This window comes from Pipistrellus hanaki, assembly GCF_964339955.1.
Source record: "Pipistrellus hanaki genome assembly, chromosome: 8".
Taxonomy (NCBI): Eukaryota; Metazoa; Chordata; class Mammalia; order Chiroptera; family Vespertilionidae; genus Pipistrellus; species Pipistrellus hanaki.
In genome coordinates, this window is record NC_140510.1 from 78438247 (window position 1) to 78716822 (window position 278576).

Here is a 278576-nt window from a genome sequence, read left to right on the forward strand (position 1 = left end):
CTGGCACTACTAGGGTATAATAGCTCGTTGGCCTACAGAGAATTAAATAAGATTCTAGGGTCTAGATAATGAGTTTAATATTAACGCCAGTTTAATTAATATCTTTTGAAGTTATTACCATAAAACTGTATGTCCGTTTTACCTAAATTTACAAAAGATGCATAACATAATCTTTCGGTTAAGTATATTTGACAACCCTCCCAAAGTTCAAATTTCAAAAGACTTTTTTTTTTTTTTAACAGAGAAATGACTTTGAGTTATTACAGTGTGCCCTGAAATACCTCAAGGATTTCTTTTCTCTCCTACATTTTCAAACTAATTAGGCCTATTTCATGTGCTTGAACAATTACATGGGGAGCTTTGCCAAATAAAAATTAATAATAATAATAATAACTATGTTTAATTATATACATATATTTTTTTATTAAAATGGAGGTTCTGGAAATTTCAGTCTCTCTCGGAAGGAACTTGTGAAAATTCAGAGCCGAGTTCAGACAGGAGATTCTCAGGGGTAACAGGTGCCCTCCCCGGGACACCAGAGGAGCCCAGAGTGACAGTTCCCTGTGGAGGCATCTGGTGGGAGTGCTCCAGGTGTGTGTGGTCCGAGCATTGGGGGCATTTATGAACTGTTTCCAGTGCTCCACTTCCAATAAGCTGTGTGCAGCATTTAAAATCTTACACATTGCTTGCTCTTTATATATTAAAATTCTACATTGAACCTAAGAACTCTACATTGCCATTTCATAACAACTATTATCTCCCAAGAAGTTGTTATCTTGGACTATTATATCCTACAGAAAAGCAAGGTTCTTTGTCAATGGTTTTATGGTCTCGTCTATAAGCATGTTATTTTGAGTTTTCATTTCCTTCAGATAAAAGAGAGCTTGTTTCTGTTTCCCCAGGACAATTTGGTAAATTATATCTTCATAAGCAATGTGGAAGCATTTATATTTTTTCTTCCTACCTAATCCCTCCAGAATTTAACAACTCTCAATGAATGAGTATCGTTATTCTCGTGTCAATGTGTTTGTTTGCATAAATCCAGTAAGAATCTATTCTCTTGCCCTAGCTGGTTTGGCTCAGTGGGTAGAGCATTGGCCTGTGGATTGAAGGGTGCCAGATTCAATTATGGTCAGGGACACATACCTGGGTTGTGGGTGTGATCCCCAGTGGGGGGCATGCAGGAGGTAGCCAATGAATGATTCTCTCTCATCATGAATGTTTTTCTCTCTCTCTCTCTCTCTCTCTCTCTCTCTCTCTCTCTCTCTCTCTCTCTCTCTCTCTCTCTCTCCCTCTCCTGTCCTCTCTAAAATAAATAATAAAAATGTATTAAAAAAACAAAAGAGGGAGGAATGCTTGTGTGCACTACCCTTGGCCTCTCCTGTCTGGACTCGTTTTCTGAGATATATTGCTGTAAGTTTTTTTCCATAGCTTGAAGCCAATGGCCTGCACCTGCACAAGATAAGATACACTCCCCAGCTGACTCGGGCGCTCCCCTCTGCCTGCCTGAGTTGTGGGCCCACCAGACACCCTGCTATCTTCCAAGGAGGTGCTGTGGTTCAGGCAGCTCCCCCGGCTGGCCGGTGTGGCCCTGACCCAGACCCTATAGAGGAACATAAACACCCTGCTGTGCTGACACCAACACACCGGCCTCAGCCGCCGTGAGAGAATGCAATACAACTTCTTAGACCTCACAATGTCTCTTGGCCTTGCTTTTGGTGGTACAGACCTAACACACTCCACACACCACACTTTTTCATTGATACAATACTGGATTTATTCAACTAGTAAGTCTAATGCAGAAGGAGAGAGGAAATGAGCAAAACACACAAGAGAGAACAGACGAAAATGCTGGGTGACATTCATCCACCAAGAAAACAGAACCTTACCCTTCTCCAAGCTTCCTGTTATGAATCCTGTGGATTTTCCGCCCAAGAGCCATCTCCCCTTTCTCCTTCCTGTCAGAGTACCAGCTCTTGGCTTTGTTGTGATTTGGTTGGGAATCCCCTGTTTTCTGTGCAGCCATGTGCTTCAGGAGGAGGTAGGAGCTCCAGTCTGTGTTCCAAGAAGTAACATAGGATGGTTTCCCAGGATCATGTTGCTCCTCTTCTTAAGGGTATTTAGGTTTCATGTGTGCACGGGACACAATTCTGGCCAATAAGGGGATGGGCCTACCCTGAGGTAAGTGTGTCAGGGGCTTAGGGGAAAGATTTTACTCAAAAGGAAAAGCAGGGGTCTTCCCTATTGGGTATTGTTTTGTCTGCATATGGTGCCTACCATGCGACATCTTGCAATTACAAAAGACCTGAGCTGACACTGAGGAAGGATGGCACTGAGGCTGCCCCCAGACTTCTTGCTCCGTGACACAATGCCCTGCTTATTTCTAAGCCAAGTGGAGCCAGTGTTTTCTGAACTTGCAACCAAAAACATGACAACTATTACATGCAGTCTATGTATTTAGAATGAGCATGTTTGAGCTTAGCTAATGGAAATCTCTGGAAGAGATTTAAGGACAAACATCTTTTCCCCCTTTGTCACCCAAAATATTGTTTTTCATTCTTCAATTTCTTTCAGGAACCAGTTAAATAGCACTTCTGTCAAGCTGAACAATTTTTTAAAATATTTTTTATTGATTTCAGAGAGGAAGGGAGAGAGAGAGAGAGAGAGAGAGAGAGAGAGAGAGAGAGAGCGAGAAACATCAGTGATGGGAGAGAATCATTGATTCGCTGCCTCTTGCACGCCCCACACTGGGGATTGAGCCTGCAAACCGGGCATGTGCCCTGACTGGGAATTGAACTGTGACTTCCTGGTTCATAGGTCAACACTCAACCACTGAGCCATGCCGGCCAGGCAAGCTGAGCTATTTGTTACTGCCTGTGGTCCCACAGCCTCTCTGCCACTCCTCGACCACAGCATTTTACTCAGCCACTCTTTCAGCAAATATTTATGGAATACCTGTTATGGGCTTGTTAAAATTTTAGCCATGGGGAACTAGATACATGGAGATTCCAATCTAGTGGAAAGACAGAAAACAAATTTTAAAATTTAAATGTGATGACTCTTATTAAAAGGGAAAATTCTTATGGAAGCATTGAAAAGAGGGGAAAGTAACTACCTCAAATTTCATTTTATTGTTATGTGATTTTCTGTTTATTTACCATTTTTTCTCACTATCCCATGCGTTCATACAACCTCACACCCCCGGCCTCACCTCCGGGAGATTGTATTTTCTGAAAACAGTTGCCAAACCCTCTCCCATACCACGTGTTCTGCACCGTGCCCTAGCCCTACCCCGGAGGGGAGCGGCGGTAGGAGGCCCAAGGCCCTTCCCCTTGAATCTCAGCGAGCTTGTGATGGTTTTGACCGGTAAAACATGCTGTAAGTGATGCTGTGGGACTTCCACGGAGAGGTCACAGAAGACAATGCAGCTTCCATCTGGTTCTCGTGCAACACGTGTTTTTCTGAGCTGTTCCTCCTTGTGACACTCCTTGGAACCTACACACAGAGGCTCCGGCAGAGAGTCCCAGCTGAGTGGGCCTTCGCGTCACCCCGGGCCAGGTGTCTGACTTATGAGTAAAACAGCTTCCGGATGGTTCCAGACCCCGGCCTCCGGTCACCCCCAGATACTCACGTCCTCCCTGCGGAGGCCCCAGACGGCAGGAGGCAGAGACAAGCCGTCCCTGCCGGGCCCTCTCCAGATCGCTGACCCACGGCGCCCACCAGCCCGGGACAACGCCTGGTTTATGCCACTCGTTCGGAGGGGTTTGCTACGATAATGACTGACATACCCCCCAATTTGCCTTCCTGTGAAATCGAAGACGACCGAGGAGAACGTTTTTTTTCTTTTTACCTGACCCAGTTGGTGATCAACTTAGGCACTGAAGCCTGAGAACTTTCATCCAGCCCACTTTCATCCTCCGGAGTCTCGCCGTTGATGATATGCATGGGAAACGTCTAATCTTCTAAAACACAAATCTCCGCCCTTGATCTGAACGTCCCGCTGCAGGGAGTTCCCGGTCAATTGTGTGTAGCGGGGAAGAAAGCACCTCCTTTTATCCATTTTCGACACGGCTCCTTTTCATCTCACCTTGTCCTCGTGTGCTTCCCCGAGTCACACCGTTTCCATTTCGTGGGGACCCAGACGCAGAGCACCGAGTGGCGGCAATCGTCTTTCGTTGAGCTGGTCGCCCAGAAGGCCCGGACGTGCTGGGACCCGGAGCAGTGGGTATTAGCGGGTGGCTCCCAGGGGATGGAGCCCACGGTTCTAATGAGTCACACGTTTCGTGCCAGGCTTGTAAGAAAGGGTCTCTAAGAGGCAATGAGCTTCTTCTCGGGGTGTGGATAGATGGAGCGCAGAGTGGGAGGAACACTGGCAAGTTCAAGGCCAAGCTGGAGTCGAGTCTCCTCCTGTGAGCCCGCTGTGTGCCCTTGGGCACAGCACTTCCCCTCTCTGGACTTCGTCTTCCTCAATGACGGAATGAGGAGACTCATCCGAGGGCCCGGGGGTACCCATTTGCCTTTCACACGTTATGACTTGTGTGTGTGTTTTCCAGTTAATATGAAACGTCTACTACCTCAGCTCACGGGAAGAAAGAGTTTGTGTGACCAAGAGTTCCCCGAGCTCTAAAGGAGGCCTGGAGAAAACACCCTCCCCCTTAGGAATATCCTCAAGTTTTTAGGAAACAAATACCTTTTTCTCCAAAAACAGGACCCGCATCAGTCTTTAGTTACCAAAAGTGCATTCCTGCTGTAGCTGTCAGTGCCAGTTCTTGCAGCCTGAGTCCGTTTGGTTTGGGGTGCATTCCTGAGGGCCCATCCGGTCTCGCTTCCTATCAGTTCTCAGAGCTGCGTTGCTGAACACTGGAGCTGGGACAGTTCCATGCCAAGAGGGTATGGATGGATGGGGTGGCAGCTTCGGCTGCAGGCCACCTTGGGGAGGAAAGAATAGCGTCCCAGTGAGGAAGGCAGCAGGAGCCACTCAGGTGGATCTCAGTCTGAAGTGCCTTCCCAGCCCGCTGCTCCGGGCAGAAGGGAAGAGCAGCCACCCTTTGGGCCGAAGGGAAAGTGTTCGGCCTCACTCAGCCTGGGCTCATTTCACGTTTCTAGTCGCTGTTTCTCCAGCAGTGTGACTCTTTTTTTTTTTTTTTGATTTATCTTTATTGTTGAAAGATGTCCTCCCTCTTTTTCCCCCATTGACCCCCCGCTCCATCACACCTCTACATCCCCCTTCCCCCCCGCCTTCACCACATTATTGTCTGTGTCCATGGGCTACGCAAGTTCTTTGGTTAATCTCTTCCCCACCCAACCATCCACCCACCTTCCCTCTGAGATTCTTCAGTCTTAGAGCTTGGTGGACTCAAACTAATTTCTTCAGCTCTGCATCCTGTTCTGCTGAATCTTCATTTTCCAATCCCAACTGGGAGAAATGCCTCTCACGCCGGATCTTAAAATTCCTCGTAGAGGCACCGCTGTCGAAAGGCTACGGTGTATTGGGAGGAGGGTTGCTTTCCACTGGTGGGTGGACAAACTTTATCAATAGCCACAAGTTGCATGACAAGGCCCTGTTCAACAGAGCTTATTTGCAAGGTTAAAAAAATAAAAATACCAATAACCCTTGAGGTCCATATAATTCACGGAGAGTATAAAATCTTAGACAAGCTTGGCTGGTGTGGCTCAGTGGTTGAGCATTGACCTATGAACCAGGAAGGAAGTCACAGTTCAATTTTGGTCAGGGCACATGCCCAGGTTGCCAGCTTGATCCCCAGCTGGGGGCGTGCAGGAGGCAGCCAATTAATGATTCTCTCTCATCATTGATGTTTCTCTCTCTCTCTCTCTTTCTCTCTCTCTCTCTCTCCCTCCCTCTCTCCTTCCCTCTCTCTTCCTCTCTGAAATCAATAAAAATATATTTTAAAAAATTAAAATAAAATCTTAGACAAAATTTCAGACAAGTAGGAGAATAGCAGCAGTGAAATTAATAAAATAGTATATCTACTGCCCAGAAGAGCTTTTGAAAATAAGTATTCTAAAGCAAACACCTCTTCCACCTTCCTTAATAACATATCTCTTGTCATATATGATCACCCACGTCTACCTCATCTATAATAATAGAAGTGTAATATGCTAATTAGACTAACGTCCTTCTGGAGGTCCTCCCTTCCGGACAAAGCTGCAGGCTAGTCATGCTATAAAAGAACATTCTGACGTCTTTGCTGAGGCTTTCAAGGAAGACTTGAAAACATCACAGCAACATTTATAGTAATGTGCCCAGTCGTACCAATGGGAAAACCGAAGCTCATGTAGAAGTTACTTGGTCATTACTTGTTTATTTGGGCTGTTTGGTTAAGGCAAGTCAGGACCACGGTTTGTTCCTCAGAGCTGGGCTGCCCTCCTTGGGCTGCCTTCACCGCTCAGTGACCCCCTGGTAGTCGCTGCGAAGGGTAACTCAGTGCAACCAAACACCACGCCTGTTCCCCTCCTGCCATTGTGCTCGCCCTCTGGCTGGGGTGACTTCGTTGGCTTCCAAACCCTCTGCCCTTATTGGCTATGCTGCCTCCTCATTGGCTGCTGCCCAGAGGCACTCTACAGAGATCGTTTCCTGTCTAACAAGTGCATCGTGAGCCGGTCAAGCAACGGGTTGCACGTTTGTTTGTTTTCTAATTCGTAGACTTTGTTTTTTAGGACAGTTTTAAGTTTTCAGAAAATTGGGCAGATAGCACAGAGAGTTCCCTCATATCCCTTCTTTCTCCCACTCATAGTTTCTTCTGTTATTAACATTTCACATCGGCGTGGCACATTTGTTGTAATAGAGGAACTGAAGTAAATACGTTATAATGAACAAAAGTCCATAGTTTACGTCAGGATTCCCTCTTAGTGCTGCACAATTCTATAGGTTTTGACAAGTTGTGTCAGGTACCCGCGGTTACCATGTCATACAGAATGTCTGTGCTGCCCTAAAAATCGCCTGTGCATCACTTAATCATCCTACCCCAGCTCCTCCCCAACCCCTGGCAATCACTGATCTTTTTATTCCAAAACTGTGCCTTTTCCAGAATGGTATAAAGTTGGAATCATGTAACTATGCGGCCTTTCAGATTGGCTTCTTTCACTTAGCAATATGCAATTAAGGCTCCTTCATGTCTTTTTGTGGCTTGGTACTACATTTTCTTTCTTTCTTTTTAATATAATATTTAAGTACAATTTTAGGTTTATAGCAAAAGTGAGTAGAAAGAACAGAGTTCCCTTATGCCCCCCACTTGCACAGCTTTCCCTGTTATCAGCACCCACTCCAGAATGGTACACTTGTTACATCCTTGATGGCATATGATGTACGGCATCTTTTCATACACTGTCTTCATTGGTGAGGCGTCTGTTCAGATCTTTTGACCATTTTTTAATTGAGTGGTTTGATTTTTTTTATTGCTGAGTTGAAAGAGTTCTTTGTATATTTGGATATATGTCTTTTATCAAATGTGTGTGTTACAAATATTTTCTCCAAGTCTTATTCTCTAAAATTGTCTTTCACAGAGCAGACATATTTTTTTAAATTATTTTCATGAAGTCCAACTTACCAATTTTTGGTCCAAGTATCATGCTTTTGGTGTTGTATCTAAAAGGGTGTTTAAATATCAGGGAAGCAAGACTTTAAGAGATCACTGGACTCCAGAAGGAAGCTTGAAAATCCTAGGGAGATGTCATAAGTGGGACTTTTAGCATCTGAAGGTGGTTGCTGGCTCTGTATCAACCCGAACCATAAAAACCAAATATCTGTAGACCTTCCTGACCATGTCATCGCTTCCATCTTCTCGCATGGAGTCTACCAGTTTGACCTTTGTGAGAAGGAAAGATTTAGATTTCGTTTTTGGATATATCATTGCTTCTTAATTCTTGATGATTTATTAAATAAGTGACCTTTCTAAGGCTAACAAAGTATTTAAATCTTTCCAACAAAATTTTTCAGCCAATCCAGTCTTCCTAACACAGAAATAGAGATAAACAACTCTGGTTTATTGTTTATTTTTATTTATTTATTTTTTCATTTTTAAAAATTAAGGTATTATATGTGTACATATCTTACCATTGCCCCCCCCCCACTCCCATACATGCCCTCATCCCCCAGTGTTTTGTGTCCATTGGTTATGCTTATATGCATGCATACAAGTTCTTTGGTTGATATCTTATTTCCCCTACCTCTCCCTAACCTTCCTGCTGTAATTTGACATTCTGTTTGTTGCTTTACTGTCTCTATCTTTTTGTTCATCAGTTTATAATGTTCTTTATTATCCACAAATGAATGAGATCATGTGGTATTTTTCCTTCATTGACTAGCTTATTTCACTTAACATACTGTTCTCCAGTTCCATCCAGGTTGCTACAAGTGGTAAGAATTTCTTGCTTTTTTATGGCAGCATAATATTTCATTGTGTAGATGTACCATAGTTTTTTGATCCAGTCTTTCTAACACAGAAATAGAGATAAACAACTCTGGTTTATTTTTTATTTTTATTTTTTAAAAATATTTTTAAATTGATATCAGAGAGGAAGGGAGAGGGAGAGAGAGATAGAAACATCAATGATCAGAGAGAATCATTGATTGATAGCCTCCTGCATGCCCCACATTGGGGATCGAGCCCACAACCCAGGCATGTGCTCTGACTGGGAATCAAACAATGACCTCCTGGTTCATAAGTCAATGCTCAACAACTGAGCCACGCCATCGGGCTCTGGTTTATTTCTTAAAGATGCTAAGTTCTATATTGTAAAGAGAAGTTCTTTGACTTTAACATAAGAAACTTCAAATTGGCAATGACATTTGTAAGGAAGAATTTCAAAAGAGCAAGTTACAACTGATGTGGATGTGCAGGGACCGCAATTTCCCAGGTACACTTGTTCAGCTATAGACCCCGTTCTTTTATATCAAGCAGCTGTGGTGATTGTCACCTTCAACATTTACCTTCTTGACCTCATACTGCAGTGGCTGGCTTGTTTGTAACTATATCACAGAATGTCTGACAGCCCATCTTGTACTAATGTTATTTTTCAATCTACCTCAAATGTGGGCTCCTTTGAGGCAGGAATCAATGGTTTTCACTACTCAGCCCAGAATTTCCCATGTAGCAAACCTCAATAAGTGCTGTTGAGTTCATTTGTTAAATCTTTATCCAATAATACTTACAGAGTGCTCAAGAGAATTACATTTTTGAGGAGCCACACTTATGAAAAGAATATAGGGAAATGAAGGTTCAGGGAAACTATCCAAAATTCCCCAAATGCTGAAATATAAGACAAAGGAGGGAAAAATAAAAAGCATATTGGTGATGTTTAACTGTATGTAGGAACTATGTTGAGCAGGATTGTTCTTTATTTCCCCAAAGATTAACGGAAGAAGGAAATGTAGATAAAATAAAGAATCAGGAAACATGGGAGGAAGAATCTTTTGACTTTAGGAATCTTGGTGGAGGTAAGCAGAAGGCAGGGAAAAAAGAAACTGGTTTTCTCTTAAAGGACACAAAGCTATGCTAACTTGATGAAGTCCCATCAAAGGGAACACCCAAATGCTGAAGACTGGGCAGCCACACGGTGGCCAGTTTTCCATCCATGTGCCCTTGGGGGAAATTAATTGCAATGAGCAAGTCCTTGATTGCAAGAGAAACTCAAATCAGTGAATCAGCGCCTCTTCCTTCCTTATGGGTTCTTCCTTCCTTATGTGTAAGACAGTGAATGGTTGTGAAAATGTCAAAATACTGGAAATCAGAAAGGCAAGGACAAAAGAATCTTTTGAAGAGGCCTTTTGAAAATTTGCAACATCCCATATAATAAAAGGCTAGTATGCAAATAGACCAAACTGCAGAACAACCGAACAACCGGTCACTATAACGTGCGCTGACCACCAGGGGGCATATGCAGAGCATGGCAGCCGTCGGCCATGGCGGGATGGTGGAGCAGGTGAGCGGGGATGCCAGACCAAGGCAGGGCGTGGTTGCTGTCATTGGGGTGAGCCTCTGACCAAGGCAGGGCGTGGTGGCTGTCATTGGGGTGAGCCTCTGATGGGTTACTGAAAACTCCTTGCTCCTGTGCACTGTGGTCCACCCAGCGCTGCACCTGCTGCCCGTGCCAGCCCCGTTCATACCCACTGCCGGTGCCAACACCGGAGCCGCTGCTCACACCTGCTGCCAGCGCCCGATCACTTGGCATGGTCAGTGGGTGCAAACGGTGACTGCCAGCCCTGGTCCCCCTCAGGTCTTCTCCACCCCCCCTCCCCCTGCTCCTGAAAGCAATTGGGACAGCAGCAGCTGCTGACACCCACTGCTGGCACAGCCCTCAATTGCTCTGTGCCATCAGCGTATGGGAGGGGTGGTGGCGGGAGCAGGGCTGCCAGCAGACAGCAGACCTGGGGCCACGGTGGAGGCATGGAGGATGGGCTGAGACCCGCCCCTGTGCCCACCACAGCCTCTCTTCCTGCAGTTCCTTTCAAGGTGCACAAATTCGAGCACTGGGCCCCTAGTTTTATAATAATAGCTCATGTATGGAGCCTTTGATATAATGGAAGGCATATAGGGGACCAAATGAGGTAAGGAGGAGCTAGTGTGAGTACCAGTTAGCCATTGAGGATGAGGCAGTTCTGTGAGGTCACCTACGTGGCTAGCCAAGTCTCTCAGCCAGTGAGTGAGAGGCCCAGGCACTGACCCCAGATTTCTATCCCGGTCCCGAGCTCTTGACCCCCACTATCTTGCCCAATGACCTTTGGACGTGGGACCTGCCTGACCAAGTCCTTGGTCAACCCACTGGCTCCTGGTACCACAGGATTGTTCTATGATTGGCTTGAATGCCAGTTCCAAAGTCTGGGCCCACTGTGGCCAGAACCTCTGCAGCTGCTCTTAACCGTGGCTGCCCATTAAAACTATCTGGGAAGTTTTTCAAGCATGTTGATGCCAGGGTCCCACCCCTAGAGATTTTGATTTAATTTATTTTCAGTGCAACATCAGCATAGACATTTGCGCTTAACTTTTTATTGGAGTATATTATGTGTGTAGAAACGTGCTCAGGCTGTAAGTGTACATTGCAATGACTTTATACAAACCGAAGGTACCTGTGTACCCACCACCCAGCTCAAGACTCAGAATGTCACAAGCACTCATCAGGTTCCTGTCTAATCTCTCCTTCTCCCAGCCCCTCCCACTACCCAGCCACTATTCAGACATAGTGCATAGATGGTTTGGGCCTAGAGATTTTTCTAAAAGAAGAATCTTCTAAAATATATTTATGTTGATTTCAGAGATGAAGGGAGAGGGAGAGAGAGATAGAAACATTAATGATGAGAGAGAATCATTGATCGGCTGCCTCCTACATGCCCCCCACTAGGCATCGAGCTCACAACCCAGGCATGTGCCCTGACCGGGAATTGAACTGTGACCTCCTGGTTCATAGGTTGATGCTCAACCACTGAGCCACACCGCTGGACTGGCCTAAGATTTTTAAAGCTCCCCAAATGATTCTAATGTGCAGCTACCACTGACAATTGCCTTCCTGGGTGAAGGTAGGATGAACTAAATCAAATGCATAGATACAGGCAAGCCAATATGAAAGCAAATAAGAACTCCAAGCTATACTTTCACATTAGCAAGTCAACAGGGATTTTTTTTTTTAAGTGTGTGTGTGTGTGTGTGTGTGTGTTTTTAACAATATCTTTCATTTCTAAACGACTTTTCTCAGCACTCACCTCTTAGTGAAAGAAAACCCGCCACCTTCAGAATTGCCAAAATCACATTTGCAGATAATAATAAATACACGTATGGAATGCACCCGAGTACCAAGTCCCTTCCTAATGCTTCACTGGTTATCTTCTTCAACCTCACAACACCCGACGGGAAGAGGCTCTCTCTTCCCTGCTCCGCAGGTGAGGACACCTCGTCATAAGGAGACAAGCCACTTGCCCAAGGGCACACAGTCTGGGCCTGGCAGAGCCTAACTTGCAGAATGAGATCCATCCTGCGGTGCCTCCATTGTGCTTGCTATTTCACAAATCTACGCCAGCCAGCCGACCTCCGCTATTCAATACCTGGGCAAGGTGAGAGCCACACCGATTCCCTTCACTCCTCAGTGGGAGGAGCTGGGGAGGCATGGTTACCTGTGTGCGCTAGACTGGGCCTGGATGACCAGGGGGCTTTCCTTCCTTCTCTCTAAGGAAGGAAACGAGCCTGGAAAGGACGTGTTGGGTGTCTTTACCAAGACGAAGGAGGAACATCAGAGCAGGTCCAAGCCGCAGGGGAGAGAATGCCAGGGAAGGTCTTCACTTGACCCATTATGACCTCCAAACCTCAGCTGTACAAGCTTGTGGCCTCTGTTAATACAGCCTGTGTGGCCAGTGATGTTACCATTATCAGTTCCGCGAACCTTCGTAGCGTGTTCACTTGTGAGCATGGTCGTGCGTGTAATTGTCAGAGTCTCTTCGAGCGCAGGGAGCTTCCCACCTGAACCGGAGAGAGCGCCAGAGAAGGCCCGGTCCTCTCCGGGTTCCTGAGTGCGCTCGGTTGTTTGGATTCCGTGTCCTATGTGGTCAGCCTCCTCGCATATTTATTCTGGCAGCGGGAGGGGCAGGGTGTGGGGACATCTCTCGGAGTTTTCAGTGAAAACTCCAAGTCTTCCTTCGTGAGCACTTTCAGAGCAAAGCACAACTCAGAAAATGGGGGGCTTATTGCTCTCCATCTCCCTCCCCTGAGAAGATGGCGCTTCTTGGGGCCGTTCATATCTCGCCCTGTTTCTGGGTCTCTCCCCCTCCTCTCCTCTTCCGGGCCCCACATGCTTTTACTCACTTCCTTCAGTTCCCCTGCTCGTTGGCTACGAAACTCCCTCTGAGCCAGAGTGTTGAGTCTGCTGCTCTCTAATTTTTTCCTTTTTTTTCCCGGAGCAATTTCCCCAATATAAATTACACCCTCCATTACTTTTCTCTCCCCAGAGCAGTGAATCACATGCTAAGAAGCCATTAGGGTGGGGGCAGCTGGATGCAGAGCCCGGAGGTCTGAGCCAGTGCCGGCTTGTCACCCTCGCTCTCCGTTTACCCGGCGGCGGCGGCAGCCGAAGGGCAGCTTTGGGCTGAAGTCACCGGCCAGGGAGGGCCTCTCTCACCTCACCATGAGCTCGGGGCACCTCTGCTTCAGAGCACTGGTCTGTGCTGGGAGGCCAGAAGAAAAATGAGCTTAGCCTAAGGCGGCTTGACACTTGACCCCGGGGCAGATTGCAGAAGTGCCCCGGGTCTGCGTCACTGCCCTTTGCCAAGGGGCTCCGCCGTTCTTTCCATCGGGAGATGATCCGCTGATTTGACTGGGGCATCTGCTCTGGATGCTGGTAGATGGGATGCCAGCAGAGGCTGGGAAGCGTGCTCGCATCCCTGGACTTCTTCCCTCACGCCTCTACTGTTTCCATGAGAAGAGCATGCCTGGGCTGGCCCAGGGCCTAGGATGGGAATGAGAGATATGTGAGGCAGAGCTGCCCCCGGAAGCCGCCCAGCCCAGCCCAGTTGAGAACAGAATCATCCAGTTGACCCAGAGATGCAGGAACAAACCCAGCCACCACCGATCGGCAGGCCTGCCCAGCCCAGTGGTTGGCAAACTTCTTAGTTCACAGAGCCAAATATCAACAGGACAACGATTGAAATTTCTTTTGAGAGCTAAATTTTTTAAACTTAAACTTCTTCGAACGCCACTTCTTCAAAATAGACTCGCCCAGGCCATGGTGTTTTGTGGAAGAGCCACACTCAAGGGGCCAAAGAGCCGCATGTGGCTCGCGAGCCGCAGTTTGCTGACGACCATGGGTCTAGCCAATCTTCACCTGAACCGCAGGTGCAGAAGCTGGAGTAGGAAGTGATGGTTGTGTTAAGCCTCTGAGTTTTGAGGTGGTTTGTTCTCCAGCAATTGTGTTGAGGTCATGCCCTCTGAGACTAATATGATGATGAGATGAGCAACGAGAAACAGAGCTCTTTGCAAATGTCAGGGAACAGACTGTTGAACAAATCCTGGACCTGGAACCTGAAGACCTGAGTTCAAAGCTACTCATGCCCCCAATCACTCTACAAACTTGGGCAGATAATTTAAGATTTCTGGGCCTTGCCATAAACTTACAGAGCTGGCTTGCAAACTCAAAACCACGAGAGCTTTGAGAGTATGTCAGGAAATTAATATGGGTCCTGGAACTTCATTGGTAGAAAGTTAAGAAAAAGATTTTTTCCCCCTGGCAGGACACTGGAAATAACCTAAATGACCATCAACAGGGAACAGTTAAATAAATGATGGTGCCTCCTTAGGATGAAATAGCATGCAACTATGAAGAAGAAAGGAAAGAAGGAAGAGAAGAGGAGGAGGAGGGAGAGGCTCCTTATGCATTCCCAGGGAGCATTTCCAAGGTGTCCTGTTGGATGAAGATGGTATGACAATGCCCAGGGGAGAAGGTGAGGCTCCGGGAATCCAGAAGGAGATCACCATAACCTGCTGGATCAGAGGCAGTAGTTTCCTCTTACTCTGTGCCAACACTTATGGACTTTGTATTACATAGAAGGTGCTCGGGTATGTTTTTTAAAATGTCTAACATGGCATGAGAGCAGTCCCTCTACCTACAACAGTCTAGTTGGTGTTGTACATAATCTATGCACATTAACAATTAAAACCATCACATGATCAGCGAATGGATGTGGAATCAGCTTGAGGTTGGGACGAGGACAAAGCCTGAGCTTCAGGGAATTGGGGTCCTTCGGAAGAATTTCACCTGAGTTAGAGAAGGGTTAGATAGAACAAGAGCATTGTGGGAGCTGGCGGAAACTGAATTTAAAACGAGCAAGGTGAAGTTGGCTGGAGACGGGGAGACGAGCGTATGGGGCAGCTCAGAGATAAGAGCAGAATGGTAGGTTGGAACATACTGAGGAGGACCTGGGACGCCAAGATAAAGATCTGGAATTTTGCTCAGGCATTTGAACCAGGGGCAACATGCACAGAGCAAGGATTTGGAAGTGTAATCTGGCCACCCTGTGCCAAGTGGTTAGCAGTGGAGGAGGTCTGAGGTTTGGAGATGCCCGAAAACCTACCTCAACAGGAGTCCAGGGACGAGGTGTGGAGGCCCAGACGAGGCTGGGGGCTGGGAAAGTAGAAAAAGAGAGAGAGAGAGACACTAAGGCTTTATTTCTCAGCCGGCCCTGCCTGGACATGACTGGGAATTCTCCGGACAAGTCATAATTATCTTGGGTTTTATTGTCTTGGGTTTTACTGGTGAATGACACTGCTGTTGTGTAAGTACATGGAGGCCAAAGAACCTCGTCCAGTTGTGTCTCTGGCTGTTTGTCTGCCGACGGTTCCAGACTGAAAACGGGTGTGAAATACGCTTCCCACACAGTCAGAGCTGCACCCCGCCTGCTTCTGTGCCCATGGAGAAATCACAAATGGACACCCTCTTCCTGAAAGCAAAGGCTAACGGGTAAAAGTAATTAAAAGTAATTTTTCTAGGATCGATCAGAACGTCAATTGATGTTTTCATTTTAAAAGGTGGGTGACTAAAATAATAACAGGCTGGCTATTTTCAGTCTTTAAAAAAATTAAATGGATTGTGAGTGCTATCATGTGTGCTCTGTGGTTAAGTGAGAAGAGCAAGTCTCCTGGCAGTAGCACTCCTGCTTCTGCTGGAACATGTGGGTTAGGTATGAAGTCGGGGAGGCCACCCTCCAGCTGGGGTACAGGGCCCGTGGGAAGGAGGGGGCGGAATGGGAATGTCACTGTTTGCTTTTGAATTGTGGTGGTAATGGACGAGCCGGTGAATGCTTATAAAGAAGAAATTCTCGCTAAAACCGGTTTGGCTCAATGGATAGAGCGTCGGCCTGCGGACTGAAAGGTCACAAGTTCGATGCCGGTCAAGGGCATGTACCTTGGTTGCGGGCACATCCCCACTGGGGGGTATGCAGGAGGCAGCTGATCGATGTTTCTCTCTTATTGATGTTTCTAGCTCTCTATCCCTCTCCCTTCCTCTCTGTAAAAAATCAATAAGATATATTTTAAAAAGAAGACATTCTTAAGGCATTTAGTGTATTCCAGAAAAGAATAGCTCCACAGTGCCTTCCTCAGGCTCAAGCCCATGATAAGGAAATAAGACGAAAATGCTAGAGGCAGGGAGGCGATAGCAAGAGTCTTCCTTGATTCCACAAACTGCTTCTCCAGGCAGAATCCGGTGTGGTGAAGAGCTTGGACTTGTCTCGTTGGGCAAGTCACTTACATCTCCAGGCCTCAGTTTCCTCAACTGTGACATGGGGAAGCCGTGGTGGAAGGAACTAAGGCATAGAAAGCACCACTTTGCAGATGGTGGCCAACACCTCGGAGGCCTTCAGTAAGTACTGGCTGTTGTTACCCCCTGTCTACCTGACATTTCCAAACACTTAGCATTGACCTTGTACTTCCCCTCGACCCTTTAATTATTTATTGGCTTGACCCCCCCGCCCCCCACTAGAATGTGCAACCCTTGGATGCCGGTTTGTAAGTTCTTTTAATTGTTTTTCTTCTTTGCTGACAAAAACAATACATTCTTATCCCCCGCAAAAGGAAAGTAAAAAAAAAAAAAAAATCTGCCTTCGTCTCAACCCCTAAAGATAATCTTTGCAGGTTATGGTGTCTACATGGTAGGAGTTGGGGCTACCCCATGGCCCCTTGTTGGTAAAGGGCAAGGTTGTAAATATTTTTGGCTTAGCAGCCACATGGTATCTGCTGTAGCTACTGAACTTTGTCCTTATATCCGTACACAACACCTAAACAAATGGTATGGCTGTGGTCCAATAACACTTTGTCTCCAAAAGCAGGCTTTGGCCCATTTTGGCTGATTCCTGTTCCAGAATAGTACTTGCTGTTTAATAGGAATATAATGTGAACCACATATGTAACTTTATATTTTCTTGTAGCCATACTGAAAAAAAGGTTTTCTAAAAAGTGGAATTAGGTCTCTCTCTCTCCCTCTCCACTCTTCTCTTCTCTTCTCTTCTCTCTTCTCTTCTCTTCTCTTCTCTTCTCTTCTCTCCTCTCCTCTCCTCTCCTCTCCTCTCCTCTCCTCTCTTCTCTCTCTCTCTCTTTCTCTCTCTCTCTCTCTCTCTCTATCTCTCTCAAAAAAAAGAAAAAAAGAAAAGAAAAATAATAATAAAAATTGAAAAGTGGAATTAATTTCAATAACATGTTTTATTTAATCCTATATATCCAAAGTATTTCTTCAACATGTAATCAAAAGAAATGATTATTAAGACATTGTACTTTCTTGTTTTTGTATTAAGTGTTTGAAATTTGCTGTTACATCTCAAGTTGGACTAGCCCCCATTTCAAGGGTCCAGTCGCCATACGAGCTAGCGGCTTCCATCCTAGAAAGCTTATCTGTAGAAGCTGATAGCCTCTGTATGCATATAATTGCACACATTTTAAAACAAAAGTAACATAATATGCATGCTTTTTTTCACTGCCTAGTCTTTCCCTACCTTCCCATAGAGATCAACCATTTTCTGGACAGTGATAGTATTCTACTGTTTAGATGTAGCATAATCCATTTGATCAGTTTCCTATTGGGTGGACATTTGCATTGTTTCTAATTTTGAATTGTTATTTAAAATAGCTTAGGGATTGTCCTTCTACACAGAAGTCCTGGCACCTGTGGGAGTATATATTTAGAACAAATTCTTGGGAGTTGAATTGCTGAGTCAAAGGCTGCGAAGACATTGAACTTTGTAATGACTACGGCCAAGCTGGAGAGCTGGGATTCTATCTTCTTTTCCTCTGTATCTCCAGCATGTTTGCTCTCAGTGGGTAATCGTTAAGTGAGTGGATAGATAAAAATCTGTCCATTGGGAGAGGGAGGGAGAGAGAACTAATACGGAACAAAGTGGGGACAGTTAACTGCATGCTGAGGAGAGACAAACGGAAACACCTGGGTTGGTAGAGGGAAAGCTGCTTAATATTCCGTTAAACTCCTGTGTGCTCAGCCCAGTTCCAAGTCCTGTCCCACTCAGGAGGCTTGGGCCTTGGGTCTCGGGCTGGGGCCTGTGGTGTTGCACTAGGAAATCCTTCTCTGTCTGAAGGCCCAGACTCCCCTGCGGTGAGCAGGACAGGTTTTCTAGTTAAGGGTGGGGGTAGGTGTTGGAGGCGGTGAAAGGGCTGCCTCCTCCAGAGGCCTGAGGAAAACTCTGCTCTTCCGGGATCAGATAGGCTCGAAGATTCTGGAAACCCACCTGCCTCTGATGTGAAACCTGCCGCCTTCTTGGAATGAGACCTGTCCCTACCTTGGCAAAGAAGTTCCCATTCTCAGTGGCCAAGCACACAGATAGAAAGTCTGACTATAAAAGCCTGAATTTATCTTGTCATCTGCCCTGTCCCCCTTCCTGCTGAGAGTTATCCCCTGGCCTGTTTCTCGAACCAGGAGCTCTGGCCACATTCACAGCCCTGCCTGCCCCTCCTGCCCACTGGCCTCCCTCAGTCTTGGTTCTCCAGCGCATCCCACTCTCCTGCCAACTCAGCCCTGAGAGCCGGCTATTCTGTAGCCTCTGGAAGGCAAGGCCTGGCTTCCTCATCCCCCGAAGCTGCTGTCGTTGGCACATAGTTGGCACTGGACAGATGTTAGCTGAGTAATGGGAGAAAATAATCACCAGCCTTCAGTGTGCCCTCTGACTTCTATGTAAATAACGCACCGGACAAGCACGGACCGAGTGCCGGTTATATGCCAGGCACTGGGTCAGGTAAAGGAGACAGACAGGGTCCCTAAGTTCATGATCTTAGGCCCTTTTCTGATAATACCTGACACTTCACAGCTCCCAAACACCTATGGATTATTCTGTACTTTTATTCACTCAGATATTTATTTGGGTACCAATAGTCTGCTAGCATTAGCTAGACACATACTCTTCCCCTCACCCCCATATATTTTTATTGATTCCAGAGATTCGGAAGGGAGGGGGAGAGAGAGAGAAACATCAATGATGAGAGAGAATCATTGATTGGCTGCCTCCTGCACATTCCCTACTGGGGATCGAGCCCACAACCTGGGCATGTGCCCTTGGCTGGAATCGAACCCGGGACCCTTCAGAATGTGAGCCGATGCTCTAGCCACGGAGCTAGACCAACCAGGGCTGGACACATACGCTCTCAGTCCTCACAGGAGTCATCCAACGCTGGTAATACCGGCCCCACTTTACCCATGGGGCAGTAGGATTAAGTAACTCACCCAATCTACATATGCCAGGAGTGTGGGGCCAGGAGGACAGCTGAGGGTTGCTTGAGTTGCTTTTTCTCTAGTCCCTACACTTCAGTCCTAGTATCTCTCATTGTAACTTCTAGACAGCTCACTGCTTTCCATGTTTCTGACTGGGAGCCCATGCGGTGCCCAGAGCGGCTTGTCCAAGGTACTGTCTCGTCTAGACTCTCTCCAAGGAGCATAGGCTCACTTGCCAGGTTGCATTGCTTTTCTGTTTTGAAATAAAATAAGCGTGGGGGTGTTACTGCTCCTTGGGTGCGAGGTGCAGCGGCGGCTGGTGCAGCGGCGGCTGCGGTGTCACCACTCAGGCCTCTGCCTTCAGTTCAGGCCCAGAGCCTCCACTTCCTCCCGCTCCCACGCCTCTCCCAGCTGCCAAGCCGTCTCCCTCCCAAGGCCGTGCTTTCGGGAGCAAGGAAAGAAAAACAAGAGTAAGCCGTTTGGATTAAATACGAACTAATGGATGCAGGCACAGTGATTGTAATCAGACCCACAGACACTCTCCTGGCCAGGAGGGGGAAATTCTGTGAAATAAGAATGCTCACATTCTCCTCTTTTTTTCCTCCTTCCCGCTCTGAGCGGTGGACTTGTCTGCCCTGACGCTGTTTAAAACCTTGCCAGAGGCAGGAACACGCGGGGAAAATATTCCTGCCCATAAACAAGGAAAAGCTTCATGGAAGGGCCTTGGCGTCGGAGGCCGCTGCTGGGATTGGCAGCAGGAAAATCTAACGCTCTGGAAATAGTGACCCGGCATTAGGTCACTCGGGCCGCGCAGCCACCCTGCGCAGGCGGAAAGCGGTTGTCTCAGCCTCTTTTCTCCCCAGCTTGAAGCCACAAGAAGGACGGCTCATGCATTTATTCAGTATCCAGTGATCCTTGCTATGGACAGGGAATGTGAGGAGATACAGAGTGAAAACACAGCCTCTTCTCGATCACAGTGCGGCGGGAGGAGCCGGTGCAGGACGCTGTGGGGCCGCGTGGGTGGTGATGGGTGACTCCCAGGGATCCACCCGGAGCCGAGGCCTGGCTGCTCTCTGCCCAGCCTCCAGGCTGAAGCTCACGGCCAAGTTCCCCTCTACAAACACTAAGAGGCCTCCTGTGCCTCCCACAGTCTCTCACAGGGCCCGTCCCATTCCCACCAGCACCCAAGCTCACCCCACCAGAGAATTTTTTTTTTTTGGTTTAATTTTTCTTTTAAAAAAAAAAAAAATATATATATATATATATATATATTTCATTGATTTCAGAGAGGAAGGGGGAAGAAGAGAGAGGTAGAAACATCAATGATGAGAGAGAATCATTGATTGGCTGCCTCCTGCACGCCCCACACTGGGGATCAAGCCCGCAACCCAGGCATGTGCCCTGACTGGGAATCAAACCATGATCTCTGGGTTCATAGGTCGATGCTCAACTGCTGAGCCACACCAGCTGGGCTAAATTTCATTTTTCTTTTTTTCTTTCTTTTTTAAAAATATATTTTATTGATTTTTTACAGAGAAGAAGAGAGAGGGATAGAGAGTTAGAAACATCGATGAGAGAGAATCATCGACCAGCTGCCTCTTGCACACTCCCTACTGGGGATGGGCCTGCAACCAAGGTAACATGCCCTTGACCGGAATCGAACCCGGGACCTTTGCTGTAGCTGAAAAATGCCAACCATCAATTGAGTCTGTTGGGAAAATGGCACCAATAGACGTGCTTGACAGTTTGGGGGATGAGGTCAAGCATGTCAAACTCAAAGGCTAACACGGGCCAAATAAATGAGGCATGTGGCCCGCGGGCCACGAGTTTGACATGCTGGATGTAAGCACTCAGCACCCAGCTCAGAGTTGAGCTTCAGCTCGCTCACTGGCACAGGACCCTCCTAAACCCACCTCATGCTTGCAGCATCTCGGACCTCTGAGCTCCCAGTGCTGGTGTTTGCCTCTGTCTAGTTGGGCTTGTTCACGTGTCCCCAGAGACTGGAGGGACGAACAGCTGAGAACCTGTTTGCAGACCATTACAAACAATAATCACCTTGCCCAGTAACCTGATCTACCTCAAACGAAGGGTCTTGATTTTAGCAAACAGTTGAAGTGGCCTCTGTGTAAAGTGGCGGGGCGGGGCAGGGCCGAGTGAAACGGCCTTTCTTCTGGGAAGTTGGGGGTCTGTGTGGCAATCAAGCCAGGCCCCACTCCTGAGCCGAGGGGCGCTGAGCCCACACCCTTCGGGCTGTTTCTGCCCCTGGAACTCTGAAACCGGCTTCCTCTGCGTGTGGGTCTGACGCAGACCCCCTCATCGCTTCCCCTGCCCAGCTCGGGGGAGGGAGTAACCCTCCACTGGCTGTCCACGGAACCTTTACACCCCGTCTTCCTCCATGCTCACCACGAAGGGACAGCTATCGTACCCCCCGTTTCACAGGCGAGAGAGGCGGTGCGTAGGATTGTATCAGCTTCTAGGAATATGGCAACCTAGGGTCCAACACGACCATTCTTGGAAATTAAATGACATAAACTTATAACTAAATCAATTACAATAAAAACAAAGGGAATAAGTGCTCCATGTTCATCACTTCCTAATGACTTAATGCATGTCCCCGGTGGCTGCTTCCGCGGTCTGTCCGGTGGACAGACGCTGGCTTCGTGGCCGGCGCTCCACTCCGGCAGTTTGCCATCCGCCACGGTGGGGTTTCTGTGCCGCAGAAATGGACCAATGGACAAACGAGGGCTTGTTTCCCCCCGGAGAACTGGTTGTTAAACATTCACCAGGCCCCTGTGCTGAGAGAGGTCAACTCCCTCAACAAGGTCACAGGGCGGGGGAGGAGCTGAGCCTGCGGCCGGACTCGAGAGCTTGCCACAGGCCAGGCCCGTGGTCGGCAAACTCATTCGTCCACACAGAGTCAAATATCAACAGGACGATTGAAATTTCTTTTGAGAGCTATTTTTTTTTTTTTTTTAAACTTAAGCTTCTTCTAACGCCACTTCTTCAAAACAGACTCACCCAGGCCGTGGTAATTTGTGGAAGAGCCACACTCAAGGGGCCAGAGAGCCGCAGTTTGCTGACTCCGGGTCAAGGCTCTTCAGCAAGGTCATGGCAAGGAATCTAAAGTGTTGGAGGAGGTTTGAGATGAAAAGAGACAAAGATATGATGTGATCACGCTGCCTATGCCTTATTTGGATTCTGATTGAAATAAACTGTAAATAAAAAAATGATGGCTTTTATGAAGCACGTGGAAATGGGAGACTTACTAGATGATTCGATGCTATTACTGAATTATTATTTTTTAGGTGTAATCCTGGTATTTTATTTCAGACGGCATGATGGCTGAGCTCAGACTTGATGCACTACCAGAAGGAACAGCAGCAGGTGTGAGGACCACTGGTTCTCAGAGTGGGGCTGCCCGCCTGCAGCACCCGCAGCCCCTGGGAATGCGGGAGGGCAAAGCTCAGGCCCCCCCACCCCCCCAAACCTGCTGGGCCAGAGACTGAGGAGAGGCCTGCTCAGCAGGGTGTGACCCCACCCCCGCAGGTGATTCCGATGCTGCTTGGTGAGGCGATGCACGCTCAGTGAGGCTTCGGTGAAACAAGACGCACCGGGAGCTGATCGTGGAGGCCGAGTCATTAGTGCTTGGGGTGAAGGGGTTCATAAGTATGTCTGAAATATCAGTTAAAAGAACAATTAGCCGAAACCGGTTTGGCTCAGTGGATAGAGCGTCGGTTTGTGGACTCAAGGGTCCCAGGTTCGATTCCGGTCAAGGGCATGTACCTTGGTTGCGGGCCCAACCCCAGTGGGGGGTGTGCAGGAGGCAGCTGATCGATGTTTCTCTCTCATCGATGTTTCTGACTCTCTGACCCTCTCTCTTCCTCTCTGTAAAAAAAAAATCAATAAAATAATAATAATAAAAAGAATAATTAAGCCCATTGGAAAGGGGGGCGTGGGGAAGGGGTCACAGCTGGATGGCCCCTGGATCGAGGGGTGGACAAATGGATTCTCTTGAATGTCCTTCACAAGCATTGTATTGATGCCAGTGTCTATATATATATATATATATATATATAGTGTATATATATATATATAGTGTATATATATATATATATATATATATATATAATTCATAGCATTACAGATATCTCCCATTTCTCCCCTATTCCCCCCTTCTCCCACCCTCTACCCCACCCTCCAGGTCTTCACTACTCTATTGCCCTAGCCCATGGGCCATGCGTGTAAGTTCTGGCGCCCGTGTCTTTTGAGTTAAGAGCCCACGCCAATGGTTACATTAGCAAACAGTCTCCAACAGGCAGCGCTCACCCTCCGGGCCAACTCCAACCCGAGTTCCTCGGATCAGCTTCCCTGCTTCCTTTGAGGCCCTCGTCTTAATAAAGTTCAGTCCCGGACCCTCAGCTCTCCTGGAGAAGCAACTGTTCTCATTTTCAACTTCCCACGAAAGCTGCGAGACTTGAAAACAGCCGCCCACGGGACCCGCTCTAACAGCCGCAGACGTGACGCCGTTAGCTGCCGTGCACAGCCCCTCGCCCCGCGCTGCTCACGTCGAGCTCATGGTGGTTCCGGTTTGCTTAGCAGATCCGGCCGGGAGCCTGTAACTGCTTCCCTCCCGCAGCAGGGGCCGTCCCAGGCAGACGGGTTCACTAGCTGGTGTTTGCAGAGAGGCAGGGATCCAAAGAAAGCATTAGGTAAGTTTTTATTTGTATTTATCCATTTATTCTGTGGACGAGGTACGGGAAAAGGCACTCTTTGTCTTGGCCTGGACTCGCATCCAAGTTGAGTCGTTGGGTCCGTGGCTGTCCGTTTGCCTCCCTCTCCATTCCGCCCTCCTCTCTCGTTTCCGCTATTTCTCCCAACTGGAAAACCCTCTGGATTTCGTCCTAGAGGATGGAAAAGGTCTGTCTGCCCACCACGTGGGGCTCTTAAGGCTTTTCCGTTGTTTTAGTGTCCATGCCAAGTGCGTCAGAGTCCTCTGCCTTCTTGGTGCCCTTCCACCCTCTCCTTTTTTCCTTCTCTTCACCCCCCACTCCCCTTCTCTCTTCAAGACAGTCCTATTGAGACTTTGTCCAGCAATAGCAAGAGCATCCTTTCTAGAAACGTACATCCCAAAGCTCGGGCGGAAGGAGAAGAGAAGTAGCTGGCCATTTTCTCGTAGGGAAGGAAGGGCGAGCAGATTGGGAGAAGGGGCCTTGTTCTGGAGGAGGGAGGGCCTTTGAACTCCGCCTCATCTTTTCCAGCCACTGCTCCTAGAACAGCATCTCTGACCTGCGCTCTGCATGGGGCGGGAGGTGACGTGCAGATTCGGGGGCCACATTCCAACCCCACGGAATCACAGTTTCCAGGGAAGGGCCTGGGAGTCTGCATTTGCGATCGGCTCCGCAGATCGTTCGGATGCCCATGGACTCAGTGGGTGAGGCCCGGGACCCATAGGTGCCTCCTCCGTGCCAGGCACTGTGCAGGGGAGGGAAGAGCTTTGGTTTTGGTTCAACCTCCAGGTACACTTATAAGGTAAGGTGACCAGATGTCCCACTTCTGTCCCGCCAAAAGTGGGACGTCTGGTCACCTTATTTTAAGGAAATGAGACTTTATTTTATATCAGTGGCATTTGTTGAGTGTCCTCACACCTCCCCACACCCACCCCAAGTTGTAGTCTTGTTATACCCGCTTTACAGATGAGGAAACTGAGGCTTGGAGAGGGGAGGCAGTGTGTCTACGTCATACCCATACAATGTGGCATCATGGTATTTACACTTGTATATTCCGGCTCCAGTCTTTCGGAGGAGGACTGTACTGGCCGTGTTTTCCATGCCAAAAACTGAAACTCGTGGCCTCACAATATGGTTTTATTTTGACAGACGGTGGTTTATAATATTTGCGCTCTGAATGGTCCCCTTCTACCCCGGGCCTGAATTAGCTCGCTTTTCACTTTTGGGATGTTTTGAAACTCAGATATGGCAGGCAGTCTTAGGCCTCATCTTGCCAAACCCACTGGGCTGGCGGTCCCCGGCTTCCTCCCCGGGCATTGGGGATCTATGGGTCTATTTTTAAATGATTCAACAATAAAGATACATCAGGACCTGGCCAGTGTGGCTCGGATGGTTGGAGCATCGTCCCATAAACCGGAGTGTTTTGGGTTCGATTCCCGCTTAGGACACATACCGAGGTTTTGGGTTCAGTCCTCGGTTGGAGCATGTAAGAGAGGCAGCCAATCGATGTTTCTCTCTCTCCCTCTCCTCCCTCTCTCCCTTCCTCTCGTTCTAAAAAAGCACACAGGAAACCTCCTCCCCTCACGTAAACAGAAGTTCCCATTTACCCCTCATTCTTATTCTCAGAGGCAACTTTGGTGACCAGTCTGTGCTTTTACATATACGATGTGTGTGTTTTCCTGAACATAAATGGGAAACTACTGTATGAATTACCCCTTTCACACAGTGATTTATCTCAGACCTCTTGCATTTTTTTTTTTTTAACAATAAAGGCTCAGTGATAAGAGGAGAAAGAAGAAAATTCCCCAAGCATAATTAAAATTAAAAAAAAAAAAAAGAATGATAGTTTGACAATTATTCCAAGTTTGGAAATAAATTATTTTATTGTGGTGAAATATGCACTCCATAAAACGGACCATTTTAAGCCATTTTCAAGTATGTAGTTCATTGACATCAGCTGTATTAACATTGTTACAAACCAGTCTCCCCAGCTGAACTGTGCAGGGTGGGAACGCCAGCTCCCTACACCTTCCTCTCCCAGCCTCTGGCAAGCCTGGTTCTCCTGTCTGTCTCTGTGAACTCTGTTACTCCAGCCTCCTCACACACATGGAATGACACGGCATTTGTCCCCTTCAGTCTGGCTTATTGCACTCAGCACAATGTCTTCAGGGTTCATCCGTGTTGTAGCCTGTGGTAGAATTTCTTTCCCTTTTAAGGTTACATAATAGTTTGTGCTATACATACACCGAGTGACCAGATTATTATGCATTCAGTGATCATAATAATCTGCGCACTCAGTGCATAGATCACGTTTTGTTTATCCATCTGTTGGTGGGTACTGGGGTTGTTTCATCTTCTGGCTATTGTGGGACTAATGCTGCGATGAACATGGGTGTGCAAATGTGATCCAGTCCTGCTTTCAGTTCTTTTGGGTGTATACCCAGAGGTGGAATTGCTGGCTCATGTGGGAATTCTATGTTAGCTCATTCTTTTTTTTTTTTTAATGTATTTTATTGATTTTTTACAGAGAGGAAGGGAGAGATATAGAGAGCTAGAAACATCGATGAGAGAGAAACATCGACCAGCTGCCCCTTGCACACCCCTCACTGGGGATGCGCCCGCAACTCAGGTACATGCCCTTGACGGGAATCGAACCTGGGACCTTTCAGTCCACAGACCAACGCTCTACCACTGAGCCAAACCGGTTTCGGCTAGCTCATTCTTTTTAACACTGCATAGTATCCCACCGAATCTTGCATGTTGTTGGCTAATTTAAGTCCTCTTTTCTGTGAATTTCCCATTGTTGGGGGTGATTTTTAATAGGATTTTAGATAGTTTTTATGTACTCTGGATATTCTTTCTTTTATCTGTTGTATGCATGACAAATTATACTCATTTAAAAGAAGTTTCTACATCATTCCAGATCCAAGTGCTCGTCATGATATCTTTGATTCTTTAAGGAATGTTTCGTGATGAGAATTTTTATTATGAAAAGAGAGTGCACAGGCAGGTAGCCATCTGCACGTAGCCCGGGACCTGCCCAAAGTAGGTGCTTCAGAAATGTTTACTGAGTGACGAAGTTCCTTTTGGGCAGCCCATGTTTCATTACTTTGCCTTTTTAGGAATTACTGGAATGGGTCACAGCCAGACACTAATTAAATTTTCCCTAAGTTTAACCTGTTCTACCAGCCTAGTAAGAAAAAGAAAATTAAGCCAAATGGCTATGAAAATAGTAGACAATCAAGGTCCTGCGATTTGAAAAGCACAGCAGTGAGCCTGCCTGCACCGGGCTTTGTCGAAGTGAGAATCTTCGTGGTTAAGCAGCTCAGATTAGAAAAGAGTGGAAAAGGGACAGCGACTCTCATCTCGGTCTTCCCACCTCTCTCCAGGAAAGATAACGTCCATCTTCCTCCATAGAAAGGTGACGTATAATAGCTGCCATTATTACACGCTTATATGTGTCAGGTAATGTGCCGAGTGCTGTGCCGTTTTATTTAATCTTTGTAGCCGTCCACCAGGGGACCATGAACTGTTTGACAGACGGGGGCCCAGGAAGGCCGGGCACTTGCTGACGGCCACGCAGCTCGTGGTGAGCAGTAGAGCTGGGAGTTCATCCCTGTCCCTGGGTGGCAGTCACCAAACCCTGACGACCGTCCTACTCTGTGACTCTGTGTCCATGGAGCCCCAACCGTGGATCAGGATCAGGGCTGCCAGGAACCCAGGCCAGGGGTGGGCGGCTTTGCCTGCGGATGTGGTGGGGGAGCAGGAGGGAAACCGGTGGTGCCTGTGCGCCTGGTCCAGACGTGGGGACCAGGCTGGCCTCACCGTGTGTCCTCTGTCCTCCGAGGTCCACAGCTCCACTGCCGAGACCCTCCTCCTCCTCCTCCTCCTTCCCCTCCTCCTCCTCCTCCTCCTCCTCCTCCTTCCCCTCCTCCTCCTTCCCCTCCTCCTCCTCCTCTTCCTGCTCCTCCTCCTCCTGCTCCTCCTTCCCCTCCTCCTCCTCCTCCTCCTCCTTCCCCTCCTCCTCCTCCTCCTCCTTCCCCTCCTCCTCCTTCCCCTCCTCCTCCTCCTCCTCCTTCCCCTCCTCCTCCTTCCCCTCCTCCTCCTCCTCTTCCTGCTCCTCCTCCTCCTGCTCCTCCTTCCCCTCCTCCTCCTCCTCCTCCTCCTTCCCCTCCTCCTCCTTCCCCTCCTCCTCCTCCTCCTCCTTTTCCTGCTCCTCCTCCTCCTCCTCCTTCCCCTCCTCCTCCTCCTCCTTCCCCTCCACCTCCTCCTCCTCCTCCTCCTCCTCCTCCTCCTCCTCCTCCTCCTTCCCCTCCTCCTCCTCCTCCTCCTCCTCCTCCTCCTCCTCCTCCTCCTCCTGCTCCTCTTCCTCCTCCTCCAGGACAGGGAGCCTCTCAGGCCAGTTGACGGCTCCAGTCTGTCCTCCTTGGGCTGGCTCTGTCACCTCCTCAGTGACACCACCTCCTGCTGTTGTCCCCAGAGACCTGTGCCTTCCCAACGCTGCCTGTGCAGGGAGTGGCACCTCAGAGCTGAACAGACTTCTATTAGTTCTTTACCCTTTATCATTTATAGGTGTCTCCCTCCCCTCCCCTCCCCTCCCCTCCCCTCCCCTCCCCTCCTCCCCCCTCCCCCAGGTCTTCACCACCCTTGGCCCATGCCCATGGGCTGTGCATGTCAGTATGTATGTTCTTTGGTCTGTCTCCTCACCACCCCACCCCACATCGGGGTGTGCCAGTCCGTGCCACACCTCCCTGCTTCAGGTCCTATTCTGTGGGTCAGTTCATTTTGCTCATTGGATTGCCCAGCCGAGCGAGATCACGTGATATCCGTCTTCCTCTGATTGGCTTGTTTCACTGAGCATAACAGTTTCTAGGTTCGTCCGTGCCGTCCCAAAGGGTGCGCGAGGATTAGCTCTTGTGCTGCTCTCTCAGCTTTGCTCCTTGTCACACCAGACACATAGCGACGCCTCTGGGCCTTTAAAGGCCTGGGTCACTTTTTTTTTGTACACAATTCCTCTGAAAACAGCACCGGACCCCAGTCCTGACTGATAATGTGCGCGTTTGGTGGACATTTCAGAGCTCCAGCTGAGGGTCGTTAGTGTGAGCAGCTGTGCTCGGAGAGGCCCCTCGGACGGAATGTTACGGTTCTGGAGGGAATGCTGTGTACCTGTCTCCGATGCTTTCAGAACGTGAAGAGAAAACTATCCCCTCACCCCTGTTCCCATGATCCTCTCCCTCGTCCTCATCCTAACTTCCCCGTTCTTAGATGGAGCTGATTTCCTGCTTGGGGGGGGGGGGGGGGGGCTGTGAAAACAGGGGAGACGGGGGGGGGGGTGCCCCTGGGAACCGGGAGGCCCTGGTGGTGTGAGTGGTGGAGGCCAAGGTGAGGGGAAGGAAGGATCTCCTTTGCGTGGGGACCTACCCACGGATCTGTCCTTTTGATGATAATGATTGCAAATAGCATTTGAAATTACAATTCAAGTCCTAGGGGGGCTTTCTCTTTTCTGCAAGTTTGTGGATGATTTTAAACACAAAGGGCCCGAGGGGCTCACTCTTCTAGCTTCTAGATCTGTTGTCATTGCTACTCGCCCAGCTGCTCTCATCTCTGAAATGGTCCGCAGGTGATCTACTGGTACCTGGATCAGCCACTGAGAGAAAGGAAGTGCACCTTGAAAATGGAACCCCCTCCCCTCTCCCTCTCTCCCTCTCTCCCTCTTCCCCTCTCCCCATCTCTTTCCTTCTCCCCCTCCCCCTCCCCCTCTCCTTTCCCCTTTAACAGCCCAGTGGCAGATGGCTCTCCGCTGCCATCCAGCCCGGAACCACGGACCTGGGCTCAGGCCCAGTGGCAGGAGGGCCAAGGGAGGTTGGTAGGAGGCCTTTGGCCGCCTGGAGGAAAGGAATGCAGGCTGGGCTGTTGCCCTTGGTAACCGCTGTGGAAACACTTGACTCCAACAGGTATTTCCCTCCCAGGTGTAGAAGGCTTTTCCCCTCTCATTTCGCAGATAAGACCCAGTGTGTCCACACCAGGGAGCCCCCGACAGTGGCTGTCAGCAGAGTGTGTGCAGAGGGGCTGCTGGCCGCCGTGAGGGGGGCAGAGGGACCGTTCTCCCTTCCTAAGGACCCTTCCCCCAGGGAGGCGCTCGCAGGCGTGTGGCTTGCGGGAGTCTCTCTGCAGCGGGAGGAGGCGAGCAGAGCCGCTCCCCGGCCGTGTGAGGATCGGGGTGCCAAGGCGGCCGTGTGAGGATCGGGGTGCCAAGGCGGCCGTGTGAGGATCGGGGGGCCAAGGAGGCCGTGTGAGGATCGGGGGGCCAAGGCGGCCGTGTGAGGATCGGGGGGCCACGTGGCCTCGCGGTCCCGCGGGCGCCTCTGGCCCCCGGCGATGGCCTGTGAATGAACGGAGGGGAAGTGCAGGGAGCGTCCCTGCTCCTCGGGTGCCTGAGCCACGTTCCCGGTGCTCGGCCCTGCACGCCGCTGGTGGCCCCTGTGCTGGGCGGCGCGGCCACAGGGGCGCCTCTGCCATCGCGGACCGTCCCAGGCGCAGCGCTGCTTTAGGCTCCGCGCTCCGCAGAGGCCCCTACTGGTCCCGACGGCGGTGACCCCGCCGTGGCCCGAGGGGCCCCGTGAGGCCCGTGAGGCCCGTGAGGCCCGTGAGGCCCCGAGGGGCTGGCGTGCAGATGGCAGAGCTGCGGTAAACCCGCACACATAGCGTGGGTGTGGTCGTGGGAGTGAAAACTCAACTGGCAATTTCAATAAGCATTTATTTTTTTATTTTACTTATTTTTAAAAATATATATTTTATTGATTTTTTACAGAGAGGAAGGGAGAGAGATAGAGAGCTAGAAACGTCGATGAGAGAGAAACATCGACCAGCTGCCTCTTGCACACCCCCTACTGGGGTTGTGCCCACAACCCAGGTACATGCCCTTGACCGGAATGGCCTGGGACCCTTCAGTCCACAGACCGACGCTCTACCACTGAGCCACACCGGCTTCGGCAGCATTTATTTCTTAAATGTAGCCCTTGATTCAGTGTCACCCAGACAAGCATTGAAATCCTGGTGCTTGTCTAGCTACCATGGTGAACACCTGACATTAATCCAGAATGCTATTGAATGCAGACTGTAATTGAAAAGAAATATTTTTTAATTTAATGTAAATATAAAACAGACATCCTGGTACCGTGCGGGACAGTACTGCTGGAGCTCACAGCCTGCACGCTGGGCAGAGATTGCCGAACGGTGAGCTGAGGCTGGGAGGGGCGGTCCCTGGTTTGGACAGCGGAGGAGGGGACGGTTCCAGAGAAGGGGACGTGAAAGCCAGGTGATGAGAAGCTTGGCAAACAGACAGGGGGACCTTTTAAGACAATGCGATCATTTTAATTTGGAACTGAGCATCCGATGCAGAGGAACCACAGAAAACCCTGGATGCCTGTGAGAGGGTTGAGGTCAGAGGGAAGTGAAGTGGGAGGAGGGCGAGAGGCGGGACCAGCCACCGCATTGGGGGGCTCCAGCACCTCAGCCTAGGGGCCAGTGTGAACGCCGGGCCGCGTGCCCACGGGACCCCCGTGGCGGGAGAGGGAGTTAGGGGCCGGGCAGGGTGGTGTTAGCAAGGGCCTTCCCACCTGCTCTGAGCGTGGACTGCGCCTTGGAGGTGACAGAGGGGCAGGCGGGGCTTGGAAGGCTGAGTCAGGAGCAGGCTCGCACTTGACACAGACCAGATTGGGGGCAGCTCCGAAGGGCCTGGAAGGAAGGCTGGCTAGGAAGAGATTGTGCGGCCTGGAGAGAGGCCGGGGGCCGGGGAAGGGGCCGTGGACAGAGAGGACTGGACTCTGGACAACAGGCAGGCGTGGACTCGATGACCGGACGCTGATTGGACAGCGATGGGCGGGGCGGGCGTGCGGAGGTGAGCTCTGGGACTCGCTGTTTCAGGCTGGAAGTCTCCCTGGCCGCCCCCCGGACCGTCTCCTGCGCCCTCGTTTTGCAGTCAGCCCCGAGCAGGAGCCCAGGCGGAGGGACCAGGAGCCCGGGCGGAGGGACGAGGGGCCCGGGCGGAGGGACCAGGGGCCCGGGCGGAGGGACCAGGGGCCCGGGCGGAGGGACGAGGGGCCCGGGCGGAGGGACCAGGGGCCCGGGCGGAGGGACCAGGGGCCCGGGCGGAGGGACCAGGGGCCCGGGCGGAGGGACCAGGGGCCCGGGCGGAGGGACGAGGGGCCCGGGCGGAGGGACCAGGGGCCCGGGCGGAGGGACCAGGGGCCCGGGCGGAGGGACCAGGGGCCCGGGTGGAGGGATGCTGGAGGCGGTGCACCGGCACCGGCAGATGTTTCCCGAACCTGGGTCGGGATCAGTCACCCCCTCTCCCCGTCCGAGGAGCCCCCCGAGGAAGCCGGCTCAGTGTGTCCGGGCCTCCCTCCGTGTGCGTGTTTCCTGACCGGGGACTGGTGACATCCCCGGGCCCTTCGGAGGGTTTCGCTTTCCATTTCCTGACCGAACCAGACTGCCCCTGTGGGGAGGGAGCCGGGGTGTGACAGGGCTCCGAGCTCAGAGCAGCCCGAGCACAGCAGGCGGGGAGAGAACACCGCCTGCAGGGCGCCTCCTGCAGGAGAGACCATGGGGAGCCGGCTCTGGGGTGCGCCAGGCCCTCCCTTTCCATAGGACGGCTCTGGTGACCTTTACAATGCCTGAGGGCAGCACAGTGACCCCCCCCCCCCCTTCGCCAGGTGCTGGTGGGATGTGGATTAGAACTCGGGTCTTCACAGGCCTGGGTGCCTCCTCCACGCCCACCCCCTCCAGCAAAGGCCTGGGAACCCCCCCCCCCCACACACACACACACACTGTAGAGGGCCTCCTGGGAGGGCACATGGACATCCTTTAAATCACATGTGTCAAACACAAGGCCCGCGGGCCAAATCCAGCCCGCCAGGCCTTGCAATGTGACCCGCACCGCGTTGTCATCACTGCACTCCGCTGTCAGTTTATGACATTGTCAGTTTATGACTGTTCAGTAAACCATTCAGCCCGCGATTTAGGCTGGATTTTAGATTTTGGCCCCTTCTCTGATTGAGTTCGACACCCCTACTTTAAATTGTCAGCTGAGCCCGAGGCACTGGCAGAGCCGTGTCCGTGTTACACCCCGCAGAAGGTAGGGGGTGTGGTCAGTTCTGACTCACCTTTGTCCAGGTGTCAGCAGGGGCTGGTCTAGATATGTAAATCCGGGGATGCTAGGGCCTAGTTAAGAATGCAAATAAGCTCCTTGGACCCTATAAATAAACCTGCTGCGTGGCTCTGGTGCTCGCTGCCTCCCCGTCAGAGAGGATGGCGCCCACCTAGCGCCCGACTGGCTGGATGAATCTATTTCTGCCTCCTGGTCTCTTTCTTTCCTTAATTTCTTAATCCCCAGCTCCTCCACTCAGCAGCCTGACTGTTTCCTTTTCCGTGATGGAGATGGATGCGGAAAAGAGAGAAACAGCCCCCCATACACACCCACCCCCGGTTCCTTTGCTCACACGCCCCTGTGAGACCGTCCTGGCTAAACTCTGACTCTCCTGTTTCCAAAAGGAGGGCGACTTCATTTAAACCGGCGAGGACCGATGCCTCCATGCACGTGTTTAAACACAATGAGTGTCCGGTCTGACCCAGAGCGGGGGGCGGGGTGGGGTCATGTTTAACGGTCGGTCGGAAGGGAAAGGAAAGGCACCAGGCGCAGCGGCGTGGCCATGGGGATGCACGGCCGCGTGGGGCCGGCCTGTCCGAGGAGCACAGGCCTCTGGCCGGCGCCTGTCCGCCTCGGGGAGCTGCGCTCTGTGGGAACGGGGGGGTGTGGGGGCCGGGGGAGACCAGCCACGTTCGGGACGACTTCTGTGCGCGTCCTCTCCTGCACCCAGAGCGCCAGCAGGCAGGGAGCACCTCCCATCGGCTCCGGACCGGCCGGGAGGAGGGAGGCGGGAGGCGGGAGGGACCCCCGCCTGGAGCCCCTGGGGGCAGGTGCCGGACCCAGCGCCCGCTCAGGGCCGCACTGCCTTCTCGGGCCGCGTGTGCGGACGCGGGAATGTCAGGGGCCCGGGCAGGAGAAGGCTCTCCTGATGCACCCCTTTCCCCGACCCCAGGGAGAACCCACCGCCGTGGGCGCCCGGGGAGGGGCCCGGCCATGGGGGGGGGGGCGAAGGTACTGACACGCATGCACAGGGACTCCGAATGGGCCGCATGTCACTCTTACAGAAAACACGCTCTGTGATGGGTTACGAGCGTCAGAGGGTAGAATGCATCTACCTGACCATAAAGGCGGATGCCCCCGGCCCCGGGCTGCTGGGGGGAGGGGGTCAGGCCAGCAGGCCCTGCCTCCCCGCCCGGCCTTCCTCCCCGCACCCCCTTTGTTTGTGAAGACGAGGGAAAACATAGAAGAGTTAGAAAACCCTCCGGAGACAGTCCCGGCACCATCAGGCCGCTAATTGCGGTGAAGCCGGGCCCTTTGTGTCCGAGGGGACGGCCTGGGCAGCGGCCACTGGGCCCCTCACGAGCGGGGTGAACCCCTGAATAGCGGGCTGTTTCTCTCTTCTTTCAGCGTCGGCCGCCTGCCTTTCTTCCCCTCCGTCTTCATCGTCACCTTCTCCTTTCCTCCCTGTGCTTTCTTTCCCAGCGCTGCGGCTGAGTCTCCAAATGAGACCTGACGCCCCACGCCGGCTGGAGAGGCACAAAGGCCCCGCTGGCTACAGTAACCCATTGTGCGGCCGACAATGCACTAATTGGCGGTGACAATTGTGGGGCTGGGGGAGGAGGGGGCCGCTCTTTCCCAATCAGCAGGCCCCTGGAATAAAGGAGGAGAAGGGGGAGGAGGGGGAGGGGGAGGAGGGGAGGAGGAGGGGGAAGGGAGGAGGGGGAGGGGAGGAGGGGGGAGGGGAGGGGGGAGGGAAAAGAAGTGGAGGGGAGAAGAAGGGGGAGGGGGAGGAGGAGGGGGAGGGGGAAGAAGGGAAAGGGGGAGGAGGAGGAGAGGGAGGAGGGGGAGGAGGAGGTGGCCTCCAGGCCCAGGTTCCCTCCTGGGGGGAGAGGGGCGCGGTGCTGGGGTTGGGGTGTGCGTTGGGCTTTCTAAACAAATAACAGAAGTGAAGGAGACAGTTATTATTGTGGAAAAACACACACGTGGAGCCTGGCTGCAGACAGCCTCAGGGCGCCGGGTGGGGGGGTGGGTGAGGACAGGGAAGCGCCCACTATTCCGTGACTCTCGGAACCACAGGAGCGTGGGAGAGGCTGGGAGAAGGATGGTGGAAACCCCGTGTCCACCGGCGTCTGAGTGAGGGGGAGGGCCAGAGGGAGCAGGCTCCTCTGTGGTGTGGGGCGGATCGGGAGCCGCAGAGGCGAGGCTGACCTTTCCGTGGCCTCTCGGGGACGTGGCGGACGGTGGACGAACACCGTGGCAGACACGTGGCGCTGGGGCTCTCGGGGCCACGAGGATGTCACCCGGACCGGGGCGCTCAGAGCCACCTGGTCCGACCCGCGCTCTCCTGACATGGATGACCCACCTGCCCAGACCACCCCGAACGAGCCCTGGACTGGCCGGTGGCTCCGTGGTTGAGTGTTGACCTGTGAACCAGGAGGTCACCTGGTGAAGGGCACGTGCCTGAGTTGTGGGCTGGACCCCGCTGTGTGCGGCTTGCAGGAGGCAGCTGATCAGTAGTCATCATCATTGATGTCTCTATCTCTCTCTCCCTCCCGCTTCCTCTCTGAACTCAATAAAAATATATATTAAAAAAAAAAAACACAAAAAAACCCACCAATGAGCCCTCTCCCAGAAGCCTTTGCTGGTCAGGTGAGAGTGCACCCCTCTTCCGTCCCTCCCTCGCACCCTTCCCACTGCAGCACCTGCCACCCCTCCTGGGGTTTGTGCACATCCCTCCAGCGCGATCTCCCAGCCCCTCCGTGCCCGTCCGCACAGAGGTGGGAGGGACATGAGGCCTCCGTGTCTCTGAGAGAGCGCCGAATCCTAACCACTAGACCACCAGGGACTGTTCCGTGTCTCTGAGAGGTTCAGTAACTTGCCCCCGGTCTCTGGGGTCCGGGGAGGGAGGGAGACCTGTTCTCTCTCTGTGTTTAGGGGCCGGGCCTTTGCTGTCGCTGCACCCCAGCGACCGGCAGAGTGCTTAGTGCCTCCTCGCCAAACGCGTGCTGACTCGGGGGGGGGGGGGGGGGGAGGGCTGAACCACAGGCAGTCCTCTTCTGTGACCCCCAGGCCCCTGCATTCCCGGGTGGGAGGGACGAGGTGTTAGAGCACAGACCCTGGGCCCCTCCCCGGTCCTGATGGGACCTGAGCGTGTGCCCTGCGAGCACCTGCCCAGCCGCCGCCGCTCCGGGGACCACAGTTTGAGAACCGCCGTCCACGGGGCAGCAAGGAATTCCATTCCTTCCGCGATCTCCGTCTCTTCATGGCCGGAGACCAGACGTTTTATTAAGGAGAAATTAAAGTTGAAAGTTTGGACCATAATGAGAGATAATCTTAGGCTCCTGCCTGCCTTAGATTACTGTCTTCATCAAACAGTCATTAATGTCTGATTAAAAAGGGCGGTCCACAGTGTGCCCAGCTACCCGCCCTGCACTCAGCGGCGTTTCCCGGACAATCTCTGGACGGCCTTCTGTCCGGGGGGACGCGCAGGGGGAGCCGTCTGGCTCACAGAATCCTGGGCTTTTACGTTTCAGTTAAAGAATACCTTAGACTTTAAAGTGGAACAGTCCTCCACAAGAGAACTAAAACAATAACTCTTAAGTTTCGCCTGACTGGTGTGGCTCAGTGGTTAAGCATCGACCTGTGAACCAGGAGGTCACGGTTTGATTCCCCGTGAGGGCACGTGTCCGGGTTGCGGGCTCGATTCCCAGTGCGGGCATGCAGGAGGCAGCCAGTCAATGGTTCTCTCTCACCACTGATGTTTCTATCCCTCTCTTCCTCTCTGAACTCGATAATCTATCATCTATGTGTATATATACAAAGAATTCTAAAGTCTTCAGTGAGGGCCTCTTGGCGGACGGGATCTGCCCACCAGGATGAGGGTGCTGGCTCAGGAGCATGGACCCCGAGGAAGCAGGGGGACCTCTGTACCTTGGGGGGCCACTGCCTGTCTGCAAATCACCGGTTCTCTCCACTCAGATCTGCAGGAGCCAGCTGTTTCTGGAGCTCGTCCTCTCCTAGTCAGGTATTCGCACCCTTTGCTGCGCACGGCGGCGGGATGTGGCCTGCTCGGGCGGTGCCTCCCAGCTGGGTACCACTTCCTGACCCCAGCAGCCGGACGGCCCGGCGGGCACGCTCACGCGCTGTCGGCTGGGGGCCCGGGGCAGGAGGAGGCTGCACAGGCAGGGAGACGGAGGAACGGCAGGAGACGGTGCATGGGGAGGACACTGTGTCAGAAAGCAGCTCTTAGCTCGAGAGGAGCCATTGGCTGCCTCCTTCCTGGCGTTTGAGCAGTAAAAGCACAGGCTCAGGGGAGCTTCCGGGCGCAGGAGCTCACGGGGAGCCTTCAGACGCCGCGATCCCTGTGTGCGCTTCCCTCTCGGCTAAAACTCTTGCTGGCCCCGCTTTGGCTGTGGGCCCGAAAAGAAAGGGGACTTTGACTGACAGCCCAGCAGGTCCCCCTGGAATGGGGGGTGCTGTCCTCTGAAGGAAAAGGGGGCACCTGTGTACTAACGACGAGGGAGGGCAGCTGGGGGGGGGGCAGCGATTTATTTACAGTTTATCAGGGCGGGGCTCGCCTATTTTATATTTATTTTGTAAAATCCCGCTGCGTGAACACACACACACACACAGAGAAGACCCTTTTAGGACAATGAGATAACTCTAATTTGGAACTGAGCATCGGACGATAAGGAATTGCCGTTCCTTTGGTTAGGTGTGTAATGGCGTGGTGACGTTGAACAAAATAAAGGAACGTTTCTTCAGCTGCATGCCAGAGCACGTGGGCATGAATGCCACGTCTGGGACTTGCTTTGTGCTATTTCTGCAACGTGAAACACTGACCAACAGGAGGAGGAGGAACAAACCGGGCAAAATCTAGTCGTGCTCCTTGCACACGCCCGGGGTGGGTGCTGGGGGCGGGGGGAGGACACAGGTCCGGGGCGATTTGGGCAGGGCCGGTGTCGGACCGCCTGTCCACACGTGTTCGCTACATGCACCGGCACTAGGCAAGCTCTGTCTGCTGGTGCCCGCCCTCCCCTCCCCCTTGGACACGCAGGAGTGGGCGCTCCGTCCAGACCGGGCCCCGGGGCTGGGAGGCGGGGGGGGCTGCTCCCTCCGGTGCCTCCCTCCCGGGTGGCAGTGAGGAAGCCCTCCGGGGAGGCTGACCCAGTTTAGAATTCTAATTCCCTTCCCTGCCCGTGCAATTGGAATTCATTTCCTCTGCACAAGGCTCGCGTCTCAGAGCAAAATGCCTCTGCTGGGCGGTCCTCTCGGACAGAGCGTCTGGTCTATTTTCCCGACGGCGTGCCCCTCGCGTCCCCGCACCCCGACGCTGCTAAGAGGGTGTCATCGCGCTGCAGCCTGCGAGCGGAGGCAATTTGGATGTCCTCGGGCCCCGAATTAATATGTGCTTTGTATAGTCTCGTCCTCGGGAAGGCAATTTTCCATAACACGGGGAGAGATGTTCCTTCCTGCGTTGGAGGTAATTGAGCTCAGTGTTCATTTGAAGAAATTACGGTGCTAATAGCAGCTTTTCAGCGGAGAACAACAGCCGGCCCCGGGCGGCCGTGGGCGGCCGTGAGCGTGGCTCTGTGCCGTCTGTCCGGCTGGGGCGCGGGGACAAAGCCGAGGAATGCTCCCCGGCCCACAGCGGCCGCGGTGGACGGCAGCTTCTGAAACGGCGTGTGAACCCGTGAACTCCGGCTGATTTGCTTAAAACCGAAAGCCCTTCCTGGAGGGGTGTGCAATAAAGGCGGAGGCGTCATGGGATTCCCTGTCGTCCAGGTGCATGGGAGTCAGTGCGCACAGATCAGGATTTCTGTATCCTCGGCCTGGGGACCGCATGTGCTCCTGCGTGACTTCCTGCCCAGGCTGGGAAGAAATGGGGGCAAGCGGCAGGATGAACGCGGTCTCGCTGCTGGTGTGTTCGCCTGGGCTTCCTGGGGTGGCCCCCGCAGCCTTTGTTCTCCCGGGGAGGAGTGGTCTCCAATCAGAATCCAATTTATGGAATAAAAGGGTAATATGCAAATTGACCCTAACGGCTGAACAACGGGAACGACCGGTCGCTATGACGCGCACTGACCACCAGGGGACAGATGCTCAGCACAGGAGCTGCCCCCTGGTGGTCAGTGCGCTCCCACAGGGGAGCACCGTTCAGCCGGAAGCAGGGTTGATGGCTGGGAGTCTTCCATCTCCGTGGCAGCGGAGTGGGCCTGAGCCGTAGTCAGACATCCCACGAAGGGTCCCAGATGGGAGAGGCCACAGGCTGGGCTGAGGGACCCCTCTGAGGACATGAATTTTCATGCACTGGGCCTCTAGGGTAATAATAAAAATATATGGAAACCTTTTTTTTTTTTTTTTCCTAATCAGGAATATAGTTTCTAATGATGATGCTTTAACCAAGTTCAGCTGAGACCCTGGGACACCCAAGGGCACTGCCAGCTTCCTGCAGTGATTTTGTTTGTTTGTTTGTTTGTTTATGCTTTCCTGCTGTGGGTGTTCCCCACGTGGTGGGCATTGTGAGCATGCAGATCACATCATTTCTCAGCCTCTGAACCCTTTGGGAACGTGTCCCATCACTGAGGAGTACTGTCCTCCTTACAGTGTTGACGTCGGGAAGGGACGTGAGGGAGAGGACCTGTCACTGGCAGCTAGGTTGGAAATCATCCACTCGGTCGGTGCCTGGGTTTGGAATGGCTCTGGGTCTCTGTGCAGTCACTCTTCTACTGAGCCATGGCAAACCTGGACACAGCCCCAGATTTCCCGAAGTTTCCAGGCCGTTCTGGGCAAGAGGCACCTGGTGATTTTCCATTCCTCCGGAGGGATGAGTGCATGCCCACGGCCTGGGCCTCTCCCGGGCTGCTGCGGAGGACAATGGCAGCCGGAACAGGAAGCAGGAGGCATGGCAGGGAGGGCACAGACGGCCGTGGCAGGCCGGCTCAGTCACCTGTGGCCGTGACCGGGCCACGTCTGTTTACCAGGCTGTCTGGCGAAGGAATGGGCTGCTCAACTGGAAACTAACCACACCCTGGAAGAGAGTAAAGAGGACACAAAGGCGAGGTTTTATGGGAACGAGTGCAGTCCGTGAGCAGCCAGTTCCAAAGGACCGTTCTGGTCGGAGGAAGGGAAGGGGGCAGCCAGAGCTGCCCTCCCCCAACCCCCTTCGATGTCCTCCCCGCGGTGGGCCCCGGGGTGCCCAGCAGATGTCCATTCAGGGCACCTTGCTCCACGTACCCTGGGGGACCTGAACTTCCGGGACACACGGGCATCACGCAGGGCGCTTTAAGAAGGACAGATACTCAGGCCTGCTCCCGAGAGATCGGATTCAGGGGTCTGTGCTGGCTCCTGACCTTTGGCTTTTGTGTGTGTGTGTGTGTCTAACGTGGGAACCACTGACTCTATCCACCACCTTGAGCCACTGTGGAAAGGCTGGGTGGGGCGGGGCAATGAAGGGAGATTGAAATCCCGTCTCTGGAGGGTGGGAGAGACCATGGTGTTTCTCCCCCCCACATCCCCCAACCCCCTCCGAGAAACGCCTTTGCGTGTCTCCTCTGTGACAATGCCCTCACTTGCCGGCGTGACCCGGCCACTCCTTCCCCCACGGGCAGAGCAGCCTCGCCCTGCACCCCAGATGCACTGGGGCTCTGACTAGCTGGCTCGGTGAAACATTAACCCGCTCTCCTTATCGCGGCTGTGCCCGGCTTCCTGGAGGATGAAGTCCAGGTGCTCCTGGGCCGGCCTGGGTGTGAGCGGCGGGTTCCGGCAGGGTGTGTGTGTAGCCAGCAGGGACGTGTCTGGGTGTGCCTCGGGGAGGGAGGCTCGGGCTCACCGTTGGTCAATGGTTAACCAGCAGCACCTTTCCTGGCCTCGCCAGTGTCGTTCTGTGGGAAGGCCAGGGTAAGTGGTGCTTTTGCAGGTTTCCTGGTGAAGGGGGCAGGTCAGTCCGGGCAGGGAGAGTGGCCTTTCTACTCTTCACTCTTTACTTTTTCACTCTTGGCTTCCACAAGAGGGTCTGCGGGGCGGCTCTTGCCCAGCCAGCACTCGTCCCTCTGATTCGGGGAGTGCAGAGGCCAGAGGAAGCCAGGGCACCAGAGTCTGCGGACAGGGAGCTCAGGCGGCAGGACACGCTGTGCCGGGATTCTGGCAGATTTGATAGGAAAATAAGGCCATAGCACAGCATCCGCATTGAAGACACGCCATGCTCTGGCTTCCGTAGACGTGGGAAGGGCTGGTGAGAAGGCTATAGGTGGATGGAGTTAGAAAAACCCAAGTCTCTCTGTGAGAGCAACAGGAAGAGAGATTTTAAAGTCCCAGTAGCTCACGGTCAGTGAAGCTCAAATCTTGACTTGAATGAAGACCCAGGGCTCATCCTGGGCTTCTTCCCCCCCCTCCATACCCCCCCCCCCCCCCGCCCTGTACAGCTCCCCCTAAAACCCTAATTTAATGACGTTGTTATGCAAAGAGAAAGTCCATTCTGCATTGTTTATTGAGGGCGAGATAACTTTATACATTAGGAACTGGTGCGCTTAAATTATATCACAGATAGCCATAAAAACGAGTGGTTTTGTCCATTATACAACTTTGTTTCATATTATTACAGTTACTGGTATTTAAAAAAAATGATGTAAACAAAAATATGGGTAAGAGACACCAAAACAAAAGGCAACGAAGTTCAGGGAACAGAACCAACGCCTATGTCAGCGAGCACATCAGCTCAGCACAGAGTGCTACGACAGCCCAACCCCAAGCTGTGGTCAGTGCGTGGTGCCCGAGCGGCACCGAGGGGCGAGGACAGTCCTGACCCAGGAGCGAGAGAGCGGGTGCAGGCCCCCGGTGCCCAGCGCTCGGCCTCTGCAGCCTCGTGCCTTCTCTGCGGCGGGCCCCGGCTGTCCACCGTAGGATGCTGATAGATGACCGAAAGCAGAGCCGAGGCTCCAGCGGTGAAGGCCCAGGGGAACAATAGCGCCGTGGCCTGCCTGGCCCCCGCAGACACATTTTTATCCCCGTTTCCCCGCGAGGCTTCCCACTTCTCACTGGAAAACGGGCGGCAAAATAACCAGCCTTACAGAAAGGAAAAAAAAAAAAAAATCCTCATGTCTATGGAACTTCACCTGGAAAAGGCCATGTTCACAGACCTCCCAGATTCAGAGCTGGACACCTGGTTTGATTCATCTCCCCGCTGGCCTTGGTGACATGGTTCCCCTGAGTTTGGTTAATGAGAGCAAGCAAGCAAACGGCGACTTAAGCAGCAGCATCGGGTAACGTGAAAACATCACGTGGTTTGTGTCTCTGTGTTTCCTGGTCGAGGAGAGCCGAGAAGCCAACGTCTCTGCCGTTCTGCTGTCACCGCGTGTTTCTGACAGGGATCCTTTCCACTCGTGAGCGTAAGGCACCAGGTTAGCGAAGGTGAAAGGTCAGGCGTGCGCTGGCGTGTGCAGGCTCCTAGGGATCTGTGTGACGAGCAGCTGGCAGGGCAGCAGGGGGACCCACGTTCAGGCTGAGGGCCCTGAGGCTCCCCGGGGGCAGATGGCTAGAAGCGCTGGGCGGTCCTATAAGGCACTCCTACGGGGGAGGAAGGGGATGGCTGGTGTGGAGGAGCCACGGGCCAGCTGTGCACTAGCTGGGGTGCTAGCCATGAGGCCGAGTCTAGGCTGGGGCTCAGGATGGGGGGCAGGGGGGGCAGGGCAGGGAGGGTGGCTGGTCTGCAGCTCTAGAGCCAGCAGGAAGGACGCTGCTCTGGGCTGAGCTGCTGAGGGCACCTGACCTTCTACCTGCAACTACTGGCCTTCCTCCCTTCCTTCCTCCCTCCCTTCCTTCCTCCCTCCCTTCCTTCCTCCCTCCCTCCCTCCCTCCCTCCCTCCCTCCCTTTCTTCCTCCCTCCCTTCCTCCCTTCCTTCCTTCCTCCCTTCCTTCCTTCCTGCCTTCCTCCCTCCCTCCCTCCCTCCCTCCCTCCCTCCCTCTTCCTTCCTCCCTCCCTTCCTCCCTTCCTTCCTTCCTTCCTTCCTTCCTTCCTCCCTCCCTCCCTCCCTCCCTCCCTCCCTCCCTCTCTTCCTTCCTTCCTTCCTTCCTCCCTCCCTCCCTCCCTCCCTCCCTCCCTCTCTTCCTTCCTCCCTTCCTTCCTCCCTCCCTCCCTCCCTTCCTCCCTCCCTCTCTTCCTTCCTCCCTTCCTTCCTTCCTTCCTTCCTGCCTTCCTCCCTCCCTCCCTCCCTCCCTCCCTCCCTCCCTCCCTTCCTTCCTTCCTCCCTTCCTTCCTTCCTTCCTTTCTAATATATTTTAATTAATTTCAGATAGGAAGGGAGAGGGAGAGATAGAAATATCAATGATGAGAGAGGATCACTGATCAGCTGCCTTCTGCACGTCCCCTACTGGGGATCGAGCCTGCAAGCTGGGCATGTGCCCTTGACTGGAATCGAACCTGGGACCCTTCCGTCTGCAGGCCAACGCTCTATCCACGGAGCCAAACCGGCCAGGGTGAGACAACTCTCTTTCCGAAGGGAGGAGCCAACGCGGAATGGCGGCCGTCTCCTGGGCTGAGCGCAGCAGGAGTTGAGCAATGCCGCCCCCCACCCCCAGGCCGCTCCGTCAGGCCAGCGCCACCATCACGGCCTCTTGGAACCCGTTTTAAATAAAACCCGACACAGCGACAGGGGTGCTGAGGGGCGGGGTACTGCACGCCTCTCTTCTGGCGTTTACCTAGAGTCTAACAGTGACTTGGATTTTACCTGCTAAGGCAAAATCTCACTCACACACATGAAACCCCTCAAGGTAGAGATAGCTGAATAGGGTGAAATTGGAATTGCCGGTAAGAAGGCTGCTGGGCGCTGGACTAACTGTCCATGTACCGCCCGGCACGAGAGCAATCCCCAGCTGTCTGTCTCGAAGAACCGCGCTGGGCCTGTCCACCCATCACCGGGTTCGACCCCGAGCAGTCGGTCCCGCTGGACTGGGGGGCGGGGCACAGGCCGAGGAGCACCAGGGCGGCCACGGCAGGAAGGAGTCCGTGTTTCTCACCGCGTGGGCCTCGCCACGGAGGGCGGTGTCCACGCTGTCGGCCTCGCCCCCGCAGCTCTGCTTCCTCACACTATCTCAGAGCTGCGGTCGGCAAGTGCGGCTCTTTGGCCCCTTGAGTGTGGCTCTTCCACAAACCACCACGGCCTGGCCGAGTCTATTTAGAAGAAGCGGCGTTAGAAGAAGTGTAAGTTTAAAAAATGCGGCTCTCCAAAGAAATTTCAGTCGTTGTCCTGTTGGTACTGGGCTCCGTGGGCTAATGAGTTTGCAGACCGCCGTCTTCGAGGGAGAAGCGTGGTGAGACAGGAGGCGCCGGGGGGGAGAGGGGTCGCGCGGGCGTGGCTCTCCGCGGGAGGAGGAGGGACGGGGAAAGGAGCCTGTGTGCGACCCGGGGCCGCAGGAGAGCAGGAGGGGACTGACTTCACACCCGCTCCCTGCGTGAAGCGGGCGGCTGGGGCCACGAGTCACTCGGCCCGAGGCGAGCAGCAGCAGCAGCAGCTTTGGCTGAACCCGGGCAGGACGGACCTGGCCTCCTGGGGGCGCCCTTGGCGGAGCGGCCCGCGTGGCATCGAGGGTCCCACCCCGACAGTGAGCGGCTCCCGCGGCCTTTCCGGCCAGGGGGCAGACCCAGGGGTGTGCAAGCCCAGCCTCTGGAAGGCGGCCGGGCAGTCGCCCCGGGGGGATGCTCCTGCGTGCACAGAGACCGGCACAGAGGCCAGTGCCGTCCGGGCCTCCTCCAGCTCCGTGGAGGCTGCTTGCACAGCCAGCGCTGCCAGGGCCCGGGCCGCACGCAGCCCCTTGGCCGGGGGCTGAAGGGCACCCCGAGCTGGTCGGGAGCCACCCCCCCAGGTGCCAGCTCCGGCCTTTCTTGGGGGGAGGCCTGGTCCGGAACAATAAAAGGGTGCCCCCGTCCCAGCGAATGGCCAGCACAGCTCCCGGGAAGACGGCCGCAGACGTGAGAGGGCTGTGACACGGTCCCGGGAGGCAGCGCAGCGGGGAGACGCGTGTAGACGTGGTTTTCGTGTAAAGAGGCTGTGAGCTGCGGAGAGCACACGTCGCAGGCCAGTGGACTGCGCTGTAAGTGTGGAGCGGCCTGTGCAGCTATTCTGGGAGCTGGCTCCTGTGCCGCAGGGTAGCGCCAGCCTTCCCGGGGCTGGACGGGCTCACGCTGGCTTCTGGCCGGGAGGAGGCAGCTCCTCAGCCGCAGGCAGGGAGGGCCTTTCAGTGAACAGAGGCTCCGAGGGCCGCCCGCTCCGGGAGGCCCACTGCCATCTTCCCTGGGCTTGGTGTGCGAGAGGTGGTGACCACAGGCCTGCGTTTGCCGAGACAGCTTCTAAGCAGGGGAACCATGCCCCAGGCCGGAGGGGCGTTCATGTGGGCGAAGGCGTTCTGGGCCGAAAACAGCCATTTTGGATTTTCGGGGCGGACCCAGCGCCCCCGCCGGCTGGGCCTGGCCTGGCAGGCGTGGTGGTGGTGGTGGTGGTGGCGGCGGGAGCATGGTGCAGGCCCGCGGGCACCGGCCAGGCTGTCAGAGCCCCACAGGAGAGAAAACAGAGCCTGGGAGGCGGTGCCAGTTCTGGGTGGCGATCGCACATCTATTTTTTTTTTTTTTTTTCCTTTTGAAAATAAGCAGAAAGCGGGGTGAGCAGAAGGCCCCCAGTTCCCCGGGCTGCGGACGCTGAGCTGGCCCTGCGGCCACAGAGGCCTTTAGAACGGGACCCAGGGTTTTACCCCGACACGCCTGGTGCAGGCCTGGCTGCGGTGCGGGCGGGAGGAGAGGCCTCCCCGGTCCCCAGCGCGGAGTGCGGGTGCGGGTGCTGGAGCCGCAGGGGCATTCCTGACGGCGGAGGAGCTGCGGGGACAGGACGGCGAGGGCGAGGGAGAAGGCACTTTGCCACGGAGCACATCTGCTCTGGAATGAGCAGGTCCATAATTCTCCCGTGAAAGGTCCTGCCGGCTGTCTTCTCTGAGCTGAGAAACACTCTGTCTCACCAGGGGAGGCGGCAGGAGGCGGCGAGCGGGTCTGTGTGCCTGTGTGCCAGGCGCTCGCTGAGATCCCACCCTTCTCTCTCTCTGGGGCTGTGGCGGGAGCCAGCCTGCTTCTCAGGAGGAAAAGGCTCCGCCAGGCGTCCCGGGAAGGGCCCCGCCTTGTAACGAGTCTCAGGTCGTGGACGCAGCTGCCGTGGGATCGGAGAGCAAACGCGTGCCCGGCGCTGAGCTGTTAGGGGAGATGGATGGTCCGGGCCGAGGGGGCGGGCCGGGGCGGGATGCGGGATGCTGACACCGAACAGTCCGCACGGAAGGCGGTGGGACACAGCACGCCCTTCAGCGGGCAGAGGTCCTGAGCCGGGCCTGGGGGAGCAGGGCAGTGGGGTTACATGTACCGTCGTTTGGAAAGAAGCGTGTTTTTCTGTCCCGGGAAGAGGTGAGGCGGGAGGAGGAGAGCCACGGCTTCCAGGGCCCTCGTGCCCACTGTTTCGGGCACAGAGCTCCCCCCGTGGGCACAGAGCTCCCCGCGTGGGCATGGATCCCCCGTGGGCACAGAGCTCCCCGCGTGGGCACAGAGCTCCCCGCGTGGGCATGGATCCCCCGTGGGCACAGAGCTCCCCGCGTGGGCACAGAGCTCCCCGTGGGCACAGAGCTCCCCGCGTAGGCACAGAGCTCCCCGTGGGCACAGAGCTCCCCGCGTGGGCACAGAGCTCGCTGTGTGGGCACGGCGCCCCCAGCGTGGGCATGGATCCCCCCCGTGGGCACAGCAAGGCGCCGGGAGACTCTCCCCGGCCGGGCGGCCACGCGACGTTCCAGTCCTCCTTCCTGTCGTTCCGTTTTAGCACTCTTCCTTTTACTTTAGGATGGCAATGATGTACGTGTACGTCTGTGTATTTCAATGACATTAGATTGAATTCGCTCATTATATGTATAAGCTTGGTATTTTCTTAACAGTCTCAGTCGGTATTTTGAAGTTCCAGGTTCCTGTGAATGTTTTTTAAGATTAAGAAAAGGTGAAAGTAGAAGTGGTTAACTTGACAAAGGTCACAATGAAGTGCAACGGAGAAGGATGAGAAACAAAGCATCTACAAGGAGCAGGGAGGGCTGCCCACACGGACTCTGCGGAGAGAGACTACAGGCGGGCTGCTGGAGTGCGTGCGCTCCACATCTGCCCGTCCGTCCGCACACCGCGGCCCGGCGGCCTGGGCATCTCCCCGGCAGCTCCGCCAACACGTCCTTCCCGTCCCCGAGCCCGGGAGCCGCGCTCGGGAGCCGCGCTCGGGAGCCGCGCGGACAGCCCGGGCCTGTGGCGGCGGCCTCCCCAGGCCAGGCGGGCTCGTACCAGCAGACAGAGCAGCCGCGGCTGGACTTGGCCGCTGGGGTCTCTTCTTTGCCGAGGAACAAGCTTTTCTGACTTGGACTTCCAAACCAGGATGAGCCCTTCAATCCTCCGGGGGGCCTGTTTTCTCTGGGGGAGCCTGCCCTCCGGATTTTGGCTCAGCACAGGGGACCCTGCCTCTGGGGGAGCCGAGGCTAGGAGGCGGGTCCTGGAAGGACCCAGTTCCCTCTGGGTGTAGGAGACTGTCCTGGGGACCGGGTGCTGGGTGCCAGCCTCATCGGCTGGGAAGGCTGAAAATAAAGAACACAGAAGGAGCCCACGCCTGCTGCTCTGTGCAACAATACTTCCTCCTGGGCCCTGGGTAATGACGTGGCCCTGACAGCCAGAAGAACAAGCAAAGCAAAACAAAACAAAACAAAACAAAACAAAACAAAACAGAAGACAGCCCCCAGCGGAAAGCACTGCGTGTGAACCACGTGTTGCCTGGGAGCGAGCAGCGCAAGTTCACGGCCGAGCGTACGTGCCCGTTGGGAGCTCTTAGAGCCGCAGGGCTCCATGGACCTCAGACGCGGCGCCCACAGGACGTCCGTACGGTGTGTGTGTGCGTGTAGGTGTGTACGTGTGTTTCCGTGTCCGGCCGGAGACGAGACGCACTCCTCGGAAAGGGGCCGGCGGGCCCCGGGGAGCCGCTGGCCGGCGGGTCACTGGGAGGTGGCCTGACCTGGCCGCGGTCAGGTGTTGGGGAAGGACAGCTCGAACATGCTGCAGGCCTCCTCCAGGCTCTCGTCCACGTTCAGCCGCCGCCAGAAGGACTTCTGCTTCTTCTGCAGCTCCCGGCGCACGCAGCGCGGGCAGGGCACCGACCTCTCTCTGCACTCGGCGTGGAACACGGCGCCGCAGCTGTCACACCTGCAAGAGCAACCGGGACACGGTGAGCCCGGGAGCCCGGGCCTGCGAGCCGCGCGGGCACCAGGCGCGATCCCGACGGCCCTGCCCTGCCGCCGGACGCGGGGTGACGCATGGGGACGGGCGCTTCCGTCTCCCCATGTTCCAGGGCCAGGGGTCTTCAAACTATGGCCGGCGGGCCACATGCGGCCCGCAGAGGAGTCTGATCCGGCCCGCCAGGTTTTTTGGGCAGTGAGCGCAGCCGAGGTGTTACAGTAGGAATTATTGATAGTAGTTCATATAGTCCGGCCCTCCAAGCTCTCTGAGGGACCGTGATCTGGCCCCCACTTTAAAAAGTTTGAGGACCCCTGTTCCAGGCTGAGCTGCACCTGAGCGTGTTTGTGTGCGATTCCCACCGGCTGGGGAGACGCTGGGGCATCCGGGGAGGGAGCCAGCAGGAGGCGGACTCTGGCCCCCGGGGCCACCACAGAGCTCTGGACGCTCCATGTCACTTTCCCCTCTCCCTTTAAGTCTACCTTTAGAAAGCAAGTGGGCACAGCAAGGCATGAGAGTGCGAGGACGAGAACACAGTCTGAGCGGCACACAGAGACTCTGATTTGTGAGGAGACATTCTGGGTGGGCTCGGTGCCGGAGGCCTGAGCTGTGTTCACTGCAGAGTCTTTACAACGAGGAACCGTCGAGCACAGCGATGGCTGGCTCAGGGGGTGGCTTGCCCACGTGCATTAACTTCTCACCCTTCCACGCACGCACAACAGGCATTGATGACCTTGCCCCCGGAGCCCGGGAAGTGGGCCCAGGTGACTGTGTTCAACCAGCAGCACCGGGAGGGCCAGCCCCGGCCTGGGACAAAGCTGCCGTGGCTACAAGGGGCCAGCCCTCAGGGCTCAGCCTGTGCTGCTTTTGCTTTTCCTACAGTAGCCTGAGTTTTGTTCCTGGGCTCTGGGTGTTCTTTAAAAAAAAAAAAAAAAAAATAGGGAGGGAGAGGGAGAGGGAGAGGGAGAATATGGGTGCCTCCCACACACGCCCCGGTCAGTGATGGAGCCTTGACCTTTGTAGGGGCCAGGACCAGGATGGGCTTCCAAGCGCTTCCCCAGCCTGCACTGCCTTACCCCGGCCCTCTGTCAGGACTCGGCACGTTTGTCAGAGGAGGGTCTTCCTAGCCAGGCTGCACCAGGAGGGACACTGGGGAGGGTCAGTGTCAGCGACGGAGAGAAGCTCCACGGCCCCGCGGTCTCTGCCCGGCCCCGCTCTCCGGCCCAGCCAGCCTGGTGGCCAGGAGAGGAGCAGGGTGAGCCTGCTGACCCAGTCCCCCCGGAAGCACTGAGCTGTGCCCGGCCCCGCTCTCCGGCCCAGCCAGCCTGGTGGCCAGGAGAGGAGCAGGGTGAGCCTGCTGACCCAGTCCCCCCGGAAGCACTGAGCTGTGCCCGGCCCCGCTCTCCGGCCCAGCCAGCCTGGTGGCCAGGAGAGGAGCAGGGTGAGCCTGCTGACCCAGTCCCCCCGGAAGCACTGAGCTGTGCCCGGCCCCGCTGTCCGGCCCAGGGAGCCTGGTGGCCAGGAGAGGAGCAGGGTGACTGGCTGACCCAGTCCCCCTGGAAGCACTGAGCTGTGCCCGGCCCCGCTCTCCGGCCCAGCCAGCCTGGTGGCCAGGAGAGGAGCAGGGTGACTGGCTGACCCAGTCCCCCTGGAAGCACTGAGCTGTGCCCGGCCCCGCTGTCCGGCCCAGCCAGCCTGGTGGCCAGGAGAGGAGCAGGGTGAGCTGGCTGACCCAATGCCCCGCGCAAGCACTGAGCTGTGCCCGGCCCGGCCCCAGTTCCCACGGTGAAGCCCTAACCCTCCTCTGCGGGGAGACGGGCCTTTGGGAAGAAATCCAGGTCAAACACAGGGTGAGGGTGGGCGCTGCGCGGACAGGGTTCGCCCCCCAGGAAGGGGCCGGGGGCTCGGAGGAAAGGCCTGCCGCCCGGAGCCTCTCCCTCCCCGTGGCAGTGGCCGGACCAGCCGGGCCCGCCTCAGGCCCCAGAGGGAGGACACGGGGAACTGTCGGACAGCCCGGCAGACGGAGATGCGGCCTCGAGCGAGTTACAGCTCTGAGCGCCGTGGGTTTGCGTATCTGCTCGGCGGCGATCCCCGGGCCGTGAGTCACAGAGGAGGGGAGCTCGGAGGAGTCCTGAGGAAGCACTTGGACAGTCCCGGCGTGCGGGGAGCTCCCTGGGAGGGCCCGAGCCGGACGCACTGCCTTGTGCGGGCGTCCTCCTGCGTGAAAGGCTGACCTCCGCCCCCCGGCTCTGCGGGGCCGGAGTGGGCGACCGTGAGCAGGGACCCGGGAGGGCCAGGGCTCCAGGGGCAGGCAAGCCTGGCACCGGCTCCCGGGGACGCCGGGCTTCCCGCCCTGGCCTGCCCTGCCCCGGCCATCGCTGGCATCTCTGCCCCAGCCCCTCCTTCCTAGATGTGAGTGTGTGAGCGTGTGTGTGTGAGTGTGAGTGTGAGTGTGTGTGTGTGTGAGTGTGAGTGTGAGTGTGTGTGTGTGTGAGTGTGAGTGTGTGTCAGTGTGTGTGTGTGTGAGTGTGTGCGTGAGTGTGCGTGAGTGTGTGTGAGTGTGAGTGTGTGTGAGTGTGTGAGTGTGTGTGAGTGTGAGTGTGTGTGTGTGTGAGTGTGTGTGTGTGAGTGTGTGTGTGTGTATGAGTGTGTGTGTGTGTGGGGGGGGGGGCGGGTTGTCCCAGGTCTGCCTGGAGCCTCTCTCCTCCCAGTGACAGTGGCTCTGTCCCCACTGGGTCAGACCTCGGTGGAACCCCTATCAGGGAAGTGACACTAATGGTGGCTTTATCAAATAAATTTCCTCCTTCCTGCCCCTTGCCCTGCGGGTCAGTCAGCGATTTATACACAGAGGGATGTTGCCCCAGGGCAGTGATTGATAAGGAGGGAACCGCTGGGTTCCTTCAGTGCCACCCCTTATCTCTGCTGACACCAGTCCCCGCACCCCCACCCCGCCCCACCCCACCCCGTGGTCGAGGTTGAGTCTTATCAAATGTTGTGGTGCAGAAAACACCCACGGGTGCTGCAGGGACGGGTGCACCTGCTCTTTCTAGCCAAAGGTCAGTAACTGAAAAAAAAAAAAAGTGAGATAAAAAAATTAATGATTTCAAAATGGAGCCAAGTCCTATTTTCTAACAATTTGTAACCCAGCAGGCGTCTTTTGAACCGTATAATGGCTAGACTGATCAACGACCTTCCTAAATTCAGAGACTCTACTGTTAATTTTCCCTGATTTTTCCTTTAAAGGGAAAGAATAGGGGCAGGGAAAGGAAGGAGGAAGAAAAACTGTTCTCTTCTATCATTTTTACGGAGCCCTGAGATAAAAACGTAATGCACAGGAAAAATACAGTATTTGCATTAAAAATGCAATCGATAGGGCTGCTCCTCTTGGAGAATAGGACTTGATTTAAAAGGACCTTCCACTTAAAAAAGTCACTATTTACTGAATGCCCTGGCTGCACTTAAAATATGATTTAACAAACGCAACTTTTCAGGAACGTGTCTTTTCTATGAGGCAACTCCACTGGTGTAATCATCTGTGCAGAAAATTGCCACCGATAATGAAAGAGAAGCGTCCCTTTGGAGTCCTGAGGGACAAATCAAAGGCCAGCCCGCCCCTCGGCGCCAGAGCCATCCAGCCCGCCATCAGCGGCTCCCTTGCTGTCGCGATGGCCGTGCGGCCTGGAGAACAAAGGCCCGGGGCCTGCCTCTCGGTGCCACGGACAATGCCGGCCGCACGGCCCTCCAGCGGGTTCTCCTGAAAGCATCCATGGCTTCCCTTCATCCCGGCATCTCCGCCTCAGCACGGCTCACATTCTGGGCCGGATGGTTCTTTGTTGCGGGGAGGCCGGTCTGTGCATTGTGGGATGTTTAGCAGCATCGCCGGCTTCTACCCACCGGATGCTGGTAGCCTTCCTCCATCCCCTCCATTCCTGACAACCAGCAACGTCTCCAGACACGGCCAAACGTTCACACGTCCCCGGGGTGGAGTCATCCCAGCTGAGAACCACTGACCTCATCTCTGTGGAGGAGGTACCGGGGGCTAAAACAGCCTCTTCTCCCCAGTTATGCTCACACTAATCAATAAAGCCCAATCATTCATATATATACTCACACACACACACACACACACACACACACATTAAATATGTTTTTATTGACTTCAGAGAGAAAGGAAGAGGGAAAGAGAGAAAAACATCAATGAGAGATTAGTTGATGGGCTGCCTCCTGCACGCCCCCTACTGGGAACGGAGCCAGCAACCTGGAGATGTGCCCTGCCCAGGAATCAAATCCTGACCTCCTGGTTCACGAGTCCATGCTCAACCACTGAGCCACATTAGCTGGGCACAGATGTATATTTTTAATACATCAACTGATTAAAATAGCTGAAGCTCACTAGCAGTAACCACCCCGTGGTGGCTAAAACCAATTTTCTCTGCGTTGCGCAGGAACCCTGACTTTCTCTCGGCTCACTCTGATGTGTAGTCCTCCCCACAGCCCTCTTGGTGGCTGGCCCAGGGTCGCCCAGAGACTTGGGGCCGTTTCTCTGCGGCCCCCTTTGCTTCTTCAGGCTTGTCTGGGCATCTAGTGGATCAACACCAAAAAGCTCTGTATTTGCTTCATAAAATAAATTGCTTTTATGCGCCCGATGCAGCCATTGTAGAGAGGGGAGGGCCACTGACAGTAGCGGGAGAGCTGGGCCGCACGGAGGGGCCCCGAGTTCCGGCCCAGGCCGGCCCGGCAGCACTGCGGTCTTGGGAACTGCCTCTGTCTCTGCACCTCGCTTTCCTCAGAAACAGAGAAGGTTGGATGAGAGAGCAGCCTTCAGCTTGTAGAATTTTGCAGGAGGGAAAAGGCTACTTGGGGTTTTGTCCTCCTCTTTCCAAAGGCCCTGGCCCCACGGCCGATGGGTGACAGAGGGCATGTAGTCCTGCTGGCTGCTCCGGGGAGAGCCCCCGCTGGAGGCCACAGCCTGCGTGTGGAAAGCACTGCTTTAAATTGCATTTATTTGCACCGATTAAGCAAAAGCTGTGAAATAGTTTAAGTTAATCAGCACACGCAGCTCTGACTATCAGGAAGTTGGCCCGAAGGGGCTGACGCTGCCCCTATCCCAGGAGATGACAGTGAAATATTAAGGGTTTCTCTCTAAGCCTCTCCCACGCTCCTCACCCCAGCTCTCTCCAAGGTTGAGGGGTGCGGAGGGGGGCAGAAGTGGGGCTCTCACTCGAGGGGGAGGCGGGAGCTGCTGGAGGCAGCAGCCGCTTACCGCCGCCTGCGGAAGTAGTTTTGTGCTTTAACCGTTAGGACAGACGCGATGGAGGGAACCGGGTGCATGTCAGCACTGGCTACGCCACAGGAAGCGGGACGAGAAAGGAGCGAGCTGGGCTGGGCCTTGGTGGGGGCTCTGTGGGACAATGGCACCCATTATCCCTGGTCCCTGGCAAGCTGGTCCCTTTCTTGGGCCGGGGGCCAGAGAACATGTCTACAGTCCCGGGCAACACGAATCTTGCTGTGTCTTAGTGCAGGCACCTTGGCACGAGACTACACGTGTGATGAACAGTCGTTCACCTGCAAATGCGCTTCCTGACTGACCGCGGCCGGGGAGGGAGAGGATCAGCGCCCGGAAATCTGACACGCGAACTGCCCAGAGACGGGACAGACACAGTGTCCTTCTCACAGCCCGCACCGCCCAGGAGACCAACCTGCCACACACCAACCGGAGCGGAGACATGCAGGGCAAAGGGTCGCTTCTCGAACATCATGGCACAGAGGCAAGAATTCCCGGCTGCAGACAGCTTCCTGTTCTGGAATGCTGATGATGTGAGAGCAATTAGAGCCAGGCACGAGGTGCTGTCTGCGCCCTTCCAGACTCAAGCTGCTCAGGGGTCACAGGAAACCGGCCGAGGTCACCGTCCGCTCTGCCCTGTCCACGCTGGGTCCTACTCTTCCTGCGTTTTTATCTTTGGCTCCGGCGGTGACCTCGGATATTAAGCTGGGATTCAGATTCAGGCTGGAGTTCGGCTGGATCGCTGACAAGCAGGAGGACAGGCCCGCAGTGCGGGGTAGCACTGTGGCTGCTCCCCCCCCGCAGAGTCCACGGTGGGCAGGGCCTGTGCGGGAGTGGGCCCACGTCCTTAGGCAGGCGAGTGTGGTTCAGTAGATAGCGCTATGGTAGGGCCGCTAGCCATGATTGGTTTCTCCAAGAAACCAGGATGATGATGTAAATCTCTTAGCTAAGGAAGGTGGTTATTGGGGGCTGGTTATTTTAATGTTTTGGGTGGTGGTGTCTTCTATTGATATGATTAGGTAAGTAAGTGACATCAGCAAACAACTTATAATGTGCTCAAATAGGAAATCAGCCAATAGTACCCACGCTGTGTGCCTGTGTAAGTGCATATGTGGTATATATGTGTTTACTTTACATACATGTCTGCTGTTTGGAAGAATACACAAACATGTTACTAAATATCCTAAGATAAAATGAATTCGATATGATTAAACAAATGATATAATGTAACCGATTCACTTTATTGGGGGGGAGGGAGGGAATAGCTGGGTTAAGGTAAAGACAGATTAACACACAATTTCAATAAGAAACTGATTATGACCCAATTGGCGTGGCTCGGTGGTTGAATGTTGACCTACAAACCAAGAAGTCATGGTTTGATTCCTGGTCAGGGCACATGCCCGGCTGCAGGCTTGATCCCCAGTGTGGGGTGTGCAGGAGGCAGCCAATCAATGATTCTCTCTCATTATTGATGTTTCTGTCTTTCTCTCTCCTGTCCTCTCTAAAATCAATTAAAAAAATATTAAAAAAAGAAAGAAACTGATTTGGTTGGTGCTGATGGTGAGGGGGGCGCAGGTTTCACGCCTCCCCCTGGAGCACCATCTGCAGCCCAGCCTGCGCCAGGATGGCCAGAGGCCCCTTGTGCCGCCCCAGCAGCAGCGGGGGAGGGGGGTGAGAGGGGGTAAAGCTGTCTGGAAACGTTGGATTCCAGAACAATCGTGGCTCCTCGCAGAGTGGGAACTAGATACACTTGGGCCTGTCACATTTAGGAGTGTTCCTTATAATTTGTTTTCCTTTTTTTTGGCTCAGGATAGGGATATGGGGGCTAAGCAGGTATCCATCTGGTTTGACTAGAATTATAAGAGACTGGAAAAGATCCAGCTCCTTTGGCCAAATGTCTGGCCGATGAAGGCGTTTCTGTGCAGCTCATAAAGCGACTGCAATAGTTGTGTATGGTAAATACAGCATGATCAAGATTAGACATCTAAATTAGGCAGCATCTGTATGGCCCTCTGCCCCCGCTTTTACATAAATTATCCTTACGTTAGCTCTCTGAGCTGGGTACTATTTGTTTTCCTATTTTTAAGAAGTCGGTCAGTAAACAGATAAAATGAAGAGAAAGAATAAAACAACTGGTGGCTTATCTGGCCCCAGAACTAGTGAAGTGATCAGCTGTGGACTAGATTCCAGCCTCCTGACCTGAAACCTGGCCCTTTTCCCTGTCACTGGCCACATGCTCCTTTAAGTTATTCAAAACGTCCCTAAAGACCCGAGGACTCACATCTGAGGAGAGCAATCGGGATGTCCTGCAATGATCTTTTTATTTACCTCCTAATCCCCAGAGTTAATTAAGGAAGGCTTTCCCCCTGATTGTGCCCACAAAGCATTTGGCTTTCACAGGTCTTGCACTTTTAGTTTGTAAACCAAGCTCAGCTAATACCTTTGACAAAAGCCCTACTTAAAATCTTGGCTCTGAACTAGAATGCAAACAAGGGCTAATTAATTCATTTGTTAATTTTGCCATCCTACTGGGGACAGTAAGTCCCCTTACCTTTAGTGCAAACGCTTAATAACTGCTTCTTGGCGGTTTGTAGACGGTGACAGCTTCTCAGCAAAGGTCTGTGTGGCTGTACAAAGCCATGACAGCTTTGACCTGAATGAAATAATTTTGGGGGGGATAGGGAAGAACTGATATTTCTGACACTTCTAAGTTTTGTTTTGTTTTATGGTTCGCCTGGCAGTTAATACAATTCTCAACAATCAAATGTCCATCTTTTGGAGGGAATACTTGAAGAAAATCTTACTTAATCTTAGAAAAGGAAAAGAGCTGCAGAAGGATTTTAAAAATGTTCCACAATTTCTGTCAGAAGCTAGAATAAACTCTAATTGTAGCCACAGAGAGCCATACGAAGAGCAATGGCTTTCTGCAGGGATTGATTTCTAAGGTAGTTCAACACCGAAGGGCCCACGAGATGCTGAGAAATGCCCTGCCACATCTAACACAAAGGGCGTGAACATGAGAGTATTGCCAGGCTAATGCAGATTAAAAAACAATAATCTTGAATAATCTCGGTTTATATATGAATTCCACTGATCCACCAGTCTACTTTTTGTATGTAAAAATGAAAAATTTAACTGTCAAGTTTTGAAGTAAGCCTCTTTAAAAGAAATAATAATTTATAGGGATGATAGGTATCTAAGACTCTGAATAGGATTTACTTGTATGAATATATTATATTTCAATTCCTCAAAGTACTAAGACACTTACTGGAGAAAAAAAAAAAAACATATTCAAGCATGAGTACATTAGGAAAATGTAAAAAAGTTTAGAAGGTAAACCAAATCTAATTTTATGAGCAGCATGATTGGTTGCTTAGGAATGAGGTAGTGATGTAAATCTAGGAGGAGAAATACTTTCAAAGGAACAACTCAAAGTGTTCTGTCATAACTTCAGACTAATCCTGTTTGTCTCTTCTCACCAATACAGTTCTCTTGATGAGATGGCATTACATGATTTTCTAATACTCCGTGTGTTCTAACCCAGAGACTCTCAAAGTGTGGTCCCAGGACCAGCCAAACCAGCATCACCAGGGAATTTGTGAGAAATGCAAAATATCAGGTCCCAATCCAGACTTACTGAATCATAAACTCTAGGGTGGGGCCCAGCAGTCTGTGTTTTAACAAGCCCTCCAGGGAATTTTATGAACGTGAAAGTTGGAAAACCACTGTTCTAGGCCAATCATTTCCAAAGACAACAGGCTGATAGAGCTGTTCTAAATGTTTAAAACAAAAATATGGACTTTGCAAAATGAAATCAGAAAATTATTAATGTTTTTATAGAAGGCTTTACATTTTGTATCTATTATTTTCTCAAAGCTAATAGACAAATCTCATTTAATTCCAAATAATATGTAGTAGTTTCTGTATTTAATGACCACTTGCATATTTTTTCCAGAATTAGTTTATGCCCCATTGCCTGTTTTATATCAACTTTTACTTAGTCACTTTTAAACATTTTTTATATCCAGGACATTAATATTTTGTCACATCTGTTGAAAATATTCCTCCAAGTTTACTGGTTAGCTTTGTCTTTATCTATAGAATTTTTAAAGTTTAATATTTTTTATGTTTTTAAGAGCATTTAACTTTCATGGCTTCTGGGTTTGTGTTAGGCTTAGAAAGACCTTCCCCATTTAAGATCATATAAATATTCATTTATCTTTTATTTTAGTACTTTATGGGTTTAAATGTTTTTCATGAAAATATTTGATCAACTAAATGTATTTTGATGAAAGGAGAATGGTAAAATCCAGCACTTTTATTCCTACAAAAATCTATTTCGCCCCCAGCTCCTTTTGTGGAATGATGCATATTTTGTTTCACTAATTTGCTGTGACACCTTTCTCATATATGAATTCCTATTTTTCTTGGGTCTCTTTCTGTACTTCTGAAATCATGTCCCATTGATCTGTGTGTCCCAATGCCTACATCACGCTGTGTATTTTATAACATTCTAGAGGCCCAATGCACGAAATTCAGGCAAGATCAGGCCTTCCTTCCCCAGCTTCCCTCACAGCCCAGCTTCATCCAAGGATGTCCAGTCTAATGAGCATATTATGCTTTTATTATTATAGATTTTTATATCTGGTAAAAACAGTCTCCTCTTATGTAAACAACTTTAGAAATCAATTCTATATTGAATATAATAGGAAAATTTACTGGTGACCATATTTATATTAAATGAAAAAAAAATTTGGAATGTATATAATCAATCAACTATTTAAAATTTATATGATATAGTTTTATTTATAAGGTTTATTTAAAATGAGATGCAGGTGCACTGGTATAAACATCTCAGGTGGTCAAAGATTAATCCTTGCTTAGATGTTTAATGTATTGAACATCTCAGATTTTTTTCATCTTGATATAGTGATAAAGGTATTGTGCAAATTTGGTGAGTTAAATTAATAGCCTGGTTGTTTACACATTTATAAATTAAGAAACATGGTTCAACTGTGTAATGATGTATAAATGTTTACTCACTAACATTATTCTACTGTGCATGAACCAAGCATGTACTGTCTTGGACAAATACTGCAATAATGTGTAAAAGCAGGTCTATGTTAACAGGGAATGAGGGGAGGGCACGTGAGCAGCTGTGCTTGCTTTAGCAGCCCCTTCTCTGAGTGAAAACACTCTGTGGAACTTGGGTTTCCACTCTGCGGATTAGTAAAATTGGATGGAACTGATAATCACAGTAATAAAAATAGTTATGAAAAGCAATAAACCGGTAGGACACCTCGAAGTCACTGAACATTTTATTTCTTTCAACACTGTATTTATTCAGAAGACAGGGAGAGGGGGAAGCTGGATGCTGGCACCTCAGCAAAGGGAAGTCAGAGGCGACAGCACAGGCGCTCCCAGAGGGAATCCAATGGGAGCCTGCAGCTTAGGTCTGGTGAGCAGTGTCCTGTGCCGACCAATAACGAAGCCTTCTCTCTTTTGCTGTCTCTGGGCAAACTCTAGATCCTTCAGTGAGAAAAGCTGAGTTCAGAAACTTTCGGATGGCGCTAGGCGTGGGGATGAAGGGTTAAGTACCACTCGTAGGCACTTTCTAAGTATGAAGGCCTCTCTCTTTTAAACAGTAGACCTTCCATGTGCTCTCGGGCAGTCAGAGGAAGGGAAAAGCCATCTTTCTTGCTTCCTGCTTTGCCATTCACATCACTCCCCATCACTCCATCCTGTCCTTCTCCTCCGCCCCAGTCTTCCCCACCGCCAAGGATTTCTTCTCTTTTCATTCTCAATTCTGAATTTTTCTTCCAAATCATTGATGCACGCTGCTTTCCAGCTATGTCTTTTAATTTAAATTTACTCTCCCTTCACCAAGGATTCTCTTTCTAGCAAAAAAGGATTAACATCTCTCTTAGAGAAAGGCTGTAAGATCCTTCAAAGTCCTAACTGTGAAGGCCAAATCAGATCGTTCAGTTTGAGTTAAATCAGTTCAAATCAGTGGTTTCCAGTGTTCCCACTGCAGTCTTTGGAAACCATCAACCATCACCAGCAGTGCCTGAGACCAGTGAAGGGCGGGGGGTGGAGTCTTTTGTCCTCCTAAGATGGTTCGTGGGTCCCTCAAATTCCAGGCTAGTGTTCTGACAGAAAGAGTGAGACAGAAAGAGTATTACACTGGCTTCGGCAGCCTGAATGGCTATGGTTTTGGGTGGGGATGCTGATCTTGATGGGGGTGAAGGGTTGGAAATGAGGTCAGGGGAGGGGAAGGTGTTCAGGGGATGAGAGAATGATTGCCAAGTTCCTTCAGACTCTATGAAGGGTCTGTGCTCTGATATAAATTCAGTCCAAAGGCCAACTTGTTTACAGAGGGTGCACATCTAGGTGCTGGGCCTTTATCTCCATTTTCAGTGTTTCAAAGGCATTCCCAACTGAAGAGACATTTACTAATGGTAGCTATCGGCAGCACATGCAGATGCTTCCTGGTGCAACACTGAGTGTTTTAATATTCAAAATGCTAAAGGGGCTTAATAAAATTATGATAGCATACACTAGATATTGCAATAATGCCAAAAAGGATTAAAAAAACACACAACAACTTTAAGAAGATATTACTACCTGTACTCCCATAATTAGTTGGATGAAAAAAATCTCAAAATATCAAACATACACCGACTAAACCAAGGTATGATTGTACCTTTTGTAGTTCTAAAGCATAAAACAGTTCATTTCAGAACACACTGCTCAGTCTGAAAAGTCAACATTTTTTTGTATGCGAAGGTAAATACTCCTTCTCCTGCCTATTGTGTATTTCGGGTTACTTATTTACAGTCCCATAGGGCAGGAAAAAGCACACGCTAAAAAATGACCTAAGAGATGTTCTGAAAATTAAATTATCTGAGTAGCTTAACAAAGCTCCTATTTTTGACATTAAAGTCTCCACTGGGCCAGTAAAACACATCTGTCCCTAACATGCTGCATTATCACTCACTGAACACAGTCACATTACCTAGGTAATGTCTACACTGAAGGAGACAGTTTCCCTGGAGTTAGTTTAAAGGCTATTTTAAAATAAAAGAAAACACATAAGTACAGATATGAAGAACTAAAAGCAAATCCTTCGTTTATTCATGGCTGTTTATCGAGCATTTACTATGTGGTATTCTAGATGAAGAGATGGGCAGTGAGCAGTACACACAAAGTCAGTTTCCTCAGGAGGCTTATATTATTTCCAAATGGACTGAATCACAATTCCAATTTCGATCTTACTCCTGCTGGGTGAATTTTGGCAAAATCAGTCAACTTTACTGAAAACACTATGACAAACTATCAAAAGACCAACACAAAATGCCAAGCAAGAAAACTGAAGTAAAGCTCTTCCTCCTTTTGCCACTTGGAGCTTAAATCGGTGCCACGATCCTGGGGGGTGGACTCTGTGGGGGTGGCTCATCAGAGCAAGTTAGGGGCAGCGTCAGGAGGGACGTGCAGACTTCTGTCCTAGGCCAGTGAGCTTCCTGTGGGCCAGCCTGCCTCTGCTTATGAAAAGGACCTTCATGATTTTAGAGCCAATTCAGTGTATTTTTTTCTAGTAAAATAAAAGTTTATAAATGAAATGTGAGTATTCTCCTGGATCTGATACGATGGGACAAAAAAGCTGGATATTCAATTATATATTCAATATGATTTCAAGTTCACTAAATAAAATATATACATATATATGCATATATATATATATATATATATATATATATATATGCATACATATATTGGAGAAACTTCTTTATACTCTTATGTACTTTTCAAATTTTTTATAATGAACGCCGGTTAATTTTATAGTTAGAAAGTTGAAATACAAGTTAAACAATGGTGACCATTTTCCCCCTCCAACAAAAAAATTAGGTTGTCTAAAACGCTTAGGGGTAAGATGACGAACACAATATTAACAAGACACGTAATTAGATGCCTGGTAAGAAATGTGTCTAGGTGGAGAGGACAGCCATCCATTCAAGGGACCAAATGGCTTCGGAAAAGAGCGGTGGCCTCGCCAGCGAGGGCCGCGCTTATAAACGCGCCACATTTATCAGGGGCTCACGGCACCAAAGCTCAGGTCAGTCCCGGGGGCTTCACAAAAGTCTTGTCTGGGTGAGACATTCCGAGACGTTCTGACACGTGAATGCAGGAGCCGCCGGGCCGAGGTGAAATGCTATTTGCCAAGTTCCTCTGTGACCACAGTTGAAAAGCCAGAACCACTAGCCTCGTGCTGGAGTTCTTACCCAAGAAAACCTTCACCGACACGAACACACACAGCCGGACTCCATCCTGGCCTGTCACTGGCCTGCTCTGCCGCTCCCAGCCTCTGGGCGCTCCCTGCCTCAGTTTCCCTCCTCTCCAGATGCCTCGCTGCTCTCCACGCTGCCCTCCTCGCTGTCCCTTTCTGAGTCGGGAGCACAGGCAGGAGTCCTGTCTCCATCATCAGTGTCAGAGGGTCCTGGAGACACTCCTCCACGTGCTCCCCTTCAAACCAGAGAGGAGGGAGCGAGGGACGGAGGCTCCTGCTTCCTCCGTCCGCCTCGGCCCCACTCCCCCGGCTGCTCCACGGATCCCACACCTCATTACAACGCGCACCGCGTGGCTGCCGCCAAGAAAAGCCGCAGAGAGGAAATATCATTAAAAACGTGTGTATGCTTAAGGGAAGCCGGTCCCTCCCCGAGGCCCGGCCGAGCCAAGGCTGTTGTTCTCTATTGTTGAACAGGATGTGACAGGGCTGCCAAGCTCTGCCCACAAACCTGCTAATTAGATGCCCTGACAGTGTTTGCTTTGGAACCTTTCCCGACAAAGGAATGTGTCAGGCTGATTAGTGAGAAAGGGTATGTAATGTGTGTGCACTCCGGTCCTGATGAGGGCATAATCCAGGTATTCAGGCTGTTTGCACAGGGGCTCCCCGCGCAGCGGGCCGGGCCAATAGGAAGCCGCAGGGACAGGCGGCTTCTGGGCCCTGCGCCCCCTCCTCGGGGCTCTGTGTCACCGCCCCACCCCCCCGAGAAGGTTCCTGCCTCAACACGAAACTCTCCCTCACAAAAGCACAAACTACAGCTGGCTCCCAGAAGCATGGAAGAGCCTTTGTGAGGTCGCTGGCCAATCCGGGGTTTGATGATTTCCTGGGCACAGAAACGAGATGTTAGACGACTAGGCAAAGCCACTGCCATGCAATGAAAGGGACCGAGGGCCCCGAAGGCACTGCTCCGAACGGGCTGCTCGGGCTGAGCCGGGAAAGCGGTGTGTCTCAGCCTCTGCTGTGGGCAGAAGTCATTCTATGCTTCACAAGAGAGCAGGTTCTTCCTCTTTGGAAGCAAACCTTTACAAGGTTTGACGGCAATTAGCTGCCGGAAGCTCCGTGTGTACAGGAGGCTTAGAGGAGGGCGGGAAGTGCCAGGCGGAGACCAGAGTTCCTGTCCCAACAGGCCCGGGTCCGGGGGGCAGGGGGTAGGGGCCGCAGTGAAACGCACAACAACAAAGACTGATTCACAAGGTCAGGGGTGCTGGGAGGGATCTCCACGCTCTTTGGTGAAGGTGGACCGGAGTTTCTGGAGTTGGCCAGTTCTTTGGAGGCCTTCCTCTGTCAGCTCACCTGACAACGTAGGCTTCAAAAATAACTCAGAGGATAAGCCCTGCTGGAGACTCCCTTGCTGTGGACTTTTCCACGAGGCCAGTGCTTGTGCTCACCAGAGAGGGGTAGGGAATGTGCGTGGACCGTGTGCAGGTTCGACGTGGTGTCAGAGGATGTGAACTCGACTCTGAAGGGTCCCTCAGAGGCAGGGCGGGCGTGGCCAGGTATTGTGGCAAAGAAACACTGCAGGTGATGCTCAGTCTGCTTCTCTAACGCCCAGGGCTTAAGAATGTATAGGCATAACCCACGAGCACAGACAGTGTGTGGGGAAGGCCTGGGATGGGAGGAGGGAACGGGCGAGAAGGGGTCCATGGGGAGAAAGGGTACATCTGTATTACCTTCAGCAATAGAGGCACATTTTTTAAAAACCCACATAGCCCTTCCGGAAGAGTGGCCGCTGAGCTGCAGGTGCCCCCACCCTGGGAGAAGCCTCCGTGATGCCTTCCCTGGGGCAGAGAGTGTGTCTGACCTGGGCGCTGAGGCCGGTGCCCGAGAAATCCTTTAACGGTAGCTCAGTTGCTCCGGCTTCTGGGGAAAGCTGTAGTGTTGCTCTGACTTACACTATGCTCCTCTATCTTTGCAAGTATTTCTCCCCCATCCCCCGAGTTGTACGGAGATAAAATTGACATATAACATTGTATTAGTTTCTGATAAACAGCATACTGACTTGATAGGGGTGCCTATTGTGAAATGATCACCACATTAAGTCTAGTTTACATCTATCACCACACAGTAGTTACACATTTCTTTGTCTCATGATGAGACCTTTTAAAATCTACTCTCTTAGAAACTTTCAGACCTGGTACAACATTGCTATCTTTAGTCTGCAGATGCCAGAACTTACCGTATAGCTGGACGTTTGTACCTTTTGACCATTTACACTCGTCCCGCCCACCCCCTGCCTCTGGTAACCACCAGCCTTTTCTCGGTCTCTGAGGTGGTTTCTTTGGTATGTGTGTTGTTGTTTTAGATTTCACATATAAGTGAGATCACACAGCATTTGTCTTTCTCTGATTTGCTGCACATAGTGCAAGCGTTTTAAATGCTAGCTAATACGTTTATTTAAAAAGTTCTGTCAGTGTCCTTAATGCGCGCTCATAATATATTTGGGAGAGCTGAACTAAACACTACATTTTAATCAGCTTAACAATAACCCACAACCTTCAGACCAACTTAAACACTACATTTTAATGGGATGCCTACCATATATGTAACACACCAAATCCCGTGGTAAGCATGACCACATTCAAATACAGGCACCGGGCTCAGAGTCTTGGGTGTTTTCCCTGTCGGGAAACCTGGAGGGATGATTTGTATGTCACATGAAAAAGTCAACAAAGCGAATGCGTCAGACAGAAAGGATGGCACTGGTCCCCGGGAGCTGGCACATTCTCGGAGCCCCATGTCGGAACGCGCTCTGGGGGTTTTTAAGAGGAAGTCTTTATGTGCTCGGGAGCTGGGCGCGTTTCAAGACCCAGGAATGGCATCTTCCCAGGGACCTGTGAAGCAGCAGCGTGTTCTCAGTAACGAGGGAAGACTGGTGATCTGCAGAGGTGTCAGAAACGAAGCTGCTGGATGGGAGGCAACTTGAGGATTTAAAGAAGTCTATGTTCTGGGTTATTTTGTGGATTTATGTGACTTTCTTGCTTTCCATCACAGGGCAGTATCAGTCTAACCTCCTGGTTCAGAATCATGGGAAGTTAGAGTCTGGTTTCTTATTCTCAACCAGGGAGGGCGCGTGTTGTCCTTTCTGTTAGGATGTGGAACTTCCTCCCTGTGTTCCCAGAATGCTTCTCTCTCCTAACGCTGCACTTGGCCTTCGTCCTCTAGGAGGGCGAGTGCTGGGCGAGCCTCAGCTCAGCCTGCCGCCCTGGAACCTCCTATTGCATTTAAAACCTTGAGATTTGGCTGTTAGAGTTTTCCTGCTTAATTTGAGAGATGTGTATTTAACTTACACCTGAGAAGAACAGACATCCCCAGGGAAACTGTCAGTGTTACCTTCTGAACGGAGGGGCGCTGGCAGCCCTGACGAAGGCAGCCCCGGGCTCCCAGGCCCACCCTCGCCCACCGCCAGCGGAGCGGGATCTCCTTCCCCACCCAGCCTGCCGGGCTCAGGGCTGGACGGGTAAAAACTTCCTGGTGCCAAATAAAGGAAAACTCAAAGTAACAGTGTTGGGGAAGCTTCTTTAATGAGAGGCCCACGGCCCCATTCCCCCCACTCCCACCCCCAATTTCTTTAGGGGGTGTGCCTGCACAAATGGTTTGAAGACCACAGGTCCAGAAGAAACAGTGATGTGTAATGAAAAAAGCCCGGTTTTAAAGTTCTATTATGTTCAGGTTCAAGTTTTGGCCTTATCTCTTGGGCCAAGGTAATCGCCTTTTCTGAACCTGCATTTCCTTGTTTATTAAAATGAAGGTCAAACTTCCCTCAGGCCGCTGGCATAAAATTAGGTGAGAGCTTTAGTACCAGTGAGTGTTGGTGCCATGCCCCCTACAATCCTGGAACAGTCTCTTCTATTGATGGAGATGGTGTTCTGACAATCACTAAGGCTCTATTTTTAAGTTACACAATTATGATGTTTCCTCCTGCATAACAGTTAATTTAACAAGGAAAAAAGTCTGAAGAGTTGACCCATGTTTGATAGATGGTCTTAATCAAATAGGCATGTTAAAACCAAGGACAGTGGAATTCTAAATACCTAAATCAGTGCTTGCGAGTCAGAGAGAGAGCCCTCTGATGCTCTCAGAAACGGTGGGACTTGCTTTCCATCTGCAGTGCACAGCGTTCCCGCTGATGACACACCACCTGTGGGCGCCTCGGGTTCACACCCTGCTGTGGCTTCTCCCACACTCCCATCCGCCTCCTCATGGCTTGGCGAGCGTCCCTCCGGCCGGAGGCTGCCAACTATTCATGAGCAAGGAGCACGCCATGTTCACGAGCCTAGCCCAACACTCAAACACCGCATGAACAAGCTCAAACAAGGCACAAACACTCAATAAATCGAGTCCTGAAAGAATCTAGTAGTTCTAATGCTTGTAGAATTTTTAAAAACCGAATTATGCTATTCAATGATATCTATTGATAAATCTCAAAGGATGTTGAGTGTAATTCTGAGGACACAGAGGGGCTGAATGTATCAAGTTGGGCAAGGATATGTGTGGTAAGAAATTCACTACATACTCCATTTCTGCAATTTTAAAAAAATCCTCACCCAAGGATATTTTCCCATTGGTTTTTAGAGAGAGGGGAAGAGAGAGGGAGAAACAGAAATATCAATGTGAGCGAAACACATTCATTGGTTGCCTTCTGCACTTGCCCCGGCCAGGACCCACACCAGGGGGGGGCGGGGGGGGCAGGAGGAGGGCAGCCTGCAACCGAGTTATGTGCCCTTGACCAAACGGAACCTGGACCCTTCAGTCTGCAGGCCGACACTCTATCCACTGAACCAAACCGGCTAGGGCCATTGCTCAGATTTTTACACACAGCTGTTTAAACATGTTTTATTATGGAAATTTTCAGACATACTCAGAAGTAGAGAGGAGAGTATAAAACACTTTTGTATACCTATCGCCTAGCTTCAACAATGATCAATCTTTCATCTGTATCTGTTCCTTCTCTCCCACTGTCAGGCTATTATGAAGCATATCCCAGAGACCATCCAACTTCATCCATAAAGATTTCAGTTACAAATAGATTTAAAAATTAAACCTCTTACTCACATTTATTTTTATTTATCACATTTATTAACTTAGCACATCTTTATGAACATGTTTTACACCTGCAGTTCTATTTCTGGTTGAAACTTCTTTTACTAAATCATTTATTAGTGCTTCTCTCTATCCTTTCCTATAGACTTGTATAAACCGCTCCCAGTGTTTAACTGGAAACTGACCATCAAGAAATAGCTCAACAGGTTCCTGAAAAGCATTATCGTCCTGGGAGTCCAGGGAGGCGACTCAGGGGGTTGTGCACGCTCAGAGAGGTGCATGTGAGCAAGGGAGAGCCAGAGGGTCCTCGCAGCACCAATTCTTTGTCCTGGGGAAGGCTCCCAGGAGCCCACAGACATTGCGATGATGTCATTTTGGTTTTGAGAAACCAGCAGCCCTGCCTGTGACCACAGCTACTTCAGAGGAGGTCTGCCTTCGGGCTGTGATGCAGAAGCACCTGGGAGCCTCTGAAGGTAGAGATTCTCAGGGTGAAAACCAACAGCAGGTCTCCCGGGAGATTTTTATGTGCGGCCCTCAGCCCCGGTGCTGTGTAAGGACCAACTGTGCCACGTTTATTTACCCATCCACCACTGAAGAACATTTTGGTTCTTTCCAGTGCAGGGTGATTATTTAAAGCTGCTATAAATATCCATGTGAGGTTGTTTTTTTTTTTTGTTTTGTGTGTGTGTGTGTGTGTGTGTGTGTGTGTGGATATAGTTATCAATTTGTGTTATTTAGAAGTACATTGTTTTCTCCCCAACTATTTTGGGGTTTTCCAGGCATCTTTTTATTATTGATTACCAGTTTGATTTCATTGCGGTCTGAGAGCATACTTTGCATGATGCTTTTAAGCTTGTTCAGATGTGTGTTAAGCCCCGGATGTGATCTCTCTTGGTAAATGTGAGCTTGGGAAGAATGTGTGTTCTGTTGTTGTGGATGAACCACATGAATTGACAAAGTTCTCAATTGGATCCTGTTGATTGATAATTCTTTGCAGTTTAGCTATATAGTTACTGATTTTATGTCTGCTGGTTCTGTCAGTACTGAAAGAGGGGTATTGAAGTCTCTAACTATAATAGTGAAGACATAATTGCATTGAATCTATAGATTGCTTTGGATAGTATGGACATTTTAATGATGTTAATTCTTCCTATCCAGGAACACAGTATATGCTTCCATTTATTTGTAGGTGAGATTCATGATGATGGAAGGAGACTTGACTCGGGGTGATGAATACACAATACAATATATGCAAATGATGTATTGTAGAACTGTACACCTGAAAACTATATAATTTTACTAGAGGCTCAATGCACAAAATGTGTGCAAAGGGCTTGGCCCTCGCAGACGCAGCAGCTTGCCTCAGCCCTCACAGCCCCGGCTTCATCCAGAAGGTCATCTGGAAGGATGTCTGGAAGGTTGTTTGGCTGTCCGGTCTAATTAGCATATTATGCTTTTATTACTATAGATTAGCCAATGTCACCCCAATAAAATCAGTGGAAATGGACCAGGACATTCATGCCCAAAATAATGGGTGTGTGTGTGTGTGTGTGTGTGTGTGTGTGTGTTTGTTTCATATGTGTGTCCTTGCAGTTTTTTCAGTTTTTGCCTCATGTGTTTTGTCTTTTTGGGTAACTGACCCCTTTATCGTTACATAATGCCCCTCTTTATCCTTGTACGAAAGATTGGTATTGGTATTTTTTCTTTAAATATTCAACAAAATTCACTGGTAAAACCATTTGCCTTTTTTATGGGAAGATTTAAATTTACTAATTCAATTTCTTTCTTGCTTTATGTCTGTTCGTATTTCTCTTTCTTTTTGAGTCACTTTTGGCAATTTGTCTTTTTAGAAATTTATCCATTTCACCTAAGTTGTACAGCTTATTGATATGAAGTCGTTGATATGGTACTTCCTTATAATTCTTTTAATTGCTATACCCTTTTTAATTCCTGATTTTGGGGGGGGGGGGAAGTATACAATTCACTGATTTTCAGTGTATTCACAAGACCATGTAACTATAACCAGAATCTAATTGCAAAACATTTTTACCATCTCCCAAAAACACCCATATCCACTAGTAGTCCCTATTTTCCTTCCCCCAAACCCTAGGCAACCACTAACCTATTTTGTATCTGGATTTGCTTTTTTGGAGCATTTCATATAATTAGAACATACAACATATGGTATTTCACTTAGCATAAGATGCATCCATATGGCAGCATGTATCAGGACCTCATTCCTTTTTAGGCTGAATAATGTTCATTACATGGACATACCACATTTTGTTTATCCCCTCATCAGCTGATGGACATTTATGTTGTTTCCACTTTTTGGCTATTATGAATACTGCTGTTATGAACATTTCTGCCTAAGTTTTTGTGTGGTGCACCTTTTTAATTAGCATATTATCTCAAGGTTATGAGCTAAGTACCTAGTCACTCAGGAAACTGGAGGCTGGAGAGTATGTTTTTTGTCTGTGTGTTTATATGTTTGTCTTTCTATGTGTGGGAACAACCCAAGTTCTTGGATGTTTACAAAGAGTCATTGGGTTTAAGAAGAAGCCAGAAGGGCTGAGTCAACCGTAATATCTTAACTCTGCCCTACATGCTTCAACTCTCCCTGGCTCCATCCTCACCTTCTGTTCTGAACCACAATGTAAGTGGAAATGGACCAGGACATTCATGCCCAAAAAAGCCATTGTACACATACACACACACACAAATGTATATTTCTATCACGCTTTTCAGATAAAAGGAAAAGTGGTATGTATCATTTTGTTACTCAAGAAAAGCAATGGTAAAATCCTGCTCTCAAGTTAGTGGGAGGGGAAAAATCATCTGTCAATCAATAGATGTGATGATGCCCAAATATTACTTTGGTTAGAAAAATAATCCCACATAAACTCCCACTTTTCTCTCTTTCGGTCCTAAAACTTTCAACACTGTCATGCAGTGCATCTGTGCATAAAAGCATGTGCGAGCCAGACAGCTGTTCACCAGTGTCCTCTAGCTTGATTCCTAGTAATCCGTCCAGTTTTGGCCTTCCTCCGAGACTCTTCCCCATCATCTCTCACTTGGCCCCGAAATGGTTGTGAGGATTCTCCCTCCTCAGTCTTTGTTCTAAAATTGAATCCGAACACTCTTTGTTACCTAATAAGGCAGAGCCAGGCGATGTTTACGTGCAACTCCGTTATCTCGTTCTGGATAAAGGTAGTGAGGTGAGTCACAAATAACTATAGAAAACCAAAGGGTAAACAATGTTCTCTAAGAGTAAGGGAAATATGATCCGGGATAAGACAAGAGATACAGTACTTGACTAAAAGTTGGCCTGATCTGGCCAAATAAGACTGCATGTGACACATTCAGGTGTACGGTTTGAGACGAAATTCTGTACCTGCTTGTCGAAATATCCTCAAAAGGGTAGAGGATCTCTCCATTGTTGCAGATTTCACAGATGAACCCCTTCTGGCTGCAAAGACTGCAGCTGTACACGTGAGCGCTGGCAAATTTAATGACCTTGCCCAGGAATGGAGCCAGCTTTCCCTCTATTACCTGCAGAAAGAGAAATGGAACAGGGAAAGCCATTGAGCACAGAAATCTTGCAGATGAGGAGAACTGGAATTCCTTTCCTTTACACAACAGGAAAACCTCTAATTATAATTTCTCAGCAACTCTGAGAAAGAAAAGACATAGTATTTTCGCTGCAAAAGAACCCTCTGGTTTAAACCGCTGGAGGCTGGAAAATGAAGATGTTGAAACTTCTTTTGTATTCTTCTTCCTTTGTAGTGGGGTGTAAGGGACTGAAGACCAACAAACGGGGAGCCCCCTTGCCTGGGCCGGCTCGCAGTTATGGTGTGGTGTGAGAGGAATGCGGCGGGGTTCCCGAAACAGACTGAAAACATCAGGGTGAGTATGAATGTAGACCCTCATGCTTTCTGTTGTCTATTCAACAATTCCCTTTCTCTGGTGAATTAATAGGAAAGTTTTTTTCACTATTTCCCCTAAGAACATAGAACAAATGTGGAAAAATGGTTTCTTTTGCTGACAAGTATATTAATATAAAGAGGCTGCAAATTTGGCAGGCAGAGGGTCGTATTCAGCCTGAAGAGTTTTGTTTTGTTTTTTTTAATCTCTTAGTGTTTTAAAGAATGAGCCATTTTAATAATTGGGAGCCTGGCTGGTGTGGCTTAGTGGTTGAGTGTCGACCTATGAACTAGGAGGTCACTTTCTAAGATTCCTGGTCTGGGCACATGCCCTGGTTGCAGGCTTGATCCCTAGTGTGGGACGTGCAGGAGGCAGCCAATCAATAATTATCTTTCATTATTGGTGTTTCTATCTCTCTCTCCCTCTCCCTTTCTCTCTGAAATAAATAAAGATCTATTTAAAAAATAAATAAAAATAACTGGGACATTTCACATAAAAATGAGTATTTGGGGTTTCTTTAGAAAAATCATTAGATCTAGCAGAGCTAGGCCTGAACTCTAGCACAGTGATGATCCTGCCTGCCACAGCAGCTTGCTCCCCCCGGGCACATGCCTCCTGTCCATAGCTGTCCCCCCAAGCCCGTGTCTTGCATCTGCCTCCTCCCACAGTACCACACTGCAAGCAATCTGGCTTTGGAACCAATGGTTTGTCTAATCTCTCCTTGCTTCCCTAAAATAATGGGCTTCAAAGTGTTCAGCAGTTCGTGTACCAACAGCATAAAACCTGCCTTTGTTTCTCTCTATTAGTGCAAATACACACACACACACACACACACACACACACACACATATATATATATGCTGATTTTAATAAGAAGAAAAAAAGAAAATTTAATTTGAAAGTAGTTAACAATATTCGGAAATAGCTATATGCTTTCAAATGAATTTATAATTTAAGTGACAATTTTACATAAAAATAACATCCAAGGGCCATACAAATCATACCTAAATGGAAATTACAATGCCAAGGTGAATAAATTAACTAACATTACAGAAATGAAAGACTGTAAGGTACGTAACAATGTATTTTGCTAAAAATGAAGCTATGCATAATATTGGAGATAAAAACTTAAGTGGCTATATATATTGATTTCAGAGAGGAAGGGAGAGGGAAAGATAGAAGCATCAATGATGAGAGAGAATCATTGATATGCTGCCTCCTGCACACCCCCTACTGGGGATGGAACCCACAACTTGGGCATGTGCCCTTGACTAAAATCGAACCGGGACACTTCAGTCCGCAGGCCTATGTTCTCTCCACTGAGCCAAACTGTCTAAGGCTGAAGTGGTTTTAAAGGTCACATGATGTTTCAAAATAACAGTATTAACTTTAGGGAAGGGAAGAAATGGGAAAAGCAAATCTTCCACTTTGTATACAGGTGTCTTTTTGCATTTTTAAAAACAATGTATATCGTGTTGCATCAAGGTACAGAAAGTGAACAGAAAAATCAGGTTTACTGCTTTATAAAAGTGGATCTCTCCCCCCCCCCCCCCCCTTAATACAAGAGGGTAGAAATTATGCTGGCTGTTTTTCTGTCAAGCAAGTCCGTTTTCCACTATTCTTTAACTTATTTCCTCTTTGGAAAGCCATAGATAGAGCTCTTTTTATTTTCGTTTTCTCAAGGACCATTAACTTCGATAAACCCCAGTAAAGCGTACTCCTAATACCAACACATGATACACTTTCTAAGAAATAACCACCACCAAGTCATATACCCAACCACCAGCAAACTCTTTCCGGTGTGTCATAGGGCTATTTCTAAACTGTGGTGACAATTCTTCAGTTCCACTTGGTTTTGCTTACATTACTCTTCCCTAAACAACCAAGATTAATGACACATTTAAAGAGAGGCACAAACTACAGTCCACTCAGGGGAAAGCATCAGGATGTAGAACAGTTCTGGACACCAGGGGAGTAAAGGCTGCTTAAGGAACCGAGGGTGAGAAGAGAAGACCTCGAGGAGGACCTGACAGTTATCACCTGGGTTCTAGAGGAGCAGACTGGGCATCTTGTGCATAAAGCTTTCCTATTTATTTATTTATTTATTTATTTATTTATATTTATTTATTTAAAGCGAAATCCCCAATTTTTAAAAAAATATTTTTTAATTGATTTTCTTTACAGAGAGGATAGGAAAGGGAGTTAGGAACAGCGATGAGAGATAAGCTGCCTCCTGCACATACTGGAGATGTGTCCGCAACCAAGGCACATGCCCTTGACCGGAATCCAACCTGGGACCCTTCAGTCTGTAGGCCGTCGCTCTATCCTCTGAGCCAAACTGGTTAGGACAAGCTTTTCCCATTTTAGATGATCTCCTTGAGGCAAAGGGTATGAGAATTTTTCAGGCTTTTGAAATATATCACCAAACTTATTTAATAAACTTTAAAAAATTAATTTGGGGACTGATAGCTTTATAATAGTTAGTCTTCCTATCAAAGAACCTGATCTAGATCTCCATTTTATTACATTTTCACTTATTATAGTTTTAATAATTTGTTTTCTTCCCTTGTACATCCCACTCACATTTATTATACTTAAGTTATTTCAAAATTGAATTTTGTGTAATATTTTTTCTTATTAGCCATTGCTGATATATTAGAATATATTGGCATTTGTGTATACCTTATACATGACTATAATTTTACTGTATTTTCAGGAATGCAAAGCATTTTTAGGGGATTCTTTTGGGTTTTCTGAAAGTAATAAACTGGTCCCTTCCTTTCTAATATTATGCCTCTTATTTATGTTTCATGTCTTTTGCATCCCTCAGTGCTCCTCACACAATATAAGAAATAATGGTGTTAGAATCAAACTGGAAATTATGGGGTGTAATGAGTGGCTCATTTTCTCCATGAGGAACATATATATTGTCATTCACCACATTTTATTGATTTCCTCTCTTTTTAAATTACAGCTTTAGTGAGATATAATCACATACCATGTAATTCACCTATTTAAAGTCTACAATTAAATGGCGTTTAGTTTATTCACAGAGTTGTATACTATCAATTTTTGAGCATCTCTTCCACTCTTCCAAAAACCTTGTATCCATTAGCAATTACTCCCTTTCCCCTAGACTACTCCCCAAGCCCTAACCAAGCACCAGTCCAATCTCTGTCTCTATAGATTCACCTATTTGGGGCATTTCATATAAATGGAATGATACAACATGTGGCTTTTTTCACTTAGCTTAACATTTTCAAGGTTCAAGTTGATTCTCTTCTAAATACCACTAGTGTAAATCTCCTTTCCCATCCTGCCCCACACTCTTATCTCTCCTGTCAATCTTCTAGTTTTATTTCCAGATGCCTGTCTTTTTCCTTTGATCTGACCATAATATATACAGTATACTAATCAGTTTTAAGAGTCTCATGCTCTACCGACTGAGCTAGCCGGGCACTTCCAATATACTAATCAGTTTTAGATACCACTTTCATCATGTATCATCTCTTCCCTCAAACCTTGGTGAATTATTATTTTATCATTATTAAAAACTCTTCACTCATTCTTTCAGAGAATTATATTGAATTACCATGTCCGAGCTTCTCCATACAAGAGCGAACTGGGCCAAACTGGAGCTTACATTTTGGTAAGTCCATAAGTTGATTCCACATTACCTATCCAAATTCATTTTCCATTTCTTATGATGTAACTTCTGTTGTGAGCAGATGTTTCCTCATGGAGAGTGTGCTTACTCTTGTTCTTGTGCCTTCACCCGTGTCATTTCCTCTGTCTGAAGTTCCGCTTCTCTTCTCAAACACTTTTTTGACTTCACCTAGGCTTCATGGCTCTGATCTGTTCTGGCTTGATCTGGAAAGCCATCTTTGGCAACTTCACTGTTTGGATCTCTTGTGCTTCATATAGATTACTTTTACATCATGCACACCATGTAATTTAATATAAAACTTGATGCTGTTTAGTACTCTTTACTAATGCTTAACATGTGATTGTTTTGCTTATCCAACTGTTGACTGAATATCTCAAAATGGTGATCCTAACTAAAAAATGGTAATTTTACTTTTTTTAAAAAATGTAAATTTTATATGGAGTAACCTAAGAGTATGTAAATTGCTTGGAGGCAAGACTGAGTCTCATACTTGTCTTAAATATCCCATTTCTGCCAGGCATCTAAGTTTTTGTTGATTGACCAAGGATGCTTTCTCCTCTTTTTCCTTGGCTGCAGTGGTTATATCTTAGGGCTGGCTGTTTTTGTGTCACAAATATTTTCAATCATTCTGCGGGGTGATTTAGGGAGGAGCATAAAGAGTGCAAGACCCTGGTGGAAGCTCAGCTATTCAGGGACTCCTTTGGCTTCTTTTCATTTGATTAATTGCTCTTCCTATTTGTCAGCTTAAGTTCATGGCCATGTTCCAAAGGGCTAAAGCTGCTGAAAGATTTCCTTCCAGAAAGTGAGGTAATAGTCTATGTTTTAGAATTTACAAACATATCTTTAATATTTCAGAAAGGAAAAGTTTATACTTATAATTGTCCAGGGATAAAGATATATTTAGAAGGTTTAAATCTTATCTTTGACTACAACTACTAGCAGCACTGGGAACAGGATTCAACTATTCTGGTTTCTTGTCTAGAGGTTTCATCGCAACCAAGTAGTAGGTTCCAAATGTGACATCTCCAAGGGTTCTTTTAAAAAATAAATATATTGATACAAATTTTAAAAAATCAGACATATCTTTACTTTGGATAATTGTTTAAAAACAAAATCAAGTGACCTGCCTCCCATCATCTGCTCCTGCCCTCAAGTCTTACAACTTCTAATCTCATTTCCCTAACCATCTTGGTGGGAGCTTAGGGTTAAGGCCATATTCCACAAACTCCAGGAAGATGGCAGCCTTAAAGAAGACCAAAGCCCAAGGAGTTCCTATCCTTAGTTTCTAAATGAGAATGAAAAGTAGAAAAGAACTATTAGAATGTCAATGGACCTGGAAAATGACTATGGGTTGGGCAAGGTCAAATGGCCAACAAGCGAACAAGTATGCAGCCTGAGGAAAGTCAGATTTGAGAACTCTGTAGGTCATCCCTAAACTGGAGTGCATCCCTAGAGTGACAATAGTCCTCAGTGAGGCCCAGCATGGGGAACAGTCCTAGAGCAAAAAGAAAACAGATTCCAAAAAAATTGAGAATAGTGTAAAGAGCCTCTGGGGCAACTTCAAGCACACCAACATTTATATCATGTGGATCCAGGAGGAGAAGAAAGAGCACAAGAAATTGAAGACCTATTTGAAAAATTAATGACAGAAAACTTTCCTGACTTGGTAAAGGAAATAGACATACAAGTTCAAGATGCACAGAGATTCCCAAACAAGATAAACCCAAAGAGGCCTACACTAGGACACATCATAATTAAAATGCAAAAGATTAACCACAAAGAGAGAATCTTAAAAGCAGCAAGAGAAACGCATTTAGTTACCTATAAGGGAGCTCCATAAGATTGTCAGTTGATTTCTGAACAGAAACTTTTCAGGCTAGAAGAGATTGGCAAGAAATATTTATGATGAAAAGCAAGGACCTACACTAAGATTACTCTACCCAGTGAAGCTATCATTTAGAATAGAAGGATCAATAAAGAGTTCCCAAGACAAGAAAAAGCTAAAGGAGTTCACCACCACCAAACCAGTATTACATGAAATGTTAAAGGGTCTTCTTTAAGAAGTAGAACAAATAAAAGATTAAAAAAAAATATGAACAAAAAAAGGGCAATTAATACATATCTATCAACAATTAAATCTAAAAAACAAACTAGCCCTGGCTGGTGTAGCTCAGTTGGCTGGAGCATTGTCCCATACACTTAAAGGCTGAAAGTTCAATCTCTAGTCAGAGCACATGCAGTTGATGTTACTCACATCGATGTTTCATTCTCCCCCCTTTTCTCTGTCTCTTTCTCTCTCTAAATAAATAAAAACATATATATTCTCCAGTGAGGACTAATACAATAATCTATAATAATAAAAGCATTGCATGCTAATTAGACCAGACAACTGAACAACCTTTTGGACATCATTCCAGACAAAGCTGCTGTGGTGGGGCCAAGGCAGAGGAAGTTAGGGGCTGTCAGGCAGGCAGGATGGCAGTTAGGGGTGATCAGGCAGGCACGCAAATGGTTAGAGGTGATCAGGCAGGCAGGCAGGCAGGCAGAGTGGTTAGGGGTGATTAGGCAGGCAGGTGAATGGTTAGGGGCTATCAGGCAGGCAGGTGAATGGTTAGGGGAAATCAGGCAGGCAGGCAGGCAGGTGAGCAGTTAGGAGCCGGAGGTCCCAGATTGTGAGAGGGATGTCTGACTGCCAGTTTAGACCTGACATCTCCTGAGGGATCCCAGATTGTGAGCAGGTGCAGGCTGGGCTGAGGGGAACCCCCCCTCCCCTGCTGTGCATGAATTTTTGTAATAAAATAAAAATAAAATAAATGAATAAGCAGAACAGAAACAGACTCACAGATACAGAGAACATTTTGATGGTTGCCGGATGGGAGGAGGTTTGGGGCGGGGGGAGTAAAAAGTGAAGGGATTAAGAAGTACAAATTAGTTATTACAGAATAGTCATGGGGATGTACAGTACAGCATAGGGAATATCCTATATAATAAAGAGCTAATATGCTAATTAGACCGGATTGCAGAACAACCTTCCGGAACGACCTTTTGGAATGACCAGTGGGCAGCAGGTGGGGCCGAGGGCCATGAGGCAGCTGGGGCCATGAGGGCTGAGGCAGCCAGGGCTGTGAAGGCCTACTCTTGCAGGAATTTGGGGCATTGGGCCTCTGATAGTCAGTAATATTCTAATATGTATCATGTTAGATAGGTATGAGGTTTATCAGTATGATTGCTTAATTAGTTATGTAATGTCTAATCATTGAGATGTATACCTGAAACTAATATAATAATGCATGTCAATCGTAATTTAAAAATAATGAAAATGATTTTTAAAAAAGTCATAAGACCATTAACCAGGTGGTCATTTGGATATGTCACAAGTGATTGCAAAATAGGCCTCTGGATGCGGTTTAGTTATCCCTCTATTATTTTTCCCCAAAGTGCCTGCCTATATGAGCAAAATCATGACAAAGTAGTTAGCAGAAAGCTTCCTCCACTTCCTCCATCTCCTTAACCCCCTGCACTCAACCTCCTTCACCTTCTCCATATCCATAGCTGCCCTATCTTCTTGAGAAAAGGCAGATGTCTGAAACAGGGCAAAAGAGTTTGTTTCTGTTTTCCATTCAGCTTCATTTCTTGTACTAAAGAAGGGACCGGTCTGATTTTATTTACTTGGAGAGCAGGCATAAATGAGTATGTCAGAGGTATTTTCCTGACCGGGTATTCAAAGAACACACACTTCCATATGTAACTCAGAATGATGTGTCCTCTTATTGCGAGTAGGATAAGGACAAACTGCAGCATCACACTGATACCTTCTTCTTCTTCCTGATTTTGCTATTTTTCATTTTTGTGGTCTCTCTCCAAATTCTGTTCGTTCTCTATCATTTCAGCTACTTCTCCAGGAACCATCAACTATTACTTTGCATGCTCCGGCTAGCTGACAGACTCACCAAGTATGCTTCCCATGGAAGCTGCCTGGTTGAACTTCCAGCTCAGGGCTACACACATGCATTCTCTCCCTCCCCCTCTTCTATTCTGGTCAAGATGGTCAGCATTGGAATTTGAGGCCTATGGGTTTCTTGCAGACTAAGACAACAGACTTTATTTGATTTACTTTCTTGCAGACCAATCAAAAATTACAATTAAGTTAAAAAATAACCTAGTGCTGCCTTCTCCAAACCACAGTTTCAGAAACAGCTGCTTATTACTCATGTGTGGCACCAGGAAATTGCAGTGTCATGTTCAAGGTCTGCAGCCAATGGAGATCTGTGGGATTGGGAAATGGGCACCAATGATTCCTTTATGTCGGTTACCTTCACTCCCCTGGCACCACCACAGAATTCAAAATCTGCAGGGAGAGAGGGACAGAGCACTCGTAGCTTGGACAAGGAAGAAACAAAAACAAAAAAAAAGCTCTTTCTCATGGCATTGCTGTATGCACTGGCTAATTCCTTCCCCCTGATTTGCCATTCACCTTCCATGCCAAGGCGAGCATTCTTCGGCCATTGTGCAGTGTTTAGAATCCGGACGACTGTTGGGAAGACTTTGATGAAGAGGCTGCTGCACTTGACAAATGGCCCCTCCTCTCCAAGTCCAAACGAAAGACCCCATTCACAGAACACAAAGCCACCCGCCACTCACTGGTAACAAGCTAGCAGATGACATGGAAGAATCAAAATGGTCACACGTTGTAAAATGATGTTTAGTATGGTTTAGTTTGCATTTGCTTGGCCAGAGGCCCTCACTATTTTCTCTGCTTGTCATGTCTCCGCATTGACAGGTGGGTACAGGGAAATCTAGGGATGTAGATCGTGCAAGTTCACGGAGAGTTAAGGAAAAACAGCCTGTGGATTCTGCTCAAGTTTGAAAACCCTAACACACAGGGAGGATATTCTGAGTTCTCGTTCAATTATAAATAGTACTCATCGCAATCATAGGTCCTTGAAATTGGAAAATAAAAAGCATAGGGGATTTTCCTATTTCAAAAAGTTTTGCTAAAACCTCATTTTCCCATAATTAACCTTTGAGCTCTTATCGTGGCTCAGTGCCGGGATGTTTGTATATAAACAGAAAACTGTCTTCTCTAATTAGCTGCTCCCCACCCCTCTGCACCCATCTCGAAGCTGCTCTAACACTGCTGGGCTTCTGGCTAAGTAAGCCCTCCTCTGAGGGTGGATTATGATGTCACCAATTAGCTCTTATCTGATCCTTTCCCAAAGGTGACAATTTCTACTTAGACCTAGGAAACTATGTGATAATTGAATTTTGAGTTGATGTAATTGGGTAGATTTGTGAGTGGTCATCAAATTACATTTTGCCTCCTGCTGGAAACTAAGTCTTAGGGAATACAAGATAAAAGAATTTCAATTTTCTCCAGTTGTTGAATGGCAAAGATGAACCCAAGAACATAAATTTCTTCTTTATTTTTTAAATCCTCACCCAAGGATATGTTTATCGATTTCAGAGAAGGAGGGAGGAAAGGAACGAGGGAAGGAGGGAGGGAGGGAGAGAAACATTGATGTAAGAGAAACCTGGATTGATTGCCTCCTGTGTGACCCCTGACTGGGGATCAAACCTGTAGCCTAGATATGTGCCCCGACCAGGAATTAACTCCACAACCTTTTGATATACGGAATGACACCCCAACCAGCTGAGCCACCTGGCCAGGGCGAACGTAAGTTTCTTATTCAGAAGAATATATGGGATGGGGGCTGCATCATAGTTTTTCTGTACTACAGAAAGTGCCTCAAGGGGCCACACAGCCTCATGGAACTTCTGTGGAAGCATTTGCAGAGAGTAAAGTACAGGTACATGATCCACAATGTGCTGAGCTCCCAAACAGACCACATAGTCTGACATAGTACATATGGATTATCTGGGAGGGAAATGATTAAATCATTTTAAATTGAGACAGTTCCAGAAAATACTCATGATATGGTCAACAGGATTTTGCTTCTTTGTTGAATTCATTGGTTATATACCTGAAGTAAATCTGATTGAGGTCTCTCTTCATTTTGGTCCTAGTTATGACATTACTGACTCATCAAATAGTAAACAAGGAAAGGCCTGGAGTGGCCTTTTAAACTCAGCTTCCTTACGTGTAATAAGTGTATGAGAAGTCTGAGGCCCGGAGCAGTCATGGGAGCGGCCTAAGGTCACCCAGCGGAGTAGAGACAGGCCCTGACTCCCTCTTAAGAAGCCTTCTCAGGGAGAGGACTTTCTGAGGACAGCTGGTGTCAGAGGCAGCTCTAGGATTTTGGCCTGAGAATCCTGACCCACCGTATAGAAATGGAAGATTTCTAAAACGGACTCAGTCCCTAAATGGAAGCAAGATGTGCAGTCTAGATTGATCCAGGTTTATACCCATAGTTTTGATCTAAACTGGATCTGCCTTTGGCTTATAGGAAGATTTATGGTCCAACCTATTTACTTCTAGGATGAAAATTCTTTTAAATGGTCATATCTTGTGTAAACTTCTAAATATGAAAATTTCAAAGAGCATTGGTCAAATGACTGGGAAATTTATAAAGTAACACAAAACTGTGACAAAAATGGACTTACTATCCACATAAACACTATTCTATTTACCAAAACTAGAGAAATGTTTTCGTTAAATGGAGAAGCAACTACAACTTGAGAAAAATGAAGGCAAAACAAACAACTGCCTGTATGCATGTATGTGGGAGAAATAGAAGAAAGATGGCTTTTCAGAGACCTGAGCGGAGGCCAATGTGAGACACATTAACCGAAAAACAACGATGACCCCAGGTTTACAAGGGACAGAGAAATAAAAGCAACATTCCCTGATCATGTCAGATGACCCATTAGGAGTTAGGAGAGGCAGAAAGCAAAGAAGGGAAGGAGAAGGAGGAAAAAGATAGAAACAAACCAACAAAACCAAACCAAAAAAAAAGGTTAAGAAAAGAAGGGGAATGCAAGTCAGAAGCTCAAAACCAGGATGCAGCTGGAATGGCCGTTGGAAACCTAGGTTTCTATTTCTAGGCATGTCCCCCTGAAAGCTGTGTAAGTCCCTTCCCTTCTCCGGGCCTCAGTTTCCTCATCTGCGAAATCAAGTGATTGCACCAGGTCATTCAGAACTGGGTGACCAGCAAGGACCCCTCTCGGTTAGAAAACTCTATGATTTTGTGATTAGTGAACAGGGGAGACATCAAAAGAAGCTTGTTGAATACCCCCAGGAAGGAAGAGAGGGAATATCTAGGGAGACAGATAAAAGGTGAGGTTAGCCAGACTAATTAGAAGACACCCAAGGCCATTTTCAAAAGGAGTGAAATAATGTCCCCGGCTTCCGATGCCTCTGCTTGCTGAGTGCCATTCACAGAGGACTCAGTGCTTTTTAGGAACTGTCCCCGCACAGGTGTGCAACCAGACTGGTTTTCTGAAGAAGCTGGAAATCCCTGCCTTTCGTTAGTGCATTTAATTAGTTATCATATGCAGATAGCACTTAGGGATGAAAAGTATTAATACAATGTAAGTGCTCCACGTTATTATTACTTAATCACGTTTATGAGACTAGCAATGCCAAAGATTAAGTGGGAAAACAAAATAAGTTCCTGGCTAGAATGCCGTGATCTAATAAATAGCTGGGTCGCTGATGTGAGAAAAAGCAAATCCTGCATATAAAGCGAGAGAGAGGCGCTCTTTATTAGCTTGCATGCCATTGTGTTAAGGTTGTCGGTAATTTGTATTCTTTGCCTCCAGGTATCAACAAGCAGTAAACCACCACTTACACACAGCACTGATTACGATTTCACACATCCTGTTTTTCAAGAATATCGTGTGCTGTGTTTGTGGCGTCTGTAGGCTGGGCAGCTGTATGCCCAGGATATGGACTGAAATACACGTGGGGATTTAGTATACAATAAAAGTGGGGGAGATAAGTTATTTCATAAATGATGGTGGGGAAAAGAAAGCTGAATCTCCAATTCATTTCATAAAAAGTGTAGTTCCAGATAAACCAGAGATTTAAATATAAAAAGAAAATCATTTACAAAGTATTTTTAAAACGATAAAAAAGTATTAGAGAAAAATGTCAGAAAATATTTACATGGGAGTAAATATTTTATTATCCTAGAAACCATAAGCGTCTGAATATATAAAATTTAAAACTTAGTACATTACAAAATACCATTTGTAAAGTCATGTGACAGGAAACGGGGGAAAATATTTCCTATTTATATGAAAAAGTGCTAATTTCCTTAATATAAAAAGAGCTCTTTTAAATTAATAAGAAAAAGATTAAAAATATAATTTCAAGACAGGTTAGTGAAATTAACAGACAATCCACAAAAGCTACAAATGGCCAATAACATAGAAAAAAAGATGCTCAACCTTACTTACCATGGGAAAAAATACAAATTAGAGTAACCCTGTGGGATTACATTTTATATTTTAAATTGGCTAAGATTAAAAATATTGCCACATGGGAAGTGAATGTGGGTGCGGGGAAACAGGCATTCCCAAGACACTCACTGGAAGTAGAGATCGGTCCTCCCTTTTGAGAAGGCAAGTGGCAATGGTATCAAACCGCAGAGCAGGCACAGCCTTTGACCCGGCATTCCCAGGTTAATGCTTTCACACTGCAGATACATTTACACACGTGCACAGGAAATGGCCAAGGGTGTTCACTGCAAGACTGGTTCCAATAGAGAAAACGGCACAGGTTAAACATTAAGGGAACTCTCAACTCTGCAGCCGATAAAAGCAAGGGGTAAGCTTCTATGTATACTGAACACGCTCATGGTCCCACAAGTCCTCTGTATATTGGCCACTGGAAAAGGCAAGATGCAGAAAGTTTGATCCTATATGCAAAGGGAAAGAAAGTAAAAACAAACAAACAAACAAAAAAAAAAACCCACACCAAAAACCCAAAAAACAAAAACAAAGACACCACACTTAGAAATGTGTAGAAATATATGGAAGAAGACAGCAAGCTGGCTAGAGTTAACAGAAGCTACCTCTGCAAAGTGGAATATGGGAGAGAGAAGGGAAGACTTTAAAAATAGATTTCTGTAATAAACTGTCTGGATAAGAAATTAAGACAATTTTATTTACAATTGCATAAAAAAAAATTCCTAGGAATAAATTTAACCCAAGGAGGTGAAAGACCTGTACACTGAAAACTATAAGATATTGATGAAAAAAAAATTGGAGACTATGCAAATAAATGGAAAAGATATTCCGTCATCATAGATTGGAAGAATTAACATTGTTAAGTGTCCATACTACTGCAAAGCAATCTATATATTTAATTTAATCCCTATCAAAATAGCAAAACAAATTAAAACCAACAACAAAACAAAATCTGATTAAAAAGTGGAAAGCAGATCTAAATAGACATATTTTTCTCCCCAAAGACATACAGATGGCCAACAGGTGCATAAAAGGTGCTCGATGTCACCAATCACCAGGGAAATGCAAATCAAAACTACCATGAGACACCACCTTGCACCTGTTGCAATGGCCATTGTAAAAAAGGTAAGCGGAAGTGAGGATGTGGAGAAAAGGGAACTCTTGTGCACTGTTGATAGGAATGTAAATTGGTGAAGCCACTTGGAAAACAGTATGAAGTTTCCCCAAAAAATAAAAAATAGAATGACCATGTGATCCAGCAATTCCACTTCTGGGTATTTATCTGAAGAAAAGGAAAACACTAACTCAAAAAAGGGTTATGCATCCTCATGTTCCCTGTAGCTATTTACAGCAAGAGGCCCAGTGCATGATTAAATCGTGCACGTGCAGGGTCCCCTAGGCCTGGCCTGCCATCAGGGCCATGTCCACCGCCCCGCGACGCCTCCCATGCTCCTCGGATCTGCCGGGCCCCATCCCGCCTGCTGCGAGGGCTGCTGCTCGTTTGGTTGTGATGCGATAACGGGGTTACGACCACAGGCCTTTTCTGATGTAGATAGCCGAGATACGGAAACAACCTAATGTCTGTGCTGGATCACAGATGAAGACAATGGAATATTATATTCCATTATACAGTGGAATATTACTCAGCCATACAAAGAAGAAAATTTTGCCATTTGCTACCACATATGCGGATCTTGAGGGCATGATGCTAAGTGGAATACATCAGACTGAGGAAGACAAACACTGCATGATATATGTGGAATTACTGGTATATGTGGAATTTAAACACACACACACACACACACACACACATACACAAACCCAACCAAGCTCACAGATACAGAGAACCCATTGGTGATTGCCAGAGGCATCCGGGGGTGGGAGTGGGGGTTTGAAATGAGTGAAGCTGGTCAAAAGATATAAACTTCTGGCTATAAAACAGATAAGTCTTAGGGATGTCATATACCGCATGCTGGCTACGGTTAATATTGTATTGCATATTAAATGTTGGTAAGGGATCTTGTAAGTTCTCACATAAGAAAAAAATTGCTGTGTGGCGATGGATGTTCAGTAGACATGTGGCGATCATTTTGCAACATATAAAAATACTGAATCAGCTTTTCCCTGTGGGAGCCCCGGGCCTGAGAGGAGTGTGGCCTTCTCTCCGCACCATGGCGTGGACCATCCATGGCACCAGTGTGCTCCGTAAAGGGGACTCATCTAGCAAAATGTCACCGGGCCTGCTGTGCTCAAGGATCCCATCCAACCAGACTCTGGGAAGTGTGTTCAGACACCTTGTGTAAAACACCAGGCAGCTCTAGGCCGCCAGTGAACTGGAGGCCATCACACCAGTGCTGAGTCTCGGGAGCTGGCAGGGCTGGGCCTCGAGTTCCCAGCATTCGAGGAGGTGGGACTCACCGTGCTGGCCACGTGCTTTTGGAAACAGGAGTCTTGAGGGGGGAGGGGCACGTTTGCACTAACCAACACCTGGCGCCATTGGCACTGCAGGGTGGACACAACACAACACCAGTGTGCCTTCGGCTTTGCCCCGGCTGCCTCGGCCTTTCCAGCGTTGGCCACGTCTAAAGGACATCGCACTGAGGACGTTCCTGAGCTTCCTTGGGTGGCCCCGGAAGAGGACTCCGAAGGCCCCAGGAGGACCGAGGAGGCCGCTGTGCTTCCGAAGAAACGTGTGAGGCCTGGAATGCCAGCGCAAAGGCCTCTGCCTCTCCGAGAATGAGGGCTGGCAAGGGCAAAACGAGACGCTGTCGCCGTATCCAGCGCCGGGAACTTGCATCGTCTCGAATGAGGACAACGCTGTCATCAAAGCCTCCAGAAACATCCCCGGAATCACTCTGCTTAACGGGAGCGAACTGAACACTGGGACGCTGCTCCTGGCGGGCAGGCGGGCCTGCGTTTGGAAGGAAAGTGTTTCCGCAGGTGGCTGAGCTGTGGGCCCTGCAGAGTGACTGCACCTTCCCACGCGCAGGATGCTCGGCTCAGACCTGAGCAGAACCGTGAGAAGCCCAGCGATCCAAAGGGACCTCCAGAACAAGACTCACGGAGGAGCCCTGAGAAGGGCCCCTGTGAAAACCCTGGAAATTGTGTTGAAGCTAAACCCCTGTGCAAAGGCCACGATGGAATCACCGAGCTCTCCAGGCCGAGAGCCACAGGCTCCGGGCGGCTGAGGCAGCAGCAGCGCTAGAAGCTAAGTCGGATGAGAAGGGGTTCCAGGCAAGAAGCCTGTGGTAGGGGAGGAAGAGAAGGGGGTTGTTGGAGCTACGAAGCAGAAGCCTTGGTGGGAAAAAGGCTGCCGCTACCAAGAACCCAGCAGCCGGGAAGCCTGCAGGGTCGGGGGACCCACCACAAAAGAAAATATATCTGCGGCATAAACTTAAATGTGTTTATTCCCTAAATAGGGGTGTCGAACTCAATCAGAGAAGGGGCCAAAATCTAAAATCCAGCCTAAATCGCGGGCCGAATGGTTTACTGAACAGTCATAAACTGACAATGTCATAAACTGACAGCGGAGTGCAGTGATGACAGCGCGGTGCGGGCCACATTGCAAGGCCTGGCGGGCTGGATTTGGCCCGCGGGCCTTGTGTTTGACACATGTGCCCTAAAGGTCAAATCGCTTTGAATAGCCAATTAAAAAAAATACATTTTTATTGATTTCAGAGAGGAAGGGAGAGAGTTAGAAACATCAATGAAGAGAGAGAATCACTGATTGGCTGCTTCCTGCACGCCCCCTACTGGGGATCAAGCCCACAACCGGAGCATGTGCCCTTGACGGGAATCGAACCCGGGACCCTTCAGTTTGCAAACCAATGCTCTACCCACTGAGACAAACCAGCTAGGGCTAAACAGCAAATTTTAAAGACCTGGTCAAAGGTAATGAGAAACATGAAAAAAAATTTGAATCATTATGTAATATACCTGCAATTAATACAATTTATATGTCAATTATACCTCAAATATATCATTTGCAGGAATTCAAAGATGACAACTTGTAAAAACGAAAGCAGGATAGTAAGAGTGGCGAGGGAAGAAACAGCTGGGTGGTAACTGGGAGAACGTGGTGATTGCGTGGATAACGTGTGTGGTAGAGTTCAACCCTAGTTTGCGGTTTGACTGCAGACAGCTGTGAAGGCTCACACCTGCCTCTCCTTGCCCCACCTGGGCGGGCTGCGAGGAAGCCAAGTGTTCCCCCTTCAGCACCCCAAGGAGATCAAACCACCCATCTCCTGCCCACCTATGGGAATCCTTCCCCAGGACCCCACCCCACCACATAAAAGCTCACTCCGGCTGCTTTCCTCTCTCCGGGCCTGGGGGATCTCTGGGAAGATCTCCGCTCCACCCCAGGGACCTCCGTTGGGTAAGTCATAAACCTTTTTGTAGCTTCAAAAAGGTCTGTGCTTTTTGGATATTTATACAAATTGCCACTTTTATGATAAATGTTTAAATTCTTTAACAAACTGGTGATGGCTCGATCAAGAATGGCTTTAGAACTACTGTGTTTCCCCGAAAATAAAACATCCTCCGAAAATAAGACCTACTTACAGGTTTCCTTCTGAGTGAAATATAAGGCATCCCCCTGAAAATAGCCCCCCGCCCTCCAGGCTCTGTCTCAGAATGCTATTGCTAAACATGAGAGATTTGGTCCACTGATTCTGAAAGAAATGGAGGCACAAGAAATTCACCAGGAGATTCAGGAATTGGGTTGTTATGATGATGTTCCAGAAGATGATGACATGATTGTCACTGAATAAATGAGTAAATTCTTGATACTGTAGGATTCACAGTTTGTCTGGTTTGTGTTGACAACTACCGTACTACCGTACCATATACAGGTAATAAATTTCCTTTATTTTCATTTAACAAAAAATGTGTACCATATTCTTCTTCATGGAAAAATGACATCCCCTGAAAATAAGACCTAGCGCATCTTTGGGAGCAAAAATTAATATAAGACACTGTCTTATTTTCGGGGAACCAGGGTATATAGGTGTAATTTGCATATGCATGTGTAAACATTCTAAAAATGTAGAAAAGCCTTCCTGGTTTTGGTTTTATAAGGCTGGTGCTTTCACTCGTCCACAACGTGTTTATTTGCACAAAAGTTCTTTGGAAGTTGCCTATCAGCGAACATATCCTGCCTGCATCAGACTCAATGCTTGTATCCAAGGAGACCTGTGTGTCTAATCGAATGTTTCCTGACTTACGGTTTTTTTAGGTTTTGGAAGGGAACACTGCCCAATTAGAATGACTTATAAGATATGCAGAGTGTCAACAGCCGTATCTAACGGCGGGCAATTGAAGGTGGTTTTTGTTTACATAATTATCACTGAATTCTAGACATTTAATCTTATCTCTTTAAATACCTAACTGGGAGTTAGTAAGTAAGCAATCAGCTAGAATGCACGTTTCATTTTTCTTTTAATTTTTTTAAAATAAACCTTTATTGTTCATATTATTACAAATGTTCCTCATTCCCCCCCCCATTGCTCCCCTCCACCTATGCATCTCACCTAACATTTTCAATGCCTCTTCCCAGCGCTGCTGGGCCGGCCTTTCTCCTTCCTGCCTCTCGGGAGTGACTCCATCCCCGCAGGCACATTGCTTGATCTCTGTCACCTGGTTGGTCTGGAAATTCCAACAGTTGGTAGATTGTTTTTGTAGTCAACAGGAGGAGAAACAGCATGGGGATCAGATTTTAGAAAACCCCTCCCCATCTGTTCAAAGGTCTCCACCGTTTCACATCACCCCAGGCCCTGTGCAGAGGAGGGACGCCACCCAACCTGAATGTTTTTAACTGCTCAGTTTGGTGTCACTCCAAAGGGAAGTCTATGAACAGACTGACCTGCCTTAGACTTGCCCTTAAGAAAGAACTGGGAACTGGTTTTACAACAGGACCTTCAAGTATAATCAAAGAGAAACGAGTTTCGAATAGTATGTCCACCTGTGCGGGACATGTCAGAGGCTTGGTAAAATCTCAATGGGAAGTGGCCTAAGAAAGGAAGCCCAGGAGGCAGCCAGCTTCCAGGGGGCTAAGGACCGAGGGTCTGGGATCTGGCCCAGCATCTAGCGTCCTTCTCTGTGCCACCCCGGTGGTTGGCCTTTCTCCCTTCGGCGTCTGTTTACGCCAGGCCAGGAGAGACGCTCATCAGCATTCATTTGCTACTGCTGGGAGCTCTGGTCACGGGAAAGCTTCAAACAGGTCAGGACTTTGTGTGAGGGTAGAGGTTTCAGCTGTCTTTGGGCACCCTGTCCTTCAGGAGCATGGGTAACTGGAAAGAATCAGTCCCTCACCATCGTGTGTGTGTGTGTGTGTGTGTGTGTGTGTGTGTGTGTGTGTGTAGAGAGAGTGAGAGAGAGAGAGAGAGAGAGAGAGCTCAGCTAACAAACTCTAAGCAGTTGTAGAGTAGCTTATAAAAACTGGGAGAAGAGGTTTCGTTGGTCTCTTTTATTGTATTTCCTTAAATTGAGGTATAAGATACATAGGTGAAGTGCACAGATCGCAAGTGCACAGCTCAGTGAGTTTTAAACATGGATGTGAAATGACTATTGCCCAATCTGTGCTTTTGGCCTCCAGCTCCAACTGCTCCAACCCATGCTCTCTGCTACCATCAGCGGATCTTAGAAAATACAGATCTGACCAAACAGTAAGAATAATGGCATCAGCTGTTACTCCTCAACCACAGCAATGGCTGTTTAATATGTGCCAGTTGCTGCCCTGAGCTCTTTAATGCCTAATCTCCTTAAAGATAAGTCATGCACTGAGCATATTGCCAGCCATACAGTGAGCATTAAATAGTAACTATTACTATTATTATTTATTCACAGGAGCCAAAGAGATCAGTATTTTTATCATTACCAATTTATAGGTGAAAAACTGAGTCTCAGAAGGCTTGAGTCCTTTGCCCAAGGTTGTTCTGCTTAAAGGTGCAGAGGAAGGAGCTGGACTCCTGAGCATAGGGCTAACCACCAAGCTCCAGGGCCATCTTAGAGCTGGCATTTCTTCAGTGAAGCTCCTGAAGCCTCTTCAGCTGCTATAGGATAAGGTCTCAACTCCTTCCCACAAGCCTGTCCTTCCCACACTTGTTTCCAGTTTCTGTCCACCACCTGCTCATCTGCTCTGCGGATGGCTGTCTACTCATTATTCCCTGGAAAAGTTTTGATCTTAGTAAATATCATTCACTGCTATCATCATGCCTGAGTTCTGAAAGCTTTCTGTGTTTATTTCTAATTCTTACTGAAACTACCCAAAATAAGTAGTCCATAGTCATTTTACAGCTAAGCAAACGGAGACACAGAAAGATGAAGGTGAGAGTCACAGCTGGAGTCTGAACCCGGGACACCTGATTTCCAGGGCTCAGTCCTTCCCACACCACCACCCTTTCACTCCTGCCTCAAATGCCTCTTACTTTCAAAGACATCTGGTACTTAGCCACCAGCTAGGCCCCTCTTGCTCGCTCTGTGCCGTCCACAGGTATAAGCAGGTCCCCAAATAAGCAGGAATGGCTCTTGCTTCATTTCCATCCTAGGCCCTTTCCAAGTGCATGCAACTTTTGCATTAAAAAAACTGAAACAGTATTTCCGGAATATTCCCACTGCAGGCCCTAGAAGCAAACATTTAAATTGCAACTTTGTCCAAGCAAAATGGCAGATCTTTGGCCAGATGGGGTTATGGTCTAATGGCATGCAGGCAGAGGGCAAAAGGAGGAGTTGCTGCCAGTTAAACACCACATACACTTTAGCAGAACCTCTAGGGGCATGGGGTTCACGAGCTCCTGGGACACTGGAATTCCTGAAGGATGAGCCGGCGGCTCTCCAAACAGGAGGACAATGGAGGAAGACTCTGTGGGCAGCCAGAGAGGCCAGGCCGGGCCATTTCTGAACTGATCTTGAAAAGCTTTTTATTATTGGAATAGCTAACATTCTTGTTGATGATGTAGGATAAAAAAACCACCAAAGCATCTGAACACTCGGTATATGTTCAGCTTCTGTATCTCAGGAGTGAATGTTAGCGTGCAGTCTGTAAAGTCTCACAACTTCGCAGGAAGTGGCTGACTCTGCAATGGCCTCCCGACAAGATCTGGCAGCGCGTGGTGGCGATTACCCAATCTTGCATTTGAGATGGCTAAATGCCTTTCTGCAGATATCTAACCTCCATGTGCATATTTTTAAGCTCCCAGCTAAAGCCTCTCATTGTTGAGGAAAGAAAGTACAAGTATCCAATTTGGAACAACATAGTTATTGAAATAATTTGAAAGGTAAATTGGGCTGACAGGGTGACTCCAAAGTCAGTCTGGAGGAATAAAAGAGCAGGCCTAAGTCAGACAATTGTGTAAAGCAATATGTGGCTGTATTTGGGCTATCGGACATTAAAATATATCATAATATTTAAGTAATTGGAACTGGCATTGGGATTGAGGAAGTAGAAGTGATTGGTCAGAAGCAGACTCCAGGACACATATGTAATTAGATTATGATGAAATTGAAATCAAAAGTCAATACAGAAAGCACAAATCTTAAAAAGTGGGGCAGAAATGATTAACAGTTTGGCACAGGAATCAAGCCATAGCTTCACAATGCAAAATAAAATCCCAGAAATTTGTTATTAAATGTATAAATAAACTTTAAAAAAATACAAGAAAATGCAAAATATCATTTATCTGACCTAAACATGGGGAAGGTTATGCTTGTTTTAAAGCTACAAAAAAAAAAACACACAAGGAAAAAGTGAACAGATCTGAATACATACACGTTGTAAACTTGTTTATAAAAAAGAAGTCTGTATATATAAAAGCCTGGACAACCGAAACAACTGAACAAATGACTGAACAGGCTGTGTGGGGCAACCAGGCTGGTAGAGGGGGGCAATTAGAGGCAGGCAGGCAGGCAGGTGAGCAGTTAAGAAGCCAATGATCCCAGATTGTGAGAGGGATGTCTGACAGGATTGGGCCTAAACCGGCAGTCCGACACCTCCCAAGGGGTCCTGAATTTCAGATCCCCTCCTCCTCCCCCCCAGGCATGAATTTCATGCACCGGGCCTCTAGTCACATATAAAATCTAAGGGCAAACAATAAAACTAGTGAAAATATCACATATAAAGTGTTGATAGCCTAATATATGAGGAACTTACATAAATTTACTGAAAAGATAGTTTGCCCTCAAATGGACAAAAGACATGATCAAACAAGTCATTAAAAAATAGCCCTAGCTGGTTTGGCTTAGTAGATAGAGCGTCAGCCCATGGCCTGAAGGGTTGTGGGTTGGACTCCTGTCAGTGCCTTGGTTGCAGGCTCCATCCTCAGCCCTTGTCCAGGTGCATATGGGAGGCAACCAATCAAAGTGTCTCTCTCACATGGATGTTTTTCTCTCTCTACCCCTCCTTCCACTCTCTTTAAAAATTAATGGGAAAATATCAGGTGAGGATTAAAAAAAAAGTAGTAGTAAAACATAAAAGACATTTAGACTACAAATAATAAAAAAATAGTCAAACAATGAGAAATTTTTTTTTGTCTCTAAAATGACCAAAGCTATGTGTGCATTTTTTGTTTTTTTTAAATGATGATGTATAATCATTCAGTGATATGAGGGAGAACATGTTTATACTCTTGGTGGGTATAAATACAGTAAATTGTATTAAAAAATTCAAATCCTCTGACTATAGTAGTCCTTCTTCGAAATATATCTTAATCAGAAGCTAAAGTTTGTACAGCCAAATGTCCAACCAAAAGGAGAAGGTATTTAACTATAGCCGATAAGATCTTATACAGGAATTCAAAATAGCTAGTGCTTCTGAAAATTATTTAGTATGTTAAAAAAAAAAAAAAAAAAAAAGATAAAAACTGCCGAAACCGGTTTGGCTCAGTGGTAGAGTGTCGGTCTGCGGACTGAAAGGTCCCAGGTTTGATTCCCGTCAGGGGCATGTACGTTGGTTGCGGGCACATCCCCGGTAGGGGGTGTGCAAGAGGCAGCTGGTCGATGTTTCTCTCTCATCGACGTTTCTAGCTCTCTCTCTCTCTCCCTTCCTCTCTGTAAAAAATCAAAAAAAAAAAAAAAAAAAAAAAAAGATAAAAACTTACATGCTCTGAAGAATGAGCCACGTTTTGTATCTAGACATGCAAAGAAAAGAACTAGTCGATGGGCCCCTGCCTACATGTTCACTGCGATGGTGGGCTTATAATAATACTGACAGCAGCAGCAGCAGCGGCGGCGCGGCCAGCACTAGCCGGTATGTCGTCTGATTCAATCCTCTCATCACCTCTAAGGCTCTCACTGCCCTTGCCTTATAGATGAGGACGCTGGGAAGTGGAACTCAGACTCGGGTCCGCCAAGGGCCGGGATCTGAACCTCTCTGCCATGCTATGCTGCCTGATGACTCTTTTCTCTTAAGCGATTTTCTCTACTTCCCCAGTTCTCTGTAATGAGCACACATTTATGATCTGGGAAAACTTTCTAAAAATCCGTTTGGGGCCAAGAGGGCCTTGACTCTCGCCCTCGACAGTGGGTGGCTCTTCCATCTCCTTCCTCCTCCTCCTCTCTCCAGGGTAAACCATGGAGTCACTGGGCCCGGCCTGGTGGGGGAGGCAGGGAGGCCTCCGTGCAGGGCGGTGCCCTCCGATGTTCAAGGGCCAGTTTGGTCTGCTGGCTTTTCTCTCCTCTGCCTCCCTCTCTTCCTTCCCTCCCGCCAGCCCTGGGGCTTTCTAGAACCCCCGGGAATAAGCCTGGTTCAAGGTTCTGGTTTAACAAAACAAAACAGGGCATCCTGGGGTTAACCCTGGGCTGGCCTTTCACAGTTCTATGATTAAATAGCATTTTTCAGTGGTTCTGCCTTTAAACTCAAACCCTTTAAAAGAGAAATTTAAGGAGAGCAAAACATAGGAAACAGCGCCAAATGTCAATAACATATTTCAGTCGTTTGGGGAATGGGCAGCTTTAGAAACCACAAATTCCCACTTATGCAAGGGCGACTTGAGCTTTTTTCCCTTATTGCTTAGTGACAGAAGCCTGACTCCAGACCACGGTCAGAGTTGTTCTCTCTTGTTTTCTTTCTCTCTCTCAAAAAAACAGTTATAAGAGGTCTCAGTTATCACAATGAGAGTTGGCTAATCAAGTAACAGAAATCATCTTCCACTGATGATGTGGTTGGTTCAGGCTAAAAGGCAGATCCCAGTCTGCGTCTTGGTACCTGTCAGACCTGCTCAGCTAGCTCAGGGGTACTGACTCATGCCCTACACCTGGGAGGCTCCCCAGGTGACTTCAGCAGTTGGCAAGCCTTTGGTAGCTTGTGCTCAGCTGGGTGTTCTGGGTCCTTGCTTGCAAAGCAAGTGACTGAAAGGGGAAGATAAGACGGGTGTGCTGTTTTGTGACTGTGCTTTCCAAAACCATGGCCTACACAATAGAAAATGAAAAGAATCCAACGGAGAGCTCTTTTCTGTAGCCTTAGATCTATTCTATCAGGGATTAGAAACCCAAATAACAGACTCCAGAGTCTTCTCAGCCCCCCACCATCAGAGCTAGATGAAGGTGTGGCCGAGCAGTCCAGGCATGAACTAACACACAGCACTACATCATAACCAAGTAAACTGCAAATGAGGTGCCGGGGAGCTCAGGTTCCCACAGCCACTCCTGAAATCACCGGCAAACGAACTAGTCCCACCTGAATTTAAGTAGAGAGCAGTGAAAATTTAAAAAACCCGACTGGCCCGGCCAATGTGGTTCAGTGGTTGAGCATCAACCCATGAATCAGGAGGTCACAGTTCTATTCCCAGTCAGGGCACATGCCCTGGTTCTGGGCTCAATCCCCAGTGTGGGGTGTGCAGAGGCAGCTGAACAATGATTCCCTCTCATCATTGATGTTTCTAGCTCTCGCTCTTTCTCCTTTCCTCTTTCTGAAATCAATAAAAACATATATTTTTAAAAACCCACAAAAACCATATCTTAGCTATATATCGGGTACTAGCATTTTGGTGGTAAGCACATGTAAGGTGTATAGAACAACTGTAGGCCATGGGAATAGTCCTGAAATGAAGCAGCTGAGAGTCATCTGAGTAAGCAATCAACTAACATGGGTGCAAGAGAGTAATTTTATTACATAAAGGTTAAAGTGGTCTGATTTGGTAAAAATTGCAAACAAAAAACCTAGAGAAAATAAAGAGGTATACATGTATTTTTATTAATAGATAATTAGATTCCCTTCCCCTATCTACTAAATATATTGCAAACTATTTTAGTACATATTTGAACATACGCTTAAAGAGTATCTCTGAGTAGGATGCCAACCAATTAGCTTGCCAAGTGTCCACATACTTTATCTGGCTCTGCCTCTTGCAAGTACTCTAGGCCATGGCTACTCCCAAGAAAACAAAGATGGCAATCTGAAAGGCCTGCTCCAGGTCCCCTTGTACTAAGTCATGACAGACTTAGAGTCAGACCGGAAACAAGGCATGAGCATCTGCCATTGAAACAGGTCACTGGGCAGAAGAAGATGAGAACTTTTACAAAGAAAAGCCACGTAAGAGAAATGGCTACCTGCCTTAGCCACCTACTTACACTTGCTAAGATATGTTTATTTCGTTTTCACTTCCACCATGGAAAGCTCAGAGCACAATTTAGAAATACTTAAATAGTCACTTTGGATAGAGTGCGAACCCACAAACTGAAGGGTCCTGGGTTCAATTCTGGTCAAAGGCATGTACCTCAGTTGTAGGCTTGATCCCTGGCCCTGCTTGGGGCCCATGCAAGAGGCAACCAATCGATGTGTCTCTCTCACATTGATGTTTCTCTCTCTGTCTCTCCTCCTTCCTTCCACTCTCTCTTTCAAAATCAATGGGAAAATATCCTCAGGTGAGGATTAACAACAAAAAAGAAACAAGGCTACTCATCTGAGTTAGTACAATAAAATAAAAGCTCCACGCAAGCCAGTAATATCCACTGAGTCTACGGAGTGACCCAGGTGCTTGGAAATGTCTGGGTCTGAGAGCTAACTAGTTTTTACTTTCTTGCATTGAGCAGTGAATATAGTAATGATCTTGTTGCTTTGGGTATGCTGGCCTTGAACTGCTAGCTCTTCCATAGCTAACTCAGACACAGCCTGAAAAACCACCTTAGAGTTTTTGAACTTTGCTTCTTGGTTGTGTTTTGGCCCTACAGTTAATCCTTCTGACTCTAGCCTCCTTGATATCGGTACCTTGGGCCTCCTGCTCTCCCTTTTATACATCTTTCTATGTCTCCAAATGGCCTCTTTCCAGACCAGCTCTGAAATATTATGTGAAACAATGCTAGTCAAAGCAATGAAGAACAGAAAAAGTGACCTTCTACAATTTTTTAAAATATGTCCAAGAGTTTTAATTTCTCTATTCTCCAGAGTCCCAGTATCAACAGCAGCAACATTAAAGAGGGGGTGGGGGAGTTGGGAAAGTAACTATTTAAGTATTTCTAAATTGTGCTCTGAGCTTTTCATACTGGAAGTGAAAATGAAATAAACATAACCTAGCAAGTGTAATAGGTAAGTAAGAATTGGTTGTGATAACTAGGTATTTCAGAGATACTTCATCTTTCAAAAAGTATTTCATTAATAATTAGTATTGCAGTCCTGATAGGAAAACTACACACTTAAGAGAATAGACAAGAGAATTTCACAAGCAGGAACTCTTTAATAATGTCCCTGAAGAAAATGCTTAAATGCACTTTAGAACGAAAGATTGGTGTGGTTCCATATCGCCCTTCCTGAAGTACTCAGGACTGCTAAGCAACTGAGAGGCCCCATCCCATGAATATGGTACCCAATGTTACCAAATTTCATGTTTTCTGGGTCACTATAACTTTCAAAAAGTTTATAATTTTTAACTTTGCCAAAGAAGGACACTAAGAACAAAATCTATCATCTATCACCATCATTTCACAAGAAAGGAAGGAGATTTTAACACCAAAAAAAAAAAAAAAAAAAAAAAAAGAAAGAAAGAAACAGTATGCTTTCAGGAAAAAAAATATTTTAAACTGAATATACTATATGTGGTGCTGTTGAAATTTACCGCATTACATTATTTTCCTCTGTTTGTATGACCTGGTGAAAACTCCATCCCAGATGAGCCCTTAACCCACAAGCGAAGTTGGGAAGGTCTGTGATAAGAGAACAAGGGACCTTATTGTTCGCTAAAACCACTGCTTTAAAGTTAATTTCAAAATAGAATGAGGACAGTGTTTCCCAAACTCCAGTCATGTGAAAACACCTTCACAAATGTCACCTGTGTTATTATTTACTTAATTGCAATAGCATCATTTGTTTACTTAAGTTTATTTAAAAGTGAAAGCCTTCTATGAATACCGTAAGTGGGAAGCCAGTCTCTCTTGCCATAATATCAAGATAACACAACTGTGGGAAGGCCCGAGCTGACAGCCAACTCTCTTTGGAAAGGAAGATTAGCAGGTGCTAGGAGTTCAAGACATATCAGCCCCAGCATGAAACTTCCTGTTTGATTTCACCTGAAGGACAGAAAGAAGATTGAAGGGAATAACTTTCTCATTATGTCATTAAATGTTATTTAATGCCATGATCATTACAGCCTCAAAGCACCTCCTGTACAAACTCATAGCATTTTGGTAACCATTTATGAACTCAGAGGTGTCCTCGAATAGTAATGAAAAGCACTGGCTAAATCAGTCTTCCCGAGTTCGCTCTGAGACTTCTCCGTGTACCAGCTAGCATATCATTTACAGTCTCTGTCTCAGGTTTTCATCTATGAAATGGGCATAACAGTAATACCCACTTCACAGGTTGGCTGTGAGGATCAATGAGTAGATACACATTAAGCTCTTAAAACCATAAGTCACGAATTAAGAGTTCAAAAATGTGAGGTATACTTATTATTTCACACTCTGAGGAGCATGGGAAGGGCTAGGCTTCTGCTAGACTATGCCAGGCATTCAGTAATACAGTAACACATTTCTGGGAAGAACATAACAGCTCGGGGAGAAGAGTGACAATTTCTTTGCTAACTTGAATTAAAAGAACTTGGTCCACATGTGTTGGAGACAATTTATAGTTCATTCGGTTTACGTTTCCTTCCATGCCCCATTTTCTTGGGCAAGGGCAAGTCTGAATGATACGTTTTTGTTCTTTTATGGCACAGTAAACAATGCTTTTGACATAAAAAGGTCACACCGTAGAGAACAGCTTTCAGAATCTTTAAAGTCACTCTTTGGGCGGACAATGCCATCCAAATACATTAGGTTTTAAATTATGAAATCCATGTTCCCTCTATTCAGAGTAAACAACAGAATTAATGTCAGACTTAACCCTCCCGGTGGCAACACATGTTATGATTTAATTTGCATTATGAAATACAGTAAGGGAGGGCTTATCACCAAATCATCAAACAAATACGCTAACATCAAAAAGCAGTAGTTCTAGGGGGCTCCTGAGATGGATTAGTTGGTCTTGAACAAGAAAGACACATATTAACATATCCAAAGCTGCTGCCTTTCATGTGTCTCATCCCCTTTGTCCCTGGAACTATATTTAGTTCAGAGAGAACAAGGGTGCTGCCAGAGCAGTCAAGTAGAAAGAGAGGGTATTAATTTAGTGGGTCTTGGTCAAGGTTAGGGCATGAGATAAGTGGACAAGTACATATTTAGCTTATTAAAATAGAAGATAAGGTCATATTGGAAACTTAATCTCTAGAGCCTACACTGAGTCTACCTTGATGGTGGCCTGACTCCCAAGGACCTGGAGTCTGAGAATATCTGTCTTCTTCAGTCCCTTCCGCTTACGGTAGGAGGTCTTCGTTTCTACAACATGCTTCTTGGTAGCATCTTGATCGCGTTCCCTTTCTTTCCCCTTTGGCTGTTTCTTCCTCCAGCGAGTCCCGATGAGAAAGGTTTTCCTTTCTGTTGTCAAGAATCCCCCGTTTGTGACTTGTCTCCCTTTTCTCTGCCAACCTCTTCATTGCCAGGCTGCGTCCCTCTGATTAGGCCAAGTTATGGTCCTCATTTGCTTTGCTCTTTCAGGCGGGTCTCTCAACTTTTCTATTGAATTCTGCTTCAAAGATTAACTATTCTTTTCTTGAAAATGTTACCTCTCCTTTCCTACTTCTCCTCTTCCTCCCACACTGTCAAGGACATTAAAAAAAAAAAAAATTCCTTCACTCTACTCTTATTATATCTATAAGCAAGAGAATGTTCCAGTTCCTGAAAGTGGAATTGGGTCACATCTTTTAATTTTCCTTGGAGCCTTTTCCCCAGGGCCTACTTCTGCTAGGTTTATCTCGAGTACTTTCAGAGACTAAGAGGAGAATAAGAGCAGATGTGGGGCAGTGAAAACTCCTTTCCCTCTCCTTTACTGAATTTGCATCTGGTTTGGGAATCTAATCAAAAAGAGTGCTCAAGATTGGTGGTCAATAAATCTTAACTGCTAGTGGTGGCTCTAGCTTCTAGTGAGTTCTACACCCTACCGATAAATGGCCTCTATGTTCTAGGGTAAATTAACGCTTCTAGAGCTGTCTGATTACAATGATCTGAATGGTTCATTGATGAAGGTATAATAGTGTCCCAGAAATGTCACTTTACCATCAAAATAAGGAGGAAAATCTTATATAGCCAGAGGGATTCTGCTCTGGGTGTGGCACTGTTCCAGGTATTGGGGATTTGGGGGACAGCTCAGACAAGGCCCCCCTCTCCTGGAGCAATGTCTTCTAAGAGTCTTTGAAGGCCAAGGAAAATGACCCCAGTCATATGGTCAAAGAAACCAGGTTAAAGCCATCCCATTAAGGAAGAGGGGGATAAATTTGTCAGTGGACGGGGCACTAGGCTAGCCATGCACCACCTCCCTGAACTAGGACACACATTTACAAGTGGGCAGGAGGTTAAAAAAAAATCCTAACCCAACCCAAAAGATAATGGGAATCATCTGTGCGGCTCTCATGTGCAAACCTATAATTTATGGGAAGATGGGAAAGAGAAAGTCCCCGAGGAGGCCTAGCCAAGCTTTGTGGTGAAAACTCAACTGTACTCCAAGCTCAGACTGGAAGAGGTGGGGGTGGAGAGGAGCAAGAAGCCACAGCAAAAATAACACGTCTCGAGGCAGCCAGCTCCCTCCCTTCTCCCCAGTTCCAATGCCATTCCTGGGCCAAGGCCTCCCTCCCTTCGGCCACCCTGGCCCTCCCCCACTCACAGGTTGTAACTTTTTCCTCTGTTTTTCATTCATTACTTAAGAATCTCAAATTGGCTGTAGTACTCATACTCCCTGTCACAAGGTAGTCCCACGACATAAATTATAGGGCATCCTCGGAAGCAGGTAGTTAGGATCAAGTGAGAATGTGTGCTTAATAAAATAAAATGGAGGCCTAACTGGTTTGGCTCAGTGGATAGAGCATTGGCCTGAGGACCAAAGGGTCCCAGGTTCGATTCTGGTCAAGGGTGCATGCCTGGGGTTGCGGGCTCGATCCCCAGAGCAGGGGGTGTGCAGGAGGCAGCCAGTCAATGATTATCATCATTGATGTTTCTATTTCTCTCTTCTCCCTTCCTCTGTGATATCAATAAAAGTATATTTTTTTTAAAGTAAAAATAAAATGGAGTTACTAGGGATTTCCAAATTACGGGAAGGAAACATTTCCTTAAAAAATGACAATATATAAGATGTATTTGCATTGTTTGTGCATACTGACAAATAAAACAATATGCTACTAAGAATGTGCTATAAGACTTGATTCTAGAAAAGACCATCATTCTTAAATGCAATGTTACTAAGCAATATCACCCCTACCAGATTCAGTTTGTTTGTTTTTTAAGAATAGTTTATTGATTTTTAGAGAGGAAGGGAGAAGAAACATGGATGTGAGTGTTCAACATCCATCAGCTGCCTCCTGCACACCCAATACGGGGGATCAAGCCCGCAACCTAGCATGTGCCCTGCCCGGCAATCGAACCAGCAACTTTTGGTGCACAGGAAGATGCCCAATCACCTGAGCCACACCGGCCAGGGCCAGACTCTGATTTTTGAGTGTCAGCTCCATATCATGGTGACTACATATTGTCTCTTCTGCCGCTTCTACTGGGCTGTCAGCACTTAGCTTTATAACACGGCTTTTAAAGGGTATGACTAAAAAAGTCAACTGCCGTTTTCAAAGTATTTTTTAAATTTCTAGAATCAGCGCTTGCTGGGCCATTTGACAAAGCATTTTTACTACCCATTTTAATAACTTGCTAACATACTTCAATAAAACATCAATACATGGTTTATTCATTTCCTTATTGGTCATATAAAGTAAATTATTATCCATGTCAGAGATGGAGAGATTGAGGTCATCTAAACTAGAAAAGATTGGTAGAGACAGAAGCTGAAATAGATGTCCAGTTGTCCAGGGAATCCCCTTTGTAACTTATCTGAGTTTCTAGCGTCATTAAGGTGTCCTTGCTATTCATTGGTAGGTTTCAGTGTTAGGAAAAAAAAAAAAAATACAGAGAAAGGAAGCACCTGTGGCCATAGAGCACATGATAAAGCCACACTGCAGTGTCATAAATCAGCTGCACCTTGTTAATATGACCGAGAGGACTTTGAACAACAGGCTCACAGAGCATTCACTGGGTGCCTGGCATTTCTTCTGTGCACGTTACACATTTGTAACAACCTCACAACATTGTGGAGTACGTACTTTAACCCCATTTCACAGATAAGGAAACTGAGGCACAACACACTTAAGATGCAGCCAGGATGCAAACCCAGGCTGCCTGTCTCTCAACCATTTTGCTAGCCGGCCTTTCAGAGGGCACGCCGGAGCTAAACAGCAGACTGCGGTTAATTAAAGGTTTACTGGAAAGGCAGCCCTACAGAGAAAACAAGAGATAAATGTTCGTGAGGTCTTCGGTTCACAAACGCTCCCTTACGCAATAGCAGAGCCGGAGTGAACGGCGTCTTTTGAGTTCATTCTCATCCTCGCCTTCCTCTTCCTGTAACTGCCACATCCACTCACCTCACACTCATCGGGCACCACTTCTAGCCCAGGCCCTGCTCTTAGCGGTGGGGACCGGGATGAATAAGATAGACTTGACTCAAGGTTGCATCTTTCACTTGTGGGCTATTTTAAAAGGCGCTTGGGAGCGGACCCGAGGCTAAGTAACACAGGTGGGCTGTACTATGGGAATGAGGAACCCAGTCTTGGCAAGAACCGTCAAGGCTTCCCCCTCTGTGCCCAGCCCGGAGTGGACGGCCACGATGGGCTTTCCCAGCACTGCCCACTAGATGAGAACTCAGGCACCACCATGCGGAATGCCCAGCCCTTCAACACTGGAGAGGCTGTAACACAGTCCGTCAGGCAAGGAGTGCCGGTCATCCCCAGAGGTGCTCCTCCCCATTCTTTAAGGCGATAGTATTCTTTTCTTTTCTTGTGGTAAATAGAGATAAAACTTACCACTTCCACCATTTTTAGGTCTATCTCTTAATCCCTTTTGGCCACACTTCGTTGATTACTTTCCTAAGTACTATGGCTTCTTCTCTACTTGTAGCCACTTCACGGGTAATGAAATTGTAATTCAAGCAATAAGCTGGTTTTCCCAACTGGCACCCCTGGCCATGCGAGGATCTCGGAGACCCAGGTTGGGTTGACTTCAGGCCTTGTGGTCCCCTTCCCCTCCCCCCACCCTCGATAAATTCAGAAGCTACTCAGAGGTCTAAGGTTTCTCTGCCTCCCTCATCTGAAGCAGCTGAATCAACTTCTCTCCCCACCCCTTTCATTATCCCATTCCGTCCACCCCGCTGCCATCAGTGGGGTGGAGACGCATCGCTGGTAAGTGTGCTGAAGCAAACCCAACAGCAAGAAACTGGAATAACTCGCTCCCTCTAACAAAACAAACCAGAAAACACTGTGGGGGCCAAGACCTCACAGTAGCCGAGTTCCAAATCCTCCCTTATCCTGAGGAGACAGACTGCCCGCCTCTCTATTCTGAGCGCAGGCACTGTGGCTTAAGCAAACTCACAGAAGGAATGCAAGCCTCAAGATCCATTTCCAGCTCTCCGCAGATCCCACGTGCTTTTCATCCTGCCCCCGGCCTGCCCGGCCAAATGCGAAGGCCCATGGAAAGACCGTTACCTCGCTCTTTGAAAGGACTTGAATGTCCTTATGAACTGACTCCTGGCTGCAAATTCTGGACCCGCGGAGACAAAGCAAGCAGCAGCCAGTTGAAAAACAAAAAAGGAGTTATCTCTGTGTTAAATTAAACTCAGGTCTGCTTAATACCTTGGCCAACTTATGCCACAACTATTTTGGCCCTTCCACCACCCCGAAGCCTTCTGTGGCCAACATGTCCCGCTGTGCTGCTGTTTGACGCCCTGTGCCAGGGGCCACCGTGCCAAAGTGAGGAACACCCTTCCTTCTTCGGGTTTTGGGGTAGCGGGGAGGGCTGCTAATTCCTTTGGTGACTGCTGGCTAGGAGCTGAGCGGCCAAGAGTTTGGTAAATTATACACACACCTAACATGTCAGCTGCTCCGGAGATTTCTGCTCTGTGCTTCCAGGCGCTGGAGAGAAGCTTTGGGCTGAAGGCCGTTCCAGGGGAGTCGGGCTTTCTGACCACATGATGTGGGAGGGGTGCTAGCAGGACTCCAGGCGGGCAGGGTCCTGGGCAGCGAGGCTTCATCTCTGAGACGTGTGTATGCCCGTGATTGGAGCCGATGGGCAGGGAGGAGCGTTGAAAACAGTCGCAGTTGTGAACACACACACACATGCTCACACACACACACATGAGCAGGGCGAGAGGGACGCTCTACCGCAAAGGTCTGTTTGGGATACACTAGCTGATACGTAAACACACGCTGACCCAGGGCAGCCTAGCTGTGAATATAGAATGTGCTCATTCTAAACTCCTGGAAACAAAACGAAGAGCAAATCCACGGTGTCATAAATCCCACGTAATTAGCCTGCTTTCCCTCTGGGTCTATACATGGGTATATGCTATGGGGTGGCTAGTTCTTTGTCCCAGAATTTTGCTGCCGTTGATGGCTGCAGGGCACTCCCTGTGTTGGACTGAATGGAAGGGCTCTGACCGCGTGGCAGTGGTGAACTTACTGGTATGAATTTCAGGAGCTGTGGCCTGCTCGGGGCAGATGGCTCCAGTCACATCGGCACCAAGGCTCTTGGGCATTAGGATCTTTGGCCCCAGGCGTGCTGACACTCTGGGGCTAGCGACGGGTGCATTTCCCAGGTCCGGTTCCCCACTCTACCCTCTTCTTCCCGCCTCCATCCGGTGAATGGTTTGGTGGGGCTTCAGCAATAGGGGGCCTGGCCCTGCCGCCTCCTCAGTCTCGGTACCAGTTTGCTTCTCGGAATGGAATGTTGGTGCTGGGAGGGAACGGTACTTGGTGGCGGCTCAGAGTGTGCCCCTGGAGAAGCGGACCCCTCAATCACAGCTGATTGTGTCCGTTATTCTTTAAGTCGGAAGCACTGCATCCCACATGGAAACAAAACAAATGGGGTGTGGGCTAGAATAGGACAGTCCGGGTTTAAACCCTGGCTCCTCCACTGTTGGCTAGATCTGTGGTCGGCAAACTGCGGCTCGCAAGCCACATGCGGCTCTTTGGCCCCTTGAGTGTGGCTCTTCCACAAAATACCCCGGCCTGAGTGAGTCTATTTGGAAGAAGTGGCATTAGAAGAAGTTTAAGTTTTAAAAATGTGGCTCTCAAAAGAAATTTCAATCGTTGTCCTGTTGATATTTGCTCTGTTGACTAATGAGTTTGCCGACCACTGGGCCAGATAGACAGCTTGGGGCAAGTCCGTCTCATCTGTAAAAGGCGGGTGATAATAGTACCTATCACAGAGGGCTGTTGTGAGGATCAAATGAGGTCGTCTGTGTCCACTGCAAACAGGGTCTGGCCTAAAGATAAGCGCTCAATAATAAAAGTAACACTTGGAGGCACATAATAAAAAGCAGACTTTATTAATCTAATCATTAGGGCAGCTTTTCCACTTTCCGAAGATCTTAAGCACCAGAGAGATTACGTGACTTGCTAAAGGATAAGCTGTTGTCACCCGGGTTGTGGTTTTCTAAATGCTCGGCGCTCTCTCCTTGACTAAGTGACATGAAATGACCGTGGAAGGAGCCAGCCCCTTGCCTTCAGGGAGTGTGCCGAGCTCAGGGACAGAAGAAAGCAGCCTCCTGCCTGTCCGATGGACAGTCCCTGCCCCCGCAGGCAGTAGGCAGAGAAAGGAGAAAAAGATGAAACTCAAATCGGTAGTTTTATTACCTGGGATTGCCTAGCCTACTTTCTCTCTGCACCCTTGACCTCTGCTCTAGCCAAGAATCCACTCACAATACCCTTCCCCGACCCCCTTTTTTCATCAGCTCCAAACCTTCTCTTATGATGCCCCATCCGTTTATTGTCCCTGTGCACACCTGAGCCGCAGTGGGCTCTCGCTGTTAGCCCAGCACAAACACCAGCTCCGAGATAACCTGGCTGATTAGCAAACCCACCGCATGGCATATCGTCTTCTTATATTTTTATTGGCCAACTCGTGTGTGCTGGGTGTTATTCTAACTGCCACTGGATAATAAGGAACTGAGATAATTTGTCTGTCTTTAAGGACTATGAGAAATCAAAATATTCAATTTGTTTATGTAAGCTGTCCTTCATAGCATATTTGTGAAAATGCTTGAAACAGCTATTTCATGACAAAAAAAAAAAAAAAAAAAAAAAAAAAAAAAAGCAAATCATCAGTTGACCTTTGGCAAAGGAAAATCTTGACATTTGTCCCTGGGGACCGGAGGGGCTGAGATCTGGCTGCCTTGTGCAAACTGTCTGGGAAGCCCCGGAGCGTAGATGGAAGTAGAGTGGCTTCCACAACTTCATTGCTTCTCAAGGATCAGAAAGTCATGGAACCCCGGTCCTGAAGCTGGAAGGGGCTATAAAAGTTGCTAATTCCACATTTTACCGCACAAATGAGGACACTTCAGAATCAAGAGGTAAAGGGATGAAGGTGGTATCTATTCGAATATGACCGTGACTCTCTTTTTGGGAACAGATATAGGACAAAACCAAAGCCTGAAAAGAAAAAAAAAAAAAAGGTCGTCCAAATTTGGATGTGCTGTATAAAATCATTTAAAGATGCCGTATATCTTTAACTCATTGGTTAACAGGGCTAAGAATAAGCCCTATCAGGGTTAAAATCCATTAGAAAAGAAAAGAAACCCAGCTTTTATAAAGCCCGAGAAGTGCTAGGGACGGGGCCATTTCCAGAGGGAAGCCGTGTTTCCACTCCTGAGTGAGACTTAATGGAACTCACGCATTCAGGGAGATGCGTGGAATTTAAACACAATTCAACGCCGGTTAATTCTCAGAGTAAAGGCTCTTCAGTCCGAGCTGCCTTCTGCCTCAGCATTAAAGGGAGCTAGAAAGCCAATTACACTCACAGCAGGGCCTCCCCCCTACTGCAGGGGAGGAATGCGCTGCAAATTCTGTGTGCGCCTTACAAGCTAGTAAAACTGTAATTGCAGGTGGGAAGGAACATGGATCCTCTTTGTTTCTGCCAACATTTCAGTCTGGTAAGCCACTCCCGTCTCTACCTGCAGAAAGAGGGTGGACTCAGTATTTTTTAAAGCACAGAAAATAGTCTATGATTCTGTAAAATGGAAAAGGTATCTGTGCACTGCCCACCAAAAGGGCATGCGTCCTTCCAAGAGACAGGTGCTGAAGGGGCCTACCGTTTGGGGGGAGCCCAAACCCACCTTCTGGTTCGAACTCTGAAGGCCTCTCAGCAAGACCAAAGAGAGGCGGTGAGGCTGGAGGCCACGCCTGAGTGCTCCAGCATAACCTCAGGGAGCGCTCTCTGCCTGGGCGTGGGTTCTCCAGGTGCAATTCCCCGTGCGGCCACTAGGGGCAGGCTAGTCTAGGACCGCCCTGGAGGTGGGGGAAGCGTTCCCTACCCAGGTGCTGGGCCATACGGTGACAGCCGCTGCTACGGCAAAATCCAGGCCGAGAAACACCTGCAGAGCCGGAGGGGTAAAACTGGGTGTAGTGAGCGTTGGTGTCAGCTGGAGTCTGGTGTCCACAGATGCAGAGTCTTGGTGACGCTGGAGAAAGCTAGCTACAGGGAGCCACTGGTGGGAAGGCCCACATCTCATAACAACACTCAGACCGTACTTACACCACTAGGAAGGCTCATCTACTTGTCTCTGAAGTCAGCAGCGATTCAGGACATTGTCCTATGCAGAATGAAGCGGGCATTGTCCACAGGACTTGCAAAGACCTGAGCCCTCGGGTCCTCAGTGGTCCTGAAATAATGTCCCTTCTCCAGGTGTCCCCAGATTCTGCTCTCTGGTCTCTGATACCAGCCTCGGCCTCCTCTCCAGGTAGGAGCCAGGTCATTCAGACATTGCGGAGTCTCCTCACTCTGGAGTCCCCTATGCGTCCTTCCCCCTCGCCATCCCCACTGCCAGGCCCGGGGCCCCAGCTGTCTTGCACACGGATGGAGTGGGACACGAAGATCTGGGGGAGCTCGAGGGCCGGATGCCTGCAGAGACACAGGCCGTGCGGCTGGCCACTCCACGGAGCCCAGGGGGCTGGAGGAGCTGGAGTGGGTGCTGAAGTTCATGTTGTTTGGGGAGCAAGGTGAGAGGCCGAGACTCGGGTTCAAGCCGCTCAAGCACAGTTCTAAGTGCCTGATGGATATGAACGCCTCTAAACCTCACAAAAACCTTTGGGGAAGGTTCTGTATTCCCCGCTTCAGAGATGAAGGGCCTCTTGAGGAAGAGCGGGGACTTGCCCAAGGTCACCTAGTGAGTCTGGCATGGGCTGGCATTTGAGCGTGGGCAGTCGGGCTCCAAGGCCCCGCGGCACATAACCACTGCACCACCCACCCGTCTGCGATGCCCAAGGTCGGGTATCATGACCGCTTTGGAGACCTTTGTTCCAGGCAGAAACTCCATCCTGCATTGGCCTCACGCTGGCCTGCTGGTCTCCTGACAGCCATCTTAATTTTGATTTCTATTTAATTTTCCACCTCACAAAGCAGTGCCGGGCAGAGGGAATCTGGGGATACCGTTTGAATATGATTTATGAGCCGACAGCTCCGGGAAGTGGAGGGCTTCCTCGCTGCCACCTGACCTCCGAACGTTTGCCCTGCTGCCCCGACCCCGCAGGGTGACCTGGAATGGCGCGCCCGTTTCCGTGTCCGCTCTCGGCCCTGCTGTCAGTCTGCGTGCGTCCGTCAATGAGGACCTCGAGGGCTGGGGATGGGGTCTGCGGGCTTCTGAGGGGCACGATCTAACCCTAACCTCTAGATTCCTTCTCGTAATTGAGCATTCATTAGTTTGACGGAACAAAAGCAGGCATTCTCTGGTATAAAGCAGAGGTCACAACCAGTGGCTGTGTTTTGTTTGGCCTGCAGAGTGTTTAAATATTGAGAAATTTCACATAAAAATACGGATTTCCGGCTTTTCTTGGAAAACGGGAAGGCATGACAACTGGGGTGACTGAATAGCAGCTGTCCCCGCAGAGGGGGGCACTCTGGATTGTCACCACGGCCGCCGTGCACCTCACCTTGGCCCTGTGTGGGCACCGATGCGGCTGGCCTGGCCTCTGCAGTAATCCAGGTCTACTGAGCCCTGTCCTAACCCTCCTCCCTCCTTCAGCATGTGGGCGGCGCTGCCCAGTGTGCTCGGCCCACCCGACAGCTGCTCCTTTCTATCTTGCCCCCCGCACTGACACAGAAACGGGTACGTTAGAGAGAGTTCTCGCCGCCTTCTTATCTGGATGACTAATGAAGGCCTTGCTCTCAGGGAGAAAGTGAATTTGAGGGACAAGAAGCCAGTTGGACTTATCATGAAGCCCAGGCTTATTGTGCAGCTTTCTGAATGACTGAGGCTGCTGCTTAGCTGCATTGTCTGCTGTGCTGCAAAGATCTTCCCTGCTGTCACCAGTGACAAGGAATCTCGTTTAACATTCCAGGAGCAAATGTGTTGATGGTTTAACAGGATTTAGCCAGAAATGGAAACAAAACAAAAAAAAAACAAGTCATAATAGGAAGAGCTGTCCCAGTCAACCTTCTATTTTTTCCTCAGAAAAATGAGGGAGATGATGTTGAAAGGTAGCAAGTTCCAAATGTGGATGGAACTGCAGGCTGCTGCCACAGCCAATGGTCTTGGCTAAGGCACACTCATCTGTGCTAATCTGTCTTTGAGGCGACCACATTTCCGGTTCCAGTTCTGGAGCATCATCCAGTGCATGGACTTTGTGGAAGTGCTAGAAACTCCTAAGCCCTCAACACCTAACAAGAAAGGGCTTTCTCGCGGTCCCCCGGGCCCCTGAAGAGCAGCAGCAAGTGTAGACTGTTGACATGAGGCCACAGGGGGTCAAGTCCCACTGGTTCCACTAGGTTGAGCAGAATTATACCAGAAGTTCTCGGCAGAGTACAGGAGTTTGACCACAATCAGTAAGGATCACTAGTCCTTTTCTGAGAAAACAAGCTCTTTCAACTTCAAGGTGACCATGGCTCTGGGCACATAGTATGTGCTAAGTAAATGTCTGCTAAATGGAAACATGAACAGGAAGAAAACACCCAACCAGGGGTTTGGTGATAGCAAACATCATGTTTTGGGTGCACAGGTGGGCTAGAACGGTTATAAACTCTACCCTCTGCAGCTCTAGGCTGGCGAGACTTGCACCAACTCTTTAGAACAGACTTTCATTTCTCAGGGAGGCAGAGTGACCCCATCATACTCATTCCATGAATGTTTGTTGAGACAATTTATCAAAATAACCCTGAAGCATGCAGACAAAACGTTCTTCAGAAACGTCCCAGAAATGAAAGCATTCTCCTCGTTTCCATCACAGAATCACTGTGATCGGTCACGAGGGGTTCGGCGCTCCCAGGGCCCCCAAGTCCTCTGTCCCTCCCCTCTGCCTGGCCCACATCCCCGGCAACCAAGCTTCTAGGAGGCCTTCCCTGACAGCTGAGTTCCTGGGTGTTTGTTCTGGTCACTACGGCTAAAAACAAATCACCCAAAACCTGGTGGTGTAAGACCATCGTTTCATCATGCTTAGGTTCTGCAGGCCAAGTTCCAGCAGGACACAGTGGCGATAGCCTGTCCGAGCTCTGTGATATCTAGCCTTCTCTGTAGCCTCCTTGCAAGCTGGGGGTGGGAGTCCTTTGGAGGTATTTTCACTCATGTGTTTGGTGTGGATGACGGCTGTCAGCCAGGTCTCCTCATGGGCTGGTGGAGGTCATGGCTGGTTAACAAGAGCGAACGTCCCCACAGAGCACCAGGCTGAAGCTGTATCGTTCTGTGACCCAGCCTTGGAGGTCACACCATGGTCACAGGTCCATCCAAATTCAGGGAGAGGGAACATACACCCCGCCACCCCCTCTTGATGGGAGGAATGTCAAAGTCACAGCGTACGAAGGGCGTGTGGGATGAAAGCTACCGTTGTGTCCACCTTCACAAACAGAATTGGCCATACTTGGTTAGATGTGTTTCCCAAGGGCCCTGTGCTCAAACCCACTGACTTAGAAGGTGCTCGTCTGCCTCTTCCATTAGACTGTGCACTCGATGAGGAAAGGGACCGTGACTGCTCACCTTCGTGCCCTCTGTCCCCAGCACAGTGCCTGGCACACAGAAGGCATTCAACACGTGTGTTAAACTGACTCGAATAGACAGGAAGAACCAGAGGGCCCTTTTCCTATTGGCTGTGGGTGGCCTGAGGGAAGTGTGACCAGGGAAGTGGAATCAGCGTGAGGGGGGAGGACCAAGACCCTTTCAGGGGCCCGGGCCGCTCGCTGTGAGTGCGTCATACGTGAGAGGGAGCGCTGGCTTCCTTTGCCTCTCAGGCTGTTTGTAGAAAGTAACTGTAAAGGGTCGCTGCTGATTTCATATTTCTCTGTTCTTGAGCTTTTTGAAAGTATTTCTCCCTATGCATCTCTGTGTCTCAAACATGAGATTACCCAAGAGGCTGCCTGTTTTTAATACTCAGACGCTCGCTCGCTCATGTTGCACAGCAGACGGACGCTGGACAGGAAGCCAAAAAACCCCGGCTTCCTTCTTGTCCAGTCACTGGGTAGGAGCTGTTTTCTCAGTAAAGGGGGGTGTGAAAAAGGCAGCCCTGCCTCTCTCTCAAAGTTATTTGGAAAAATGCTTTTTAAGTGGTAAAGCAAAACACAAACACCAAATGCGATCATCACAGGATACGGTGGTTTTAGGACACATCCTCATGTCCTTTGACAAGCCTGCTTTTGGAAGGTGACTTCCAAAATTCCATAAATGTGGGCCCAACAATGCGACTGATTTCAAACGAACAGACTGTGGCAGAAGTGATGCTAGCTGGCTTCCGGGGCGAGGTCCTGAGGAAGGACAGCTTCCCTGCTTCCTCGCTCCAGGTCGCTGGCCGTCCGTCCGTCACATCCGGAGGACACTGAGCAGCCTGTGAGAGGCCCGTGGGGAGGAGCGGAGGCCTCCCACCGGCCAGCAGCACAGACTCGCCGGCTGGCGGTGAGCACACCTTGGGAGGCAAAGGTGTCTTCGGTGACTGCGATCCTGACCAACATCTGGACTGCAATCTCCTCACAGACTCCACACCCAAACTGCCCAACTACAGGGACCCACGTTCCTCACCAAAGAAACGGGGGAGAGACAATGAAGGCCGACTTTTAAGTTACTACATTTTGGGGTAATTTATTATACAGCAGCTGCTAACTAATACTAACCAACCAGTGGTGTGGAAGACATTTCTGTTTCTCTGTCCATGTGATGGGTGAGTTTTGATCCAAATCCTTTCCTGCCTATTCCTAGTGACTCATAACACTCATGTGTGAGGGTCCCATTCCAGCGCCGGTCTGATTCAGAGGGCTGGATGCCAGGAAACTGGATGCCCAGGAAAGAGACTTCAGCAATGACTACACAGTACTCAATCCTGTGGCGTATCCTCATCTCTTACAATGGTGTTTATGCTTGATGGGCTGAGGGTTGGCTTCTGGAATCCTCATCTCAACCTGGAGGACCAGGCTCTCTGTCCAACAGTCACACACAGTCACCTTTCCCACCTGGTTCCCAGCGCAGCCACCTGCCTGCCCGCCTGCCCGCGCCCATTCACTGCTCCGAGGACCAGGTGTGTGGACACAGTTGCATGTGGAGCCTGGGTCTGCGGACAAAGGTTTCTCTAGGCCAGGGGTCTTCAAACTACAGCCCGTGGGCCACATGCAGCCCCCAGGGGAGTCTGATCCGGCCCGCCAGGTTTTTTGGGCAGTGAGCGCAGCCAAGGTGTTACAGTAGGAATTAGTAGTTCATATAGTCCGGCCCTCCAGCTCTCTGAGGGACCGTGATCTGGCCCCCACTTTAAAAAGTTTGAGGACCCCTGCTCTAGGCAAAGAAGACTAATCAGCTGGTATAAAGAGCAATCTGTATCACCACCCTGATCAACTATTATACTTTAACTCGCTCAGAGAACTGGTCCCATCACGCAACCACCAAAACCCAGCAGTGAGACCAGCAGGATTCCAAAGACAGAGGCCTCGGGGGAGCAGAGACCCAGCGCCGCCCTGGCGTGTGGCAGTGCCGTCATCCTCCCTCCGCCCTAGATCTGAGACGCCGGGGAGACTAGAACCCGAGGCAGGAACTGCTCCGCACCCATCGCTCCCCCGAGAAACTGAGTGCTCTGCTGCCAACCTGCCCATCCTCAGGGAACAGCATCGACCCCTTCCTTCCCTCCTGAGATCGTCAGGGGAGACACACTGGCGCGCTGGTTAGAGATCCACTTGTGTAAAAGGCGTGCTTTCCCACAGACAGCATATGGAGAGCTAACGCATTAGTTGGTCGGAGCAGCCCTGGCTGACGGAGCGGACAGAGGTTCGGGGCTGTTTTCCGAGGCCTCGTTCCTGTCCCCGCCCACGCCAGGCTCAGGGGGGGGCTGAAGGCAGCGGGCACCGGCGAGCTGTCACACTTTGTTTTTCTGCTTGTTAAATCCGAATGCTCCTAATTAGTTATTGGGCCGCTCACGCCTGGGCGGACAATGGCGCGGGGAGCAGGGGTGCTGAGAGGCTGTGAATGCGAGGCCCGGCTCCCGGGGCCGGGGGACCGCTGACTTGGCGGCGGTGCCGAGGCCCCGTGCTCCTCGGGGCCGTGCATTGAAAGACGCAGCCCCGTGTGAATGGGGGTCATCACCTGTTACTTCTCCGGTGAAAGGGCAGCCGGCCGGGTGCCCACTCAGGCCCGGCCTTTGTCCGCCGGCTCTGAATAGCGCCCACAGACAATGACATTCTCCGAGGCTGTGTTTGCTCGGCGGGGCAGGGCCATGCGAAATTACTTGCATAACTTCCTGGGAGAAGAATTCAGCAAAGTGTGTTTTTAACAAGTGGCCTTGAAATGCCTCAAACATGGCCTTTTGGCGATCACGCTCCCTAGCTAGACAACACGAGGAGATCTGCAAGCTGGGGCCCCCATCGGCATTGTTCCTCCCGAGGCCGGTGCTGACATATGCTTAGGTCACGCAGATGACAATTCCTAAGCTCCATGGGCACGAAGACTAGCAGAAAAGTTCACTGAAAAGGTAGCTGGCTGTTCAGGAATGCCTGATGTTCAGAAAGTTGGTCACAGCGAACAACTCACCATTATTCTGACATATAAAAAGCAGAGATTGTCATTTGGTTCTAGAGATCAGAATTTCTCATATTGTTCTGTGTCAGGGCTAACATGAAAATGATCAGTTTGGCTTTCTGTTGGGAAGAGAGCTAGCGAGTTCAGGCGAGTGTACGTATGTGTGTGTATTCACCCATCCATCCATTCATTGAACGTATATGCCCAGCTGCTTAGAAGAAGTGTTACTGCCGGGACCGGTTTGGCTCAGTGGATAGAGCATCGGCCTGCGGACTGAAAGGACCTGGGCTCGATTCCAGTCAAGGGCATGTACCTTGGTTGCTGGCACATCCCCAGTGGGGGGTGTGCAAGAGGCAGCTGATTGATGATTCTCTCTCATCGATGTTTCTAACTCTCTGTCCCTCTCAATTCCTCTCTGTGTAAAATCAATAAAATATATTTTTTTTTTAAAAGAAGAAGTGTTACTGTGTCTGTCAGCATAAAACACACCAGGCAGACCCTCAGGCCGCTGCCGAAAGGCAGTCTGCACCCCATTTACTCCTCTCTGCCTGGCTCCTGAGGGCTATGGCGCCCCCCCCCGCCCCGCCTCCCCTTCCCCCCGCATCCTTTCCATTTAACGTCTCTTCAGTGAGTACTCCAAGCTCCAGACTTCTCCATCTTTCTCATCATTAAAACTTCTCTGTTCAAATCTCTCTCCCCTCAAATATCATGCTATGTTTTCAACTGATTAATAAGACTAACGAATTGGCGCCAAAATAATTCTTCTTAGGTAATATATTTCGTATTAACTAGAACCTAAATTGGCTTAGCCTGCAGGTGGAGTCTGGTGTGGGAATTTAGGGGAGGTGAGCCGCGGGGAGGTCCCACAAGAGGAGCGTGTGTGGGGGGCGGGGAGTGGGGCGGTGCAGGGAGAGGGTGGGGAGGGGCCCCCTCTCACCGGCCGCCTCACCCATGGGACCCTCCAGTGTCTTTTCTCATGAATCCTGGACAAACAGGATCATTTAGTGCTTAGCTTACACATGCCCCGAAGGTGAGTAACACCAGAAGAGTTAGTCATTAATATACATTTTGGGTTTTTGTCACAAGAGCGTGAGTAGCCCAAATTCAGAAGTTAAACCTGACCTTTCCTTTCAGCAGGCAGCGGGAACCTGAGGAGAATTCTCCTATCACTTACCCAGGCCGAGCAGTGACACCTTAAACCCGGGCTCTGATTTGCTCCTCAGGGGCAACTACACCCTCTTGCACCTTAGCTTACATGGACTAACGTATTCTACCGGCAGACGTGGGGCCTGCTCAGTGTGAAGCGGCTGAGGGGACGGGGCAGGGGAGGGCGTGCCCATGGTTCCAGGGAAAGGGGAGGACGGTGCACGCAGAGTTAGGGCGACTCCCTGCTGCCTCTCACAGGAGCGTCTCTCTCTATTGTATCCCCATCTTAGAGCTGTTCCATGGACTGTGATAGTGATGGGTAGACTGAAAATAACCAAACGCAAATTCTATTCTGCTTCCCTTTCTCTAAGTACCAAACAGGAGAAAGCCCTTAGAAAGGAGTGCCTCCGTTTCAGAACGAGCACCAGCGGTTCTGGAGATATGGGGAGTGTGTGTGGGGGAGAAACACATGGAAAGTCACCCCCATGCTGTACACTGAAACCAATACAGAAGCATATTGAAAGCAAACTGGAATTGAAACAGACAAATTAAAAAAAAGAAATGTTGAGATTTATAGATTTTAAGGCACTAATACTTGTCCATTGGTTCGCATATGCTTAGGCATTGCCTACCAAACCCTTACAGGAACCACCTGTCGGTTCCAGAACACCACTGTGCATTCTCACCTCCTGAAAGGGCGCTTCTGTTCATAAGATTTTATTTTCTGTCAGATTTACAGGCAAAGAGCACAGACTTAATAGGATTTTCTAGAAATGTTTACTTTGCTGGTCAGAAACTCATCTGAAATTCCAAACGTAAGAAATGAGTAACTCCAGCCTCTGGCCCATCTCCTCCCTCCTGTGACCCTGCTCCTAGGCCAGGAGGGGCTCCTGTCTTTCACGTTGCGTGTCACAGCGCTGCCGCCGATGACAGTCGGGCAGTGACTTGTTTAGCTGCTGCTTCCACGATGTGCTAGTAAAATCCAGTGAGTAACGTAATCACTGGGGAAATAGACAATTAGGGACTCAGGAGCAGCATAAGCTATGAATGTGACCAAGTGGCACCCACTGGCCAGAGGGCAGGTGGCACCAGCTCCCAGAACAACTTGAGGGAGTTCCCTTTGCTCAGCAGGGTCTGTCTATCCAGGGGTCCTCAAACTTTTTAAAGTGGGGGCCAGATCACGGTCCCTCAGAGAGCTGGAGGGCCGGACTATATGAACTACTAATCCCTACTGTAACACCTTGGCTGCGCTCACTGCCCAAAAAACCTGGCGGGCAGGATCAGACTCCCCTGGGGGCTGCATGTGGCCCGCGGGCCGTAGTTTGAAGACCCCTGGCTATGCCATGTATTTCCCAACATCCAAGTGTATGATCACAGGGGAGAGTGCAGGCAAAGAGGCCAGGATGTTCAAATAATGAGAGGGAAATGGCCTTGAATTCACGCTGCATCGGTAGCTTGAATTCACCAGCCAAATTGTTGAACTGCGTCTATTGGCTAAAACTTTAGGGATTGTTACTTATGAAAATGAAAACAGACACACAAAGTGAGATAAGAAGATAGTAAATATTTTTGTACCAGAATTCTTTCAGTGCCGTAATTTTTATATTACTAGTGTTTTGTGTACTATATTATTTTAAGATTGTATATACTTAAATTATAAATCCTCCTTTACAATGTTTATTAAATTCTTACCTTTTTTTTTTCTTTCTGGAGAGAAAGTCTATATTTTGTGTTTTTTAGAATAAAAACTACTAAAAAATAATCAAATTCTTAAGAGTAATTTGGAGAAAGAAATCTGCCTTTAGGAAGGATATTTGTATTATTACTGAGATCTATAACTCTTTAACTACTTGCTTTAGTTTATCTTCCTCTCCCCTGAAAATCTTACAAACTGGAATGCATGTCTCCATAGCTGTTTTCTATGAGAGAGAGATCTGTGTTTAGAAAGAACTTTGTTTCGGGGTGAGGGGAGAAATGACTGACTGTGAAACTCCTCAGCTGACACGAAACGGGATGGCGATAAGCCAGACAGAGGCCAAATGGCCCAGGACAAATGGGGCTGGCCGGCTGGGGCAGGTAGGCCGGGCCACCTGCCACCACTAACAGGCTCTGTCCCAAAGCAACAGTATTTTTTTCCGCTGCGTGTGCCCTTCCCTCACCTGTTTATCTGCAAGGACCGTTCAGAGCCAGGAAAAGAGGATGAGATGTATTCAGAAGCCAAGGTTGGAGGAGGTGGAGGTGCCCTTTAGTATTGATGGCCTCGATGCAGACAGATCAAAAGCCAAATCCAATTTAGCCCGCCCCGGGCAGGAACAGTAATTGACTCAAACCTCCTCTAAATATGATAAGTTGGGGGGCTTTAGAGCCAGGCACAGAGAGCCAGGTTGGAGTAAATGGACGCAGGGAGCTCGAGCCGCCCCGCCCGTGGGGAGCTGGATGAGCCGCTGCTTTGCCGCTATCATTTACTACGGAGGCTGAAAACTGATTAAGCTGCTTATGGGGCTCCGGGGGCTAACGGTCTGGCCCACCACGATTTATGTAAGCGGCTTGACATGTATGGTTTGATTATTATGAGGAAAAGAAAAGGAGATGGGGGAAGATAGCAGGGTATAGGAAAGCTTTAAAAAGCAGGTTTTATTATGTCAAGTAGATGTACTACGTTGGCGCTGTAAAGTGAACATGGAGTTACTCTGATTCTTTCTCTTCATCTGGTGTCAAAACTCATGTAAGAAAGGCTTCCTCAAAGAGGACTCACTGTGGAGCCCACCTGTTTTATTGTCAGCCACCTCTACAAGAATACACTTCTCAAGGGATAGTCTAGTCCTCAGATACTATGATCAGGAAAAGGCCTAGAAAACAGATAAGTGCATCATGGGTATTTTCACCATGATTCCCCTTGAACACCACTGGGAAATCACAACTGAAAATACAGGTGGCTGGAGCATCATCCCGTTCAGGGTTGATCCCCAGTGGGGATGTGTTCAGGAGGCAACAGATCGATGTTTCTCACATCAGTCTTTTTCTCTCTCTGTCTCTCTCCTATTTTCTCCCTCTAAAATCAATAAAAACATATTCTCAGGTGAGGATTAATAATAATAAGTAAAAATCTATCCCTTTCCACCCCAGCCAGCAGACTGCTCGCTGCAGCTTGATCATGCAGCGATGGGCAGGCAGACCTGGAGGAGTGCAGGGAGCTGATAGGTGCAAATAGGCTTAAACTCAATACCCAAGTGAAATCAAAACTCTAGTGTTCTCTCAGACCTCTCCTACTAAATGCTCTAAAAGTGTTTCTTTCATTTAAAACAAATTTCCTACCTTTTAAGGGACAAAGAGAACACAAAAGTCTTAAGTTTAAACTATAATTAGGATTTTTTTTTTTGTCTTGAAAAACGACTTAAGGATCTGTAGCTTTCCAGTTGACCTCGTTTCTTCTGGACGAAACAACCAGAGAGGAAAACAACAAAAGAGCAAAATCACAGCAGTTGGAGATGTTCTGGAAGTTGTCATCATTACTTTTTAAAATTAACTCTTGAGAGAATTAATAGATATGCCTTCATGTAGTGTCTTCTTAGGGAGGGAGTTACTGATTTAAAGGATTAAAACAAAGCTTAACATATTCAGAACTTTGGGTTGAACAGACAAATGTCAGTTTTCTTCCTGGCTGCTAACCTGTCAATCATTAAAAGAACACACACTGACAAAAGTATAAAAATGTTGTTTTTATTCTTACATACTTTATGTGTTATTAAAATTTACAGTCACCCAACTGTGTGGCTTGAGCACAAAGAGCTTAATAGCCACTGCTTTTATATCTTTTCTCCTCGTTTTTTACTGAGATATAATTCACATACCATACCACTTACTCTTCTAAAGCATCCAATTCACTGGTCTCTAGCATGTTCACAAGGTTGTGCCACCACCACCACCATGTAATTCCAGAACATTTCCAACATTCCCAAAGGAAATCCCGGATCTGCGCAGCCCCCCTCATTCCCCTATTCTCCCAGGCCCTGGTAACCGCTGGCCAATTCCAGGGATTTGCCTGTTTTGGACATTTCATTTAAATATAATAGATCATAAAATACGTGTTCTCTTCTGTCTGGCTTCTTTCAGCATGATGTTTTCTAGGTGCACTCATATTGTAGCATGCATCAGTACTGTACTCTTTACGGCCAAATAATATTCCATTGTATGGATATAAAAACTGTGTTTATTCATCAGTTGACGAATATTTGGGCTGTTCCCATTCTTTGGTTATTATGAATATGCATGTACAAGTAAGTGTTAAAGTGAACATGTGTTTTCAATTCCGTGGGTGCATATCTAGGAATGAAATTGCTAGGTCATATGGTAGCTGTTTAATGCTTTGACGGGCTGCCAGGCTGTTTTCCACAGTGGCTGCACCACTTTGCATTCCCACCAGCAGTGTATGAGCGCTCCAATTTCTCTGTGCCCTTGCCAACGTTTGTTACTGTCCTGGAATATCTTTTTATACTGAGTTTATTTTTTCCATTATGAGTAGAAATCAATCGATTATCAGGGCTTACAAAGAGAACTACCCCAAAGATGGCAGAATTCAGTGCCAAGACCACAATACACAGAGGCACTCCCCCAGGGAGAAAAGAGACAAGAAATGGCCCCGCTGAGTACCTACCTGCTGCAGATCGGCGAGGGAATACAGGTGGATCTGCTGAAGGAGGTATTCTCTGGGGAAAATTCTGAAAACAAGGACAGAAACACACATGACCTGTGGTGCTGCCACAAAACACCCTTGTTCTGATAAGTCAAAGTCTCGTTCCAAGATCCCTCTCGTCTGCCCGCTCCCCTGTCCCCTGTGCTCCTCCTCACACCCTCTGAGAAGTCGGTAATCATCCCTTTGTTCAGATCTTTGTCTTCCTCACACGGAGGTAAACGTTTGATCTTGGATTTCTTCTGTAGCCTGAGGTGCTGGCAGCACCGTGTAGTGGTCCAGGCCCGAGGGCCGCAGCACCCGGCTCTTCTGCCAGTCAGGTCTCTGACAAGTGTATCATCTTGGTAGACTGAACTCCATCCTCTAAGTATCCTTCCAGTCCCATTATTCTAGGTCTAAATTAATAGATATGAGTTGAGGAAATCAGTGGAGTGGCCACTTGTGTGTCTTTCGTCTGCAGCCGCCTATGTGTTTCATTAGTAGGGACAGTAGTGCTCAATATCACACCAATGACATGTATAGTAATAGTAAGTGTGAAAACCTAGGCACAAATGGGAATAATGGCACAACACAGTTCAAACTGGGACTTGCTGACAAGGTCCAATATCTTTGGCTGCTCTCAGTTCATGGCATCTGGATAAATGACAGTGAGTGAACTTAAAAAAACACAAACACACCCAGTAGAGTATGGATAGGGATATAGGGACCAAGGTATAGGTGGTTAGAAACTACACCCCCCCGCCCCCCCATACACACACACAAATAAAACAAAACTCATGGTTCTCAAATTTTCTGTCTTTTAATGGTACTATGCAATTTTTTTTGTGTCCTCAATGAAAGAAACCACCAATTTATTTAACATTTATAACTGTCCACTATGTGCCAAGCACTGTGCCAGGCACTAGGAAGATAATTATGAATAAGACAATCATAGTATTTGAGTTCAAGAAGCAGAAAGTCAAGTTAGGGAGAGGTACATACACTGGTAATTGCAATATGTGTGGTTATTGAAAAGAGTTATGCGTTGGGTATTTATTCATGGAATGGTCTAACATGGTGGGTCCCAAATCTGGCCATCTATTAGAATCACTTGGGGAGCCTTTAGAAAATCATAGGGCATAAGCCTGGGTAGATCCCAGAAATCAGAGTTAAAACAAAATATCCCCTGGTAACTAGGGCAGCCAAAGTTTATTCCACTGCCCTATTCTTCATCCAGCTCACTGGGAAACTCATTATTCAGTCTTTCTATTAAGTATGTATTACTTGACAAATCCTAGAAATTAAATCATTTACCCCTTTACCTGGCTTCCCCTAATATTAACATTTTACTCAACCAAGTACATTGATCAAAACTAAAAAATAAACTATTATGTAAATTATACTTTATTCAGATTTCACCAGTGATTTCACTAATGTCCTTTTTCTGTTCAAAGATACAATCCAGAATATAGCATTGCATTTATAGATTAAAAAAACACACACACAGTCTCTCCCACCCCCATCCATGGTTTCACTTCCTATAGTTTCAGTTACCCCAGGTCCCAAAATATTAAATGGGACATTCCAGAAATAATTCATAAGTTTTAAATTGGGCACCGTTCTAAGTAGTGTGGTGAAATCTCACACTGCCTTGCTCTGTCCCACCTGGGATGTGAATCATCCCTCTGTCCAGTGTGTCTATGCTATGTGCTGACCATCCTTTCATCATTTAGTAGCTGTCTCAGTTGTCAGACTGACTGTGGCGGTGTCACTGTGCTTGTGTTCAAGTCACCTTATTATAATTGTCCGATTTTATTATTGATCTCTTACTATGCCTAATTTGTAAATTAGATGATCGTAGATATGTATGTATAGGAAAAACATCGTGTGTGTGTGTGTGTGTGTGTGTGTGTGTGTGTGTGTGTGTGTGTTTATGCATTTTCAATAAGACTGGAAACCCAAACATACGTGCAAAAAAGGAAATGCAGGACACAGTCTCTCAGTGGGATACGAGGACAGCAATGTGCCAAAATCTAATAAGGGATGGAGGGTGTTTGAGCACAGTTGAATGGAAGGCATAATCTTTGTCAAAGGAGACTGCTTATTAACAAAATCCCTTAAACAAGGTAAAATGAAAACAATGTGGCAGCAGGGCTGACAAATGGAGACAGAGTGAGCCAAGTGAGTAGGATGGAAAATCGTTTCAAAATTAGCTTCCGCGGCTTCCACTGGTTTGTAGAAACCTGGGTCAGCTACAGGAAGAGTCAGAAGAAGGAAGGCAACTGAAATGAACATCAGCAGGGACAAGTGCAGGGTAGCATTTCTATAATGTTTTGCTACTTAAAGTTTCTTCTGCTCCAAACCCAAACATTCTATAACTGAGAGCACACAGGATATAAGAATTATTTATACTTTTACAAACCAAATCATATTTACTCCCTTACTAAGGTACTATAGCCAGTCAAGTATTTAGTCAACAAACACTTAGGGCCGAAAATAAGCCAGGTGCATGCTAACTGCTGATATGTCAGTGTCCACAGTTGATGAGCAATGAAGACAATGTCCAGCTTTGTAAAAATTTTTTTATTAAGGTACTAGAGGCCCGATGCACAAAATTCCCTGACTTCATCCAGGTCATCCGGAAGGACATCCAGAAGGTCGTTCAGCTGCCAGTCTAATTAGCATATTATGCTTTTATTATTATAGAAGATAATTGACATATACCATTACATTATACAGGGTGAGGCAAAAGTATGTTTATAGTTATTCACAAGGAAAATAATAGTTAATAAATAATACAAGAATGAACTCTGTTTCACATATTACATTGGCCCCACCCTGTATTAGTTTTAGGTGTATAATAATGATTTGATTTGTACACATTGTGAAATAATCACCATCAGAAGTCTATTTAACATCCGTCACATATGCAACACAGCGCTATTAACAATAATCTCATGCTGTACATTATATCCCTATGACTTACTAATTTTATAACTGGAAGTTCATACCTTTTGACCCCTTCACCCATCCCTACACATACACACATTTGGCAACCACCAATCTGTTCTCTGTATGTATGAGTTTGGTTTCTTTGGTTTTTGTTTTTCGTTTTGCTTTTAGATTTTTCATATAAATGAGATCATATGGTATCTGTCTTTCTCAGCCTGAATTATTTCACTTAGCATAAACCCCTCAAAGTCCATCTATATTGTTGCAAATGGCAAGTTTTTATTCTTTTTTATGGCTGAATTATAGAGGTCCAGTGCACAAGTTCATGCACCAGTGGGTCCCTCAGCCTGATCGGTGGGATCAGGCCAAAATCTACTCTCCTACATCCCCCTAGGGATCCCAGGTTGCAAGAAGGTGTAGACCAGGCTGAAGGACCCTACTGGTGCGTGAATGGAGAGAGACAGGAGGTTGGCCAGCCGAGGAGGGACTGTGGGAGGGCTCCAGGGTATATCCAGCACTGTCTTGCTCAGTCCTGATCAGCTGAACCTCAGCAGCAAGCTAACCTACCAGTTGGAGTGTCTGCCTCCTGTTGGTCAGTGCATGTCATAGCGACTGGTCGACTATTTGACTGCCACCTGGTGGTCAGTGCGCGTCTTAGTAAGCAGTTGAGTGGCCTTAGCATATCATTAGCTTATTACGCTTTGATTGGTTGAATGGTCGACTGGACACTTAGCATATTAGGCTTTTATTATATAGAATAGGATAACATTCCATGTATATATACACCACATTTTGTAGTTGTTTCCATAACTGGCTATTGTAAATAATGCTTCAATTAACATATATGGGGTGCATATATCTTTTTGTTTTCTTCAGATAAATATCCAGAAGTGAAATTATTGGATTATATAGTAGTTTTATTTTTAGTTTTTAAGGAACCTCCAAACTGTTTTCCCTAGTGGCTACACCAATTTACATTCCCACCAACAGTACACAAGGGTTCCCTTTTTTCCACATCTTCACCAATACTTTTTTTTCCTTTTTTCTTCTTTTTATTATATTTATATGGTAAGATGTATGTTAGCTAAACCTACTGTGGTAATCACAATACATGTAAACCAAATCATCAAGCTGTTTACCTTAAACTTACAGTGATGTATGTCAATTACTTTTCTCTTTTTAGAATTGTTGGCAGTATTACAGATGTCTCCCGTTCCCCCCACCCCTTTATCCACCTCTGCCCAGCCCCTAACCTCCTCCCACCCTAGGTGTTTTTAACAATGGCCGCTCTGACAGGTGTGAGGCAATATCTTATTGTGGTTTTGACTGAATTTCCCTGGTGATTAGTGATCTTGAGCATCTTTTCATGTAACTGTTGGCCACTTGGAGGCCTTCTTTGGAAAATGTCTATTTAGATCTTCTGCCCATTTTTAAATAAGATTGTTTGTTGTTGTTTGCTATTGGGTTGTATGAGTTCTTTATGTACTTTGGATATTAACCCTTTACCAACTATATGATTTGCAGTCATTTTCTCCTATTCAGTTGGCTGCCTTTCATTTTGTTAAAGGTTTGCTGTGCAGAAGCTTTTTAGTTTGATGTAGTGCCACTTATTCATTTTGGCTTTTGTTGCTTTTGGTGTCAGATTAAAAAAAAACCAAAAAAAAAAACCACAAAAAACATTGCCAAGACCTATGTCAAGAAGCTTATCGCCTAGGTTATCTTCTAGGCGTTTTATGGTTTCACATCTTATGTCCAAGTGTTTAGTCCCTTTTGAGCTAACTTTGGATATGGTGTTAGAGACTGGACCCGTTGCATCTTTGACACGTGGCTGTCCAGTTTTCCTGACGCCATTATTCCCGAGGCTGTCCTTTCTATGTTGTACTTCCCTGGTCCTATGGTCATAATTTACCATATGGGCATGGGTTTCTTTCTGAGCTTTTCCTGACTAGCCTCGGTCCTTCTTGCTTCCAAACAGTTCATGCTTTTTCTCACAATAATTAACCAACGTTGGGCACAGTCATCCTAGTATTCCTCCTTTGGTACAGCTCAGGGGAGCTGTGCATCTGTCCGGCGGTTCAGTGAGTGTGTTTAGTCCCTGTCTCCCTTCAGGAGACATGGGGAGCCCCTCCGGCCACACCTTATCGACTGCGTCCTCTACCCCTCTGTGGCGTCTGCACTAGAGAGGTCAGAGCGGACGCAAAGAACTGGGAAATGCAGCCTATGCGGACAAGATAAAGGGACTGAGCTTATTGTGTCTGGAAACGATGTTGTGTCCAGATTTCGTGGAGGCCATAAAAAAGAGAGACTTAGTACAGATAATGCCCATCAGCTTTTTTTCTCCCTGGAGGACGGATATTGGAGCGTGAAAGCAGTGAAGTCAAATGTGAGAGTAAATTTCCTGAGGGAAGATGGAGAAATATCATAGTGACGCCTTTTACTGTAATTAAAATCAGAAAAAGAGATTGGGCAGCTATTTTGAGGTAGGGACGCATTCAGGGTCGGGTAACTTAAGGCTCACTCCTGCTTCAGCTTCTTTTTCCCATGCCTGTCTTCCCGGCAGACTGATTTCCCTCGACATTCTCTGAAACTCTCCCTCAGGCAGACCTCCACAGGGGTGCGCAGGGTAGATAATGACATGAACCAAGCCCAGGGAAGCCTCACCATCGGGACGCCAGGGATTTTCCCTGCTGTGGCTTAGAGGCACAAGCCGGCCCTTCTCCCGGGATCCCTGGAGGACAGCGACAGGACAACAGGGACTCCAGGGCCAGCCCCCTCAAGCTCTGCATGATGGGGAGACCCCGCAGGCCCAAGGCACGCTGGGGTAGCCCGGAGCTGCCCGGAGCGGATCTGACCAGGAGGGACGAAGCTCCGCAGGAGATGCGGAGATAAACTTGCAGCCACTTCAGGGCCTGCCTGGGGGGGCGTTCATGTCTGGGAGGCAATGCTCCCGTCCCCTCAAGAAAGTCAGCTGGGCACTGGTTTTTACTCTTAATGTAGTCAAGGAAGAGTGGATGATTATTGACATTGTCAGAAAACACGCCGTGTGATCAGATCTCCCATGAATTTAATGCAAATCAAGTGCAGCCCTATGACCTCTCTGATTTCACTATGGTGAAAACCTAAAACTGGGACCTAAAACCAGCACATACGTGTTTCGTGGCAGTAAGTAATGCTGGGTACGTGACATGCGACAAGCACCATGCTAGGCCCTGGGGGTGTGGAGTCCGGGGGAGCTTTTCTATCAGGGGATCCGCAGACCGGTGGGGCCAGCGGCCGGAAGCCAACAGTTCAGGCCTCACGGGGAGGGCTGCGCTGAGTGCCCTGCAGGGGCGGGGGCCGGACGCCTGCAGATACCTGGTCAGGAAGGGCCTCCGACAGCCGACCAGTCTCCACTTGTCAGAGGACAGTTCGTCCAACAAGCAGAGGGACGGGCATTCCAGGCCGAGGCGGGAAGAGCAGAGAGCCGCGGGAGCACACGCTCTCAGGGGCCCGCCGTCTGTGGATGGAGCTGACCTGGTACATGTCAGGGCGGGGACACCACACACACACACACACACACACACACACACACACACACACACACGACCTGGTATGAGCTTAGACAGGAGGTAGCCAGACACGGGACGCCTTGAATGCCCTAAAATAGGGTGCCAGAGAAGTGCCTCAAGCAGGAGAAAGGCATGTTTAGATTTGTGCCTCACCTACGGCCCTGGCCAGTTGTTCAGTGGTTAGAGCATCGGCCTGCGGACCAAAGGATCCAGGGTTCAATTCCCAGTTCCACAGCCTCAGTGGGACTGAGTGTGGGAGTCAACCAATCGATGTGTCTCTCTCTCATCGATATTTCCCTCTCTCCCCCCCACTCCTCCTTCCCACTCTCTCTAGAAATCAATGGAAAAAATATCCTCGGGTGAGAATTTAAAAAAAAGAAAGAAAGAAGCCGAAACCAGTTTGGCTCAGTGGATAGAGTGTCGGTCTGAAGACTGAAAGGTCCCAGGTTCGATTCCGGTCAAGGGTATGTACCTTGGTTGTGGGCACATCCCTAGTAGGGGGTGTGCAGGAGGCAGCTGATCGATGTTTCTAACTCTCTATCCATCTTCCTTCCTCTCTGTAAAAAATCAATAAAATATATATTTTTTTTTAAAGAAAGAAAGAAAAAGATCACCATCAGCAGAACGGGATGCAGGAGGAGTGCAGGGATGGATAATTTCTTTGGTAGCCTAGGTGAGAAATGATGGATGAATGTAAATGGTTGCCTGGGGTCTGAGAGAAACCTCCAGAAACATAGGTTTCTGTGGCAGCAGCCACAGGTCATGATGACAGACCGGAAGTGAAGGCCAGGAGGGAGTGTGGGGTTAGTCACCGTTTTCCAGCGGGTCAATGGCAGCTCCATTTACTGGGAACAAGACGAGCAGCTGTGTTGGGGAGAAAGGGGAGCTCATTCCGGGGCAGGGGCTGCACCGGGCTGCGCAGTGGTGGGAGCTCTGTGTGCGGCCCACGGGTCAGGTGACACCACGGGAATGGAGGGCCTCTGTGAGGGCCCTGGCAGAGCAGCACCGCAGGAAGGAGGAGCGGCCGCAGGAAGACGCCGGGAAGATGCGGCCTGACAAGGGGAGGAAGAGCAGGAGAGCCGAGGAAGGGGAGGACTTCGGGAAGGAAGGAGAGTCAGGGGCAGCAGAGGCCACGGAGAGGTCAAACAGAAGGAAGACCCGCAGGAGGCCCGAAAGTGCTGGACTTGGCAAACGGATCCATGAGTGACCTCAGACCGGTTCCGGGGAGGAGAGGGGGCCAGCCGCCAGGGTGAAGGCTGAATCACTCTTGTGAGAAGCTGATTTAAAGAAGAGAAGCTGGGCCGGAGCTGCAGAAGGCTGCAGGACTGAGAACGGCTTCTTTCCTACAGAGGGGAGACCGGCGTGTTTAGGTGATACAGGAAGAAGCGATGCAGGAGCAGAAGCTACAGACACAGGCGCTGGGGTCGCGGATGGAGCCTGGCTCCGGAAGGCCTGGAGGACGCGGGGTGTGGACCCCGCTGGGAGCTCTTTCAAATACACCCTCCCCACTCCTGAGTTTTCTTAATTGAAATGCTTCAAGTTTTTGCTAATGTGTTAAAAGGTGATTACTAATTTATCCAGCGTTCCCTCCAAACGTCAGCCTATTAGCAACCAAAGCCTCGGAGGCACTGCCGCCGCCGGCTCGGCGCCGCCTGGGGAGCAGGTGCCGGCCGCGGGGGTGCCGCCTTGGCTTCCCGATGGGACTCCGAGCTCCGGGGGTTCTGTCCAGGAGGGACCGCCCGCCCGCCCGCGGCCTGTGAGCCACCAGGGCTGCCAGGCCTCCACAGCCAGCCCGAGACAGCCCCCCCTGCCGATGCCAGTTCCTCTGCTCGGTCCTGACGCCAGACAAACTCGGGGAGTCAGCCTGCGCTTCCCTCGCCCATCGCGGGCAGGTGCCCGGGCAGGCCTGACACCGCAGAACCAGGAAGAAGGCTGCTGAAGGACCCGAAACGCACACTCACTCCCAGTGCCAACATGTCCCATTTCAGTGCCTTTAGGATTGCCGGCACACCGAGAGAGCCACGTAGGCTTCATTATAGATTGCTCTGATGAGGAAGGCGAGAGAACACAGAAACTGAGGGAAAAGATCATGTATGATTCAGAGCCCTCATGTTATGCACTTGGCACTTGAGGTTAAAAATGCAGAGATAATTGCCTATGGAATCAAAGGTGGAGTCTCTACAGAAGAGGCCGGGGGTTCCTCCTTCCATTTGGTACCGGGACACCGAGTCAAACGCATCGAGACTCGTTTAACCTTGACTAATTTCTGGGACTTCATCTCGGCTCCCACAAGCCGGATGCTCACGAGAGCAGAGGAACTGCTAGTAAGTGGGCTCCGAAGCAGGCAGACCGTTGGCAGGGTTTTGATGGATTTAATGACATCGCCATTTCCCCGGAGCTCCGCTCTGAGTTGCGCAGCTGGCAAGTAAAAACCCACCGGTTACCTGGAGAGCATTATGCCGAGTGGAATAAGTCACTCAGAGGAAGACAAGTACCGTATGATTTCATGAATATGTGGGATCTAATGAACAGAATCAACCCACAAAGAGCAGACGGATGGCTGTCAGAGGGGAGGTGGCTGCAGGCTGGGTGAGACAGGTGAAGGGATGAAGGAAGGAAAGAAAGACTCCAGGACACAGACAACAATGTGGTGACTGCCAGAGGGAAAGGGGGATCAATGGCGATGGAAGGGGCTTGACGTGGGTTGGTGAACACACAGTATGATATGCAGATGATGAATTGTATTGATAGAATGTGCACCTGAAGCACGTATAATTCTATTAACCAATGCCAAATAAATAACAACCCAATGATTAAAATGAAAGAAGTTCATAATGGAAATATCACAACACATGTGCTAGGCTATAGGCTTTAAAGAATCCCCCCCTCCCCCCCACCCCCACCTCTCTCTCTCTCCCTCTCTTTTTCTCTCTCTCTCTCTCTCATACATAGGAAATATAAAACATCAAAGGAAAATCTCCAATTTTGATTCTAAATCATAGGATCTATAGGAAGACTACGGGTGGAGGTGCATGAGGAATAATGCAGAAGGGAAAATCGTTTATTCACGTGTTATTACTGTGTTTTCCAGGAAGACGTGCTCCAGCGTGGGCAATTTTACTGAGCTGAGAGCGTCGGCGTCTTTCCTTTGCAGCACTGGGAAGCATCCCCAGTGAGACGCAATTTGGTGTTCTTGCTATGAGCTGTGAGTCTCCCTGAAATAGTTGCATTAGGCTGGATGTGTACAGGACTCGCATGCCCAGCCGTGCTCCCGGCTAATGGAAAAACAATTTGAAATCAAAGGAAGATATTTCGATAGCAACCCATGTGGAAGAAACAAACTTCAATCACTTTTTTTTTTTTTCTAGATAACTCATTTTGCTAATCTCATTGGCTGAAAAAGTGGCAAGGTCGCATCAGATATTATATCTTGGTAGATGATTACGGGAAATAAGGGTCTCTTTTACCTGCTCACTCAGAAATTGTGCTTAAGTTTCTTAGCAACAACCTCCCTGGAGTAGAGATACTTGGGAAGTCATTTTGGTGGTGATTATTCTGGGGTCTGTGATAATGGTGACAGGTGATATGACAGTTAGTATAGATCCTAGCTCAAATTCTTACAGAATTTTTTTTTAACAGTCCCTGCAATAAGTTTGATTTTTTTGTTGTCTTTTAGAAAACAATGTTCGATAACTTATGTATATTTAATTTAATCTCAGAATAAGATAAAAGCACTTTCTAACTTTCTGAAGGATTTCTCAGTAACTAAAAAGCTATGTGTATATTATAGTGAAATTAATATATAATTTGTCAGTTCTTTTTTCAAAGTTTATTTACCTGTTTGAGTGACACTGTCTTTTTTAGAGTCGGTAGGTCCCTTTTAGAGTGTTGAGGTTGGTATGTATATAACTTGCTGAGTGAGATCTCTCCAGAACATGAAGGGAGAGGAGCTTGAGGAGATCAGGAGGTTGAATGACTTGAAAACTTTAGTTCTAGAGTCATCCAAGGAAAAAGGAAGTCTGGAATGAGAATGACTGCTTTCAAAACTATCAAAACGCCATTTTCACTCAGTGATTCATGATGCTTGAGGCAAACAGTAACTGGCATAAAAAGACCCAGTATACTAGGTGAAGGGGTTGGGTTAAATGTAGCGAGTATAGTATGAAGCTTACTGTACTTATTTGGAAGGGTATGCACCGAAGTGGTAGAATAATGCGTGGCTTTCTTGTTTTAGTTTTCTATAATGAACAGTATTTTTCTTTTATAGTAAGAAAAAAATGAGTTTGGCCAAATTAAGTGGGTGGATCTTGCTGACAGTACTTTATTCATTTAATTAATTTATTCAACAAATATTGATAACCCCCCACCCTATGTCAGGTGTGGTCTAGGCGATGGGGAGACAGCAGTGAACAAAACAGATAAAAAGCCGTGCCCTTTTGTAGCTTACACCTGGAGGGAGACAAAATAAAATACCACGCTGTGTGGTAGTACGCAGAAGGAAATAAGCACAGGAAGTGTGTGACAGTGGTTACATATTAAAAAAATTTTTTAGATTAATGTTCTTTTTAAATTTTTTTCAATTACAGTTGACATACATTATATTACTTTTCCATATTATATTACTTTTCCATATAAATGCTTCATCACTATGTATAGCATAGTGATGAAGCATTTATATACCTTACAAAGTGACCACTCCACAAGTCTTGTACCCATCTGACAACATACATAGTTACGACATATTATTGACTGTTCCCTATGCCGTACTTTACTATTCACTGGCTGCTATTTTAAGTAGAGTGGCCACGGATGCTTCATTCAGGTGAGCTGAGTAAAGACATGGCGGAGGTAGGGAACAAGCTATGCAGTGATCTGGGTGGGGGCAGGGGAGGTGAGGGACAAGTGCGCCAGCTTGGTGTGCTCAACAGAAAGCCTAGGTCAGTGGTCGGCAAACTCATTAGTCAACAGAGCCAAATATCAACAGTACAACGATTGAAATTTCTTTGGAGAGCCAAGTATTTTAAACTCTTCTAACGCCACTTCTTCAAAATAGACTGGCCCAGGCTGTGGTATTTTGTGGAAGAGCCACACTCAAGGGACCAAAGAGCCGCATGTGGCTCGTGAGACAGTTTGCTGACCACTGACCTAAGCCACGGACTAAACAAGTTGTGTGTGTGTGTCCCCTGGGGGCCTGTCCACAGCCGAGCCTCGGAGGCTAGGAGCAGACGCCCCTGTATGTTCTTCTCCCAGGCTTAGGGCTGCGCCCAGCCCCTCCTCCTGTCTGTTGTCCCATTACGGGTCATGGCCTAATTTGCATACTATTTCTTTATATATTAAGACAGTGAGAAACAGGTGACAACGTTGAAGCTTGTTTTAGCTACAGACAACCCTATAGATATCTCCACAATTTTGTTTTAAATGTATAGGTCTGGTCAACACTGACTGGAGAGACCGTGCTGGCCGTGGTCATGCCTACCTTGCAGGACTGGCTGAGTCTGGCAATGAGCACAGAGGTGCCATCAGCCAGCCCACCTCCCCACTCACAGGACAGTACTCCCTGCCTTCCCTCACACTCTCCCAGAGGACCTCAATCAAGGCTTCAGGATTATTAAAAGCAGTTCCTCTTCAGGGTCTGGACTGGACATCACCCTCACCAATGACCGGCACGCCAGGGAAAGAAAGCAGCAGTGATGTGAACCTCAAAGAACCTGGCTCCGAGTGTGGACCCTCCTGCTCACCAGCCCCATCACCTCAGGCAAGTCATGGAGCACTCCAAGTCACAGTTCTCTCTCTCCTGCCTAAACACCAGCTGTCCCACCCATTCAAGGGGGCTATTGTAAAGAACAAATAACATACTTATGGGGAAGCTCTTCTTAATTGATGAAATCATCATTACGTACAGGCACAGGTACCACATAAATAACTGAAGCGGGCTGGCACTGGAAGGCCAGGGCAGCCACGCATCTCAGAGCGCATGGCACTGAGTTTGGGGAGACAGCGGGGGCACAGAGACCACAGCAGAGTGGAGGGGCCAGGACTCAAGCTGAGGGCTGCTCGCCAGACACGAGGGAGGCTGTGCAATCAGAGCTTCCGATTTCCTCAGAGAAACCAGACAGCCAGCTTCCCTTTGCTCGTGAAAACTCCTGATTGTTGAAATGTTAGCAACTGTTTAAACTTTTTAAAAAATGTATTTTTATTGATTTCCAAGAGAAAGGGGGAGGATGGGAGAGAATCACGACCAGCCGCCTCCTGCACGCCCCCACTGGGATCAAGCCCGCAACCCAGGCCTGTGCCCTGACCAGAGATTAAACCATGACCTCCTGGTCCAAAGATTGATGCTCAACCACTGAGCCATGCCGGTTGAGCTATTTCAACAATGGGGCATCCCCGAAAGGCCAAACGCAACATGCCTGAGGGCCAAACTTGGCCCCGAGGCGCCCTCTGTGGCTGGATGTGCACATTGGGCCCATGCTCCTGAGTTCCGTGGCACACTCAGGGCTGGGCCTTCCCAAGGACCCCCCTGATCGCTGCTGCTCCGCGTGTGCCCTGACAGCGCTTCCATTTCCCTCAGTTCTCCATGCGGCTTCACGTGTGGACACTGTAAATAACTCTCCTCATGAAAAGTGAACTAGGCCTTGAACCAGTCCGGCAGGGTCGCCATCTGGCAGTCCTCAGAAACTCAACTGTCAGCGCTGTAAACATTCTAGGCTTCATGGAAGACACTGACTTTGTCTAACTAATTACCTCTGCCAGTCAGGATCTGCAGTGTGAGTTCAAGAACAAGGCGTTCGTTTAACAACAATAACAAAAACAGCGAGGATGAAAACTGGCCGGCCCTCCTAATGAAAGGCCTGAACGCAAACCGCGACTTCCCTAATAAGGCGACGACCAAAGTTGCTCCCTGGCGGTCCAACGCCAATACAATTAATCAGTCTGTTTTCAGTTTTCTCACGACAGCAATATTAACAGTTTGCTTTATTCTGTTTATACGGTGCTGACAAGTCTTCAGCGTGTTGGGCCTACTTGCTGGAGATTAATGGCTGCTCCTCTACGAGGTAAAAACCAGGCAAGGAGAGATGCCTTTTACGACCAGAGAAGAGCTGGATTTTTCTTTGCTCTTTTCTGTTGCCCTGCCTATCAACTCCCCTGTCCTCTAATTTCTATCGAGGATATGTAAGAGCAGTAGGGCCCAGAGGTTCTTCTCACGGTTTAAACTCCTCCACTCTTGTTGTGTCCCCAGGTGACACAAAAGGAACCTTGAAGAAGCTTCTCATCTCTAAAGGTACTGCCAGCTAATTGTTCTAAAAAGACAGATGCCATAGAAAAGGGAACGACAGGTAAGAGATGACCTCTGGCAACAGCATATTAGCATATTAGGTGGGCAATGGTTCTCCTTTGATTTTGTGGTTATTTTTGTAGACACTAAAGTAGGCAGAATTGATATGAAGTATGGCCAGGCCAGAAAATCTTAGACAACTTTCATTAAATAGTCATATTTCAAAATTAATAATTTGAAATCATTCAAGAAAACAAATCCCCATACCACTGCCCTCCAAAGGCTGTAGAAAGAATGGTTGTATGTTTTGCTCTGTGCCAGGTTGGAAAGACGTGGTAACCTCAAGCCTATAAATTCAGAAAAACTTCAATAACAAAATTAATTACTTGTGTGTAAAGTGCAAGGTATTTGAGAATATCTTGTAGAGCAATGTAATGAACCAGATTTGGGCAGATCCTGAATTCCATGCTTGTTCTTTAATCATTTGTCTTGTTTGATTGGGAAGAAACAGATAGATTAGACAGAAGGGTACTGCAGTATCCTGAGACTAAACCAGGTGCTGTACTGGAAGTGAGGAGAAGAGGACAGATTTGAGACTTATCCCAGAAACAGAACCAACTAAATACATCTTTTTCGGCTGATTAGATTTGTTGTTCAACTGCTATTTTTAAGGGGTCTGGATGGGTCAGACGCTGTGCTAAGTAACATGGGAAGTGAGGAAGAGAAGAATCTGAGGACGACTCCTTCCTCAAAATCAGGGCACTGGCCGCTGGTCAGTGGTCTGAAGTGGCACCATAATACCCGTTCACCGTCCCTCCTTCCATCCAACATTTAGTGAGCACCCATCTTGTGCCAGGCACTGCGCTACGGAACGGTCATGAACAAGTCCAGAGAAGAAAAACCGAGGGAAAGAAAAAAGTTCCTGTATTCCTTCTCACAGGCTTGGGTGGGAGTGCCTTCTCTCCAGAACCTCCGTTCCTTTCCTGGTGGCCTGGCCATGGCGCAGTACAGGGTGGTAAACCGCCGGACTGCGGGAACAGCCTAGGTATTCTTAGTCATCCATGTGGAGGGAGGATCTCCTATTTAATTTCTATATGTGTGCCCTGATTTGGCATATTTAACCAAAGTAAAACTGTATCAGAAAGGTATCTAACATAATTCCCATGTGGAGATTTTAATATTACCTAAGCATATCGGCTCAAGAAAAATTAGCTCTGAGGAAAGCCAAAAAGTAGTACTGAAAATACTATGAATGTTAAAATTCTTGCATATAGTTTATAGTTGGTAAATTGGTTTGAGACATGTAATTCTACCGCCTTTTCCGGAAAGCCCTGATATTTTAGAATTAAGATGTGCCTAGACTTTATAGCAACAAATCCTGACCACTTTCTAAAAAAAAATAACTAGGCAGTAGAATGACTACCACGGAGAAGTATTTTGCTTTATGGCAGCTGCCTTTTCATTATTATTTTATGAGAGCTTGTCTACATATTATGTATTCTTCACCATCTACATTGAATTCTTTTAAAAATGTCTTCTTCGGATGCCTGGGGTCATGTCAGTGTCAATGGATCTAATTGGATCTCAAATAGCAAACTATATCACTTTTAATATTTCCAAAGGCACTTATGCACATAGGCATACCTCCAAAACCCATGACTAATGTATGCCTTGGTCATTTCTATTAAAACAAAAAAAATTTTAAAGATATTTTTAGGGACTTATGAACACCATCAACAATTATGTCAAGTATAAGCTAGTCTATATAAGCCAAGAGTGAACATTTAAATGCCAATAAAAATCTCACTGTAAAAGGAGGAATTTGATGAGAGCAGGCACGTTTTCACTCTGATTTGATTTTGAGATCTGAGCTCCGTATGGACTTGTGTGTTCTTTGAACTCGCAGTCAACAAGCTATAAAAGGCCGAACCTCGGTGTTTCCGTGGCAGCCCTGAGGCCTGCACCCAGGAGCAAGTCTCTCCCCATGAAAAATAAGATTGCATAACCACCTACCTACTTATTTTTCACTGAAAAATGTTTTCAAGTTCTGAAATATTTCAAACATGCTTATTTTTACTGATGATAAATAGGAACTGAACGTGGGGAAAACACCACAGAAGTGAACCACGAAGAGACACTGCCACCATCATTGGCTCAAGTTAACCGGCAGGAAGAGAAGTCTTCACCATCCCAGGAACTCGGGCCTTGGGTCAGTCGCCTGCAGTTATGCTGAGAAATTACTTCCATTTTGCTTGGCTCAATCTGATAGAGGGCCTCAGAGGAAAAAGCCCAAGATGAGCCCGGAGGCAGAACCACAGGATTCCAGCCGCTCTGTGCTGGAAAGGCCCTTAGAGATCATGTCCCCACCCTCCCCGGGCAGGAAAGGAAAACAAACTGGAGCCAGCTGACATGTGTGGCTCTTACCTGCGGCGCAGGTCCTCGGCCACGGCCGCCCGGCAGCTGAACAAATAGGCGCGCAGCGACTTGAGCCGCTGCCGCAGCCGCACCACGGTGGCCAGCGGCTCGGCGTGCAGGTACAGCAGGGGGTTCTCCTGCTGGATGTCGATCAGGGGCTCCTCGTACACGTACTCCAGAAACTCTTTGGCCTGCTTAGACACCTGCAAATGCAATGTCCTCCATCAGTGCTGCTGGCCCGTCCGGCTGTCCACGCTGCCTCAGACTCCAACCACAGCTTAACCATCCTAGCCAAACTAAATGTGAAGTTTGTCTTCCTTCTCTCTTCCAGAAACTCAAGTGGCATTAACGAAAGGAATGCATTAATTCTGTATCTTGAATACCAGCATCTACACACATGATATAATGACACAGAACTACACAGACCCAGTATACCAAGGTCAGTTTTCTTTGTTTGTTTGCTATTTTTAATATATATTTTAATTATTTAAGATGTAACTAATGGGGAAAATTAGGTGAAAGGGATACAGGGCTACTGTGTACTATCTGTGACTTTATAATTATTTCCAGAAAAAGGTAAAAAAAAAAAAAAAAAAAAAAGGGGGGGGGGGAGAGGAAATTTAGACTCCCTGATTTTAAAAATACATGAATGTATATCCTATACCACTTTAAAAAAATAGGTAATAACAATGTTTTGAAAAATAAATATGTGCAGAATAATTTCAATGCATAGAAAACAAACTCAAATACACATTTATTTTTTTAACTATATATTCATATATATTTTTTTAACTTTTTACAGAGAGGAAGGTAGAGAGTGAGAAACCTCGATCAGCTGCCTCCTGCACGCCTTTTCCTACTGGGGATTGAGCCCGCAACCAAGGTACATGCCCTTGACCAGAATCAAACTGGGACCCTTTCGTCCGTGGGCCAATGCTCTATCCACTGAGCCAAACCAGTCAGGGCTCAAATACACACTTTAATGAGCAGAAAGGAGTTTTTCTTATTAGAACAACTTGGAACTTGGGCTGCCTCTAGCATATTCATCCAATTCTGTATCTACATCTGGTAGTAAACAATGAAAGTTGACTATCACTCATCAGTAAAAGTAAGTAGTAGAAACATAATGCATCCTAGAGAGAGGGGGGGTTGCTTAAATAACGCCTGACACATGGGTACTCTGGGGGCCTGCATGACACATGGGTGATCGGGGGGCTTGTATGACACATGGGTGATTTGGGGGCCTGCATGACACATGGGTGATCTGGGGCCTGTACATTCTAATTCACTGAGACATGGACTCACTACTGCTACACGGAATCGGCTTAGCTCTGTTTAGGAAAGGTAAAACTTCTTCACCAAGTTCCCTCCAAAACCTCTCCAGTACTGGGAGTAAGGCAGGGATTCACCATAAAAACTTATGGAAAAGAAAATGGAAATCCACTATGTTTCACACTCCAGGTTAGAAGCTTACTACTGAAGTTAAATAGGATACAGTCCCTGCCTTCAAGGGACTCACTGTTTAGGACAATAGACAAATACTTAAAGTATACACGTAGCACATAGCCTGTCATCTACCACGAAAGAACAATGGGTGAGATCCACAGGTAACAAAGGAGGGAGAAATCACCTGTGCTGCTGGGGAAGGGCGGTTAGGAGCCAGGCAGGCCTGGCAAAACAGGTGACATTGGCTTATGGTCCAGAAACAGATTCACTTGGTGGGCAAGGATGGGGCAGAGGAGAGTGCAACAAGCAGACACAGCCAGGAAAACCCATCCATATGCACATGTGATAACTAAATGTATGGCTACTGCATGTTGATTAAAAACAGATGTTTATGAAATTCAATATTATCATTTTCTTTTATTATAAAGCTCATATAAAAGTTTACGCTCCTTACAGAGATGCAAAATAGGAGTCATTTTTTTTCTATTAAAAGTATAATTTTTTTCCCCTTAAAAGCAATTATTTTTGAGGTACCTGCTGTGCTGTGTAATCCTCTGGGGGCCTGCAGAGCTAGAATTAATGACGTTTACAGTCTCTGTAACTCCAGCTCCCGAGACGCACCTCGCGTCTGCCAAAGCCTGTGACTGCTTTACCAGACTGGAGAGAACCGCTGGCCTCGCTCCGAGGCAGAGGCAGGTACATGCCAGACCTGGGCCCTTCCTCCTGGGGCTCACAGCTCAGCGGGGAAAGACAGGATCGGGTTCAAATAGACTTTATTTATCCTAGCTCAATATTTGCAATATTTAAATACCTTAAAAGAGGGAAAAACGAACGGTGTTCTGGAAAATGCAGCACAGCCCACTTGAAACTGTTGCTGGAAATGATGTATTGTACAATTCAATTAGTCTTCCCGGCCCCATTGAGCAGTGTTTACACTGAGCCAGGGCCCCGCTGCAGCAGGCTAACAATGCTACCTTTTAGTAGGTGAACAGAGGGACAAAGGGCACTGGCCAGTCTCCCAGGCCTTAAAAGGCTTCTCTCTTCAGGTGGCACTTAAGCCCGAGAGGAGGGGGGGAGAGAGTCTTTCACAGAGACAGTAAAAGCAGCAAGACAAATGGGACGGCAGCTACTGACGTCAGCATTCATAAACTGAAATCACTGCAAACAAAAACAGAGCTCGTTTCAATCACGGCCGAGGCGCTGCCCCGCGGGTTATTAACGAGTGTTAGGAACACAGGGCGTGTTGTGACCGCGGCTGCCGGGTGTGCGGACGGCTCCCCGCGGGCCGAGCCGTGGCTGGCAGCCGGGCCGAGCACATGCGTGCCTTTGAGAATCAATCATGTGCTCCGGTGAGGACATTTCTGAGAGGGCTCCAAATGCAGCAGGAAATGCCATTTTTTTTGCAAAAGAGAGCACTTTCCCCCCTAAGTTCTAAATGGGCCTGCATGCTGGTATGAGGATTCCGCTTTCAGACTCCACTGTAATTTAAAAGCTTTTCAAAAGAGAAAATGTTTAAAAATATAGAGTTACTTGGGGAAGGAAGCCAATGGCATTCTTAGGTGATAAAGTTTATGTGACGGAGTTTCTTGTTCATATAAATATTGCATGAGTTATATGTGAATGCCGAGTATATTTCACCTAAAAGCTACTGTCCTACTTCTTGCCAACTAAATTTGTGGAAAGTCAGAGTGAAAACCCGGCTCACAAGTGCAGATGGATGAACCCAATACTCTTTCTTTTTAAAAAATGAACCGTTTTACTTGGCATTCTTTCCATGACCCCATTCCATTCGCATTAGAAACAGTTTTACAGGGTCAACAGTTCATTGACCTATTAGTATTTTACTAAATAATACGTAGTGTTTATTACTAACATAAATGAAATTTTTTCAAAGCTCTTTTACCTTAGAACAAAATAGTTTAAGCCAGGGGTGGGAAACCTTTTCCTGCCAAGGATCGGTTGGATATTTATAACATCATTCGCTAATATAATTCACTTAATATAAACTTACATTGCTATGAAAAAAGCTCCTAGATTTATTGAATTTTAAATAGGAATTCCGTAAGCGGTTGCCTTGGCAGGGCCAGACCAAGTGATTTCATAAGCTTTATCCAGCCCGCGGGCCAGACGTTCCCCACCCCTGGTTTAAGCTATAATAAGGACTCAACTCTGGGACTGTGCTGCAGTCTGTGAGGGGGTTCTTTTTCCCACAGCCCTGCATCTACGTGATTCGCCTTATTTAGAGGAAATAAAGCGGGAAGGGACAGCTAGAGGCAGCACAGTGACAACAGACATGACAGCCGACATCTGGTACTAAGGGAAGAAGGACACCTGCAAGAAGATAGAAGGTAAAAGTACAGCACAGAACCTCACAACTGTACATACCTACACCTAGGAAGTTATCTGCAGCGAGTCTCACTCATAAATGAAAGAATTTATATTCAAAAGGATGCACAAAGCTATTCACTGAATCACTGTCAAACAGCAAAAGATTGGGAAAACCTAATGTCCATTAAAAGAACAAAAAAACAAAGTCACATTGGATAAATTGATGTGTGTGTGTAAAATTCATGATGGAATATGGAATGGCTATTTAAAAAAAAAAAAAAAAAAAAAAAACAACCCAAAGAAGAGTTTTATGATCTAAATGGAAAGCTCTCCAAGAGCAGCTTGTGTACTATACTGCTTCCTGCCATTTCTGTGTAAACACAGGCCTGAGAAATGACCTCTGCAAGGATACACAAGAAAGGAGTAATTTGCTTGCCTGAGGGAAGAACAGGGAGGGAGATTACATATATATATCTCCATCCTCTGTACTTTCTGAATCTTGAAATTTGTGAAAGAATAAAAACCTAGCGGTATAAAGCCATTTCTTTATGGAAAAACAGCCTCCCACACCACATTAAAGCACGTGGAGATTTTCTACCGCAGGGCAGAACAATCATAATTCTAATTCTGAGGCATTAAAAAGAATACATTTTAATTCATATTTTGTTAAAGTATATAGAACTAAGTCCCAATTTACAAAATAATAAAAGTATTAAGGGAAGAAAAATAATTTTCCCACAAATAACCACTCATTGCTTTGGTATAAGGTTTTCTTCCCATCTCTGAAACATCATGGTGAAAGCCTGTCTTACTGAAGTCAATCCCAATCATAACACTTCTTGGTCCTGTTCAAACAGGCGCTGTGGGCTAATGGAGGAGGAACCGGGAGATCTTAGGTTTAATTACAATTTGTTCTCCAAATCTCCAAACGACTCCGAACGAGTGGTTTTCCCCATCAGCGACTGCGCTCCAGTTCTGCATGCCTCTCCAAGTGTCAGCGATAGGAAATGGCTTACGTAACGTGGAAAACCCCTAGCGAAGTGGAATGTGGCTGTCCTGGCTAGGATACAAAATATCTTGAAAAAGTACAACACTGGGGAACTGTGAGGGAGAGTTGAGCCTGAGTTCCTTCCCGCCTCTTTCTCATGCTGGTATTTTTGAATGGGGGTGGTGGTGGAGGGAAGTTATAGTCAACGAGAATCTCATTAGAAAATGTGAGGAGAGGGCTTAGCTGCGGGGTAATCCTGGAGCTCAACTCGATTTGCAGGATGTACACCAGAACACAGATGAAATCCTGCTTTAACAGTCATTAGGTTATTACTTCTCCAGAGGGCAGACAAGGAAACGCTTAAGATGACAGACTTCATCCTGCTCTGCAAAACCCTCTTTCACTGGCTTCCACGGCCAGTCACGTACTCACCATGAGACAGAGCAGGCAGATCTCACAGAAAGATGTCTGGTTTTGGAAACTGATAGGTCTGAATTGATCCTCCCAATTAGGAATATTAAGTTAAATCTGCATCTGAGCAAAGATAGACACTGCACTAAATGGAATATAGTTGCTTAATGCCTGTGAGAGATGATCCAGATAAAATCGACCAGCTCTATTCTTGCTTTAAACTCTCCTGCTGTTCACTGACACCCTGAGAAGGATGGTCTGACACAGCAGATCCTCCTCACATGCAACATGGAGGGAGGGAGCCCAGCATCTCCATCCGTTACCTATTCTCTCAAAATCAAGCCCTGACACTTGAATGACCACCATGGCAAATGCCTGCTGCGTAGAGATTGCAGGTGTCAGCGATGGCTAAATGGATGGTTTGGGTGGCCTTCACAGCTATCTGCAAACAGATCCGGATTTCCTCCTCCTTTCACATCTCCATAAACCATGCCAGAATTGCTCATTTTCCTCATCCGTGGCACCTTTTCTGCTTTAGCTCAGCTGACTGGCATATATTCCGCTGGCATGTGCCACAGTCTAAGCCCTCAATGATCACGTGGCTAGGACTGCCTCACTCACTTGCTCTCTACACACCTCTCTTGGCTGTCAAATCCCTGCTCCAAGCAGATTAAACTGTCTAAACCAAATTCAACTTGGTGTTCTTTCCTTCTCAGTAAGTTTTTATCTAATACACACAGGGCAAATATATTTATAGCCTATACGCAGAGTGTCAAGTACAAGATGCAGAGGAGAGAATGATAACTGTCTGGGAGAGGAAATGAGGTTTAAGCTGGGTTTAGGATTTGCTGTGCTGAGTGAGGGCAAGAGGTGTGAAACGGCAGGACTGGGGGTAGGGAGGCGTGTGATCTTACCGGAGAGACTCGTGGCGGCAGGGAGGTAGTGGGCGAAGGGGCTAGAAAGGCAGGGACTAGAGGTCACAAAGGTCTCTGTGTTAAGCTAAGAGATTTGTATTGACCTTATGTACAATCATGTAAAAGCTGCCATTAACTGGGCACTTATATGTACCACGCATTGCCCGACGTGCTTTCTGTGAATCATTTAAGCAAAGAACAACCTTATGAAATAGGTACTATTATTATTATCTCCACTCTGAATGTGAAGAAACTGAGGCTGAGGAGAGTATAAAATTTACCCCAGGTGAGATTAGGGCTTTTTTTTTTTTTTTTTTAAATATTGCTGGGGCAAGACTTGAAATCAGAAAGCACAGCTAGGAAGCTACTGAATTCCATCACATGAGTGACGCTGAGGGTTCAAGTTAGTGTGGACGAGTGGTGGCTGCAGTGGAGAGCATGATCTCAAGAGCTATAACTCTGCACATGATTTCTGCTAACTGATTAGGCAGGGCAGAGGGGCATCCAGTAGGTCTCCCAGCATTGACTGTGGTGACTGGTGGAGCCATGTGTACTTTGGGGGACATTTGGGAGGTGATAAAAGCCCGCTTGGGGCGTACTGAAACTGAAGTGCCCACAGGACAGGCTAGTCAGACCAGGTAACAGACTCCTCTGCTGTGTGGCAGGCACAGCACCATAAAAAAAAATCCTAAGCCTAAAGTGCCACTCCAGTGTGGGGCTGGATTCCTCGCCTTGCCAACTCCTAGTACCTGCTAGGAAGGTGGTTTATGGAAGGGTGGAGAAGCTGTACAAGGAAGGTGGTTTATGGAAGGGTGGAGAAGCTGTACAAGGTAGGTAACCAACCAAATGGCTAGAAGACAGCTAGGTTTAACACTAAAGCTGGGATGTCCATTAAGAATTAATTACCTCAGACCTCACTTTCAGCAGCAAAGCTGGAGCTAGAACTGGGAATAGGCACGTGAGTTCCGGTAGGGATGACCACAGAAGGAAGAGAGAGGCCACGGCAGAGTAGAAAGTGGGAGAAGATCTTGTAGCTTTTATAAAACTACCTCATCAAGTTCGCTACGAATTCTCATGTCATTATCCTAATATTCCATGTGACAGCATGAACAGGTTGCCGTGGTGAAACGCACGGAGTCTTTGCACCTACCTTGTATTTTGACGTGTCCCAGTTGTGGACCACGCGTGCGGGGATGAGGAAACTGTCGTCCACGTGGCAGGTGCTGCAGTAATACCAGCCGCTGTAATTGCACACCTTGGCTTTCCCATTGGAAAGGCCAATGGATCGCTGGCATCCTGTTCAAGGCAAAAGCAAAGGTCTGTGATCATTGTGCCTTTAACAGCACAGGACAAGGCTACCCAACCCTCACCTCAAGTTAAACAAAATCCCACACCAGGACAGAAGTCACAGAGAATCCATGTATATGCATGCACCCTTCTTCCTAGCCAAGAGCTCCCTCCCCCTGGAGGCCCACCGAAACTGGTCTGATTTCTGGTCTGATTCCAGCTCTTCAGCAGGTAAGCCTCCCTGTACCCCACGTGTTCCTCCTTGCTTCTCTCTGAGACCCTGTTTTCACAGGCTCTTTGCTGGGGCTCCTCACACAGGATCTCATATAAGTCACACCTTTCTGTGAGAGAGAGATCAGCTACAGTGCACAGATGGATAAACTAAGGTTTTAGCCAGGTTATGTATTTTGTCTTGAGGTCACCCAGCTATTAAGAGGTGGCGTTGGATTTGGCTCTATTCTTGCCTGACTCTAAAATGATCCTAAAAACTGATAGGTAGAACCTTCCTTTGCTTCTAAAATAAATGAAAGGAATCTGTCCATTAATTGGCCTCCAACTTGTCTTTCCTACTACCTACTCCTATTGCTTATTCTCCATTGGGAATATAACCTCTTTGTTCCAGTCAGAGAACTCTCCACACTGTTCCCCAAATAAATAGTGTGCCCTCTCAACCCTCCATATCTTGGTGCACATTATTTCTCCTCACACAAGGTCCTTTTCTCCAATCTCTACTTTGCCAAATCCTGCCGATTACTCAAGGCCATTGGTTGCCTGCGAGTGATGGCTAAGGCCCTTTTCATGTCCAAGGAAGTCCATGGCTCTGTGAGCACTGCCTGGTACCATCAGGGGCCTGGTAATAACCATGGCTCTGCCACGGAGGAGCCATTGGTTTTCAGGTGGAACTACCTTCTGCTGGTGAGTATAGAGACTCTGTCACTGTCAATCCAATGGACAAAACCCAGGTCAGGTAGTCATGATTACATCAACAGCAGCAGCTTTCTGACATTTTTTTATTTACAGCTTTCATTTTAGAACTCCTTCCATATGGCCCAGTTCATGGTTGGGTGCTAAGAACTACATTTTTCAAAGAAGTCTCACATTAAGCCAATTTCATCTATGGGTACAAAATAAAGCACTACTGCTATAATAATCATTAGTGTTACACCCATTTCCATTAGAAGGAGCTAAAACACATTTATTTAACAAATCCCCAACTAAAGCAGACACTGATTCACATGAATAGCCTGCATAAAAGGATGATAAAGCTCACAGAACTCTCACTGTCATCACAGATAAAACGGCATCCGTATTTAAGCTGCTCCACAGTTCGTGGGCCAGAGAGAGAGATCCTGTTTTTTTGTTTTTTGTTTTTGTTTTGTTTTTGTTTTTTTAAATATATTTTATTGATTTTTTACAGAGTGGAAGGGAGAGAGATAGAGAGCTAGAAATGTCAATGAGAGAGAAACATCGACCAGCTGCCTCTTGCACACCCCCTACCGGGGATGTGCCGGCAACCAACGTACACGCCCTTGACCGGAATCGAACCTGGGACCTTTCAGTCCGCAGACTGACGCTCTACCGCTGAGCCAAACCCGTTTTGGCGAGATCCTGTTTTTAAATAGAGGCACGGGAGACAGAAGTAAATGTGTTGGTGTTAGGCTTCAAGAGCTCGCTACTCTTCCTTCCTAGAACAGCAACGGAATCCGAGCTCCCGAGGAATGAGGTATGTGTGAAAGATAAGGAAGAGCCCAGCACACAGGGCGCTTCTGTGGGGCGCTCGGGAGGTGCCGTCACAATCGCCAGCTCTGAGCGCTGGAATGCTGTCTGCTGCCTCCCCGACCACACTGCCCTCAACTCGGTGGCTGCCTCCTGTGCCGGGACAGCCAGAACCACCCTGCCAAACGTCCCCGGCCTATTCTTTATCCTCAGCACTTCACACAGGCTTTGCACAAGCAGACCATCAATACGTGTTTATGTGGAAGGGAGGAGAAACGGAATACTTAGCATTCGTACAGCCACATGCTTACATAGAGATCTTAATTTCCCATGGTTGTTCTGGAATGGACCCTGCTCTCCTGGCTCTGCCTCTTGAAGCAGGCTACTTTTGTTCATTTCCCTATGAAAATACGTTGCCTGTCCTAAGAATTCCTCATTACGCACGTGCTCCTATGTGGACTGGGACATATTCTAGACACTGGGACACTGCGGTCCTCTGACTGAACGCTGAAGTGAGGCTGACTGGAACTCAGCCTCCCCTGACGACTGAGAAAGCGATCCTGATCTTGTGGAAATTCAGGATCACCATCACAGTTGAAACTCTCACCACAGAATACTATAAAAAAAAATGTAGGTTATTTTATCTTTCCTGATTATTTGAGTATAATAAACATCAGTAAGCATTTGCTGGATAGTCATATATGCTGCAGTAGGTAGTACTGTGTTTTTCAGTCTGTGCTTTTTAATGACTTTATTATCATCTCCTAGATGGAACGGGTGTAGGCAATATTAAAATACACAAATGTGTACTCTAAGAAAGCATAGAGCCTAAAGATGTGTATCTCAGCCAGGCACAGGTGTCCGTGTGCTGGGGCTCAACTCCATGAGCTAACAACTGAGCTAACCAGCCTCACCTATTTGCATAGGTCTCCAGGCTCATAGGAAAGAGAACAGATAACAGGCTCAGGTTCCTTCAGGTTTTAGTTTAGACAGAGGCCCCAGCACAAAACCTCCGACCTCTAGTCCTTGGTGTCTTTACCTTTATATCCTATGGAGAACCATTCTCTCCTAATCTTGGAGATGAAATCACCCCTTGTAACAGAAATTACAACCTACCCTAACAGTCCTGCCTCGGCCGCTTTGGGTACATGGTGTGGACGGACAGCACAAGTCTAGAGTCAGAAAGCTTGTTCTGGCCTCGGGTACCATGGGCGTCTGACCCATCAACTCTCCGGGCCCGCGTGCCTCCCTGCAGAATCAATGGCTAGCCTAAATCGGCAGTTTCCCAAATTTGCTGAGCATCAGCGTTTTTTAGAAACGTTTGTGGAAAGCGTAGACCCGCCCCAGAGATTTCGATTCTGTAGACCGGAGTAAGGCCCAGGAATGTGCATTTCTCCCCAACCCCCCCCCTCCCCGCCGCCCCAGGAGCGAGGCGGTGAACAGTGCTGCTCCCTGGTCCCCAGGTGACTGCCAGGCCCTCGAGCTCTAGCGTTCTAATTTGATTCAAGTAAAGTGCATTTTCCCAGTGAAAAGCTCAGAATGTATCACATCGTTGGTTTACTTTCTAGGCTTCCAAAATCAATATTTCAGGTTCTCAATCTATTTCCAAAACTTTGCTGAACAGGAACAACCTGAGTTCACTGTACTCTTGTTGTCCCAGAGCTTCCATTGTTCCCACTGAGAAGAATCTTAGTTGACTTAGAAAGAATGAAAACTTTCCGTCTTCAAGTCCAATGAAAAAACAGAGGGTGGTCGGGAAAGATTAGAAGCTAGTTGGTAGGTAGCCTGATGTAGATTCATTTTCTAAAACCAACACACACTGTTTATTTGAAGAAGGAAACACCCATTCTTTCAATTAACTGCAAGATTTCCTTCTTCAATATACTAGCAAATCACAGGCTAAAAAAATGTCTGAAACAATTCCTTATAAAGATACAGAATCTGGGATTTCACTATCATTATAAAGTTTTTAACAGAGGGAAAATGTGTTTTCTCAGTAATTTCTGTTAGGAAAACATTTTTTGGAGGGGGTCAAAGCTGGACTCTGACAAGCAACATTATGGGGAGAAAACTAGAGCTGGGAAGCAGAAACAAAGTAATTAATTGAAATAACTAATTAGAGCTTATTTACATATTATATTTGTATGTACTTTCAAACAGACTTTTCAGCAATGTTTCTAAATTAAAGGGCATTTGTAGTGGGGATCAAAGCAAACACATTCTTCCCAGTCTCTTTTTGAAACTTTTCAGAGAGTATTCAATTCATAGGAACAAAAAACTATCTCACAAGAGAACCCACTGGCCTTTTTTTTTTTTTTTTTTTTTTTTTTTTTTTTTTTTTTATTGCTTCCCACCCCACTTCAAATCTCTAATGAACACATGCTCTGAAGAGGTTAGCTTCCCCTGATGCACTTGGGGAAACAAATGTAACCATTTAACCCAAGTCCTATTTGCTGCATGGAAGTCCGCTTCCCAAATGGCCTTTTAAGACACCCCCAAAGAATCCGTTGCTGGGGGCTGGAGCAGAAATTTTGGCCTGACGCTCCGCAGAGGCACAACCTTTCTTCTCACAAGTGTACCCAGCTAGCTCAATGGGCTGCGACGTGGCGTTACTGAGTGAGCTCCGAGGAGCCAGCCAGCTTTTCTCCGCACGGCTCCCAGCTCAGCCTGCAGCCCCTGGCCAGCAGCTGGGAAGTTCACGGGCCTAAGAGAAAAGCAGCCGGGCTCTGGCTGGGCAGGTGACTCTCTCACTGAGGAAAGAACACACACAGCCATGCTACTGCCCCCTTTACCCGGCTTGGTAAGGTAAACCCAGTGGTTTGTATTTGGACGGTAGAAAGCTTTAAGGAGAAAACAGGAACAAAGAAAACAAAAACAAAAACAGAAGGTACCTCTATAAAAGGGAGGAAAAAAGAGAGGGCGAGGACAAATTTTCACTTGCTCCGTTAAAATAGAAAAAATGAAACTGGCAAGTTGCTTACCCCCTTTCACTGTGGGCACACAGGGTGGGGAGAGGGGTCCCCGGGAGAGGGAAGGGGACTGCCCTGTCCCTCCCTCCCCGTCTGTCCAGTGTCCGGCACGGGGCAGCAAGCTGTGGAAGCACTGTGCAAACTGCGGCTTGATCATGCCGTAGAGGCCAGAATTGCCAAAAAGAAGAAAAACAGAAATGGGGGGGGGGGGCAATGACTTGCTATTTTATAAGAATTAGCGGGGGGAGGGCAGAAGCATCAAGAACATAGGCTTCCTAGCTTCCAGTCTGTAACCATGGGCTCTCTGAGTAGTTAAGAGTTAAACACGTACTTTTAAAAATAAGGTGTCACGTTAGGTATACAATGGAAAATTATGTTTGGCGAGCCTGGCATCAGCACAGGCTGGGCACAGCGCTGGACCGCTGGAGGGAGAGCAGAGGCACTTTGTTTGCCATGTGGTTCTGGTGCCCATGAAAGGAAGCGGAGGCCAAGCAAAGCTGGGGCCGGCCTGCATCCCCCGCTGCCGGAGGGGCGGGCTGGGGTGTGTCCTCAGGGTTAGGTAACCCGCGGCCCTGGCACTGAGGCTACGGAACTCTGCATGACGGTACCGGAAAGAGCCGGGGGAGGGACATCGAGAAACACCTGCTTAGTCCCCCGCCATCTGGGAGGGACATGATCCAAGAACCCAGGGATGCCTAAGGCTGCGGAGAGCACCAGACCCCACATATAATGTTATGTTTCCTAGATGAACATACCTATGATAGTTAATTTATAAATCGGGCACAGTAAGAGGTTAACAACGGTACCTAATAAGGAAATAGGACAATTACGGCAATAAGATAAGGGTTACTCGGACACAAGCACTGCAATACTATGACAGCTGATCTGATAACCTAGGCGGCCACTTAAGTGACCACTCGGTGGGGAGGGGTACGCTGGACAAAGGGGTGACTCGTGTCCCTGGTGGGATGGAGCAGGATGGTGTGAAATTTCATTATGCTACTAAAAACAGCATGCAATTTAAAACTTACAAATGGTTTATTTCTGAAATTTTTCATTTAAATTTTCTTTCCAACGTTGACCATGAGTAACTGAAGCCCCAGAAAGCAGGCCTGTGGGTAAGGGGGGACTACAGTAAGTGATCTAAAACTTTCCTCCTATCAAATGGTCAAGGTACTCGGGCTGTGGGACAAGGTGGTGAGGAGGCACCTACTTAGTCATTAACTCAGTTACAACATGAAATCTTTGGACGGAGAATCAGGCACACGAAAACAAATGCCTCTGAGTATGTATTTTGTCCGTTCCAAAGCAAATAGCACCCACAAGCATCTCAAGCAAAACTAAAGGAACAAAAGGGGAAATCAAGAAAAACCCATGTGTACTGTTTAGACTGCTAATGCGAATACGGGCATGGGCAAAAGTATGTTTACAGTTGCTCATATGGAAATAATACAAATAAATAATGCAATGATCCTATATAATAAGAGACTATGCAGATTGACTGAATGGTGGAACAACCAGTCGCTCTGACGCACGCTGACCACCAGGAGGCAGATGCTCAATGCAGGAGCTGCCTCCTGGAGGTCAGTGCGCTCCCACAAGGGGAGGGCCACTCAGCCAGAAGCCGGGCTCACGGCTGGCGAATGATCGCAGTGGCAGTGGTGGGAGCCTCTCTCACCTCCGTAGCAGATGGACATCCCCCAGAGGGCTCCTGGACTGCGAGAGGGCACAGGCTGGGCTAAGGGAATTCCCCCTTCACCCCCTGTACATGAATTTCGTGCACTGGGCCTCTAGTTAATAAATAATAATACATTTCACATACAACTGTACACCCCTTTTGCCCTCTCTGTACTATGGCAGACAACTGGTAGTCCTTTTTTTTTTTTTTTTTTTTATACTTTGTGGGCTCACTTTAAACTGCAGTCTCTCAAAACTATTTCTCCATAAGGGTTTAAGCCTTTTGATAGTGAATTCTCACCCCAGGGGATGAAAATTCGTGGCTGGAAGGGAATACACATAGAGGCAGTCCTCGGAAATATTGTGGGTTTGCTTCCAGACCCCCTCAATAAATCCAGTATTGCAATGAAGAGAGTAGTAATCGCTTTACTAGTGTAAGGTCTTGTCTTCAATTATGAAAAACACAATATTTGTGAAGCACAATAAAGCGAAGCACAATCTTAAAATGCACTGACTGGTTCTTCCCAAAGCTAAAGTTCATTTCTGTCCATCCGAAAAAGGATTCTTTTCTGATGGGCTTCATTTTGTGTTTGTCTATAAATGGCCTTTATAACAGTGAGAGGGTGTAAAAAAAAATTGTCATATATCGTTGGCCAAAACTTTGACTCAAAAGTGGGGCTGCACAGACAAAGGGCTGACACGTAAGAAGCATAAATAAAGCACCTGAAGGACACTTCCCACTGTGGCTGACACACGTAGGATAACGTGTTGGCACTTGTAGGATGAGCTGCGGCGGCTGCCAGGAGCACCTGACGTTCTGCACAGCAACATGGCGCATGTGACGCCTGTAACCTATCAGCGCTACCACATTATATCAGAGAAACAGACTGAGGCTGAGACCAATGGGCATCAACTGACCAGGACAGAGGCCAGCGAACAAGTATAATATAATCCTGTGTTACTTGGATATACTTGCAGGACTAAGGAAACCAAAAAAAAAAAAAAAAAAAAAAGATACTTTGAAAAATCCAATCTGAATAACAATTGATTTGCAATTTGGAAGTATTCTGTAAGTCTCAAGTAAGGTGTGTGTGGTTTTTTAGCGGTGACTATTTAAATGTACTATGTTTCAGTAAGAGGTGAAGTGAAAATCACATGCTATGTAATTGCTTCGGATTGAAATAAGGCAGCATGTCAGGGGCCCCCTACACCTGTCACTTGCTTCAGCGGTGCTTGGAAAGAACAGACCTGGGGAGTCTCCCTTCTTCCCCCCTCCAAACTCCTTTCCAGTCCCCATCTCCAGAACCATCCTGTCAGCCATCCTCTGTCTCCAGGACCATCTGGCACAGACTTTTGGGGTAAGCTCCTTAACGTCCAACAACCATGAGCTCCCAGATTTAGCAGAATTATTCCACCCGATGGAGGCCACCACCAACCACCTGGTCAACCTGCATCTATGGGCCTCCTCTGCCCACCTCTCCCTGGGCTTGCGTTTCCTCCATGTGGCTCTGGAGGGCATGGCCACTTCTGTGAGTTGGGCAAGGAGAAGCACAAAAGCACCCAGCCTCTTGTAAAAATGCAAAATGGTGGCCATATCCTTCCCCCAGAAGCCATCCCAAGATGAGTGGGGTAGAGCCGTGAAGGCCATGAAGCCACCATGGCCCTGGAGAGAAACCGAGGCTAGTGTTTTGGGATGTGTGCACCGGAGTTCTGCCCATACTGACCTCCATCTCTGTGACTTCCTGGAGAGTTACTTCCTAGATGTGGTGAAACTCATCAGGAAGATGGGTGAGCATCCGACTAACCTGTGCAGGCTGGGCTGGGTGAATATATCTTGGGAAGGCTCACCCTCAAGCCGGACTAGGGGCCTCCTAGTAGGCTGTGAGGGGCCCCTCTGCACCCCCTTGGTGTCGGAGCTCCTGCCCCCTGCAGCCACTAGGCAGTGTTTACCACCCCGGAGCCCTCTCCCAAGCTGTGGACCAACTGAAAACAATAAAGCTTTCTTGCAGCAAAAAAGAAGGAAAAAAAAAAAAGGAGGAAAGAAAATATAAACTAAAGACTTTCTACTCTTGCTAAACTCTATAATGTTTGTTTGTTCAAGCTCACGGAATGTTAAGATTATAAATCTTATTAAATAAATTAATAAATACCAAGTAGACTCCAACTCAAGTTGAGAAGTGTCAAGATTTATTAGTCTTTCGGGTAAACAATGATTGAGAACCTAAAGTCAATATTTAGTCAAAATTTATCTTGAAAGGCAATAAATCTTGATTTTTGCTAAGGGAAGTAAGTAAATATGTTCACTGCTCTAGAGACTCTGACTGCTTTTCTACACACTAAATAGCTACCTTCCTTGATTTATAAATATAACAATCTGTGACACATATTTTCACTTCCAAAGAAATAATTTGAGTTGTTTAGTTACTTTCAATCTTTCTTACGATCAGATGCTTCAATACCGGCATTTATAGTAGGGTAAGATAAGAAAAGCTTAATAATGAAATGCTACAAATTCACCATCTAGTATATTTAAATCAGTCTAAATTTAGTATTTTTTCATACTTGTTTTCCTCTCAGACTTTCTCATTAACTTCTGTCCCCATATGCTCTTTCCCCAAAGACTTTCAAGAAAATGGTACACAATTTAAAATGGAAATTATAAATAGGCAAAGGGACAAATGTATTTCTACATAGTTCATGTTATATGCCAGGCACCGTTATACACACTTCACACTCACACACACACACACATACACACACACACAATTCTCACCAATTCTATGAGGTAAGTATTATCCCTTTTTACAAGTGAAGAAACTGAGGCAGAAGGTGATAAAATCCTTCTGTCCATGGGTGCTCATCTGGCAAAAAAGGGCAGGGCCTCGCTGAGCTGGCCGGTGTGGCACTCTGTGAGCAGCACAGTGAACTAACAGGTGAACTTCCACGTGGCTGTCTCCTTGTGGGGGACATTATAAAGAGTGTCTGCAGTGGATGACAGTATGACAAGCACAGAAAATATGAATCAACTATACAAAAATACATCATTTAGTTCATCAGTGACTCAGCCTTGGACCACACAAGCAGTAGCATCATCTCTGAATGTGAAGTTTGGGGGAAGGGGGCTGCTCACAGAGTGCCACACCAGCCAGCTCAGCGAGGCCCTGCCCTTTTTTGCCAGATGAGCACCCATGGACAGAAGGATTTTATCACCTTCTGCCTCAGTTTCTTCACTTGTAAAAAGGGATAATACTTACCTCATAGAATTGGTGAGAATTGTGTGTGTGTGTGTGTGTGTGTGTGTGTGTGTGAGTGTGAAGTGTGTATAACGGTGCCTGGCATATAACATGAACTATGTAGAAATACATTTGTCCCTTTGCCTATTTATAATTTCCATTTTAAATTGTGTACCATTTTCTTGAAAGTCTTTGGGGAAAGAGCATATGGGGACAGAAGTTAATCTGTGAGGTGGGAGCAGAAGATAAGAGAGGAGCAAAGAGAAAGCAGTTCGTCTAATTGCAGAGATGGAGGACGAGGATGGCTGTGTGGACACAGGGACATTCCAGCTGGGCCTTAAAGAAAAAAGATTTTGACAAATGAAAGTTCAAGTCAGAGAAATGGGAGCACGCTTGGAAAACACTGACTTTTCCAGCTGTCTGAAGCTCACTGTGGCCAGAGGGACGTGGGGAGAGCTTTGAAAGATGAACTGAGGCTAGAACCTAAGGATCCGGGATGCTCACGGGACGGAGTCTGAACTAAAACTCCTTAATGAGGTACAGGACCAGGAGGGTGTCTGAAGCGGAACAGCAACCTCAGCTCTGGGAAGATTAACTGGCAAGAAGACCCTGGAAGCGGAGAACAGTTGGTAAGTTAGTGCACCAGTCGAGCTTAAGTGTGGGAGTCTCCAGGGGAGGAAGGAGGAAATACTGTGGAGATAAAATGCCACCGGTTTGGCAGCTGACTAGTGGGAAGAGCATGGCAAGGGGCTCCTCAAAGATGCCCCGATGTGCTGAGCTTGTGACTATTACTGAGAAATCTATCGGTCAGAAGAGAGCTTTGGGGAAGGAACTGCCATTGTTTGAAACATTCATTTAAAAAAAATAGAGTACAAAAATATGAACTAGCAGGTCAACTGACACCTAAAGCTCCATTGGTGGAAAACAATTCCCTTTTATTGTACCAATCAGTTTGAATTTGATTTCCTGTTACCTGTGACTGAAAGCATCTCATAGATTTACACTGAATAATGATGGGTGAGGGGTCCATTTCTACAACCTACTTTTACTTAAAGCTACCCGTTACAACGCTGAGGTCTTATTATGAGCCATTAGGTGGTCTGAAAGAGCCAACGTGAGTTTCAGTAAGAAGACACATCACTTGCTACATAGAAGTGAGGGAGAACAGCGCGAGGAGGCGAAGACAGTCAGTCGGTCTTGTTTCTCGACAGCACAGTGTCAGCACCAGGGGAAACTCTGTCCCACAGAGGACATCTGCAGCATCTACAGACACCTTTGGTTTCCACAGAGGGCGAGTCAGGAGCTATGGCTCCTAATGGACAGAGACCAGAAATGTTCCTAAACATCCCCAGTGCATGGGGCAGCCTCCCACGACAAAGAATCATCTGGTTCAAAATGTCAATGAGTGCCACGGTTGGAAAACCCCGAGACTGTACAAAGACGAGTGAGCAAAGTTAAGTGATTGCTTAATCACTTTTCTCCACAAGCGAGGGATATACCCTCTACCTCAGAGAGGGAAAAAGCCCTTTCACCAGCTCTACCTCCTTCCTTACAGAAGACCAGTCATGCTGCCAGGCTGGAGCAAAGAGGTGCCATCAGAAGGTGACACCGCCCACTGAGCTACCTGCAGTAACACATGCCCAGTTCGGGGCTCTTCCCTTCACAAGTTGATGCTTCTGGTGAAACACTAGCCTATGACTCTTGAAAAACAACTGCAGAATCAGAAGAGGCCAAGCTAAGCTGATTATGTTAGACAGGAAAGCAGCGGTGGTGGGCCTACGGCTCCTCTGTCACCATCTCCCGCTGCTCTGTCAGTTCTCCCTTAACCGTGGGCGCCCTGCAGTCCGGACAGGAGTGGAGGGTCAGCCTCACCATCCTTGTAACGAGGCAAATGCTGGGCAGGGCCACTTGGATCTGACACCGAGAGTTTTGGAGGAAGTTGTCTTACTGAATAAACTCTTACTGGGTGTATCAGAGCCTGAGGCCAAAGGAAAAAAATCAGCCCTACTGTCCTGTCTCTATTTAAAATTTTATCTTTTGTTCTCTGTGGATTTTTTTTTGGAATTACTTTTTATTGTTAAATAATGTTACATTAAAGTACGATGTTACCTTGCTGACTGAGGATTTTTGGCATCCCCTTCAATGTTGTTCCCAACGTGAGTGCCTCACGCCCTCACCCTGGTCCCAGCCCTGCTCTGCACCCTTTTTTCTCACAGAGAATCCATTGTCTGCCCCAATTACGTTCTTGCTACACTGACTCTCCCTGGCATTAACATTGTACTGAGCCTGCACTGACTCGTTAGCAGTTCCTCGTTACAGCTCTACCCTGGTTGCTTCAAGAGTCAATGGCCGCTTATTGCCTGGGAAATTCAGACTGCCTTTCTGGCTTACCTGAAAAGCAGCCTGTCTTTCCCCACTGTCTCCTTCCGGCCTGTGGGACACAGATGTCCCTGCATAGCTCAGCCTCTTCCAGCTGGAGTTTCTGCCACATACACTGTCCCGCCACTTCTCTCTCCGTCACTCCCCATTCTTTTCTTTTTTTTTCTTTTTTTCTTTTTTTCAAATATCACAGAGAGGAAGAGAGAGGGATAGAGAGTTAGAAACATCGATGAGAGAGAATCATTGATCAGCTGCCTCTTGCACACCCCCTACTGGGGATGTGCCCGCAACCAAGGTACATGCCCTGGCCCGGAATTGAACCCGGGACCTTTCAGTCCGTAGGCCGATGCTCTATCCACTGAGCCAAACCGGTCCCGGCACTCCCCATTCTTAATGCTTGTTTCTCTCTCCTGCAATTTTGTGAGAGTCTCATCTCTTTGAACTTGGCTGTATCTTTAACACACAACCTTTCCTCTTTGCTAAAACCTCCATGACAACATCTCTTAGAGTAATTTCCCCTTGAGCTATTTTAGTAATGACAACAATTTCATAAAATTAAAGTCATGAGAGTGGATGTGAATAGGGCTAGAAATAGTCTCAAAGTGAAAAGACCACTTTCATCAGCTGCCTTCAAATCCACGCTTGAATTTCTTCATTTTCAACCCAAACCGAATTCTTCGTGTTTCAGAAGACTTGAGGACTGCCTTGGTCCACTGTATTCCTTTTTCTTTTCCCTCATGCTTTCTTTGGCCTGCTTTCTAAGCTTTTCTGTCTCTAAAAACTCAGGTTTGGCCCTGGCTGGTCGTTCAGTGGTTACGTCTCCATCCTGTGGATTGAAGGGCCAGAGTCCGGTTCCTGGTCAAGGGCACGTACCTCAGTTTCAGATCTGACCCCAGTCAGAGTGTACAAGAGGCAACCAACCGATGTGTCTCTCTCATGTCGATGTTTCTCCCTCTCTCTCTCTTCCCCGCCTCTCACTTCTCTCCTTTCTACTCTATCTGAAAATCAATGGAAAAAAATATCCTTGGGTGTATTAAAAAGGAAGCTAGAATGTGGGTAACTTCTTGAACGAATCTCTTCTTTCGTTTGTATTCACCGCCAGGTAGAGAACCCTATGAGAACATCATTGCAGTGTCCAGAATATAATCCAAAATATAAGGAAGACATGGAAACCTGGAGATTATCAGCAAATGTTGGGCATACATAGAAGAAACAATGGAAGGAAGTGTGCTTAATAGCCCAGGGAAAACTGAGGTATGACTGGGTTCATTCACTGAGAACATTCCATGGGATAGCTCGAACTTTGTATGCCATCAAACCAATTGGAAAGTTTGTTAAAATCTCTAGGCCCAATCCGAGAGATCCTGACTTCACCAGGGAAGAGTCCAACCAAGGCTCCCCACGTCACCCTCATGAAACCGATACTAATGGTGCTCTGACCACACTCTGAAAAGGGCTGGGTCCTGCTCTCAAAAGTCAGACAGAAGTTATAGGCCCAGGACAGGCGTCCGGGAGAGCGGCGGAGGTAGGGTCATGCAAGAGGAATGCTCAGTTCTACCTCGGGGATCAGAGTATGGTGGGGGCAGGGTAGTCCAGGGAAGTTTGGAGTCTTTAAGGATATAAAGGATTTTCCTTACACTCAGAAATCTTCAACAAAACATAATACAAAACTGTACCCAGAAGACTGCTTGTCTCCCCTCGCCTCAGTTCACTGCTTTGCAGGTCTGCTCCATTTTTTATCTGAAACATGTAAATAAGTTTCATGCTCTGTTTTTTATTAATGTGATTTAATTAAAACATTTTCTATGTCAATATATTTCAAATCATAAAAACCAGTATACAGTCATATTTTCTCCTGCTAAAATTAACTTTTAGTTTATCCCAACACCTAAATTTCTGACACTACATGTGACCCATGTTGTTGAATGAATGAATGAGTGGATGAAAACAGTAACTCGGAAGATGGGTGGGTGGGAAGAGATCTATCAAAGAACTTGTATGCATATATGAAGGTAGGTGAAGGTAGGACAGGCTACAAGAGGTCAATGGGGAGAAAAGGGGAGACATAAATAATACTTCTGACAATAGAGATTAAAAAATAAAGAAATTTGATAATAAAATTCTAAAAAAGAAATTAGTAATGCTAGAAGTAAAATGGGCATCACTATATTATTAGATTTCCTTACTTAGAGCTATATTTAAAAATTGCAAGTTTCTACTTAAGTATGTTTCTGCTTTTAGGCAGAAATGGATTTTAGAAAACCTCTCAAGTAGCTCTTACTCTTCGAGGAGCCTGTGAAAGCTCAGTTTTTGAAGGAAATTAAGGAGAATATTGACATACTCCCAGATAAGATTCCCCGATCTATTCTGAAACCACACCTAGATCAATTTCTCTCCTAATGAAAGGTCAATAGATAGAAACTTTTAACTCAATGTAGAGTCCGATAGTACATTAACACTTCCTTTAGAAGTTTAGCCAGAAATGAACACATGATGAGAACTATGTTAACCATAAAGGAAGCTACAAAAAGGCGCAAGAACTTTCCAGACCAAAGTATAGCAACAAAGACTGGGAGAAATGAACAGCTTTAAAAAAAATGATAGCACAGTTATGGCCTATGAAGTTCAGGAAGGTCTATCAAAAGATCCATATCTTCTGAAATTCAAAATGATTTTATTCTTCTGAAACATATCAAAGACCAACATGTGACTTCTATGATGAGAATACCAGGAATAAATCAAAAAAGCAAATTTATGTCCTATAAAATCAAAGGGCCTACTTATATAAAGTGATCAGATCTCTCTGATTTTTAGAATGTGAAATAGTTCAACCCAAATTATATAACATTCTTCTTCTCCCATTAAATCACATTATTTCAGTGTATATTTATATTCTAAATATACATTCATTTTTATTTAAAATGATTTTCTGGACCTAGAAACAAAACTGAAACAAAACAAAAAAAGGGGGGGGGGTGTAAAAAGCAAAGTAATTTATCCAATGATAGACATCAAAGCCAGAAAAAAGATTTGCGTGTCCAGGCTTCTTACTCAAGTGATACTTCCACAGGTTTAAAATCTCTTCCCCAAGGAAAAAGGGTATTACTACTTATTAAGTGAGGTTTAAATGGAGTACCACATTAATCTAATTCTCTCTAATCTTCTGTAGACATTCACAAATTCATAGAATGAGAGATAAAAGGGACCATATAATACAAGGCCATTCCCTCTAAAATATCCCAGAGAGATGGGAGTATTGGAAGAAAACTCACAAACCTTCCAGTTCAAGTGTGTGCTATAGCAATTACTGGTTCCTCTGGCTTCCAATTTCCATGAGGACACATAATGGGGTTATCTTGTTCACTGTGCATCAGGAACAGGGCTTGGAGCATAGTAGGGCTTCAATAAACATTTTCAGAAGGGCAGAATTAATAAATCTGACATCTTGCAGCTCAGACAAGTTAAGGGTCTTGCCTTGACGTCAATACTCAAGGTCATCCAATGTCATTGGCCGGAGCTCTTGCACTCTACTCATTTTCACCCATGACCATCAAATCTTAAGAAAAATCATTCATGGCTGTTACCTTGGTCCAAAGAAATGACACAGGGAAAGCCTATTTTCTAAGTGGAGACAACACTTAACTCTCTCCCTATTCTAGGTCATGTTTGTATGGCATGTCATTTAGTGCCTTCACTATCCTATCACATGTCAACAGATACAGCTGCTTGCTCTTCAGGAGCAGCATCCATAACTGAAATGTCCAGGTCTGCCCATGGCAGAATATAACGAGAATGTGGTCTCTCCCAGTAGACCTGCTGTGTGTGCTTCTGATGTAACCACAGCAGCACAGATTTTGGCTTCCTGCTGCTTCGTCCATATGCCCACACATGGTGCTGTTAGGTGGAGTGTCCTCTACCTTATATCTTTGCAGTTAACTTTCTGATATAAGTATAGGAGGGCCTACTTATCCCTTCTAAATCACATCTTGTTTGGTGCATTCCTCTTGCTTATGTTTCAGAATCTGGATTCTGTCATTAAGCATATTATTTGTCCAACCTAGTTTTGGTAACGCTACGAATTTGAGAAGTATGCCACTGATATCTTTACCGGGGTAATTACTGTCCTATCTGGATAAATAATAAAAATAACTTAATATGTGCCAGGCACAGTCCAAGCCCTGTTAACTCATTTTATTCTCACTGGAAACTTATGAAGAAGATGTGATTCTTTTCTCACATGTGAGATTTAAAGACAGTGATCCAGAGAGGCTAAGTAATTTACCCAGGGTCACACAGTTAGTGAGCAGCAGATCTGGAAACCCAGCCAGTCTGATTCCAAAATCCTTGATCTTCATTACTAAGTTATGCGGCTTCTCATTATTATCATGCACCTTTCCTGGACGCCTTCCAGGTTGAGAGGGATCCATTAGTCAACAATCCTTGGGTAAAGCTGCCGATCATTCACAAAGTTATATATAACTGTAATTTCTTGATAACCCAGGTTTCTCTGTCTTGAGGTTTTTGCCAAATGCTTTTTTTGAAAACTAAGTGCTATATAGCAGCAATTTTCAACCATTTTCATCTCATAGCACACAAATTAATTACTAAAATTCTGTGGCACATCTAACTAAGAAAAATAAGTATAATTTTGATTCATTCACACTGAATGGCTATTGTTGTGTTGGCTGTTGACATTTTTTATTTCACAATCGAAGGGAAAAGAGGTCAGGTGTTGCATGTTTTAAAAATTCTCGCGATATACCGGTTGAAAACTGGCCTGCCCAGTACTCCCTCCTTTTCCTTTGTGCAGCCTCAGCCAGACCATGAAGCCCTCGGATCCAGCCCCTATCTGTGCTTCTCTGTCTCCCACAGCACCTCCTACATGAGCTCACAAGAGAAGTTCAAGTTTTATCCTGGATAGACAGGTAGTAAAAGTCACGCAGATTTTTCCGAGTTTAATACTGTAGGAAATATAAGGACGAAGTTTAAAATAGAAAAGTGGGGAGAGACACCACTTCAGCTCTTCAGGTTTCAAATTCTCTACCATAGGGATTCTCTGACATAAACAGAGCAGGAGGTATTGATCTCCAAGCCAATGGCCGTGCAAGCTTAACCCCTTACCTCCCAGTCCCACTCTCCGGCTCACCCCTTTCAAGCTCCTCATCCCCTCATGTAAATCTGTGAAAAGCACGGCCTGTACCTCACCCCACTTGCATTTGCCAAGGTGCCTGGCAGAGCATGTGTGTGGAGTTTAATAAATGCTTGTTGAAATGAACCCTCCACCAAACTCCACTTACAGATCTTACTATCAGCAGCCCCTTATCGGTCCTATTCAAAGTTGGGGGGAAATAGCCCTGGCCAGTTTGGCTCAGTGGATAGAGCACTGCCCTGCAGACTGAAGCAGGTCCCAGGTTTGATTCCGATCAAGGGCACATGCCCAGCAGGGGGCGTGAAGAAGGCAGCTGATCAATGATTCTCTCTCATCATTCATGTTTCCATCTCTCTCTCCCTCTCTCCTCCTCTCTGAAATCAATATAATATATATATAAAGATATATGTATATAAATAAAAGATTGGGGGAAATAAAACTTAGCCAGTCAGGATGAATACACACAAACTAGGACTTTCTCCCCTGGAAGACAACAATCCAACACATTGAAGAACAAAATGACTTAGACCTTACATGGTGAGAAGACAACAGTGGACTAAAGAGTTCTAAGCTGTTTACATGTTTGGGGGAGGGGGGCATATCTAAGTTTTCCTTCATTGTCCTTTTCTCCTCTGATGGGCCACCTGTCTACTCCTTAACTCAAATGTTCACCTCACTGCCATTCTTAGCAAGGGGAAGACAAATTTGAAAACAGCAGTAAAGATAGAATTGGAGATACTAAGGAAAGTCTATTTTTCTTTTTTCTTTTTTTCTCTCATTTCCCTCATTTCCTTCAGAGATCTGACACTTTTGCTGCTAGAGGATCTTCTGATTTTTCACATGGAAGTCAAAACAGATTTTGGCTACATTAGAACATTAGAAGACTTTTTTTTTTTTTTCAAGAGCATAATATACAACTTTCCTTCTTAACACTTAAAAACTATGATGGTCTTTAACCAGACCATCATGCATAATCAACTCCCACATTTAATTTCCCATTTCCTTAAGAACTGCTATTCTGCATGATTTACTCCAAGGCCAATAAGTAACTACGCCCAACTCAGAAATATTACCTACTTCCAGACTGGCAGCCATTTAATGAATAATTAACCACTCCTTACTTTCTATCGGGGATGCTTGTATTTCCAGGGTAAAGGTATCCTTTATGTCTAAACAATGTCATAAAACAGGCCTTTGCCAGAAAGACACCCTCATTTATCACACGAAATGCCATGTGGTATTAACAAGGTCGATACTGTTTGTTTAACATATTTTGCTTTCATAGGGGCTTGCAATGATTTGTTTTTGCAGCTGTAACAGAGTTAAATTGGGGATTTAGCTCCGGTGGAGCTAGTTGAGCATATATAACAAGTAACAACCAGGAGCTATTACTTATCTGCCTGGAGGGCTTTGGTCATCTCCCCACGATTTACAGCATCCTCGGAGTACCGAGTTACACCACGTGCAGCCAGATTCCATCCTTAAATAATCAATCCCCACTTCGCAGGAACTGAGGGGAGACTGAATAATTCAAATGTCTACTTCTTACTCCACAACACCCACCCCCAACATACCCATGCTATTAGTGCACAGGTTTTCTTTCCCAAGTTGAGCAATGAATTTAAGAGGAAAAAAATCTTAGTTCAAAGACAACTTTCAGACATCCGTTCCCACCAATGAGAAACTTAAAAACAACACTTTTTTTGACCTTAAAGCACCAATAATCAGCCCCCCTTCCTCTTTCCCTTCTCACACGGCTGTTTGGCCTTACATGGAGCAGGGGGAGAGGAGGAAGTTGGCTCCAAAGATAAACTTGTCAAAAGCTTGCACCACAATACTAATGCCTCTCTACCTGTTTGTGAATGTCAGCTGGGAGCGGGCTCTGAAAGGCTTTGGGGGAAAGAAAGCAAGGTGGGGGGAGGGCGGGGGCAAGAAAAACCAGAGGGCAATTCAAACAAAAATGAAATCTCTCTCTCTCTCTCTCTCTCTCTCTCTCTCTCTCTCTCTCTCTCACTCACACACACACACACACACACACACACACTCACTCAGACACATAAAGACAGGGAAAAAGTGCTCCTCCAGCTCGGGTCCTAACAACATACTTCTTTATCAGAGGTTCATTGTCAATCAATTAGCCGAGGCAGCAGGGGTCTGGGAGGTGGGGGCCCGGGCGGACAATGGGCGGCCCTGTTGTATTACTATTTAATCACTTTTGCTAAATAAATAGAGCAGCCCCGAGGTGCTGTCATGTCAAGGGAATTTATAACAAAACAAAACAAAAACTTCCATTTTTCACTGGTCATTCCTTTTTCCCCCTCAGGACAAGAGAGGATTATTACTGTAGCCTTAAGTTCCATCTTTGTGTTTCTTGCCTTTGATTCCCACTCGGACCCTGCCACTTTCTGGCACTAATTTGTCAGGCTGAACAAAGAGAGGATTTGTACCTCCTGTAAGGTCTCAATTAGGAATGGCTTCTGCTGTATTATGTGCCATTCAGGGAGGACACAATGCCGGTAATTACAGGAATTTGCACTAAATGGCTGAAGAATTCACAGCAAAACTTCCCCCCACCCTCCCCACCTTGGGTTTACCCCTCCCTAAGGCTGGGGGGAGGGGGGCGCCAGGAGGAGGAAAGCAAAAAGCTCTTAAAGCCAGAGAGACGTAATTACCAACAGCAGCCCCCAGAGGTTAAACAGCAGCCGGAGAAGCAAACCCATGCAAACTGACAGAGTGACAATGGCGAGGGGTCCCCAGGGCTCCCTCTTTCTGGCAGCCTCTCCCTTGTCAGCCTCAGAGTCAGGAACATCGCCCCACTGCGGGCCATCCGATTTCACGGCCCCGTTACAAAGCAGTAAGGACAGGCCGCTTTCCAAGGCGAGCTTTGGTCTCCCCGATGCAGCCTGAGCAGGGCCCTGGGCCCTTTTATGGATGGTTCTGGACTCAATTGCGAGGTTTCTTGATTGGGGGAAATTTCAGGAGAAAATCTCTGTGTGCTAGTGCCAAGCAAGCCTTATCTATCGAGGGGAAGCCGGCTTGTACACACGTCGGATTCCCGAGGACAACGGGGCCGCTGCTGCCTTACAGGACAGCTCTCCGTGAGCAGCCCAGCTGAGAAGCACTTACAGGTACCTGCTTTATAAATATTTTAATACGCCGCATAATCATTGTCTTAGCATTAATATTTTAATAGCGCACATTCCCCACTGCCAAACACAATTCTGAGTCCCAGCCGGCAACGTCCCTAACCACGTGGACCGCATCTGCTGCTGCAGAGGTAGGTGTTTCTGAAAAGCTGCACTGAAGCGCCACCAAATTCTCCCCAAAAGCCGCTGTCCCCCCCGCTCCCTGCCCAGAACCTCCTGCAGCTGCAGGGCGGACATCAGGTCCAGCCTCGCCAAGCTGCCCGGGTTTTGTAGGGCGACCAATATCTGCGATTTCCTACATCCACCTGGCATGCCTCTGACAGGTCTGAGCCCCAGCTGGGCCAGCCTTCTGGAGCTCCTGTCTCAGTCGCCACTGGGCATGCATGAAGTGATGATATAAATAATGCCGGCTTCCCTGGTGGAATGCACGTCCCATGAGAGCAGGGCCCATGCCACCTCCTTGCAGCACGGACTTGCCCAGGTGCACCCATGTCATGGCACGTGGTCAGAGGCTTATAACACAGCGAATGACAGAATGGAAGAAGTAACACAGTGAATGACAGTGAATGACACAGTGAATGACAGAATGGAAGAAGTTCATTTTCCAAGGCATCTTTTCAGGAGGAGGCAAAGGCTGTGGAGACGGGACTGGCCAAGGCAAGTTCCAGAACGGCGAGAAGACCCCCGTGGCCGGGCTTCCTGAGCAGAGGCCGGCCCCGGAGCTGAGGGGAAGTCGTGGACCAAACCGCACGTAACCAAATGCAACTATAAAAAGTTCAAGCGCATGCTGAGGACTATGCAGTCATACATAAGCATGCATTTTCAAAACCATAACCTCAGACATTTTTGCGTGGTTGTGATCCATTTTCTCTGCAGGGGCACTTTAAGTTTGGAAGAATATCGAAAATTCTTCACCTACAGAAAGAATTTAGTGCAACAAGGCCAACTGCTCTATTTTGTAGATTCGAAAGCCAACGTTTGTGGCTCCCCTGAATAGCAACGGGATGACATCATTAATAAAGAGCTACTCAAGTGCAATCTTCCACTTTTAAGGCTTATTCATCAAAAATATTCACAGGGGGGAGGGACTCAGTGGACGTAAAAAACTTACAGTCTGAAGAGGCTCACTAAAACCATGAAATATTGTGAATTAGCTTCTCCTTAAAATAACAGGCAAAGCCAAGACTCAACTACAAACAGCCGACTGGACTCGCCGGCCCTCCGGAAGGTAAACACGCTATGGAACCAGCTTTTCCACCGAGTGAGTGTTTTTATGAGAACGCAGAGCTGGGGAACACAAGTGCTACACGGAGAGGCAGCTGGTTTAGATTAACTGTGTTTGTGAGGAACATAGATCAATTTTTAAAGTTCCATCTGCTATAATAATCCCTGATATAATGAACAGCCTCCCAAGTAATTTAAAAAACATTCGGAGTTTTGCTTCACAAGCTTCTGCCTTTTTCTTTTGAGACTCTGCCCCCTGCAGGAGAGGAGGCATCCCCACCTGAGGAGGAAGCGCAGGCAGAGAGGGAAAAGGAAAAGCAGCCTGGGAAAACCACTCGTGTCACAGAGCAACCATGCACAGCAGTTTCCGATGGAAGAGAGCGCCAAGAAACGGGATGAAAACGTTGGGCTTGGGGCCTGGCCACACTACACAGATTAGGACTGACTTTTCCCCACCCCAAATTAAAATCCCGCCTGCGCCCCATTAAAACTCCTAACCAAAACCTGAAAGTAAGTGCTGAGCAGAGCAAAGGAGTTTTAGACCACCTTACCTGTCTGCTGGATTCCTCACTGCCACCCATCCACCTACACTCCAACCAACCAACTAGGGAGCACAGCCAAGGGGGACACCCAAATACATGGCACCCGAAGCAGCCCCCCCAAGTTCCTCCCTGCCCACTAGCTAGTCCTTCTCCTGTTCCCTTCTACTTGGCATCCTCCTCCGGCCTCTCCACTCACCTTCGTCTCTTCCTGCTTCACTTATGTGCTGCCCGCGGCATGGTACCCTCCGCTGGCATCTCTCCCCTCACACAAGACAGCGCTCACGCCCCGGGAAGCAAACTCAGGAGAGGGAGGTGAATTAGGCAACAACCAGGTGACAATCCTTACGTTACACCTGCGGCTTTTCTTCCCCTTTTACTAGAAAGTTTCCAGTTCAGCTGCTCACGTTTGCGAGCTAACCTGAACTGTTCTCCCCGATTGCAATGACAAGCACATTTGTTGAACCTGTCAGCGATCTAAAACTGGAGACGTGTGCTGTAATTCCAGAACGCGCACAAAGCAAGCTCTCAGTAAATTACTGTCGAATGCCGGGACTTTGAAATATACTCCATCAACTAGTATAATCAAATGGATCAATCATCTGTAAGGAACTGCAGGAACACCAGTGTCTCCTTATTTCAAAACCATTTCCCAGAGCCAAAGGCTGGCTCACGACAGGCGTTCCCCGCCTGCGCCTGCGGGTGTATGTGCTCATCACCCAGTTCGGCTCCAACCCCAACCCCACAGGCAAGCTTCTGCTTCCAGCCCTGAGGCCCTCCGGGGAAAGCAGGGACAATTAACGCTGCCTGCCTGGTGTGTTTCTCGTCACAAACAAGGGGGTTTAGCAAAAGGCATACTGATTAGGCTTACTGCTTTGGGGAAGGTGAGAGGCCCGGGAGTAGGGGACAGAAGCAGAGACAGGGTGTTAAGAAATAGATGATGATGAGCCGTGACTCCACCGTCTCTCACCTTCCACGGCGGTTCCAGAGGCCCCCACTTCCCCAGGATGAGGCACAGGCCCATCGTGACTCAGAGGTCATCTGCTTAGTCACCGCCCCCCCTGACTCCATAGACTCCACCTTCACAGGATCTGACAAGGTCATGAGCCATGGCAATGACTGACCCTGGACATGCTCCTTGTCTAAGAATGTCAGTCGTCAGCTCTGGGGCTGAAGGTCTCTTAGGAGACCGCCGTGGCCTCCACACTCAGTGGCCTTGGTTTCAGGAGGCGGAGGAAGCAGACTCCGGCAGGCGCAGGAGGCCTCGTCTAGTGAGGCAAAGGTTGGCCAAGCCCCTGCGAGCCAATGGGGTCTCTCATCTCTGCTTCTATACTTACTTCCCCAGCATGGCGTGAAGACAAACAGACGTCCTAATACAGCTTGTTAAACTGCAGGGAGCTGCGGCTGGCCTGCGGGGGGGATTTTTAAACCGAACTCTAATGGTGAGGTTCCGCATGGTGCTATGAGCGTTAGGCCGGGAGGCGGCTTCCTACCTGCGCACTTGAAGCTCTGGGCGGTGAGCCCTCGCTCCAGGGACAGCGTGGTCAGGATGCTGAGGAAGCTGGTGGTCACGGACTGCCGCTTGCTCTTCCTGAGCTCGTGCCCGCCCGTGGGGTCCTGGGGCTTGTTCCTCAGGGTGACTTGCAGGTTTTGCTCGGAGCTCCTCGCCGCGTTGGCTGCCCTTTGCAGAGCCTCCATCCACTCGTGGGCCCTCTGCCGCGTCTCTGCCCGGAGGCGGAGGACGTCTTGGGGGAAGATGACTTGGAAGCAGGAGTCACAGCCGTCCAGGGCGTCCACCTGGACAGCCAGGCACACGTCCACGTTGTAGCTCAGCAGCGGGTCCTCGTCCAGCCTGCCGGGCTGGAAAGCCATGAGGTAGGCCCTGCTCAGCACGAACGTGAAGGCCTTCCAGTTGTTCTGCACCGTGAGCCGGTACAGAGTCCCGGACCTGAGGACGTCCTGGTGCTGCCTGGGGCCGTCCCCGACGGGGGGCCGGGCGAGCGGCTCGCCGGGCTTCTGGAAACAGTGGCTCTGTGTGCAGTCAAAGCGGTAGCCGGGCCCCGGCGAGTTTGCCAGCTCGTCCCGCCGCCCCACGTCGCCGGGCACGGCGGCGTGCACCACCTCCCAGAGCTTCTGCCCCCAGTCCAACGCCTCCCACGGGGACTCTGCCCTCAGCTGCAGCTGCGTGTTGTCGGACAGCACGGTGTCCACCAGCCTGGCCTCCAGGTTGCCCAGCACGGAGATGCTCTGGAAGTGGGAGAGCGGGTGCGTGGCGGACAGGCTCTGGTTCCCACTGCCGTCGCGGCTGTAGAGGCACAGGTCGTAAGGGGAGAGTTCTGCGTAGCAGCTCTGCCAGCAGCTGTCGTGGTCCTTCCGAACCTCCAGGTGGCCTTTCTTCAGAAGGTTGGGGAATGCCTGCTTGTGTTCTACAAAGAAAAGAGGGGAAAAAAACAAGACCAAAAGAGCAATGGATTCCTTCGTTCATACGAATAAATCGAGTGAGATGAGAAGGCAGGGGCGAGAAACCAAGGGGACCAGGAGTGGGTACCTTCCCAGGTCAAACTCAGCACAGGGGAGGTAACAGAATTACAAGATAGTCCTGATGTCACTGGGGAAATGGCAGGTCCAAAAAACGTAATGAGGGTGGAATAAAAAGTACAAGAGTAAGAATCAGGGAGCAGATGTGACATGCAGAAGTCTGTGTGGAAAACAGACTTACTACGGGAGCATGTGACTATCTGTGCCCCGAGACACTGTGCTAGGATTTCTTGTTTTCTAGGTAACGTTCTGCAGAGTCCAAAATACACGAGACACAATGTTCCTCCTGCCACCTGGCCTGACTCCCTGCTAATCCTCATCTTTCAGGTGCTGAAGCCAGGCAGGGCCGACAGAAAGGACCGAGCAGGAGTGCGCTGCTCACCGATTCTGCTTCTCAGATGCCCTGTTAGTCTTCAAGGCCAGTTCATGAGCCTCCCTCTTAGAGCCGCTTCTTCAGACTTGACTCATTAAGTCAAGCTCTCTCCTTAGGTCTCTTAGATAAGAGTTCTCACCTCTGAGCTCAGCTGTGCTTATGCTGTTCCCTCCACTCACAAAGCTCCTTCTCACCAGCTCCCTGACACTTGCCCTCACTCAGCTACCCCCTCTTCCAGCAGGGGGCTTTGTCTTCAATCCCCCTCTCCCCCCACTATTCCCATCTACTGCCTGCACATGCACACCCCAGGATCAGGATCAGTTATATATTTAAATCCTCTTCCATGGGTTCTTATCAAGCTGTATCAGAACCATTTATAATGCAACTAGAGGCCCAGTGCATGAAAATTCATACATTGGAGGCGGGGAGTCCCTCAGCCTGGCCTGCCCCCTTTCAGAGTCCAGGAGCCTCAGGGGTGGGAAGCGATCTAGCAATCAGGGGAAGGCAACACCCATCACACCTATGCTGCTGCCACTGCCGGAAGCGTAAGCCTCAGCTGGCCTTGGTGACCTGAGCCTCAGGTAGCCATGGACGGCTGGGAAGCCACCATCCGAGGCTTGCTGTGCCTCGAGCCAGCCCTGGGTGGCTGGGGAGCTGATGGGACTGGGGGACTCCAGAGGCAGGTGCATGGAGCAGCCAGGCCCGCCTCAGGACGGGCCCAGCCTTGCTGCGCCTGCTGCCCCGCTGGGGACTGGGTGCTGCCATCGTTGAGGGCGTAGCAGTCAATTAGCATATTCCCGTCTTATTGGCTGTGGGCGCCGCCATCTTTGCAATGGCATGAGGGTCAATTACCATATTCCCTCTTTATTAGATAGGCTACCTGGTTCATAGTAGGTGCTTTAAAAGAACTTGTTGAATTAGAAATAAAGCTTCTAGCACAATGCCCAGCATATAGTAGGTATAATTCCCTTCCACCTGTTTATCTGGTCATGCCATCTCTAATCAATGACTAAACACAAACAAGTTTGATATTTAATAAAAGAGGACATTATTTGGGAGATTTCCTGATACTTTTATCAGGCATGGAAATGATAACCCTGCTAGACTTATTTCTCACATGTTTCTCAACCTCTTTGCTGACACACATTGGACACAGTCATAAGCTAACTGACTCATTCCCAAGAGAAGACAAATCACACTCCCAAAGGGCATGATTTCTGATCTTGGCTGAACAAAAGCTGAGGAACACAGATCTAGATCTTAAAATAGCAAACCAGAGAGAGAAGGAAAGAAATGAGGCAGGGAAGAGCCTGTTTCACCGGCTTTACATCTCTGGTCCTGACATTCATTTGTATTTCTGTGCTAGCGCAAAAGCCACTGGTTTCTGGCAACCCACACTAATCCCTTTGTAGGAAGAGATAATGGATGCCTGTTCCCAGGTTACCTTTCAGCTCTGATACTGCAATAAGGCCAGCAGTGCTGTTAGACACTGCTGCCACCTCTCCCCTCTCATCTCCACCAGCACTGATGAGAGCTCCACCTTTTCCATAAGACTCCTAACCAAGCGACCCTCCATCCCCATCCCTCCTGCCCAGCGGCTCAGCTACACAGCCCTGAGTACAATAAAAATCACCTCTGTCGCGTTAGCTAGGAATTTTCCTCTCCTTTTCTTTCCTGCTCGGGAGCTTTTTACAATGACTACCATGAACTAGAAATTCTACACTAATTGGGTCCACACCAGTAGCAAACCTGACTAAATCCTCACTTCTTTCTAACTGTGCCAGCTAGGGTGGCGGATGAGAAGTCCTGGGGTGAACTAGGTAAGAAATCTTCTGAGGGAGTCTCAAAAGTTCCCTCACCTTCCTGATGCAGAATAAGGGGTAAGAAATGCATTGTTTCAATCATTTTCCCTACGTCGGCTCAGACCTTTCTAAAGAGGTATAGTAACTGGATACAGAAGAAGGGGGATTAGTCATAAGAAATGGCCCATACTTAAGGGCAGAGTTCGTAGTGTACTTTCTTGAAAAGAAGAATCAAGAAAGCAAATGTGATCAGAAAATTATTCCCTGGGCAGTGTATTCCTCTCTGGAGTGCCTGTTTATATTAGACATTATTAATATTTGGGGTGTGAAGTATTAATTATCTTTGATTGTAGAGCACTGGAGAACTACCATTTCTCTAACAACTGCTATTTTCTACTAGATCTGATGAAGTTTAATTTTTAAAAAATATATTTTATTGATTTTTTACAGAGAGGGAGAGAGAGGGATAGAGAGTTAAAAACAATGAGAGAGAATCATCGATCAGCTGCCTCTTGCACACCCCCACTGGGGATGTGCCCGCAACCAAGGTACATGCCCTTGACTGGAATTGAACCTGAGACTTTTCAGTCCGTAGGTCGACACTCTAGCTACTGAGCCAAACCTGTTTCGGCTGAAGTTTAATTTTTAATATTTTTTTCCATTGACAAAATAGAAGTTATATATTTAAATATAAGCTTCATTAATATTATAGTTCAGCTTTTGTTTCCCCAGACCATATCATTTCAACTCATATAATTAACACACACACGATTATAAAGTGTTCAATTTTACAAATATAATATCTGTCTTAACTGATATCACAAATTATTAATATCACAAATTAACTAATATCCCAACTTCAGATGGGACCACTGACAAAGATTATTGTGATGCCTCCGTGAAATAGAGAACAATGATCAAAATGAATTGCTGTGCCTATAAATTTCATCCTGCGACCACAAGACAGTAATTCCTCATTGAAAAATATACACACACACACACAGAAAAACAAAAACAGCTCTTTGTTTACCCATCGCTTTCCACTTTCAACAGGGCTTTCAGGGTGAAGACCCTTTTTCCTCTCCTCCTCGTCTGACGGCAGCCAGTGCTGTGCTTTAAGGACAATAATACTGCCAGCGGAAGAGGAAGAGGGGCATCCCCCCCCCCCCCCCCCGGCACCTGAGTCATTTCTGTACTGCCCACTCACCAAAGATTTGTCTTCTTTAGGGAAGGACTCAATTAGCTTATGACTGTCACCAAGGAGTTCCCCTTTTGCTATTATTTCCTCTATCAGTTCTCAAAAAAAAGTTTCCATTCTCATGGCCACCACCTTAATGAAACTAAACAGGCTCCCAAGTCTAGTCTGCTTCCTTCCTGGCCATTTCAGTTACCAGTTTAACCTTTTTGGGTCACCAAACCCTTCACAAGTGTCCTGGTGCTACATGGTAACTCCAAATTCCAGTTTGGCCTTGTAGGAGCAACCAGAATTAGTTCTCCTGTGAGAGAGACCAAATTCTAAATGCCTGTTCCTCCTAAGTCTGCCCGAAAGTCACACCTCCCAGGAGTGAAGGGTACAAAGGAGGGAGAGAGGCAAGAGTGTTAGTCTAATTGACGTCCCTTTACACGGGCACAAAATCTGTAAGAAAGAAGGTTCCCTGCTACCCTCCCTCACACACACTACCCCTCAACCCTGCAACTTCCAGACTTCTTGTAATTACCCTTTTAATCTTAACTCTCAAGTAATTTTCCAGTGCTTCTTGCCAAACCTATCGCATTAGGTCTAACTGGCTTTGGAGGAACTCCATAATCTCAGCCTATTACTGTACTCTCCCAAATGCAGACCTGTCTCATATTAGCCTCCCGGCCTCCCCACACACATAGTGTTCATCTCCACCATGACTCTGTGCGCAACCTTCCCAGCTCAGCTGCAACTTCCTTTCCCCAACGAAGACTTCTCTGACACTCTCCATCACAATCAACTCTCTTTACAGTCCTGGGTAGCAAAACACAGCATTCCAAGTCTATTTGTATCATGTTATAGAATTCAACTGTGTTTAAGCCAGGAACTAGAAAAAAAAAATGCTTAAATAATTTTAGGTCTTTGTTCTCCTCATTAGAGGCACATGAGAGAAGTAAAATGAACAGGATCCATATTAGTCACGACCCTGCCACAAATGACCATCGCAAGGAACATGAGGAGAGTGAGGCCGCAAGACCCAAAGAGGGGCTTTGTAAAGTGCTGGTCACTGTGGTGCCCACAGATACTTGTTAAACTTATTCTGGTAGAAATGAAAGAGGCTCAAGAATTATCTATCCTGTGAGCTATTCTGAATACCTTCCTCTATTGATTAAAAAAAAAAAAAAAAATCCCATTTTTTTCTCCCTTCATAATAAACCTAGGGAAAGGACATATTATCTGTGCAGACTCTCATAGAAATAGACCCGTAGTATACCTGCTACCTGTTAGCAAGAGACATCAATTGGGATCTTTTCCATCTAAGTTCTTTGCTATGAGCAGCAGGGATAGAGTGTAATTAATATAGTCCTGGGCAATTTCACTTCTCAAGTGTGAACCTTGAGATTACACACCCAACCAACTTCTTAAAAGAGGCTTTCTGCCTTCTGTGACAAGAGTAATCTCTCATCTTAATAGAACTTTTGACCCAGAAAATTCCAAACATCAGCTTTCAACTATGCTCATTCATTGTATAGTAAGCTTTCTACTCTTTTCCTCTTATCTACAGAAATTAAGTATAAAAGAATCTCCTATACTTAGGCCAAGAGATTGTAATATAAATGCATGTCATTACTATATCTTGGGTATCATACTGAATCACAGAAACTCAGAAATGTCTTTAGCCTATTCCCATCAGAGGCAGAAACTGTCATTTGCTTGCCCCATTGGCTAGGTTTCTCCCCCAATTTCTTTACCAACAGAACCCTGAAAAGAATCATGATTTGTTTAATCCAAATCAAAGTAATTCTATTTTCTTTTGCCAGAGGTTGCTTTAGGTGTGGACATGTGACCCAGTTCTGGCTACTGTGCAGGTGTTATTGGAAAGAGACCCAGAGGAAGTGCCCTGCTTTCTCTTTCTGACTTTGGCTGTTGATATGTAAGACAACGATCCTTCGGACTGCTATAGCCGTCTTGTACGAGTGAGGGGAGAGAAGAGACGTCACCAATGCAATGAGAACAGCATAGCAAAAAGATGAAAGGTGCCTGGATCCTTGATGACTGTGGGACTACCTACACATGAACTTTTTAAGTGTTTATTGCATACAGTGCTTGACATTCCCTAAGTGCTCCATAGTCATCTGTTAGATATATGGAAATATAACATGGTGAGTGGCCTTACTATTTCTGCCACTTTTGTTGAATATGATATTACTTGCTTCTGAAAATATTTTAACCAATTTAACAGATTTGGAAAGAGATTCCAAGAAGAAAAATGACTTGGCCAAGGTTATACCACAAAGAGTGCAAGTTGAGAGCAGAACTCCAAAATCCAGACTTTCTATCTGGATCAAATTGTGTTTTGTTTGTGGTGAAAGAAGTAAGTCCTAAACTTCCTCGGGCTTGACAGAGTATTATTGAATGGTTATGTGTGGCCTCCAATGTCTGGCTTGACTTGGGATGCTAGCCCCTAGCTGTATGGCCTGATGTGAGGTCAACTTCCTCATTTTTAAAATCAGAACTGTATCATCTATCATATTAAACTATTGTGACTGTTAAAAAGATAACCCTAGCTGGATTGGCTCAGTGGATAAAGTTTTGGCCTGCAACTAAAGGGTCTGGGTTTGACTCTGGTCAAGGGCACATGCCCAGATTGCCAGCTCAATCCCCAGGAGGGGGCATGTGGGAGGCAGCCAATCAATGATTCTCTCTCATCATTGATGTTTCTATCTCTTTCTCTCTCTCCCCCTCTCCCTTCCTCTCTGAAATCAATGAATATATATAAATATTTTTTGTTAATATATTTTATTTATTTTTTTACAGAGAGGAAGAGAGAGGGCTAGAGTTAGAAACATCAATGAGAGAGGAACATCGATCAGCTGCCTCCTGCACATTCTCCACTGGGGATGTGCCCGCAACCAAGGTACATGCCCTTGACCGGAACTGAACCTGGGACCCTTGAGTCCGCAGGCTGACGCTCTATCCACTGAACCAAACCAGCTAGGGCCGAATATATATATATATATATATATATATATATATATATATATATATATATATATATATATTTTAATATATTAAATAAGATAAATTATGAACAAGTCTTATCACTCTTCAATGATAGTACTGTATATTAATAATAACAAGCTTCATTCATCTTGACTCAAACTATAGGTAAGGAAAATAGAAAGAGAGGCAATTTCTATTTTTGGGGGGGAAAACTACTGTCCTGATTTTCTAAGCACCAATACATAAAATTAAACCAGACACCTTGCATATGCTCATATTGGCACAATACAACATTTTCTATAATGTGGTTCATAGCATCAAAGAGCTTCCAACCTAGTGTGGGAGATGGATGTTCAAGCAATTACTTATAATGAAAGCAGCATAAAATGTGCTGTAGAGACATAAGGTGAAAGAAAAAAGAGAATTTTAATTGAGAAAAAATATGGAAAGGTCTCAGGGAGGATGTGGCATTTGAATTGGCCCTTGAAAGAAAATGGAGGATTTTGAAAACTAAAAGAGACAGGGAGAGTATTCTGGGATGAAGAGACAGCATGAGCAAAGGCCCGGGAACTTGAAAGCACATGGCACATTCGAAAAAGGGCACGCAGATGGGCTGAAGAGCGGTGTGGCGTGGGCGATAAAGTTAGAAATGTATCTGGATGCTTTATAACATTCATATTTGATTTTATTAAAAAAAATGGAGAAGCATGATTCAATTTTGAGAACCGAGAAGCCTGAAAAGATTTATGTTTTCAGAAGGTAACTTTAGCAGTTTGTCAAATTAGTAACTGTAGTTCTTCTTCGCCAAGAGAGATAAAATACATTAACAGAACAGCCACAAAAACGTCAGACACTTCATCTTCAGAGTTCCATATAGAAATGTTAGGGATCAGAATGCGGCTGTCATGAGGCACGGTGGGTTTCCGAATAGCTGCCACCGGCCAACATTCAATAATGTAACCAATGGAAACTATACAGCCATATAAAAATCAACTTTCTTTGACCTATTTTAGCAACTTCTTTGTACTGACTAATCTTGCTGAAGGGTGAATCATAAATTCAGCAAGAGACCATGTCCTGGTGACCTCACTTGTTCTAAAACCTGCAGGAATATTCCCACCTCTACTGGCTCCAAGGCTTTTGAGAAACATCATAATTGAAAAAGCAGTCATTTTAGTATAAGTTCCAAATTTGGCTTTTTTTTTTTTTTTTCCAAGTGAAAGATGGGGGAAAAGGGAATCGAAACAGTAACATAAAACTCAGGATAAAGAAACCAGACTGCCTGGTTTTTCTAGCCCTAAAGAAAATCTCTGCTTGAGACCTTCTCCTAAAGCACTGAGAACAAGAAAATGCAGGCATCGGGATGGTACCAGGTCACCAGAGAGTGAATCTGCCTGAAACAAAAGCCCAGCTGACCACTGCCCTTGCCAAGCAGATGAAAACGTGAACACAGTCCGGGAGGGAAAGGAAGTCAGATTCCAGCAGTCCGTTGAGTTTCAGAGCTTCCTAGCTAATGCAAGGAATGTCTTTAAAAATGTTTTGATTTTAAAAAGTACAACCGCAGTTCATCCAGAAGTGGAGTTACCAGGCACACACAAATCTCTCGGTGTTGGATAATTTCAAGCATACCTACATTTCCATCACCGATCTGAGGACAGTAATTAGCTCCCACACAACTATGAGTCAGGGTCAGTTCAAGTACATCCGAGGATGATGTCATTTTAGAGTTGGGAAGGGCTGCAGAAATAATTTAACCTGCTTCACTAAGTTTATAAATCAAAGGCAACAGACAAGTGAGTTTTCCAAACCTGGTGAGTTAGGACACTATACATTTGTGTCCCAGTTGAGTGTTCTTCCCATGAAGCCTCACCTCCTCTACTAAGTGTGCACACTTAGAGGTATGAAATAACCTGTTTTTCATAGTGGTAACATAGCTAATGTCCATAGGACCTTTTATGTTCCTAACTTAATATATGTTTATAGTGGGACTGTAATTCTATAATGCCAGTACCCCGTGTTCTTCATCCTACAGGAAAGTCCCTGGTGAATATGGCTGAACCATCAGTCAGTGAACAAAAACAAATGGCAGTGATGCAGAGGACTAACAGGACAAGTATGTAGACTTGTCAAGAGCATGTCTGTATAGAGCTAAGGTTAGAGCTAAAACTAGAATTGAGCCGTTCCCTCAGGGCTAGTTCCCAGTCACATCTCACTCCAGCTGCCTGGGGCATGGCAGACACTGGGATGGCAACAAGGAAGCTTTGACCTCCACCACCACCTTGGATTCTTTTTTTTTTTTTTTAAGGTATTATATGTGTACATATCTTACCATTGCCCCCCCCACACACACACACACACTCCCATTCATGCCCTTCCTCCCCAGAGTTTTGCGTCCATTGGTTATGCTTATATGCATGTATACAAGTCCTTCGGTTGATCTCTTATCTCCCCCATATCTCCCTACCCTCCCTGCTAAAATTTAACAGTCTGTCTGCTGCTTTACTGTCTCTGTATCTATCTTTTTGTTCATCAGTTTATAATGTTCTTTATTATCCACAAATGAGTGAGATCATGTTGTGTTTTTCTTTCACTCAGTATAATGTTCTCCAATTCCACCCAGGTTGCTGCAAATGATAAGAATTCCTTTAGAAATAACTATTTCTGTTGTCATTTTACCTTAGATCTATTCCTTCCTCTGAATCTATAAGCTAATCATCTTGACACTGCTATCCAATCCCCAGGTAGTGCAGATAGTGCTAACCAGGTTGGAGTCAAGCCACACACCATCGACCTGGTAGGACCCACTAGGAACATCCTTTATCCTTTAGCACAGGCAACATCCCATCTTAAGAAGCCTGTCCTAGGCCTGCCTCTGCCTGAGGCAATGCAATCTCTATAATGTATTTGCATGCTGCTAAGTAAGACTAAAAAGAGTAGCCAAAGATGGGGCAAAACCACAGCCATCTTTCCATGGTTACAAACCCACGGGAGTCGGTTCACTTAAGCTCTCTGCACAGCTAACATTCAAGAAAGTGAAAGACAAAGTTACAGCCTTCCTTCTGCAGATTCATTGGTCTCCTAAAGAACTGCGACCAGCTCTGACTGTCCATGTGTTTTAGCAAATATGTTAAATGCTGAAAACAATCCCTGCTTTCAGCTAGACTGCTTTGGTGTGTCTCAGTTTTTCCTAACCAATGATCTAATTTTAGTTCGATGAACATTATCCAGGTCTGTTTCCTCCACACTCCTTCCCGCCCTCTACCCCCACCGAGATTGACTGCCAATAAGGCTCTCGGAGTGGAAAGTTCCAAAGTAAGCCCAGCTTAGCGGTCAAGGGCATGGGCTCTGGGGGAAGACTACCTAGGTTCAAATTGAGGGGTCCCTGTTTACTAGCTTGAGCAAAACTGCTTTGAGAGCACTATTTTAGGTACTGAGGATAAAACAATGAGTAAGAGACCATCCCGTCCTCAGCAATCATAAACTCTGGTGTAGAAGACAGCAAACTGTTGATCACAAGTCAGTATGACAAAGGAAATGAACCGTCTATTTCCCGTTAACAAAGGGGACAGTTCGTAGCTGTGAGAAGGTACACTTCAAGAAGGCCAATTCGGTAAATGTTTGTTGTGGGGACATTTTATGAAATAGGCTGTGCCAGGGAAAAGTAGGAGTGATTGGTAATGTCACCTAGATTCTCACTGAAGAGTTTTAGATTTGATTGATAATAGCAAAATCAATATTAGTAAACATTTATTAAGTGTTTACTATGTGCCAAACATGGTTCTAAGAAGTACTTACTTATTACTTTTTTAATCCTCATCTGAGGGTATCTCTCCATTGATTTTAGAGAGTGGAAGAGAGAGGGAAAGACAGAGAAATAGTGAGGGGGGGGGGAGAAACACATCAATTAGCTGCTTCCTGCAAGAACCCCCAACCAGGGCCAGAGGTACATACCCTTGACCAGGGAACCTGAAACCAAGTTGCATGCCCTTGATCGGAATCAAACCTGGGACCCTTCAGTCTGCAGACTGATGCTCTATCCACTCAGCAAACCGGCTAGGGCAAAAGAAGTACTTTTAGATGTCTTACCCCATTTAATGCTCACAAGAAACTGAGGTGAATACTACGCCTTTTCCATGCTTTGTGACAAAATATAATAATAATTATAAAGACAAATTAAGAAACCTCTGTTACGAGCTAATAAGAACTGTAACAAGGAGTGAAACTCTAATAGCGTAGGTTAGAGTCAGTGTTTTAAACCAATATCTTGTCTGACTAGACGGCCCTCTTCAGACAGGCTTGCCCATCTACAAAATAGCTGATGTTACACCCCCAGCTACCCACTGCCCTCATTATGCCAGAACCCGATTTGCTTTCTACCCAAAGCAGCAGTTATCCTCAGCGAGGCTCAAAAGCCCAGTTATTCGTCACTACATGAGGCGGAAGATGCAGCAGTCCTACCAAATGAAGATCCTTGGGGTTGTTACTATGGAAAAAAAAAAAAAAAAAAAAAAAAAAAAAGAGGCCATAAGGGTGTGAGGGTGGGCAGAAGAGAAGGAAGGGGAGGACGAGTAGAACCATTCCTTGTAAGTCTTTAAGCTACTCAAGGAGAGCTCAGAATAGGAGCCAGGGGAAAAATTAGCTGTAGAAAACATACAGTTTTGCAGTAATAAAGCCCTTGGGTGAGAGAGTGACACAACTAGACACAAAATCAAGTTGACCTCATCAAAGAAATCCAATTTGACTAAATTTTATTTCTTCCGAAGAGCCCCAGCCGCTCACGAACCTGGCGAATTGTTAGACCAGAGGAGGAGGAGGGGAGGGTGCTGGGTCGCTTCTGGTCACTCTGAATTTAAAGTGCCCGTGAGACATTCCAGCAGACGTGCTCCCCCGTCAGCCGGATGTGCGCGTCTGGAGCTCACGGAAGAGGTCTGGCCTGACCCCAAATGTCCGGCTCTAGCCAAGATCTACACCCCTCCCTCTGCTTTTGGCATATTCTTTCAGGAGAAACAGTAAGCCTTTCTTCAGTTTGGATCACTCATTTCAGAGGTTTTAAAGTAAACTCAGCCCAGCCGGCGTGGCTCAGCGTTGAGTGTCGACCTAGGAACCAAAAAGTTATGGTTTGATTCACAGTCAGGGTACAGGCCCGGGTTGCAGGCTCGATCCCCAGGGTGGGGCATGCAGGAAGCAGCTGATCAATGATTCTTATCACTTATGTGTGTGTGTGTGTGTGTGTGTGTGTGTGTCCCTCTTTCTTCCTCTCTGAAACAAATAGAAAATGTTATTTAAAGTAAACAAACAACTCAAAGATCGTGGCTGATTTGACTAGAATGCACATGAGTGTTAGCATGCCCCTCCCAAAGGTGAGAATCGCAGTTGGCAGCCTACCCACAGCTCCTCTGTGGCTGTGGGCGCTCCCTGCTCGCCCCTGCCCTTTACCAGGTTAGTAATAAAAACATGACGTAGCCTGCTTGGCCTTCGGGTGCCAGAAAGGAAAGGCATCCGAATTTGCCCAAAACTTCGCTACTGTCTGCCTCGATGTGTATCTCATGGATAACCAAAAGGTGGCCAGGTTATGTTATAGCAATATCCGCAAAGGCCATTTGTTACAGTTAATTTTTCAGAACACCATTCAGTCCTTATATTTCAACATCACTTAATATTCAACTTTTTAAAACTGAATATTAAAAAAAGTATTCATAATCATAACATACTAAAGAGAGAATTGAAAGAAGGTCTGGTTCTTGCATTTACGATCCGAACAAGATAGGAAAAAATAAAACCGGAAATATGACAGCTTTTAACTTTGGTTGTACCAGGGATTTAGCATGGTTATGATGACATAGTTATAAAAATCTATGTGGACTCTTAGAAACCAAAAACAACAGAGGCGGACTGCTAATCAGGGGGCGCACCTGCTTGTACTTGAGCTCAAGGCAGAGCTCTCCTTCTCCGGGCACCGGGGGCCCAGGCACTTGTTTGTCCCCCATGTCTAATCAGTTACCACTCGCTGTGCTTTACAACGTCCCCTTCTTCTCACTCCGAGGGTCCCCACCCTGGGCTGGATGTCACAGAGGGCTGCTGGAAGTAGGAGAAATCACAAGTCATAAATGTGAGTGGAAAAAGTATTTAAAAGGATGGATTTGAGCTGGGTATAAAAATAAGGCAGCACCTCACAGATGGGAATGCTGCCTTTCCTTGACAGACACTAAATCATATCCTTGCCTCAAGTTGCACTTATAAACTAAGTTTTAATTTATAATGTGAAATGTACCAATGGAATACCAAGCAATGGCAGAGGACTGAAGTATCACTAACACAGCAAGTAAGTAGATAAATTAGCCTCCCCAGTTTACTGAGCAGAAGCTCAATCTAAATTAAGAGTTAAGCAGGGTAACTGAAGAATCATCAGGAAAAAATAAAAATAAAAATGGATATCCTACACAAAAGAGGTTATCTTGAGAGGAAATGCTGAGGGAAAGAGAGATGGTTTGTCATGTCTCACAGAAGAGGAAGTTCATATGTGAGTGCCTGATTATACTTATATACAACATACAGTATATGAATGCATGTATGTGTATAAAATCTGGGGGGAAAATAAATTCAAGATGATACACTATGAGGTCTTAACAAACCTCCCCAACCTTCTCCTCCCTCTGTCCGCCATGGGGCCCTTTGCTCCTCTCACAAGGGTTGCCTTGATGGCTCTGCATCGCCCATCTCTTCCCTTTCTCATACCATAATCCTGCCAGGTGTCCCCTCCTGAGACCTTTCTGCATCTCCATGTCCTTCACGGTCCAGCTCAAGTTCCCCCAGTCCTTCCTGACAAGCCCAGCCCAGGGAGTTTTCTCCTTTCTCCAGGCTCTTTCAGTCGCCGTCACTCACTCATTCCAAAAGCCCAACAACAGAGGAAAACAGAAGTTCCCGCGGAAACATTCCAGTGGGCCATTACTGCCTCTCACTGCTGGGCGCCTTCCTGAGTCTTTGTGTCTGACCCCCTCAGCTGAAGGCGAAGCTCATGGCAGGGATTGTGTCTTCACACACCTGTATCTCTTTCATAGCACAGGGCCGTGCCCAATGTGTGATCTGATCAACATCTCTTGATGGGAAGGAACAGTATCTCATACAATGTTCATGGAAAAGGCCACATTCACTCTGAGAGCTCAGATTCTCACATGCAAGACTAGAAAGGAAGAATTCGCCAAGGCTGCCCTTTCGCTCAGTCCCTCCCATGAAGATAAGACTGTAGACTTGAAGTAGGATAAAGTGTGAACGTAAATGGAAGGAGGAAGCTTAAGTATGCATAGCGGACATGGATACTGGAGAATAAGATTCTCCTGGGGCAAATGTAAAAGGCACAAAGGGAAACCAGCAGTTGTTCATCAGCGATCAAATATAAAAAAAAACATACCCGTATTTCCTTGAGCATCTTCTATCTTATTTGGTGAGGGCGACAGGAACGACGGCCTGGTGACGTGAGGGCCCTGAAGAGAGGGCTGCTGCGGCTGCTGCTGCAGAGGCGTGGTCTTGAGGATCACCCTCCAGTCCACCTGGGTAACATCTGACCTGGACCGAGCATGCCCTGGCTTAAAAGTGGTAGTCTCATCCAACAGGTCATTCACAGAACGAGGTCTGTCCCTGCGACGCTGACACACGTTGAAAAAATTGAAGGTGGATGCTTCCTTTTGCTCCATCCAGGAAAGGTTATCTGGGGCTGTCCCTCTCTGGACCATGTACTGTTCTTTGGCGGGGAAGACATTTTGGACTTTGGTTTCTAAGAACCTGGTCTGACAAGGGTCCCAAAGCATGCCCCCCTCGCCCAGGGCGGCGATGTTTCGGAGAGCACCGTTGTCTGTGATGTTACTGAGTGCCTCGTGCCCCACCAGCTCCGGGACCTCCTGGATCCCGTACACCTCTGCTTGCTGGCCAGCCTTTTCCAGCTTGCTGTCAAAAGTGCTGAAGAAATCCTCAGTCACCTCCAGGGCGGGGCTGATGTCATCCACCTCCAGCGCTTCCATGCCGCAGGCTCTAGGAGGCCGCCGCCTCCCCAGCTGCCTCAGGAACCGGCTTCATGAGCACCCACCCAACAGAGGCAGGCTCTGGGCAACAGCGTCCTGGGCACAGCTGGCAGGAACCCCATCCGCTGCCTGGCACAGGCCACGCATAAGGGCGGGTGGTGTCTTTCCAGCCACTAGAAGCTGAGGATGGCCATTAACAAAGGTGTCGGGAGACAAAGGTTCCTTCGGGGTTATTCTTCAGTGAGATCTCTGTAAAGACAACAGGAAGTGCGTGTCAGAGTCAAAGCAATGCACGGCAACCCTTACTCACCTGGAAGGAAATAATGAAAAGGACAACGCTGACACACGGTCCATTGTAGTCTGTGGTATACAAATCTGCCCCATTATTTCGCCATCTTTCCCGCCCAAAGGTGCACAACAGCTGCGCAGAAGTTCCACTGTCAAGTTCCACATCACTCCCCGCTTTGTGTGAGAACTTACACAGCGCAGAGTGGAACTCCTGATAAGGGGAATTAAGGTCAATAGCTCTTACTCACACAGAGAAGCCTTTGAGAGCGATTGTGAAAAGACTGCCCTGGCAAATCTCTGTGATATGTTGACCTAAAATAGTAAGCAAAAAAGACTAGGAATTCTCTGACTGGGCCTCTATGGTAATCAGTCTGCAAGTCATAAATGCATGAGTCCTTTCACAAACCTTGAAAGCACCGATAATTTGTGAGGTTTAAAGGCACGAGAGGGAAGTAGAGAGGGAGACTCTGGCCTTTCATTAAACCTGAGCATGCCTGCCTGTGCTTCCTCGGTTCAGATGTTGTAACATCTAATGATCCTGTGGACTTCAGAATTCCTCCAGTCCTCCTGCAAAGAGGCTGTGAGGATTGACCTAGGTCAGTGGTCGGCAAATTCATTGGGCAACGGAGCCAAATATCAACAGTACAACGAATGAAATTTCTTTGGAGAGCCATATTTTTTAAACTTAAACCTCTTAAATATCAGCATCTTCCAACGCCACTTCTTCAAAATACTCATCCAGGCACAGTTTGCTGACCACAGGCCTAGGAGGACAGGGCCAACCTCTGGGCTGAGCAGAATGAATCCGAGCACCACCCCATTCTTTCTGGGAAGCTGTAGCCCTCAGGACCAGGGCAAACTAGAGCAGACCTTGACAGTGAGGCTGTCTTCTACAGTAGACACTAGCCACACATGGCTCCTTAAACTTATTAAAACCAAAAAAAGTGCCTCAATCAAATTAGCCACATTTCATGTACTCAAAAGCCACATATACCTTTGTATTTTTGCCAAAACAACAACAACAAGCAAGAACTTTTTCCCACTGAAACCGGTTTGGCTCAGCGGTAGAGTGTCGGTCTGCGGACTGAAAGGTCCCAGGTTCGATTCCAGTAAAGGGCATGTACCTTGGTTGCGGGAACATCCCCGGTAGAAGGTGTGCAAGAGGCAGCTGGTTGATGTTCCTCTCTCATCGACGTTTCTAGCTCTCTATCTCTCTCCCTTCCTCTCTGTAAAAAATCAATAAAAATATATATATATATATATATATTTTTTTTTTTTAAAAGAACTTTTTCCCCCCTCACCTACTTACAAATAGGTAAAAGTAAGCAATTACAACTCCTTTGCAAGAAACCATCTTGGATGAGAGCCCAGTGAGTTTTCCAAGAACTCCAGTATTTCCAAGGAAAGTCAGTATCTACCTCTGACACATAAGAGATCCCAAGTGAGGTTTCTCCAGCCGGGCCCAGTTAACCCAGAACCAGGAGGGATGACAAATTGTGACACAAAGTTTGGGAGCGGTATGTCACTCGCGCAGGGAGGCATTCTCCGGGGTCCCAGGCTAGGTTTCCACGCACCTGTGCTTCCCTGAGTTACACACGTCACAGTTTCAATGTCACACCCCTCGGGCAGCAACTGTCTGTTGTGTTCATCCGTGGACCCCCAGAACACAATTGCAGCTCAATAAATATTTGTTGAACAAATGAATGCATTTTTGAGTGGCTATTTTTAGAATCATTTATTTGACATTGCTTTCTTTTTCTCCCTTTTGCTTTGATGTCAGCACCTCTGATTTACAGCCCTCTCGCCACATCACGATTATCTCTAGCAATAAATAAAGACAGCTACTGCTTTAATAACAGCTCCCCCCCCCACCCCCAAAATCAGTACTTAGTATAATAAATGAATTAACAGACCAGTGTGACAAAGCCAAGTCTTTGCCTGTATTTGCACGGTACAAATTAAATAGATAAAAAGAATGACTGAGAGTAGCAGTGATTCATTCATTCCATAAATGTTTTCTGAAGCAGTGACTGTGTTCTAGGCATTGATGATACAACGGTGAACAAGAGATGAGATTCCGCCCCCCCCCCCCCCCCCCCCCGGGGCCTAGACTATGTAGGCCAGCCTCCTAAGAAGAGGCAGAGGTCAGCAGTTACAGTCCGTGGGGCTCGGGAGGAAGGGGACCTCAATAAGTTACCTCACTTTCCTATTCTCAGCTTTCTCATTTGCAAAGTCAACAAGTTAGTAATACCTTTCTCCGGGACAGCTGAGAGAATTAAATAAGGCAATACGTGCATGGTTCTTGGCACAGGATTCGTTACAAAAACAAGCCTAAAAGCCTCTCCCTGCCCGATCAGCACCATCATCTGTCCTCTGTGACCTCATACCCTCTCTGCCCTCCACCTTCCCTCCCGTCCGGACACACTGGCCTCCTGCTGCCTGCTGGTTCTCAAACCTGCTGACACATCTCGCCTCAGGGACTTTGCCTTGGCTGTTCCCCAGATGTCAACGTGGCCAACTCTCTCCTTAACTGTTCATGTCACCTTTTCATGAGGCCTACCCTGACCACCCTATTTAAAATTATAACACATATCTCTGCCCTGGAGTTCTCAATCCCCTTATTCTGCCTTTTTTTTTTTTTTTTTTTTTTTTGTAATAAACTTTTTAGAAGAGTGTTAGGTTTATGGCATTATTGCAAACATAGTACAGCACATTCACACACACCCCACATCCAGTTTCCTCCGTGTAACACATTAGTCTGGTACACTTTATCACAATTAACGTACCAATGTTGATACATTGCTGTTAGCTAACGTTCCTACTTTGTTGTGATTTCCTCCATTTTCCCCTACCATCTTTTTACTGTTCTAGGATCCCATCCAGGATACCACATGACTTTCAGTTCTCGTGTCTCTTTCGCCTCCTCTTGGCTCTGACAAGAGACTTCCTTGTTTCTGATGACCTTACCGTTTTGATGAACACTGGTCAGGGTGGTTGTTTGATGTTTTTCTCCTGACTGGATTAGGGCTGCATGTTTTGGGAGGTAAAACCATTCCCATCATATCCAGGTTGACACTGTCAACATGACTTACTGCTGCTGTTCATGTTAATCACCTGGCTGGGCCCTTTTCCCCTATTCATTTACTGACCTAGCACACCCCTTAGTTTATTACTTAGTGTTCAGGGTTTCTCTCTTCCAAGTAAAACGTAAGCTCCTCGAGGACAGGCATTCATGTTCATTTTGTTCACTAAAGTATCCCAAGTGCATACGATAGTACCTGACACACAAAAAGGCACTAAGCTGACCCGGTGGGATGCATGCACTGTTATTCCTGAGTGAAGTTCATGGCCATCCATGGCCCTTCATGACCCCTCCACCTCTCCAATTGGCAGTTCACATTGTGGTTTTCCTCCTCCAAGCTTTGGTCCAAGCTGGGAGTCTTCCGAAGTGCTCAGGCTCAGAGCACCTTGGGTTTGCCACATCGTACTCAACCGACAGTCTCTCTTGACCCCACACTGCACTCCAAGCTACTAGAGAGCAGGCACAATGCCTTCCTTACCCTCGGATAGAATCTCTATGTGTTCATGCCTTTGGGTTCTATTTACCACCCTTACCTGTTCTGGAATGTCATCTTTCTCATATTTGTCAGTATTTTATTATGTTGTATGAGGATGAGCAGCCCTTAAATTTCCTACAAGGGTCTAATGCCAAATTTAAAATCTATGAGTAAACACCTCCTACTAGCTTGCCTCATTTCGTTTTGAAATTAATTAATTAAAAAATAACAACATATTTGGACAAGGCAAAATATGAAGAGTACCTCCCTCTGACAAAGTGAATTGGGTAACACCAGTGTGTGGGTGCAGTGTGGTTTGCCTCAGCACAAAACTGGAAATCAGGAGCTAATTAGGACTGTGTCCCAAATCTGGCCCCACCAACCACACACACTGGGTGGCCTCGGGCAAACCATTAACCCCTGGGTGCCACACTCAGCTACCTGTATTCAATACAGGGCTAATAGCAAATTGCTTCACCTGTGGACCATTCACAAGGTAGCTGCCCAAACATGCCTTTAAAAACTGTAAACTGATGTGTAATTATGACACCCGCCACTCCACCTCACCCATTCAACAGCCAGGTGCTCCGTCTCCCCGTCCCGGGCAGGGTTCGTCAGCCCAATTAACGCAGTAGCAACCAACTACTGATGATATACTGGTTTCAGCCCAACTCCAAGATCTATAGGTATTTTACCTTATTTTTGTATAGAATACTCTTTCTGTAAAAAGGGTTATTTCCTCTATTTAATAGACTGAGAAGCTGAGGTCTATTGATTAGGGTCGTAATCAAAGCTCAAACCCCAGAACCCATGCATGCATCAGAAGGCAACAGGATGGAGAATCAGTGAATTGCTATTTTCTGACCAGGAAATCTGCTGTCTACATGCTCATTGGTCAAGGCTAATCAACAGGATGAGTCCAGCAGTCCTCCCACACAGAGGCAGAAGCAGAGATGAGCATGAGACCAGCCCACACAGAGATGCCATGTTCTCCCAAGCTGTTTGGTAGAAGTGCTGGCTCTCCCCCCATTTCCCCGGCTTGTGATCAGAATTTAATGGGTGCTGAGAGGGTGTCTGGGGCCATGGAATTTCAAAGCAGCTGGACTATGGAGACAACGCAATGCCAGGGACACCTAAGATAAACTGTGTCTGCCAGTCTTTTCCAAATCAAGGGTGATTGCAAGGATGGTCAGCACATGTGGCTCTCACATGTTCCTCACTCTGGTTAAGGCTGTGGCTGGCTGAGAATTTTCCAAGATTACATAATATGAAGGACCCACCATCAGTAAGATGACACTTCTGGACCATGAGGCTACAAGAGGTTATGATTTTTCATGGTCGTTTTTGTCATAAGGACAAAGTTAGCACGTTAGTAAAATACGGATAAGCCACAAGCAGCCGATAAGGAAATGGTACCAATGGAGACTTCATAAAAAGCATTCAGGAGTCTTTCAGAGAAGGACAGCTAGAAACACAGGTGGGATGCCATTTTCATAGGCCTAGAGAGAACATTAAATGCCTATATTGTGCCCAGCCCATGTGGCTCAGTGGTTGAGCATCAACCTATGAACCAGTCAGGGCACATGCCCAGTTTGTGGACTTGATCCTTAATGTGGGATGTGTAGAAAGCAGCCAATCAATGATTCGTTCTCATCATTGATGTTTCTATCTCTCTCTCCCTCTCCCTTCTTCTCTGAAATCAATAAAAATATGTTTTTAAAATGTGGCTACATTGTATACAAGTTTGAATAAATGAGATGTTAATTGACATACAATGCATCAGGAGTATAACATAAAAAAAGAATTTGTACAGTTTTTTTCCAGTTCTAAAAGTAATAAATTCTCATAGAAACTCTGGCAAATACTGACAAATAGGGAAAGAAAACTCAGTCACAATCCAATAACTCAGAGAAAAAAAATCAATAGGTATGTTTCTGTCCAATATTTCATTGGAATCAGATTATATACACAGTTTGGGCACGCTGTTAAATGTATGCTCAAAAAGCAAATTCTGGCAAATACTAACTCTGACAAAAGAAACAAATGTCCCAGAGTGTGCTGTGCCACTTACACCTTACAACCTGACACCACCTGACTGAATGTCTCTTCCCCGGCTACCCCGACCTCCTCCTTACACACCCACGGCTCTTCAAGTCCTGACCCTCCTTGACGCTATTAATCTGCCTCTCAAACATTTCCCCTGGGTTTCAGAGACACCACACTCTCAGTTTCCCTCTCATTCTCAGTCTCCATCTTCCTCCTGTCCTTACCGGTCACCTCATCAAGTGGGGACACTGCCTAAGCTCTCTTCTCCCACTACAGCTACCTGTGGTTTTTCTGGTCAATTTATCCAGACTGGTGACTTCAACAATACTTCTACGTTCAAGCCTCCCAAATGTCCACCTTCAGTCTCCACCTCAGCCTGACCTCTGGTCCCACCATCCCAACTACTTGTGGGCAGATCTACCCTGGCATATCTCATGGCAAAGTTAAGCTCAATTTGTCTAAAATCATACTCAGTTATTGATTCAATTAATATTTGCAGAGTGCTCTCGAAGGGCTGGACAAAGTACTAGACACTGGGAGACCGTAGCAGATAAAATCTTTTAATGAAGCTTCGACTGACCACAATGTCCAACTCTTTAACCTGCCACTCTAGGCCTTTCACAATCCTCGCCTCACTTGCCTGTACAACTTCCCACTTCTCTTCCATAAAATAAACTCTTTTCCTCCAAACTTAAATGCTCTTTCCCAAATGTCCTGCTTTCTCAGCTCCAAGACTTTGCTTACAGTCATCTCTGAGGCCCCCTCTATCCACCTCTACCTACTGAAACTTTATCCACTCTTCAAGCTCCAATGCTATCCACTCTGCCACAAGCATTTGTTGATCCCTGATCCTAAAACAGTCTGCTCTCTCTTTAAACATCCACATGTCTTTGGTACTGCCCCCAACACATAGACCACACACTGCCTGTTCTTTCTGAAATGATGATGATAACATTTACTGCATAATTTATCAAAAGCCTATTTTGTGCCAGTTACATCACTTGATACTTTATATCTCTAACAATCATAATGATCAATGTGAGCACTGTTGTCTCCATTTTACAGATGAGAAACTAAGGCCCAAAGATATATAAACTGCCTTAAGTCACACACCTACCCTACTGTACTTACATCAACTTGAGAACAGCAGTTCTACCCCATTTCATTTTTATAATCCTCCTTTGGGCCTAGAAGTATGGCCAGGACACAATAGGTGCTTGATAAGGATTTGTTGAATGAACAACTGCGTAAAGTGTGTGTTTGCACAGCACTGACATCTGTAAATATAAAGACCACTCTGGGTTTTCTGACAAAAGCATATGTGAATTCATTATAGGCTCACTGATGTAAAATCTGACATGCTTTCCAAAATATGTTGGTTTGAGCTTTTAAATGTTTTCTTGGTAGAGAAAGCTTGTAAGCTATTGAAACCAGGTTTAAAAATAACATGGCAGAGGTCAGGTAGCAAAAGACCTCACTCAGACCTTTTGCAGAAACAAAAGCACCTGGGCTGCACTTGGGGATTATTTTGAAACCACTCCACATCAGTAGCTTAGCTGGTCTCCTTTCCCAGTGACTTTGAGCGTTAGCTCTTTCTAACACCAGTCAGGAGATGCTCCTTTGAAATACCCCTAGACAATCCATTTGAAGCATGTTTCAGTACATCTCTGTGCTTGTTTATTATTTGCCACTTGCAAAATCACTGAGGCATTTGATGCCCCAAGATGTTTTCCCAGAAACCAAACTAAATATAAGCCTGGCACTTCAAATCTCAGATTGCTCTGTTATTGAAGGCGGTGATGTTATTATGCCCCTAAGTCAACCGCGGGTGGAAGAGCCAAGGCTTCTGATTGGGAAACCCACTTTGTAAAACCAACAAGTTCCAATGTCCTGCTTTTAGAAACAAGACAGGCTTCGGTTATGTAAGTGCCCAAAAATGCAGACTCCGTGTTTTCCACTTCCCTTTACCTCCATGGCAGGGAAGAGGGATTCAAAAACAAACCGAGATGCCATTCAAATTATCTTCTTCCCAGGACTGAGATGAAGACGGTGAAAATTTCCATCAAAACAACCGCATGTTGCTGGAACCAGCCTCCAACTGCAACAGGGAGTAACTGACAGCGTCCGTGTAGGTGCCCCGGAGCAAAGCCAGCTGGCCTGGCTGAACATGTGACAGACGACAACAAAGGTAATGACACCCCCAAGGAGGTACACTGAGACCCAGATATGCAAAACACCCAAAGAGCTAGGAAAGTAGCTTTAGATTTAGAGATGTCATCAGATCATATAATTACTTAGAATCTTCTACTTGAACCTGAGTAATGGTAGCTACATTTCCAAATGCAACACAGAACTGAATTTAATCCAATTTTCTCACAAACTCTTCAAATTCAGGTAACCTGAGCAAAAATCACTTGGCTTTACTGAGAATGACCACCTTCACATGCATGGCTTGAGAAACAGTTTATGCAATGCTTGATATGCTTCTTTTAAAAAATATTTGTATTGATTTCAGAGAGAGGAAGGCAGAGGGAGAGATAGAAACATTCAGATTCAGAGAGAATCATTGATCAGCTGCGCCCTACTGGGGACAAGCCTGCAACCGAGGCAAGTGCCCTGACCTGGAATGGAACAATGACCTCTTGGTTCATAGGTTGATGCTCAACCACTGAGCCACGTCAGCTGGACGCTGATATGCTTCTTAATACATGTAGGCATCTCACCAGAGAGAGGTGAATAAAGTAGCAGGCTATTTTAAAGATGGTGAAGGAGATCAAGATGACTCATCTGTTGTCAAGTGAAGTCCCTATGGGGAGAAAAAAGAGTTCCTGGAACCCCTGTCTAATTACCAAGTCCTGTGGCCACCCAAGTTCAATTACCTTTTGAATCACTTTTGTTAGAAGGACCACAAACAAGAAGTAAGGCTGAATTCAGCCCATGTGTGAGCTTCCAATTTTGAGTTTATTCAGTGGGCAGAGGTGTAGCAGTGGCAAGAACAATAATTACTAACACCAGAAAAGGGTTCATGTCCTAGCATTGCCTTCTAAGCTGAATGACTTCCAGCGAGTCAGGCTGACTCAGTGCTTCTGGGCCCCTATCATCTGCAAAATGAGAAGCCTGCCAAGGCCTGCCCACGCCTACCTCAGAGAGCTGGGAAGCACAGTGTGGGTAATGCACGCAAAGCTCTTTGTAAAATCAAAGACAATTCCCATTCCTATTAGAAGCTAGCTGAATCCTCACCACACAGCTCAGCAAGCATTTACAGAAGGATGGGCCAGGTCAAGTACCCAAACACTGGGCCAGATGCTGGGAACACAAAACACGGCTCCTGCCTTCAAGTTAGCCAATGGGGAAGCAACACAAAACCAAGTGTAAGAATGTGAGTCAACAGAAGTAAACAAAAGGTGTGATGGGAAAATAAGTAAGGAATCGTTACTAATCAAGGGACAATAAAGGGTTTTAAGTGACGGAACACAATTAAATGACGTAATAGTATGTCTTCATATAGATGACTTCAGTAGAAAGAAGCCAGAGACAAAGGAAACAAACACAAACAGAACCAATGTACCTGCGCTAGCAATGGGGGGGCTTCCGTCCTGAAGCTGGTTCCCCCCCAGGAGCGAGCTCGGAGTGAACTAACAGCCGCACAGAGGGGAGGCCAGCGTGCAGAGGGCTTCTTCACAAGCTGTCCAAGTCTGTCTGACCCACGGGCACACCTGCTCAACAGAAGGCCTTTGCTAGGTGTTACAGGAAATGAATAATCGCCTCACTTCCTGTTGACTTCAATTCCTTAGGTCATTGCAGCTGGTTAGCAGGAGGGAGACTACTTACAACTCTAGCCTTCAAACAACAACCAGCTTGTAAGTTAGCACACATTTACAAAACTGCTTCCCGTGGGTATTCACAGTGAATGTACACAAACGGTAATTAACTGATTTTTCTTCTTTCTCTGCGACACTGGAACCTGCTAAAAAAAGTAAGCCTGGGTCTTTGTTGAATGGCACCTGGCGAGAAACAGCCCATGGTAAGATCAAAAGGTGACTCACTTCTCATTTGAAAGGACAGCTACACTCCGTGGTGATGGGCTGCATCCATGACCCCTCCCTTTTGGAATTAATCTGTGACAATAACGTTGGCTACAAAGGCAAAGCAAGGCTGGCAAAGGCAGACAAAATACTGTCTTTGACCCTCAGAGATAAGGACAAGGTAAGGCACAATAGCAGGATGAGTCCTTGTTATTTTCCTATGTACAACATGAAGGCCAGAAAACCCTCAGCCCATCACACGGGATAAAGGAAAAGTTAAAAGGTATGAAGGAGAAGGAGAGTAGAAACTAGACTTTTATCTCCAAATCTGAGTCTAAATTTCTTTTATTATGGACTATTATTGGTATGGAATGAATTTTTACAAAACAACCCTGCAGCATGTAAGCATTCTGGAGTTGCATTCTGGAACTCTGGTTGGCCTTTATTTCCTTGATCTGACATTAGAATGATAGGCATACGATAGTTGGGACTCAAATAGTTGCCCAGCATCAGACACTACTACTAAATTAAACTCTAAAAACGTCCTACCAAGGACTCCTTCAATGTGGACAGACACGTGTTAAATGTGGAATGATGTACTTAATAAAAATATTTTAAGCAACAAAGATAGCTCTTATAATTTCTAAGCCAAGAGCAAGATTGAAGAGTCACAGCGAATACTTCCTGAGTACTTACTAAAGGGCAGTCAGCATGGTAAGCCCTTTCTCTGCATTACACTGGTAAATCCTCACAACGACCCTACTAGAGAGCCGCCACTATCATCACCACTTTACAGATAAGGAAATAGAGATTTAAGAAGTAACATACATTGCTCAAGGTGATATGGCCAATAAGTGAGAGGAAGCAAGACTAAAATGCACACATAGCCCTGGCAGGTGTGGCTCAATTGGTTGGGTGTCATCCAGTAGACCGAAAGGTTGCCGGTTCACTTCCCAGTTAGGGCACATGCCCAAGTTGCAGGCTCCATCCCCAGGTTGCAAGCTCCATCCCAATGGGGGCATGCAAGAAGTAGCTGATGGATGGGTATCTCCCTCTCATTTCCTCTCTCTCCCTTACTCTCTCTAAAAATAAATTTTTAAAAGTCTTTAAAATGCACTTACATTCCTATATCACATAATGCATATTATGTCATTCCTATATCACATAATTCATAGTAAATTGTTTTGAGATAATGCAGCTAAAATTTTACACACATGATGCTCTGAATTTTAATGTCAAAGCACAAGCAACTTTAATGTTGATTTTTAAATATTACTGTTTGTTAATCCCACAACTCAGAAAGTTAATTGCTAAATGTCATCTTTATGCCCAGGGAAATAGTTTATACTTAATTTACAAAAAAAAAAAAAAAAAAAAAAAAAAGTCACCTCTGTAATACTTCTGTCGTTGGAATGGTGGATGAGAGGTCCCTGAACAAACAGAATAAAAGGCTGTTCTCTAAATAGCTAACCTCAATTCTCTTAGTGACCTTACACAATATTTGGAATACCTACAAGGGTATAATAACTGACTTCATTTAGGCCAAACAAGTGCTTTTGCAAATGTTTGCATAGTCCTAATTGCACAAACCTTTCACTAATGTTTCCCTAGGACATCATTTTTCTTTTAGCCAATAAATACAAACACTTGTAACAATGTTTGCTTTTTAAAAACCTGGAAATAAGTGTTTGTGTCAAAAGAATTAAATAGTTTCAGATCAGATGTGACTATAGATAATTCAAACACATTTTGTGTATTAAGGCATGTCCAAATAAACTGCCTCCTTCTAAAACCAACTGGTTTTGTTTTTTTTGTTTTTTTTTTTGGGGGGGGGAGGATAGGGTTGATGGGGGTGAAATACCAGTGTACAAACAAAATAACGAAGTTGACACACAACTTTCCGTCTTATTTCTTAAATATACTAGAAGACAATAAGCCCAGGGTTTCCTATGACCCCACTACAGGGAGAATATAGGCAGCAGATCCAACCTTTCAATGAAGGGAAATTACTTTTGGATCAAAAGATGTGGAATTAGAACACCTTAGCTTGAACCTTCCATGCACCAGTACCAGATGTAGAATTCTGGGCGAGTCACTTGAACCTGAATTTCAGGTTCTGCCTTCTTCACAGGTTGTTTTGGGGTGTGGATCAATGAGAGGATGCAGTACTCTGTGAACGCCAAAGAAGGGTGAGGGATGGAGATTGGGGTTGTCTGCGTGGTCCCAGGAAAAGGGTCACCATATTCTCTCTCATTTCCTTCCATTATAAACCAACTAACTGGTGAAGAGAGTGGTGAGAGCAATGAGTTCAGGAAGTTCTGGGAAAAGGTTTTAATTTAGTCAAGGGTCCCTCCTGCACTGTTCAAGGCAGCACGGGTTGCTATGCACCGGCTTTTCTAATGGTCCTGCAGTGAAGGGATTCCAGGGTGCGAGATGGAGGATGGCTCAGAGGAGTGTCTCTTCTTAAAGAAAAAGTAAGTAATACCCTCCCTTGTCCCCAAGTTCCTCCACAGCTAGGACACTTCTCCCTCCTCCCTTTTCCTTCCAAGTTTCTTGAAATTTATTCTTTATATTTTCTGACTCCACCTCTCACCACCCATTCATTCTCCCCCAGAGCAATCTGGTTCTGCCCGGCTGAAACCGCACAGGCAGGGGTTAACAATTTCCTTGTTGCTAAACCCAGGAGACTTTCCACCCCGCTCCTGACTGACCTCTCAGCAGCAGCTGGCCTATTGAACACCCACTCTTTGCATTGCTCTCGTGAATTCACTGACACAGTCGGTCTGGTATTTCTCCTTGATCTCTGGGTGCTCCTTTCAGGCCCTTCTAGGAGCTCCTTCCTCTGCCCATATCATACATGAAGGCATTCCTCCATTCTCCCTCCTAATAAGTTCCTCTTCCTCAATGGTCTTCTCTAATCCTGTGGCTTCAGCTACAATGCACGTGGTAGATGAGGAATGGACTGTTCTGAGCTCTAGACTCATATACGCAACTGCATTTGGTTGTCTCCCAGTTCCCAGCAGGCACAAAACCAAACTCTTCATCTCACCCTCAGCCTGCCCCTCCCCCTGGCATTCTCCATATAGTGAAGGGCATCATCATCCACTCCAGAAAGATGAACATCACCTTTGACCCTTCAGGCTTCCTCACCCACAACCACTCCAGATCAGCTGGTCATACTGATTCTGCCTCTACAAGATCTGCAGAATCTACCCATTGCTCTCCTTTGTTACTGTCGTAGTTCAGACACCACTATCGTCTTCTGCCAGTCAGTCTTGCCCTCCAGGAATCCATTTGCCACACTGCAGCCATTTCTAAAACTAAAACCCTGTTATCTTCCGGATAAACCATACTCCTTAACATTGCCTGTAGGAGCTCATGGCCATTACTCTCCTGGGCTTATCTCTTTAGTCTCCCTCTCCACACACCTTCCTGCAGCACACAGGCACACAGCTTGGATGTCCGTTTTGGTCCTCCCTCTTATGTGCTCCTGTAGCGCCCTGATGTCTCAATTATCATACTTCTCACTCTGTGTAAAATGGCCTGGTTACTCGACTGTCTGCCCCACTAGACGATAAGCTTCATGAAGGCAAGAATGTGCCTATTTTGTTCAATATTGTATTCCTAGCTTCTGTCCCATGGCACAAAATAAGGGCTCAATTCTTATGTGTTTAATCAATGAATCCCTAAAGGCAGAAGAGAAAATGTTCTGAAAAAATTAAAGTGCTGATAAAAATGGACCAAGAGCACCAGGGAGATCATTTAGCCAATTTCCTGGAGCATAAAAAGTGCTGGTCACATTTCTGATGTTCTCTAACCTTCCTGTTCTGTGACTGAAAATCTACATTTATAATCACATCTACAGACCACAAGGTGAAGTGGATATTGAGCAAATTCCCAGTTAGATAAATGGCCAAACGAAACCAGATAAGGCAGAACAGGCAGCTTTAGTTTGTATTGAATTATAAATGGTTTACGCTAATCAAGATAACTGAACAAATAAATCTCTACCACACTCAGGTGGCATATAACCTGGGAACCCAATTTGAAACACATAACTCAAATTAACAGTTAATGAGTATGTGAAAAACAAACAAAATGTTAATGAGAACAGCAGGCCTGATATCTCAATGCAATCGCCTCTGTATTTTGACTTTGATTTCTGCTCATGACCCATGTTACCATCAAGATTAATTACACTCACGGACCAAATAAAGTTCTTACCTTCTTGTCAGTATAAAAATAAATTATGTGGACTTTTTATTGTCTGTTTGGTAATATCTACAGTGGCCATGAAACAGAGCAAACATAATGCATGGAATTGACTACTGGTGGTCATTTTTATCACCTTCTTACTCACTCCTCAGTCCTCTGAATTATTTAGCACCAGAAGCTCCAAACTAGCATATCATTTGGCAACTTATAAACCAAATACAAAATCTACCCTAATAGGAAAAGAAAAAAGCAATTCTTGCTAGATATCCCTCCAAATGGTTTAAGACAGTGGTCGGCAAACTCATTAGTCAACAGAGCCAAATATCAACAGAACGACGATTGAAATTTCTTTTGAGAGCCAAATTTTTTAAATATAAATGTCTTCTAATGCCACTTATTCAAAATAGACTCACCCAGGCCATGGTATTTTGTGGAAGAGCCACACTCAAGGGGCCAAAGTGCTGCATGTGGCTTGCGAGCCGCAGTTTGCTGACCACAGGTTTCAGGGTTTAACATTTCCCATGCAGAAAAGCAGCATTTGGTTAGCAGCTATAGGTGTGGTAGGATAAAGTGAAAATAGGAAAGGGAGCAGCCAGTGGGAAAAATGAAGGAATGCCTTAGGCGACCCTGCTAGCAGTTCTCAACCTGTGGGTCGCAACCTACAGTTGAGAACCGCTGCTATAGAGCCTAAGACCATCAGAAAACACAGATATTTAATTATGATTCATAACAATAGCAAAATTATAGTTATGAAGTAGCAATGAAAATAATGTTATGATTGTGGGTCACCACAACATGAGGAACTGTATTAAGGGTCGAGGCATTAGAAAGGTTGAGAACCACTGGTCTAGAGACTCTAGAGAGAAGGTATTCTAAAAAACCTGCCCATGCTTTCTATTCAAATCCGGTGTTCTGAAGCTAGTAATTAGAGTGGCGCCCATCTACCTGCCTGCTTTGTAACTGACTTCAAATACTAGGCTACACCCATGATTGAACTGGAATAGAGGATATCAAGTATCTGATAAAATACTAGCTTTGGATGTTTTTGGGGTTTTTTAATGTATTTTTATTTATTTCAGAGAGGAAGGGAGAGAGAAACATCAATGATGAGAGAGAATCATTGACTGACTGCCTCCTGCACACCCCACACTGGTAATCCAGCCTGTGCTCTGACCTTCCCAGGAATCGAACTGTGACCTCCTGGTTCATAGGTCAATGCTCAACCACTGAGCCACACCAACTGGACAGCTTTGGGTGTTTTTAAATGCAAATGTTAATAGCCTAGGTCCCGCTTGGTTTTCCTAGACATAACATGCATAGGCCGAAACCGGTTTGGCTCAGTGGTAGAGCGTCGGTCTGTGGACTGAAAGGTCCCAGGTTCGATTCCGGTCAGGGGCATGTATGTTGGTTGCAGGCACATCCCTGGTGGGGGGCGTGCAAGAGGCAGCTGGTCGGTGTTTCTCTCTCTTCGACGTTTCTAGCTCTCTATCTCTCTCACTTCTTCTCTGTAAAAAAATCAATAAAAATATATTTAAAAAAAAAAACATGCATAGTTTTCCTTTTCTTCTTTTTGCAGAAGGTTACATCTCCATCATAGTTCTTTATTTTCCACTTGTAAAGATAATGGGGCCATAGCCCAAAGCCTAAAATCCATCGATGAAAAAACAAAGGCTTTTAATAAAAATTCAACCCTGTACCTTCTTTCCTATTATTTCAGGGTGATACTCAGCGATCCTTCTACCACAAAGCTTTCACTGATCACTTTATTTCCAACATTCAACAATATTTATTATTTCCTATCTCATAGTTTTTCTTTTAAGAGAATCACTTGCTGTATACGGCCATACACTGTGAACGTGCCCAATCTCGTCTGATGGCAGAAGAGTCACTTTCTGCCACATATTTAAGTTGCAGAATGGATTTTTATTTTCTCCATTATTTGAACTAGACAATGTTTTAGATGCATTGTATTCCCCACAGCACAGAGACTTAACATTTTCCAAAATAATGTTTACGGACCATTGTGATCATACTACCTGTTCATCGTTCAACATTTTGAAAATACAGAAAAGTATAAAAGAGAAAGTAAATGAAGCCTATTCAGTGGCCCCTTTCTGACGCTGGTAGATCTTTCTGGTTGTTTTTTCTTAAACATAGTTGAGAACATACTATAATACAGTTCTCTATCCTATTTGTCCCCCACTTAACAATAATTTGTAAACACCTTCTATAGTTAAAATTTGGCATAAATATCCTTTTAAATGTCTGTATAACACCATATCTTTTGATGGTACCAAAATTTGTTTCAACTGTTCCCCTTGCCAATATCTGACTTTTCTAACCAAAACGTTTCAAACATTTGTGAAAATTCATTTTTAAAACATGTATCATAAGTTCCTTTGGATAGATTGCTAGCAGTGGAATTACTGTACAAGGGGTAGGAACATTGGTGAAGTTTTTCATACATTGAACCAACGGCCTTTTCAGAAACCGCTCACAGCTTGAGAATGTCTGCGCCACTGCACACTTACTAAAGTGGAGAGCTATCATTTTTAAAGATCTGTGTAAACACAAAAGCCGGGGAAATGTACCTTGCTATGGCTTCAGTTTCATGTCTTTGGTTCATGGTAAGAGAACGCATGTTCGTATGTCTCTCGCCGTTTCATTTCCTCTTCTGTGGATAGCCGGCTCCTGTCTTTTGCCCATGTTTCCGCTGGAGCCTGTACTTGTTCTCTGTTGCTCCATAATTCTTTTCCACAAACGCAGTGGCTTCACACAACACCATTTTGTATTTCCGAATTTCTGAGTCTGAGCGGGCCGCACTCTCTTCTCCGGTCCCCTCACAAGGCTGCCATCAAGGTGCTGGCCAGGAGGGGCCTGGAACTGAAGGCTGGGCCCCAGAATCCAGTTCTGAGCAGTTTGTTGGCAGACTCCAGTTACCTGTAGCCCTAGGTCTGAGGTTCCAGTTTCCATGCTGGGCGACCCTCAGTAACTCAACCCTCCCCCCCCCCCCAATTTCTCAAGGTAGCCCCTGTTCCTTCGCAAGTGTCCCTTCCATCTTCAACAGAGAAACAGCAGGGTCAGTCCTCCTCAGATTCAAATCTCTCTGATTTGCCAGGCAGAGAAAACTCTCTACTTTTATGGGCTCCTGGGATTACATTAAGCCAACCCAGATAATTTCCCTTTCCTAAATGCAACTGTGCCATATAAAACACAGTCAATGGATATTTCATCATATTTACAGGCTCCTAGGATCAGGGCATGCAATCTTGGATGAGGGGCATTTTTAGAACTGTGCCTGCCATAGACTCTTCGGTATTATTTTTTTTTTGTAAGTTGTTTGTGCTCTTAATGATGTCTTAACTGCACACATTTGCCGAATAAACGAATCTTGCTGATGACTGCCAGACTTGCATTTTCACGATAGCAATGGCAACTGTGGACGGGGCTGCTGTGTGCTAACACATAACTTAGCTAACACGGGTGCTTTTTTAAATTTGTAATTGTGGGGAAATGCTTACAATACACATTATATAAAATTTGCCATCTAAATCTGTTGTAAGTGTACAGTTCAGCACCGTTAAGTACATTCACCCTGTTGTGCAACCAATCTCTAGAACTCTTCATCTTACAAAACTGAAACTCCATACCAGGAGTTTTGCTCCTCCCTGCCCACCAGCTCCTGGCTACCACCATCTTACCCTCAACACTGCTTGACTTTTATTTTATGTATTAACAAACACGTATATAACAATTGCTACATGCACTGTCAAAGTACTTTAAAGATATTGATGCATGTATTCCTCATAGCAACCCTATGAGATAAGAACTGTTCTTATCCCCATTCTACAGAGTAAGAAAGGTAGTAAGTAAATGGTCCAAGATCACAAATGGGAAGTGACCAAGAAGGAACTCAAACCCAATCTGGCTTTATACAGTTCCTGCTATAAACCACTACATTGTGAAAATAATCATGGTAAAGACAACCTCTTCAGGCATCAACGGCATTTCCTTGATGTATACATTTAAAACACTTCTCTATGTGCAATGTTACCTAATATTCTTCCACTAACTAAAGGTTACATTATGTCGCCAAAGAGATACATGTCTAATGACCTTTTAGAGTCTCCACATGTGTCAAACACAAGGCCCGAGGGCCAAATCCAGCCCGCCAGGCCTTGCAATGTGGCCCGCACTGCGCTGTCATCACTGCACTCCGCTGTCAGTTTATGACATTGTCAGTTTATGACTGTTCAGTAAACCATTCGGCCCGCGATTTAGGCTGGATTTTAGATTTTGGCCCCTTCTCTGATTGAGTTCAACACCCCTATTTTAGACCAATGATGGTTCAGGCATTTTTCATGAAGTTAACGAAACAAAAACGGTCTTGTATGTATTTTAGGTACTCCAATGAAAACTTACATGTAATAGTTTATAATAAAATAACTTATGAGTGAATACCAATCGCCATTCACTGTGACCGCTGAGATGAAAATATTACAGGAAGAAAAAAAACAACAACACAGGTGTTCCTCTTCTGCAAGGAGGAGAAAAGCAAAGGAGGATAAAAACTTCCACATAAGTTTACAACAGCAGCTAGCTCAACCTCAGTCTCACCTGGGAAATCCAAGCACGCCCTGCTTTGCAAGCTACAAACCTGGATCAGTCTTAGCTTGTCACCAGGTGTGTGTGTCGGTAGGAACCTCTCTCATTGGAGGAGTGGGTCTGAAATTCCCTCATCCTGCTGTTTTCAGTTCTCTGACAGAAGACCAAACCATGCTTGTCATCGGTGACACAGCTGCACTTAGTTCACATTAATTAAAGTGACAGAGGGCACACTACGTGTGTCTATGGGAGCCCCAGCTTGAAGGCTCCGCTGAGCGTTGGGCTTTAGGACCCGGGGGAGGCGGGCGGGGGGATAACAGACAACACACAGAACCGGACCGGCAATTTCACCACCGCCTGCGGCTCGCACCCCGAGTCCATCCACAAGAGCATCCAGGCGCCGGGAGTCTCCCCGCACCCATCACCCGTGCATGTTAGCGCAGCCTCCAGAATGACATAAAAATAAAATAATAAAGTAAAAACCAGGGCGTGGGAGCAGCAGCCGCTGCCCCGGGGAGCGTCTCCGACACGGACAGCCCGGTCACCCCGCCCCCGCCGGCGGGCAGATGCTCACCTGGCCCCGCCGCCGCCGTCCCTTCACCGGCCCGGCCCGCCGGCTACTCCGGGCTGGGGCTGGGCCTCCTCACCCGCCCGGCCCGCCGCGCCGCCCGCCGCGCCGGCCGCCAGCCATCCCCGCCCGGCGCTCTGTTTACAAGCGGCCCCGGTCCCACCCGGAAAGGCTTCCCCCGCGGCCGGGGCGCCGCGGCCCGCGCACAAGGTTCCAGGCCGCGCAGCCTCGTTCCTGCCCCGGGGCCGCCGCCCCGGACCGCACCCTGCGGCCCCGCCTTTGTTTTTTTCCTCCACCGGGTGGCTGGGTGCATCCACACACCTCGGAAGCTGTGTCATGGGCCGGGGAGTCTCCTCTTCGCTCCTCCCCACGCCCAGATCAGGTTTTGCAATTGGAAAATGTCACTTGGGACATAGCAGGGCCCGGACCCATTTCTATTTATTTTTATCTTGGTTGTTGAAAGTATGCCTTGTATCACATGATTGAACGCATCTAGGGGAAATAATGAACAACTTAAATTGATGAACAGAAACAGGCCTGGAGACAGGGAAGCAGCAATCAGACCGTCAAACCTCAGAGGGAAAGTAGGGGAGGGTGGGGATAACGGGGAGAGATCAACCAAAGGACTTGTGTGCATGCATATGGGCCTAGCCAGTGGCCATGGACAACAGGGGGCAGGGGCATACATGGGGAGGGGTTTGGGGTGGGAATGGAGGGATGAGGACAATTATGTGATACCATAATCAATAAAGAAATTTTTTAAAATAAAGAAAGCATTACAGAGTCCCCCCTTCCCCCCCCACCCTCCATGGACCTCCTCCAGCCCGCCCCCTCCCCAGGCCTTCACCACCCTATTGTCTGTGTCCATGGGTTATGCATAGATGCATGCAAGTTCTTTGGTTGATCACCTCCCATCCACCCACCCTCTCTGCCTTCCCTCCGAGGTCCCACACTCTGTTCCATGTTTGCATGGATTCATGTTTAGCAGCTCCCTGGTCGAAGAGAATGACTCAGAAAAAAGTTTTTTGAAACTAGGGCTGTCAGAACCCAAAGACTGCTTCTCGTTTCAAGTTGGAGTAGACATGAAAACCAGTCTTCACTGGCCTTTCATGTTGCAGCCAGATGTTGAAAGGGGGTGGTTTTGAGGCGAGGTCTTCAACCCCCAATCGGATTCGTGGCAAAACAGAAGCACTGGCAGGTGAGCTTCCTAGTGAGAGGCCCCACCTGCCCCACCCATGGTGAGTGTGGCCACCTTACAAGAGCAGACGTTGATCTTTCCGGAAGACTTTCCTTGAAGTGTCCCACCTTTTTCAACAATAGAACACAACACACTTCTTAGTCATTTTCTCAAGGTATTCATTTACCTGTTTTATTGGTGTGTTCACCATCTCTCCAGCCTCACCTATAAACTCCCTGAGGGCAGGAAGTATTTCGGTTTCACACACCACCACATAACAGGCTCAAGCACAATGCCCAATTTATATATTTGAATGAATGAATGAATGAATGAAGAAATGGATGCAAAAAAAAATGGACAATGGAGGCCAGAGAAAGCAGTGTGATAGGAATGGAAAAACCTAATTACCTCCCCGCTTAAAAGAAAATAAGAAAATCTTGCACCATTGAATTTTTTAAAATATCTTCTTTGGTTGATGTTCAGAGTTTAAATACATTTAAAAAGAAAACTCCTGCTCGGCCAGTGTGGCTCAGTGGTTGAGCTTCAACCTATGAACCAGGAGGTCAGGATTTGATTCCTGCTTGGGCCATATGCCCGGGTTGCTGGCTCGATTTCCCAGTTTGGGGCACACAGGAGGCAGCCAATTGATGATTCTCTCTCATTGATGTTTCTCTCCTCCTCACTTCCTCTTTGAAATCAATAAAAATATATATTTTTTTAAAAAAGAAAACAAATTAAAAAAAAAAAAAACGACACTGCAATTCAAGATGCATTTCTTGCTCCCTCAATATACATATACAGTGTTCTCTTTTGCCTCAGGACGTGGGCACCTGTGGGTTTCCCTGATGGGAGCTCTCCTCCCTTCTCCATCTCTTCAGCCTGGCCAGCTTGTCTCTGCTCTTTAAGGAGCAGGTGACGTCACACCTCTCCTGGGGACCTCAGGCAGAGGAACCTGTTCCCTCTATGTAGGCCCATGGTTCCTAGTAAACGATCTCTCTGTGAATGCATGAATCACATCGTATCCAGTTCCTCTCTATGCTCATCAGTCTTCCTAGACCAGAGATTCTCAAACTTCAGCATATAGAGCATCTTCTCGCGAGAAGGCTAAAGGCTAATTCTCTGTATAACACTCTAAGTCACATGTGTCAAACACAAGGCCAGCGGGCCAAATCCAGCCCTCCAGGCCTTGCAATGTGGCCCGCACCGCGCTGTCATCACTGCACTCCGCTGTCAGTTTATGACATTGTCAGTTTATGACTGTTCAGTAAACCATTCGGCCCGCGATTTAGGCTGGATTTTAGATTTTGGCCCCTTCTCTGATTGAGTTCGACACCCCTACTCTAAGTTGAACTTTCCCAACATTTGGAACCTTCCCCGAGAAGCAGAACCAAACTGTGTTGTCATCCTGAAGCACAGTAACCTCTGTTTTGTAAAACCGCCGTTTGAAATTCTCTGCTATTTAGATGGTCCCTTGTTCTCTGAGTCAACTCCGCTATATTTAGACGGTCCCTTGTTCTGTAAATTAACTTCGCTTTTTAGCTTCTACTTGGATAATAGGGAAGATAAGCTTAGCTGTCTGACCTTGTAGGCTAGTCATTTAAGGTAAGGGACTGATACTCCCAAGCTCTCTTGCCAGGTGTTTTTTTTTGTTTGTTTGTTTTGTTGTTGGCTTTTGTTTTGTTTTGTTGTGTGTGTGTGTGTGTGTGTGTGTGTGTGTGTTTTAATCTGAATAGAACTGTGTTGTACTCAAGGCTTTCTGCAAGATATCTCCTAGGGCTCTTTTATAAAAATAAAACTCTGTCCCGACCAGCGGGAAATCAACGTGGGGGTGAGGAGGCACCTAGAAGGGAATGATAGAGGACAGGAGATGCGAAGAAATGGAGGCAAGACAGGGTTCTGATCAAGCCTCGAATTTTATTGTTGAAGCAGCAATATATATACAGGCTGTAGGGGGAGGTTGCGGGGACATTCCAAGGCGGGGCAAGCTATGCGAAGGAGGATCAGGGAGGGGACGTTGTAGGGATCTTCCGGAGCAGGATGTGTCCTTAAGTTATCTTTAGCTTCTGGCCAAACCGCAGGGCACCACGTGATCTCTGGTGACTGTGAGTTGTAAGAGGATTTGGAAACTTACCCGTATTTTTCGGACCATAAGACGCACTTTTTTCCCCCCAGAAGTGGGGGGAAAAAGTCCCTGCGTCTTATGGTCCAAATATAGCCTACACATATACTTTAAAAAAAAAGTTTTTTTACTTGCCCGGCTCTGTGTGACCTCTGTGTGCTTGCCCGGCTCTAAAATGGTTCTAAATGCTGCTGTTTACTTTACAGGATTGATTACATGTGTTTATGACTGTGATGTTGGGTTTTAATGCACATAAAATATTTTAGGACACTATTTGTTTCAGAATCTTTTTTTCTTCATTTCCCTTCTCTAAAAACTGGTGCGTCTTATGGTCTGGTGCGTCTTATGGTCCGAAAAATACGGTAACTCCCAAGATGGAGTTGTATTTTCTAAGATGGAGTTGCTTGTATAAACTCTGATGGCTCCCAACAAAACTCCTTCCTTGTTTCTTTGCTCAGAATATTCCTCTGAGCTCACCAGCTTAATAAAGCAGTGTAACTCCATTTCTCTAAGCATTGCTTGGTTTTTCTCCGGTCTTCTCTAACACCAGAACAGTGCTACTCACATTTTAATGTGTGTGGATCCCGTTAAAATGCAGATTATGATTTAGGAGGCCTGTGATGGGGCGGCTGCACCTCTATTGAACTAACAGGCAATACCACACTTTGAGCAACAAGGCTCTTGGATGCTCATTAAAAACACAAGTTTCTGGGCCATCTCAGAATTTTTTTTCTTTGAGAAAACTATACCAGTTTATGAAGTTTCGGGGCAGGGCTCATGCTTGCACATTGTTTCCCACCGTGCATGAAGCACTGGGTCTGGCACATAAAATGCATTAAGCCACATTTGCAGAATGACTGAATTCACGACTATCACTAATGCAGCCCCTCGGCCCAGACCCAAGGGAGTGATACCAGGAAAGGGATAAAAAAAGCAAAGGCTGAGAACAGTGTCAGCGAGGCAGCTGTGGGCGCATAGGCCTCCATTCGGTCAGAGGGAGACATTTTATTCCTCTAAATTCCAAGTATTTCAGTTCATGTCTCCATTCAAAAGGCTGTCTACTACCGTGTTTCCCCGAAAATAAGACATCCTCCGAAAATAAGACCTAGCACAACTTGGGAGAAAAAAATAATATAAGAAGCTGTCTTATTTTTGGGGAAACAGGAGCTCTACTTTAAAAAAAATATATAGAGAGAGCTTGTTTTAGAATCACAACAAAATTGACCAGAAAGCCAAAGCTCCCACTTACTCCCTGCCCCCATCCATGCACAACCTCCCCATACCAACATCCTGCACCAGGGCTGTGTGTTTGTTACAGCTGATGAACTTACCCCAAATCCACAGAGCCACGTGTCTCCTTACACCTCTTAGGCCTCTCAGCTGATACTACCAATTAGATCTGTTTCCTCAAGGAAGTGTGTTTTCTCTCCCTTACAACTGAAAGCCTCTTGGCTAACATTCCACCTTTCCAGACATCTCTGGAATACACTTTCCTCCCACTCTAATCTCCAGACTCACGTGTTTACCACTCCTGGATACTCTGCCTTCCTCATTATCACATTACATTGCCTTCTGCGACCCCTGAAGATCAGGGACCTTGTCTCGTTCACCTTTGCATTTCCCATGATCCTTGTCATGGTTCCTAGTAAACGATCTCAATAAACATGCATTACAACAAAATAAAACACCAAATGACCTGTAAGGAGGTTTTATGATAGCCCTTCATCAATTTTTTTTTCTTTTAGCCTTCATCTTCTAAAGTAATGGTCAAGCCAGGATTCAATAAAGCGATGTTATCTTCCAAGAAACAAAAGTCTCATCAAAAAATGTTTTAAACTTAATCAGAAAAATTTTGGTGCTATTTATAACTTAATATTTGCAAGCCAAGTACGCCTCACTTCATCTCCCCAAATATGTTCAAATAAATATCATTCAGCCCTAGCCAGTTTGGCTCAATGGATAGAGCATCAGCCTGCAGACTGAAGGGGTCCTGGGTTTGATTCCAGTCAAGGGCACATGCCCGGGTTATGGGCTCCATTCCTGGTGTGGGGTGTGTAGGAGGCACCAATTGATGATTCTCTCTCATCATTGATGTTTTCATCTGTCTCTCCCTCTTGCTTTCTCTCTGAAATCAATAAAAAAAATATCTAAATATACATATATAATTCAGATATTCATTGAGAGCAATATAGTATAATTTTTCCCCTTAGGTAAATTAAAAGCATTTGAGCCCAAGCCAGTTTGGTTCAGTGGATAGAGTGATGGCCTGCAAACCAAAGGGTCCCAGGTTCAATTCCAGTCAAGGGCACATTGCAAGCTCCTCCCCGGCCCAGGCCCCAGTCAGGATTTTCCACCCTGGTGACCTTCCGTACCTGGCCCATTGTCCCTGCTCTGCTTGTGTCTAACTGCCTATACCATATTGGGTGACGTCATAGTCTTTGCATTGTTGTGGCTTGGGACTCGAAGTTCTTACAGGATAGGCATACGTTTAAAATCACATCCTACAGTGACATGACTAGTAAACAAGAATGCAAGGCTTCGCCAAAACCGGTTTGGCTCAGTGGATAGAGCTTCAGCCTGTGGACTGAAGGGTCCCCGGTTCAATTCTGGTCAAGGGCATGAACCTTGGTTGTGGGCACATTCCCGGTAGGGGGTGTGCAAGAGGCAGCTGGTCGATGTTACTCTCTCATCGATGTTTCTAACTCTCTATCCCTCTCCCTTCCTTTCTGTTAAAAAAAAAAAAAAATCAATAAAATATATTTAAAAAAAAAAAAGAATGTGAGGCTTCCTCTGCAAGCATGGGAGGGGTCCCCTGGCGTTTTCAGAAAGAGATTTTCACCCAACAGAACACCCGGTGGACACAGTGATGCCTTTGATTTGTCAGGGAGGAACAAACTTTACTCTCTGGCTGGCCTCGTAATCAAACAGACACGGGACAAGAGAAAACTAACAAAATTTATAGCTACATATGTGGGAACCCTGCACACATGGCGAGTCAGAGGCCCCACATGCAGGAGAGGTTCAGAGATAGAAAGGGGGGCTGAGGTATATACTAGTAAGAGCTCTTGAGCTAGGGATGAGGTACCAGTAAGGTGCCATGGGGGCGGCAAAGGCTCACTGAAGGATGCTAAGATGAGCAGATGCTTAGTAAGTACAGGTTTGTCCTGCCCTAGATAGGTCAAAAGAAGTTATCTCTGGTGATCTCTTACTATGGGGGAGCGAGGTCCCTGGTTCAAGTGCTTCTAGGCCAGTGATCGGCAAACTCATTAGTCAACAGAGCCGAAGAGCAACAGGACAACGATTGACATTTCTTTGGAGAGCCAAATTTTTTAAACTTAAGCTTCTTCTAATGCCACTTCTTCAAAATAGACTCGCCCAGGCCGTGGTATTTTGTGGAAGGGCCACACTCAAGGAGCCAAAGAGCTGCATGTGGCTCGTGAGCTGCAGTTTGCCGACCACAGTTCTAGGTGGTTAAAGGGAGGGGCAGAAGCTTCTCTGGAGCCTGAAGCAAAAATTGCCTTGTTTTTTTAAAATATCTTTTTATTGATTTTAGAGAGGAAGGGAGAGGGAGAGAAAAACATAATGAGAGAGAATTATTGATCAGCTGCCTCCTGCATGCCCCCTACTGGGAATCGAGCCTGCAACCTGGGTATATGCCCTGACCAGGAGTCAAAGCGTGACCTCCTGGTTCATGGGTCAACGCTCAACCAGTGAACCACACCAGTCAAGCTACAATTGCCTTTAGCTCAAAGTAATCCGCATACCCCTGAGGCACATCTTGGGGCGCCTCTGAACCCCGACAGATTCCTGGGAGGGATAGGTGCATAAAGCAAGGGAGGAAAAAAGAGGAAGAAAGCAACATTTCAATGTGATCTCTCCCATAAGCTGAGCCCCTCAGCACCCAGATACACACTCACAAGCACACTCAGTCCCTCCCTCGCTGGCACACAGACACGCACGGAGTTTGCTATTCTTCAGCTAATGGGGTTGGCACTGCTTACAGCAGACTGCTAGGTCATTGTCTGCTCCCCAAGCAAGAGAAACATTATTTAAAGGCCATTCAGGCCGTAAAAGCAGCAGCTGAGCGGAGTAATTATCGGAGACTCTCCATTAGCGAGGGCATCTTTTCTCTTTGTCTGAGTTGGTTTAATAAGGTCCGCTAATGGGGCTGTGGGGGAGGGGCGCGCTAATGGTCCTAAAAAGCCCCTTCTTGGCCCCTGGGTTTCTGGGGACTCCTCTTTAGCGATGCTGACGGGAAACCCAGAAGTTACCATCCTGCAAGACGCCCTTCGCAAAAACGGGGTGGGGGGCCCTGCTGCTTGGGGTTCAGGTTTTCAAAATGAGGAAGCATCTGTCTTTTTCTCTCTTCCATTCCAAGGTGATTTCCCCCACTTCCTCTGACCCGCTGGTCCTTGGCCCTCGGTGTTTGGGAGACCTGTGGTTGGAAACAGCATCGCTCAGTGGCCACAGAGCAGAAAGACACGCCTGCCTGGGCAATGGCTCCTCACGCTGGCTGCTACTGCTCATTCTCCAGCGGCCTGCTAACTCCAGAAAAACCGCCCGCCCGTCATTCCCTTTAAAGTCTGAAGCTAGACGTCAACCTCACGTTTACTTATTGAACTTGGAACGGCCACCTGAACTTAACCTGCTGCATTACTGTCAGCCAGCTCTAGGACGGAGGCCTCACTCGCACACCCCGTGAGGCTTGCATCTCTCCAGGGGACTCCCCCGCGTTAGTAGTTTTACCTGGGAAGTGGCCCGAGCCGTCCGCCCCTCATTCCCTCTGCTCCGAGCCTACACCAAGCCTCCCTCTCCTCTCTCCTGGATGACTGCAATAGTCCCCTGGCTGTCTCCCACCCCTCCCACCCCACCCTGACATGGTGTGGCTCATTCTTCCTCTCCAGCAACATCTTGCACCCTCCTCCTCCCAACTGTCTTGCAGGCTCTGGGGCCTTTTTCTTTCTTTCTTTCTTTCCTCCTTTTCTTCCTTCCTTCCTTCCTTCCTTCCTTCCTTCCTTCCTTCCTTCCTTCCTTTTCCTTCCTTTCTTCCTTCCTTCCTTCCTTTTCCTTCCTTCCTTCTTTCCTTTTCCTTCCTTCCTTCCTTCCTTCCTTCCTTCCTTCCTTCCTTCCTTCTTTCCTTTTCCTTCCTTCCTTCCTTCCTTTTCCTTCCTTCCTTTCTTCCTTCCTTCCTTCCTTCCTTCCTTCCTTTTCCTTCCTTCCTTCCTTCCTTCCTTCCTTTTCCTTCCTTCCTTCCTTCCTTTTCCTTCCTTCCTTCCTTCCTTCCTTCCTTCCTTCCTTCCTTCCTTTCTTTCTTTCTTTCTTTCTTTCTTTCTTTCTTTCTTTCTTTCTTTCTTTCTTCTTTCAATATGTTTTTACTAGAGGTCTGGTGCATGAGATTCAGGCGCTGATGGGGGGTGTGGCCTGTGGGGATGGGCCAGCTGTGGGAGTGCTGCTCATCCCAGTCAGCCCAGCGGAACTCCCCGTGGGAGCGCACTGACTACCAGGGGCAGCTCCTGCATTGAGCGTCTGCCCCCTGGTGGTCAGTGCGTGTCATAGTGACTGGCCAACTGGTCGTCCTGGTTGCTCAGCCATTCGGTGGCTGGACTTTTATTATATAGAATTTATTTCAGAAAGGAAGGGGGAGAGAGAGAGAGAGAAAGAGAGACAGAGAGAGGGAAACATCAATGATGAGAGAAAATTACTGAATGGTTGTCTCCTGCACTCCCCCCACCCCCTCAGGGATTGAGCCCACAACCCTGGCATATGCCCTGACCTGGAATCAAACTGTGACCTCTTGGCTCATAGGTCGACACTCAACCCCCGAGCCATGCCGGCCACATCAGGCTGATTTCCGCCGCAAGGCATTTGCACATCTTTCTGCCTGGAGCACTCTCAGCCTCCGCTCATCCTTCCGCGCTCAGCTCAGCAGTCAGATGTTCAGGGAAGCCTTTCCTTGCGGCCTTTTTGGATCAGCAACTTCTATGTCACACACTATGGCACCATCCACTCCTCCTTCGCAGCACTCCTGCAATTAGACTTTTATATTTGTCTGAATGGTCTTCTGTTCAGAGCTACCTGCTCATGAGTAAGTGTCATGGGAATGAGCGTAAGCTCCACAGGCGACAATGACGCCTGTGTTTGTGTATCTTTATGTCCTCCGTGCCCAGGACAATGTCTGTGACCTGCGTGCTTAGTAAATATGTGTCACATCTTAGACAGCAATTCAAAGAACCGCACCCCCCTTCTTCGTGTCTGTTTGCAATATTTCAGCCACGGTTTGTGTTCTGAGAGGTTCCTATGACGACTACGTTTGGGAAACTTCCTATAGCCTATGTTTCCCCCTCTCAGCGTCGAGGGCCAGGTCTCCTTTCCTGTGGGATCAAAGACTAATGTTCTAGTTGCTGGCGTAGAACTGAAAGCACATTCTTATTCCCCTGAGGGGACCTTTATGCAGTAACGTAGATTCACGAGGCACAAATAAACACACACCAGCTCCAATGGTGTCTGTGGGGAAAGGGAACGGGGTGTTTAGCCAGAGAGGAAAGTCAAGGATTGAGAGTCCCAGCACTCCAGACATATGGGCCTAGAGGCGGATGGTGGGATTATTTCAATTGTCTATGTCTTCTTCTCTCTCAGGCACATCTGGAGAAGAGGTCCCCCCCACCGCTGGCAGCTCTGTCCCCAGGCTTCTGCTCGTTTTCACCGGGGCCACTGGGGCCCACTCCGGGGTCATGCCTCCACCCTCCCATTCCTGCCTTCCCCTGAGCACTCACACTCCGCCAACATCTGTCGTAATCATTTCCGTACTCCTCTTTCTATAGCTTTACTGTCTCCCTGGCAATGCGTCCCTAAACTATGTCATTAGTATTGAGTTCGGGTTACCTTCTTATATATTTGGGGGGGACTGGCTTTTTTCACTCAGTTCAATGCATTTGGGACTGGGGCTTCCCTCCGGCCCCAACTTCATCCGGAAGGATGTCCAGTCTAATTAGCATATTACCTTTTATAATTATAGATTATTATTATAGATGTTTCTATCTCTCTCTCCTTCCCCCTTTCTCTCTCTGGAATCAATAAAAATATATTTCAAAAAGAAAGAAAAAATATCCTCAGGTGAGGATTAACAAAAAAAATTTTTTTTAAAGTGTGGCAACTGGAAGTTCAGGTCCCCCTGCGTTAAGTGCTGAGAGGGAACAGAGAGGAAAACCACACAGCCGTGACTCTGGGGCTTGCCGTTTTCATGGAGCGTGAGTCACACAGGCATATTCTGCAGCTGGGCTCGTTACTCCTCCTGGTGAGAGAGAGCACATGGCCGGGGAATCAGGGCATCTCTGAAAGAGGGGGTTCCCTTTTTAAAAACTACATGTTTTTATTGATGTCAGAGAGGAAGGGAGAGGGAGAGAGAGAGACATCAGTGATGAGAGAGAATCATTGATTGGCTGCCTCCTGCACACCCCCCAGTGGGGGTCAAGCCTGCAACCCCAGGCATGGGCCCTAACCAGGAATCGAACCCTGAACTCCTAGATCATAGGTGGACCCGAGCCACGCTGGCTGGGCAGGAGGGTGTTCACATTTATTACAGGATCTGGGCTTGTGGTGGGGATCTGCTCTGGCCGGGTACCCAGGTCAGGAAGCGGAGGCGATCCTGTGGTTGGGTGTCACACTGCGTCTTACCTGGGAGGAGGAGGACGAGGCCCAGGCGAAGGCCACAGCAGGACGGAAGCAGCAGTCATCCACTGGTTACATCAGGGGGCATTTGGTCATTTCTGTGGTTTGGCAATAGCATTCGTGTTCTGTCTGTGGTCAGGTCATCTTGATCTGCAGTGGTCACAGACAGGCCTTGTCTGGATGTTCTATGTGTGAACTCATTTATGCTCAGCCGAGCCCTAACCAGCCCATAAGTGTCTGACTGATCGTTGCAGACTGGCTCCTGAACTCCTGGGGCTGCTTTTCTCTTCCTTGGTTGCTGACATGCTTCACCCATCTGTCACTTCATGCAGCCATAGTTCATTCATTGTCACCACGCCTGGTGTTCTCTTCCATGCCCACCATACTACACACGTGTGCGTGACGGTACAACTGCATGTTATGTACTCACTCTCCTGTGGATGGACATTTGACTTGCTTGCAGTTTGGGGTGACCCCACTCCACCAGCCTCCTGCTTGGTTTTTCTGACACCATAAGCGTAGGGCAGGGCACGGACAACGGCAAGCTCCAGAAGTCACTGCTATGTGGTTTTCCTCTATGTCCCCTCTCAACACTTAACGTAGGGGGACCTGAACTTTCACTTTAAAAAATTTTTTTCTTGCCAAAACCGGTTTGGATCAGTGGATAGAGCATCAGCCTGTGGATTGAAAGGTCCCAGGTTTGATTCCAGCCAAGGGCATGTATCTTGGTTGCCGGCACACCCCATTAGGGAGTGTGCAGGAGGCAGCTGATCAATGTTTCTCTCTCATTGATGTTTTTAACTCTCCCTCTCTCTTCCTCTCTGTAAAAAAAAAAAAAAAAAAAAAAATCAATAAAATATATATTTTTAAAAACAATTAAAAAATAAATAAAAAATTCTTTGTTAATCCTCACCTTAGGATAATTTTTCTTTCTTTCTTTCTTTCTTTATTTATTTATTTTTTTAAAATATATTTTTTATTGATTTTGTACAGAGAGGAAGGAAGAGAGATAGAGAGTTAGAAACATCGATGAGAGAGAGTCATCGATCAGTTGCCTCTTGCACACCGCCTACTGGGGATATGCCCGCAACCAAGGTACATGCCCTTGACCGGAATCGAACCCGGGACCCTTCAGTCCCCAAGCTGACGCTCTATCCATTGAGCTAAACCGGTCCCGGCAATTTTTCTTTCTTTTTAAAATATATTTTTATTGATTTCAGAGAGAGAAAGGGGAAGGAGAGAGAGATAGAAACAGCCATAATAATAACAGGGTAATATGTTCATTAGACCTGACATCCTTCCGGATGGGGCTGGGCGAGAGGAAAGCCCTGTCCTAGGTGCCTAGGCAGCTGGAGGAAAGCCAGCCCGGATCCTGGGTGCCTGCGGTCGCCAGAAGGAAGCCCTCCCGGTCCCAAGTGCCTGCGGGTGGCCAGAGGGAAACCAGTGCTGGCAGCCAGGGGAAGGAAGGCCTACTCTTGCGTGAATTTGTGCATTGGTCCTCTAAATATATATAATATATATATATATAAAAGGCGTCCCCTCATGAGTTCGACCAGGAGACCAGGAGTTTGATCGCTTACTGTGACATGTGCTGATCACCAGGGGTGGCACAGAACAAAGGAAGGCCCCAATAGACCCTACCCATGCCCTAATTCCGTGCACTTGGCCTCTAGTCAATGATGAGAGAGAATCATTGATCAGTCGCCTCCTGTACATTTCCCACTGAGGATCAAGTCCACAACCCAGGCATGTGCCCTGACCAGGAATCAAGCCATGATCTCCTGGTTCATAGGTTGACGCTCAGACACTGAGTTATACCAGCTGGGCAGGATATTTTTTCTCATTGATTTTTAGAGAGAGTGAGAGGGAGGGGGAGAGACAGAGAGAGAAACATTGATGTGAGAGAGACACATCGATAGGTTGCCTCCTGCATCCGCCCAAACCAGAGCATGGAATCAATCTTGCAACAGAGGTACATGCCCTTGACTGGAATCGAACCCAGGATCCTTCAGTCCGCAGGCCGACACTCCATCCACTGAGCAAACCTGGCTTGGACTGTGCCATACTTTCTGGGTCATTTATAAGTGGACACTCTTGAAAAGTTTTAAATGGAGATGGGAAGCAGCCCGTCCAGAGAGAGATTAATAAGGGGGGAGGGGGGAAGAGAGAGGGAGAGTTCTATAAAGACCCAGCCTCTGTGTGGAGGTGTTGGCGCCCCTTCCATTGCAGAGTGAACCCCAACGATGTGAATTGTTGGGTGAGCTTATGAGGAAGTAATTACCATTGCTGTAGTGGGCTGGGGTGGAGAAACCTTTTTTTCTGCCAAGGGCCATTTGGCTATTTATAACATCATTTGCAGGCCATGCAAAATTATCAGCTTAAAAATTAGCCTGCTATATTTGGTCAAACACTTAATTAACTCACCCCTAAAGCCTGGGCAGGGCCAGACCAAATGATTTCTCAGGCCTTATTCGGCCTGCGGGCCTGACATTCCCCACCCCTGCTCTAGGGAAAATGTGTGACTGAAGTCTCATCTGTAGTCTGACCGTGGTAGAGATGGGCAGATAAGGCAAACATTTTGTACATCAACTTGTAATGCTAATGCAGAAGGTAAAATTGTGGGAGACAACACTGGGAAGAAACTTTTTTCTTCCTTTAAGACTTTAGGATTGGGTACCTTAATTTTTGTATAACAAGATTACTCACCAAATAGAAATTCACCAAAGTCTAAACTACTAATACCTTAATTTTTTTCTTTAAAAAAAAAATGTATTTTTATTGATTTCAGAGAGGAAGGGAGAGGGAGAGAGACAGAGATAGAAACATCAATGATGAGAATCATTGATCGGCTGCCTCCTGCATGCCCCACACTGGGGACTGAGCCCTAATCTGGGCATGTGTCCTGACCGGGAATTAAAATAAACCGTGACCTCCTGGTTCACAGGTCGACATTCAATCTCTGGAGCTACACCAGCTGAACATGATTTTATTTTTTACCTTTAAAACCTTTGAATATTCTGGAAAGTTTTGGATTTTAAAAATATGGTAAATGACTCATTTTATGTTTTATTCCTATCCAGTTTACCCATTGCTATTTATTAATATATCTTGCCTCCTTCTTATCTCACATATATTTGACTCTTCTATTTTTTTTATACATTAAATTCACATTATGTATTTGGGTTTATTTCTGATCATTCTATTCTAGTCTATTCAACCATTTCCTTTCTAGTATACAAGATTTTAATTATTATAACTTTATAATACATTTTAATGTATGGTTTTATAAGTACATCCCCATTACTCTTTTTTTTCAGAATTTTTCTTATTCCTCATTTCCATTTCCTGATGAACTTTAGTATTATTTTTTCAAGTAAAAAAAAAAATCACCTTGCCGAAACCTGTTTGGCTCAGTGGATAGAGCGTTGGTCTGGGGACTGAAAGGTCCCGGGTTCGATTATGGTTAAAGGCATGTACCTTGGTTGTGGGCACATTCCCAGTAGGGAGTGTGCAGGAGGCAGCTGATTAATGTTTCTCTCTCTTAGATGTTTCTAACTCTCTATCCTTCTCCCCTTCACCTTAGTGCTTTTGTTTGGTTCTATATTGTATCTATAAATCAATTAAAGAAATGAATGTCTTAAAAAAAAAAAAGAAACTAATGTCTTTATAATTGTGATTAGTCCTCTCTTCTGTAAGCAAAGAGAAGACTGAAGTGGGGGATGGGGAGGAAGCAGAGACGTTTTCTCTTAATTCGCACTTTAAAATAGAGTGTAAAATGCATTTTCCTCTGAATAGCACAAAAGACTTTTAAAAACATCACCTCAATCTCTAACACATCCCCAAAGCATGAAATTACTATTTCTAATTTATAGACTGAAAGCTCAAGGCAGAATCTTGCCAAGTTTGACTTTTATATGTTAGTTCTTCAGTGATTTCTTTCTTTGGAGTATTCGTGGAGAACTGAGCATAAATCTCTTCTGCCTGTAGGCGTTTGGCAGCCTCTTCCAGAGTAAAATGAAATAACGAACGGAGTTAATAGAAAAGCTACATAAATACGAACAATCCACACGCCCTCTTAGCCAAAAGGCCGAGAAGTGACAACATGTGAGCCATCCAACTGATGGTGGTTTTACTCTGATGGAAGCTACTTTCTGTACAATTTAACACGCATCCCAACTTTGACTCTTATCCCACCGTCAAAACGACTTCCAGATTACCCAGAGTGATAGGGAGGTAACAGACAGAAAAATAGCTGAACGCTCATCCTTAGCTTCCCAACCCTCTTAATTTTCGACAGTTACCTTGGGAGAATCGTAACATTAAAGGTTATTTCCCTGCAATTTTTCTCCTCCTAAATATTTGGATAGCACACGAGGGCGCCTACATGGGTAGCTGGTGGGGACGGCGAAGCTGGCAATCAGGGGAGAAAAGCCGGGAGCACGGGGGTCTGAGTGCACTTGGAGTACCTGGAATTACACCTGCAGCCGCAACCTTTTGTGCCTCTTTGTTGTGCTGCTCCCGGCGGCGGGCTCTCGAGGGTACCTTTATTCCGCTGATTACTCAATTAGTGCCGGACTTAATGGGAGAGATCTGTCCTTTTATTTGTGCCTTTTTCCCTTCTTCTTCTGACTTAAAAAAAAAAAAAAAAGGATCAGCATCACAAAAGCTTTGTACATGTCTAGTTTGCTTTTGATGATGTGACCATTTGCTCCCATCTATCTCCATGGTAATAAGCTTCCTCCAGCTACCCCCCCTTTCCGAAGCCTCAGACACGGGGAAGCTCCGGGAAGGGAACAGAGTGACACGCTAAAATAATGCAGAGCCACAAATTGGTCTCTGTAAATAGGCCCCATCTTCAAAGCCTGGGGACCGTCTTCAAAAATGCGGTCCATTTTTCTTTGCTGGAAACCAGGTGTATGTCGGATAAAATGTTTGAAAGTAAAATCTGGCCTCTGAGGAAATGCACCTCGGCGAGCGCCCATATTCCAGAACAAGACTTGGACAGGATTTTATAGCTGAAAAGGCCTCAGGCGTCATCTAGCCCCGAGATTCTTATTGTACATTTGGGGACACGGAGGCTTAATACCGTTCATTGTCTTTTGTCTGATCATAACTTGGGGCTGGGACTTATGTCTCCCAGCGAGCTGTTCTTTCTTCTGTCATCACTATTTCAATACTCTTGTTATGAATTGTTAATAATATGGTTATTGCTGAAACTGGTTTGGCTCAATGGATAGAGCACTGGCCTGCAGACTGAAAGGTCCCGGGTTCGATTCCGGTTAAGGGCATGTATCTTGGTTGTGGGCATATCCCCAGTAGGGGGTGTGCAAGAGGCGGCTGATCGATGACTCTCTCTCATCGATGTTTCTAACTCTCTATCTCTCTCCCTTCCTCTCTGTACAAAATCAATAAATTATATTTTAAAAAATAATAATAATAATAATATGGTTATTAGGGATGTTAATAATAGCTATTATTAGTGGTAGAAGAGTTAATGCACAGAGTACTATAAAATGCAAATATCTTATTATATCTATGCTATGCAACTTTTCATTGTAACCTGAAGTCTTTGAGAAATTGATATTTCAGTTTTCAATCATGTTCTCCTAACGAGTATATGCACAAAATCAATATTCTTAAAAATGATTTATATATATATATATATATATATATATATATATATACACACACACACACACACACACACATGCATATTTGTAGTATGTAAATGAAATATTAACAATGGTAATCTCTGAGTAGTGGTTATAGTTAACATAAGTTCTCTTTTTTATAATTTACTGTATTTTAAATTTTCTATATTAAATCTATGTTACTTTTCTTATAGGAAAAAATGGATTTCTACTTTTAGAAAAAATGTGCACATTTATTTTGTTGTTGGTGGTGTTTTCTTTGTTGTTGTTTTTTAATAATATGTTTGTATTGATTTGAGAGAGAGGAAGGAGACGGAGAGAGATTGAAACATCTATTATAGAGAAACTTTGACCTGCTACTTCCTGCATGTCCCCCATTAGGGGAGTCAAGCCTGCAAACCAGTCATGTGCCCTGACCAGGCATTGAACTGGTGACCTCTTGGTGCGTGAAGCCATGCTCAACCACTGAGCCACACCAGCTGGGCAAAATGTGCACATTTGGTGCTTAAGATGTAAATCATTCATCCATGGTCCAAACCCATTGCTGTTGTTTTTAAATTACTGGGGTTGCATTCGCTAACAAATGTGTATAGGTTTCAAGTGTACAATTCTGTCATACATCATCTGTAAGGTGTATCATGTGTTCAACAACCAAAGTCTAGTCTCCTTCTGTCACCCATCCCCCTCTTCTTTTCCCGCCAAATGCGCAACGATGTATGGTCCACAATGGCTGCCGGCATTCTGCTCTGCTCCCCCTGCTCATAAATTCTGCTGGGCCTGCAACGACCATGCCTCCCCGTCACTCACAGGAACCAGCGGTGCTCGGCCAGGAGAGCGCTGACTGCAGAACCCAAGGTTTGGGTAGAAACCTTTGCAGCTGGTTTTGACCGGCGTTTTGCTTCTTGTTTTGTTGAAGAGCTACTTTCACGGGGAAAATACTACCAGTAATTGGTACTTCCTCGTCCTCTCCTTTCCGGAACACCTCCAAGTACTTCACAAGCCTGAACCCATTTATGTTTTCTTCGAAGTATGTGCTTGAGCCTGTCAATTCGTTAGAGTGCAGCAAACAAAACCCAAGTGACAGGTGGCATCTAGGAAACCATGGGAAACCCTCTGGGAACCAAAGGGTGTCCAAGAATGACAGCCGCAGGCCCAGATCCCACACGGGACATGGCCTAGGTGGGGCAGATGCTGAGAAGATGCTCTGGGACTAGGAGGCTCCAATTCAGAGATGTCACCGGGACTTGGTTACCTCTTCTTCCCCCAGGTAACCGATGCACCAGTGGCCTGAACCAGTTGAAAACTATCAATTCATCACTGCTTCTGACCAGTACAGCATGGTAAGCAACTGAGTTTAACCTCCACTAATTCTTTCCTGTTTGGTTACAATTGTAATAAACTGGACCTATCTAGCTTTTACTATCAACAATAATACTTTTAAAATATATTTTATTGATTTTTTACAGAGAGGAAGGGAAAGGGATAGAAAGTTAGAAACATCAATGAGAGAGAAACATCCATCAGCTGCCTCCCACATACCCCCCACTGGGGATGTGCCTGCAACCAAGGTACATGCCCTTAACCGGAATCAAACCCGGGACCCTTCAGTCCACAGGCCGACGCTCTATCCACCGAGCCAAACCGGTTTCGGCTCAACAATAATATTGATTTAATCCACATTGTAGGAGAATAATGTACGTGACCTTGAGAAGTGACCAGATGACCACTGACCATATCTTGTCTTACATATGGCTTCAACATTCCTGGAAACAAGTCTAATTGGAGACTAGAGAAAAATAGAAAAGGAACATAGACTTTGTTCCCAGATTTTAAAAATTAATGGGAAGTAACCAAGTACCTTGAAATAATGTGTCCAAAACAAATCTCTAGATTTTTGCTCCAAATCTGTTCTCTCTCCAGCACTCACCCCTCTTCAATATACAGAACTGGTATTCGCCCAGTGGCTCAAGCCAAAAACCACAGTGCTGTCCTTGGCTCCTGTCTTCCCTTCACTCCCAAATTTAGTCCCTCAGCAAGTTCTGTTAGCCCGACTTCCAAAAAATCCCCACATTCCTCCTCTTTTTCCCTTCTTTCCCTCCCCACAGCCGTCCCCAGGGATGCAAGCCCCCTTCGCCTCTCACACGAACAGCACAATGACTCCCACCCAACCTCTCACTTTTGACCTTCGCTGCCATTCATTCTCCCCTTGGCAGCCAGATTTAACACACAAATAGATCATGCATACCACGCCCCTGCCAAAAGCATCCCTTCTCACAGAACAAAAGCCAAACTCCTTTTGCCTGGAGTTCCCACTTGGTCTTGTCTACCTCCAGCCTTTCCTCCTAGTCTCTTCTTTGCTTTCTCCTCCAGCTCTTTTGGCCTCCATGGCCGGCCGACTGGGCCTAGCTCTGCAGACGCCCCCCACACCGTGCTTGGAAGGTTATTCTCCAAGGACCAGTTCCTTGGTTTATCCTTTCATACCATTCAAATCTCTGCCCAAAGCTTTTCTCCCCAGGGGAGAGAGGCTATCTCCCTCGGTATCTCCTCTTCTTGCTCTTCCTCTGAGCTCTTATCACTATTTGAAATGATGTTATGTCTTAAATATCTTAAATGCTTGTTTTCTGTCTCTGTCCCTAGAATGCGATCATCACAGGGACACGTGTGGTCTTTCTTGTATCTTCTGTGATCTCAGCTCCAGGAGCAGTTCCTCACACACAGCAGGCAGGAAGTATTTGTAGAATGCATGCATGGCCTCATCTGAATCCTTCCTTCTCTTTTTTTTGAAAGAGACCATTTAAGGGAGAGTCAGGATACCTGGAGAATAATAAATCAAGCATGCAACCTGTACCAGAGTAAACAAATTACATTTCTACCACGGATCACCATAGATTGTGGAGGATGGGAAGGCTGCTCATAACTCCGGAGTTGTCTGGGGAGATGCCCGAGCCCAGGAGAGGAGGTGCCAACAGGCTGGTTCCAGTTGCCAACAATAAAATATGAAGCCCGAGAGATGATCTAACCAATAAATGGTTCAAGGTTTCAGCGGAATTGGATTTGCTGGGTTCTAAAATAAAACTTGCTTGTCCAGTCCCTCCCATTGAAAGACTTCCAGATGAGATCTGGCTTCAGGGCTAAGGCCGAATCCAGGATGTGGCTGGGAGTGGCTTTGTCAGAAGAATTTCAGGAAGGCCCACGACTTCCAAGAACCTTGTGACTCGTGGGCCCAGGAGGCCCAGGGTCGTAACGCACGGATTGGGCACATTCACATCTATGTCCCGGGACTTAGGCAACTAAACCAAACCGCGTCCATTCATTCTAAACACACGCTGTTGTCTGCCTGGTGCCAGGCCCTAGACTAGTGTTTGCGAATTCCTGATGGACATTCATCTTCAGGACTCTGGAACAAAGAATTGGGATTCCTAGGGAGTCTTGGAAATTGTCAAAATCATAAGTTATTCTGGATGTTCTAGAATACCTTCTTCACATGTTTTTAAACAGGGACTGGCATAATAAACAGTGAGCCATCTTCCTGTGATAGGATTATGCTAAAGGTTTCTGAAATTTACTGTGAAAAAAATAAATGCATGGTTCATTATTATTACGTACATATATATTGATGTAGGATTGTATTGCATTCCAATTACATGTAAAAATGATCTCTACCTGATATAGACATTTGATAATAGAAAATATTAAAAGAAGAAAGTAGTGACAAAACAAATATCAAATAAAGTGATTTTAAAAGTTAAAAAATAATACATTTATGTTTTGAAAGTTATCACTCTTAAAATGAAATTTAAAAACACATCACACATGGATTGACTTATCTGATTGTCATGATCTCTGTTTTATGATAAATATTCCAGATACTGAATATTCTTTCACTTTGTGTGGACAGTAGTTGAATGGTTGAGAGTGTCTAGAAGCATGGATGTAAAAGGGGCTCTGTAATAAATCTGAGACGTCCAGTGACCGAATCCCTACTGGGCACGGCCTGTGGGTAGCCCCAGGCACATTACTTCTTTAGTAAAAGGTTATCTTCACTGTAAGCATGCCCTTCCTATTCTTTTTGTGCATCTGGGTCAGCGGTGGGGAATGTCCACTGCGGGCCATATCTTTTGATCGGGCCCTGGCCAAGGCAATCATAGGCAGGACTTGAACTTTAATAAATCTAGGAGCTGTTTTTCATAGCAACATAATTTTTACGGTGATCACTTTGTACGATCCGCACGTGATGTCATAAATATCCACATGGCCCTTGGCAGGAAAAGGCTCCCCACCCCCGATCTGGGTTCACACACCTTGGAAAGAAGCATCCTCAAGAGCGCACATTATCTTGTCCCCTGTCCTGTACGCCAGTCCCCACCTCAGTTTGGTCCAAAGCACTCAAAAGTTCTCCACAGGTTTGGGCATTTCTTACCTGGGCAGAAGTGTCTTCAGGTTGGTCATTGGGTGCATGTTGCTTCTTATAAACTCCTTTACCTCTTTTTAAGGATTAAGATACTGTCTTGCTCTGATTTTGATTTTGCCCTTGACGCCCACATTATTTTTGCTAATTCAGATTTTAGAAAAGTTTTGGGCTTTATAAAGAATAGCCCTCTGGTATTTCTTCTGATAATTTTTTGTGTTTTTTTGTTTGTTTGTTTGTTTTTTCCACAAAAGTCTTTCCAGGCTGGGGGAGCGGATGGGAGTTGGGTGTAGCAGGTGGGGGGGGGGGGGGAGGGTAAGGAGACATATGTAAAACTTTAGATAATAATAAATAAAAGTCTTTCTGTTAATGATGTTGCTAATTCAGCTATTTCACTCTTGTTTGCCGAAGCAAAAAAAGCTGTCCACTTCATATAAACTACTAATGTTGCCTAAATATTTAATGAAGGATAGTAGATCTTTTTCCTGCAAAAGCCATTTGATTCTGATCCTTTTAAAAGCATTTGCTCGAAGCAGAATTCTGTTTTTGCTTAGAAGATCTGCATCATGCTTGCTTAATGCTGATCACCAGTTTTAAGCAATGCGATTTCTCTCACACAATTTCATGATATTCCTCTTTCCATCGTGTGCTAGCTTCAGTGGGCACAGCATCATTTTTATCAGATGTAGGAGCTTTAAGAATTTTCCAACCATTTTTCTGGTGTGTTTCAAAGTGTTTTTGCAGTCTAACATGACCTCTGAGGTTTCCCCTCCCCTAATTTTTCAATAAATATATTTCTATTGATTTCAGAGATGAAGGGAGAGGGAGAGAGAGAGAAACATCAGTGATGAGAGAGAATCACTGCCTCCTGCACACTGCCCACCTCCCCCCGCCATGCAACTCAGGCATGTGCCCTGACTGGGAATCAAATCCTGACCTCCTGGTTCATAGGTTACACACAACCATGGAGCCACACTGACCAGGCTGAAATGTCTTGGTTTTAATCCTGATTTCCACCATGCTCATTTAATAGGATGTGACCATTTATTGATTCTCCCCGCCTTTTGTCTGAAAGCAACATGTAAGATTATAATTGCTCATTACTGGCACCGCGAGAAGCAGATACTATTATGTGGCAGATCCACAGTGAATGCTTCCTGTAGGGGGTGACATGACGGGTGCAGCAGATATGAGGGACTTGGGCATGGAGGGGGAGGGGGGGAGCATTAATAAATCATAAATAGTAATAGCTTCTCTGTAACTTGTGATCATCCCTTTCAGGATGTGAAAAAGCCGAGAAATATTGTTTCAACTATTCCTTTTCAACTTTTTATCTTTTTTCTTTTTAAGGTCATTAGGCATTTGGTAGGAATCTGCATTACACTATTGAGATAGACTATAAAGCAACATTTACATGGAAATTTACACTTGACTTTCAGTTCTTTCTGGTGCTCCTCTAACCCTGTCAACCAGCGTTCAACGAAGCAAAAGCTACAGGAACTTGCAGCCTCAGTTTCTTGACTTGGTTTGGACTTGCCACAAACGCCTGTCTGTGGTCGCCCTCTAGTGGATTAGTTGAGTATAACATGTAAACACCACCAGACAGCCGTTCTTTTCTAATATCCTCATCTGTCAACAGGTACTCACCCTTCCGGTCTCAGAGAGGCCTTTCCGGGGAATTCCTCTGCCTCCTCGCCATCTCATATATTGATTTGGGTGATTGACTGACATCCATTTCAATCAATAATTGAAATTGAATAACTGAGCAATGAAGGCCTCAGATGTCAACTGTTCATACCTCTTTACTCCAGTTGACCGCAGCAAGTAGGAGAAAATATAAGGTCAAGGCAGCTGCACTCAACATTTTCTTAAAGTAACTGATGCTACTCACATTTTTAAAATTAAAGTATAACATTACAGGAAAATGTACACATTGTGAGGGTACAGTGACATGATTTTTCACAAACAATCATACCGCACAACTTGTCCCAAGGTCAAGAAACAATGCATTGCCAGAACCCACCTGCTCCCTACTCCACCCCAAGGGTAACACTATCTTGACTTTTCACAGCATAGATTCACTTGGCCTGTTTTTATATTTTATAAAAATGAAATCATATAGCACTCTTCTTTTATCCTCACCCAAGGATAGTTTTAAAAATTTATTTTAGAGAGAGAGGAAGGGAGAGAGAGAAACATCGATGTAAGAGAGAAACATCAACCAGTCGCCTTCTGTAGGCACCCTGAGCGGGAATTGAACCTGCCACCTTTTGGTGGATGGGGCGATGCTTCAGCCAACAGAGTAATCCAGCCAGGGCCAGCATGTACTCTTCCACATCTGGCTTCTTCTGCAAATAGCACATGTATGAGTGTCGGTCATGTTGTTGTATACATTACTTTTTGAAAAAGGAATGCAAAGGCCAAACCTACATTTACTTAAAACCAGGAGAGGCTGCTTAAGTTATCTAAAGTAGTAACACAGCAGTGTCTCCTACGCTGAGCACAATCTTCCATCCACGTGGGCGGCGAAAGAAACGAGCTGTGAAAGAGGAGCTCACATCCCCTTCTCCTCCCCTCAGCTCATTTTACTCCACACGGTTTGGCAATGCCTCTCCTTGTCCAAGTGCTTGAAATTCTACCCCACTGTCCACACCCTTCTCTGGGTCCCCTACATTTTGTCTTTTTCCTAATTTTTCTTTCTGTCTTTTGACTGTGTGTTTTGTGTGTGTTTCGTGTGTGTGTGTGTGTGTGTGTGTGTGTGTGTGCATGTGTCTGTGTGCGGCCACGTGTCATTTCCTGCCTGAAGGGGGTGGGGGATTGAGGTGGGGAGTGTGAAGTTGAGCGTGTCGGGTATGAGGGAAAGAAGTGGAAAGGGATCCAAGATAGGAAAATGTCAGCCAGAAATAACATACAGATGAAAATATATATATATATATATTGTCTCCAGAAACACGTCCATTCTCTAAAGGATATATATATATATATATATATATATATATATATATTAATTACAAAGGAAAAAAATGAAAATACACTAATTCATGTGTAACTTATTAGAGGAGAAAATATGGCTTTGTTTCCCTAAAAGGAAGACAAGCAAGCTCAGCTTTAAATGGATGTCTAGCCACATTTACTCAAATATTCGAATGTGAACAGCTGCCCACTTGGGAGAGCGGAGGAATGTGCTGGAAGCCGAGAGGCTCTTTGGCAGCAGCTTTCCGACAGAATAACCCCACGTGTCCACCCACAGTGCAGGAGGACACGTTCTAGTTTAAATACTGGCTTCCCGAACGTGACCAGATTTGCTTCTCCTAAAGGCCAGGGAGGTGCACAGGGCAGGAATTCCTATTGGAGTCTGGGAAGAAAGGAACCTGAGGCTCGCAGAGTGGTGACAAGGAGCACATTGTTTGGGGGGCGTCATTAACAACACTGGCAGGTACATTTGAAAGTTGCTAAGAGAATAGATCTTAAAAGTTCTCATCTCACACACACACACACACACACACAAACACACACACACAAATTGTAACTCTGTGTGGGGGTGGGTGTTAACCAGACATATCGAGGTGGTCATTTTTCAATATAAGCAAATATTGAACCATTGTGTTGTATACCCGGAACTAACGTCGTGTTGTATGTCACTGCTATCTCTGTCAAATAAAAAAATCACAAATCAGACATAAAAGAGAAGCCCGTTGGAGGCTCAAATTCAAAGCCGGTGACCCCAAAATCTAATCCTGCCGTAAGAAGTGAGAAGTGGGGGCTTTAGAAAGCACTGGTTTCAGAAATTGTCCGAAGTCCGAGGTCTGGTTTTCCACAGGAGCTCATAGATGAAAGGACCACACTAGTTATAGAGCTGTGGGGAGACGTGGCCATACAAAGAGCTGGGATCGTGTTGTAGGTCACCCCCAGACTTGCCTTGAAGAGATGAGCAAGTTCGCTGGCCCCGTGTTGCAGACAGTTCATGGCAGAACAATCCTACCACTTAGCGCAGTGATTCCATCCCAGGGTCTACTCACTGTTACTGAAGTTCTAACCGAACCCTAAGTCCTTCCAGTAACATGTTTTTTTTTTTTTTGTTGTTGTTGTTGTTTTTCAATATATTTTATTGATTTTTTACAGAGAGGAAGTGAGAGGGATAGAGAGTTAGAAACATCGATGAGAGAGAGACATTGATCAGCTGCCTCTTGCACACCCCTTACTAGGGATGTGTCCACAACCAAGGTACATGTCCTTGACCGGAATCAAACCCGGGACCTTTCAGTCCGCAGGCCAATGCTCTATCCACTGAGCCAAACCAGTTTCGGCAACATGGTTTTTTTTTTTTAAAGCATTCTAACTCCAAGGAAGAAGAAACCACATTCTGCTTTGAAGTTGACAGTGTGCTGATCTGAGAGATCAAAGGTGCTACCAATAAGGCCATACTCTCAGCTTCTGAGTTTCTGGTAGTGATGGCACTGGTGGCGCCTGCTGACTGTCACAGTGTTTGCTCCATGCAGTGCCCATGGAGGCATCACCTGGGGGAGGGCAGCTGGGAACTTTTTCCTGCTTGGAATCTATTCTGTGTTCTTAAACCCCCTTCTCCCTCAAGCAAACACCTCTTCCTCATTCTCATTCCATGCGGCTTAAGTCTCATGACTCTGTGCTCCAATTCCAGCGTTTAGGCCAAACTTCCATCTCGGCCATTTGTTAGCATTCAGTTCTGCTGGTCACAGGGACTGGCTCCGGAAAAGGGAAATTCACTCCCATGAGGCCAATGAGCCTCGATGCCAAGACTTCATTAGAGCTCTCTGTGGGGATTCTAGAATGCTGGGAGCCTGGAGCCGTTGAGGTCCACCCCGTGGGAAGAGCCTGTAGAGAGGAAAGCCAACACCGGGGCCAGCAGAGCTGAGGAGGACGGAGGGTCCAGAGTGACTGCTTGAACCCCTGACTCCAGGCATGCCTGAAGCCCTTGGATTACCTGGGCCAATACATTCTCTTTTTGTGTAACCTCGTGTGAGTTAGTTTCCAGTCATTTGCTGTTGGAAGAGTCCTGCCCAGTAGGACAATGGTCTCCGTTCAGGGTTATGAAATTCTGATGCCATGTAGGTTGATCTTTCCTATTGTGGTAGACCCGTGGTCGGCAAACTGCGGCTCTTGAGCCACATGTGGCTCTTTGGCCCCTGGAGTGTGGCTCTTCCACAAAACACCATGGCCAGGGTGAGTCTATGTTGAAGAAGTGGCATTAGAAGAAGTTTAAGTTTAAAAAATTTTGGCTCTCCAAAGAAATTTCAATCGTTGTCCTGTTGATATTTGGCTCTGTGGACTAAGGAGTTTGCCCACCTCTGTGCTAGAAGGCAGAAAGGAAGCCCCAGTATAGGTCAAACCTAATAGCTACTGCTAATCTACTGAATGCCCTCTGAGCGAAGATGGACCCAAAATATTTGGTGGATTAATGTAAAGCAGGGGTGGGGAATCTCCGGCCCTCGGGCCATGGAAGTCCCACAAAAGCATTTGGTCTGGTCCTGACAAGGCATTAGGGGTGAGTTAATTAAATGTTTGACCAAGCAGAGCAGGCTGGTTTTTAAGCTGATGATTTTTTATGGCCCGAGAATGTTATAACTACCTACAAGGCTCTTGGCAGAGAAAGGTTCCCCACCCCCAGTGGGAAGCATTGAACACCGAGCTTGTGCCCATGACAGTTGTTCCTCGGGGTCCTTTAAGCTGTCAGCTTTGCCTTTCATTTTAAATTTAGGTTAGGGTATTTAAAATGTCTGCCAAACTCCATTATTGTTGAGAAAGTAAGCTGGAAATTTCTTCTGAGTTAAAAACTTATTTGCAAGACTTCGAAAGAAGTGAGAGAAAGAATGAGGTTCATTAATCAATGTAATTAGCACACACTCTTGAGAGAAAGATTTGATGACTCCAGGTTTATGTTTTCTGGAAGATGAATAATGCCAGCTACCTTACTTTCTTACTTTTTTTTTTTTTAAGGTTGTAGTGGTTATTTGTGGTGCTTTAAATCTTATAAAAAACAACTTCAACTCTAACTTATGAAAAGGAGAATAATGCATTGACTATTGACTACCCGGTAAGACAATGCACAATGCACAGTAATATTAATGCCATAGCTGTATCAACAACAGGAGCTTACACGGATTAAAACCTGATTATATGCCAGGCCCGTGCTAAATGCTTACCATGCATTATTTACCCCTCACAACAACCCTGCCAATTGCCTTGCTTAATGAGGCTCATAGATACTACCGTGTTTCCCCCAAAATAAGACATCCTCCGAAAATAAGACCTAGCACAACTTTGGGAGAAAAAATTAATATAAGACACTGTCTTATTTTCGGGGAAACAGGGCACAGAACTTTCCCCGGGCCTCCTGATTGCTTAGTTGGAAAAACCAGAATTCAAACACAGACCTGTCTAATTTCAGGGCTTAATTACCAAATGATACTCTCTGGAGTTTTGATCCTTCCTTTGTTCATAATTGTACAGATATTTGACTGAGGATGTTTTGCTTGCCCTGTGATGATTTTTTAAAGTTTTTTTAAAACATATTTTTTAAAATAGATTTTTATTTATTTCAGAGAGAAAAAGAGAGGGAGAGAGAGAGAGAAAAAGAGAGAGAGAGAAACATCAATGATGAGAAGAGAATCATTGATCAGCTGCCTCCTGCACGCCCCCTACTGGGGATCAAGCCTGCAACCTGGGCACATGCACTTGACTGGGAATCAAACCGTGACCTCCTGGTTCATAGGTCAACGCTCAACCATTGAACCACACTGGCCGGGTTGATTTTTAAAACTTTAAGCCATTATTAAAAATTAGGGTGGTGGGAGGATAGTTAAGGTCAGAAGGTACAATTCTAGATTTTCATGAAAAGTTGGAAGATCCTGATGCCCTGGGCCCTCCGTTCCCCAGGAGGAGGGGGTCCGGCCAGCTGCCCCTGATGGGGCAGGGCCACCTGTAGTTAGTTGGCCCCGTTCCCTGCAGATGCTCTCGGGGTTCCCTGATTCCCTGCATACGCTCCTCCACCCACTTGCCTGTCCTTTGTCTTTAAGGAGACAGGCCCAATGGCACCAGCCTGCTGAATGCCTCCCCTGGGCCCCTGGGACCTGCAAGTGCCCCTGCCCTGCTCCCCCCACCTTCCCGGTGTCTCCTCTGGCTCTGTGCCTCCCCGATTCCTGATACCCACTCCCCAGTCCGCGCTGGCTCCCTCTCTGCCCGCCAAGGCACCAGGCCCGGCCCTCCCGCTGCGTGCACCCTGCCTCAGGCTGTTCTGGTGCTATCAGTGTCCTTCCTTCCGCTCTTTCTCAATTGTAAGTTCTCACTCCTAATTTAAAACCCTTCTCTCAGGTCAGTGCCCCGGGGAAATAGAAACCCCGCTCTGGGGTTTTCCTTACTCACCCAGGAAGAGTTTGTGTGCTTCTTCTGCACCTTAAAGCCCCTGGTGTCCCCCGCGCCTCCCAGTTAAATGCCTTTTACCCCAAGTGAATTGTGGGTCTGGCTCTCCGGCTGGACTCCGAGCTCCTAAAGGGGAAAGGCCCTTGTTCCTCCGGGCATTCCCAGAACCTGCTATTCCATCAGCGTCAGCTCCTTCCCCATCGCTTCAATGGCATTGCTATCTCACCGTCTCTGAAACCCCTCTGCTTAGCTCAGCAGCACCGGGACCCGGGATATAACAGGTGCTCGGTGAGCCCGTGTTGAAGCATAGCTTGAGTGAACGGGTGGCTGGCATAGCAGGTCTTCACCTGAGTCTGGGCCCAGCCCCGACTTGCTCAGGTGTCCCAGCTGCCAGCGACACCCGTTGCCTGCAGGCTCTGCCCTTCTAATGATCACGCCAAGGAGAGAGTGAGCTCCCCAAGATACTGAAAAGGTTGGTCACTTAGGAACCCACGTAGGGTACAGCCAGTGATCCCAGAAGCAATGGAGGGGAGCGCTGAGCACTGTGGCTCAGTGGTTGGAGCATTAGCCCACACACTGAAGGGTCTCGGGTTTGATTCCCAAGTGAAGGTTTGACCCCCAGCCCCAGTCAGGGGCATGTGCAGGAGGCGATCAATCCATGTTTCTCTTGTGCATCGGTGTTTCTCCCTCCCTTTCCCTTCCCACTCTCTCTAAAAATCAGTGAGCCCTAGCCAGGTTGGCTCAGTTAAAAGAGCATCAGCCTGTGGACTGAAGGGCTCAGGTTCAGTTCCAGTCAAGGGCCTGTACCTCGGTTGCAGACTGATCAGGGTGTATGTGAAGGCAACCCATTGATGTGTCTCCTTCACATCAATGTTTCTCTCTCTGTCTCTGTCCCTTCTACTCCCTCTAAAAATCAATAGAAAAATATACTCAGTGAGGATCAACAACGATGAAAAGAAGCCCCGGAGGCGAACAAAATCTCAGATTTCCACCGGACACCACGCTCTCTGCCCACAGGCCTCCTCTCCCTCTAGCAGGGGAGGCATCTGACTGGCGTCCCCTTCTGGCCGGAGCTCCCTGCGGGGCCAGCAGCCCGGACGGGAGCAGCAGCCAGCAGGCGTGTTCCCGGCACCTGGCCAGGTCCTCCACATCCCTGGCTCTCCGGATCCCGCTGTCCCTTTGATTGGCGCATCACTGGGTGCTGCTGGGAAGTTGTGCTGCCACGTCTCGTCTGGTCTTGAACTCTGAGGACTCTAGCCTGCGTGCTTCTCCCCGGACCTCGGCGGTTCACACGGTCCGAGCTCATCGTCGTCAGAGCCCGTCCTTGCACCGGCCCCGGGGACCTACTGCCAGCTCCACGAACCCTCACCCCCCAGGCTGTGCTCACGTCTTCAGCTGAAGTTTCCTCTGTGTTTATCTTCTAAGTTGATCTTAGGCCTCCTGGTCCTGCAAGGAACGAAACTTGCCCTTTTACCAAAACAAAAACAAAAACAAAAACAAAAATAAAAAAAAAAACACAAACAAAAAGTCCATGACATTTTCAACTGAAGATAATGAACAATGATCACATGATACCCACATGGGTTTCTCATTCTTGGCTGACGCAATTTTTTCTTTTTCTTTTTAAAAAAATGCAACAGAGATACAGAGAACGGATTGATGGTTGTCAGAGGAAAGGGAGGCTGGGAAACGGGGTGAAAAGGTGAAGGGATTGAGAGATACAAGAAGTAGTCACAGGAATGGACAGTACCGCATAGGGAATATAGTCAATAATATTGTGGCCCTGGCCGGTTTGGCTCAGTGGATAGAGAAGATAGCCTGTGGACAGAAGGGTCCCGGGTTCTATTCCGGTCAAGGGCACGTACTTCGGTTGCAGGCTCCTCCCCGGCCAGGGGCCTGGTCAGGGCACATGCAGAAGGCAGCCAATGGAGGAGTTTCTTTCACATCAACATTTCTCTCTGTCTTTCCCTCTCTCTTCCACTCTCTCTAAAAATCAATGGGAAAATATTCTCAGGTGAGGATTAAATAAAAATATAGATTGTCATAACTATGTACATCCCAGTACTGGAAATATCGGGGGAAACACTTTGTAAAGTATAGGATTATCTAACCACCATGCTGTACACCCGAGACTAATACAAAATAACACGGAATGTAATCTGTAATTGAAAAACAAAATTATTTTAAATTTTCAACAGGGAGCCCACCCCCATGTCTAAATCCCCGTGTCATGGGAGGGGCCCCGGCACGCTCTCACAGACTCAGTTACCCTCCTCCGAAGAGCAGAGTGGCCTAGCTCCCTCCCGATGAACAAGACAGTGGGCCGTGGTCCAGCTGCACTGACCTCTCTCATCAGGAGCACAGGGACCGGTTCCTGCTGGTAGGAAAGCGTCTGAGTGCTCCCTAGCCGAGGGCAGCTTCCCGGGACACTTCTCTGTGCTCTTCCCTGGGTCACAGTGAGGATGATCTTTTGAGAAAACCCCGCCAGTGCCTGATGGTGGCATGGCGTGCCCTGGAGCATAAGCGATGGTTTACCCATCCCTTTCCTCCCAGGGAAGGCAGGGAGGAGGGCAGGAGTACTCCCTGCTGCCTCCAGGCCTGCAAATGTGCTACAAGAATGTGTTTTGGACGCAGGATCCCAGCGAGCCACACCTGTTATCCTCTTGCTGGTGATCGCTAACACGACAGAAGTGACCAATCCGGCCTGATTGCTTGAGTATCACGGGCCTGACCTCTCCCAAGCAGCTGTTGGTCCTTTCCAAGATCCCTCCCTTCTGTGTCCAGGCCTCTAGGTGGGGCACTTTCTCTGCCCCTTTCCTTCTGGCAAATCGCCGCTAGACATGCCGCATCCAGGGAATATACCCGGTCCCGTCCCCCGCCCCACCTTCCTGTGCTACAGCGTGTCCTGACCCCGCGCACAGGGGCTGTGAAAGGCAGGATTCTGCCGTCAGAGAGCCCTGGCTCCGAATCCGGGCTCCGCTCCTGCGGGTCCATGGCCCTGGACCTCTCCATACCTGCTCTGAACTCACATCCTTGCTGCAGGCAGGCGCGCCAGGGCCCGCCGCCCGTGGTGGCTGGGGGAGGACCGAACAGGCACCGGGGACGTGAGTGCTTGGCGCCGAGCCGAGGCGCTGGGAACACCGGACGGTGGACGATTATTATTATTGGCTGCGCGGCAGCGAGGAACACTGTGGGAACAGCAGGCCGGCCTCCCGGCTGCCGTGCTTTCAGCAGCTGCTCAGGCCCTGCTCGCGGCTGCGCCCGCCGGGCCACGTGCCAGCGAGGCGGCTCCCGTGTCTGCAAATAGGTTCCAGATGCTCGGAGAGTCTCAGCATCTTCCTGTGCCGCAGGCCTCGGTGGAGAACCGCCTCGGCAGCCATTGGCTCTCCACAGCGCCCATTGGGTTTTATCTCTGCAATTATACCGGGGTGTGTGTGCCACCCCGTGGGGAATCTTTTTGTCTGCCCCCCCCCCCACACACACACACAGCCAATAGAGATGTTAACATGGATGGCTCCGAGGAGGAGGGGATGGGAGAGCGGCCTCTTCCTCCCACCGTGTCCGGTTTTGAAAAGGGCCCGGAGGGTGGCAGCTACACGGAGCCCTCATTAGCCCGGGGCCAGCTGAGAGGCGGCAGCTGCACGGCCCCAGCTTTTGTCCTCAGGCGGGCACCGGCCTGCTCCCCGTGTCTCTCCCCGCCTCGCCCCCTCCCCGTGAGCGTGTTCTTACTTTCCGGCGCCAGGAGGAGTTCCAGGCTCATCTTGTCTTTTCCTCTGCCCCTGCCCGGGAATGAATGGCTTCTCCTTGGGGGCCCTGGTTTCTTTTATTGGAGGATGACGCTTGGATTAAAGAATAAAAACACACGGCTGTTTTTCCTTGTCACTACATACAATCCTCTGATTCTATGTTTTCTGGCCATCAACTGTGTGGAGGTTTTTCTATACCTCAAGCAATTATTTTTTTTTTAATGTTTTTTTTTTTTTTTTTTTATTGATTTGAGGAAGAGAGAGAGGACAGAAATCAGCTGCCTCCTGCAACCTGAGCATGCGCTCTGACCAGGAATCGAACTGGTGACCTCTCGGGGCATGGGATGGCATGCAACCACCTGAGCCACAGCGGCCAGGCTTACGCCTCGAGCAATTCTGTGTTGGTTCCTGGAGACTCTGATGGTAAGGCAGCTTAGTTTGACTTCATGGAATGAAAGGATGTTGAGATTAAGACAGGATGTATCTGATTTTCTAAGCCAGGACCCTGAGAGGGTGAGGGAGGTGGCCACCAAGTCAGAGGGGGTGGGAGAGGAGGGTCCGTTTCAGAGCCGGAGTGTCGAGGGGCTCTGGGTCCGGGCTATATTGTAGCGCTCCCCTTGCAGGCGGGATGCGTGGTCGAGTGTTCTGGAATGCTTAGCAAAGCCCAGAGGACAGAAGGACATGGACTATATTACTGAGCTACATCACAGCTCCCGATTCTCACCTTTCAGACCAGAGTGAGTGGGAGCAGGAGCGTTCAGGCAGAGACAAACATCCCTTAGACTAGAGGATACTGTTCAAGGCACCCTCCAGACACACCGCTGGGTGTTATTCCAAAGAGCCAACGTTGTGGCTTTTATTTTATTTTATTTTATTTTATTTTATATATATTTTATTGATTTTTTTTTTTTTTTTTTTTTTTTTTTTTTTTTTTTTTTTTTTTTTTTACAGAGAGGAAGAGAGAGGGATAGAGAGTTAGAAACATCGATGAGAGAATCATCGATCAGCTGCCTCTTGCACAACCCCTACTGGGGATGTGCCCGCAACCAAGGTACATGCCCTTGACTGGAATTGAACCTGGGACCTTTCAGTCCGCAGGCCGATGCTCTATCCACTGAGCCAAATTGGTTTCGGCAAGGTTGTGGCTTTTATTTTTTTATTATCCTCATTGGAGAATATTTTTTCTATTGATTTTTAGAGAGAGTAGGAGGGAGAGGGACAGACAGAGAGAAACACCGATGTGAAAGAGACACATCTATTGGTTGTGGCTTTTCCATGCAAGGACGGGCAGTGGAGGAGGCACTGCTATCACCTGCTACTGCTTGTCATCTCCCAATACGCTCAGATTGGTTCGGGATATTTTAGGACCAGTGAGATGAGAGCGGGGAAGAGGAACATGGAAAGTTAGCCAATGAGATTTGGAGTAGGTACCCAGTTGTTTTCTAATGTCTATAAAGCAATTCATATCCTGTACATACAACGATAAGAAAAATGTGAAGTGGCCGAAACCGGTTTGGCTCAGCGGTAGAGCGTCGGTCTGCGGACTGAAAGGTCCCGGGTTCAATTCCGGTCAGGGGCATGTACATTGGTTGCGGGCACTTTCCCCGGTTGGGGGTGTGCAAGAGGCAGCTGGTCGATGTATCTCTCTCATCGACGTTTCTAGCTATCTATCTCTCTCCCTTCCTCTCTGTAAAAAATTAATAAAATATATTAAAAAAAGAAAAAAAGAAAAATGTGAAGTGAAGTGTAAGAGACCATCCGATGGGCTTGTGTGCATGCAGATAAGCATAACCAATGGATGCAAAACACTGGGGGGCGAGGGCATCTATGGGAGTTGGGTGGGGGGGGCAATGGTAAGCTATGTACACATATAATACCTTAATGAAAAAAAAAAGGGGGGGGAAATAGAGTTAAAAAAATAGGTAATAGGCATACACAATAAAATTCCAAAATATATATTTCAAAAAAGAAAAATGTGAGGTGTAAAAAAAAGAGTTGGAATCACAAGTGAACAGGAGTTGAGCTGGGAGGTGAAGTAGAGGAAATATTTGAACAAGAGCGGGATCCATCTTACTCATGAGCTCGAAGGTTCACATCTCAGAAGTGGGTCTGCCAGGCGCCGCGATGGAGGAAGAAGGCAAGAGGCTCTGCCGAAGGCCCAGAACGGGCCAGCCCTGCCGGCGAACAGACCAGCTGTCAGCCTCTCTTCCGCTTCTCGGATGAAATGCCTGTGATGTGTCACAACGCCCTCAGAGTAATATTCACACGTGCTCAGCGAGCGCCGGGGCTACGTTACAAGCCTGCTCTGAGTACGCTGCACAGCGACCTATATTTAAAGGTGCAAAACAACCTCTTCCCGTTCATGACTTTGGAAAAGGCTTTTAAACCATCCTTGCCTTCCTTCTGGGCGGGACGTTATCTGGATTAAGCCAAGGTGTGATCTAAGAAGGAGAGGAAGCTACTTTAAAGAGTGTGCGTTTGTGGAATGCTCTCCCTGGTGCAAAAGTCTTCCAACTTTTCACTAAAAAAAAAAAAAAAAAAAAAAAAAAAAAGGAGGAAGAAGATAATTACAGGAACCATAAATCAGCAATAAAGGAAGAGGGAGAAGCAGGGTACGAAGAGAAAAGGTGAGCATTTGTGAATGGAGAGCTGTCTTGTTAGTAATAAATTCAGTTGGGAGTGAATTTAAGCATAACTGGGTTCTAAAGCCTTCTTCATATTTTATTTTAATCCTCACCCAAGGAATATGCTTTCATTGATTTTTCTCTGATTTTAAGAAAGAAAAGAAGAAAGGAAGGAAGGAATGAAGGAAGGAAGGGAGGGAGAAAGGAAGAGAGGAGGGAGAGCGAGAGAGAGAGAGAGAGAGAGAGAGAGAGAGAGAGAGAGAGAGAGAGGGAAACATCCATGTGAGAAACATAGATTGGCTGCCTCCCGCATGCACCGTGACCAGGAATTGAATCTGCAAGCTACATACCTGCCCTGACCGGGAATTGAACCTGCCACCTTTTGCTATAAGAGATGATGCTCCAACCAACTGAACCGCATCAAACAACGCTGTTACCCCACCTTTTCCAAATGAGGAAGTGGAGGCACAGAAGTGCTAAGTCGCTTGCCCAGTCTCCTGTGGCGGGAAGTGGGCTTGGCCCAGGCACCTGGCCCCATGGGCTGTGCTTCTCACCGCTCCCCACACCACCCTCTCCTCTCATACATGTGAGACGGTGCCCGCTATCCCAGCCTGGTTTTTGCGGAGCCCTTCTTCCGAGGAGCCTGAAAGGAAGACAGGACGGCGTGGCTGCATGGCACACACAGGACGTCGTTTATTGGCGCCCAGACGGAGGCCAGGGGAGAGGGGCGGCCTTTCAGGGGGAATCCGTGGCCCTCCTCAGGGAGCCCACGCGGGCGCTGCCGGCCCCCCAGTCCTGGGAGCGCCGGTAGTCCCCGGGCCGCAGCAGGTGCTGGCGGCCCCGGTAGCCGGGCAGCTCGTAGAGGACCCAGCAGCCCTCCAGCACGCTGAGGGAGAGCACCTCCTGGAAGGGCAGGCGGTCCTGCAGCGAGGAGCAGTCCTCCGAGGTCTCCACCGTCTGGCCCCGGCAGTCCTCCCTCTCGTACAGCCGGATCCTGTGCGAGCTGCTCTGTGGATTCAGCAATCAGCCGGCGGCGAGGAGAAGTCAGAAAACCCAGCCGGTAGCAACCAACCCCACACAGCTCTGGGGAGGGGGGTGGCGGACATTTCTCTTATCTTTTCTGCATCCAAGGTGACTACGCTAAAGAAAGAGACCTCCAATACCTGGGCTGCTGTGGCCAGCTGTACCCTCTAAATCTCAAAAAGTCATTATTCGTGGAGACCATGATATGAATGGTGCTCCCTAGAGTTTTTTTGGGTCACAACCTGTATCGACCATATATGCTGGCTCTATTTAGTATCATCCTTTTTTAAAAAAATTTCACCAAAAGATATATTTAGAGGGAGGAAGTAGGGAGAAAGAGAGAGAGAGAGAGAGAGAGAGAGAAACATCAATGTGCTGAATGACACTCCAACCAACTAAATCATTTGGCCAGAACTTTAGTACCATTTTTAAATGACAATTTTATATATTTGGTTTGCTCTCTCCCTCCTAGACTTATGGTTTTCTGGGGCTCTGCATACCAGATGGTATAAAATAAAATAAAATAAAATAAAAAGACAAATCTATCACTGCCGGATGGCATTATTTTGACTCTTTTTTAAAAAAAGAGTTCATTATGTTTATTTTTTTTAAAAAAAAAAATGTTTTTGTTGGTTTCAAAGAGAGGAAGGGGGAGGGGGAGAGGAATAGACACATCAATGATGAGAGAGAACCACTGATGGGCTGCCTCCTGCACACCCCCTGCTGGGGATCAAGCCTGCAACCGGGGCCTGTGTCCAGACTGGGAATGGAGCCGTGATTTCTGAGTCCATAGGTTGATGCTCAACCACGGAGCCACACCAGCCAGACATTATTTTGACTCTTGACAGTATTCTAAGAGGCTAGGGACAGAAAAGTCAAATTGCTTTCCGCACAGTCAGACACAGGCCGGTGGCCATTATGCATAGGCAATGCCTCAATACCTTCCTTTCTACTTCAAGTCCTAAGATGTTGACAAGCGGGCACCATCATAAAGATGAGGTTTCTATTCTCAGAAAGAGGAAGGGTGAGGGGGAGAGACATAGGAATATCAATGATGACAGAGAATCCTTGTTGGGCTGCCTCCTGCACGCCCCCCACTGGGGATCCATTTGTATTAATTACCTAAAACTGTTTTGCCAGAACATATAATTAATACAAATGGAAGCTCAAGATCCTGAAACAGGCCCTTACAGATCAAGAGATGATTACAAAACCTTTGGAGAAATGGAAACGCGAGCGGTTGGCGCTGGGCCTGTCCTGTGTCTCTCCCTGAGCCTTGTTCTTTTATCTGCTTGTTCCTACCCAGCAGGGACCCATTCAGTGTCTTCCTTCTGCTGCCACGAAACCCCCTCTGCCACGGAAGGCTCTCCTCAGCAATTCATTCTGCCGGATACAAGACGGCGGTAATGCATCTTCCGTGGTCCGTAAGGGACTCACAGGTACGGCGTTTCCTAATTTGATCTCCGGGCCAGCCCGGAGCAGCATTATCAGCCTTTTCCCTTTTGTGTAAGAAACGAAGGCTGAGCTTGCAGCCTGTGATCAGAAGAGCCAGGGCTGCCAAGAGAATGCTCCGATGTCCGGGCTCCGCATGGCAGCCTGGGTCCTATAAGGCATTAGACCCTCGGAGGGGGTTTCAGACTTCACCGAAGGGGCACATTTCCCCCAAGACTCTGTCACAGTCAAGTCAGAGGATGCCTAGGGTGGAATTCGGGCTGCTGGGGCGTTGTTTGGGGAAGAGAGGGCTTTGCAGGAGCTGCTGGCATCACACGGCTGGTACCATTTTTACCTGTTTTGCCCAATCAAAAGGCAGGACTTGAGGGGCCCTTGACTATTTTTCCTAACCATAGTTTGTATTTGGGGGGAGGAGGGGCTTGGCATGTGTAAGATAAGTTCCTTCCATCCTCGGGAGAACCGTGGGAATAAGTTACTCCCGTTGGCCCCATTTTACAGATGAGGAAAAAAGAGGAACGGTCCCAGCCACCATCCTAAAGCCACCTGAGACTAAGGAGTGGCTCAGAAACCGCCTGTGGCCTTGACACTCTGAACAATAAGAGGCAGTACTTTTGCCCGATGGAGGTCAGTTTAATTTCCACAAAGCAAAATAAGATGTTCAATTAAAAGCCTTCCATCACAGCCCAGCCAGCGTGGCTCAGTGGTTGAGCACTGACCTATGAACCAGGATAACTTCGTTTAGATTACTGGTCGAGGCACATGCCGGGCTTGGGGGCTGGATCCCCAGTGTGGGGCGTGCAGGAGGCAGCCCATCCAGGATTCTCTCTCATCATTGATGTTCCTATGTCTCTCCCCCTCTCCCTTCCTCTCTCTGAAATCAATAAAAAAAAATATATATATATATATATATATATATATATATATATATATATATATATATATATATATATATATATTTTTAAAAAGCATTGCATCACGTACCTTCCCAATGGAAGAACCCTTCAAGATATTAATAAAGGGAAAGAGCACATCAGAGCCAGAGAAAGCAGAGGGCGGCCTGCAGGGTGAGTGAGGGGGAGTAGGGGGTGGCTGGAGGGCGCAGAGGGACCAGGGGGACCCGCTCACCTGGGGGATGAGGCGGCAGGAGCGCACCCCGTCGCTGGGGCCCAGCCACTGCTGGGGGTCGGGGTAGTCCCCGCGCCGCACGAAGTGCTGGGCGCCCTGGAAGTCGGGGCGCTCATAGAGCATCCAGCAGCCGCTGTCCACGCGCACGGAGCCGCAGCGGCTCAGGTGGGGCTGCAGGTCGGGCTGGTCGCTGCTGCACTCGAAGCGGCGGCCCTGGAAGCCGCGGTCCTCGTAGAAGGTGATCTGCAAAGGAAGCACAACCCGAGTGAAACCAGGGCCCCGGGAGGGCCTGTGCAGAGGGTTTTTATCTCCTTGTTTTATCTGCGCCCCGCTCACCTTCCCCATGGCCGGCTGGCGGGTCAGTGGCTGCAGCGGGCACCAGCGGGCTATATAGGGGCGGCGGCTGCTGCGTTGGCAGACACAGCACAAAGGGCCCGGGAGAGGAGGGGAATCTCATGTTCCCTTTTTTCTCTTTGCTGTCACAGTCCAGGGGCCTTATTGTGGGTGCTGGTCCCATTCTCTCTGGAGTATTCGGGTGGCTATTATTGGTTGGTGCTGTGGAGCGTATTTGGAAAGAAAAAAAAAGAAGTCTTAGGGGCATTGTCTATTTAATAATAGAAGTAGAGCTTCAGCCTTTTCGTATAGAGTCTACACTGTTCGTTTGTATAGGTTGGGGGAAATAAAAAATTGTGTGTGGGAGAGCAAAAAAAAAAAAAAAGAAAGAAAGAAAGAAAGAAAGAAAGAAGACAGGGCCTTCTTATGGTAAATGTGAAATAAATCTGCATGAGTGCTCATGCTGCTTATGGACAACATCGAATATTAATCGCGACCAGGAAGAAAATTATTTTAACTGAATGTTGAATTTCAGACAACTTCCTCACTGCAGACGGTAGGACATTGGGATGCTGACCCAGGGATGGCAGGATTTCACACTTTCCGTGCGGTAAGCAAACAAACAGAACCACAGAGCACAGCAGGCCCAGAGCTTCAGTGTCCGGGACGGTTTTAATTTTGTTGCAGCCGCACAGGGACGTAGAGGAGGACTGAATGGTTTATCTGGACTGATTGTGAGTCCACAGGGACTGTAAGCTTTAAAATGCTTCACCTCGGAGAGACGAACTGAAAGGACATTTCTAAGTTAAGAACTAAAGAGAAAGTAATACGTTTAAAACAAAACAAACAAATACGTGGCCTGCTCTAGACTTCTACAATAAAATCAGTTTCCCAGACAGGCTTTCTGGGAGGATGCAGAGACCCCTTTGCTCTCCAGGGGGTCCAGAGGGCAGGAAGTGAGGGACAGGAAGACCCAGCGCCCAGCTGGCATGGGGTGGGCGGTGGAACGAAGAGCTGGAGCCGGGATGCTGGGAAGACCCGAGCACGTGTTTCCCCTCCAGGAAGTGAACGGTTCGATGGGTGGGAAAGAGCACTGGAGTGGAAGATGCCCGGTGCCTTTAGCCGCTTTCATGCTCAGTGAATCACCCACAATCCTATGTTGTCTCTTGGAAACGCTTTGTCCTGACTTGGGTCATCAATCTCTGTAAGTCGAGATTTATTCATTAAACACCAACTGAGTACAATATGATGAGTTCCGTACTTGTTATTCCCTACGTAAAGGCATGTGTTCCTGAAGTCACTTATGTTTCCATAGTGAAAAATAAGCAGCCAGAATCTAAAGAATAAACATCATCATTTTAATTAAAATTTTTAAAAATAGAATAATTTCTTTTTAAAATTTTAAATCATCATTTTGCTGAGAATTGTTTCTGTGGGGAGAGTGTTGACAGATGAAAACAGTCAAATATGAGAAAGAAGCAAATGTGAAGAGTCCAGAGAGCTTGTAGAGGAGTGTGGGATAGAGTCTGTGGGGACCACCACCTTCGGGGCCAGTTACAACTGAAATTTAAGATTCATTTAGGGGACTGAAATAAGGGACTTTGAGCTTGTTTATTCATAAACTAGGAAGGGAGAAGGTTTTATTTCAGCCTGGGGGGAGAAACGGAAAACCCTACCCTTCTCATAGAACTAAGAAGTGAATGGCCTGGGCCCAGATGTGGCTTGATTTCAGTGCTCTCCAAAAAATTCTGGGAGTGACAAATGTGAGTTAGACCTAAGCTCCAGGTTGTACTTCGTGTGCTGAGTGAACATACGTCAAGGCCCGAGACTCCTACACCTGCAGCACAGAAGCAGTGCTCTGAGCAGGTTGCCAGGAATGACTGATGGGAACTGTCTTGGGAGGGAGAACAGGAGATAAGGATCAGGATCCCTGTTGTCCAGGCTCCAGTCCAGGAAGTAAGTAACCCTTTGTCACTCCCTAGACATCCAGGTGGTTTCAAACAAAAGTGAAGGAAAAGGAACTAGTTCAGGTTAGGAGTTTGCAGCACTCAGGGCAATGGTTCTTATCGCTGGAGTAAATCTACAAAATGATGTATCTGAGAAACAGCACTTTCTAATTTTCTATAACCCAAAATAGGTTATGAATCTAAGTCTTATTCATTCCACTGTGATGGAGAGACAATTTAATATTAGTCGTTGTTGGGTTTCTTCTCCACTCTTTCCAAGCCTCAGGCTTCATGGCTGGGTTCTGTGGGCTTACATGAAACCAGGGGATTTCCTGGGTTACACTTGGAGGATTTGTGGGAGACTACTGTGATGCTCATTGTTTGTGGCTCTTTCCAGTTTTCACACCAGCGTGGAAATGAGACACGGGAACTCCGAAAGCTATGGACCTAGAGATGTTTTACTTGGTTGGCACAGTGTTTAGATGTTTTTGTTTGTTTTTTGTTTTTAATATATTTTTATTTATTTCAGAGAGGAAGGGAGAGGGAGAGATAGAAATACCAATGATAAGAATTACTGATCGGTTGCCTCCTGCATGACCCACACTGAGGATCAAGCCCGCAACCCAGGCATGTGCCCTCCTGGTTCATAGGTCGATGCTCAACCACTGAGCCATGCTGGCCAGGCTGTTTCTGTAATGTTTTAGGTTAGTCCACACTTCGCCTTCACTCCCCATCACTCCTTGTCGTCTTGTAGGAGGCTGTTTCACTTATTTACATCAGCTCCCTAGCCCCTGAAGGTATGGAGAGGCAACCACAAACAAGAATTTTTAGACTCTACTCAGTTTCTATCAATTTTTACCAAATGAAAACAAAAAACTATACATCAAAATTCTCAAGCATACTCTTTTGGTCTGAACCATACTTTATTGGCAACCTGTATGTTTGGGGGTTAAAAATCTCTTTTTGTAAAATTTTTTTTTCTTTTATAAAAGGATGTGCAAATAATAGATGATGCTTAATTTTACATTTGTGTTGTTTTGTTTTTAATTTTAAATGACCTTGCCATCATTAAAATCGGTGATCCTATGTTGGACTGGGAAATCTAAAATGCTCAGAACCACTTGATTTAAAGAATATGAAAAATATAGCAAACATTTTTATGGGGGGGTCTGTTTGTTATAATGCTTCAAAATCCTATCCTAGGGTTATTTCAGAAATTATTATTTTTATTATTTTTAATATATATTTTATTGATTTTTTTTATAGAGAGGAAGGGAGAGGGATAGAGTGCTAGAAACATCAATGAGGGAGAAACATCGACCAGCTGCCTCCTGCACACCCCCTACCGGGGATGTGCCATCAACCAAGGTACATGCCCTTGACTGGAATGGAACCCGGGACTCTTCAGTCTGCAGGCCGATGCTCTATCCCCTGAGCCAAACCGGTTTTGGCTATTTCAGAAATTATTCCTCCCTTGAACTCCCCACTTAGGGCCAGCATAGCAGTTGAGAACCTTGAACAAACCTGAGCTACAGACTCATCCTTGCCTCTTCTAACTGTGGAACCCTGGCCATGTTATTTAATTTAACTTAATCTCAGTTTTTTCACGGGTATTGTAAATAATGGGCTTAATTTGTCTAGTGTATAAGCTACTTGGATCAAGCTAATTTTTTCACTTTCAAGATAATGTTTCTTATACATAAACCAAGTCATTATGCTGTACATTTAAAACTTTCACAGTGCTGTATGTCAGTTATATCTCAAAACTGGAAAATCTATAGTGTTCTTCATTAAATAGTTTTATAACTGTTGTACTCTTGTTTGTCACATGACATTTCCATTTTAACTGAAGTAGTATGACTGAAGCTTCTCCATCCTTGTCTGCCACCACTAACTGTCATTAACTATCATCCATCGTTATTATTCTATTCACAGGAAACTATTTTCATTAGAAATGTTTTTCCAAAGCAGGGAAAAAAAAGTATCACCCGGAAGTTAGGTGTGTAAGGATAATTGTGTATGTCCTACCAAGAAAACACTTGTCCCCGCCAACATGTTAAGGAATAAAAACATATATTGTGTGAAATATGTAAATAAATACTGCTCCATTCATTTCCCCTAGTAGGTTATTACAGGATGACTTACAGGTTCTAAGTAAAAGTACTTGCTAAACAAAAGTGATTGCCTATGTATTAAGTGGTACTTAGGCAGGACTTGATTCTAACATGTGATTATATACTTCTCATTGAGTGTCCATGTTTAGTATTGTGTACAGAGCTCTGTGTGGTAGGGACAATGCCTTCCATTTCATCCCCAGTGCCACATCTGGCGGGCCCATGGCAGGTGCTCAATACATGGTGAAGACTCTAACTCAAAGAAGTTATGATTTCTGGTGGCTAGTAATTGGGCAGAGTTTTTAATCAATTAATTAATTTATTTGGTATGTTTTCATTGATTTCAGAGAGGAAGGGAGAGGGAGAGAGAAATAGAAACATCAATGATGAGAGAGACCCATTGATCGGCTCCCTCTTGCATGCTCCACAATGGGAAAATACCTTCGGGTAAGATTAGATAATAAAAAGACATGGTAATGTGTATCTCATCCATTTATTTGTATTAGCTGATGTTGTGTACAGCTCTGCAGTTTCTGCCCTTCACGCAGTATTTGGCCCAGCTGCTGTACTGGCCAAGAGGCGCGCCCGGATCAGGAGCTGGTTTAGACCAGGAAGGAGGTCCTGCAACTGAGTCCAAAAGTTTGGCAACGGCCAACGGCAGCCCTGGCATCAGTTCCGCAGTACCGTGCTTGAGAGTGAACAAACCACAAGTCCTTATGTCGTGCCATCAGGCTTTTTGCCATGTGGGCTCTTCTTCACCGCTCATCGCTGACCCTCTGTGACCCCAACCCTGTCTTGTGTCAAAAAATAATGTTGTTCCTCAAAGCAGAGGCTGAAGGCTCCATTCTCCACAGTCACCCTTCCCAATTCTTTACGTTGACCTGCCCCCCATTCTCAGGCAACCTACCTCCTCTCTCCACTCTCCACTCTGAACCTGTTCAAGACTTACTCTACCCTGAAGCTCTTCTAGGAAAACCCCCCCCCCCCCCTTTGTATTCACTCCTCAGAGGCCTCTAGAAATGCTTCCTTTATCAGGGACCATTGACCGGCGAATTCATTGGCACACAACGAAGGAAAGACAGAAGCCAGCCATTGCCAGCAATACAGACGAAGTACTTTATTAGGTTCCAAAGTGAGAAAATGGCGGCATGAACCGACTTCAGTATAAATCCACCGCCCTCCTCAGAGAGGCGGCCTTGGCATCCGTGGCCCCCCAGTCGTGGGCGTGCCGGTACTCCTGGGGCCGCAGCAGGTACTGCCGCCCCCTGTAGTTGGGCATCTCGTAGAGGACCCAGCAGCCCTCCAGCACGTGGAGGGAGCGGACCTCGCCCCGGTGGAAGCGGTCCTGGAGGCAGGGGCAGTCCTCGCTCAACTCCATCATGTGGCCCTTGTGGTCCTCTCTCTCATACAGCCGCAGGCGGTGGGAGCCCGACTGCTGTACCCACAGAGAGAAGAAGCAAGCAAAGGACAGATGAACGTGGCGGGCTGGGGGGTGGGATTGTCCCTGTAGAACCTGAGACTCTAAGATTGCTGTGAATGCTGCTTATGGGCTTGTGTCCTACTCACATTGACACATATTTGCATGCCTGTTCTCTCTTTCAGATCTAGGAGGAGAAATGTTTAAGAGATCCAAGGTTTGGGTTAGAATCTATCAAGAGCTCAAATATCTTGTTTTCTTAACTCCTAATTACCCAATTCCTTGATTCCTAGTGTTAAACCAATATCAGGGGGATAATGTAAAGAATTTGACTAGTACTCTTTTAACATGAGTGTTTTCTCCCAAATTTATATCCAAATAAATTTACCACTAAAGTAGGATTTTAAAAAATCACATACTTCATTGAAAATTGGTTTGGTCGCTTGAATCCTAATTCACCTGATTTCCCAAATTAAGAACCATTACTTTTCCCAAAGTTGGACATTACCTTTGAATAGCTTACACTAACAATAGAGTTTTCCGTTTCTACTAGTCTAGTGCAGTGGATTTCATTCCCAGTCGGGGCGCATGCCCAGTCTACTATTTCGTTCCTAGTCAATGCCCTTCGTGTAGGTATAAACTGATTTGTTAGAAATACTGCCTTCTCTGTCCAACCAATTTCCCGTTTGCAAGCTTTTCTGTCCCACTGTTATTGCATTTGTTACAGACAACATTTGATTGACCTATTGGTATCGAACAAAACACTCTTTCCCTAAGTGAGTTCTTCCCCATAGTCTGTGCTGTTTTTGTGCAAGTATCTATTTGAGCTTAGGCAAGTATCTAAAGCCCATTCAATCCTTGGGTGCTTTTATATTTTTTAATAATTTTTAAATTTTTTACTTATTTATTGAGAGAGAGAGAGAGAGAGAGAGAGAGAGAGAGAGAGAGAGAGAGAGATCGGTTTGTGCCCTGACCAGGGATCAAACCTGCAACCTTGGCTATTGGAATGATGCGCTTACCAGCTGAGCTATGTGGCCAGGGCAATCCTGGGGTGCTTTTAAAGGAAACCTCTTTCACCCTCACCCCCCAGTCCCCCTCAATTACACTGTGAGGCCCTCACTCACCTGCGGGATGAGGCGGCAGGAGCGCACCCCGTCGCTGGGGCCCAGCCACTGCTGGGGGTCGGGGTAGTCCCCGCACCGCACGAAGTGCTGGGCGCCCTGGAAGTCGGGGCGCTCATAGAGCATCCAGCAGCCGCTGTCCACGCGCACGGAGCCGCAGCGGCTCAGGTGGGGCTGCAGGTCGGGCTGGTCGCTGCTGCACTCGAAGCGGCGGCCCTGGAAGCCGCGGTCCTCGTAGAAGGTGATCTGCAAAGGAAGCACAACCCGAGTGAAACCAGGGCCCCGGGAGGTCCTGTGCAGAGGGGTTTTATCTCCTTATTTTATCTGAGTCCCGCTCACCTTCCCCATGGCCGGCTGGCGGGTCAGTGGCTGCAGCGGGCACCAGCGGGCTATATAGGGGCGGTGGCTGCTGCGTTGGCAGACACAGCACAAAGGGCCCGGGAGAGGAGGGGCTGTCATGGGTCCCTGTGCCAGGCTGCATTCAGGGGAAGCGCCTGTGCAGTCTGCCCCCATCCTCTGGCACATTCTAACGCTGTCCTGGGCCTGCCCTATTGGGCCCCTACAGAGGCTTTTATCCGGACTCCTAGCGTTGTCTAAACTCACCAGTGCACCAGCCTGAACTTGTGACCTGAAATGCCTGTGTCTGCCCACATCATGCAGCTACGCCCCAGGTATTTTCTGGGGGGGAAATCTACACCTTTCCAGAAGAGCCGCAGAATTCCAGAGGTGCCGTGGGGAAGCAGAATGCCCCAGCACCGAACAATTTCCCTTGATGACAGACACCCTCTCACTTACATTCTCCTTTTGTCCATGGCTTGCCAGCCTGGTACAAGACAGGAATCTGGATTCCAGTCTTTGCTGGTGTTGACAGATGCGTCAGGGCAGAGCAACTAACTTCTCCTTTGCACTTCATGTAACTGGAAATCAGCTGCTGGTAGTCAGCTTGTGGTAAGGATCAAGGGAAAGGCTTTTAGGGCCATTGGGTCCGAGACTAGGAAGCTTGTTGCTTTATAGATCGATTCCCAGGGCCGGGGGAGGGAGCAAAGCTTTGTGAAATGAGAATGCCCACCTAGTAGCCACATGGGCTCTCAGAACATGAGCTATTCCATAGTGCTTACCTCAGGGTACATAGTATGAAGGACAAGAAAGAAGTAAAGAAAGAAGAGAAATAAAGAAAGAAGCCGGCTGGTGTGGCTCAGTGGTTGAGCATCGGCTTATAAGCCAGGAGGTCATGATTCCATTCCCGGTCAGGGCACATGCCCAGGCTGTGGGCTCCATCCCCAATGTGGGGCCTGCAGGAGGCAGCAAATCAATGGTTCTCTCTCATCATCGATGTTTCTATCTCGTCCTCTCTGAAATCAATAAGAATATATTTAAAAAATAAAAAGTGACAGGAGAGAGCTTACCTCCTCTCTCTCTTGGCCAGGAGACAGTACAGAAAGAAGTCTGCAAACCAGGACCTGGGCTCTCACCAGACACTGGGTCTGCCTGGACCCTGATGTTGGATGTGCCAACCCCCAGAACTGAGAGAAGTAAATGCTGGCTGTTAAGTAATACCCAGCCTGTGGCATTTTGTCACAATACACAGGATTAAGACAGCCACTCACCTGTTTGAAACCTTCACTGACTCTCCTTGCCCTCGGAATCAAGTACCGGTTCCTTAGCATGGCACACCAGACCTGCCATCCTCCGTCTGTGCCCACACTTTCTGTCCGGTCACACCCAACCACTGATAGCTTCCCAAATGCAGTTACTTTTGTGCCTCTCTTGTTTTTGAATGCATTGATCCTTTGCCTTGAGACACCAGCTCCACATTTTTCACCCAGAGAAATGTTACCCTTTTCCTCAAGGCTCAGCTCAAGTATCGGTTCCTCTGCAAAGACTGTCTTGAACCCTTCATCTTCCAGGCTGATAAATCCAGTTTAATACTGCTTATTGGATTCCCCAAGCATCTCGTACCTACCGCTGTAATGGTAATTACCATATTTATGTAATGATTTTGTTTAGATGTCTGTTCCTTGAAATAATTGGGGAGAGCCTGATAAGAGCAATGATAATTCTATCTTTAGCTTTGCATTCTCACTAACTGGCAACACGAACTGGTGTATTAAAGTCACTCAATAAATGCACACTCACATCAAAGTTCAGCATTTGCAACTTTCAATGTGTGAGATGACACAAGCACTCTGCCTTCGATCTATCAAAGGGCCTTTATAACAGGGCAGATGACTGAGCAAGAACAGGGATGATGTGCTGTTCCCCGGACCCTTGGCTCCTCACTAATTCTAATTTTTATGCCTCTGGGTTGTCAGATGAATGCTACACCAGCGGCAGCTAATTCCAGAGCTTTGCCAATGTCTGAGATCCAGCCAGCAGTTGACCTTACCACCCACCTTCTTGCTTCCTAGCAATTCATATGGAATTTATATCACATCCATGCTTGCTTAAATGAGCAGAGATCATTTGATTGGCAGCCATGTAGACCAAACTATGCCAAACAAAGAGCCTGGGTAAAGGACCCAAAGACCACCATCATAGAAACAACCGCCGGTTCCCTTTCTCAGCTATGTTTGATGACCACTCAAATACATGACAAGGAGACAGAGAGCAAACATTGTCCCACCTCTGTTTAACTTCCATGGCATGTCTCTTGGAACACGTTAGCATTTGTGTTAAAAACAATACATTTCTCCTTGTTTAAGCAACGGGTGGTTCTGGGTGTCACTTCTGCTTTGAAAAACCCACAAAGGAGGAAATTCAAACTCCCAAAGTCTGGAGGAGAGAGACTAAGACAAACTAGCATCAGCACCTAACCCCATGGCAGCAGAGCAGGACAGTGGGATTGAGAACCCATACAGAGGAGGGCCCTTTGAGGGTGTAACTCAATACAGTAGTTCTTGGAACTCCTTTATGGAATAGCTGCCACTTCAGTTTCAGAGACATATGTGGCAGGCCTTTTATAAAGTTGTTAAATAGGCCAGAAGCCATTGTGGATTCCAGCGAAAAAAGATAGCACATCAAAAACCTTAAAAAAAAAACATTCATTCGGTCAAATCGTTACTACACATATTTACAAGCTAAGCCATATGCCTAATCAGCATTTTGGAAAGGTACTGAAAGACAAAAATATTTTCTTTTCCTCCTAATCATGATATTTTATTCAAAGAAAGCCTACACCCGTTTTCTTGTAATGCTTTATTGAAAGGATTTCAAATGTTTCCATGTGACAACATAATAAAGGCAAATGATAGATTAATTTTATTTTGGATTGAAACTTTGGAAAGCTGCCTCTTACTCCACCATTCTGCACTATTCAATGCTACACATTTGCAAAATGTGCTAAAAGCCAGCCTGCTCTGACACAGAAATACTATGTATTCTTGGAATTCTCCCACCACAGTCTTCCACTCACAATGAAGTAGCATAAAATACACACATTTTGAAGACCCAAATGAAGCGTTATAATATGATTCTAAGAAAAGAATGTTCAACATCCAAAAATAACACTTGAGTGCAGTTTGCATCAAAGCTAACTGTAAAGGAAAATATGCTGGCGAGGGTTGCAGTTTTGAGAAGATGTTTCTTTTCCTCTCCCAGAGACTTTACTGTGAAGTCCCAGGGATCAAGTCCAACTTTCTAAGTGACCTGCAGAATAAAAAGACGATTCTGGTATCAGGCATGGACACAGACATTAGCTTCCAATCTACAGGGAGTGAAGATCAAACATCAGATACTAAGTTATTGACCATGATGGGTTCACATGAATGTAGGCACAAGAGAATGTCCATGGAACTGTTCTGAGACATTTGGAAATTGAGTTATACTTTTCAACTAAATACAATATATGATCCCACACTGGATCCTCTACAGAAGGGGAAAAAAATGTTTTAAAAAAACATCATTGGGTCAACTGACAAAATTGTATATAGGCAGTAGGTTGGATCAAAGTATTAATGCTATATTTTTCTGAAGTTGATAACCATACTATGGTTATTCAAGAGAATGACATTGTTCTTAGGATGGACACACTAAAATATATGGGGTTGAAATGAGATGGTGATGTAACTGCAAATAGATCAGAAAAAAATTATGTATCTATATCTACATCCAAAGAGAAAAGACAGGAACAGAGGAAGAGAGAAAAATGATACAGTAATAAAGCGAAACATTATCAACTGGTGAATGTGAGCCAAACGTACACACAGGTTCTTTGTCCTACTCTAGCAGCTTTTCTCTAAGCTCGAAATCATTTCCAAAGAGAATAAAATAGTAAAAGTAATATGTACTTCCTTTCATGAACCACACCCACAGCCAATCATTTCTCTGCCCTTTAGCAGCTGTGTATTATTCTTACAGCAAATTGCTTTGAATTTCTTGTATATTGGTTTGAATTGAAACTAAAATTGCTCTCTCTCCACTCCTGACACGGGGTGTTGACGTCTCCAGCGAGGACAGTGAAGTCCCTTGCTTCTCCGGCAGTTCTGGCTTTCACCTCATGGAGTTTGATGCTCTGTTGCTCTGTGACTACGTAAGGAATGTTATGCTTTCGGAGAATAAACCTTTATCATTATGCACTTCCCTTCTTTATCCCTGATAACGTTCTTTGATTTGAAGTCAGCTCTGTCTGGAATTAACATAGCTGCTTTTGCTTTTTTTTTAATTTATTTTTTATTAGTGTTAGCTTGGCATATTTTTATCTATCCATTTACTTTTCTTCTATAAGTGTCTTTATATTTCAAGTAGGTTTCTTATAGACACCATATAATTGGGCCTTGTTTTTAAATCCACTCTGACAATCTGCCTCTTCTTCATAAATTCCATTATGAAATGTTTCATACAGAAAAGTTGAAAGAATTGTACCATGAGATACATAGGCCCATTACCTGCTAATTCTGTAAACAGTTTTCCATGTTTGCTTTCACATCCATCATGGCAATTCTCTATCCCTCAACCCATCCATCAGTCCACCTTACTCTTGGGGGAAGCATGTACACCCTGTGCCTTCCCCTTTCTTTCATTTCCAAGAAGATTTTTTTAGTCTGTTCAGCTTTTTACTTGTTAGAGTGTCGATATCCAAGCTCCTTCTGTTGGAAATGGAAACCAGTCCCTCAGACTGTCCTCTCGCCATCCTTCCTCCCTCCCATGATGCTGAGTTCCTCTGGAGTGGAAATGAGGGCCCGTGCGTCCCTGCCTGTGGTAGTCCTGGCGCTTTCTAAGCCCTCCCATGTCTGTTAACAGTCCCTGGAAGAACTCCACGAGGTACTGTTATCATCCACTTTTTATAGATGAGGCACGAGAGATTCACTTCATAACTCACCCAAGTTATTAAGTGGAGGAATCAGGCTTCAAATCTAGTTATCACACTCTTAGTCACTAGAGTATGCTGTTTTCTGGCCCTTTGGTCTGATCCTGTCCATTCCAAATTCATTTCCTAGAACTCTGCCTGATAGTGACACTTTCCCAGAATATGATGTTGCTCATACCCATTTCTATCAGTAAATGAGGTACTAATACCAATGCAGTCTAAACGAAATATTTAAAACTGTTTTCCAGGTTACCTGGATTTTTAACAAGTAATTTCTCCTTTTCCCTTACTTTCTGGAAAAAGTCAGAGGCTGGAAATATATAGAAAATCCTGTTTCATCTTGAGGTTATAAAATTGTTTATCAGTTAAAATATCAATAAGCTATCAAGAAAAAGACTAAGAAGCTCAAATATACAAAATGAAAAACTTCTTTAAACAATAAACCGTGATGCCCTAACCGGTTTGGCTCAGTGGATAGAGCGTCAGCCTGTGGACTGAACGGTCCCAGGTTCGATTCCAGTCAAGGGCATGTACCTTGGTTGCAGGCACATCCCCAGTATCGGGTATGCAAGAGGCAGCTGATTGATGTTTCTAACTTTCTATCTCTCTCCCTTCCTTTCTGTATAAAATCAATAAAATATATTTTAAACAATAAACCGTGAAAGAATATTTCTCATACGTTTATAAAATAATTATTTTTTAATAAATATATTTGTTTATTTTATTTACTTCTTGGCTATTTCTTAAAAAATCAGCAGTAGGACATACAATGTGTAGCAATATTTGAATATCACAAGAGATATTAACAGTGGTTATTTCTAAGGAGTAGGAAAGGGATTACACTTAAAATTTTTGTATTGTTTGAAATGTTTACTATAAGCACATACACACTTATTTAAACCCACAGTATAACAGCTGGTTTAACTTGTGAGTAGCATTTCTCAAAAGCTGAAAGATAGTAGTGGTTAATATTTATCTAGGGTTACTCTGTACAAGCACTGTTCTAACCTCTTGACATTATGATCTCAGATCATCATCCGAAAAGCTCAAGAGGGAGATACCGTCATTCTTCCCATTTTGCAGAAGAGAAAACTAAGGAACAGAGAGGCTAAGTCACTTACCGGAAGTCACACAGATGCTAAGTAGTAAGCTGTAGATTCCAACCCAGAGCATCTCATTCTAAAGGCTAGACTTTTAGCTACAATATAAGTAAAGTACTCCCCAACATCTGGTATCATTTTGGTCCAATTTGTGTTTTTAGACCTACTTTGCTCTTTGGCTGTGTGTCCGAGGGTAACTTTTTTGATGATCTCTGTTCCGTGGCATTTGTTTTCCTCGTAGAGCTGTTGGTGGCATTTTTATTCATTGCTCCCCTTCTTAGCTTTACACCTAGAGACACACACACGTAGGAACAACAACACAAACACCTTTTCAAAAACGAGTCCACCCACAGTTCTAGATCTTTCCCTTCAGGAGTGCTTGGATCCCGTTACCAAGGAGTCTAAGAAGTAACTCCCCTGGTTTCGACAGTAGAGGGACATGAAGCCATAAGTGCTCCTGGTTCTTTGGCATTCTGCCGGAGAGAGGGTCTTACCATACCACCTTGGACCTTACGCGGTGAGAGCCGCTCCTGTGTTAGATTTCTCTAACGGGTGGAAGCAAGCAGGCTTACTCTGTTTGCGGGCATATTCTGCTGCTCTGGGTGCCGTCAGCATGGCAAAGGGGTGCAGGGAGAGGCGGAAAGGTGGAGCTCGGGGAACCTGAAAGGAAAACAGGGCTCCTTTGAAACGCTGCACACGCCGTGCTGATAACACCGCTGCTGGTGGCACTCGGCCTGCTCACCCGACCCACCGCCCTTGGACATGCCTAAGGGCGCCTCTGCAGCTCGGGTCTCATTTCACGCACCTTCACACGTTGTCTTCTGCTCCCACGCTTGGTTCCTCCTGGGTAGAATACCTTCCACACACTGCTACTCCCCAGAGTTCCCTCTACCTGGAAGGGCTGTTTCCTTCCGTTCTGCCCTGGGGCTCATTTCCTGAAGGCCCCTCCTTTTCCTGGGAGGTGTAGCTCCAACATCACCTTTTCTGAGAAACGTGCCCAGTGTCTCCACACCTTCACTCTCCTCTACTGGCCTTCCGCCCCCTCCTCCACACCAAGACAGAAGGACTGGCTCTCATCTGTGAGCTCAAAGCATGTAGTCACATAGAACACACCCAGTGCGTTGTGATTATAACCCGCTGTCTGCTGTGCGGCGCTGGGAACTTATTCAAGGCTAGCACTGTTCATTCATTCATTCATTCATTCAACAAGTTTTCAATGAGCACCTACTGTGGCCCAGGCTCTGCTTTAGGAGCTGGGTGAGGAGAGACACTAAGCTAGTAGGCAACTAGGGTAATCGTACGTCATGGTAAGTTTAACAAATAAACTCAACAGATGATGTGCTGGCGAGTAACTGGACAGCCACCACTTCCGACAGGAGGGACAGAGACAGCAAGGGAAGCCATGGAAATGTTTGTAAGCAGTAGTGTTACAAGGTCTGGCTCGGGTTTTTAAAAAGATCAATCTGGCCCAGCTGATCGAGCGTTGACACATGAACCAGAGGTCATGGTTCGATTCCCTGTCAGTGCACATGCCCAGGTGGTGAGCTTGATCCCCAGTAGGAGGCAGCTAATCAATGATTCTCTCTCATTATTGATTTTTTATCTCCCTCTTCCTTCCTCTCTCTGAAATCAATTTAATGTGATCAGTCTGGCTGCTTTGTGGAGAGTGGATTCAAGTGTGGAAGGAGAGAGGCTGATTAACTAATTTAACCTTTTATCTCTAGTGCCTTAGACTCTAAGGCTTAGAGAGTGCCTAGCTCATAGTAGGCACTCAAATGTTACTGACTAGCTGAACTATAATTCTGGTCAAGGCAATAAGTGGTTGACAGCATGGACTTTGATGTCAAACTGGCTGTATCACAATGCAGGCTGAGCCATGAATAAGACATGTGACCTTGGGCATGTCTTTTAACTTCTCTGTGCCTGTTTCTTCATGTGATAATAATGACACTGGTACCTGCCTTAAAATTGTGGTAGGGATGAAAGAGTTAGCATATGTAAAGTATTTAGAGTAGTGTTTGGTACACCGTACAATACAGTAGCTTTAAAATTAATAATAATAAATATTTATATTTATCATCTTCATCATTTCTCTCCCTGTCTCGGTTCTCTTTTTTGTATAGAACTACCCATGGCAACAGTGTGGCACCAATTCTTTTAGGGAATCCTGCCTCATCTACCAGAAAAAGGTTGGGTAATTGCTGACAAATGACGAATCAGAGCCAGAAGGCCTGAAATAGCACCCCCTGCAAGATCAATAACTATCTGCTTTCTCACTGATGGAGATTAGGGTGGTAGGTTGACAGGAGTAAATCTGAGGAGTAAAAGCTGATGACACAGGTCTTTTTATGCATGTCAACAAAGATGCATCTCATGATGTATAACCGAGGCAAAAACAGAAAGACAAGGACAACAAAACAAATACCTAGTTTTAGATCTCCAGGTCAGTGGGAAATATTCTGCTCTATCTTGTCATCCAAAACTCCTAATGACCACACTCCTGATGAGCAAGTTCCCACTAATTGGTATCATCTTGGAAATAGGTAGAAATTTGAACTCCAAGATAATTGTGTGGTTTATATATAGGTGAGGTATTTTTTGGGGGAGTATCTTCTTTTTTTTTTTCTTTTTTCTTTTTTTAAGAAAGAGACTACATTTCTATATTATTTTCTCCTTTTCAGCAGGAATGACTGAGCAGAGGCCTGGAAGAAGCCTGCCTCCTGACAATTGGGTGGAACTGTGGAACCAGCCCTGGTCCGCCCACCTCCAGACTCCTTTCACCTGCGAAGTAAACTTCTGTTTTTCACTATTATTATGGGCTTTTGGTTGTTATATAGGTGGGGCATTCACTATTATTATGGGCTTTTGGTTTCCCATGGGAAACCAGTGTTAAACAATAAATGAGGACGTGTTCTCTTTGCCAAAGGAACAGTTAAGGGGCACTTTTATTTTTGACCTCAGTCTTCTATTCAATGGCAAAAATATTGATTGAGAGTTCACTGTATATCTAGCATTGTAAAGAATGGAACATAAACCATGGCCTCTAACCTCAGAAGCACATCATCTATTCAGAAAGGAGGCTTTATATAAGTATGGGGCAATTGCAACTATTATATAATAGCAATATCTCTTCAGGTTAATGTATGCCAGGCATGAGAGAAAGAGAGAGAGAGAGAGAGAGAGAGAGAGAGAGAGAGAGAGAGAGAGAGAGAATTGGCTCATGTTTGCTTGTTTTTAGTGATTAGACACTTATATAACTTGTGAAGTGATTCCCTTGACAAGTCTAGCCATACATCACTCTTTTTAAAAAATATATATTTTATTGGTTTCAGAGAAGAAAGGAGAGGAAGAGAGAGAGAGAAACATAAATGATGAGAGAGAATCCTTGACTGGCTGCCTCTTGCACGCCCCCTACTGAGGATCCAGCCCACAACCCGGACATGTGCCCTTGACAGGAATCAAACCTGGACCCTTTAGTCTGCAGGCTGATGCTCTATCCACTGAGCAAAACTGATTAGGGCAAGCCATATGTGGTTCTTGATGCACTTAGAAGATACAAGACGGAGGCTTTTCAAGCTCCTGTTGCCCTATTGACTGGGGCAGATCTAACCTGATGATTTTAAAGGTCACTTCCAGCTCAGACGTTCTCTGAGTCCCCGTAATCTGATGGCTCATGCAAGCAGTTAATGTAGCTTTTAAATGTAGAATGAAATTCAAATCCTAAATCTAGAGTTAATCATATCTTCTTTACTTTAATGCTACTTATTAATAGCTTCATTGTGGCATGGTAACAGTATTATTATGATTTTTTTATTTCTCAATTCAAGTACGTCTTGAGTGCCAAATTATATCCAAAGCACGTTCAACAAAATTTTCCTCCAATAAAAAGGAGTGTAGGGGGAGGAAAAGAGGCAGATGTGTGTAAAGGCCTTTCTTCTTTTTCCCCCTTTCTCCATCAAATAGAGTTGAAGAATACTTGTATTGCTTGCTTCATTTGTGGAAGGAAGACCTGTGCTCTTTTTCCTCCAGTTTAAACTTGGGCGGGACAGTTTATATTTGTCCGTAGCTATCTGTGTAGCTCTCACTTCCTCGGCCCTGGGTTGCCTTCTATGGGTCCAAGGTCCTGAGCAGAAACATGGTTCCCTGCCGGCAAAACCAGCTCCCTGTCAGGAGAGACACCTGACGCTATTAAAATTGGCGGGCCCATGCTGCCGCTCCGTCACCAGGTGGCAGCAAAGAGCCCTGGAGAAAGCCCTCAGGGCCGTGCACAGGACTCACATGGTGTCACGTGGGCAGTGCTGGTGGCTGGAAATTCGCCATAATCTGATTAGTATTCAGCAGGGCTTTAAAAGCTCTTGCTTGGGAAGGGTGTTAGCTGTTGCTTAGGAGATATTTTATCTGAAGGAATCGAAGATCATTCAGATATGTGCAGCAATTAGAGAGGAACTTTTGGCAATAACATTTTTTTTTTTATAGCAACCCATCTCCTAGTTCAAGTTTTTAAAATTATGAAGCCCCAAGGACCGTTTTAAAATAGCTCCTACAATTTACCCTATTTTAAGTGCTCTATGCTAGTTCCTTATTTAAGATGCAGAGGGGTCCTCATGGCAGCTGATCTGCCCACAAGAGAAAGGCCTGAGCAGGGAGGAGGTTGGGGGTCCCCAAGGGGCAGGCGATCCTCAGAATCTTACATTTGCAGCTCAGATCACATCATGCCTTTGTGACATCTCATGGTTTGAAATAGGCACAGCGGTGCCCAGCCAGTGTGGCTCAGTGGTTGAGGGTCTCCCTCTGGGCCTCCATGTCAGGAAAGCATTTTACAAACGTACCCGAGTAAGATATGGCTACATCTGGTTTTGTACATCTTCATATAAAACTGTTGTTTGATGCTGAAAAGTACAACATTATAAATGTGTTAGATAAATTTTCTCTAAATATCCCCCGAATGGACAGGCGCAGGCCACCCCTACCTTGGTAGCACCAGAATTGGCAGAAGAATGCGCCCCGTAAATTTTAAAGACTTCCTCGATGGGGATGCTGTTCTGTGAAACAAAAACAACAACAACAACAATAAAATGTGTAATCATATCATGGCTTTTGTTCAGGCACAAAGCAAAGCTGTTACAGCTCCAGGATGCCCAGCACTGTGCCTGTGTGGCACGGGCACTCAGTCAACAACTTCTGAATAAATTGACAAATCAGAATATGCCGAGTTCAATTCGTTATGTCTTTCATTCTGGGGTCTTTTGCCCCTTAAATAAATGTTTTCCCAATACAACATAGAAGTCAAAAATCTTTTTATTATAGCTTTAAAAAATGAAACATTTAATATCAGTACATCTTACACATTTATAAGCATTGGTTAAAGAGAAAGTAAATATGCATTAATATCAAAATGTGCATAGAAAATATAGCATCTTCATATATACAAATAGTGTTCTTTTCCTTACCATTAAGATTCCAGCATAAGATGATAAGATCATTGCTTCTCTTTCTCTGTGGTTTGGGTATATCGGTTGGCCACGAAAGGGCCTTTTCCTAAGGGGAACATGAATAAATAAGAATGGAGGGTTTATTCATTTAAAAATATATATATTTTATTGATTTTTTACAGAGAGGAAGAGAGAGGGATAGAGAGTCAGAAACATTGATGAGAGAGAACCATTGATCAGCTGCCTCTTGCACACCCTCCACTGGGATGTGCCCGCAACCAAGGTATATGCAGGCCGATGCTATATCCACTGAACCAAACCAGTTTCAGCTAGAGGGTTTATTCTTATTGTTTTTGACACCGGCTAAGGTTGTGATAATAATCCATAAGTAATCTCCATTGGCCACGTGCTATGTGCTTTGCACTTGCTCACAAAACTGATGTGATGAACCCACCATCTTGGAATTTTGAATCTCCCAGCAGTGGTGATGAATTTGCCCTCACCTATCAAACATGGCTGACTGGTCACTGTGGTGGACAATTATGGATTTGCCAACCAGGACGCTTTCCCTTCTTGTGGCGATTTGCCTGGGGGAACTGCCTTCTCCACTGTAAGCCTCTGTGCTTCAAGGGGAGGTAGAAGCACAACCCCGGGCTCCAAAGGTTGGAAAAGCTAGTCACGGTCTTCCATCCCCCACGCCACCCCCAGACAAGTCAGGGTGAACAGAGCTATTGAGACACAATTCTGTGAGTTTTAGAAATCCATTTTTCCCTGGACTGAATATTGCAATAAAGTAGGCTGAAACTAAGAACGGTGTCTAACCAGAAGAAATAGTCAAGAGGTAAGTCTTGATGATATGATTTGAGTTTGAATTAAGTCCTGCCTCAGACAGAGCTACTCATGGATTTTCAAATACAGAAGCAATAAATCTCCTCCCCCTTCTTCTCTCCTCCCCCCGCCCGTCTCTCTCTCTTACTTAAGTCTGCTCAAACTGGATTTTCTGCTTATTATAACTGCACGCTAACTGATACAGCCGTCCAGGTGTGTGTTCTAGGCCATGGAACTGAGAAAAATAACGCCTCTGGAATAAGCTATTCAATTCGGGTCACATTAGTTTCACGTTCTTGCCAATTGAGTGTGTCTGCCTGGCACACGGGGAGAAAATGCCGGTAATCTTGGAAAGAAAATTATTCTGCGATTCAAACAGCTCAGCTCGGGTACCTATCTGGCCAAACGGTCCTTGTGAAAAGGGGCAGCCTTTGCCCATGGACTTGGCCCTCTGAACACTCATGGCCTGTGTGCAATACAGCACCATCTTGTTCTAAGGGAGTACGTTCTATGCAAGAAGGATTTTCATGGGATAGAAACCCATTAGGCCCCAGCCGGTTTTGCTCAGTGGATAGAGCATCAGCCTGTGGACTAAAGGGTCCTGAGTTTGATTAAGGTCAAGGGCACAGGCCCGGGTTGTGGGCTCCATCCCATGTGGAGCGTTCAAGAGGCAGCTGATGAATGATTCTCTTTCATCATTGGTGTTTCTATCTCTCTCTCTCCCCCTCTCCCTTCCTCTCTGAAATCAATAAAAAAAATATTTAAAAAGGAAACCGATTAGCAGAGATGTAACAAATGTGAACACTATGTGACTTCCCCACGTTGACAGCTGTGGGGTTTCTTCAGATTTCTGGCTGCAGAGGAACACTCCCCTGCAGGGTGTTCACATCAGAGCTCACGGTGGAAGACACCAGTTAGAACTTCCTCTTTCGTTTCTCATAGTCACACATTAAAAAAAAAACAAAAAACAATCACTATTCTGACTTACACTTTCTCCCACTCCAGCCAAGCTAAGTCTTCTGAGCAATCCAGCCACTGCAAAGCAACACCGATGGCCAGGTCGTAGTGTGCCTGGAAGCAGGAAGCAGAGAGAGAGCAGAAGAACCGGCTTAGACATCGGCCCAGCCCTCCCTGCCCAATGACAATGGCTCTGCTGAACCTGTCGCTATTTATCCGCAGTGGTGAGGATCGTTAGCTCTGCCAGTGACCTGAGGCTCGGACGGAAATCATAGAGCTTCAGGCACTGCCTTCACCTCCCGCTAGAGCAGGGGTTTTGTTTATTTTATTGTATTGTCTTTTTGTTTTGTTTTGTTTTGGCTTCTATGGATCAAAAAAGAAAAGAGGGAATCTGGACTCACATCTAGGTATGGCCAATGATTGATAGTGTATCCTTAGGTGAGCAATTGATGTTCTGTGGGCCTCAGTTTTAAGTTATGTTGGTTTGTGTGTTTTATATCCTTTTTATTTTATTATTTTCATCACCATTTATCCCCCCCCATACCTTCTTCCACCCCCCACTCACCTCCTCCCCTCACAATCACCATATTCTTGTCCCTATCCATGAGTTCTTTCTCTTTTTCCCCTTTTTTTGCCTCAATCTCACCACCCCCTAGCCCTCACCCCTAACATTTTGAAATAGAGAAAGGTGCAGTTAGAGGAAGAGGAACCCAGAGAACAGTTTCTAATTCTGTAAGTAGAATGACAGAAATGTGCTCCTGGGACACAGGCAACTGATGTGTCCACTGGGAAATCCTGGGAGGCTTCATGGAGGAGGCTGTGGTGGAACTGGGCTGTGGATGGGGGGAAGGACCTCCAGGTGCAGGGGTGAGCATGAGCGAAGGGCTGAGGGAGACCTGATTAAGTGACCTGCCAGGAGACTCCTACAGAAAACCGAGGACCAATTCCAGCAAAGGCCAGTTTGACTTGGGCACTTTCAGATGGATTCTAAGGTTCTATCTCACTCCTACAGTTTCTAAAACAATTTGATTATTTCTTCCAGGGCCTGAACCAGCTGAAAGTGAATTAAAAGAAGAAGAAGAAGAAGAAAAAGAAAAGAAAGGAAAGAAATGGGCCGTGATCAGTTGTTGGAACTTAATCCAAACACTGATGCGTGGACAGGTAACACGGGCATCATTCATTAGAAATGCGAATTCCCAGCCCCACCCCCACTTCCTGAACCACCACGGCCTTGTAATAAGACCTCATTAAAGTTTGAGAAGCAATTATCTAATTGACTTAATTTCTCCGTCTAATACGTGCACTGAGAAGCTCTTACTAGTAAGAAAACCAAGGCCTGATGCTCCTTCAGCCCCTGGGAAGTCAGACAGAGAGAAGGGGAGGGGGCGGGTCCTTCTTCCCGGCTAGTGCCAGGACAGGAAACAGGAGGATAAAAAAGCTGAGGGTTTACAGTTTCTTTTGAATTAGGTCTTTACATAGTTTCTTTCTTAACATATGGGAAGTGAACTTGTATTATATAACATGAACCCAAGGTTCAACATGAGTAATAATAGAGAGGATTTTAGGATTATTCCATTCTTTGGCTTTCTCCATTAATGCACATGGTAAAAAACAAAACAAATAAACAAACAACAACAACAAAACACACACACCCAGTATTGCCCTAGCTGGTTTGGCTCAATAGAGGGTCAGCCTGCAGGATGGAGGGTCCTGAGTTTGATTAAGGTCAAGGGCACAGGCCCAGGTTGTGGGCTCCATCCCATGTGAGGCTTTCAAGAGGCAGCCGATCAATGATTCTCTTTCATCATTGTTGTTTCTATCTCTCTCTCTCCCTCTCTAAAATCAATAAAATATATATTTTTAAAAACCACCCAGTATTATATTTGAGAAGTACATGATAGCTAATTTTGTCCAAATGTAATATTTGCCCTGGCACCCATTTTGCTTTTTAATCTTTTCTAATGCAAATAGCAAAAGTCACATGACATTTACTTTCTCATTCTTTTTGCTTTCATTTTAATGAGTTGAGAAGACCCTGTGGAGAATGCTAGGATGAGATGAGAAAGAGGCCATTCTCAGCCTTGTTATGCATTATATACTTATGTCCCCTTCACTAACATGGAACACAGATGAGACTTCCACCCGCTCGCCTTTCTTTACCATATCATCTAGAAAGGTGAGTTGCCTTCTTCCTTTTGGGTCAAATTCCTTTTCTCGAAGTCTGATGCCAATATAATCTCCCCTTAAAAGCAAGAGAGCAGGATTGAACCACTGGGAGTGGCACGGGAGCTCCGTCTGCCCAGCCCCTCCCTCCCGCCACACACAAGGGCAGTCGCTGACAGCTCTGGGAGCCGGGCTCATACCTCCTCCTTTTTATCTGGAGAATTATTTGGCTGCTTTATTACCCACGTAACACTTTTTTGATTGAAAAGGCAATTCTGCAATGCTATAGGCTTAAAATGCCTCGCCATAATGAAATTAAACCACATTTATCTAAAAACTAAATGTAGCCGAAACTGGTTTGGCTCAGTGGTAGAGCGTCGGTCTGCAGACTGAAGGGTCCCGGGTTCGATTCCGGTCAAGGGCATGTACCTTGGTTGCGGGCACATCCCCAGTAGGGGGTGTGCAAGAGGCAGCTCGTCAATGTTACTCTCTCATCGACGTTTCTAGCTCTCTATCTCTCTCCCTTCTTCTCTGTAAAAAAATTAATAAAATATATTTTAAAAAATAAAAACTAAATGTACATAGTGGGCACAGAATTTATAGGAAAGCAGGGAGTAGGATAAATCCCCACATACAGGAAAGGTTCACAAAAATGAAAGGATTGAGACCCACTGTTGATAATAAAGATCCCCTTGCTAACCATGTTAAGTTCGGGCAAAATGTCAAAGAGGTTGATACATTTCGGTTCAGATGTGTTCTTTTGCTTTTCCTCGTTGGAATGCAAATATCCTTAGGGGGAGTTAGACCTAAAGATGTATTAGTAAGTCCAGATCCTTCCAGAGGGCGGAATAAGGTCCTGGGAGGAGCACAGAGGGGCTGCTGTTCTGAAGAGTCAGGAAGAGGACTGGATGTAGGATAAGGGGCCCTGGGGCCCATTTCCAGACAGCCCTGGACTTCCCATGAGGCCACACTTCTGGCCCCCAAGGTCTGTGGCACACACTTTGGGCAAGTAACCTTGCCAGGGCTAAGTCTGTTTCTGCCTTCTCAAACTCTTCTGACTTACTACACTTAGATCGATAAAAACCCTCAATTTTTCTTTCTTCGTAATCCCAAGGTGCCCTAGATGTATTCTTTAGAGTGCCCTAGATGTATTCTTTGGCTAGAACTTTACGTTTACACCCCTTTTGAAATTCCAGTTGTAGGTGGAGGAATTGGCATCCCAGATTACGGTTTGTTCTTTATTAGTAAACATCTGTGCATTCACACACAGTTTACTCCAGAGTTCCTTAAGGACTTCTTCCGAGGTCATTATCTGAGCGGGTGGGAGAGCACATGGGATGGGGATTGTGACAACGTCTTTGACAAAAAGGGCATTATTATTGTGCCTGTAACACTGATGATATAGTATATAGCTGCCCTCCCCTTCCCTCTCCCCCCCCCCCCCCACCCCCGGCCTTTTTATAACGTCTGTTATTTTCACCAACCTCTTAACAAAATACCACGTCAAAGAAAAGCTAGCACAGGAGAGAAACATTCCTTCCCGGGGAGACTTAGTGTTTTCTTTTGTTTGTTTACAAACAAAAGTTCTGGCGGCAAGAACCAGGAGATGAATTACTGAGTTGATCAAGAACCAGGAGATGAATTACTGAGTTGATCGGACTGACCCTGAAGAGAGGCGGAGGCTGCAGTTTCCATGCTGGGCCCTCGGGCACCTTTTTCAGAAACCTCCCCTCTGTCTCCCCCAGCAGACCCCTCCCAGAGGCACACTCCGCCCAGCACAGCCCACGGGCCTGTGGCCCCAGATCTTAGGCTCCGGGCCAGGGATGCCTGGGCTGAGCATGCTGCTGGCAGAAGCAACCGCCCAAGGGACTCAGCATCCGGCTTTGCACCACGTGTGAGGCCTCTGTGTGAGGCAGAGGCCAGATTGCCTGGCTTTTTTTTCGATAGTGCAGGAATAAAATCTTCCTCCTGCCCGTATCAGACCATCCATGACATGAAGCCCACCCAACGCTGAGTATGGTAAACGAAAGCTTTCCTCGATCTTACTTACAGGAGCCTCTTCATTTCCTTCTTCAGGAGTCTTCTTTCCATGCTGAGGCTGAGCCAGCTGCGCAGGTGTCTGCCGCTGACACTGCACCTGATGTCTGTTTGGAAGATGCAGTCGCTCTGCGCCCAGAAGCTACAGCAGCAAATCAGAGAGGACTGGAGGTAGGGACGCTATCACTCCAAATACCAGTCATGGAGTGCCCGGCTCTGGAAGGGATCCGAGAATGTGCAGGGCTCAGGCCTCTGGTGCAGCAGGTACCCCGGCGGAGAGCTGTCTGGCGGCCAGTGCCCTGACCTTGAGTGTGCCTGGCACTTCTCATTCCTTGCGAGTTTTTTCAGCATTCATCATCTACCTACCTTTGCGACAAACTAGCAAGTAAACAGCAAGGCTTGTGTCATAGTGGATGAGACTATTTGGGGAGAGCCATCCAAATGGGGATGGTTTGTGTTCTGAATAAGCTTGAGCTCTGAGCACATTCAACATAGTGACTCCCAGTGAGCTCGCCCTGGTGCAATGGCTCGTGATAGTTTTCTATAGAATCCATGCACAACCTCTTTATTTCCCCCCAACGCACAACATCTATGGCCAGAAGGACCTTGAAAGAACATGTGGTTATGGTAAATGTGAGACCATGTCTTCAGTTCCTACCCCAACACTGGACCGGGAATTGGAGTTTAGGTGATGGGGTCAAAAGGGTTCTGAAGTCACAGAAACAGTTTACCAAAAAAATTATGTCAGTGTCAATTGATAAAAGCTAAGATTTGGAAATAGCCTAAGTGCTGGTCAGCAGATGAGTGGATAAAAAAAACTGTGGTACATCTACACAATGGAATACTACGCTGCTGTAAAAAAGAAGGAACGCTTACCATTTGCAACAGCATGGATGGACCTGGAGATCGTTATGCTAAGCGAAATAAGCCAGTCAGAGAAAGAGAAATATCACATGATCTCACTCATTTGTGGATTATAATGAACAACACCAACTGATGAGTAAAAACCAGATCCAGAGATAGAGAAGCATCGATCAGACTGTCACACCCCAGAGGGAAGGCAGGGCAGGGTTGTGGGGGAGGGGGAGAGGTCAACCAAAGGACTTGTAACCAATGAACATAGACACTAGGTGGGTGAGGGCACGAGGGAGGGGCATGGAGGGATAAGGACCTTAATCAATAAAGAAAAAAAATATATATTAAAAAAAGATCAGTGTTGAATGGGGTGCCCCGGGAACAGTATAAATGGCATATCGACGATCTGCACCTGATATCTGTTAGGAAGATGCAGCCTTCAGTTTTATTTCTTTTTTTTTCAGTTTTATTTCTTAAACATGATTTAAAGCAAATTGTGATGATCAATTTAATATAGCCACTTGGCTGGGTCATTGTGCTCAGATATTCGGTCAAACATTATCCTGGGTGTTTCTGTGAAGGGGCTTTATGGATATTAGCATTTAAGTCAGTCAGTGGACCTGAGTGTCGCAGATTACTCTCCATTATGTGGGTGGGCCGCATTCAATCAGTTGAAGGCCTTAAAAAAACAAACAAAAACAAAAAAACCTGACCTCTCCCAAGCAAAAAGGAATTCTGCCAGCAGACAGCCTTTGGACTTGAATTGCAACTCCTCCCTAATCCTCAGTCCTAGTCCTTCCTTTCAGATTTTAGACTGGCCAGGCTACCAGTTCCTTAAATGAAATCTCTATGTATATTTGCTGTTGGATTTGTTTATCTGGAGAACTCTGAGTAATAATAAAAAATGTTAATCTTGGTTGATTATAGGTTTATGGATATTTATTATGTTACATTCTGTACTTTTGAAGTCATGCACATGTTCTTAAATCACTACTATAAAAAGGTGGTGGGGGGGGAACTTTAGAAACCTTTTTATAAAAAATTGGAGCATGCTCTAACAAGTTGGCTCAGTGGTTGGAGTGTCAGCCCATGGATTGAAAGGTCCCAGGTTCTATTCCAATGAAGGGCACATACCTCGGTTGCAGGGTCAAGCCTCAGCCCCAGTCAGGGCATGGATGGGAGGCAAGCAATCGTTGTGTCTCTCTCACATGGATTTTTCTCTCTGTCTCCCCTCTTTCCTCTTTTCCACTCTGTCTAAAAATCCATGAAAAGAAATATCCTCGGTGAGGAGTAACAAAACAACGAAATTGTAGTATATGAATGTGATAAGCAGTTAGACAGACATGAGCAGAGCAAGGACGATGGTGGGCCAGGCACAGAAAGTCAACAGGTGGAAAGCCATAGGTGTCTAGCAATGGTCAAACCTGGGAAAACAAGGACCTTAGCTCCAGGGTAACCCTTCCTTCCCTAGCATGTGGCTTAGACCCCCTGACCTTTCACATCCCTGGTCATAGGGTTCAGACCCTTCCCTGACCCTCCTGGCATGCTGCTAGCCATGCAGGTTAGAGCCCCTTGGAGTGGAACAAGCAATGAGGCCAGAGAACAGCCCTTCATCATTAAGCTCCAGGACAATGAGATTCTGGCCTGCACCAACTACATGTGGTCCTCAGTAGTGTTTCAGCTCCAGAAGAGGTGCCTTCTTTTGTCCCTGTAACTTGTTTCCTGAGCCCATTTCTACTACGGCTCACTTATTCTACCTCTGTTACTTTCTAGGTAAACTTTCTCTTATCGTTTGAGTCTTGGCTCTGAATTCTTTCTTAACTAGTTCTCAAGTACCAAGATCTCGCTGAAGCGAGATCGAGATTAAACTGCCGATGACATTCTGGTGCGGTTTGGCTGCTAACATAAACATTAAGCTTCATTGGGTTCAGCTTTCTTTTTTTTAGTCTATTTTATTGATTTTTTTTACAGAGAGGAAAAGAGAGGGAGAGTTAGAAACATCAATCAGCTGCCTCCTGCACACCCTCCACTGGTGATGTGCCCAAAACCAAGGTACATGCCCTTGACCAGAATCGAACCTGGGACCCTTGAGTCTGCAGCCCGATGCTCTATTCACTGAGCCAAACCAGTTAGGGCAGGGTTCAACTTTTCGACAACAAACAGAAAGGAAACAGGATGCCCTGGTTTAAATGAGCTCTTCACCAAACCAATTCCATTCTTTCGGACCATCCTTGCTGCTGCCACCTCTGCCTCGGATGAGATGTGGAGGTGAAAGGGGGAAGAAAGGAGCCGTCCCCGGAGATGAATTAGTGATGAAGACAGTAACGTCATCTCTGCAGGAGAGTACATCCGGAGAGGACGCTGCAAGCCAGAGAGGTGCCTCAGGGCCAGAGAAAGAAAAGCTCTGGGCCTGGGCCGGCCAGACGCTGGGATGTAGTTTCTCCTGAGCCACCGACTGCTGTGGCCATGGTCTAGCTTCTTGGTTCTTCTGCACCAGGCTCAGGTGTTGTCTGAGAAAATGGTGAGCCTAGAGCACCTTTGGCCCCACGTTGTACAACTCCACAAAGGCTGGCATTCTTCTAATTCAATGAGTTGTGAAAACATTTGTCCTAGCTCAGTTCCTTGAGTGTGTGTGTGTGTGTGTGTGGTATAGGAGGTAGGGACGGAATGGGTAGGGTGGGATGACTTAGCTTCCACAACTTAAAAAAAAAAAAAAAATATATATATATATATATATATATATATATATATATATATATATATATATATATTATTGATTTCAGAGGGAAAGGGAGAGGGAGAGAGCTAGAAACATCAATGAATCATTGATTGGCTGCCTCCTGCACACCCCCTACTAAGGATTAAGCCTGCAACCCTGCCGCGTGCCCTTGACCAGAATTGAACCTGGGACTCTTCAGTACTCAGGCCGAGGCTCTATTCACTGAGCCAAACCAGCTAGAGCTGTGCCTTTTTAAAAAACAAAAGACTTAGCATTTGTTTTAACCTATTTTGTCATTCTGAGCCAGTCCTTTGAATTTCAGACTTACAAATTATAGATTTGTATCTCCTGGTGGCTGTGACAGCTTTCCCTTAGACCTACCTTTCACTGCCATTCCATGTGGCATCCTGTGCAAAGGTATAAATCCTTAAGGCATGAGCATCTCCCACTGTGGAGGCCTGGGAGGCTACCAGCTAACGGTGTCACCTTGGGTACGAGGACTCTCCTCCCTGTGCCTGTGCTTCCTCCTCCATCAGAGAAGCAGGGATGGTCAGAGAGGGCCCGTCCAGCTGCAGAGTCCAGCGACTGTCTTGCATGGAGCAGCTACGCCTGGTTGAAAGAGAGACATCTGTAGAGACCCTATTCAGTCCAGATTTGAATTCACCCTTCTTATCTGTCTGTAGAGCTTTAACAAAAATAACGCTGGAAACACACACAGAAGAGCTACTGGGGCGATGTCAGGGGTCTCAGGCATTAGCTGCTTCATGAAAACCCTCTAAGGCACCGCCCCCATATCCTCTAGAAATATCATGCCCCGAAGAACACCTGCACACTCCCTGCGGGCCACCCCCCCCCCCCCCCCACAGCGATGTGCGGGTCTCTCAGAGAGCGTTCTATGAGACGCCGGGCTCTTAACAAAGTCCCCTCTCAGAGTCTCTCACCGAAGGAGACAGATTCTTTTGCTTTTGTTCTCCCCCTGCTTCTGGGGGCATCTGCTCAGGCTGGTGGGATCGCATGCAGGAAAGCAGGGTGTGTGTGTGTGTGTGTGTGTGTGTGTGTGTGTGTGTGGTTGCTAGGAAACAGTGACTGAATGAAAATAATTTGTTTTGTTTTTTAAATGCACCCCCGATGCCCCAACCAGGAGGGGGGAAAGTCATATATTTGGGACAAGATGGTGATTCTGACCTGGAGTTCCTTTTTTTTTTTTTTTTTTTAAACCTGAGTAGGATTCAGTTTCCCATCTAAATGATTAATCAGAAAGCAGAGAGGATATGAGAAATCCACCTCCTGGTTTTTTTTTTTTGTTTTTTGTTTTTTTTTTATAGCACTTGGCTGCAGACCCAGGGGTCAACGGGCCAAGCAAGGGTTCCTGGGGAAGCCAGGGAACCTCAGACCCCTTGCACACTTAGGGTGGTTCTACTTGATGTCTGTGGACACAGCGGAAATCCCAAAGAACCATCGCCTTGGCGAAAGCAACCCTCCTCCCCTCCCGCCCGCCCCCCCCCCCCCCCCCCCCACACACACACATTCAGGCACTGGCCTCCTTATCATAGTAGTCAACGCTTCCTCTTTTGCTTAAAGCTTGCTGGTGGCTTCCAGTTGCTCTTAGACAAACGTCTAGCCTCCTAACCATAGCCTGTAAGTGAGTCTCCTCCATGCCCCTGGACAGAGGCAGTTTGTTATTCTGGCCCATCTAGGCCTGGGTGTCTGTTATCAATACCACTTCGGCTTCATTTCCTTTCCACACCTTTCCATCCACCAGCTCTCTTGGGGCCCTGATGTCTCAGCGGTTCTATGAGTGACAGCAAAACCCCAGATTTGGACTTTTACAGATGAGTTGCTCCCTCCGCGGTGAATGTCTAGTGCACCCAGGAGAGGTTCCATCCGGTTTTGTTGAGCCTGAAGTTTATACAAATTGAATTTCATACAATTTAAGAAAAAGAATGCAACATTGCGAATGCAGGGTTAAGTGTTTGCTTAGAACCATTAATCACCGCAAGTGATCGGAGTGATGTATCTATAAGCCATGGAAACTGCCCACGTCCAGGATCACTGCTGGCCTACTCTCTCTTTTCACCCTCTTTTCCCCTGGCTTAATCAAATAATATCTGCATAGTTAGATGGACCTAAAGGGCATCTTGTGTAGTGGGGGGGAAAAAAAGCCAATCTAAAGGTTACAGACTATGTATGACTCTGTTTATAGAACATTCTAGAGATAATAAAATATAGAGATAGAGAACAGGTCAGGGGATAGGTATGGGGGTAGGGAAGGTGGGTGTCAGGATTAAAGGGTAGCACAAGGGAGTCCCTATATGGGACAGTTTTGTATGATGATTGTGGGGGTGATTACATGCGTCTTCACATGGAATCAAATTGCATAGAATATACACACACAAAGGAGTGCATGTAAAACCCTGTAAAACAAAGTTCATAGTCTAGTTAATAGTATTGTGCAAATGTCAATTTCTGGCTATGATATTGGTCTACAGTTATATTGATCTCACCTTTGGGAGAAGCTGAGTGAAGGGTTCTGTTACTATATTAGCAACTGCTGTTAGTCTATAATGAACTCGAAGTAACATTTGTTTTGTTTTTTAAAAGGTGATACAGCTTTTACCTGTTCCTAGGATGCCTGCTTGTGGAGTCCAGCTGTGATGCAATGACGTCCGGGCCACATGGAGAGGCCATGTGTGGGGTTCTGGGTGACAGTGCCACGTGGGGCCCCAGCCAGCCGATATACGAGTGAGGAAGCATTCAAGATGACTCCAGCCATAGCCATGATCTGACTGTGAGAATCACTGTGTGAGAACTGCCTAGAGGAGCCCATAAAGTAATGGACCATAAAGTAATTATTGCTGTTTGAAGCTCTTACACAATAACCGATGGCCAGAGCACCATCAGTGTGATCTGGGTACCGCTGTGGCCCACTTCATGTAGGACATGAAAGAAATAATGGAACTGGCACCCCAAGGTGCAAGCATGAAGTAAGCAGTCAACTAAAAAATCTAGGTCAGTTTTTATATGTTAGCTACAATTATTATTATTGATTTTTTAATTTTAATTTTAATTTTTTTTTAGAGAGAGAGAAACGATTGGTTACCTCCCCCTGACCAGGAATCGAACCTGCAACTTTTGGTGTATGGTATGATGCGTCAACCAACTGAGCCACGTCAGCCAGAGCAGCTGAAATTATTATTATTGTGTGTCTAACCTATAATCAGAGGACAAACAAGATATGGAGGGGCCCATTTAGCTCTGGGTCACTTCCAAAATGTCACTGAGTGACTCGTCTCTTCTTATCCCCAGAGACTGGGAGTGAGCACTGGAACTTGGCAGTAGAGCGACTTCTATATTGAGCACATCCTTGGGCGACCTCTGTCCCCTGGTTGGCCCGTGGGGTAAGTGTACATTCTAAATATAAATGGTGGTTCCACTGAGTTAGCCCCTCCCCCTCCCCCCCAGCAGGAGTAACTGTTTTCTCCTGTGTGGCTAAAAGCCTTCGGAGCCTAAGGTATTTGTGGGTACTAATCTGCTGCTTGCAGTCAAAGAACCTTCTTTTATGGAAGACATCTGTTGTTCAGACAACATGAGCTATTTTGGAAGTCTATTGTGTAATACATAGCTTTATAAAAGACATTATTGCTTTCTTCTTCTTCTTCCAGTTTTAGCACAGAGTGCACTAAATCAAAGGAAGGCCCCCTTTTTACTATACCAGTTATTTATATATTTTAAATTATCCTTTATCACCCTACTCTTTTTTAAAATATATTTCTATTGATTCCAGAGAGGAACAGAGAGGGAGAGAGAGAGAGAGACATCAATGATGAGAAGGAATCATTGTTCGACTGCCTCCTGCAAGTCTCACACTGGGGATCAAGCCTACAACCCAGGCATGTGCCCTGACAGGGAATCGATCTGTGATCTCCTGGTTCATAGATCAATGCTCAATCACTGAGCCATGCCGGCCCGGCTATCATCCTACTCTTAACCTCTGGACCACATGGTTATTGTCAGCGTCCCTATGGGTTGGGCCAGCAGACCACCTTTGGAAGGAAGACTCTGCAGGAAGAAAGCAGAAGTGCTGAGGAGGAGCCTGGGGTCCTGCGACCACCCACAGGGGGTCTGAATTTCCCTCGAGGACCAGCTCCTCATCAGGGGTCCTGGGGAGGTGCTCAGTGTGGCTGCCTGGCTGCCTGGTAGGGCAGGGATGTGCTGCTGCAACAGGAGCCCCCAGGCAGTGCTGGAAAAACACTTAGAACTTCTGCCCTAACTGGTTTGGCTCAGTGGATAGAGCTTCGGTCTGCGGACTGAAAGGTCGCAGGTTCGATTCCGGTCATGTACCTTGGTTGCGGGCACATCCCCAGTAGGAGGTCTGCAGGAGACAGCTGAATCAGTGTTTCTCTGATCAATGTTTCTAACTCTCTATCCTTCTCACTTCCTCTCTGTAAAAAAATAAATAAATAAAAATAAAATATTTTTTAAAAGGCGTTGACAGAGCTGTGAACTATTAAGCCATGCAAAATTCCTGAATTTTGAAAGCACCCAAAAGAATTAAAAAAAAAAAAAAAAAAGAACTTCAGACTTTGAAAGATGCCCAATCATTAACCCTTAGGTTCCAGTTCTTGCCCTGGATCTGTATGTTTCCTTCGGAGGTTGCCTTGGAATCTGGATTCACAATGGCCAACTCAGCACAGTCAGCCTTGTCTGTAATAATCCCTGGACAAAAAGAAACGAGAGAAAATTGATGTGTGGGATGGGGGTGGGGATGCTGAGGGAAAAAACAGAGGCCTGAACACACACACACACACACACACACACACACACACACACACACAATGAAACAATTTCTGCATCATCAATGTGAACACTGAGTTATCATAAAAAACATTAAAACATAACCTGGCTCACTATGTCTTCCTGCTACAGCTGTGCTAATATTAGGATGGCATATTTCCTGGTGGCATTTATTATTAAGGTCTTCACATCCAAAGTGGCTTTGAGTGCAAATAATCATTTTATCCAATAGATTCTGGGGGAAATACCATGGAGTTGCCTGAAAACTAGGACAAATATCACAGAAGCTAGAGAATCCAGAATTCCTGCCTTGCAAATGACCCCAGTTTACAAAGGGACACAGCTGGCTTTGCCCCTCTCCTGACCCCACTACTGCAGTGTCTAAAGAATGACAGCAGCAACAAGCCCCTTTTAAGTATTTGAGAGAGTCTGTGGGTTCAGAATCGGGAGAAAGAATGTTGAAAAAAACCCCACATTCTTGCATATAGATTCAACTAACTGTTTCTGAGCTGTTCTACCCACCCCTCACACCCCCCACCCTGTCTTGCCTAACAATATGAATATATAATATCATCCCACTGCTTCATGGACTCCATGGTTTCTGATGAGAAATCAGCAGTTAATTTTATTGAGGATCTCTTATACATGATAAGTAGCTTCTCTCTTGCTGCTTTCAAAATTTTCTTCTCATTACTGGATTTTTTTTTTTTTTTTTTTAGAACATAGTTTTAATTGATTTTACAGAGAAGAAGGGAGAGGAATAGAGAGTTAGAAACATCAATAAGAAATTGATCAGCTGCCCTCCTGCATGCCCCCTACTGGGGATGTGCCTGCAATCAAGGTACATGCCCTTGAAAGGAATCGAACCTGGGACCCTTCAGTCTGCAGGCCGATGCTCTATCCACTGAACCAAACCGGGTAGGACTCATCACTGGCTTTTGACATAGTTTTCTTAGTAGTGTGTGATCACATCTATTGCAAGATCAGATTACCTCATGGTTAAAGCAGTGGCTTCATAGTTTTATTCCATGGCTTTGAACCCAGTGAAGTTTATTAAAGGAAACACATGATATTAGCCACATAAAAGATAAACCCATTGACTTTATTTCTACTCTGCCATTTATAGGCAAAACTAGAGGCTCATTGCATGAAATTCGTGCACTGGGGGTGGGTGGAGAGGGTTTCCTCAGCCCGGCCTGCGTCCTCTCACAGTCCAGGAGCCCTCAGGTGATGTCCCACTGATGTTTGATGTCTGGGGAGCGGGCCTACGCCATCTTGAACATCCTTAGTGCTGCCATGGAGGCAGGAGAGGCTCCGACCACCACCGCTGTGCTCACCAGCCGTGAATCTGGCTTCTGGCTGAGCAGTGCTCCCCCTGTGGGAGCACACCGTCCACGAGGGGGCAGCTCCTCCATTGAGTGGGATTGGGTGGAAACCAGCTCTCCAACATCCCCTAAGGAGTCCGGGATTGCAAGAGGATGCAGGCAAGGCTGAAGGACCCCACAGGTGCACGATTGGGGCTGGGGAGGGACACGGGAGGTTGGCCAGCTGGGGAGGGACTATGGAAGGGTCCAGGGTATGTTTGGCCCATCTCGCTCAGTCCCAATTGGTCGGACCCCAGCAGCAAGCTAACCTACCAGTCGGAGTATTTGCCTTCGGTGAACAGAACAAGTGGTTGAGTGGCCTTAGTATAACATTAGCATATTATGTTTTGATTGATTGAAAGAACAACCGGATGACCGGGCACTTAGCATATTAGGCTTTTATTATATAGGAGAGTGGCCTGCTATACCTTGAAGGTTTATGACACTTCATGCAATTGAAATAACCACCTGCAAACTATTTCAAGTACAAAGGTTTATATCTTCTTGACTCTGAGAAGGTATCATAAACATGTCTTTGTTTCCTATGGGAAGCTTTGAAAGCATCCCAAATGCAATTGAGAATCCAAATGGGTTCATGCTTCATGTACAATGCAAATGATAAAATTTGCATACACTATCACTAGTGAATCCATTGCTGGAGAAAATCCAAGTTGTGAGCTCAAACTACATCCCCAAATGGAGAATTGGACTAGGAAAAAAATATGTGAACAGGAAAATTCCATGCTCTGATTTATCTTAAACTTCCTCCTGTGCTCTGCTGGGAGTTTGTGAAGCAGTTACACCAGACTTAATACTTTTCCAGCAACTGAGGGCAGGGATTAAAGCACTCGTTGTACAGATAAAGATGTTTCTTATCTTGCCATAGCTGTAGGCCATTTGAAGAATGTATTCATGCCCTAGCTGGTTTGGCTCAGTAGATAGAGCCTATGGATTCAAGGGTCCTGGGTTCGATTCCAGTCAAGGGCGCATGCCCAGGTTATGGGCTCAATCCCCAGTAGGGGGTGTGCAGGAGGCAGTCAATCAATGATTCTCTCTCATTATTGATGTTTCTATCTCTATCTCCCTCTTCTTTCCTGATATCAATAAAAATATATTTTAAAAAATAAAAACATTAAAAAAAAATATGTATTCATGGCCTGGCTGGTGTTGCTCAGTGGTTGAGCATTGACCTATGAACCAGGAGGTCATGGTTCGATTCCTGGTCAGAGTACATGACTTGGTTGAAGGCTCAATCCCCAGCGGGGGTGGGATGCAGGAGGCAGCTGATCAGTGATTCCCTCTCATCATTTGAGGTTTTTATCTCTCTCCCCCTTTCCCTTCCTCTCTGAAATAAAAATATTTTTCAAAAAAAATTTTTTATAAAGAATGTATTTACGGAAAATGAGACCCAAGCTAACTCCAAAGGAATTCTGAAAGGCAATTCCATCGTAATAGTAAAGAATCTTATAGAACACTGTAACAAACCCAATGACTCAGAACCAAGCTGCCTGGCTCATAGGGCTAGGACAATTCCAGTTCCTGGTGTAGCAGCTTGTAAGGGAAGTACCCGCATCTTGAGGTGGTGGGTCTCCTGGAACACTGATATCCCCAAGAAGTGTCAGGATTAGAGGACATGCTCAAATTATTTATTGGGTAAAGTATGTTCAAAGTTAGAAGAAAAAAATCCCCTCCTATAAAGAATTTGATCCAGCCGGAAAAAACATGTTAAAAACTATGGCTAAGATCCAAGTTGAAGGTTTTCATGGTACAATGTGTGGTAATTAATTTGTGGGGGGGAAACAAGTCAACTATTTCAAACAATAAAAATAGAAACATGTTTGGGGAAAAAAAAAAAACTTCATTGAGTGAGTAATTCTAGTTAATGGATTAACTATACCTGGAAAATACGGAAATTTTAAAATAGGTGACAGTAACTCTAAAATATTAGAATGAAAATTCAAAGTTTTCCGTTTCTATCATGTACTTTAAACATTTTACTTGGGAAATTTTCAGTATCAAAACCTTGTAGGGAAATGCTCCTGGAAAAAAAAAGAGTAGGAGGAAAATTTTGTGGCTTGAAAAGAGGAAAATGTGATTCAGTTAGAAAATATCTTGAAGCTTGGTCTCTGAACATATAAAAAATGCACACGGCAAAACAAAGCAAGGCCAACGAGGAATAGATTAAGTCCCAGGCAAAAATCAAGTAAAAGCTTGAAACAGCCCAAATTCTCCTCAAAACAAAGTGTCATGGATTCATCAAGTGAGAGAGGAAGGTCCCAAAAGCTAACTAAAGCCCTGTGGCATCTCTACTCATAATTCTGTGTACAATCCAGGGGAAACCAGGGGGACATTTCAGAGACACTCTCTCGCTTGTATTTGAAAACGTTAAAGACCACGTGACAGGAATTGGGTCCCCTCTCCAAGGTAAACCAAAGGCTTTCAGGAGGGTAGGCCAACGCTGGAGAGAAGCTCCTTGGATTCCATCCAGAAGAATGTGATTGGCCCAAAGGATTCAAAACGGACGTCCTAATATATTTTTAACCTTTTTATTGTAAAGTAACATGGATACAGTAAACTAGACAAAACCAAAAGTAGATCTATTCACCTCTCCAAAGGATCGGTAACTGGTATCCGAACACTCCAGAGCCTTCATTGGCTTCTAACTCAGACCTGTCCTTGAAGGCCAGCAGGGCCTTGTTACATGAGCCCTCACGCTCTTCTGACGTACTCCAGAACTTTCTGCTGAGCCACGTGGGGGTCTAATCTGGAAAGGAAGGCAAGCAGGAATTCGTTCTATCGGTAGAAAAGGAAGACTGCGTGTAGCGCTCCTTCTCAGAGGAAACCTCACTTAAAAATTATCTTGCTACGAGGCAGCCTAATATACAAGAGAGTATCTCTCTTTACCCAGTTAACTGCTTGCGAAATACTCATGTTCCGATGCTGACAGGACCCAGCTTGATGGCTTCCCACTGGTGAAATTTGAGGCCATGTGAGCATCAAAATGCATGATAGTGTATAATTCATTGAATGAAGCAAGGAACCTTAAATCCATACTAAGGTAAATGAGTAAATAAATGCAGAGATGGGAACGCCGTTCTCTACAACTAGGAAGAGAATAGTTCCCACTCAGAAATTAAGTGAAAACTTTAAATCCAATACGTCTAAAAATAGGCTATAAATACATAATATATTTAATATAAATATATGCATATAATATCTATAGAAGGTATGATGGAATTGTAAAATCACCAATGAATGTTAAAACTGTGGGTGAATTTTGGTGACGCACAGTATATTTTTACAGCACCCCCCCACGTTACTTAAGGTTACAGAGGGAAAAACAGGAAATGCGCAGCTACCATCTCAACCAAATGAGCAAAGCTGACTTCGCCAGCTTTGAGACAAACCATCATTCCAGGACCTTTTCTCTTCCCGCTATCAACCACTGAGGACACAGTATCACTTCATAGCATTCCTGCCAAAAATGCGAAACTTGAAATATAATTGCAAGGAAACACCAGACAAACCCAAGTGGAGGGACTTCTACAAAATAACCGGCCTGTATTCTTCAAAAATGCCAAGGTCTAGAAAGACAAAGAAAGGCTTGGGAACTGTATCAGACACAAGGAGACTTCAGAGATTTAGACAAAGCATAGGACTCTAGACTGGGTCTTGGAGGAGAAGCTGTAGAGATGAGTGGAGCAGCTGTAACGTGAATAGGAACTGTATTGTAGTGTATGGATTCAGTTTCCTCATTTCGATAACTATGTTATGGTCATATAAGAGAACGTCATTGTTCTTCTTGGGAAATACACACTGGATTATCTAGGGGAAAGGGTACCCTGTCTTCAAATTACTCTGAAATGGTTGGGGGGGGGGGGGAATGGTGTGTGTATATTAAGAAAGGAAAACATAAAAAATATAGCTATGGTGTAAAAGTTTTAAAAAAAAAAAGTTGATAAAGGATTTTTCTGTACTATTCCTACAAATTTTCTACAAATTTAATGTTACAGACAATGCTGCAATGTTTGCAAAATTCACCTCTTTCAGGGTCTGAGATGCCATCCAAATTCAGTTGTTCAAGTTTCTTGTCCCAGAGCAACTAACAATTTGGATGCTACATTCTCCCGAATATTAAAAATAGGAACTATGAAATCAAACCTCTTCACAGGGCAGTGATAAAAGTACAAATTTTAAATCAGTGTTTATCTAAATACTAACTTCCTTAATATTTTTCCATTAGTTCCTAATCTTATCTCCTTCTTAACAGGAAGAGACAAGACTGCTAAGATTAAATTTTAAGTACTCTGTTTAAAAGTCCACTTGAGGAAGAGTGCTGGCAATATAGAGAACTTCGAAGTCTAGCACTCTCATCTTCTCTGTCCCCAGATCCTGCTGTCTTCAGGGATGTGCTGAGCATGTCATTTTCCAGGTCAACCACTCTGACCCTGATGCTGTTACAAAATAAGCCATCCGTCTCTGGGTGCACGGGTCAGCATCTGTCCACTTGCTGATCAT

The 278576-nt window shown here is 46.7% G+C and overlaps 4 protein-coding genes across 6 annotated transcripts; all 4 read right to left on the reverse strand.

The window, feature by feature from the left end:
- Nucleotides 1–43316: 43316 nt before the first annotated feature.
- On the reverse strand, nt 43317–201431 carry PLEKHM3 (pleckstrin homology domain containing M3). Of its 2 annotated transcripts, XM_084892968.1 has the most exons (8): nt 201192–201427; nt 181275–182130; nt 166464–167396; nt 142802–142947; nt 135574–135767; nt 119359–119422; nt 70415–70572; nt 43317–48325 (listed from the first exon to the last, which is right to left on the reverse strand). In XM_084892968.1, exons 2-8 carry the CDS (start codon nt 181879–181881, stop codon nt 48148–48150), a joined length of 2280 nt encoding a protein of 759 aa, XP_084749094.1. In that variant the 5' UTR covers nt 181882–182130; nt 201192–201427; the 3' UTR covers nt 43317–48147. The 2 variants fall into 2 exon arrangements, with proteins under 2 accessions (XP_084749094.1, XP_084749095.1); XM_084892969.1 differs by lacking the exons at nt 43317–48325; nt 70415–70572 and adding an exon at nt 116394–117553 and having other exon boundaries at nt 201192–201431.
- Nucleotides 201432–236708: 35277 nt separating this feature from the next.
- On the reverse strand, nt 236709–239918 carry LOC311626266 (gamma-crystallin D-like; the record flags this gene model as incomplete). The annotated part of the gene is made up of 3 exons (XM_084891336.1): nt 236709–236981; nt 239574–239816; nt 239910–239918. 3 exons carry the CDS (start codon nt 239916–239918, stop codon nt 236709–236711), a joined length of 525 nt encoding a protein of 174 aa, XP_084747462.1.
- A 5142-nt stretch (nt 239919–245060) lies between these two features.
- LOC311626324 (gamma-crystallin C-like) lies at nt 245061–248791 on the reverse strand. Its single transcript, XM_084891424.1, has 3 exons — nt 247300–248791; nt 246508–246750; nt 245061–245401 (listed from the first exon to the last, which is right to left on the reverse strand). Exons 2-3 carry the CDS (start codon nt 246628–246630, stop codon nt 245126–245128), a joined length of 399 nt encoding a protein of 132 aa, XP_084747550.1. The 5' UTR covers nt 246631–246750; nt 247300–248791; the 3' UTR covers nt 245061–245125.
- An 851-nt stretch (nt 248792–249642) lies between these two features.
- On the reverse strand, nt 249643–264464 carry LOC311626954 (uncharacterized protein C2orf80). Of its 2 annotated transcripts, XM_084892996.1 has the most exons (8): nt 264340–264464; nt 262287–262368; nt 260158–260240; nt 258360–258447; nt 257880–257951; nt 253482–253569; nt 253077–253198; nt 249643–250149 (listed from the first exon to the last, which is right to left on the reverse strand). In XM_084892996.1, exons 1-8 carry the CDS (start codon nt 264378–264380, stop codon nt 250141–250143), a joined length of 585 nt encoding a protein of 194 aa, XP_084749122.1. In that variant the 5' UTR covers nt 264381–264464; the 3' UTR covers nt 249643–250140. The 2 variants fall into 2 exon arrangements, with proteins under 2 accessions (XP_084749122.1, XP_084749123.1); XM_084892997.1 differs by lacking the exon at nt 249643–250149 and having other exon boundaries at nt 253082–253198; nt 253404–253569.
- Nucleotides 264465–278576: the final 14112 nt, after the last annotated feature.

Excerpts from the sequence above, each read along its gene's own strand:
- PLEKHM3 (XM_084892968.1), bottom strand. The coding sequence starts at position 181,881 with ATGGAAGCGCTGGAGGTGGATGACATCAGCCCCGCCCTGGAGGTGACT. Across the intron at positions 135,768-142,801 it reads GGGACACGTCAAAATACAAG|GTGTCTAAGCAGGCCAAAGA; the intron begins GTAGGTGCAAAG and ends TTGCATTTGCAG. Across the intron at positions 48,326-70,414 it reads GAGGATATTTCGACAAGCAG|GTGTGACAGCTGCGGCGCCG; the intron begins GTACAGAATTTC and ends TTGCTCTTGCAG.
- LOC311626324 (XM_084891424.1), bottom strand. The coding sequence starts at position 246,630 with ATGCTCTATGAGCGCCCCGACTTCCAGGGCGCCCAGCACTTCGTGCGG. Across the intron at positions 245,402-246,507 it reads CCTGCCGCCTCATCCCGCAG|CAGTCGGGCTCCCACCGCCT; the intron begins GTGAGTGAGGGC and ends CTGTGGGTACAG.
- LOC311626954 (XM_084892996.1), bottom strand. The coding sequence starts at position 264,380 with ATGGAAAGAAGACTCCTGAAGAAGGAAATGAAGAGGCTCCT. Across the intron at positions 260,241-262,286 it reads TCACCTTTCTAGATGATATG|GCACACTACGACCTGGCCAT; the intron begins GTAAAGAAAGGC and ends TCCTGCTTCCAG. Across the intron at positions 253,570-257,879 it reads CCAATTCTGGTGCTACCAAG|GTTCCCCGAGCTCCACCTTT; the intron begins GTAGGGGTGGCC and ends TTTTCCTTTCAG.